The 276,401-nt window shown below is 51.1% G+C and overlaps 19 protein-coding genes across 30 annotated transcripts; 5 read left to right on the top strand and 14 right to left on the bottom strand.

The window, feature by feature from the left end:
- Positions 1–3,791: 3,791 nt before the first annotated feature.
- Positions 3,792–11,381, bottom strand: RCN3 (reticulocalbin 3). The gene is made up of 7 exons (XM_082862865.1): positions 11,333–11,381; positions 10,672–10,919; positions 8,598–8,800; positions 7,093–7,265; positions 6,282–6,342; positions 4,527–4,726; positions 3,792–4,278 (listed from the first exon to the last, which is right to left on the bottom strand). Exons 2-7 carry the CDS (start codon positions 10,911–10,913, stop codon positions 4,171–4,173), a joined length of 987 nt encoding a protein of 328 aa, XP_082718991.1. The 5' UTR covers positions 10,914–10,919; positions 11,333–11,381; the 3' UTR covers positions 3,792–4,170.
- Positions 11,382–11,950: 569 nt separating this feature from the next.
- FCGRT (Fc gamma receptor and transporter) lies at positions 11,951–21,221 on the bottom strand. Of its 7 annotated transcripts, none has more exons than XM_082862723.1 (7): positions 21,044–21,221; positions 20,548–20,634; positions 19,956–20,249; positions 19,558–19,833; positions 13,589–13,858; positions 12,660–12,776; positions 11,951–12,339 (listed from the first exon to the last, which is right to left on the bottom strand). In XM_082862723.1, the coding sequence occupies exons 2-7, from the start codon at positions 20,618–20,620 to the stop codon at positions 12,260–12,262; spliced, it is 1,110 nt and encodes a 369-aa protein (XP_082718849.1). In that variant the 5' UTR covers positions 20,621–20,634; positions 21,044–21,221; the 3' UTR covers positions 11,951–12,259. The 7 variants fall into 7 exon arrangements, with proteins under 7 accessions (XP_082718849.1, XP_082718845.1, XP_082718847.1 ...); XM_082862719.1 differs by having other exon boundaries at positions 21,116–21,204; XM_082862721.1 differs by having other exon boundaries at positions 19,956–20,207; positions 21,116–21,200.
- Positions 21,222–31,810: 10,589 nt separating this feature from the next.
- RPS11 (ribosomal protein S11) lies at positions 31,811–34,087 on the bottom strand. Its single transcript, XM_082862429.1, has 5 exons — positions 34,011–34,087; positions 33,197–33,328; positions 32,925–33,000; positions 32,467–32,596; positions 31,811–31,990 (listed from the first exon to the last, which is right to left on the bottom strand). The coding sequence occupies exons 1-5, from the start codon at positions 34,023–34,025 to the stop codon at positions 31,867–31,869; spliced, it is 477 nt and encodes a 158-aa protein (XP_082718555.1). The 5' UTR covers positions 34,026–34,087; the 3' UTR covers positions 31,811–31,866.
- Positions 34,088–41,079: 6,992 nt separating this feature from the next.
- RPL13A (ribosomal protein L13a) lies at positions 41,080–44,848 on the bottom strand. The gene is made up of 8 exons (XM_082862864.1): positions 44,781–44,848; positions 43,119–43,191; positions 42,684–42,749; positions 42,362–42,463; positions 42,073–42,158; positions 41,834–41,893; positions 41,387–41,509; positions 41,080–41,195 (listed from the first exon to the last, which is right to left on the bottom strand). The coding sequence occupies exons 1-8, from the start codon at positions 44,793–44,795 to the stop codon at positions 41,109–41,111; spliced, it is 612 nt and encodes a 203-aa protein (XP_082718990.1). The 5' UTR covers positions 44,796–44,848; the 3' UTR covers positions 41,080–41,108.
- Positions 44,849–45,865: 1,017 nt separating this feature from the next.
- FLT3LG (fms related receptor tyrosine kinase 3 ligand) lies at positions 45,866–55,233 on the bottom strand (the record flags this gene model as incomplete). Its single annotated transcript, XM_082863206.1, has 8 exons — positions 55,193–55,233; positions 54,974–55,040; positions 54,262–54,372; positions 53,880–53,933; positions 53,535–53,678; positions 52,934–53,072; positions 48,702–48,889; positions 45,866–46,078 (listed from the first exon to the last, which is right to left on the bottom strand). The coding sequence occupies exons 2-8, from the start codon at positions 55,004–55,006 to the stop codon at positions 45,866–45,868; spliced, it is 882 nt and encodes a 293-aa protein (XP_082719332.1). The 5' UTR covers positions 55,007–55,040; positions 55,193–55,233.
- A 5,034-nt stretch (positions 55,234–60,267) lies between these two features.
- Positions 60,268–73,445, bottom strand: ALDH16A1 (aldehyde dehydrogenase 16 family member A1). Its single transcript, XM_082863298.1, has 17 exons — positions 73,341–73,445; positions 68,858–68,960; positions 68,088–68,214; positions 67,187–67,365; positions 67,026–67,103; positions 66,748–66,929; positions 66,508–66,660; positions 65,614–65,799; positions 65,287–65,382; positions 64,948–65,084; positions 64,682–64,787; positions 64,466–64,596; positions 63,943–64,110; positions 63,454–63,655; positions 61,859–62,044; positions 61,407–61,529; positions 60,268–60,829 (listed from the first exon to the last, which is right to left on the bottom strand). The coding sequence occupies exons 1-17, from the start codon at positions 73,428–73,430 to the stop codon at positions 60,668–60,670; spliced, it is 2,409 nt and encodes an 802-aa protein (XP_082719424.1). The 5' UTR covers positions 73,431–73,445; the 3' UTR covers positions 60,268–60,667.
- On the top strand, positions 73,394–78,800 carry PIH1D1 (PIH1 domain containing 1). Of its 3 annotated transcripts, none has more exons than XM_082863300.1 (10): positions 73,394–73,488; positions 74,360–74,453; positions 74,863–74,929; positions 75,545–75,724; positions 76,851–76,912; positions 77,005–77,086; positions 77,465–77,594; positions 77,826–77,901; positions 78,260–78,403; positions 78,681–78,800. In XM_082863300.1, the coding sequence occupies exons 2-10, from the start codon at positions 74,364–74,366 to the stop codon at positions 78,720–78,722; spliced, it is 873 nt and encodes a 290-aa protein (XP_082719426.1). In that variant the 5' UTR covers positions 73,394–73,488; positions 74,360–74,363; the 3' UTR covers positions 78,723–78,800. The 3 variants fall into 3 exon arrangements, with proteins under 3 accessions (XP_082719426.1, XP_082719427.1, XP_082719425.1); XM_082863301.1 differs by lacking the exon at positions 73,394–73,488 and adding an exon at positions 73,645–73,669 and having other exon boundaries at positions 77,023–77,086; XM_082863299.1 differs by lacking the exon at positions 73,394–73,488 and adding an exon at positions 73,645–73,669.
- A 3,076-nt stretch (positions 78,801–81,876) lies between these two features.
- On the top strand, positions 81,877–91,293 carry SLC17A7 (solute carrier family 17 member 7; the record flags this gene model as incomplete). The annotated part of the gene is made up of 12 exons (XM_082862370.1): positions 81,877–81,938; positions 86,083–86,335; positions 87,282–87,400; positions 87,686–87,800; positions 87,880–87,967; positions 88,236–88,322; positions 88,414–88,556; positions 89,208–89,357; positions 89,532–89,664; positions 90,327–90,437; positions 90,634–90,761; positions 91,000–91,293. 12 exons carry the CDS (start codon positions 81,877–81,879, stop codon positions 91,291–91,293), a joined length of 1,683 nt encoding a protein of 560 aa, XP_082718496.1.
- A 1,455-nt stretch (positions 91,294–92,748) lies between these two features.
- On the bottom strand, positions 92,749–95,177 carry GFY (golgi associated olfactory signaling regulator; the record flags this gene model as incomplete). Its single annotated transcript, XM_082862263.1, is given in 4 exon segments — positions 92,749–92,948; positions 93,406–93,579; positions 93,853–94,486; positions 94,623–95,177. Coding segments are annotated over 4 exon segments (1,563 nt in total).
- A 2,501-nt stretch (positions 95,178–97,678) lies between these two features.
- On the top strand, positions 97,679–98,471 carry PTH2 (parathyroid hormone 2; the record flags this gene model as incomplete). The annotated part of the gene is made up of 2 exons (XM_082862139.1): positions 97,679–97,797; positions 98,297–98,471. 2 exons carry the CDS (start codon positions 97,679–97,681, stop codon positions 98,469–98,471), a joined length of 294 nt encoding a protein of 97 aa, XP_082718265.1.
- A 3,940-nt stretch (positions 98,472–102,411) lies between these two features.
- On the bottom strand, positions 102,412–122,903 carry KASH5 (KASH domain containing 5; the record flags this gene model as incomplete). Its single annotated transcript, XM_082863608.1, has 19 exons — positions 122,841–122,903; positions 119,614–119,718; positions 119,003–119,189; positions 118,466–118,530; positions 117,225–117,291; positions 116,801–116,962; positions 116,437–116,554; positions 116,053–116,103; positions 111,036–111,113; positions 110,714–110,770; positions 110,407–110,466; positions 109,361–109,425; positions 109,110–109,197; positions 108,683–108,805; positions 106,503–106,561; positions 104,659–104,704; positions 102,881–102,945; positions 102,678–102,794; positions 102,412–102,571 (listed from the first exon to the last, which is right to left on the bottom strand). Exons 1-19 carry the CDS (start codon positions 122,881–122,883, stop codon positions 102,412–102,414), a joined length of 1,716 nt encoding a protein of 571 aa, XP_082719734.1. The 5' UTR covers positions 122,884–122,903.
- A 9,324-nt stretch (positions 122,904–132,227) lies between these two features.
- DKKL1 (dickkopf like acrosomal protein 1) lies at positions 132,228–136,008 on the bottom strand. 3 transcript variants are annotated; one of them, XM_082862647.1, is made up of 5 exons: positions 135,902–136,008; positions 135,441–135,532; positions 134,872–135,018; positions 134,658–134,750; positions 132,228–132,620 (listed from the first exon to the last, which is right to left on the bottom strand). In XM_082862647.1, the coding sequence occupies exons 3-5, from the start codon at positions 135,001–135,003 to the stop codon at positions 132,309–132,311; spliced, it is 537 nt and encodes a 178-aa protein (XP_082718773.1). In that variant the 5' UTR covers positions 135,004–135,018; positions 135,441–135,532; positions 135,902–136,008; the 3' UTR covers positions 132,228–132,308. The 3 variants fall into 3 exon arrangements, with proteins under 3 accessions (XP_082718773.1, XP_082718771.1, XP_082718772.1); XM_082862645.1 differs by having other exon boundaries at positions 135,441–135,615; positions 135,902–136,000; XM_082862646.1 differs by lacking the exon at positions 134,658–134,750 and having other exon boundaries at positions 135,441–135,615; positions 135,902–136,000.
- A 3,119-nt stretch (positions 136,009–139,127) lies between these two features.
- On the top strand, positions 139,128–151,975 carry TEAD2 (TEA domain transcription factor 2; the record flags this gene model as incomplete). The annotated part of the gene is made up of 12 exons (XM_082863264.1): positions 139,128–139,392; positions 139,785–139,849; positions 140,317–140,379; positions 141,481–141,492; positions 141,710–141,817; positions 141,913–141,971; positions 144,116–144,180; positions 145,232–145,380; positions 147,738–147,911; positions 149,565–149,726; positions 150,392–150,544; positions 151,173–151,975. The coding sequence occupies 12 exons, from the start codon at positions 139,128–139,130 to the stop codon at positions 151,284–151,286; spliced, it is 1,389 nt and encodes a 462-aa protein (XP_082719390.1). The 3' UTR covers positions 151,287–151,975.
- A 192-nt stretch (positions 151,976–152,167) lies between these two features.
- CD37 (CD37 molecule) lies at positions 152,168–156,900 on the bottom strand. The gene is made up of 8 exons (XM_082862531.1): positions 156,815–156,900; positions 156,636–156,708; positions 155,586–155,710; positions 155,389–155,463; positions 154,730–154,834; positions 153,835–154,071; positions 153,410–153,493; positions 152,168–152,352 (listed from the first exon to the last, which is right to left on the bottom strand). The coding sequence occupies exons 1-8, from the start codon at positions 156,881–156,883 to the stop codon at positions 152,275–152,277; spliced, it is 846 nt and encodes a 281-aa protein (XP_082718657.1). The 5' UTR covers positions 156,884–156,900; the 3' UTR covers positions 152,168–152,274.
- Positions 156,901–178,628: 21,728 nt separating this feature from the next.
- TRPM4 (transient receptor potential cation channel subfamily M member 4) lies at positions 178,629–213,024 on the bottom strand. The gene is made up of 25 exons (XM_082863201.1): positions 212,935–213,024; positions 212,559–212,626; positions 208,189–208,363; positions 207,654–207,834; positions 207,375–207,538; positions 206,986–207,169; positions 202,643–202,704; positions 202,307–202,492; positions 201,884–201,983; positions 199,056–199,168; positions 198,365–198,697; positions 198,052–198,186; positions 195,264–195,393; positions 194,940–195,085; positions 193,744–193,856; positions 193,306–193,383; positions 189,433–189,858; positions 184,513–184,645; positions 184,159–184,333; positions 183,750–183,927; positions 180,135–180,328; positions 179,713–179,845; positions 179,422–179,494; positions 179,224–179,329; positions 178,629–178,988 (listed from the first exon to the last, which is right to left on the bottom strand). Exons 1-25 carry the CDS (start codon positions 212,956–212,958, stop codon positions 178,984–178,986), a joined length of 3,615 nt encoding a protein of 1,204 aa, XP_082719327.1. The 5' UTR covers positions 212,959–213,024; the 3' UTR covers positions 178,629–178,983.
- A 1,360-nt stretch (positions 213,025–214,384) lies between these two features.
- On the top strand, positions 214,385–217,808 carry HRC (histidine rich calcium binding protein; the record flags this gene model as incomplete). The annotated part of the gene is made up of 6 exons (XM_082863203.1): positions 214,385–216,005; positions 216,084–216,154; positions 216,694–216,762; positions 217,024–217,078; positions 217,551–217,587; positions 217,772–217,808. 6 exons carry the CDS (start codon positions 214,385–214,387, stop codon positions 217,806–217,808), a joined length of 1,890 nt encoding a protein of 629 aa, XP_082719329.1.
- A 1,124-nt stretch (positions 217,809–218,932) lies between these two features.
- Positions 218,933–234,334, bottom strand: PPFIA3 (PTPRF interacting protein alpha 3; the record flags this gene model as incomplete). The annotated part of the gene is made up of 28 exons (XM_082863202.1): positions 218,933–218,991; positions 219,392–219,563; positions 219,788–219,856; positions 219,944–220,119; positions 220,341–220,438; positions 220,857–221,032; positions 222,114–222,140; positions 222,314–222,376; positions 223,015–223,215; positions 223,916–223,997; positions 224,332–224,425; positions 225,127–225,254; positions 225,376–225,539; positions 226,344–226,566; positions 227,595–227,782; positions 228,337–228,481; positions 228,772–228,851; positions 229,011–229,073; positions 229,521–229,652; positions 229,775–229,858; positions 230,265–230,399; positions 230,491–230,637; positions 231,660–231,881; positions 232,197–232,271; positions 232,745–232,819; positions 233,180–233,344; positions 233,714–233,815; positions 234,095–234,334. The coding sequence occupies 28 exons, from the start codon at positions 234,332–234,334 to the stop codon at positions 218,933–218,935; spliced, it is 3,585 nt and encodes a 1,194-aa protein (XP_082719328.1).
- A 6,138-nt stretch (positions 234,335–240,472) lies between these two features.
- Positions 240,473–243,922, bottom strand: LIN7B (lin-7 homolog B, crumbs cell polarity complex component; the record flags this gene model as incomplete). Its single annotated transcript, XM_082861923.1, has 6 exons — positions 240,473–240,582; positions 240,927–241,090; positions 242,133–242,342; positions 243,006–243,077; positions 243,353–243,471; positions 243,886–243,922. 6 exons carry the CDS (start codon positions 243,920–243,922, stop codon positions 240,561–240,563), a joined length of 624 nt encoding a protein of 207 aa, XP_082718049.1. The 3' UTR covers positions 240,473–240,560.
- An 8,103-nt stretch (positions 243,923–252,025) lies between these two features.
- SNRNP70 (small nuclear ribonucleoprotein U1 subunit 70) lies at positions 252,026–267,920 on the bottom strand. Of its 2 annotated transcripts, none has more exons than XM_082863205.1 (10): positions 267,655–267,920; positions 266,755–266,911; positions 265,347–265,409; positions 265,179–265,233; positions 259,852–259,916; positions 259,646–259,708; positions 258,888–258,969; positions 255,586–255,687; positions 252,933–253,020; positions 252,026–252,824 (listed from the first exon to the last, which is right to left on the bottom strand). In XM_082863205.1, exons 2-10 carry the CDS (start codon positions 266,899–266,901, stop codon positions 252,197–252,199), a joined length of 1,293 nt encoding a protein of 430 aa, XP_082719331.1. In that variant the 5' UTR covers positions 266,902–266,911; positions 267,655–267,920; the 3' UTR covers positions 252,026–252,196. The 2 variants fall into 2 exon arrangements, with proteins under 2 accessions (XP_082719331.1, XP_082719330.1); XM_082863204.1 differs by having other exon boundaries at positions 252,026–252,851; positions 267,655–267,918.
- Positions 267,921–276,401: the final 8,481 nt, after the last annotated feature.

Below are 276,401 nucleotides of genomic sequence, written 5' to 3'. Positions count from 1 at the left end.
GAGTATTATTTTGATTAAAAAAAAATGTTTTCAAACATGCAGCCCTCAGAGAGCTACAAATTTGCCCTACTCCTTCCTAAACCAATTCTCCACAGTCAGCCACTAGGGGGCAGTATGCCATCATGTTTATAATTAAAAGCTTTGAGTCACACTTGGATTAAAATTCCAACCCTCCCACAGATAACAATTATAAACTCTGGATAAAACAAAACAGTTACTGTCAAGGTCTTATCCCAAGTTAAATTAGTCTCTTGACATATTTTAGCAATGCTTCTTTTTAATGTATGATTCATTTTCTGGGTTTTTTCCTGTTTATTGTGGTCTCCAGGAGGAATGGATTTTCCAATTAATTTGCAGGGCTTTAGATACCTGTTTGGTTATACTGGAGACAAAAGCAGGTCCAGTGTCACTTTGAAGGGTGTAAGACAATCTAATCGGGGAATAATATCCTTAAGGAGAGCTTTCACCACTGCAGAGGCTTTTTCTGTCCAGGTGGGATATGCTTCCACCCATTCTGAACGTGTCCAAAAACACCAGCAGGTATCTGAAATTTCCTGCAGCTTGAAGCATTTGAGTTAAGTCTATTTGCTGATCTTCGGTAGGGCAGGTTCCTTTGTGTTGAGTCCCCCTCACTCCTTTTCTTGCTGTACGACAGATGTTCCCTTGGGTTTTTATTACCATAAAGTGACAACTGTCTGACTTTTCCCACCCTAATGTAGTAGCACAAATGCTTGCACCTAGAGGATTTCATCATTCTTCCCTGTTTCTCCACAGAATAACCACAGAGCCATTCAAAGGCAACCATAAAACCATAAATAGCGATGAAGCATCTCTAACCATTAAAAGGATGCCTATTGGCCTTGGCCTCCACCAACCAGGCTGAATTCTGGGATGGGCCTCTCAGTGATTTTAGGAACCAAGTGGAACCTTTCTCTTCTCCCTGGGAATGTCCCACTTTTGGACAAGAACAGACAGGTGTTTGTGTGTGTGTGTGTCTGTGTTCCTTTCCTTCATTTGACATCAATCTGTAAATGAAAAAATGGTACCAAAACAAAATGAAATGAAAAACCCCTAACAACAAACAAAAACCTAAATAAACCCTCAAGGTTGGTCACGGGATTTTACATATCACAAGAGCCATCAACTCAACCCTCACGCAACGCGACTCCTTGGAGAGCTGTTGGATCCAGACCAACAACACAGGAGACTGCAGGCAACGGAATTAACACCACAGCAAGGGTGATGTTACATGGGGCACAGGGTCCCAAGATAACCCTCCCTAGCCCTCTCGTGGAGATCCTAACAGGTACTGTGGCCACACATTGTTACCATGAAATATCATCTTCCTCTCAGTCATGGATTAATAGCGCTAATCAGATCACCTACCCAAAATACACCCCAGAGGACTTTCTTTAGGGATAGTAGAAACATTCCCCAATTTTTTTTTTTTTTTTTTTTTTTTTGTTGGTACGTGGGCCTCTCACTGCTGTGGCCTCTCCCATTGCAGAGCACAGGCTCCGGACGCGCAGGCTCAGCGGCCATGGCTCACAGGCCCAGCCGCTCCGCGGCATGTGGGATCTTCCCGGACTGGGGCACGAACCCGTGTCCCCTGCATCGGCAGGGGGACTCTCAACCACTGCGCCACCAGGGAAGCCCCATTCCCCAATTTTTAAAGACAGAAATACAAGACAAACAAAACACAAACAGTGCACACAAACGCCAGCATCCAAAGAAACAAACGATCCCGTTCACAAATCGGGGAAAAGTCCAGCTGTTATTGCCTCTCTCCAACAGGGTACCCCCACTCAAATACAAAACAAACGGGCTTATTCCGGAGGGAAAAGCCCCAAGTGGAGGCAAAAGTTTCCGGCTGTACACACCAGAACTACTCACCCTGCTGTATGGAGCCTGTCGGCTCCCACAGGTCAATTTCTTGCTCCCGCTGCCAAGCGATGGGTCAGCTGGTGCCGCTTTGGGGAATTTTGGAGGGAAGATCCTCAGGACAAGCGGTCCCGGCAGCTGCTAGGGCCTTACCCGAAAATTCCCCAACCGGGGCTGGCTGGCCATGAGCAGCAAGGCTCCTGGCAGGCTTTGCAAAAATTGGCATTACTTGCCCCACGTCGGGCCAATAAATCCAGAGATGAGTCGTTGGGGCAAAGAATAGTGACTTCATCCACAAAGCCAGCATACTGAGAAGATGGTGCCCCAGCACCTCAAAGAACCATCTTCCCCGAGTTAGAATTCAGGCTCCTTTTATACTAAAAGGGGAGAGAGAAAGTCCTGGTTCCGGGTCAGACTCCGGAGGTGTTAATTTCTTCCTTCCCTCAGCCATTCACAGGTGGGCCTGGTCAGGAGGTTTCCCTTGAGCTAAACAAAGGTGTTTTAGCTTAATTCTCATCACCTGGGAGGCAGGGTTCCCCGAGATGGGCCATTATGTATGATTTAAGCTTAAAGGCAAAATCCCTTTAGTGATTAACTTGTAACAGAATACGAAAGTTCTTCCCTATTACGAAATGAGTGGACAGTAGCGAGTTCCCAGTTTTCCCTACTATTAACATCTTGCACTAGTGTGGCACTGTTATAATTGGTAAATCAGTATTGGTACATCATTATTAGCTAAAGTGTATGGACATATTAGGGTTCACTCTTTTTTTTTTTTTTGGAAGTATAGTTGCTTTACAATGTCGTGTTAGTTTCTGGTGTACAGCAAAGTGATTCCGCTGTATATATATTCTTTTTCAGGTTCTTTTCCATTATAGGTCATTATAAGATATTGACTAGAGTTCCCTGTGCTATACAGTAGGTCCTTGTTGTTTATCTATTTTATATATAGTACTGTGTATCTGCTAATCCCAAACTCCTAATTTGTCCCTCCCCCCACTTTCCCCTTTGGTAACCATAAGTTTGTTTTCTGTGTCTGTGGGTCTGTTTCTGTTTTGTAAATAAGTTCATTTGTATAATTTTTTAGATTTCACATATAAGTGAGATAATATAATATTTGTCTTTGGCTTAGATCCCTCAGTATGATAATCTCTGGGTCCATCCATGTCGCTGCAAATGGCATTATTTCATTCTTTTTTATGACTGGGTAGTATTCCATTGTATATGTGTACCTCATCTTCTTTATCCATTCATCTGTCTATGGACATTTAGGTTGTTTCCATGTCTTGGCTGTTGTAAATAGTGCTGCTGTGAACATTGGGGTGCATGTATCTTTTCGAATTAGTTTTCTCCGGTTACATGCCCAGGAGTGGGATTGCTGGATCATATGGTAGTTCTATTTTTAGTTTTTTGAGGACCCGCCATCCTCTTTTCCATTGGCTGCACCAATTTACATTCACACCAGCTGTGTAGGAAGGTTCCCTTCTCTCCACACCCCCTCCAGCATTTATTATTTGTGGACTTTTTAATGATGCCATTCTGACTGGGCGTGAGGTGGTACCTCATCGTGGTTTTGATTTGCATTTCTCCAATAATTAGTGATGCTGAGCATCTTTTCATGTGCCTGTTGGCCACTGAATGTCTTCTTTGGAGAAATGTCTATTTAGGTCTTCTGCCCTCTAGTTTTATTTTTTGTTTCCAGGGACGACCTCAAACCCTGCCCAACCCCCAGAGCTCCCTCTTCAAATGCCTTGTCCCCTCCTTCAGCCCACAGCCCCCCAACTCCCAGCATGTTCCTCTCCCAGCCACAGCCCCCAAGGCCCCTGTTACCCCCTCAGGGAGACACACAGATGGGGCCCCAGCACTAGATTTTATTGCTTCCCTGGCAGAGAGGAGGCATCCTTTGGGCAAGTGCTGGGGGCAAGTTCGGGGCACCTGGGGGAGTGTTTCTCGTCTCTGTGGTGTGAGGCTCAGATTCGGAGCTGGGGGTTAGTGGAGGCTCTTACAGACTGAGCTTGGCGTAGGGGGGCCTTGGTCTGGGCGGGGAGACTCTGCCAGTGAGAAGTGGATGGTCCCTCACTTTGGGTCTGTGAGCCCCTGGGGGGATCTGGGGGGGCTGCGATGTCTCAGGGAGAGAAGTTGACCCTGTGGGTCCATGAGAGCCCAGGGGCAGGGGGACACCGGAGGCTGTGTCCGCATCCTTCAGGGCTGGACAGGGGGCCCTGGCCACTGGGGCCTTTCTGTGGGTCAGCCCATGGGGTGACAAGGCTGCAGTGGGCACGCTGGGGCTCAGAGCTCATCGTGGTGACGTGTCAGGTCCTCACCGTAGTTGGTGGCCTGGCTGCCCACGAACATGTTCCAGTTGTCCAGGATCTCAGCCTTGCTCAGACGCCCGTCCTGAGAGGGGGTCAGAGGTCAGCGGGACGCCACGGGGCCCTGCCTGGGAGACTCCTCCCTGGAGCCAAGTATGGCTCCCATGGTCTCCGTCCCCCTCTCCCTGGGTCTCTGTTCCTGCTTTTCTCCCTCCCCACCTTGATCTTTGTCCCTCTTTCTTTCTCCAGCCAAATAGGGACCCCAAAGTCCCAGGCCCACGTTTTGGTCATTTCTGCCCACCGGGCCAGCATCATCCCCCTGCGCCCCTGCACCTTGTCTGTGTCACTCTCGTGCAGCAAGTGGTTGGCCTCCACCAGCGGCTGGTCCTGGGCAGGGGGCAGCACCCAGTGGCCCACCTCACTCCCATCCAGCTTCCCGTCCTTGTTCAGATCGCGGAAGTCCCGGAACTGTTCCCGCTCCGTCTGCACCCAGGCTGGCTCCTCCTCCCCGGGCTCTGCCGAGTACAGATCCGCTGGGGTTGGGGGGTGAGAGGGGGCGACATCAGGGGCAGTTCCTGGGGCCTCCCAGCCTGGCCCTGACATTCCTGGAGCCCGGAACCTCGGACCACCCACTTCACTTTCCTTCACCTCAGTTTCCTCTTCTGTTAAATGGAATTGATAACAAACCCGGCTTGCAGGTGATCATTATGCTGCAGGTGAAATTGGCTTCATTGATTGGTCATGTGACTGACTGAATCATCCATCCATTTGATCGACACACGCATGAGACAGAGTGTGCACTGTGTGGTGCAGTGCCCGGCACATAGGAGGCACCCATAGTAGGAGATCCTCTAAAGCCACACTTTGAACAGCTCACCACACCCAGAACATCCCTGGAGATGCTAGGAGCCTCTCCTTTGTTGCAATTATTTGTAAATGTTTGAAAAGCTCTTCACCCCAAGGGCCCACAGATACATTTGGAAGACATTACAACCTGACAAGTCTTTTTATACCAGACACAAAGCCCCCATAATGAGGACAGAATGCCTTCCTCTACTCTGGGGCCAGGCCAGGGGGCTGTCACAGGGAGGGATGGCCTCAAAGATGGAACAGGTGTGCCAGGCACACAATTACCCACTTAGCCTTCAGCATTGCTTTTTTTTTTTTTTTTTTAATGGTCTTACGTCTTTTTTTTTTTTTGCCATGCTGTGCGTCTTGCGAGATCTTAGTTCCCCGACCAGGAACTGAACCTGTGGCCATGGCAGTGAAGGCACCGAGTCCTAACCACTGGACTGCCAGGGAAGTCCCTGGAGTTCTTTCTGACCAAAAAGAGAGAGAGAGACTTCTATCTTCCTCGAAGATAGAAAAAAATAAATGATGCTTAAATTAAAATGTCTTGCCTATGGGTTTGTTCCATAAAAGCATTCTATAAAGCAATGTTTTCAAACTTTAAAGACTTCCACGTTTAATAGCCTTCCCTTCAACCAAATTCTTTGTACCCCTGAGGACAGGGACAGAGGCAGAAGCAATGGGGAACTGGGGGGTGTCTTGAGGGCTCCCCGACATCCTGAATAACAGGAGATGCAGCATTTGCTGTGTACATGCAGGCTCAAGACAATTTCCCTGACATCCTATCCCAACCAAACACAGCCCCTGAGCCCTGATTTTGTAGAAACTCCACACTTTCCCAGGAACGGACCTTCTCTGTGATATTCTCTGCTCTGTCCTCGACCACCAACATGCAGTAGGTGCTTGATAAATGTTTCCTGGCCCGGCACACAGTAGGTGCTTGATAAATGCTTTTGCGGTCTGGCAAACAGAAGGGACTCAATAAATGTTTCCTGAGCCTGGCACACAAAGGGTGTTTGATAAAGATTTGTTGGGCCCAGGAAATATATGTGCTCAGTAAATGTTCCTCAGGCCTGGCCCACAGTGGATACTCAGTAAATGTTGGGTGGATGGATGGACCCAGGCAGCAACCCTGCCCCACTTCAGAGAGCCTTCGCTCTAATGGCTGATATATATCAGCTGCCACCCATGCTCGGGAGAGGACAGGCCTCCTTGGGAAGGGAATCAGGTCCCACTCACCGATGTACTCGTCCACTTGCACATAGCCGTCTTTGTTCTTGTCCAGATCCTCCAGGGTTTCCTGGGGAGAAAGAGGCATCAGGGCTGAGAAAATGCAGAAACAAAGGAAAACAGTCAAACAGAACAAAATATTATTAGTTTAGTCATTAAGCATAGTCAAGGACCCTTTAGTTCCTCTTCAAGGGCTATAGATAATATTCTGAGCCATGTCCTTTGAGCTGTCTTATAGGTACTGAAACCCCACTGGGTGGAAGAAGTTAACTACACCTGGCATGGGCAGGGGGTACAGGAGAAATCTCTGGACTTTCCACTCAATTTTGCTGTGAACCTAAAATGGCTCTAGCAATTAAAGTCTAATGGAAAAAAAAAGAAAAGAGAGAAGAGAAAAAAAGCCTGCCACTCTAAAATAGAGACAGAGTTGGCAAAAAAAAAAAAAAAATCTATCTATCTATCTATCTATCTATCTATATATATATATATATAAATAAAGTAATAGAAGATGGGGGGCCAGCAGGAATGGCCTCAGAGTGGACACTCCATGTCTGGGGTTGGGATTTTCCTGGGGTTCAGCCAGGATGGGGGCTATCTAAGGCACTGCTGGGGGATGTGGTTTTCTGAAGGCAGGCTGGGTGCCTGGACCCCAGATGTGAGCACAGAAAGGGGGAGGCCAGATCAGGAGAGATTAGATACTGGGGGGTTGAAGGGTGGGCACTGGAGCCCCGAAGGTAAGTGCTGGGAGGCTAGTCCTGGCATCAGAAGCCTGGGTCCCGGGAGGGAGGTGGGAAGCAGCATTCCTCAGGCCCCCACTCACAGCAATCACGATGTCCCGCATGTGAGGGAACTCCTCAGGATGCAAAAAGGCCGTCAGCTCTTCCCGAGTGGCCATTGAGTCCCCATCCTGGTCAGCCACCCGGAAACGCCGCTCGTCCCGAGCCAGCATCTTCTTGTAGGTCTCTGCGTCCTCCACGTCGTGAAATTCTTCACCTGCGGAAGGAGGGATCTTGGTGGGATGTGCTTTAAGACAAAGGGATCTGAGACTTCCCTGGTGGTCCAGTGGTTAAGACTCCACCTTCCAGTGCAGGGGACTCGGGTTCAATCCCTGGTCTGGGAACTGAGGTTCCACATGAAGCAGGGTGTGGCCAAAAATTAAAAAAAAAAAAAAAAAAGACAAAGGAATCTAACTCTGGGGAGTCAGGGCAGGGAGACCTCCACCGAAATAATAATAATTAATAGTAGCTACCTTGTAGTGAGAGCTTATTATGTGCTAAGCTCTTTATCTACAAAATTGCAATTAATTCTCACAAAAAGCAAGCAAAATGAGTTATTTTGTAGTAGTTCTTGTTGTTGGGGGTTTTTTTGGCTGCACCGAGCGGCTTGTAGGATCTTAGTTCCCCGACCAGGAATTGAACCCGCACGGTTGGCAGTGAAAGCACGAAGCCCTAACCATTGGACCTCCAGGGAATTCCGTTTTTTCATTTATTCTTACTTTATGAAGGAGAAAGCTGACTGTCAGAGAGAGGAAATAACTTGCCCAAGGTCATGCAGCCAGGAAGGATGGACTTTGAGTTGATACTGGCCCACTGGGCCCCGAAGTCATGCTCTGGTGCAGTATACTGACTCAGCTTGCTGGACACAGAGGAGGGGAAGGACATTTTCAACAAAGGGAACAGTATGTGCAGAGTGTAGAGGTTTGAAGAGCACTGTGAGTTCGGGGAAACTGCAGAAGATCCATTTAGCTGGGGCAGAAAACGCAGAAAAACGATGGTGGATGGTTGGGTGAGACTGGGCTGAGGAGCTAAGACTCTCTCCTGGGGACCCTGGGGAGCCATGGGGGGCTGTGAGCAGGGGAAGGTCAAGGTCAGCTCTGAGTGTGGAAAGATCCCTCTGGGTGTATGCGAGGGACAGGCTGGAGGGGGAGGCTGGGTTGAGGGTCCCGGAGGGAGTGGATAAGAGCCGTGGGGGGCCGAGGACTGGGGCATGGGGTTGGAGAGGAGGGAATCCAGAGGCAGAGGAAGAATAAATGGCTTGGGGCTCTCAGGATGAGAGGTCAGAGATCAAAGGTCAGGCCGATAGGGCTTAGGAGGTAGATGTCCCTGGTCAAGGATCTGAAGTTCCCCAGTGGATGTCAGAATGAGAAACCAGAGATAAAGGGTTGGGGGTTTCAGGGTGATGGGGTTCTAGAAGTGGGTAGACCCTGGTCAAGGGTCGGAGGTCAAAGGTCATGGATCTGGTTAACGGGCTTAACGTTCTCAGGATGAAGGTGTCAAAAAGGTCCGGGTCATGGTGTGTGTGGGGAGCAGGGGTCGGTTCGCGTACCCGGCTCGTAGTGGCCGTAGGTGGCGTTGCGCAGCTCTTCCCAACCCACACGCCCGTCGCGGTCTGTGTCGTACGTGTTCCAGGCTGCGCTCACTGAGTCCCGTATGTGCCGCTGCTGCGTGTGTGCGATCCACGCGCGGAGCTCGGCCAGCGACACCCAGCCGTCCCCGTCCCCGGCGCGGTCCATGCGGTCCACGATGCGCCTGCGAGCCGGGGCGGGGCACACGTCAGTCTCGGGCCCCGCCCACCCCCGGGTCCCGCCTTCTTCCAGGAACTCGAGACACACCCCCACATAGGGCTGAAAATGCTGTCCCTGAGTCGCCAGCAAATTGGGGGGAGGCGCCTGTCAATCCCGGTACCACGCCCTCCTCAGGGCTCTGCCCCCCTTAATCCAGGGTCCGCTCCCAGAGGCAATAACGCCCTTTCCGAGACGCGGCGGGCCTGTGGCTGGCGCTGCGGTCCACGACACGCTCGCTTGGGGAAAGGACCTATGACAATCCAGGGTCCCACTCTCCACTCTGGCCTGCACGTGCTCCATCTCTAGCTTGAACGAGCTGGGGAGGGGGGCAGGGGGCAGGGAGTCACACCGTGCCCCTCGCCCGCAGATTCCCTGTCGCAAGACTCGCTCTGAACTCCGATTGCCACGGCTACAGATTCTCCGGACCTCTCGCCGTCTCAGGCCCCGCCCCCTTCCCCTGGCTCTGCCAGTCTTCAGAACCTCTAGTCCCTCTAGCCCCGGCCTCTGCTCGGCCCCCTCCCGGGCTGCGAGCGTCAATTTCAGGCCCGTATCCCTGCAGCCCCGAGGTATGCTGCGACTCGCCCCTTTTCTCTAGTCTTTCCCAGCCGTTATCAGGCTTTGCCCCGACCATCAGCCCCAAAACTGCAGGCTCGGCTTCCACCCGTTCCTCCCCGTGCTCCAGCCTGATCCTGTACACCTCCATGTCACATGTCAAGCCCTTTTAGGCCCCCACCTCATGCCCCGTCTCTCGAGCCACGCCTCTCGGCTCCCCGGTCCCATCCCTCTCCCCTGGCAATGCCCCGTCATTGGTCTGTGTTCTCGCTCAAGCGCTAACACAGCCCACGTGGAGCCCTTCTTCCTGTCACCGTCCCGAAGCCCCCGCAAACCAGTCCCCATAATTGAATTTGAGATGGCCGTGCCCAGGTCGCTGATCCCTTCCTCCCGCGCTAGGCTGTCTCTGCTCTGTTTAGTAGGGGTCCGGCTACCCTGAGGTTCCAGCTGTGGTTAAGAGTTTGGGCTCTAGAGCCAGACATTTAGGTTCAAATCCTGCCACCTCTTCTTGCTGGCTGTGTGACCGTGGGCAAGTCACTTACCCTGTCTGTGCCTTAGTTTCCCCCTCTGTAAAATGGGGATAAATAACAGAACATACCTCATAATCCGTGTGGGGATTAAACGACTTAAGTCTCGTAAAGCACTATGAACAGCTCCAGGCATTGTATTACGTGTAAGTCTATCACCGCCTTTCCTCCCCCGTCCTTTCTACACCCAACCCCATCCGTGCACAATATCCCAGCCAGAAGACCTGGCCACCACCGCTATCTCCACCCTGAATCTGGCGACCCTAGTCTCTTTTCTCCCACCTGGAAGACTGCAGTCACTTCCTCACTGGGCTCCCTGCTTCTTGCTGGCTATAGTCTGTGCCCTGCATGGCAACCAGAGGGATCCTGTTAAAGCCTAAGTCAGCTCACGTCCTCCTTCTGCTCAGAGCCATCCCACAGCCCTTATCTCACTCAGAGAAAAGCTTAAAACTTCACTGTGGCCCCAAAGGCCCTGCACAACCTGACCCCTTTGTTCTCTCTGCCACTACCTTCTACTCTCTCCCTCCACTCCCTGGGTTCCAGTCACATAGGTCTCACTGTTCTTCAGACACATCAGGCACATCAGGCCCGATTCTGCTTCAGGGCCTTTGCACTTACAGTTCCCTCTGCCTGGAATGCTATTTCCCCCTTACACCCACGTGTCTCATATATTACCCTCTCATCGAGGCCTCCCCTGACCTCCTCCCTCTTTGAAATTACAACCCTGAATCCTCCTCCCCCTCCATCTCTCTCCTACCCCAGACGGGCTTGGCTTTCCTCTGGGGTGAGTTGGTCGAATTCCTTGGCCACTTCTCGTCCCAGAAAAGCCTCATGATCATATTGGAAGTTCCCGTGAGCGTCATCATGAGTGGCCTCGCTCAGGGGGGCCGCGTGGTGCACCCTCCCCTGGCCATGAGGGCCGGCGTCAGGGGATGGCTTTCCCTGGGCTCCGCGCCTGAGCAGCAACAGCAGCAGCAGAAGTGACGGTTGCCACATCATCAGTCCCTGAGGAGTGGTGGAGGCTAGGAGTCAGGGGTCACAGAGAACAGGACAGAGACGAGACAGGAGGATGGGGATGGGGGAGCCTAGGACAGGACAGAGAGTTGGTAGCTGGCTGCAAAGTTTTGAGCTCAAGAAGGGACAGGAAGGGGAGAAGGGAGGCGGGGTTCTCTGAGGTTAAGCCAGCTGTGGGGACCGAATCCTCTGAGGAAGTCCCAGAGGCGTACCAGGGCCGCAAGTGGGGAGGATTCAAGCGGGAGACGTGGCGCAATTCCCAAGCATAGTTCAGGGCGGGGTCGTGGCCAGAAAGAAATCATGCAGGCCCCCGGGCATCGCTTTCAGCTTGGTCCCCAATCCTCCACCCAAGTGGACCCGAACCGTCCTCGCTGGGCAGGGCAGCCGCCCCCGCCTCCCTTTACCCGGTAAGGCAGCTTCACTTCGCTCTCTAAATTCCACTCCGAGTTCTCCAAAAAGATGCCCAATTTGGCTGCTCTCCAGCCAGGCCCCGCCTCCTGCAGCGCAGAGGCCCGCCCTCCTACCAATGAGCGCTCTTGAGGGCCTCATGGGGCGGGGCCGATGAGAGCTGGGCGGGCCAAGGGCGCCCCTCGCCACGTCCACAAAGGAAAGCGCAGCCCCTTGAGGTTCGCCCCGCCCCTTCCCAGGGCTGGCGGGGTGGGCAACACCGGAGTGACACGGCCGGGGGAACTACAACTCCCGGCAGGGGTCGGGGCGCCGTGCCCGACCACCTGCAGTTGTTCTAGCTCCAAAGCCTCACGGGAGGTGTAGTTTTATCTTCCCCTTTGTCCGCAAGTTTTAGGAAGGAAGGGAAGCAAGAAGCCTGAGGAGGCTTTCCTTTCCCTCAAGGAGGCAATAACTCTTCCGTTCCTCCAAGGAGTCAGGTCAGACTCCAGCCAAGAATTCCTCAAAATGCCGGGCACAAACATCCAGTAATTATTTGTGAAATTTATTAAAAATATATGACTTGGTATATAAAATTGGTAGGTTCCACTATGGCAACAAATTAGCCTCAGGAGAGATTTGAAGCCCAAGGCTTACACCATTTATTCCCCCCACAATTTCCTAAAAAGTTGAAACGATGAGAACACAATGATTCGGGCCCAAACCCATGTTATATGTGGAGGTGGAAGAGAGCCATATATATCAGGAGGGGAAACTGAGGCAGGCCACAGAAGGAGAAATTCAGAGGGCGGACATCGGGCTCCTTCTGGAGGCTCAGAAATACCAGGATTCCAGGAGGTCTCACAGCATGAAAAGGACCTGACTACATTAGCTGGTAGCAGCCAGGATGGGGGACGATCCGCAGTCGCTGCGAATGCATTTATATCCTAAGATTCAGCTTCCTTGGACAGGCCAGGAGTGGGTAGGAGGGCCCCTACATCGTCCCCACGGAAAGAGATCCAAGGGTCTGAGGAAAGAGGGAAGGGGGAGAGATCATTAGAATCTTTGAAATCCTCTGGGTCTCTGACTTCCCCTCCCCCACGTGTGTGTGTGTGTGTGTGTGTGTGTGTGTGTGTGTGTGTGTGTGTGTGTTTCTCAGTCTCTGTCTTACCCTGTGGGTTTCTATACGCTCTGAGTCTGTTTCACCCCTCCAGTTTTCTGTCCCCACCACTCTCTGGGTCTCTGTCCCTCTCTGTCTAGACCTCTGTCCCCCCAGGAATGTGTCTCCCTCTTTTTGGGGGATCTCTGTCCCTCTCTCTGCGGCACTTCCCTCTTCCTGTCCCACACCTGGCAGCCCCTTCCTCATCCTCCTCCACAGAAGAGCTCCTCCTGCAGCCACTGTCATGAGCAGTAAGAAGCCGATGACGATTCCAACCACTGGCACCGAGGACTTGGCTGGTGATTCTGCAGCCAGAGAATGTTGTGATATATTTAATGGACCCTCCAACACATCTGAGTCAGGACAGGGGACTGGGGGTTCTCAGTCCCTCCCAAGCTCAGAGATCCCAGCACCAAGTTTTGGGGGAGTGGAAAGGCCACTCACATGATGTTCTAGGTCTAGAAAGCCCCCAGGTTGTATGTAAGAACCAGCCATAGCAAGAGGGGTCTCAGTCACTCTGGTCAAGAGACCTGTAGCAGCAGGGTGGGTGGTGTTCCAAATTGGAGAGGAGGGGTGGGCACAGAGCAGTAGAACATCAGACTCATAGAGGACTGGCAGCAGCAGACAACGAATGGTCAGACTCCATGAAGACTAGCAGCAGCAGGACGGAAGGTGGTCAGACTTAGGGAGGACTTTCCATAGTGGTTAATGGGTGGCCCGACTCAATGAGGCCAGCAGCAGCAGGACGGAAGGTGGTCAGACTTAGGGAGGACTTTCCATAGTGGTTAATGGGTGGCCCGACTCAATGAGGCCAGCAGCAGCAGGACGGAAGGTGGTCAGACTTAGGGAGGACTTTCCATAGTGGTTCATGGGTGGCCTGACTCAATGAGGCCAGCAGCAGCAGGATGAAAGGCACTCAGACTTGGGGAGGCAAGCAACACAGGACAAAAGGCTGTCAGGCTTTGGAAGAACTGGCAGCGGTGGGGCAGAAAACAGTCAGACGCAAGAAGAACTAGCAGCAGTGGAGTGGAAGGTGGTCAGACTCAGGAAGGACTGCTGCAGTAGAGGGAGAAAAGGCAACCAGAAGCAGGGAGCATCACCCCCAGCGGGACCTCACCCAGCTCCACAGTGAGGGGCTGGGCCAGCCCTGCATGCTGCACCACGCAGCAGTAGTGGTGCTCGTCGCCACTCTTGACTGTCAGTGATGACCAGGCGTGGAAGGAGCCATCGCCGTTGGGGCCAATGTCACCCTCACCAGAGCCAGCTGCCATCCCATTCCGTAAGAATCGCAGCTGCAGCTCGGGTGGGTAGAAGGAGAAGGCGCTGCAGGTGAGCACAGAAAAGCCAGGGCTGCCCGGTCGGGCCTTCAGGCGCATGGAGGGTGGCTCTGCAGACAAAGAGGCAGACAGGCCTAAGTCCCAGGCCCATGAACCCCCAAGGCCAGGCCCAGGGTTGGAGAGGGACATAGAGAGGACTCCATTCCTTCCACTCTATCCAGGAGGCCCCACCACGTGACCTGCGACTTCCTGAGCCTAGAGAATATAATGGTAAAGGGGGAAAGGCCTTCCCAGGGGTACAGAGACCCAACCTGTCCACCATGAGGGTATCCATCTCTCACCCAGTCCTTCCTACAATGACACATACTGAGCATCTACCATGTGATGTGCCCGGCACTCTTCTAGGCACTGGGGATACAGCAGTGAACAAGACAGACAAAAGTCCCTGTACTCATGGAGCTTGTGTTCTAATGAGGGGAGAGAGACGATTATTTGTGTACATGTAAATAAAATGGAAAGAGTTTATGAAAGTGTGATGAGGGAAAATAAGACAGACCCAACAGTCATTCAAAAGATAGTAAGAGAGGGACTTCCCTGGTGGCGCAGTGGTTAAGAATCCACCTGCCAATGCATGGGACATGGGTTCAATCCCTGGTCCGGGAAGATCCTGCATGCCACGGAGCAACTAAACCCATGTGCCACAATTACTGAGCCTGCATTCTAGAGCCCGCGAGCCACAACTGCTGAGCCTGCCCGCTCTTGGGCCCGTGTGCCTCAACTACTGAGCCCGCGTGTTGCAACTACTGAAGCCCACGCACCTAGAGCCCATGCTCTGCAACAAGAGGAGCCACCGCAATGAGAAACCCGCGCACCACAATGAAGAGTAGCCCTCGCTTGCTACAACAGGAGAAAGCCCGTGTGCAGCAACGAAAACCCAACACAGCCAAAAAAAAAAAAAAAAAAAAAGATAGTAAGAGGATATGAAAAATTTCATGGGCTTCCCTGGTGGCGCAGTGGTTGAGAGTCTGCCTGCCGATGCTGGGGACACGGGTTCGTGCCCTGGTCCGGGAGGATCCCACATGCCACAGAGCGGCTGGGCCCGTGAGCCATGGCCACTGAGCCTGCGCGTCCAGAGCCTGTGCTCCGCAGCGGGAGAGGCCACAACAGTGAGAGGCCAGCGTACCACACAAAAAAATTTCATGCCAGCGCATTTGAAATTTAAATGACCTGGACAAATTCCTGAGAAACACAACCTTCTCAAACTGACACAAAAAGAAGTTTTACAATTGAATAGTAATCCTGTAACTATTTAAAATTTTTAATCAATAATTTAAAACTTTTCTACAGATAAAATTCCAGGTCCAAGGCCTTCCCTAGCGGCGCAGTGGTTAAGAACTCTGCGCTCCTAATGCAGGGGGCCCGGGTTTGATCCCTGGTCAGGGAAATCGATCCCATATGTATGCCACAACCAAGAGTTCTTCCCAACTAAGACCCAGCGCAACCAAATAAATAAATAAAATAAATATTTTAAAAATAAATAAATAAATAGAACAACCTTCTTTAAAAAAAAAAATCCAGGTCTGGATGACATAATTAATGAACTATACAAAACAACTAAGGAAGAAATATACCACTTTTTTTTTTTTTTTTTTCGGTCGCGGGCCTCTCACTGTTGTGGCCTCTCCTGTTGCGGAGCACAGGCTCCGGATGCGCAGGCTCAGCGGCCATGGCTCACGGGCCTAGCCGCTCTGTGGCATGTGGGATCTTCCCGGACTGGGGCGTGAACCCGTGTCCCCTGCATCGGCAGGCGGACTCTCAACCGCTGCGTCACCAGGGAAGCCGGAAATATACCACTCTTACACAAATTTTTCCAGGGAACAGAAAAAGAAGAAACCATTCCCAGCACATTTTATGAAGCCAATGTACCTTAATAACAAAACCTCACAAGGACATAACAAGAAAGGGAATTTAAGGCCAATATCACTCATGTAAATACACTCAAAGTCTCTAAAAATATTAGAAAATAGAATCAAGCAACTTATATAAAGGATAACACATTATGATCAAGTGAAGTTTATTCCAGGAATTCAAGGTTGGTTTAACATTTGAAAGTCAGCTAATATAACTCACCACGTTAGAATAAAAGGGACAAAGCAAATGGTCACTTGATAAAATTCAGCACCATTCAAAATAAAAAAATAAAAAAACTCTTAGAAAATGGGCAGAAGACCTAAATAGACATTTCACCAAGGAAGACATACAGATGGCCAAGAGGCACATGAAAAGATGCTCAACATCACTAATCATTAGAGAAATGCAAATCAAAACTACAGTGAGGTATCACCTCACGCCCAGTCAGAATGGCCATTATTAAAAAATCTGGAAACAATAAATGCTGGAGAGGGTGTGGTGAAAAGGGAACCCTCCTGTACTGTTGGTGGGAATGTAAATTGATACAGCCACTATGGAGAACAGTATGGAGGTTCCTTAAAACACTAAAAATAGAACTACCATATGACCCAGCAATCCCACTACTGAGCATATACCCTGAAAAAACCATAATTCAAAAAGAGACAATGTACCACAATGTTCACTGCAGCACTACTTACAATAGCCAGGACATGGAACCAACCTAAATGTCCATCGACAGATGAATGGATAAAGAAGATGCGGCACATGTATACAATGGAATATTACTCAGCCATAGAAAGAAACGAAATCGAGTTATTTGAAGTGAGGCGGATGGACCTAGAGTCTGTCATACAGAGTGAAGTAAGTCAGAAAGAGAAAAACAAATACCGTATGCTAACACATATATATGGAATCTAAAAAAAAAAATGGTAGTGATGAACCTAATTGCAGGGCAGGAATAAAGAGGTAGACATAGAGGATGAACTTGAGGACTTGGGGTGGGAGGGGCAAAGTGAGATTAACATGACATATATACACTACCGAATGTAAAATAGTTGGCTGGTGGGAAGTAGCAGCATAGCACAGGGAGATCGGCTCAGCTCAGTGCTTTGCGATGACCTAGAGGGGTGGGATAGGAAGGATGGAGGGAGGCTCAAGAGGGATGGTATATGGGAACATGTGTATGCATATGGCTGATTCACTTTGTTGTGCAACAGGAACTAACACAGTATTGTGAAGCAATTATACCCCAATAAAGATCTATTAAAGAAAAAAATATTGAGGGCTTCCCTGATGGCGCAGTGGTTAAGAATCCTCCTGCCAATGCAGGTGACACGGGTTCGATCCCTGGCCCGGCAAGATGCCACATGCCACGGAGCAACTGAGCCCTTGCGCTACAACTCCTGAGCCTGTGCTCTAGAGCCCGTGAGCCACAACTACTGAAGCCTATGTGCCTAGAGGCCATGCTCTGCAACAAGAGAAGCCACCGCAATGAGAAGCCCACGCACCACAACGAAGAGTAGCCTCCGCTCACCACAACTAGAGAAAGCCCGCGCACAGCAACGAAGACCCAACACAGCCAAAAATAAAAACAAATAAATAAATAAATTTATATATTTTTTAAATTGAAAGAAAAAAAAACTCTTAGCAAACTAGGAGTTGGAGGAAACTTCCTTAATTCATCAAAGGGCATCAACATAAAAATCTATAACTAACATAATACTTAATAGTAAAACGTTGAATGCTTTCCCTGTGAGTTTGAGACTACAAGATGTTCATTATCACCACTCTATTCAACATTGTACTGGGGATCCTAAGATAAGAAAAATAAATAAAAGTTACTAAAACTAGAAAAGAAAATAAATAAAACATGTCAAATATGACATGATCCGAAAGAATCTAGGAAAAATTAATAGCAGTAAGTGAATTCAGCAAAGTTTCTGAATACAAGGAAAATATATAAAACTCAATAGTATTTCTATAAACCAATAGTATTTCTATAAACTACAAACTATAAGAAAATGAAATTTTTAGAATTACCATTTACATAAGCATCAAAAAATGTCTAATACTTAGGGAAAAAAATCTAACCAAAGGGGTGTAAGACCTCTACACTGAAAACTACAAAATATTACGGAGAGAAATTAAAGGATATCTAAACAAGTACAGGGATATACTGTATTCATGGATTCGAAAACTTAATATTGTTAAGGTGTCAATTCTCCCCAGACTAATCTATAGATACAATTCAATCACTATTGAAATCCCAACAGAATTTTTGGCAGAAATTGACAAGCAGAAATGTATCTAGAGATGCAAATGACATGGCATAATCAAGGCAATAAAACTGAAGAACTTAACTGCTAGATATCAAAACTTTCTATAAAGCTACATTAATCAAGAGAGTGAGGTATCGGCTGAATTTCAGTCCAATAATCAGTGGACTAGAAGAGAGAGACAAAAAAAAAAAAGAAAGAAAGGGAGGGATTTCCTTTGCCGTCCAGCACAGGTTCGATACCTGGTTGGGGAAATAGGATCCCACAGGCCGTGCAGCACGGCCAAAATAAAAAATTAATTAATTGAGGGGACTTCCCTGGTGGTCCAGTGGTGAAAACTCCATGCTCCCAAGGCAGGGGACCCGGGTTCGATCCCTGGTCAGGGAACTAGATCCCGCATGCCGCAACTAAAGATCCCTCATGCCGCAACTAAGACCCAGCACAGCCAAATAAATAAATAAATGTGTTTTTTTTTTAAAGTTAAAAAATTAATTGAGCCATGTACTTTAGGTAAGTAAGTCACACCTCAATAAAAAGCAAAACAAAACAAAACAAAAAAAAGAAAGATGCTATAATGAATGAATGGACAAAACAGTGGCATGAGAGATAATAATGGGGGTGGGATGGTACTTCCTAGCCAGGGTGGTCAGGGAGGGCCCTGCTGAAGAGCTGACATCCAAGGTCAAACCTCAAGCATGAGAAGGACCCAGTCATGGTTGGATCCCAAGGAAGAGAATCAAAAGCAGAGCGAACAGCAGATGCAAAGGCCCTGAGGAAGGAAAGAACCTGACATATTGGAGGAAAGGGAGAAGGCCACTGTCGTTGGGGGTATTGTGAAATTACAGTGGTGGAAGGCAGCCAGACCATGAGGAGCTTGCAGGCCTTGGAACAGAGTCTGGATTTTAGTCTAAGACTAGTGGGGATCTATGGGACAGTTTTAAGCACTGGTGGGATGGGAGTTCATTTATGTTTTTAAAACATTCTTCTGGCTGCTAGGTGGAGGACTGCCTACATTGAGGGCCGAGATGGAAGTAGGAATTGCACTGTGGGGGAGGCTGAGGACAAGACAGCTGTAACTACAGCCCTTAAGTTCCCCTGCCGTGTGTGTAATTATAGCTCAGAGTGACATACGCTGTGTGTAACAGAGGTCACACAAGATCTTGTGGGTGTCCAAAAGAGGCAAGCGAAAGCCTCATGGGCCAGAGTGGAACCTGACACCGGTGGCATCCGGCACCAGTGCAACTGGCAAAGGTGGAGAAATGGGAGGCCTGGTGTGAGCTGAAGGGGCTCCGGGTGATTCTGTCTGGCCGAATGGAGCAGATGGAGAAACGTGAGGCTGAGGAGAGGGACAGAGGCCATGCCACGTGGCGTCTCAATGCCCGGCTGAGGGGCCTGAGCTGTGCCCCAAGGGCTCTAGGAGCCACAGGAGGGCCGCGTGCAGGAGAGGGGCAGGGGCAGCTGGGGGTGGAGAAAGACCCTCTGGGACATGATTGCAGGAAAGCGGGGTAGACCGGAAGCCTGGAGGCTGGGGAGGAGAGGCTGGGGAAGAAGATGAGGCCTTGGGCAGGGCTGTGGGGATGAAGGGGTCCGTGGGCGTCAGGACTCTCAGCGGGGTTGCTCACCCTTCCACTCCAGGTTGCCTCGGCCCCTCTCCAGATGCCCCAGCAGCCGGTGGGGGCAGGAGTAGAGCAGGAAGGTCTTCTCCTTGTTGACTGCCTCGGGCTGCTGCGTCCACTTGATACTGATGGTCTGGGACTCAGGCCAGTCCCCATCCCAGGTGCCCATCTTGGGGTCAAACATCATGAACTCCTCGCCATTCAGGGCAAACTTGGCCACAGGCACCGAGACATTGTCAGGGCCCAACTCACAGCCCAACAGGCCCTGCAGGGTGTAGGGACCTGGGATGCCCAAACACAGATGAGCAGGGCCCAGGAGCAGGGGCCTTGGTCCCCTCCTCCCTCAGACCCAGGATCCAGGCCCCAGCACCGTCCATCCTCAGACTCAGGAGTTCCAGTCTCACCTCCTTCCCCTAAAACTTGGAGAGCTTCGAGGAAGAGCTTCTCCTTGCTCCTCAGGTCTGTGGTCTCTTTCTCCCAATACCAGGACACCTGGCTTTCCCAGACCCAAGCGCCGTAGGGCTCAGCCTCAGCCCGCAGGTTATTGTAGCTCAGGTACTGCTGTGGACCCAGCCAGCCCGACACCCAGAAGGCAGGAGTCCCCGAGGCGGGGGCGGACACGGCCGTGAAGTGGTACAGGAGGGAGCGATGGCTCTCTGCCGGAGACACAGGTGAAGAGAGCAGATGGGCCGGGGTACCTAGATGGGAGCAGGACAGACACCCCGAGAGAGAAAAGACCCCACCGCAGATAGAGGGGCCGGAACCTGAGAGGAGGGCCAGACCCAGAGAGAGGGACAGAGACCCAGTAAGAAGGGGACAGGTGTTTCCCAGACACACCGCCAGAGGGAGGAGATCGTGAGAAACGAAGTCAAATGAGGCAAAGAAAGAAGCGCCTGGCTCGAGTGGGACCTCAGATTTCGCTTCCCTTGCTCTTTTCCCGGAGGGCGCCACCTCCCTCGTCCGCGGCAGCCCCGGCGCCCCCCGGAGCCCCCTCACCTGCACTCAACGTCCCAGGCAGGAGGACGAGCAGCAGACCGAGCCCCCAGGGCTGAGGCCGGCGGACCCGCATCCTCAATGGGAGACCTGGGGCGGGAGGGGGCGCGTGACTCCTCCGGACCCCCGCCCCGCCCCTCCCTCCCTCCCCCAGCTCCCGCTCGGCTCCCCTCGGCCACCCCGCGCGCCAGCGACTGCGGGTGGAGGGGTTCGATCCCGGAGGATGACAACAAGGCCCTCCTCCTCGATGAACTTTCACCCCTTAATTGGATCCGAGCTGGTTAATTAGTTACAGAGCCTGGATAGGCTGAGAGTCCTCGCTCGGAGTTCGGCCCCGCCTCCTCCTCCTCCCTCAGACCCGCGGGTCCCGGCCCCCCCCTCCGCGCCCCTCCTCCCTCAAACCCCAAAGTCTAGATCCCCGGCTCCCTCCTCCCTGAGACCCTGGAGTCCGGGCGCCCGGCCCTCTCCACCCTCGGTCTTGGGCCCCAGCTCTGCTCACGGCAGCCACGATCCCTTCCCTCCTGCGGCCCCAGCTGGCTCCCGTGACTAGAGACCCCAGTTCCTCTCTCACATCCTGTCCGGAGACGGCTCCTCGACTCCAGGAATATCCAACCCCGCCCCCCAGCTGCAGGGCACACCCCGGGCCCTGGGCCCAGCCTGTCTGAGTGTTGGTCTCTGCCTCTCTCTAGAAACTCGTGTCTTTTTTTTTTTTTTTTTTCTCTCTCTGTTGCTTTTCTTATCTTGAGGGTGTCAGCCACCCAGCAAATTCATGACGAAGTTGGGAATCAACATTATCGGAGTCCCAAACTGGGAGGTCTGTGTGCGTCCCCTTCTTAGGTCGCTGTCTGTCCCCACCACCCCCAACGCCCGTCACTAGCTCCTGCTGTGTGTGATAAAAGTCCTCCAGATACTTCCACACTTCCTCCTTCCAACCCCTCCCCCAAGGGGCCCCTTAAAGTGCGCCTGCAGTTCTTTAATATCTTCTGATATGACCTTAATAACGCCCAGACCCATACTATATCATGCTTCGGGGCACCCTCCAACCGCCCACCGGCAGCCCACACTCCTGCTATAATGCTCCCAGTCATTTGTTTTACTGTGGTAAAGTGCACAAAGCAGAGGAGTTACTATTGGTCACGTTTAGTGCATTCACAATGTTGTGCAACCATCACCGCTATCTAGTTCCAGAACTTTTTCATCACCCCAAAGGGGACCCTAGAGATGTTAAGGGGCCCCTGCTCCCCCCAGCCCCTGGCAACCACAAATTCACTTTCTCTCTCTATGGATTTTGCCTATTCTGGACGTTTCAGATGAATGGAATCCTACAATATTGTGGCATTTTGTGTCTGGCTTTTCATTTAGCATACTGTTTTTGTTTGTTTTTGGTCGCGCTGCACGGCTTGTGGAAGATCTCAGTGAAAGCACGGAGCCCTAACCACTGGACGGCCAGGGAATGCCCCAGAAGATTGTTTTCAAGATTTATCCACATGGTAGCCTGTATCAGGACTTCGTTCCTTCTTATGGGGGGATAGTTTTTTTTTTTTGAATTTTACTTTATTTTTTATACAGCAGTTCTTATTAGTTACCTATTTTGTATATATTAGTGTATAGATGTCAATCCCAATCTCCCAATTCATCAGGTGGATCGTATTCTATTGTAGGGACTGACCACATTTCATTCATTCATTCATCAACTGACGGACATTTAGGTTGTTTCCACTTTTTGGCTATTGTGAATAATGCTGCTGTGAACATTTGTGTACAAGTTTTTTGTTTTGTTTTGTTTTTGCATAGCTGTATTCAATTCTTTTGGGTATATACCCAGGAGTGGACTTGCCAGGTGGTCATATGATGTATTAGTCAGGGTTTTCTGGAGGAACAGAATCAACAGGATATATATATATATATATATATATATATATATATATATATATATATATATATATATATATATATATATATATACACACACACACACACACATATATAAAGAGACTTGGTATAAGGAATTGGCGCACATGATTGTGAAGACTTGGTGAGTTCAAAATCTGATAGGGATGGCCGGCAGGCTGGGGACTCTGGAAAGAGTTACATTTCAAGTCTAAAGGCAGGCAGTCTGGAAAACCAAGAAGAGTTCATCTTGCAGATGAAATCCGAAGGCAGTCTGCTCTCAGAGTTCCCCTTTGCTTGTTGGGGGGAGGTGAGTTTTCCACCTTCAACTGATTGGAGGAGGCCCACGCACATTTTGAAGAGTGGTCGGCTTTACTCAGAGTCCGCTGATTTCTGTGTAAATCTCATCCCAAACACCCTCACAGAAACATCCAAAGTAATGTTGGACCAAACAACTGGGCACTGTGGCCCAGCCAAGTTGACACATGGGTTAAACGATGACAGATGGTAAATCTATGTTCAACTAAGTGAGGGACCTCTGTTCATTTCATGACTCCCTGGGTCCTGCTAGAATATCCACTAAGATCCACCCTGATGCTGAAGGATCCCGCTTTCATGTCCCATGAGTCCTAAAATACCTTGGGGAACTTGCCATGCCCAACCGTCACCTCTACGTCCCTTGGGATCCAGCTGCCTCCGGAGCACCATTCCAGCCCCTGGGCTCTCATTTTAAAGGCCCTCAGGACCCTACTCTGATGTTCCTTGGACCACTTCGCCACCAGAGAAGTCCCTGGTTATCCATTTTAAATAAAGCAGTGTGTACATTTCAATCCCACACTCCCTAACTGTCCCTTCCCCCCACCCTTCCCCCCGGTAACCTAAGTCTGTGAGTCTGTTTCTGTTTTGTAAATAAGTTCACTTGTATCATTTATTTTTGGATTCTGCCTGTAAGAGATATCACACCATATTTCTCTTTCTCTGTCTGACTTACTTCACTCAGTATGACAATCTCTAGGTCCATCCATGTTGCATGTGGCATTATTTCATTCTTTTTAACGGCTGTGTAATATTCCATTGTATATATGTACCGCATCTTCTTTAACCATTCCTCTGTTAATGGACATAACTAATTTTAACGCTGGTGTCCCTGGAGTTCTCCTCGACCATCACCAGAGGCCACTACCATGCCCCTGGGTCTCTGAAAATCTCAGGCTCCCACCCCCAAGCTCCTTGGGTCCCAGATAGTATCCTGAGACCCAGTGATAGAGTCTTCAGGAGACTACACCAACATCCCACGGAGTTGGCCACGCCATCCCTGAATCCTGCTAAATCAGTCCTGAGCCCTCGCAGAACAATTGCTGTGACCCACTCAGGAACGGCCACAAAGTGCCCTCAGCCCCAGGCTCGCTCCCTGCTGCCGAACCTGAGCGAATCCTTCAGGTTCTGTCAGAAAGCTGAGCGGGGCTCCCCAGGCCCACTCCTGGGTTCTCTCTATTACTGTCTCTCACCAGGCCCTGCCCTATCCAGAACCTCCCCATGAAAGACAGATAGACACAGAGAGATGGATAGATAGGTAGGTAGGTAAGGAGGTAGATAGATGATAGATAGAAAAATAGGCAGATATGTTGGTAGGCAGGCAGACAAGACAGACCGACGGACAGATGGATGATAGAAAAATAGAGACAGACGGACAAAACAGACAGACAAATAGGTAGGTAGGCAGGTAGACAGATAGACATAGAAAAATAGAAACAGGGACTTCCCTGGTGGTGCAGTGGTTAAGAATCCGCCCAACAATGCAGGGGACACAGGTTCCATCCCTGGTCCGGGAAGATTCCACATGCTGTGGAGCAAATAAGCCCGTGGGCCACAACTACTGAGCCCACGTGCCACAACTACTGAAGCCCACATACATAGAGCCCGTGCTCCGCAACAAGAGAAGCCACCGCAATGAGAAGCCTGTGCATCTCAATGAAGAGTAGCCCCCCTCTCCGCAACTAGAAAAAGTCCACGCACAGCAACAAAGACCCAATGCCGCCAAAAAAAAAAAAAAAAAAAGAAAGAAAAGAAAAACAGAAACAATTAGACAGACTCTCTAGGACATTCTATAATATCCCTACCAGGCAAGAAACTTTCCGCATTTCCCAGGAACTTGCTGTTGTGGCCCCTCATCCAGCTAGATTGCTGCTCCCTCATCCTGAGACCCCACTAAAAAAGGACCCTCAGGGAATTCCCTGGCAGTCCAGTGGTTAGGACTCTGCGCTTTCACTGCCGTGGGCCGGGGTGGATCCCTGGTTGGGGAATCCCGCAAGCTGCCTAGTGCGACCTAAGAATAAAAAAAAGGACTTCCCTGGTGGCGCAGTGGTTAAGAATCCTCCTGCCAATGCAGGCGACACGGGTTTGAGCCCTGGTGCAGGAAGATCCTACATGCCGCGGAGCAACTAAGCCCGTGTGCCACAGCTACTGAGCCTGCGCTATACAGCCCGCAAGCCACAACTACTGAGCCCGTGCTCTGCAACAAGAGAAGCCACCGCAGTGAGAGTAGCCCCCGCTCACCACAACTAGAGAAAGCCTGTGTGCAGCAACAAAGACCCAACGCAGCCAAAAGTAAATAAATAAATAAATAAAATAAAAATTTAAAAATAGTTTTTAAAAAAAGGGCCCTCAGGTCCTGCTACACGCTCTGTGTATCCCCTTTTGATACCCTGAGTCCTACTCCAATGGCTCACACAGCCTGTAGGATTCTCCTCTATTGCCTAGGACCCTAAAATAATGCCACCAGAGCCCTGATGACAAGCCCTTGGGTTCCTGCCACTATGCTCCCAGGACCCAAGTACATTGCCCCTGGGGGCCTTGCCAGTGGTCCCAGGTCCATCTGTGATGCTCACATCCCTCTGCAGCTCCTGCTTTACCCATCCCTGGGTAGTTCCTCTAGGTGTCCTCAGTCCTACTACAATGTCCCATTGGTGTCACTTCAACACCTCTCAGGACCCCTAATCTACCTGTCCTGCCAAAAAGTCCTTTGGTTCCTGTTAACACGTCCCCAGGATCCTGCAATACTCCCACTGCATGCTCAGAAGGTCCCCTGGATCCTGCTAAAATATGTCTAGTCTTCCCTCATGTGGCCTTGAGGGTCACCAAAATGAACTTGGGGTGTCCTCTCTAAGCCCTAGGGGCCCTGCCAGGACCCTATTAGAATGCCTCTAGCCTTAGCATGAAGTGTGTTTTTTGGGGCCATGCTGCGCAGCATGCCAGATCTCAGTTCCCCGACCAGGGACTGAACCCAGGCCCCCTGCAGTGGAAGCTTGGAGTGCTAACCACTGGACCGCCAGGGAAGTCCCACCAGGAAGTCTTTAGGGTCCTACTAAAACATACCAAGGGCCTGCTATTCTGTGTTCTATGGCGCCCTGGGAAAATTCCCACAGGCTTTTATCCATGCGTCCTGGGATCCTGCATCAGTGGCCGTCCACAGTGGGTCTAGAATGTTGTATTAGTGTCCTATGGCTGCTGTAACTGATCACCACAGACTTAGTGGCTTAAAATAACACAAACAAACAAAATAACACAAACATGTTCTTACAGTTCTGGAGGTCAGACATCTAAAATGGGTCCGCAAGACTATTCCTTCTGGAGGCTCCAGGGAAGAATCCATTTCTTTGCCTTTTCCAACTGCTAGAGGTCGCCTGCATTCCTTGGCTTGTGGCCCCTTCCTCCATCTTCAAAGCCAGCACCTTCTCTCCTCTCTGACTTCTGTGGTCCTCCTTACAGCTCTCTGACTCTGATCCTCTGCCTCCCTCTTATAAGGACCCTTGCGATGACATTGGTCCCACCTGGATAATCCAAGATCATCTCTGCATCCTGAATTTAATCACATCTGCAAAGTCCCTTTTATCATACAAGGTCACATAATCACAGGTTTTGGAGGATTAGGGCACAGACATCTTTGAGGGATCCTTATCCAGCCTACCACGGTCAAGGTCATGGAAGGTGCCCTCCCGTGCCCCTGCTGTAAAGTCCCCATTCTGACCTCCTCTCCCTCCTGTTAGAATGGTCTCAGGGTTTAGCCATGAGGCCTCTCAGAGGTCGGCCTGAACATTCCCCATAATGTCCCTCCTTCCTGCTACAAAAGAAAAAGCCCTCAAGGTCCCTTAATACCCACTGGGAATCCCTGCTAAGTATCCTGGGGTCCTGCTATGTCTTCAGGGACCATTTACAGCATCTGTTGGCTGTCTCCTGTCTTATCCCCAGGGTCCTATGCTCTAATGATCCCTGCCTACACCTCCCCCCCTTTTTTTCTTTTGGGGGGTGTGGCACGCACCGTGCAGCTTGAAGGGATTGAACCTGGGCCACGACAGTGAAAGCACCGAGTCCTAACCACTGGACCACCAGGGAAGTCCCTCCGCCTATGCCCTTTAGATCCCCTGGGGGCCTACTATCATGTCCTCAGGGGCCCATCATAAAGCAATAGAAAGCCCCAGCAGGACAATTACTAATGTGCAGGGCCCAGTGTTAAATGAAAACGTGGGGCCCTTTGTTCCGACTTCAAAACTAACCAAGCGCGGGTCCCTTTGGAACAACTGCTTGAACAGCGTGGAGCGCTCACCCATGAAGCCGCCTTGATCCCTGGGGACTGCCCCTGGCAGCTCCAAGCTTTCTCCCTGAATCACCACCTTAACATCCGCCCCTCCTCTCTGCACCTGCACTGTAGTGCCCCCTACTGACCCCACGAAGCAATCACACCTGAGTTCAAGACCAAATCCTGCCTCTTCCAGGTGGGCTTCTCTGAGCCTGTTTCTTTATCTGTGAAATGGGATAATAATCGTACCTACTTTGGTAGAGAGGCTTTAATGACTCTCAGGTTTGGCACAAGGCACATAGTAGAGCATAGTAATAACCTGTTCCCCATACTGCCCCCCCACCTCAGGATGCTGTTAAGATCCCCAGCGGTGCACTTGATGGTAGGCTCGCAGACACCAGGCCCTGGATCTGTCTTGCTCACTCTTGCATCCCCAGGGGCCAGCACAGGAAACATTAGCAGAATGAATGAAGCCAATAATGAGTGACCCTGGGCTGGTTTAATATGTCCCTATAACTTTTCTAGAGCGGCCTTGGTATCCTGTTAGAATGTTCTAGCAGAATCTATATTCACCCCTGAAACAATCCGTGGGTCTGGGAGGAGGGACTTCCTATAATGTGAGACCCCAGGGTTTTCCCTGGATGCGCTCAGGACAGTGTTAAAAATAGCAGCAGGGCTGCTCAAACATATGAACCTGCTCCGACCCCCTTTCCCTAGACTCCACTCACAGACCTCAGGGCCAGTTAAATGAATCCTGGTGCCCGCTCCACACATAATACTCACGCGCCAGCTCTCATACAACCTGGGTATCGCAAACCAACAGAACCTGCTACAAGACCCTGAGGTCCCACTATAATCCATTATTACTACGTCCTGCTGTAATACCGCAGGGGGCTGCAGTGACGCTCGCCAGTATGACTACAGTAGAACAATCCTGTGGTCTGCTGTGACAGATGTGAGGCCATGATACATTATGATATAACCAATATCTGCCCTGTTTTCATGTAACAGGCCTGACACCCACTGTCATCATAAGCCAGGACCCTGCTATGAAATTGCGCTTGGAGCTAATTTCCCTGCAAAATGGCCACTGGGGCCTCCTATAAGAGGCATGCGATAGAATATTCCAGAAGCATGCTAAAATAGTCTCAAGATCCCATGACAAACCACTAGGATTTGCTATAGTAGACCCAGGGTTCCACAACCATTTAATACCTCTGGGGCTACCTGCCAAAGACTCTTGTCCTTGGGCCTGTCCAAGGGGACACAGGGCCTGCTACACCAAGACATCACTGGGCTTTGTTCTAACAATAGGCTCAGGAATGCGACATAATCACTTCCCTAAGAAGTATCACTTACTGGAACTAGTTCTACCGCAAACAACACAGGTGAGCATATTTCATCCTCCCAATGGGGCAGGGAGGCAAGATTTTACAGATTAGGAAACTGAAGCTCTGTGGTTCTCGGGGGAGTCAAGCCCAAGGTCCCAAGGTCATGCAGGGCTAGAATCTGGAACAGAGCCCGCAGGCTTAATGCTTACATTTGGAGGTCTCTCAGCATGTTCACTGCTTCCGGTTACTCCATGCCTTGAGACCTAGTGTAAACAGATAGGTTAGGGGGTCCCTGGAAAAAAAGACCCAGGAGTGGCTTTCTTGACATAAGAGAAGCCATTCTGGCTTAAGCCGTTTTGTGATCTAAGCCTGGCTGCAATGCTTGCCCTTGAACAGGTCTCAGTAATCCTTGATCTTAAGGGAAGTTAGGGAACAAAGAGAAAAGGAAAAGCAGTCAAAGAAACAATAGTTCAACAATAAAACAGAGTCCTAATTCCTCCTCAAGGGATGTACAGAACAGTCTGATACAGTTTTTGAGCTCTTCAGGAACTAAGGCCCCCAGCCAGGTGAAGGACAGAAAAATGTTGACCCTCCTGACTTCAATCAACTAAAGCTTGGACTCTGGCGACCTTTGCCCCAATTCTGTGCTGAATTCTCTGCTCCAGCCCCCTCATGAATATGCATGTCGTCTTAGCTTAAAACTTCCCCAATTTTGCTGTTGGAGAGGCACTGCTTTGGGAAAGATCCCCGGTGTTCTCCTTACTTGCCGCAGGTAATAAATCCTTCGTTCTCCTGATGTTTCACTCTGGGTGTCTTTTGGCTCGACACCCACCAAGAGGTGAACCCAGTTTTTGGGTAACACTAGGAGTCAAGCCTGGCCTGTGAGAATGTGAGGAGTTAACTTTAAATGGACTCATTCCGGGAGTTACCTGGCGGTCCAGTGGCTAGGACTCCGCGCTCTCACTGTCAAGGGCCTGGGTTTGATCCCTGGTCAGGGAATGGTGCAGCCAAAAATAAACAAACAAATAAATAAATTCACTCAACTAAACATGTTTGGAGCACCTACAATTTGTTCCAGGCGCTGGGGCTGCAGAGATTCCGTGTCTTCTTGGAGTTTGTATTCCAGGGGTCAACAGGTAAACAAATAAACGTGCAACATCATACAGGATTTGTACAGCAAATATGCCATAAAGCGGTTTTCCTGTCTATGTGAGACATTCAAGCAGGGAAGGGAGATTGGGAGGTCTGGAGGTTCTCCAAGTGGAAAGAGGTCGGTGAGAATTAGAGATTAAGGGATGAGGGAGGGAGCCAGGTGGAAGCCTGGGGTTAGAGGTTCCTCGGGGCAGAGGGCACAGCCAGTGCAAAGGCAGGAGGGCGCAAGTCAGGGGTGCAGGCAGAGTGAGGATGGAGGCAGGCAGGTAGGCAGAGGGGAAGCTCTGAGGCTGTGACCTGGGCCTAGGAGTCGAATCTCTAGCTGTCAGTTCTTTAAGAAAGGCAGGTAAAGTCCTCTCCCACTCATCAGGCCAGAGAACTGGTACAGCCCGGGGAGCCTTCTCCTTGGAGTTTGTGAGCTGACCCACCAGGAAGCCTGTCGGGTGTCCCCACCAGGCACACGGGTCACCCGACACTAGGTAGCCTGATGATGGGGTGCCGAGGAGACGCCCAGGAACCCGCTGCGCGGGGAGGAAGCAGGGGAGCTGGGCTGTTGTTTTTGTAAACACGGCGGCCCCACCCCGAACGGAAACACCTGTGGGTGTGGGCTCCTGGAGTGGCCTCAGATCCCCCGCTGGGTCTCTGTTCCCTCTCCGCAGCTCTGCCCCCCCCCGCCCCTGGGTCCCAGTCCCCCTCCTCAGGGTCTCTATCCCTCCAGCACTGGGTGGGGCAGGCGTGCAGGCTGAACCTCAGGGCGGTGCCCCCCTCTGACCCGTCCCTGCCCCTTCCTGCCCTCTTTGACGCGGCCCCCCGCTTCCTCTGGCAGGAACCCCCGCCCTCGCCGGGCCTGGGTAAAAAGGAGCCCCCGGGCCGGTCCAGAGGCCAAGTCCTGGGAGGCAGCAGCGGCGGCTTCTCTCTCCTCACGGCCCTGTCTCCCAACCCTTGTACCAGTGTGTGCCTCAGTCCCTGGTACAGGCATGGGGGTCAGGGACCTGGGGACCCAGCAGCGCCAGGCCCCCAGGGGTGAAGGCAGCGGGGCGACTCCGGCACCTCCCTTCTGCCTGTGCCTCCATCTCTGCCCGGCTGTGGCTCTGGTGAGGGTCTCTGCTTCAGATCCCCAAGTCCCTGGGTCCCTCTCTGTGGTGTTTCTCATTCTGTCCGCACCTGCCACCCACCCCACGCGTGCCTCTTTGTCATGTTCTCCAGGCCCATCTCTGCCTCTGGAATCTGAGTCTGTCCCTGGGCTGTGGTTTCTGTCCCTGTTCAGTGTTCAGCTGAGGGCTCTGTCCCAAATCTCTCTCCTGATCTCTGTATCTGACACTCAAGTTCCCTCTTCCTTTCCCCATTTTTCTCTGCTTCTGACAGAAAGCCTTCCTGCCATTACCAACTGTTAAGCTCTCTCCATCTCCCAGGTTTTTTCCCTGACAGTCAAGGTCACCATGTCCTGCCCTGTCAGAAATCTCTTCCCCTTCATTTGCCTGGCTCTGTCCCCTTTCTCCCCATCTCCAATTTCTCTCCTCACCCAAGGCCACCCCACTTGGTCTGTCCCAGATCAGTCCCACCTCCACGGACTTCCTATCCATTTCTGAGCAGCCTGCAGCCCCGCACTGCTGGCTGGCCTTACTAAGCGACTTATCTTAAAGGCTAATTTCCTTACTTGCATTCTTAGGCAAAGAAAGTGTCCATAATCTGACACGTGGAGCTCAGCTACTCCTTGGGGGACCCCAGGCAGAGAACTTGCCCCCTCAGATGAGTTTGCTTATCTGCAAATGGGCATGGTGTTCACTTAGGAGGGGACGGTGGAGCATGCGGCAGGGCGGGTGCCTTGCTTCCCTGCCCCACTCCTTCCCTGTCAGGGTACAGTCCCAGGTTGAAGTCAAGATCCTCATAGTTCCGAACCGCGCAGCTGTGTACTCCTCAAGCACACCCAACACATGCTGACCCCCAGCAAAGCCCAGAGGGCCACTACTTCTTCCTTACCGTCCCCTCGGAGGCCAGAAAGGGCCCAGAGTCTAGAGAACCCAGGAACCTCCACCCTCACTCACTTCCTCCCCAGAGACTTGCAGGGGGAGCTGAACACCAAGTAGAAGGCATTAGGTACTCCGACACCAAAAGCTGACGAGGACCAAAAGACCAGAGAGGGGCAGCATCTTGCTACAGGTTGTCTTCACCCAGAGACGAGAGGGCAGGAAGCAGGATTTGGTCCCCATCCTTACGCCCCCAGAGGATGAAAAACCGCCCCATCTTTCACATCAACCCCACTTAATTCCCAGGGACACGCCCTCCCTCTGATAAGGGCGTGGATATGGAACCTGGCCCGTGACTGGGAAAATAACTTTTATTTTGTTTGGGGCAGTGGGCAGGGGTCTGGTCTCAGAACTTCTGGAACTGCTTCTTGGTGCCGGCAGCCTTGGTGACCTTGAGCACGTTGAAGCGCACCGTCTTGCTCAGGGGCCGGCACTCGCCCACTGTGACAATGTCACCAATCTGGACGTCCCTGTGGGGGTGAGCAGCACCATGTCAGAGGGACTCTGCTCCAAGCAGGCCCTAAAGGTGCCTTTCTGACTGTCTCCAGGTGGAGACCTGTCACCTTTGGCTCCTCCAAACCCCAACCAAGCTGCTATTTCCAGTTCCATCTGCACTGCACGCCGCCCTGTCGTTATTTATTGAGCCATAACTATGAAAGGTGCCAAGCTCAATGCCATGCAGAGAATGCTCCTACTCTTCCAGGACAGAAGACCTCCAACTAGCACCTCCATTTTGCAGAGAACGGGAGGCTCCCAAAGATGGTGATACAGGGTCCCCTCACTAACCGCCCCCGCCCCCAACAGCTGACTACCTTCACACGGCGGCCAGGGCGTCCTATTAACGGCCAAGGCACATCCCAAGTCACCCACATTCTTGTGCAGCCCACCTCCTCCTCTCTGCCTGGGAGGGCAGCTCAGCGGGGCCACCTGGGGCCACCGTGCTCACCTGAAGCAGGGGGAAAGGTGCACAGACATGTTCTTGTGGCGCTTCTCGAAGCGGTTGTACTTTCGGATGTAGTGCAGGTAGTCTCGGCGGATGACAATGGTCCTCTGCATCTTCATTTTGGTCACCACACCTGAGGGGAAGGGGCAGATCCCGGGTCAGGCCCCATAGGGAAGGGAGCCATGGGCAGCCCAGGGCATGCTGGGAATCGGGGGCCGCTGAGCAGGGTTCCCAAGAAGCCCTGCTCCTGGCATCAGCTGTGCCAACTGCTTTCTCAGCAGTGCCTGGGGTGGGCATCTGAAGACCATCGTGAAAATAACAGACATCATCTGCCAGTGCCCGCCATAACCAGGAGTCTGCCAACCCCTTCCTCACCCAGGACCCCGGGGTCTCAGCGTCCCCAGCCCCTCCTCCCTCAGACCCGGGAATCTGAACCCAAGCCCCCAGAGGTCCTCACTTACCAGACAGGATTCGCCCTCGGATGGAGACATTACCAGTAAAAGGGCATTTCTTGTCAATGTAGGTGCCCTCGATGGCCTGAAGGGATAAGGAGGATTAGCGAGCCCTGAATGGTAGTTCCTGAAAAGAACAGGGGTGTGGCCTCCCTGTAGACACAAAACTACGTTTCCCAGCAGCCCCAGCAACAGCCACTCAGATGCGGATAGGGCAACTCAGTTTGGGCACACATGCAGGGAAACAGGGATCTCCTCCTTTCTTCTGAGGGTCCCCATACCTCCTTCGGTGTCTTGAAGCCCAAACCAATGTTCTTGTAGTATCGCGGGAGCTTCTCCTTGCCAGTTTCTCCAAGCAGAACCCTCTTCTTATTTTGAAAGATGGTCGGCTGCTTTTGGTACGCACGCTCAGTCTACAGGGATGAGGTGGAAGCTGGTAAGCTTGCAGCAGGCAGCAACCTGGTCTGGAAAGCTTCACAAACCCCCCAGATCTCATCCTCTGCAGTATTTAACTCCCCAAACGCTGCACTCACCCAAATTTACCCCAACCCAGACTCAACTCTAAACCCGGGGTTACGTCGGTATTTACGGTCTAAAGCACCTTCCACCGCCTGCATCACCCCTTAAAACCCAAAGATACAGAATCATCCCTCTAACACCCTGGACACCCTTCAGCAAGAATTATTCTCCAAGACACAAAGATACCCACCCAGGAGTCACTCCTTATTAATTACATGTGGCTCCAAAATTAAATACCAAAACGATGGGCTCCCTGGAGTAGCCCTTAGGACTCAGTTCTCACAGGATTAACCCTACAGCCTAAGTCCTCCAGAAAAACACTCTGTAAACCTTGGGTTTTAAAAAAGATAACTCCTAAAAAGCTCGAGCCTTAATGACACCCTAAATGCGGAGTTCCTAAGATTTAGGAGGCGCCAATCGAGATTAACGCCAAGACACGCGCCCTCTGCCCGAATTTCCCTGCGAAATCGAGGTCGCCCAGAATTAACCCCCAAACTGGGGCGCGGACTCCCGCTCTCCAGGACACGCCCCTGAAGCCCGGGCCCCGCTATGTCTGCGTCAGCCCCGAGCCCGAACCTGAATGTCCGCCATCTTCCCGGCCGCCTGAGAAAAGGAAAGCCGCGACGGCGTCCCGGTTTGCTTATCGATTGCACAGAAGCGAGAGAGGAAGTGACGAAAAAGGGGCAGGGTAACCCGATTTGAGGCGGAGCCTTGGCGAGACTCTCATTGACGGACTGCCCTACCCAAGCACGCGATTCGGAGACCGCACGGACGCTGCCATGACGTTCATGGCAGAGGGGCGGGAAGCGACAGACACTGTCTCGCGAGACTCTTTGGCCATCTTTGCGCGCCACGCGCTAGGTCACGTTGGGAAAGAGTGGCCAGCCTTGTTATCGCGAGAGTTGGCGGGAGGCGGCCTTGTTTCTGCGGGGAGTGGGACCACGTGGGGTTTGGGGACAGTGTGGCTGTGTCCGCTCAGAGTTTAAACGGGCTGTGGCGGCGGCCATCTTTTTGCAGGACCGGAGACCGGAAAGTCTTAGGAGCATGCATGCTCTGCGGCGTCGCCATCTTTGTGAGGAGCGGGCACTACCCACGAGTTTTGTGCAGTTTAATGAACGTTGTTTTCCTCTATGGGCCATTTCATCCCCAGACAATGGTTTCGTGAAAAAATTAAATTAAATTAAAAAAATAAAAAGGCCTTCTGCTGATTGTAACAGCGCTAATAGTAGTTTCCGCTGTGATGAAATGTTCTGTATCTGCGCTGTCCAACACAGTAGCCACTGGCACTGGAAGTGGGGTGCGTGCGACTGAGGACCTGAATTTTTAACTTTTTTTTTTTTTTTTTAGGTAAGAAGTGGATTTATTTAGAGAGAAACATATTCCACAGACAGAGTGTGGGCCATCCCAGAAGGTGAGAAAGGCCCTAACTTTAATTTTATTCGATTTAAATATAAATAGCTACATGGGGCTAGTATCTGCTGCGTTTATCAGTGCACGTCTATAACTGAATACTAATTTATTGTTTTTTAAATTCTTGTAAAGCAAAATCTAACAGAGCAATTGCCATGTGCCTGGCATTGTGCTAACAATCTAAGGATGGTTCGGTTACTATTCCCATTTTGCAGATGGGGAAACTGAGGCATTAGTTGCACCAGGTTTCGCAGAAAATGAGAGGCAGAGGTGGGAATTGAACCTGGGCAGTCTGGCTCCAGCGTTCTTAGTCACTAACCTTTAAAGAAGGAAGCTTTGAGTCCTTTTTACAGTCACTTCACACTTAATGAGCACCTATTTGGTACCCGGCCCCCTTCTGGGCAGTGGTGGCAAGAACCCGGTGTCTCAAACCAACCCTGACAGCTGTCCACACTCTAACTGACTTGCACCTTGTTGGGAGATTTCAAACTCCAGACCTTGGCACGGATAGGTGTCTTATGCCTCTTTCCTTAGTTAAGTCTTGGTCTAAAATTTCCCAGCGCTCTTAACTCCACAGAGTGTGGTTCTCTCTAAATAAATCCACTTCTTACCTATCACAATAAATAAATAAATAATAAAACCTTTGGGGAATGTACAGAATATTCAGTGATTTCGTGTTAGGACAAGTGTGCAACCATCTGAAAAAAAAATAAAGTTGGATCTCTACCACCTACTGTATGCCAAAGTAAATTTCTGATGTGTAAGGATAAAATTTAGGTGGGTTTGGGGAATGAAACCATAAATGTACTAGAATAAGACATGAGTTTTGTTTTTTTCACTTATGAGTCTAGTAAAGACTTCTTTTTTTTTTGGCCACACCATGCAGCTCGTGTCATCTTAGTTCCCATGGCAGTGGAAGCACAGAGTCCTAACCACTGGACAACCAGGGAATTCCCTAGTAAAGACTTTCTTAAGCATTGCATTTAGAACATAAAATGTGTGCTCCCAACAAACTTCTAAACAGGTCACAAAATATTATTCTTTTGATTTTTCTCCAATTTAAAAAAAAATTGAAGTATAGTTGATTTACAATGTTGTGTTAGCTTCAGGTGTACAGCAAAGTGATTTAGTTATACATATAAATGTATATATATTCTTTTTCAGATTCTTTTCCATTATGTTATTACAAGATATTGAGTATAGTTGCCTGTGCTATACGGTAGGACCTAGTCATTTACCTATTTTATGTAGTGTGCATATGTTAATTCCAAACTCCCCCTGCCCCCTCCCCTTTCATGCTTTCTTATTTATCCTTTGTTTCCTCTTCCTCACTAAAATGAGGGCAGGAATTTTCGTTGCCTTTGTTCTCCAGGGCTTCTGGTGATTGTCACATAGTAGGTGCTCAGTTTGTCCTTGTTGAATAACTGACCAAATGAATGGAGAATTAGATAAACCAAAATGTCCACTTATAGGCAGATGGGTAAATCCTGGCATAGCTTGATCGTGGACCACTCTGCAAGCACGTAATAAACATGAGGTAAGTCAACCAATCCGGAAATGAAAACACTGCCAGACACGTTTCACTTTTTAATCTTTAAATTTGCGATGACTTCTGAATAGGGATTTCATGCACATGGTACAAAATTCTAAAAGTACAAAGTAAATTGTGAAAGATGAATCTTTCCCTCACTGTTCACCCCGGACACGTGCACCCAGTTTCCCTCTGCAGAAGCAATTGCTGTCACCCTGTTATCATCTGCCAATGTGTCTTCCAAAATATTCTACCCTCTGTTGAATTTGTATGTGGACAAAGCAAAGTGCAGAACAAGAGGCATGGCATGACCCATTTATTCAAATGTTTATGGACAATCTATAGGACGACTGCATTTTTTTTACATATATATTTCTTTTTCATATTCTTTTCCATTATGGTTTATCACAGGATATTGAATACAGTTCCCTGTACTATACAGTAGGTCCTTGTTGTTTAATGCATTTTTTAAAGCTTATTACATGATATAGTTGTGGCTTATCTTTTTAGGTATTATAGACTACATTGTCCAGTAACAGCCATTAGTTACATGTGGTTATTTAAATTGAAAAACATTTAAAATTCTATTTTTCACTCATTCTATTCATATTGCAAATGCTCAGTAATCACATGTGGCTAGTGGCTTGCATATTGAACAGCGAAGATTTAGAATATTTTTTATCAACATAAAAAATGCCCTTATAGGGCTTCCCTGGTGGCGCAGTGGTTGAGTCTGCCTGCTGATGCAGGGGACACGGGTTCTTGACCCGGTCTGGGAAGATCCCACATGCCGCGGAGCGGCTGGGCCCGTGGGCCATGGCCACTGAGACTGCGCGTCCGGAGCCTGTGCTCCACGGCGGGAGATGCCACAACAGTGAGAGGCCCGCGTACCGCAAAAAAAAAAAATGCCCTTCTAGACAGCGAAGGCTGGTTGCATATATATGTATATGTAATATATATGATGTCTTTTAAGTTGTAATAACTTCAGAAATATAAATGCTACAAACTTACAAAAAATCATTTGAAGTTTAATTATTTAAATTTCTTTTACACTTAATAGCTTTGTGAATTTTGAACATTTTTTAAAATTTATTTTATGGAAGTATAGTTGATTTACAATGTTGTTAATTTCTGCTGTACAGCAAAGTGATTCGGTTATACATATATATACATTTTCATTCTTTTCCATTATGGTTTATCACAGGATATTGAATATAGTTCCCTGTGCTACACAGTAGGACCTTGCTTTCCCAGCCTATATATGTAATAGCTGGCATCTGCTAATCCCAAACTCCCAATCTATCCCTCCCCCACAGCCCCGCATAGCAACCACGTTTGTTCTCTATATCTGTGAGTCTATTTCTGTTTCATAAGTTCATCTGTGTCATATTTTAGATTCCACATATAGGTGATGAATGATACATTTTTAATTATCATTGTTTCAGTCCCTCTGGGGTAGCATTGAGGGACTTTTCATTTTAGAACCTGCTATGTCTTCCCCCCAGTGACCTTGTAGTAGCTTTATAATTTATTTTTTGAAGAAAAAGTAAGTTCTGGAGTTTTTGAATGACTTAGAAAGGATTTATGATATTTAGTTTAAAAAAAAAAAAAAGCAGGACCCGGAGTTGCTGTCTACAATGTGTGCTAAACTATGTACAAAAGTTACCTATAAAAGTCTGCATAAAAGTTTCTAACTTAGAAAAAAGCCTGGAAGGAAATGCATGATATTGCCCTGGTGGTTTACATCTCCAGGTGGTGAGATTAGGTATGATTTCCTGTCTGGTGTCTTAAATGCTCAATATTTTGCAAATTGCTCAGAGCAGCTGGTGAGATTTTGATAAGGGAAGAGTAAAGAAAAGAAATACTGCTTCACTCTGAAGGGGTGAGGGCAAACTGGAGATGTTTAGGTCCTTAGCTTCTAGACATTTTTGATCACAACCACAGTAGGAAATGCATTTTGCATTGTGACCACTCACACACCTCTCTCTCACCCTCCTCTGCCTTTCTCTCTGCCTCTTTTCTAATTTTTAAGTCTTTTACTTCTCTCCTTTCCTTTCTGTAATACACTGATTTTTTTCCTTTTCATTTCTATTCAGTTTCATTATCATCACTATTATTTAAATTATTTATTTGCCTTTGCCAGGTCTTGGTTGTGACATGCAGGATCTTTCTCTTTTTAGTTGCGGCATGCCCAATCTAGTTCCCTGACCAGGGATCGAACCCGGCCCCCTGCATTGGGAGCGTGGAGTCTTAACCGCTGGACCACCAGGGAAGCCCCTCAATTTCATTATCATTTTAAGGCTACTTACAACCCACCACATCGATTTTTTTGAACTGCAGTGTGAACAGCTTTGGTGCCCAATAATAAACTTCAGCCAACTCTAGTTACCACTTGAGGGCGTATTTCCCTGTCTCTGCCAGATTTCAGACATTTACTACCATTTCACAACAGAAATCCAAAAGCTAGGAGACCTGGAGACCCTCGCCCTCCCCAGTGAGCACAGAAATGTCTATTAAAAAAGGATGTTATCCCTGCACCCCACCCACAGACCAGGGTCTCCAGGGTTGCTACAGCCCAGGAGATGAGGCTGACCTGGGACTGGCACGTCACGTTCTGTTGGAGGGTGCTTTGGTTGTGGGCAGTTGGGCAAGATGGAACTGGAGCTTTGGAAACGTTCATTCTGTTGGCCCAGAGGTTCTGATTCCCTGTACTTGTCCCGCAGGAATGATTAAGGTTATGCCTGGAGATTTCATTTGCATCCTGAGGAATGAGGAGCATCTTCTCATGTATTTATTGGCATTTGTGTATCTTCTTTGGTGAAACGTGTTTTCAAGTTTTGGCCGGTTTTATTTGGTTATCTCTTTGTTACTGAGTTTTAAAGAGTTTTTCTACATATTTGGCATTCAAGTCCTGCAAGAGATGATATGCAAATAACTTCTCCCAGTCTGACCTGTCTTCATCTCTTTAATGGTGGGTGTCTTTAGAAGTGGCAAGTTTTACATTTTTAAGCCAAATATAAGGGACTGTGGTTTCCAGGGGATTATATTGTGCTTTTACATGCAGTCCTGTTAAACTTAAGACTTAAACTCTGGTTTTCAGTTGCTTCTGTAGGCAGCTCTGCTGGTGAGCAGGAGCCCCAGGAGGGGTAGGGCACCCACTTGCAAAATGATTTTCTTAGAGAAAATTTAAGCCACTGTGGTATCTTAGACATTTTGGAGATTAAGCAAGAGAGAATGGCACAGTGCACCAAGTTATGATCTGCCCCGTGAACCAACTAGCAAGTATTGCCTACCAGTCCCAAAGGCAGCACAAATCTAGCTTTCTTCCCAGTACAGATATGCGTACCTTGGTCACACCAGACCCCTGAGTGTCATCCTGGCTGACACTGCTGACTGCATATAACCCTCATCAGTAAGATGGGGATGGGGGCCCACCTGGGTCAAGTATTGAGAGGTGACCAAGGGTGACTGTCCAGGGCTGGGTACCCTAATGTTTACCCTTTCAGGGACTCACCCTGGCAGATCTAACCAGCCTAGTTTTAATCTTACAAAGCACCAAGAGCTTTCAAATCCCACTTTCTCTAATGCCTAACCACCATTTACAAAATGTTTTTCTTGTCCATTTCTTCACATTAAGCGTGGCCTGGCGTGGCAGACTGGAAGAGACCACATGCCCCACCGTGAGGAACCAGTTTTAGAGAATGGTGGCAATTCCATACTTTGCAGCTGAATTAGGGAAGACAACTTTATGCAAACTGGGCAACACCAGGCTCTACAGGTCGTAAATACCAATCTCATAGGCACCTCAAATTCCTTGGCATGTCAGTCTCTACAAAGGCCAACTCCTCCACGAAAGGCAGTTTCTAATCCATCATCTGCAGAAAGAGCACAGCCAGTTTTCTTCTTCAAAGCCTCCCATCAGCCGAGGGCCTTGCTCCCCTGGGCCTGCCTCTATGGCAGACACACACTGCAAAGACGCCAGATTCCTTTAAAAATAATTTATTAGTTTTGGATCACAAAATATAGGGAAGACACAAGGGCAATGCCTGTGACCCCTTGGGCCGTACTTCCCTTCCATAAACACCTTTCAGAAGTTTTGGGTTTTTTTTTTCCTCTTTTTGCGGTACGCGGGCCTCTCACTGTTGTGGCCTCTCCCATTGTGGAGCACAGGCTCCGGATGCGCAGGCTCAGTGGCCATGGCTCACGGGCCCAGCCCGGGGCACGAACCCGTGTCCCCTGCATCGGCAGGCGGACTCTCAACCACTGCGCCACCAGGGAAGCCCCATAAACACCTTTTAGAACCCCAGACTCGTGCTGCCCAAGCATTCTCTCACATCCTAACAGCTGCAGAGTATAGTACCTGACCATGTGGAAAGCTTAAACAGACTCCCTGTAAGCGATGTGAGTGGCCCTTCCAATTAGGTCTTCCAACTCACTTTTGCCAGTATTGCAACAGCACTGGTTGTTCAAACTGTCCATGTCCTAAAACTCTCATGAATGAATAGGTCACAGGCAAATTCTGCCTGCACAACCCTTACAAATGTCTACGCTTTTAAAAAGGCCTTTCTTAAACAGCAGTGGGTAAGGCGCCTTTGCTATACCCAGTCTTCTAAGCCCCAGGCTGCCTGTGGCACCTGGATGGCAGCCCCTGGGGTCCCCCACATCCTAGGGTGGCGATGGAGGAAGGGCAGGCCAGGCCAAGCATGAAGAAGAAACAGTCAATTTTATTGGGCTCAGACTAAGAATCCATGGGTCTTGAGGACCTCTGTGAATCGGTCAATTTTCTTCTCTATGTTCTTTTCGGCCTGCTTCCGTAGCCTCTGTGGGGTCAAGGTAACAGGTGGTGGTTAGTGGCTGCTCCCTAGGACTGCCCTTATCCCAGGGGGCCACCCACACTGGGCCTTAGGCGGAGCCTTCTGAGGGCACAACTAAGACCCAAGTTAAGAGTAATCAGCTCCCAGACCCTGCCCCGGAAAACGTGGTGCCCCTCCAGCCACAGCCCCGCCCTCACCATGAGCTGCTTCTTTTTCCGGTAGTGGATCTTGGCCTTCTCCTTTCTCTTCTCCTCCAGTGTAGCCGTTACTGCCTGGTACTTCCAGCCAACCTCATGAGCCAGGCGCCCTAGGTAGGCAAACTGGGGGGGGAGAGGGAGAAACGAAGCTGTAAGAAGACAAGGCCAGGGTGACTAGGGGAAGGGAGCTGACATCCGGTCCTAGAGGATCCCAGTCTAGCCATACAACTTTTCAGCAAGCCCACGCTCAAGAGACACGGCTACCCCTGGCAGGGCTCTCTGCTCCTCCTGGCATCAGCTGAGCCATTGGCATTATCGGCACTGCCCACAGTGGCATCCGCAGACCATCGTGAGAAAAAACCATCATCTGCCAGTCGTAGGGCCCTAGGTGCACCCCCCAGGAAGCCTGGGACCCCAAGGCATCACTCAGCAGACCCCGGAACTCACCTTCCGTGTAGGCTTCAGACGCACAACCTTAAGGGCGGCAGGAACCACCATCCGCTTTTTCTGTTAGAGAAGGAGAGGGACTTAGAGACCTGGAGTGAGGGACAGACAGGGAAGAAGGCTGGCTGGGGCAGGCGTCTCAGCCAGTGCTGTTTTCACGAGGATCAAACAATGTAGGTAACTGCAGAACATCACGGACGCCAGACACAAAGATGCTGCTGAGGGAGATGGGTCTTGCTCACCTTGTCATAGGGTGGCGGGATCCCATCAAACACCTTGAGGCGGTCCAGAGCGGCCTGGCCTCGCTTGGTCTTGTGGGGCAGCATGCCTGTGGGCAGAGGACAACAGACCTGCTCAGCGGGGCATGCGAGGACCCCGCTGCCCCACCTGGGTGGGCGGGTAGGCAGGCGGCCTCAGATGGTAGTGCATGTGGAGTTATCTCATGGTTGGGAAACTCGAACAAGAGTGGGAAAAGTCTTCATCACCGGCCACCCGCCCCATCAGCCCCTGTGGTCCTCAGGCCCAGCTCACCTCGCACTGTCCGCCAGAAGATGCGGCTGGGGGCTCGGAAGTGGTAGGGGCCACGGGAGGGGTTGGTGTTCATCCGCTTGCGGAGGAATGCCAGGTACTTCACTGGCAAGAGGGGAGAGTGTGTGAGGCCTCAAGAGTCCTCAGGCAGATGGTAACTCCTTCCAACGCAGCACACAACCTTTCTTCCGAGGGCGTGTTCGGGAACTCAGACTAGGACCTCCCCCCACTGGTGGGACTGCTTAGGAGCCCGTGAAGGAGCCCGTGAAGTGTGAGCCCCACAGAGGTCCACCCTCTCCAGCCCCCCTCCCAGGCCCTCACTCACACTTGTTTCTATAGAAATTGCCAGAAATGTTGATGCCCTCACAGCGCACAACCACCACCTTTCGACCTAGAGGGAATGGAAAATGAGACCATCAAGGAGGTCAAAGGTTAGGAAGCAGGCCCAATTACTGCTAAGGACCCAGAAAGGAGGCTCCTTCCGTCTCAAACTGGCCACAATGCACAAGGAAGGCACGGAGTCTCCTGCCCCGTGTCACAGAGCAGCAATCGGCGGAGCTGGACTCGTGCTTAAGTTCAATTTGTTAGTCTGACAGAGCCCAGAGCCCCCAACCTAGGAGGGGAGGAGGCTGGCAGGTCTCAGAGCGGTGCATGGGGTTGATCTCATGGTCGTCAGACTCAAACGAAAGATGGTGATTTTTGCTCATCACTGACCTCGAGGCTCATGTCTGGGGAAGCTGTGGGCAGGGGGCAGACTTACCCAGAAGCACCTGCTTAGCCACGATGGCCGCCAGGCGGCCCAGGAGATGGCCTCGGCCATCGAGAACCAGGACCTGTTGGAGATAGGTTGAGAGGACTCAGAGGCACCCACAGCTTTGACTCCCCACCTCAAACAATCATTCCTCCCTACTTGATCATTTCACCTACCTCCCAGGGTGCCTGCTAACCAAGTAAGAGACACAGGAACTAGGAACTAAGCCTCACTATACAGAGATGGCCAAGAGAACAAACGACTCAGGATTTCAGTGAGTGGGGTAAGATACCCAAGGACTCCCCTCACATCTCAGCTGCTTGAAGGGCAAGAATCTTTATGCCCAGATTATGCCTGACAATCAGCGAATGAGCTACAATCTGAATCCAGACTGGCAATACTGATCCTCCAGGCAGAAGAACCTGTGATCTGGATACAAACCTTAGAATCTCGACAGAATCTGATTCTGTCCTAGTCTCAAAGATGTTTTTCTAGCATGAAGGTTCAGAGCAGATGAAACTAGGAAGGGTAGTCAAAAGCCCTGGCTGGCTCTGGTACTGACTAGATTTGCATCCTCCCGCGAACTGCTCAAACGCCAATCCTCAACTTCTTGTCAAGAGTAGAAGTCCCAACTCTTTACCAAGGGCTTCCTATACATGTTCTGATTGTTGGAAGCCAGTGTAAAAGGCTACAGAATCTAAAACCAGACTTCCTGACAATGTGACTTTGGTCAAAACCCTCCAAATCTCCAATATCTGCCTCAGGAACACTATGATAAATGAGCTGAATTACACAAAATACAAGGCAAACTATACCAGGAGCCGTAAATGCAGGGACACAGGTTCGGAGAACTCTACCACTTGCCTGGCCCCAAACGTGGTTTTCCTTCCGGAACCATAGACCCATCACAGGTAGACCCCTTCCAGAGCCATCCCCTCCTTTATATCTAATTGGTTACCCAAGAAAACTGGGCCAAGTCAGAGTTAAGTTTCTGCTGCCGTCCTTGAGGACCTCCAGATCGTTAAGGACAAAGGATATCCCAGTGCTGTAAACATTTCATTACAATCCTGTTTCCAGCACCAGCACACCTTTAAAGAGTTCCTCGACCCCCAGGAGAAAGGAAAAGAGCAACTCGCGCCTGCATGCCCTGTAGGCAGGAGCTCTCTCGACCCGCTGCAAAGATTTCGCGCTAAAATACCCACAGCTGCAGGAGACCCCTAATACGCACTCCCACGAGGCCGAAACAACCCGCGCTTTGGGCAGGGCGAAAATACCCTCCATTTTGACCAATCCTCGTCTTCTCTTCGTCCCCTGGCCGCGCAGCTGCCTTCCGCGTGCTTCCCCACCGCTGGGGACACACGGGCCCAATTCGGCCAAGACCCGGCCAAGATAAAGGTAAATCAGGCCTAGTTTTAAAATAACTTTTCTTGTGCTGGAAGCCCCGATCATTGCCCCCTGGGGGAAAAACGATGCCGCATTCTAGCCAGCCCAGAGCGTAAAAACCGCTTTATATTCCCGTTTTGGGTTCCTCTTACCCCGAAAGCTTTCTGTTTTGCTCAGTTATCGATCTTAAGTTCCACAGTACACTTACGAGGGGAAAGAGGTCCAACCCCGGTCCGGTCTCGACCCCACCCCGGCCCCACACCGCCCCGGCCCGCGAAGAGCCTGTACCTGCCCCTCCGCCATCTTCGGCAGCCGCCTGGGAAAGAAGGAACCTTAACCGCAGGGTTTCTTATCCCTTGAAACAGGGGCGGAGGAAGTGACGCAACACGGCCGCTTTCCGTCTTTTCACGGGCCAGAGTGCCGTGCGCGTGCGCAGAAAGGCCCACTGGAAGGCGGGTCGTCTTTTGACTGTCCAATCAGTATCGTTTCTATCGAACCTAGGCGGCCATGGCTGTGCCGGGCGAGATCACGTGGTGTAGGTGGGGGCTCTGCGGGGGCGGGGCTGTTCAGCCTCCGTTGCCGTATTTAGGAGGGGCTGGTAATCCTCGCGCGAGTTGTCCGCTGTGTTTGCGGTGGGACGGGGGCGAGAAGGTGGAGAGAAGCGCTCTTACCCCCTAAAGCGATAATACGTGTAGGCCCACAGCGGGCAACGAGGCATGCCCTTTTGCGCTCAGTCTAGGCTTAGAGATCTGGATTCCGGTGCCTGTCCGGCTTCCTTGTGATCTGGCTAAATCCCTGGCCATGTATGGGCCTCAGTGTCCTCAACCTGTCAAAAAGGTGGAGATAGTCTTCCCCATGAGATCTAACGCATGAAGGAATGACTTCTAGATGCCTGAGTGTTCCCCCAAAGGAGCTTCTCACTTTCTGGACTTTCTGGACAAAGCTTTTGCTTTGGCGGTTCCCCTTGACTGGGATGGCCTTCCCTCCACCCCCACCTTCTAAAATCTGGCTTGAGTCCTTCGCTCTAGAGAGCTTCCCTGTTATCTCAGGCTGGCTCAGGTACATCCTCGGGGCTCCCACAGTGCCTATGCTACCTCCATTAGAGCGTGTGTCATCCTGTACTGGGGCTCTCTGGGGCCCCTGTCTTCTCCCCCATGGACCAGGAACCCTGAGAGGGTGGGGCTGGTTCTCACTCACGTGTGGGTCCCAGCCCTGACCTGCACCGGCCCTGGGGCCCAGGAGGCCTCAGAGAATAGGTATTGAATGAAACACTGCATTAACTGAAAAACCAAGACCCAAACCCAAACTGCCCCATCCACTCACCCTGTCCCATCCACAGACAGGCCTGGCCAGAGCTGGTAGAAAAGGATGATTTATATACAATTTCCTGGGGACAAGGGCTTTGTACAGAGTGGGGAGGGTGAGGCCGGGGCTGCTGCTGGGTGCTGGCGTTGCCTCCATCCTGGGGAGACAGTGACAGGAGCAATGTGGCCAAGGAAAGGACCAGTTTCTAGCTGACTTCCTCCAAGTTCCGACTCTGTGTCCTCGGGCAGGTGACTCCTCTCTCTGGGCCTCAGTGTCCTCCTCTGTAAAATGGGATGATAGATGACTCACTGGGCTGTTTGAGGCTCCGTGGACAGAGGAGAGGAAAGCAACAAGCTCAGGGCTTGGCACAGTCTCAATGCCAAAAACAACTCCATTCACCCTGAATGCTCACTGTGTGGGCATCGCTGGCCAAGAGAACTAACTCTCTGCAACCATGAGAGATCTGCGCTCTCCAGGACAGCTGTGATACCAGCCACATGTGAATACTGTGCACTCTAAATGTGGCCAGCAAAACTGAGACAATGAGTTTTTCATTTTACCTAATTTAAACTTAAACTAATAGTGTGGTTATTGGGAGAGTGGGAAAACAAGGTGTGAACAGGGACAAGGGTAGGAGGAAAACTTCTCAATTGAAAATTGTATCTCGGGGACTTCCCTGGTGGTCTGGTGATTAAGACTTCACCTTCCAATGCAGTGCATGCAGGTTCGATCCCTGGTCCCTGGTCCCTGGTCCCTGGTTGGGGAGCTAAGATCCCACATGCCTCGCGACCAAAAAACCAAAACATAAAACAGAAGCAATATTGTAACAAATTCAATAAAGACTTAAAAAAAAAAAAGATAGAAAATGTGTTTTAAAAAAAAAAAAGTTGTATCTCAGACTTCCCTGGCGGTCCAGTGGTTAAAACTCTGAGCTTCCACTGCAGGGGGCACAGGTTCAATCCCTGGTCAGGGAAGCTCCTGCGAGGCGTGGCCAAAAAAAAAAAAAAAAAAAAAAAAAAATTGTATCTCAAAAAGAATTGTAATAAAAAGTACTGCCCGGGACTTCCCTGGTGGCGCAGTGGTTAGGAGTCCGCCTGCCAATGCAGGGGACAAGGGTTCGAGCCCTGGTCTGGGAAGATCCCATATGCTGCAGAGCTATTAAGCTCGTGCACTACAAGTACTGAGCCTGCACTCTAGAGCCTGTGTTCTGCAATGAGAAGACCTCGCACCACAGCACCACAACAAAGAGTAGCCCTTGCTCACCACAACTAGAGAAAGTCCGTGCATAGCAACGAAGACCCAATGCAGCCAAAAAAAAAAAAAGTACTCCCCAAAACAAATGCTGACATGAAAGATCATTTAATTTAGAAATTGTTCCGTGATCTAGTTATTGGAAAACTTCTGTAGGTTTCAAAGAACTTGAGTATACGAATCTACTTATGCAACTGTAAATTTCATGGAATCTAAATACTGATCAAATATTTCTGATAATTTCGCATATGCATTGAGATGTGCTGTGAGTGGTGCATACACACTACATTCTGAAGACCTGGTATGAAAAAAAGAATGTAAAAATATCTCATTGATAATTTTTTAAAGTATTGATTACATGTTGAGATGACAACATTTTGGATAAACAGGGTGAAATAAAATATATTCTTTTTTTTTTTGACCACGCCACTGGGCTTATGGGATATTAGTTCCCCAACCAAGAATCAAACCCGTGCCCCCTGCAGTGGAAGCATAGAGTCCTAACCACTGGACAACCAGGGGATTCCCTAAAATATATTCTTTATACTGACCTGCTTATTTTTACTTTAAAAAAAAGATTCAGCTACTAGAAAATTTAAAATCACATGTGTGGTGTGGCTTATATTCTATTTCCTTGGACAGCATTGCTCAAAGGGTTTTTTGTGGTCACTTCCCTTAACCTCTCAACAACTCTATGGTAGAAGGATTATTATTAGAGTCTTTTGTACAGATAAGGAAACTGAGGCAAAAGAGTGAAAGGCACAGAAGCCGGAATCAGAAGGCCCAGAGTCAAATCTTGGCTCTGTCACTCACGAGCTGTGTGACTTTTGGCAAATGACTTACCTCTCTGGGCCTTGGTTTCCGCCTCTGTGAAATGGGGATAATAATGGCACCAGCTTCTCAATTAAGTGACTTAATCTGTAGGAAGCTCCAGCGCAAGACCTGAGACACTGAGGCACTCTACGTGTGAGCCATTGACGCCAGATGTTTCTTGTTAGATCCCTCTGACCTTTTTCACACCAGCAGAGCTTTGCAGAGGCGGTCCCCTCTGCCTGCTCCAGGAGGCCGCTCTCTCCTGGCTTGTAGACTCCTGTATACCTCCCTGGAGGTCAGGGTGGGCGGTGTCCTCATGCTTGCAGGTCCCCACCGAGCTCACTGTCTTTCCCGAATCTCCCTCTTCCCCCCAGGCTCCCCACTGGGCCAGACCCAGCGTCCTCTGCTTGCGTCACCTCCCCTTCCTCCTTCCTCGCACCCCCCACCAAGCCTGTCAGTCTCCAGCCCCATCCCTCCCAATGATCCCTGACCCCTGACTCTGCCCGTCCCCTCCTCTCCGTCCCCATGGTCCGGCCCTGGCTCAGGCCTTGTCCTCTCTCCCTGAACCCTCGCCCAGCAGCCTCCTCTTTGGCCTCCAGTCTGCTGTCTGTTCCAGTCTGTCCCCCTCCATGGCCCCAGAAGGGTCTTCTTGCACACGGACTGACCCACCCCTTCCCTACTCAAGTTCCCCACCCGGCCCCCACCACACATGCCACCCACGCCAACACCAAGTCCAGGGTCCTCAGGTTGATGAGGAGTCAGTGCTCCAGGTAGGGCACCTATGGCCCCCAAAGGATCAGCTGACTCCGGCCACGCCCTCTGCCCACCCCACTGGCTCACCCGCTCCCCAGGGTAAGGCATCCTCTGTCTCTTCCTTCGCCAGTGCAGGCACCAGGCAGCGGCCAGCAGCAGGAGGGCCACGGGCAGCAGCAGCAGCAGCAAGAGAAGCAGAAGAGGGGCCTGCGGGGCCGGCAGGGATGTGGCCCCCAAGGCCCCAGGACTCCTTGGGGGCAGCAGGGTGGAGGAGTCTGCCAGGAGAGAGGAGGCTGGGTGACTGAGAAGAAGGGGCAGGCCAGGGAAGGAAAAAAAGGCCTGCCTGGTCCTGCTGTGTGACCTCAGGTGGGCTGCTCACTTCTCTGGGCCTCAGTCGCCTCATCCATAAAATGGGGATAATTATTGTATCGAATTCATAAGGTTGTCACAAAGATTAAATGCATGAATATACCGAAAGTGCTTAGAACAGTGTCTAGCATGTAGTAAGGTTGAATTTTATTTATTTTTTAAAGCCATTAATAACTTTTTATTTCAAATATATCACTGTACTTTTTTTTTCTTTTTGCCCACACGGCATGTGGGATTTTAGTTCCCCGACCAGGGATCAAACCCAGGCCCCTGCCAGTGGAAGTGCGGAAGTCCTAACCAGTGGACCTCCAGGGAATTCCCTACATTTTATTTTATAAAGGGACAAATGTGTGTCTAGTGCTTATGTATCGATTTGCTTATTTGTCTTCTTCCCCCAATAGTCTATGAGCTACACGAGGGTGAGAGGAGCCTTATTGCCAGAACCTACTACTTAGTGCTTACTAAATAATAGTTTAATTTACATAAAGTAAATATCTGAGTGGATGAATGGACAGATGATAGAACAATGAAAGATACAAAGTGTGAAGCTATGATGTCTCACAAGGCCCTACTTGATCTGGGCCCCTTTGTTTCTTCTGTACCCTCACCACCCACCTTCTCCCCTTTGCTTACTTGGCCTCAGCCACTGGGGCCTCCTCATGATTCCTTAAACAGGTAGGCAGGTTTCTGCCTCAGGGCCTTTGCACTGGCTGTTCCCTTTTTCACAACTTTCAGTGACTTTCCAGCTAACCACCTCAGCCCATGATTCCATCACCCTGTTTTAATTTGCCTGCATGGGTCTCATTACACTCACTTTCCTGATTAATTATATGTTTACATGTTTATCGTCTGTCTCCTTGATTAGCAGGTCAGCCTCCCATGGACATGGACTTGATCTTGTTCTGTGCTGTGTCTCCAATGCCAGGCGCCAGGGAGATGGTTAATAAAGGTTGGTTGAATGAATGATTAGTGATACATGTAAATACAAATGACAACGTTAAATATAAATGACTAGGACTTCTCTGGTGGCACAGTGGTTAAGAATCCGCCTGCCAGTGCAGGGGACATGGCTTCGATCCCTGGTCCGGGAAGATCCCACATGCCGCGGAGCAACTAAGCCCATGCACCACAACTACTGACCCCACTCACCACAGCTACTGAAGCCCATGCGCCTAGAGCCCGTGCTCCGCAACAGGAGAAGCCACCGCAATGAGAAGCCCGCGCACTGCAACAAAGAGTAGCTCCCGCTCGCCGCAACTAGAGAAAGCCCGCGCGCAGCAATGAAGACCCAACGCAGCCAAAAATAAATAAATTAATTAATTAAAAAAATATATATAAATGACTAAATGATTGGAAATGCAGGAAGAAACTGAGAAGAATATAATTAGAGTGGGAGGTTTTCTTATGTCCCCCCACCCCCACCCCCTGCACAACTTGCGGGATCTGACCAGGGATGGAACCTGTGCCCCCCTGCAGTGGAAGCATGGAGTCCTAACCATTGGACCGCCAGGCAAGTCCCTAGAGCGGGAGGTTTTTAACCATCCCTCTCAGAACTTGACACATCTTGTAGACAAATATAACGAAGACAGAAAGTCTCTGAATAATACCAAGATAAGGTTGATAGAATATATACACACTGATTCAACCCTGATCGTACCAAAAAACAAAACAAACTATTATTTTCCTAAGACCTTGTTCAGTTACAAAACTGATTATATACTTGGCCGTAAAGGAAACCTTAATAAACTGAACAAGTTAAGTTTTCACAGGGCGTGGTCTCTCGTCATATTCCAATAAAGTTATTTCACTTTGAAACTTTTTTTTTTTTGGCCGCACCGCGTGGCTTGCAGGATCTTAGCTCCCTGACCAGGGAATGAACCTGTGCCCTTGGCGGCAAAAGCTCAGAGTCCTAACCACTGGACCTCTAGGGAATTCCCCACTTTGAAACTTTAGGGCTGGCCCATCCAATATGGCGGCCACTTGCCTCACGTGGCGAATAAATATGTGACCTGCAGCCAATCTGAACTGAGATGTGCTGTCCGTGTAAAATACACACCAATTCTTAAAGACTTAGTAGGGAAAAAAGGATGTGAAATACCTCATGAAGTAATTTTTAAAAATATTGATTATGTGTTGAAATGATATTATTTTGGGTTAAAATATATTGGGTTAAATAAAAAATATTGAGTTAGTAAAATTTCTGGTTTAGGGACTTCCCTGGCGGTCCAGTGGTTAGGACTCTGAGCTCTCACTGCCGAGGGCCCTGGTTCGATCCCTGATCAGGGAACTAAAATCCCACAAGTTGCGGGGCATGCACCCTCCCAAAATTTGTGATTTAAATATTATTTTAAAATTTATAAAATTATGAGAATTAAATTCAAGGAACTTCCCTGGTGGTCCAGTGGTTAAGGCTCCACTAAATAAATAAATAAATTCAATAACATCACAGAATTCCCGGGCGGTCCAGTGGTTAGGACTATGCGCTTCCACTGCAGGTGGCACGGCTTTGATCCCTGGTTGGGGAACAAAGATCCCACAAGCCATGCAGCACAGCCAAAAAAAAAAAAATAATAATAATAATAATAAATTCAATAACATCATTATAGAGAACAGATTACTGGCTGACGGGTTAGGATGGGAGTTTTAGGACGAGATCTAGTTGCACAAACTCACATGTGGTTACACAAAGCTACATGTGTGAAAAAATTACATAGATACACATACATACACACACACACACACACTCTCTCTTTTAGGGGTTGAATGTGTCCCTCAAAATTCATACGATGAAATCCTAACCCACAGTACCTCAGAATGTGCCCTTATTTGGAGATCAGGTCTGCAAAGAGGTGATCAAGTTAAAATGAGGTTGTTAATGGTGGGCCCTAATACAATATGACTGGTATCCTTATAAGAAGGGGAAATCTAGACACAGAGATATGCATAGGGGGAGAGTGCCATGTGAACATGAAAATGGCCATCTATAAGCCAAGGAGAGAGACCTGAAACAGATCCTTCCCTCACAGCCCTCAGAAGAAGCTGGTCCTGCTGACCCCTCAATTTCCCAACTGTAAGAAGATAAACTGCTGCTGCTTCAATCACCTGGTTGGTGGTACTTTGTTACAGCAGCTGTAACAAACTAATACACATACACATGCATGCACTCATATATAACTGGTAAACTCTGAATAAACTCTGTGGATTGCACCCATGTCAATTTCCTGGTTTTGACATTGTGCTAGAATTAATGTTACCAAGCAAAAGGTACCACTGGGGAGGCTGGGTGAAGGGTGTGCAGGACCTCCCTGTACAGTTTCTATGCCCCTTTCCTTTGAATCTGTAATTATCCCAACATAAAAAAGTTTTAAAAATAAATCCACCAATAATATGCTAAAAAATAACAAACATTAAGAATCCTGGGCTTCCCTGGTGGCTCAGTGGTTGAGAGTCCGCCTGCCGATGCAGGGGACACGGGTTCGTGCCCCGGTCCGGGAAGATCCCACATGCCGCGGAGCGGCTGGACCCGTGAGCCATGGCCGCTGAGCCTGCACGTCCAGACCCTGTGCTCCACAATGGGAGAGGCCACAGCAGTGAGAGGCCCGCGTACCGCAAAAAAAAAAAAAAAAAAAAAAATCCTGAAAAATAAGTGAATTAACCTTTTTTCTTTTTAACTTTTTTTAAACATGGCTACAAGAAAATTTACACTTAAATGTGTGACTCTCATTCTATTTCTATGGCATACGGCTACCTCAGAGAAACAGGCAGGATTGGTTAATCCCTTCTCAGAGATGGGTAAACTGGGGCCCAGAGGGGGATGACAGGCCCAAAGTCACACAGCCCATAGGAACACGGTGGGGTCTGGGGAGCCCTGAGTGGAAGGGGTGAGGGCCTAGTGAAGGTGAGAGAGGAGGGGGTGGGGCGGTGGGCTATGGGGTGCTGGGCACCTTTACCCGGCTGACACTGCAGCTCCAGGCACCTGGAGAAATTCCGCCGGGTGATCCAGGGCTTCAAGGCCACCAGCTGCTGGGAAGTGTCCTGCAGGAGGTGGGAGATGTTGGCCTGGACGAAGCGAAGACAGCTGGGGAGGGGCTGGGGGCAGGGGAGGGAGACGTCACCACAGCATCACCCCTAGCGTCACCTCAGGTCAAGGGCAAGCCCTGGGTCTCACAGAGAGTTTGGAGCCTTGCTCCCCCAGGTTGCTAGGGGGAAGCCTCCTTAGCAATGCGGTCAGACCTGGATCAGGAGGGAGTTTAGATCCCCTCCTTCTCCGGGTTGCTAGGGGTGAGAACCCCTTAGCAATATCCTTCAACAGGGCCTGAGAAACAAACTTAGAATTGGTGCATTGGGCTCAGACCCCTGGCCATCCTCCAGTACTTAGAGAATTGTCCCTTCCCAGCACTGAGGGACCCCAGCAGGACTGGGCTTCCAGCTCCACCTCCCTCAGGCTGATCAGGTCAAAGGAAATCTCCAGTAAGTCCTAGCAGACCTTTGCTTCCAATCCCTAGGAAAGCATCGCGCTCCCCTCACTTGTTCCCCCAGTTCAGGGCTGACCTGGAAGGCACATGAGGTGACGAAGTGTATCTCGGTGTTGACAGCCTCCAGCAGTTTCCCCATCTGGGACCCAGCCACAGTCTTGAGCCGTCCCATCCAGCGCTGGGCCAGGACCAGACGCCAGAAAGCCCCACAGAGCTCGTCCTGGGGAGAGACCACCCAGGCTCTGGGTCCCGTGGGCGGAGGGGGCAGGGGGCTTAGACTGGTGGGGCTGGGGGCCGGGACTCCAGGGTCCCGGGGGAGGAGGGGGCCGGGTCAGCACACTAGCCTGGGTCCCTGAGGGGTGGTGAGTCTCGAATCTCTCCTTCCCACCTCCATCCCGGGCCCCTCCCATCTGTGACTCACGTCCTGCAGGTTGGAGGCAACAGTGACTGGGTAATCTTGAAGCAGGTAGTCAGACTGCGGGAGAAAACAAAGTCAGGCCTGGCTGCAGACAGGAGGAAAGAGAGCTATGGGGACCTGGGGGCGGGGGGACAGCGGCCCAGAGAGAAGGGGGCGGGACCCAGGGTGGGGAGATGGGAACCCAGAGAGAGAGGTACAGAGACCCGGAGGGGGCGGGGACCCGGAGAGAGGGGGACAGGGACCCAGAGAGAAGGGAGCAGGGACTTGGGAGGGGAGCCGGGGACCCAGAGTGGGGAGACAGGGAGCCACCCACCGAGACCTAGACAGGGGGAACTCAGACCTAGAGACAGAACCTGGGCCTCAGATTTGGAGCAGGGACGCTCACCAGCTTGCCGATGGTGCTGGTGAAGGTGGAGGAGATGGGGCTGTGGGGGAAGGAGCAGTCCGGGGCCCCGCGGAGGCGGGGGCTGAGCAGCAGCAGCAGCAGCAGCGAGGTCTGCGGGCGGCGCGGGGTGAGGCCTCCATTGGCCCCGCCCCGCCCCCTCCCTTGTCGAGGCTGCCCCCTCCGGCCCCCTTTTCTCTCTTCCCTCTTTCTCCTTTCCAGCTCTTCCACTTCTCAGCTCCTCCTCCTCTTGGCTCCTGTGTGCCCACCTCTGACCATCTTTCCTGTATCTCTTTCTGCCTCTGGTCGGGCGCTGACCAGTTTTCACCCTCCTCTGCCCCATCTGTTTCGCCCCCCATCTCCCCACCTCGACCCATCTCTCTCCACTTCTGCTCACTTCTGCTCAGAATTTTCTCATCTCTGTCCATCCCTCTGCCCCTCCATGCTCATCTCTCTTGTTTCTCCCTAGATCTGGGTCCCAGCTTTACCATTTGTACCCACCTCCCTGTTTCTTCCCCCGACCCTTACCCATCTCTCCCCACCCCGTCCATCTCCCCGCAACTCTGTCCATCTCCTCCCAACTCTGTCCATCTTCCCCACCCCTGTCCATCTCCCCACACCCTGTCCACCCCAACTCTGTCCATCTCCCCTCTCAGCTCTGCCCATCCTGACACCGCTCTTCCTTTCCCCCACCTTAACCCCCAGGGATACGCACAGTTGGGCTCCAGGCTGGCGCCAGCACTATCATTTCGGCCCGGGGCCCCTCATGCCTGTGGCCGGATCTTGGAAGGGACAGAAGAGCGAGTCTCGGACCCCCGCACCCCAGCCCCTTCCTTGCCCGCCCCTCCCGCCCCTTCACCTCCCCGCCCCTCCCCCTCCCCGCCCCTCCGCCCCTCCCTCGGTCCTTTGATGTGGCTAAGTTTCCGCCTCCTACTCTATAGAGCTTCCTGCGTGAAGCACGGTTATGGTGAAAACTCCTCATCTCTCCTTCTAAGAACCCCGACGTCCGGTGCCTGCAGCCCTCCCCGGGCCAGGGACCCAGGAATCCCACCCCCACCCCTCTCCGCTCAGCCCCAAGAGGGGGATCCCGGCCCCGCCCTTCGGGGACCAGGATCCCCTTTCTCCTCACGCACCAGGCTGCCCCAGCTGGGTGTGGAAGGGGCCACGCCGGGTGACAGCCAGAGATCGAAAGTGAAAGGAAATATTGGGGGGAGATAGTGAGCTGGGAGGGGGGGGAATCGGGCTGGTGCAAGGGGCGCCACCTGGTGGTGACAGTGGCAGCTGACGCCGCAAAGGGCGCCTCAGTGGGACTCCCGCTCAAGCGGGCTGAGGTTGGGTTGTTCCATAGGGGGGGGGACAGAGTGAATGGGGAGCTGCGGTTCCAACATGGATCTGCCTCTAGCTAGAGCTAATCACACAGGGCCAGGAGGCGGTCACCCTGAGCCCTTCATCTTTGCCTTGAAACCTCTGCCCCAGCCCCCAACCCCGGTCACCTTCCACATCGAGGTAAGTGACAGCTCCATCCTTCCAGGTGTTCAGGCCCAAAGGCATGGAGGGGACTTGTGACTCTGTTTGCCTCTCACTATCCGCTGATAGTCCAGTCCGTCAGCAAAGTTGTTGGCTGACCATCAAAATGTATCCAGAATCCGACCACCTCTCATCACTCCCACTGCCACCACCATCACCTGCCTGAATATCACTGTTCCCTACTCACCTTATCAGCTTCCCTGCCTCAGCCCTCACCTGCCACAGCCTGTTCTCCATATGCAGCCAGAGGGAGCCTGTGAAGACCTAAGTCCCCTCACGTCCCTCCTCTGCTCCAATGCCACCGCCCAACCCCGTACCTGCCACAAAAGTCCAAGTCCTCACTGTGGCCTAGACAGACCTGCAGGATCTGGCCCTGTCCCCTGCCTCCGCTCTCCTCCCTCTTCGCTCAAATCCAGCCAAGCTGGCCTAAGGCAGGCATGCTCCTGGCCCAGGGCCTTTGCACTGGTGGTTCTCTCAGCCTGGAATGCCCTTCCCCCAGATACCCACATGGCTCAACCTGATCTCATTCAGGTCTTTGCTCAACTACACAAGGCAAAGCCTTCCCCAACCACCCTTTTTCGAGTTGCACCCCCCTCCCAGCACTCCCACTCATCCCTGCTTTGCTCTCTCCCTCGCCACTCATGACCTTCTGACACACCATTGCCGTTTACTTTTCTTCTTTATTGTCAGTTGTCCCTATGAGGACGTCAGCTCTGGGAGGATCACGGTGAGTGTCCGCTTACCCTGCTGGATCTCCAGCACCAAGAACTGTGCGTGGCTCACGGCAAGTGCTCAGTCAACATTTGTTAAATGAATGAACAAGTGGATCCTGGCCCCTTCGGCATTTTTGTGGTATATTGGAGAATGCATCTGGTCTCCGGCTGTTTCCTGGGAGACAAACTCTAAGTCCTTGGAACTTCCAGGTGATAGGCTTGTCTTTGTTATTCATAGATGAGGGGTGCTCCCTGACCACACCTGAGTTTACACTAATGAGGGACTCAGGATGGGGGCTGGTCAGGACCAGAAAAACCAGTCATGTGATTAGAGGGTTGGGGCTTGGAGGCACAGGAAGAAGTCTAACTTACCGACCTCTCACCTCCAACCTCGAGGGAAGGGGAGGGAGGCTAGAAATTGAGTTCAATTTCTGTCTCCAACTTCACATGGCTTTTTCCTCTTCTGTCTTCTCCTCTTTTGCCTCTTATAAGGGAAATTGTATTTAGATGTAGGGTCTACTTGGATAACCCAGGATATCTCGAGATCCTTGACTTAATTACATCTGCAAAGACTTTTTCCAAATAAGGTTACATTCATAGGTTCCGGGGTTAGGACATTATCTTTTGGGGGCCACGACTGAAACCACTAGTTTCCTCAAAGCTGTTTCTCACCTCTGGAAACAGCATGTGCAAAGGCCGCACTGGCTGTTTCCTCTGCCAGGGATGCTCTCCCACCACCACTTTTCTAACCTAATTAGGTCCTCATTGTCCTTCAAGACCCAGTGCAATCACTGATCACCAGGGAAATGCAAATCAGAACCACAATGAGGTATCACCTCACACACCTGTTAGGATGGCTATTATCAAAAAGACACAGATAAGTGTCGGAGAGGGTGAGGAGGAATGTAAACTGGTACAGCCACTATGGAAAAAGGTGTGAAGATCCCTAGCAAAATAACAACTAGAGGGAATTCCCTGGTGGTCCAGTGGTTAGGACTCCACGCTTTCACTGCCTTCACTGCCGAGGGCGTGGGTTCAATCCCTGGTCTGGGAACTAGGAACCCACAAGCCACGCAGCTCGGCCAAGAACAAAAGAACAACAAAAAAAATGTCCATTGGCTAATGGATAAAGAAGATGTGTGTATATACACACAATGGAATATTATTTGGCCACAAAAAGAAGGAAAACCTGCCATTAACCTGGAGGACATTATGCTAAGTGAAATTAGTCAAAGACTAATACTGTATGGTGTCACATATGGGGAATCTAAAAAAGGCAAATTAATAGACCCAGAGAGTAAAATGGTGGCTGCCAGCAGCTGGGAGGTCAGGGAAACAGAGAGTTGTTGGTCAGAAAAGACAAACTTTTAGCTATGAGTGAGTTCTGAGGATCTAATGCATGGCATGGTGACTGTATTTAACAAGACTGTATGGTATACTTGGAAGTGGCTGAGTGGATTTTTTTTTTTAAGTAGTTTATTTTTGGCTGTGTTGGGTCTTCGTTGCTGCGTGCGGGCTTTCTCTAGCTGTGGCGAGTGAGAGCTACTCTTCGTTGCGGTGCGCGGGCTTCTTCTCACTGCTGTGGCTTCTCTTGTGGAGCACGGGCTCTAGGCACGCGGGCTCAGTAGTTGTGGCACGTGGGCTCAGTAGTTGTGGCACGTGGGCTCGGTAGTTGTGGTGCACGGGCTTAGTTGCTCCGCGGCATGTGGGATCTTCCCAGACCAGGGCTGGAACCCATGTCCCCTACATTCGTAGGCGGAGTCTTAACCACTGCGCCACCAGGGAAGTCCCGTGAGAGTGTATCTCCAGTGTTCTCACCACAAATAAAAAAGGTAAGTATGTGAGGTGACGGATGTGTTAATTAACTTGATTGTGGTAATCATTTCACAGTGCATATGTATGTTAAATTATCATGTTGCACACCTTAAGAAATAACATTGTAGAACTGAAATATATACAACTTTTAACTGTCAATTACACCCCAATAAGGCTGGGGAAAAAAAAACTCGGTGAAGTGGCACCTGCCTTGGGAAGATTCCTGCCATCTCTCTCGCCTTCACCTCACACACAGACACACACACACACACTCAAGTTGGGAAAGGTGTCTTCTTCAGGCCCCCAGAGTGCCCTGAGCTTCTACCACTGGTATAGTACTGTACCTGTCACCTTAGGTTACATCAGTGTCTTTCAGCCAGAGCTAAGCCTACCTCTCCTCTGCTCACAGATCCTCTATGGCTCCCTAGTGCCCTTGGGACAAATTCCCAACCCCTGCTGACACCTTAATTTTAGCTCAGTGAGACCCATTGCAGACTTCTGACCTCCTGAGTTGTAAGATGATATGTTTGCATTGTTTTATTTAAGCCACTAACTTTGTGGTCATTGTCACAGCACTGACAAGAAATGAATATACCCCTCATCCACTGCATGAGCTCACAAGGCTAAGTTCTGTCTTGTTCATGGCCATCCCCAGCACCTACAACAGTGCCCCACTCACAGCAGGCACTCAACCGATTTTTGTTGACCAACTGGATGGCTGCCTTAACTAGGAGCTCCTGCCCCTAAGCCAGAGAAGACTGGACCAGAAGTGGACATCTACCCCAGTCTGGCCAATCAGATTTCTTCTCCTGTGGATGTGGCACTAAGTGTCCTCTGTGGTCTGGGCTGGGGCTATAGAGACCTCCTGTAGCTGGCTTTGGCTGGTTAAAGCAACAGGACTAACAGGAAGGTCACTGAGGCAGCCCATGGAATCTGGGGGGAAGTTATCAAACCCCAGAGGAAGTAGAGCCTTCCAGGGACTTTCCTCCAAGACGTTCCTGTGTCTTTCCCGTCCAAACGTCCAGATACTGGGAGAGGTTATCTATTCTGCCCAGCTTTAGTCAAATACTGACAGGAGGTTGTCTGCTCTCACTTGCCCCAGGACAAAATCAACCTCTAATTAACAGCATGTTTTGTGTAACCATCACAGAATCTACCCAATGAGGTTGGAATTATTAGCCCCAATTTATAGATGAGGAAACTGAGGCTTAAGAGTGGTGAAGGGCTTCCCTAGTGGCGCAGTGGTAAGAATCCACCTGCCAATGCAGGGGACACAGGTTCAAGCCCTGGTCCGGGAAGATCCCACATGCCGTGGAGCACCTGGGCCCGTGCGCCACAACTACTGAGCCTGCGCTCTGGGTCCCACGAGCCACAACTACTGAAGCCCGTGCACCTACAGCCCGTGCTCCGCAACAAGAGAAGCCGCTGCAGTGGGAAGCCCACGCGCCGCAACGAAGGGTAACCCTGCTCGCGGCAACTAGAGAAAGCCCACACGCAGCAACAAAGACCCAACACAGCCAAAAATAAAATAAATAAATAAATTTTAAAAAAAAAGAGTGAAGAAGCTTTCCTAAAGTCACATGGCTAGAAGGATCTGGAATGAAGCAGACAGGCAGATACAAGACCCAAGAAATGACATGACCCACTGAGACGGGACCTGAATACAGCTCCTGCTTGCATTCGGGTTCTCAGGATCTGGGGTTCCCGGCTGTGTATCTTGCCCTATTTTCCATATCTCTGTAGCTTTCCAGAAAATGTCCTTTTATCCTAAGCTAGTGTGTGTGGGCTCCTTGCATCAAAAAGAATTCTCAAACAGTGGTATGCTGGGGTGGCTCGTGGGAACTGTTAAAAATTCAGGAATTTTCAGCCGGTTGTTCAATCATCTGGAGCTTGAAACGGACACGGTGGTAGGAGCACCATGGAACTGGCTAAAGTTACTTAACCATGGATTTTATTTTATTCCAGAGAGCTACTGTATTTTATTTTCACCAGCACACCACAGATCCTGAGGCAATGCAGAGGCAGAGAAAACCAGGGAGCAGGAGCCACTGGATAGAAAAGACCAGAAGAGACAAGAGTCGCTGCGGCCCTGTCCAAAGGTTCTTAGAGTCCCTTGTATCTATTTCACAGACACGGAGTTGTCCTGGCACCAGCCCATGCGGCTGCTGAGCCTCAGAACTGAAGTGGCCTCAATAGCCCAGAAGTTGCTATTTCCTCCCTTCCTCCCCTCAGAGGCACAGCCAAGATTGGTCAGAGTTTATTGGAACCATAATAAGAAGAATGTTCCAGACGTCTGGCATCGGTTGGGGTCCATCTGTCCTCTGTCCAGGATGGCGTGGGTGGCACTTGGGCAATCAGTCCCCCATGGGCAGCCACAGGGCCTTGGTCCGTGCTGCCCGCAGCCCCAGCTCTGGGCCTGCCCCCTCGGCGTCCTGATCCCAGGCCCGCGGGCAGCCTCTGTTCACCCACACTGGCTTGAGGTTTCCTGCTGAGGCCCATTCCACAAACTGGGAGCCCTGGCGTGGGGAGATGGGGGGGCGTGGTCAGCATTTCCATTGGCTTGGTTGCTAAGCAGCTGCTTCCTTGGCAACAAGGACTATTATTGAGGAGGGGCCTGAAGGCTTGCCTAGGCTCTGTGGCTAGAATGTTCAGCTCCTAGAAAGCAAACCTTCCAGATGCTGAGGGAAACAAAGTTGACCTTTACGGCTATGGAACTTCTTCCCCTTTAACAGCCCACACTCAAAGGAATGGGGCCCGAAGTTATCGTTAACAAGGAGTTCCCATCTGTTACCATCAGGAGGTTTAAGAGGGTGGACTGTAGGCTTCTGACACTGTTGCTAGGGTGTGGTCCTTAGCAATGGGTTGTCCAATGAGATTAGGTCTTTGGGCTAGGCAGGATCTCAGGCCCTTGCTGCTAAAGAGATCCTCTTCCTTAGCAACCAGGGCTGTAAAGGGGCAGGATCTCAAAACGTGGTTGCCAAGGAGTTTCTCTCCCTTAGCAATGGGTGTTCTAAGGGGGTGCAGCCATGTCCCCAGAAAAGGAAGAGTTTGTTGGTGAAGTTTAAGACACTGGAGATGGCAAACAAAAGGTACCTGGGCAGATCCGAAATACCACAGGGCCTGGATGTCCTGGTGCAAGGCCAGGCAGCGGGTCAGGTGGTCCCGGTCTCCTGTCACCACATTCACCAGGCCCCCTGGCAACAAGGTGGCCATATCCTAGGGGATGGGACAGTGGGTCACCCAGGGTTGGGAGGGAGTCAGAGACCCCCAGGGCTGTCGGGGAGGGTGAAGAATGGGCAAATGGGGAGTGGCCATGAGGGTCCTGGAAGGAATGGGACTGGGGTCATGACTGGTGAAGGCTCACAGTCTGGAGAGAACCGTCACTGGGTCTATGAGGAGTGAAGGTTTTGTGCCAGGATGCAGGTTACCATGGTTACCAAGGGGGTGGGGTGAGAGCTGAGCTCCTGCAGGTCTTGGGGCATCTTTCATCCATCTGCTGCTCCACAGGCTGCTGGGAGCAGCAGCAGGCAGGCAGGCGACTGTACCTGGCAGACCTCCAAGGCAGGAATGGGACAGGCCCCGCTGGGCACCAAGACCACAGTGTTGCCGTGGGCCAGAGCAGGGGCCAGCAGAGACACGAAGGCAAGCAGGGGCCACTCTTCCGGGCACACAATAGCCAGCACACCCAGAGGTTCCTGCAGCCGAAGCACAGGGCCTTTCAGCCCTGCTACCTGCAGGGACAGGCAGGAGGTCAATGGCGGGGCAGGGGAGCCTGACTGCCCTCCTTTGGTCTCCTGTATCACCCACCCTTTTTCTCCTCTCATCCCCAACTTTGCTTCTCCATAACAACTCCAATCATAATAATAAAACCAGGTGTTATTTCAGAGCATAGACTCTGGAGCCAGATGCTGGGTTCACATCAGCTGTGTGACCTTGGGTGAGTTACTTAACCTCTCTGGGCCTCAGTTTCCCATCTTTAAAATGAGGATAATAATAGTGCCTACCTCAGAGATTTGCTGTTAAGATAGAATGAGTTAATATGTGTAGAGGTCTCGAAATCTAGCCTATAGGTTTGTGTGTGTGTGTGTGTGTGTGTGTGTGTGTGTGTTATTTTAAATTTATTTATTTATTTATTTTTGGCTGTGCTGGGTCTTCGTTGCTGCGCGCGGGCTTTCTCTAGTTGCAGAGAGCGGGGGCTACTCTGCATTGTGGTGCACGGGCTTCTCATTGAGGTGGCTTCTCTTGTTGCAGAGCACAGGCTCGAGGCGCATGGGCTTCAGTAGTTGTGGCTCGCGGGCTCTAGAGTGCGGGCTCAGTAGTTGTGGCGCACGGGCTTAGTTGCTCCTCGGCACGTGGGATCTTCCCGGACCAGGGCTCGAACCCGTGTCCCCTGCATTGGCGGGCGGATTCTCAACCCCTGCGCCAGCAGGGAAGCCCCTCATGGTGGTGTGGCTTGCATTTCTCCAATGACTAATGATGCGGGGCACTCTTCCATGTGCTTATTGGCCGTCCATAAGCACACATCTTCTGAGCCCTTGGCTACACGTCAGACATTAAATGCTCGGTTCACTTAGTTTTCATAACAACTCCTCAAGGTTGGTACCACTGTATAATTGTATATCATTTATGGAGGAAGCCCAGGTCAAACGACTAGCTATCTTTCCATTACCTTTCTATTATCTCTATCCCTGAGTGTGCCCATGCCATTGCTTGAGTCACTGAATCCTCACGTTTTCCTCACTGGACCCACCATACGTTTCAGACCAACCTAATATCTATATTTAGCTGCATATTATATATATAAACAAAACAAAAATCACACCAAACAATACTCAGTGCAATGCACTCTATATTTTCTATCCTGTTGTCTTTTGTTAAAAAAAGAAACAAGAACAAAAATACCAAAGCAGGGCTATGACCCACTAAATTGGTTTTATGGCCCAGTAATAGGTCACTAACAACAATTTGAAACACTACTCTATGAGGTGGGCTGGATACCCATTATACAGAGGATGAAATCAAGGTGTAGACAGGTGAGGCCACTGGGGCCGGGACCCCCAGTCTGGCTCATTCCGGAGCCCTTCCTCTGACGCTACTCCAGGCTGCCTGCCCTGTCTGCCCGCCCACAGACCCCTCTCACCTGCAGGGTGCAGCCTTGGGTCTGGACGCGGGCCCCCCATGCCCGAAGCCGCCTCACGCTCAGCTCCACCTCAGCCTTGGCGACCTTGAGCTCCACTCCATGCCTCTCCAGCCTCGAGACCAGGGTGGACTCTCGGCATTGCAGTGCGGCCGCCAGGGCCCATAGTAGGGCTGCTCGGGCCCCTGGCGACTGGCCCACCCAGCTGTGGGTGGACAGGGCACATTGGGGGTTGGTTTCCTCATCCTGGCTCTTTCCAGGTGCCCCACCTCTGTCCACAGCTCCTACTCTGGGGGTCCAGGCCCCATAGCCCATCTGCCCAGGGAGGAGAGTGAGGGGCCAGACCCACATCCCGTCAGCCCTGGGAGCTCAGACTCCACAGCCCACAGTTCTCGGGGTCCAGACCCCATGTCCCATCAGCATCAGCTAGTCCTGGGATTTCAGACTCCCCACGCCCCCTGGGCTATCTCATGTGACACCTCCGTTCCTTACCCAGGGGCAGCCTGGTGAGCAGCCTCCACGGCACCTCGGATATCCTTGGCTCCACCCTCAGCCACGTAGCCATGGAGATTGCCCTGCGAATCCCGGATGGGCCTGGAGCTCCGGGCCCCAGGAGCCTGGAAACGGCCTCCCACAAAGAGCCCATAGGGGGGTGCTGGGCTGGAGTAGGGTGAGGTGTGAGGGTGGGTGCTGGGGCAGGGACTGCTCAGACCCCATCCCCACCCCACAGGATGGACCACTCGAGCTCCCATGAGCCTCTGCGGGACCCCACATTCCTGGCCCCCTGAGTCTCTGGGAGAACACAGACCTTCATTTAGCAGACCTGAGACTCTCATCAGGCCTGGCGGGTGGGGGTGAGCCGTAAGACCCAGAATGAAATTCTCAGCAGGACTCAGGGACCCCTTGATGGCTCTCAGGAACCTCCCTCCAGTCCATGGAGGAGCCTGCCACAACTTCCCCTCTCCCCTTCCACACTCCAGGAATTCTGAGAGTTGTGGTCCCTAGAACAGCTCACCTAAGCCCTGTTTCAGGCCCAGCTGGTAGGGTGGAGGGAACAGCAAGGCCAAAGGTGTCATAGTTCAGATTCTCCGACAGGTAGGGCAGGCAGGTAGGGGTCCCTGAGGGCCGCAGATACTCATACAGACCCTGAGAGAGGGACAGAGTCAAGAGAACGTGAGAAGGGCACAAGGTGGATGAAGGGGTGGTGATGGGCAGGGAGGGGTGCACTCACATCTGGCCCCCCGTGCCAGGAAGACCCACTCTCCTTGCAGCCACCTGTTGGCACTGCAGGGTCTCTGAGGCCGTGGGCATTGATCCAGACCGTGCCCATCTGGAGCCTGTGGGGAGGAGGGGACATCAGAGAGAAATGCACAAACTTGAGGTGGGGAGGGGTAGTCAGAGAGGCGGGGAGAGACCCAGACAGAGGGGAAGACATCGAGACTGAAGCTGGGGCCATCCCAGCAGGGCCCCCTGTGTGCCCAGTGGGTGTGAACTGACCCGTAGGCCAGCTCCAGAGCCTGCCCCAGTCTCTCACTCCATACGCTGGCACTGCCTCCTCGGGGAGTCCAGTTGGCCACGGCCAGCGCCTCCTTAGCAGTACGGAAAGGGGAGGCCACGACCAGAGGCCACGGAACCTGGAAGGGATGACAAGGGAGCTCAGGCGGCCTGGCCAGCCCCTCCCTCCAACACCCCACCCACTAGGAGTCCAGCCTACAGCAGTCAGCAGCTCCCAGACCCAGTCCAAATGGTCACTCCAGGGGCCTCTGTGCTGTGCCACCCATGTCCGGCTGAGGATGGGTGGATGGCCTAGGGTCTCTGAGACCCTGAGGGGCTTACCTCTGCCTGAGTACATGGAGAGGCTGGAGGGAGGTCAGAGATCAAGGATGGGGGAAAGAATGGGCTGTCTGGAGGCATACTGCCAGCCTGGAAGACCTAGGGAGACAGAGAAATAGATCTGCAAGTTCACTCCAGTCCTCTCCTCCCCAGGGATCCAGGAGTCTGGACCCCAGACCCCTCCTCCCTCAGACCCAGGAGTCCAGCCCGCAGGCCCTCCTTGCTCACACCCCGGAGTCCAGGCCCCCAGACCCATCCCTCCCCAGACCCAGGAGTCAGATCTTGAGGTCCCTCCTCCCCCAGCACCCCAGAGTCTGTGCCCAGGCTCACTTGTGCACCCTGGCTCTGGGCCTCGCGCACATAGCGCTGGGCCAGGTCACGTGCAGCAGCTCCCCGGGCCCCCATGTCCACGGCTCCGTCTAGCCCTCGGCCACCGCGAAGCCGCCCCATCCGCGCCTGGAGCCGCCTCATTGTCTCATCCCACACGGACTCCTGGATGAGAAGTCTGAGTCCCCCCTGTTAGGAAAAGGGAGGGATAGGGTGGGCAAACTCGGAGCCTACGTGGGTGGGTCACATCCCCGCAGAGGGCCAAGCCTGGGGGACATATGTGCACAGATCAGAGGAGGGTCAGGGAGAAGTGGCCGAGGACCAGGAGACTCCCTGAGGCCCCAAAGCCCAGGGAGGATGTGGAGTTACAGAAAGCTGGTGACGCAGAGCGAAGAGAGACGCTAGAAAACTAGGACATGGACACTCAGAAAAATGAAGAGTCCTAAAGAACAACAGACACAGAGCCCCGGAGCCTGGAAGCCCAGGAGAGCCGGGAACGTGGAGATTCAGAAACTCGAGAGGATGAGGACCTTCACACACGATGGTCTACAGATAGGAGTTTGGAGACACAAAGAACTGAAAAGTAAAATAAATGAAGAGACTTCCCTTGTGGTCCAGTGGTTAAGACTCCACGCTTCCCATGCATGGGGCCTGGGTTCCATCCCTGGTTAGGGATCTAGATCCCACATGCATGCCGCAACTAAGAGTTCACACGCCATAACTAAAAGATCCCACATGCCACAATGACGATCCCACACGTGACAACGAAGATCCTGCATGCCGCAACTAAGACCCAGCACAGCCAAATAAATTAATTTAAAAAATAAATAAATAAAATGAATGAAGTCATGGGGCCCCAGGGTCTGGAGACAGACAGGCCCAGCCCCCAGGTCTCACCGGGCTGCGGTCAGACCAGGCTGCATCCACGACGCCCTCCACGGCCGAGTCCACATCCGCCGTCTCCATCAGTAGCAGCAACGACTCAGCCCCCAGTGCCAGGCCCAGCTCGGGACCCTGGCCCGCCAGGGCCCGCCGTAGGGCACGACCATCCTATAGGACCCATGCAGGGGTCAGCAGCGGGGAGGAGCATTCCAGCCCCCCAGCTGTGTCCAGACACCCTCCCACCCCTGAAGATACCTCGATGGCTCCACAGAAGGCCACCTTCTGGACTCCAGGCTGTGAGGCCAGGACAGGCCCCAGGGAGGCAGGGCCACTGATCACATTGAGGATTCCTGGGAACTGGCCTAGCTCCCCTGCCAGCTGGGCCACAAGGAGGGGCGTCGGAGAGGCTGGGGGCACGAGGACCACCACCGTGCAGCCTGGGGAAAGCAGGCAGCTCAAGGACCCTGGAGTCCAGACCCCCGGCCCCCTTCTCCCTCAGACCCCAGAGTCCCAACCCCCAGCCAATCATTTACCCACAGCCAGGGCAGGGCAAATCCTCCACATCATCTCAAGGAAGCAGAATGTGGGTGGCAAGATGAGACCAATCACTCCTGCAAGAACAAATGAGACTGGCGCAGGCACTGCTGGATGGTGAGGGAGGAGGGGGCTGGGGGCTGGGACTCCTGCTTCTCACCCAGGGGTTCCCAGCCTGCCAGCGCCTCCTCCTGGGTGTGTGCCTGGACTGCATGGTGCTGGAGCAGCTGCTGGGCCAGAGGGACATCCCTGTCTCGAACTTCTCGAATGGCCCGTCCAGTAACCAGGGACTCCAGGGTCCACAGCAGCCGCTGGTGCTTCTGGATCATCTTGGCCAGCCTGTGGAGCAAGCAGGGGGGATGGTCATTTTTTTCTTTTTTCCTTTTCCTTGGCCGCCCGCACGGCTTGAGGGATTTTAGTTCCCCGACCAGGGATCGAACCTGTGCCCCATGCAGTGGAAGCGCAGAGTCCTAGCCACTGGACCGCCAGGGAAGTCCTGGGATGGTCATTTCCCACTGCCCCTTGGCCTGATAGAGTCCTGGAACACGCCCTGTGTATACCTGAAGTACAATCCCCAGGAACCCCTGGGGCATCAGCACTATTTACCAGTGGTGGAGGGCACCAAAGATGTATGGGAAATGTAGTCTGGTAAACACTCAAAACCTCAGGGTGCTGTGTAAAGATCTTGGCCACCTGTAACCCCCAAATGTGCTAGGAAATGAAAGCTTAGCCTTTAAGTTCAATTGTTCTTTGGGAAATGGAATCTTTGTCTCTAACTTCCCCAAGAATGTGCTGGAAAAGTTTCAGGAGCTTCACCAGGCCCAGTGAGCCGTTGAGAAATGGCGCCTGGATGAGTCCCAAGGGTATGCTGGGAAACAGGCTTTGTCATTTCTAGTCCCAGCGAACAGTAAGAAATGGATGTTTTAGCTACTAAAGGCTCAAAGGCATGCTGGGTATATGAGTCTTAGCAGCCAGTGAATTCAGTGGGATATTGGGAAATATAGAGTCTTTGTTCTCAAATCCTTCTCCATCTCCTGGGGTCCAAACCTCAAGTGCATCACCTGGTCAGATGCTGGGCCCGAAAGGCTGCAGGCTGTGTACTCCAGTTCTCCAACGAGGTCCTGGCAGCCTCCACGGCTCCTGCCACATCCTCCGTCTGTGCCTGGAGGCAACTGGCCAAGTTCTCTCCTGGGGAGATGAATGGGGGGAACCCAGTTGGCAGGTGGGGGGAACCCGTGTCAGAACTGGGGGGGGCTGACATTTCTGGAGCCCAGGAGCACCCCAAGGCAGTAAAGCTGGTCCCCCTACCCCACACAGGTTCTCAGTTTTATCATCTGACAAATGCGGATAAATCTATATAGGTCTTTGCTCTGACTGCCTCCCACAGGCAAGGAAGGGATTTTAGGAGACAGTGACTTCAAAAGTGTTCACAGTGGGCTTCCCTGGTGGCGCAGTGGTTGAGGGTCCGCCTGCCGATGCAGGGGACGCAGGTTCGTGCCCCGGTCTGGGAGGATCCCACATGCCGCGGAGCGGCTGGGCCCGTGAGCCATGGCCACTGAGCCTGTGCATCCGGAGCCTGCACGCCGCAACGGGAGAGGCCACAGCAGTGAGAGGCCCGCGTACCGCAAAAAGAAAAAAAAAAAAAGTGTTCACAGGGACCTGGAACCATAATTAGGAGGACTGTTATCAAGAGGAGCCAGAAATCTCAGCCTTCTTCTCCCACCAGCTGCTCCCTGCTCTCAGGGCCCTGAGCAGAGAGGACGGTATATTGTTGGTGGGTACACCTGGGGCCATAGACACCTCTTTCCCATGACTGGGGGACACCGCATACCTGTGATGGGGTCCTGGCAAGGCACTGAACTCCTGTGTTCAGGCTTTAACCACCGTCCGTTAACATAGTGACCCAAGTGCCGGTCCTGGGTGTCCAGCCAGGCCTGGGGGAGGTGGAGAGAGTTCGGAAAGGGGTCTGAGAGGCAGCTGGAGGAGCTCTATCCCTACCCAGAGTCCTCTGGGAAAAGAACACCCGTCCCCTTTGCCCCATCAGTTATTTTCCCGTGTAGGAGGAAAATACACATAAACATAAAAAAATACATAACATGAAATTCACCATTTTAAAGTGTAAATTCAGGGCATTTTCTAACAATACATTCACAACGTTGTGCAACCATCTCCACTATCTACTTTCAGAACATAGGGAATTCCCTGGCGGTCCAGTGGTTAGGACTCCACGCTTCCCCTGCTGGAGGCCCAGGTTTGATCCCTGGTCACGGAACCAAGATCCCACGTGGCAAGCAGCACGGCAAAAGAAAAAAGTCCAGAATATTTCCATCGCCCCAAAAGGAAACTCCATACCCATTAAGAGCTCACACTCCCTTCTCCCCTGCCCCCAAGTCCTGGCAACCACTAATCTGCTCTCTGTCTCTATGGACTGGCCTATTCTAGACATTTCATATATAAATGGAATCCTACAATACGTGACTTCCTGTGTCTAGCTTCTGTCACTCAGCTTGGTGTTTTCGAGATTCATCCGCACTGTAGCATGGATGAGAATTTCATTACTCTTTATGGCTGTATGATATTCCATTGTCTGGAGAGACCACATTTTCTTTACCCATTCATCAGCTGTTGGGCATTTAGGTTGTTTCTGCCTTTTGGCTATTGTGAATAGTGTTGCTGTGAATGTTCACGTACAAGTCTTTCTTCGAATAACGTCTTTACTTCTTTTGGGCATATATCTCAGAGTGGAGCTGCGGGTCATATAGCAATGCTCTGAGTAATTCATGGAGGAACCACTAAACTGTTTTCCACAGCAGCTGCATCATTATACATTCTCACCAGCAACATATGAGGGACGTCCTATTGACTTTTACACATGGAGAATGTGAACAAAGGATTAATAAAACTTGTTCTCCATGGAGAAATGACCTTCTTGAATAGAAATGACTTTCTATTTCCCTGGAAATCTGATACAATTCAGTTATATTTCTAGACAATATTGACCCCCGACTGGTCCACTGCACCTGGACTGGGAAAACTGGGAATATACCCTAAATATCCAGTGGGAAGCCAGAACTTTGGGGCTTCCTGGAGTGCTCTGCATTCTTGTGATGGGCATGTTCCTTGCCAGGACCCTTGCAATGCCCATGAGACTGTATCACATGCTCTTTGGGAGGTGGGGCTTTTAAGCCAGGTGACTCCCATACCTTCCCACATGAGATGGCGTTCCCTCCCACCTCAGCTGTCATCACTCGGGAAGGATGTGACACCCACCGCCCCCCCACTGAAGACACAGGCCTGATGCTGCCTTGCCAGGTGAAGTTTATTTGGCTGTGAAGTGCCTAACTGAGCCCAAGGTAGGGAGTCCCTGGAGCCTGGGGCCACATGGCCTGGGTTTGAATCGTGGCTCTGAAACTTCCTTGTTGTGCAGTCTTAGCCTGGGTCTTAAAATACCCTGGTCTCGGCTAACCCATCTGGAAGATGGAGATAATCACAGTCTCTCCCTATTTCACATGACAGTGATGAGAATTAAATGGATCCATATGTGTCATAGGCGCAGAACAGCACTTACTTAAGACTTCCTATTCATTTTATTGCATTTCATTCTCCCTGTCTGTTTCCTGTTTCTTTCTCTCCCTGTCTTCCCTAAATCCTTTCTAAATCCAAGACATCCTTTCCACTTTTTCCTTCTGCACACTGGTTTTTGTTGTTGTTGTTTTTGGCCGCTGGCTTGCGGGATCTTAGTTCCCCGATCAGGGATTGAACCCGGGCCCCCTGCAGTGAAAGCGAGGAGTCCTAACCACTGGACCGCCAGGGAATTCCCCAAACTGTTTTCTCTTAGCATCCCTGATGCCTTAGTCTCCTGATTTTTCTCTTACCCTACCAACTGGGCCTCCTCATTTTTCTTTAAAGTAAAAAAAAATTTTTTTTTTTTGGCTGTGCTGGGTCTTCACTGGGGCATGTGGGCTTCTTCGCTGTGGGCTTCTCTCTAGTTGCGGCGCACGAGTGCAGTTGCCCCGTGGCATGTGGCATCCTAGTTCCCCGACCAGGGTTGAACTCGCGTCCCCTGCGTTGGCAGGTGGATTCTTAACCACTGGATCACCACGGAAGCCCCCCAAATTTTTAAGTAAAGTAAAAATTCATAAGTTTCAAATTCAAAGATGCCCCCCCCCGACGGAAAGACACATTTTTGAAATAGTCGGGCATATATGAACATGGGCTGGGCACTAGATAATACTAAAGAATGACTGTTAATGTTAAAACAGCCTGGTGGTTATGTTACAAAATGAGTCCTTACCTGTTAGAAATGAAGATTCAAATACTTATGGGAAAATAACATGACATCTGGGTTTTAAATCACTCCAGGAAAAAAAAGAGAAAACAAAGAGATACAGCATTGGATGAAATGTTGATGATTGTTGACATTGAGTGATGATGGATAAATGGGAGTTCATAATTTAAGTACTGTGTGACTTTGCAAAATTTCCCCCCCCAAAGAAAAATAGAACCCAGAAAGAATGTTCCACAGGGTCCTGGCAGGCCACCCTGGTGTGAGAAGAGGGCCCTGGTGGAGACTAGGAACTCATGACTTGTCTAAAAAGACAGTTAGCTATTGGAGCCAGATAATCTTTGTCAGGGTATGTGAGCCAAAGGTTGCCAAACTTTGGATTTTTATTTTCAAGAGAAGCTGGAATCCCGGATGTTTACATGAAATTACTTGTCCACGAATTCACATTAAAAAAAATAAAGTTCAGGCCAAAGAAAACATGTTTGTTGGTTGAGTCTGGCCCACAGATTGTAAGACTGAGCTGGGGGGCGGGGTGGGGGGATGGGGGGCATGGGCTCTGGAATCCCAGGGTTCAGGTTCAAATCTCATTTTCACATTTTTTAAGATGTGTTGACTGTTGGCAAATTACTTACCACTTTAAGCTTCTGTCTGCTATCACTAAAGTAATGACAATTACTGTTTTGGGGATTAAATGAGATCATGCTGAACACAGAGGCTGGCACATAGAAAGCACCCAATAAATATAAGCTATTATCACATTATTGCTATTTCAGAATAGTCCATCTCTAACCAACCTCCAAGTATGGGAATTCTCTATACTCCATCCCAGATCCTCTTATCTGAGTCTACACTATAGTTCTAGATAATCTCATCATTCCCACCATTCAATTATCTTCCTACTGTGAGGACCCTGTCTCTAGGCCTGAGGCTCAGGCACAAGTAGTATTTGACTCCTGCACATGGCCCAAGGCTTTCCCTCTCATCATCACCATGTGATAACCAAGCCCATAGTCTTTCCCAAACTTTCTGCCACCCTACTCCTCTTGGGTTCACCATGGGGTGAGGGGGAGGACAGAGACAGCCAAACCCAGGCCCGAGGCATTGTCCTTGTCCTCTCAATACCCCAAACCCTGTTCCTCCTGCATCTCTGCCTCATCTCTTCTCCATCTCTACAGTCCGCACCAGGCTCTGGTCTCATCTTCTTCCACGTGGACCACTGTTCTAACCTCCTCTTTCCCTCCAGAGAAGCCCAAGCTTCTCACACCTAGGGGCTAGAGGGCCCTGTGAGATCAGGATGGCTCCATGGGGGAATTCTGAGGGGGCTGGGTAACTATACAAAATCCGAGGCACCGAAGTTATACATGGGAACCCCAAGATCGTTCTGGGGGACCCTGAGGGATTACGGGAGCCTTAGGGAAGTTCTGAAGTACACGGAGGGATCACGGGAGCCCCACGGGGTTATTCCGCGGGGCTGAAGGTAATTACAGGAAGTTCTGATGTATTCTGGGATTCCGAGGGTTCCCGAGATTACAGGAACCCCACAAGTATTGACGTGACCCTGAGGACTCACGGGGGCTCCGCGGAGGTCTCCGGACGACCAAGGGAGCCCCCCCCAGGAATTCCGAGGGACCCCGGGGGCCATAGGATATTCTGAGGAATCACGGGAAGTCTACGCCCACAGGAATTCTGAGTCCCAGGGGATCACAGGAAGCTCTGAGGCGGCCCTGAAGAATCACAGAAGCACCTCGGGGGATTCTGCAGAATAGGAGAAGCACCACCTTGAGTTTTGGACCGTGGAACACGACAGCCACTAGGGCTCGCGAGAACAGACTAAAGAGCTAACAGGCAGCAACCGTAAGGGCTCAAGGGAACATCCTCCGGGGTGGATCCTAAGGAGCGGCGGGAATCACGGGAGCTGAGAGGGGCGGAGCTGCTGAGGTGCCGCGGTGGATCACGGGAGTCCGCGCTCAAAACGGGGCCCGGAGGACTAGGAAGGGGGGTGGGCAGCGCCGGCCGGGCAAGCCCTCACCAATGCGCATGCGTGGCTCTCCGGCACCGGTCCGTATTCCAGCGTAGTGAAGATCTCGCAGGCGCGGGATCCTGTGCGCGTCGCAGCCATCACGTTCCCAGGCCGCTTTCCACGGACTGCGGGACTCTCTCCCCAAGGGAACTTCGAGGTCTGAAGGGCGGCACCGCCCCCTCCAGGCCAAAGGGCGGGGCTCCAGGAGATAGAGCGTAATCCCGCCTTAGGACCCGGTGACTCCGCTTATAGGTCTGCGCCGGGAAGTGTAGTTTGGAGCATGCGCATTCCTCAAAGCTGGGGGAGTGGGGAACGAAAATATGGATGCCTTCAAATAGGTACGAGGCCTCCAGATTTAGAAGAGTGGCCGTATTGGCGTCTTCCCACCACCCTGTTCATATTGGAGACCGAAAGTGCAGCTTTTAGCCCGAAATATCTTTACTCGAGAATCTAATCTACCTCTGGGGACGAGGTGATTGTTCAGAGATCAGAAGGGAGTCCTTTAGGATGGACACTGAAATTAAGGTTTTAAAAGTGTGTCAGCTTTGCCCAGTAACCTGGCCAGATGTGGCTCTAGGGAAGGAGCGGAAGTGTGGCTTTAATCCATATCGGAAGTGTGGCGTTTAGTGGCTTTCTGGATTAGTTTTGATTGGTTGAGGTGAAGGGCGCGGCTTCAGATTTAGACTAGATTGTTCTGTGTTTGGTACCGAATGCGGTTGCAGGATAGATGAAGGAGCGTTGGGGTAGTCGGAAGTGTGGCCTACCCAAGTTCCTGGCTACGCAGAGACCAGAAGAGTGGCTCTCATTTAAACACTTGGCACATAGGGCTTAGAGGGCATCTAGAGACACTGGCTCCCAAGAGATTTGATGCAGTATCTGACCTGAGTGAAACTGTAGTCTCAGGCCAGATTCTTAGATTTGCGTACAGAATTGTGGGTGTCGGGAGTCGGTTGAGGGCCCGGGAGCAGGCCTCAGAGTTCGGATCCAACCGAAGGTTGTTGCTGAGGACGCCTAGGTCTCTTCCCCAGGGCCATGGCCGACTTGAAGCTGCTGGTACCGGAGGTAAACGAGGCAGAGACGATGAGCGCTGAGACGGCGCGTTTCGAGGAGCTGCTGCTGCAGGTGCGGACTGAACGGACTCCTGGGTCCCTGAGGATTTGGGAGAGAGAGAGAGAGAGAGAGAGAGAGAGAGAGTGTGTGTGTGTGTGTGTGTGTGTGTGTGTGTGCACTCAGAAACGGGACTGCAGTTCCCAGAATACACTGGCGGCGGGGGTGGTGGTGGAGCAACAGTGCCTACGGGAGTTGTAGTTGCTTAACTACTACTACTGCTAGCTGTTCGCTAGTCTCTGGAAGAAATGGGAGTGGGATCAGGGTTGTCCTTCGGGTTCCTCAAAGTAGGAAGGGGACATAGTATGTCTCATGCCCTGCCTAGCTCATATACGTAAAAATTGCTCACTAAACATTTGAGGAACAAATGAGGGGGTTCTGACAGCACAAACGCCAAGCCTGGACGTTGTTTTCTTTCACACAGGCCTCCAAGGAGCTCCAGCAAGCCCAGACAAGCAGACCAGAATCTACACAGATAAAACCTCAACCTGGTGAGAAAGACAGAAACCCAAAGAGAGAGGGATAGAGTCCCAGAGAGAGGTGGTCACAGACTGGGGGCAGGGGACATAGGGAAAGGAGAGAGGAAGGAGACACAGTAGTGGTGTATAGAGGCCTTGGGTGATGGGAGTGAACGGAAACCCAGAGAGAGCAAGGAAGGGACTGAGATCCAGAGAGAGGAGGGGTAAGGGGGAGGGATAAATTGGAAGATTAGGATTGACATATACACACTAATATATATAAAATAGATAACTAATAAGGACCTACTGTATAGCACAGGGAACTCCACTCAATACTCTAATGACCTATATGGGAAAATAATCTAAAAAAGTTATATATATGTATAACTGACTCACTTTGCTGTTCAGCAGAAAGTAACAACATTGTAAATCAACTACACTACAATAAAAACTAAAAAAAAAAGAGAGATGTGGGGTGACTAGGTGGACAGGACTCAAAGACAGAGAGTCAGAAATCCCAGGGGCAGGAAGGGGAACAGACCCAGAAAGTGGAGGACTAATACTCTAGGAGGGGGACAAATCAAAAGAAGGATGGACACTGAGACCCATGCAGAGACAGATGGTCACGGACAAACCCATTCCCATCAGGTTTCTGCATAAAGACCAACTCATCTGAAGGGAAGGTTTTCATCAACATTTGTCACTCTCCCTCCATCCCTCCTCCCGCTGACTTGACCGAGGATGAGCTGCTTCAAATGCTGGAGGAGGACCAAGCCGGGTTTCGCATCCCCATGAGTCTGGGAGAGCCGCATGCCGAACTGGATGCAAGTCAGTGCCTTGAGAGGACCCAGGAATCTAGCCCCCTCGGTCCCTAGAATCCAGGGCCCAGGACCCTCCTCCCTCAGGACCTAGAAACCTGGCACCCCTGTACTGATCCTTTTCCCCATGGCATATCCCTAGCCTCCTGGGCATCCAGAACTCTCACTGGACAGTCCTGGTTCTGCTCACCTGGCCAGGCTGACACTTCTCCCTGCCCCACCCCAGGGCAAGGGAGGGCTGGGCAGGTGCTCATTAGCTGATCTCCTGGCTGTAGTCCCCGGCCAGCCCTAACCCATCCCTGTTTTCTCCTCCACCCTCTCCTCTGTCTCTGTGTCTCTGCCTTGTCTCACCTCTGTCTCTGTGGAGTTTCTGTCTCTACATCCTTGTGTTTTCAATTCACATATGTCCCCTGAAGCCTCCTGGGATGAAGCTTTGGCCAGTGCCCTGGGGAGTAGGGACTTATCAAAACCCAGAACCTGCCCTTGAGAAACTCTCAGTCATGGGTGAGGATGAAGGAGGCAGATGTGATTTCAATGTGGTGTGACTCTGTGCTGTGCTCGGGGTCGGGTGGGGGGCCTCTTCACTCCCACTGAGGGATCAGGGAAGGCCTCCTGGAGCAGGAGACGTCGGATATAAGATTTCAAGGAACCAGAGCAGTTCATCAGGCCAAGACAGAAAAGAGGGTTCTAGGCAGAGAGGACAGAGGGGTCCAGAGCCTGGAGAGAAATGATTGAATTGAATTGATCAGTAATCAAGAGTGATTGGAAGAGATTTAAAGGGATGAGGTTGCTGGAGAAGTGAACTCTCTCCAGGTGGGAGGGGCAGACCACACAGGGCCTCCAGTGCCAGGCTGAAGGACTCAGTCCTCCCCTTGCGGGTGCTGGGGGACCTTGGGAGGACTATGAACTGGGGAGGGTCAGGGTCAGCTCTGGGACATGGTGGGGAAGGACCAGAGGGGAAGAGACTGCAGCTGGGAGACGAGGCTGGTGTGAATCCAGACTGGCAGCCGCGTGTCTTGACTTCCTAATGTCTCTGGGTCTGTGGCTGCTATTCTTGATTGTGTTTTCCTTGGCTGTGCCTGGGCCGTGGGGTTCCCACCGAGGGCTGGGGTCTCACCCCCTTTCTCTCCCGGCAGAAGGCCAGGGTTGTACCGCCTACGACGTAGCTGTCAACAGCGACTTCTACCGGAGGATGCAGGTTGGGGGCGGGGCTGCAGGGGAGGCCTGGGCCGGGGCCTCTCCCTCCATCACCCAGCCGTCCCACATCTCTTCTCCCTCTTTCACTCCTAGAACAGCGATTTCTTGCAGGAGCTCGTGATCACCATTGCCAGGGAAGGCCTTGAGGACAAATACAGCCTGCCACTAAATCCAGGTGAGGGGCGGGGCCTGGGCCACAGGGAGGAGCCAAACCTGTAGGAGCTTGGGGGCAGCCCCTGGGAGAAGTGGGACTAGTGTGGGCAGGGATTATATTAGCCCCTGGGCTGTGGAGTTCAGGGAGAGGGATGTGTGAGTCTTGGGAAGGGGGAGAGGGAGGAGGCAGGGGTCTTGAGAGCCTCGAGGGGCGGGGCTAAGGCAGGCACGCCTCCTAAAGTCAAGCTTGGGGGTGTGGTCAGATCCCTGGTATCCTCGGCAGAGGGCGGAGCCTCTCCCATGAGGCTCTCGCAGTGCAAGACCCCCTTCTTCCTCTAGGGGAGGGAGCAAAGGACACCCTGAGCCATGTGACCTTTGATCCTGTGTTCCTTCCCCTCAGAGTGGCGTATATTGAAGAACAGATCTTTCCTGGGCTCTATCTCCCAGCAGAATATCCGCTCCCAGCAGCGTCCTCGGATCCAGGAGCTGGGGAACCTGTACATGCCCGACTCCCCGAGACCTGAGAAAGGGTGGGCATTCAGTGGGCTCCCTATCTCCTGTCTCCCCGACATTCTTTGGAATCTCTCCCGCCATCCTGTAGGTGTTGGTGTCCTGGGGCTCTGGGAACCCAGAGGGAGGAGAAGCAGAACTCCCTCTGGGAAGGTGTCCTGAGGCTGCAGGGCTGGGAGGGAGAAAGAGAGGGAGCGGCCCTGGTGAAGACCTGGCGGCTCTTCTGAGTTCTGGGTCTGGTTCCTCCCCAGCCCTGAGAAGCCTCACCTGAACCTCTGGCTGGAGGCCCCTGACCTCCTCTTGGCCGAAATTGACCTCCCCAAACTGGTGAGTGCACCCTCCACCAGAGTAGGAGAATGAGGTCTGGAAGGGTCGGGGTCTTGGAGGGGGAGTGATGCGGGCTTGTCGTCAGACCTGTGTGAGCCTGGTCAGTGCTGCGCTCGGAGCAGGTTGCCTCCTCCGTCCCATGGGGGCCTCAGGCCCACTTCCGGTGCTGTCCTGAGGATGCCCAGTGCATCGTAAGTGCTCAGTCATAAACCTGTAATTACTGTGTCCCACCTTTTTCTTGGGAGGTGAGACTCTTTAAATATGGTATCCCGACACGCGAGAGTTCTCTCACTGGTCTGTGTTCTTATCGTCCTGTTGCTGGGAAGGGAAGGGTGGGCTGATTCCACTGCATCCCCAGGAAGGCGCTCTGGGACTGTCGCTGGAGATCGGGGAGAATCGCCTGGTGATGGGGGGCCCCCAGCAGCTGTACCATCTGGATGCCTACATCCCCCTGCGAATCAGCTGTGATGAGAGCAAGGCAGCCTTCCATCAGAAGAGAAAGGTACCTGGGGGGCTGGGGGTTGTGGGGAACCAGGGACACTTGGGGACCTGGACCCCTGGGTCTGAGGGGGGAGGAGCTGGGGACCTGGACCCCTGGGTTTAAGGGAGGAGGGACTGAGGGCCTGGACTCTGGGTCTGAGGGTGGAGAGGCCGGGGGTCTGGATCCTGGGTCTGAGGGAGGAGGGGTCGGGGGCCTGGACTCCTGGGTCTGAGGGAGGAGGGGTCGGGGGCTGGATCCCCAGGTCCTGAACCTCTTTCCCCTTCCTCTCTCTCCTCAGCAATTGATGGTGGCGATGCCCCTTCTGTCCATGCCTTCTTGACTGGGTGTCTCCCTGTGCTACATGGAGGGAAGAGGATGGTGGCTTCCCTAAAATTGAAATAAAAGATTTTTGCCTTTGTTCTTTGTCTGGCTAGGAGTAAATGGGGAGTGGGAGGGAAGAGGGACATTGGACTGGAATCCCATGGAGGTCGCTCCGCCAGCTCAGGCCTCGTCCTCTCCCCTGATCCTCTCCCTGGCCTCCTGGCCTCTAGTCTCTCCCCTTGTTAGTTTCTCTCAAGGCCCCAGAGCTGCCCTTGCCCCACTCCTGTTCACAGCCCCTCTTTGGCTCCCCAGCGCCCCTAGGAGAAAGTCCAAGCCTCTCAGCTAGCACTCAGTGTTCTGTGCTGTCTGGTCGCCTACATGTTCCCCTTTTTTTTTTTTCCCACTGCAGGGCACATGGGATCTTAGCTCCCGACCAGGGATCAAACCCATGTCCCCTGCAGTGGAAGTGTGGAGTACTAACCACTGGACCGCCAGGGAAGTCCCCCTTCATGTTCCCTTGTGGTCTCTTCCTCCCAGTCACTCAGGGTAGTCATACTGAGCAGTGTCCTGACCACACCAGTTTTTTATGCTGTTCCCCTATTTAGTATCCTCTTCTCCAGTACACCTACCCAGGTCTACTCCAGTACCTCTGATTGTTTGCCCTCACAGGGCACATCTCCTTACTCTACACCCATGCCCTACCCCGACCCTCCCAGTCATCCCTTTTAGTGAGCTTTTCCTGGGAAGCTTTCCAAACTTCAGGCTTTCTTTGATCTTCCCTGGCTGAGTTAGAATCCTCCTCTGGTGGTCCCCAATACCCAGTGATACTCTCATTAGAGCTATGTCCCCTATGGTGTGACAATGCCTGATGCCTAGTAGGAACTCAATAAATATTTGTTGAGTTCATGAATAATTGCCAACACACCTTCCATAGTGAATCCTAGGAGGATAGGTAAATGCAGGAGCCTCAGGGGTAGATGTTGGAAGAACAGCGGGGAGGCCACTGTGGCTGGAACTGAGTGAATTGGGTGGGGAAAGAGGGATTAGATGGTGAGAAGGTGAAAAGGTTTGGGGTTGACATTGAGTAGGGTCCCTTGGGCCTCGGAAATAGCGAACTTGGGCTCCGTGTCCACCAGAGGGCGCAACGCAACTTAAGCCCGTTGTCTCAGAGAACTACAACTCCCAGCGGCCCTCGGAGTAAGTGGCCCTTCAGAAGCAAATGGTGAAGTCCAGCGGCCGCTGGGACTTGTAGTTTGCACGGGAACCCTCCGTGGGAGGAAGAACTCATTCCCGGGTCCCGAAAGTGTAGGGCTGGGTCCTCTCTGCCTTCCTCGGTCTCCATGGTGATGGTTCCGGCGAAGGTCCGGGATTTGGCAGCTGCTGGGCCCCCTTCCCACTCCTTCCTCCTCACCATCTGCTCCACCTTCACACCTGGCCCGGAGCCGCGACCGCCGCCTCCGCACCCAGACCGGGGATTCTGTCACCACAGGGTGGCGCGTGTGGACGAATCCGCGGGCTACTCTTCCCTCAGACTCTGGAGTCTGAGCCCCAGGCTCCCTCCTCCCTCTGACCCAGGGGTCCCAGACTCCAGCCTCTCCTCCCTCGCAATCCGGGGTTTTCTCAAACATAGGCAAAATTGTGACACTCAGAGGCCCAGCGAGACAAAGCTAGAGGCTGCAGCGGCAGCGGCTGCCGGGCCACTCCTTCCGTGGCGCCCGCCCGCCGCGCCGGCTGCTCCCTCTCACTCCCTCGCGGACCTGTGTCACATCATGAAAATTTAATCCCAAATGTATTTTTGGCCAAACCCAGGGAGGCAGTGAGGAAAGGAGCACCCTCCTGGGGCCTGGATCTGGCGTCGGAGAGAGGGGCTGGCGGCGAAAGCAGCGGGACAGGACCTGCCAGCGGGCTGGAGACAGGTTAAGGTTCAACCCCAGAGGGGCGGGGCTGGAATTCAGGGGTGGGGTAAGAAATCAGGGGGCGGGGACAGATCCCAGGCGGGGCGGGGACAGATCCCAAAGGGTGGGGCAGAACGCAGGTGCGGGGAGAGGACTCAGTAGCTGGGGACAGAACTCACGGACTTATTCCTGGTGCCGATTCCAGGGGGTGTGGGCAAAAATCAAAGCAGGGACAGATCCCAGGGGAGGGGACAGAACTCAGGGGTAAAGAAATATCAGAGGGGACACAATTCAAGGGGTGGGGACAGAACTCAGGGTGGGGAGAGAACTCAAAGGGTGGAGATAGATCCGAGGCTAGGGAGGGAATAATGACCAGCAACTGGGGGTGCGGGGAGTATAACTATAAGGGATGAACCCAGATGGGAAGGAAATCGGAAATGAAGGAATTGGAAGGGGGGATGCGCCTAGAGGGGAAATAGAACTGGAGGGACATGAAATTCAAAAGGGGAAAATGGAAACAGGTGGATGGGAGTCAAGGGCGAAGAAACTGGATGGGGAAGAACTAGAAGGGACAATGGGTGTATCGAAATGGGGGTTGGAATCTAGGGAGGGGGAAGGAATTCCCTGAATGAGAAAAGAACCCTCTGAATGAGAAAGTTGGAATTGAGGATATGGCGGCCTGGGGATGGAGGGCGCTGGGCAGGATGTGGAACTGAAGGGCACAGAAATTCGGAGGGATAGGGCTGGGAGGATGAAACGCAAAGGAAATTCAGAGGAAGATGAAACTGTAGGGAATGAAAATGCGGGGACGAAATTAGGGGGAATGAATTGGGGGGAGCAAATCTCAGATGGGGAGGAGAGAAAATCTTGGGTAGAAGGAGCTGGTGGGGGATGGATGAGTGGGGAGTAACTCCGGGAAGGAACAGAACTGGGGGCGATACAACCCAGACAAGTGAATTCAGAACCCAGAGGCGTGGTCTTGGAGTGGAAGGGCGGGGCACGAACCGGCCTGGGGAGCTGCGAAAGGTGGGCGGGATTAGAATACAAGGGGCCGGGTCTAGCATGGATAGGCGGGGCCTCTCCTTGCCCCACCCCACCCCCGACGCTGAGTCCAGTGACAGCCCCCAGACAGCCCGCACTCGCAGCCTCCTTCCCCCCGAGCGGAGCTGCGGGGCCGGCCGGGCCGGGGCGGACCCCGGGTACCCGGACGCGGCCGCCCGGGCCCGCGGGCGGGGGGATCGGCGGGGGGGGGAGGGACCAGCAGCAGGGGCAGCCACCATGGAGTTCCGCCAGGAGGAGTTTCGGAAGCTGGCGGGTCGTGCCCTCGGGAGGCTGCACCGGTGAGCACGGTGGGGGTCCTGGGCGGGGAAGAGCGCTAGGGTCCGAGGAGGACGCTCATTCCCACCTGGGCGCAGTCGGACAGCTAGACAGACGATACCCATGGGTGGGGGGGGCACCCATCTGTCCAGTTTTCTCCCTCAGTCTCCGACGGCGCCGCTCTCCCTAGTCTTGTCTCATCCATCATTCTTCTGCGCCCCACCCCATCCCAGGCTCTGCTCTTTTCTCTGGGATTATATATCCCCCTCGTTTGGGTCTCTGACTCCCTCCCCCGCTTCTGGGTCTCCGTTCACCTATCTTCTCTCTGGCTCCTCTCTTGAGATCTCTGTTCCTTCTCTCTAGGTCTCTGTTTCCTTTTATCTCTGAGTCTGTCCCGCTCTCTGGCCATTGCTCTCACTAGTTCTCTACAACCCCTCTGTCTAGGTCTTTGTCACTCTCTCTCTGAATCTCTGTCCCCCAACTCCCTGCCCTAGGGTCTCTGACCCTCTCCTTTGGGTCTCTGACCCTCTCTGGGTTTTTATTTCTCCACCCCGGGTCTCTCCATCTCTGTGTGTTTGTCAGTTTCCATCTCTGAGGGCTTAATCTGAAGCTAAATCGGATTGGGGCCCATTGGTCCTTGTCCTTGAGGAGAGTTAAGCTGGGAGGAAGAAGCCAGGGTATCCTGGGTCTCTAGTGGAGAAGGGAGCTGCCGGCCAAAAATTAGGCTCCTGGGGTAAGACAGACTTCCCAAAGGGTACAGGCTAGAGCTCAGAGAGACCTCCTTCCAGCCAAGGAGATGACCCCAGTGACCTGGGTGTCCCCAGAGCAGTCTGGACACCTCTCCCGAGTCCCTCACCCCCAACCCCAGCCCTGGCTCCAAGTCAGAGAAATTACTCAGCTGCGGAGAAGCCTAAAAATATCTGGCCACAGTGCGGGGAGGAGATGGCCGCATCAGTACCATGCCCCTGCCTCCATTCCCTCAGACCCTTGGGTCCCCTTGGCCCACAGCTCTGATCCCATCTTTGATTGACCAGCTCACTAGACCATGCGAGTCCTTCTCTAAGTCTAACACTAGTCCTGCTTGCTGCAGATCACCTCCTAGCTCCAAAGTTACCCCACCCTCCAGTAACGTGAGAGATGGGAAAAAAGCTGGACAGAAGGGAGGGGGCAGGAGGATGACAGTGATGGGAGAGGGGTGGGGAGATGAGATAACCTCACCCCTTCTTTTCCTAATCTTCCAGCCCCTCCCCACCCTTTTTCTCACCTCCTTTCACGAGTTTCTCAAAATACATCAGTGTGAAGTCAGGAGAGGGAGAGAGACGTGCTGGTGGAGGGGCTGGGAAGGGGGACGGCAGCGGGAGGGATGTGTTTCTTAGGCGCTCTCCCTCAGTCTCCGTTTCTCAGCTTCTCTGTGTTTAGGTTTCTCTCCATCTGTCTCTGCCTTACCGTCACCTCTCTGAGCTGCCTTCTGAGCCCCTACAGACCCCAGAGTTCAGGGCTCCCACCAGGACAGTCACCAAGGAGTTTGAGCCCAGAAGAACATCTGAATCCAGGGGTTCACTTTGATGGTTGGCGAGAGGGGGGGAATGCCCTGTATTGGACATAACACCCTGATTCCTTTTAATCCTCTAGACAAAGCTGGGAAAACTGAGGCACACTTGGAAAAGGGGGGGAAAACAATGGCTGAGTAAATATGGCATCATTCAAACCCAGGTCAGTCTCCCTACCAAGTCTGGGATGGAGGCTGCAGACTTCCTCGAGATGAGTGATGCTGGAGTGGGTGGAAAACTCCCTCAGACCAGGAAACACACGGTAACCCAGGTGACTTGGGACAAGGACAAGGGGGGGGGGAAGGGGAATACAGGAGAGACAGGAGCCAAAATACCTCCTTTCTGAGAGCCAGGCCTTGGGAGGGGTGGTGCTGAGGGCCAGGAAGTGATCAGGCCCCATTGCTACTCTTGTGTGTGACCTTGGACATGGTACTTCCGCTTCCTGAGCCTCAGTCTCCTCAGTTGTACAATAGGAAGATAAGGGAGAACCAAAGGGATATAAGAGGACAGAGACCTGGGAAGGGGGAGAGGGGAGTAGACTGAGAATCTGCAGAAGCAGAGGCAGAGACCCAGAGAGGGAGGTTGAGACACCGTTTTCATTTTGGTTACCTGCCTCCTAAGTGCTGCTTTTCCTCACCACCAAGTCCCTAGACCTGAGTTCCAGGCCTCCAGAGAGGGAAAGAGACCCCATCCAGCGTCTCCCCTCTCTGTTCTTGTCCTCTGTGAAGCATTGGGGCCACCTTCATCTCTACATCCCTGGTTCTCTTCTTCTGAAATGATAATATCACCTTGAAGTTCCCTCTTTGTAACCTCACATTCTACTCCTGCCCCCATTTTATAGGTATGGAATACTGAGGCTGCCTCCTTCGGTTTAGAAAGCCTTGATCTAAGATCTATGTCCTAGTATTAGCAATGAATATCACATTTCAGGGGCTGCAATCATATCTTGAGTTTCAGAGTCAAATAGCATGTGAGAGCAACCTGGGTCCAATTCTAATCTCATTGGCTGGCCTGTTCTGATGGGGGGCAGTCCCTACCACCCTGTGCTATTCGTTCTGGGGACTTCCATTCCCCTCTCTCTAACTCTCTGCTCAGGGTCTCATTCCGCATCCCCCCAGGTTCTGTCAGCTCCCCCGTCGTTTTCTCCACCCACCCCCTGTTTCTTAACCCCCTCCTCCACTTCCTTAAGTTCTAGGATGGGGAGGGCTGCTGTTCTCATCTCTTCCACCCGCCTCCTCCCAGACCGTCTGGCTGTTCTTTCCTCCCCCGTCCCAGTCTCCCTCGCCTCCATCTGTTCTAGCCCTTTCCTGGGATCCAGCCCGATCCCCTGGCTGCCTACCCGCCTCGGAGTGGGGCCGCACCTCACAAGTCATATCCCTAGTCTGTCTCTCCTCACGCTCCTATAGTCTCTCCATCTTTCTCTCAGCGTTCTGGGTCTCTGCCTCTATGTTCTCTCTCCTGGGTTTCTGTCCCTACCTGACTTTGGGTCCCTCTCTGGGTTTCTGTCCCTTTCCTTCTCAGGGTCTTTGTTCTGTCCCCCACCTTCTCTCAGGGTGTCTGCCCCTGTCTTATTCTCTTCTTGACTGGATGTCTGTCTCTCTCTGTCTGGATATCTGTCCCCTTCTCTCTGGGTCTCTCTCCTTCCTCTGTGTCTCTGACCCTCTTTCTCTCAGCCTCTGCGCTCCCCACCCTGTCTCTGTAGCCCTCCCTTTGACTCTTTCCACACCTGTCTCAGGGCACCTCTTTCTCCCTGCAGCCTCTCTCTGGATTTGAGGTGGTCCTCCAAGTACCCTATACGTCATCACAGACTCAATCCTGGATCCAGAACAGGCGGGGGCGAGAGCCTCGCTGGGGACTGAGCCAATCCCCCTACCAGGGCCATCTGTCCCTTGCCAGGACACCTCCCACCACTCCTCCTCCCTACCCCCTAGGCTGACAGCCTGAACTCAAGGTTCTCCAGGGATATCCAGCTGGGCTGCTGGATTCCAGTGCCCTGGACATCTCTGCACCCCCAATCCCTGGGAATGGGCTTTCAGTGGCTGAATGGAGTCAGTTGGATGGCAGGCCCACAACTGCTGCCTGGAAGCAGGGAAGGGCGTGCCACAGGGGGCAGGGGAGGAGGGGGGACCGTATATATAGCAGACGTGGCTGAGAAGCATCTGTTCTTTTGACACCTTTGCTGAAGCATCTCCTTAGCGCCTTTTGCTTCCTCAAACAGGCTCATATCTGGAAAAGGGGGCTGGAGAGTGTCTCTGGACCTTGGCGGGGAGGGCTGGGGTCACAGGGTTTTGGATCGCAAAGGGTAGCCTGGGTCTAAAACAACTGAGTCAAGAGGTGACATGGCTGGGGGAGAAAGGAACTGAGGAGTTCCCCACTCGAGTCTTAGGGAGGAAGGGCCTGAGGGTGCGAATTCCTCATCTGAGGGAAATTGAGACCGAGGTCCAGATTCCTGGATCCAGAGGGGAAGAAGGGAGTCAGGGGCTGGACTTCTGGGAAAAGAGGGAGTGCAGGCTTAGAATCCCGGGTCTTGAAAAGCAGATTTTGCCCTGGACTGTTGTGTCATGGGAGGAGGGGGCTGGGGACTGGACGTCCGTGTCTGACCCTTGCTGCCTCTCAGTCTTCTGGAGAAGCGGCAGGAAGGTGCAGAGACGCTGGAACTGAGTGCTGATGGGCGCCCGGTGACGACGCAGACCCGGGACCCGCCGGTCGTGGATTGCACCTGCTTTGGTCTCCCTCGCCGCTACATTATCGCCATCATGAGCGGCCTGGGCTTCTGCATCAGCTTCGGCATCCGCTGCAACCTGGGCGTGGCCATTGTCTCCATGGTCAACAACAGCACGACCCACCGCGGGGGCCACGTGGTGGTGCAGGTAGCTCAGGGCGGGCGCTACCTCAGGCTGCTGATAACACTGCCCACGCCCTCTGATGACGTCACACCCGCCCACACCACGTCCCTTCCACACCACAGCCTGAGTAGCCCCGCCCATTTGTGCTGCCCCCTCAGCTCCATCTCATCTCGGGGCTCTTCCCTTCCTAAGCCCCGCCCCTATCTAAATGAACCTCCGCCCCTATTTGTTTCAGGTCTCTGATTTCAAAATGCAGACTGCCCGTCATTAGGTTCCCTATGTGTTGCCCCTGCTCCATTTTGGGCCTCCTAGCAACTTTACTACACCTGCGTCCCACAACTGTTCCAGTGTTGCATCTTAATCCCAGGCGCAACTCAGGCTCCACCGTGAATTTTGATTCTGGATTTTCTGAAGTTCCACCGTTGCTTAAATCCCTCCCCCATCTGCTCTGGTCGTTACCTAAAGCCCCGCCTCATTTCAGACTTTCTCCCTATTTTAATTTCGGTCTAGGCCATGACCCTGCCTCAGAAAAAAATTCCTGATTTGGGCTGTGGCCTACCCACCCCTTGTTCCCTTCCAATCAGGCCCGACCCTTTGGCTACTTCTTGTCCCTGCCTAGACCCCAGCCTGGTCAATCAGCAAACGGTTTGTACATTGGTTAAAAGTGGAAAAAGAATCCCCACCCCCATATATGGGCCCCTAGACATTCAGAGAAGGGACCCTGAGACAGGGAAACAGGCAGAGCTAGGCTTCTAGGCAGCAACAGGCCCCACTGCTAAGGTAGTGCGGTCCCAGCAACATGGAGGAGCGGAGTTGGGGGTAGGTGGCACGAGATCTGATTGGCAGGTGTTTTGAAGGCGAGAGGGGATCCTTGTTGCTGATTGGATGAGGGACTGTCTGTGGGTGCTGATTGGTGGAGGAGCAGAACCTGGGGCAGAGATGCTGGTTTGATGTGACTTTTGGCCCACAGCAAGCTCAGTTCACCTGGGATCCAGAGACTGTTGGCCTCATACACGGCTCCTTTTTCTGGGGCTACATTGTCACCCAGATTCCTGGAGGATTTATTTGCCAAAAATTCGCAGCCAACAGGTATGGGGTGGGGGTCTCAAAGTGGGCGGCAGAGTGTGGGTGGAGCTAGAGGGTTTGGCCTTGCATTTGGGGTCTGACTCCGGGAAAATGGGAGGAGCCTGGGTTCTGGACCGGGGTCCTAGAGAAAGGCGGGGCTTGTGATTGTGGAAGGTGGGGGTCACAGAGAAGGTGGGGCCTGGGGTTCGGGGGGCGCAGGGCCTCGCCTGCTGTGGGAGGAAAGGGCAGAATCCTAGGTATGGCGGGATAGCTGGACTCTTTTCTCGGACCACGAACTCTTCCTATCAGGGTTTTTGGCTTTGCTATTGTGGCTACCTCCACTCTAAACATGTTGATCCCCTCGGCTGCCCGTGTCCACTATGGCTGTGTCATCTTCGTGAGGATCCTGCAGGGGTTGGTAGAGGTAAAGCTCCGCCCCCTATGACCCCCGCCGCCGTTCTAGCTCCGCCTCTTCTCGTTGACTTTGGCTTTCTCCTCCCTAGGGGGTCACGTACCCCGCCTGCCACGGGATCTGGAGCAAATGGGCCCCGCCCTTAGAGCGGAGTCGCCTGGCAACAACAGCCTTTTGCGGTGAGAGGAAGGGGCTGGGATCCAGCCTTGTGAGTCTGAGGATGTAGGGGGCTGGAGTATGGACTCTTAGGTCTGAGGAAGGAGGGGATTGAGGGCTTGGACTCCCGGGTCTGAGAGAGGAGGGGGCTGGTGACCCAGACTGAAGTATCTGAGGGAGGAGGGGCTGTGGCCTGTGCATCTGTGTCCCAGAAAGGTGGGGGCTGGGAATCCGCTCTATTGCATTTGAGGGAGAATGGGACTCTTCTCCATCCTGTATCGTCCCCCATAGGTTCCTATGCTGGGGCAGTGGTCGCGATGCCTCTCGCCGGGGTCCTGGTGCAGTACTCAGGATGGAGCTCTGTGTTCTACGTCTACGGTGAGGGGCCCGGACGCCTGGGTCCGGGTGGCGCTGGGGCAGAGAGAGGCCGGTCGTCACCTCGCTTCCATCCCCCTCCTGACCCCCCCAGGCAGCTTCGGGATATTCTGGTACCTGTTCTGGCTGCTTGTCTCCTACGAGTCTCCGGCGCTGCACCCTAGCATTTCCGAGGAGGAGCGCAAGTACATCGAGGACGCCATCGGCGAGAGCGCCAAACTCATGAACCCCGTCACGGTCCGGGCCCAAACCTGCGGGGCGGGGGCGTGGTGGGGAGAGGAGAGATATCGAGGCGGGGACGCAGGAAAAAAATGGGCTTTGAACCCGCACTGCATGTAGATCTTGGTGGGCTTCCATAGACATTTAGAGGAGACTTGATGGGAACGCAAGGTGGATGGAGCTAGAACCTAGGAGGTGGGGTTAAAGCCCGGAGAGAACGGCAATAGCAGGTGCTGAGGGCAGGGCGAGGTGGCCAGGTGGGCGGAACCACTGATGGGCGTGGTTAAACCTGCAGAGGCGGATTAGAATGTGAGGTTTTGCTTAGACCTTGGGGTGGGTGAGGCTAGAATTAGGGGGCGTAATTGGATGGAAAGAGACTCTTGGGTCCACATTTATGAGTCTCTGAAGGTCATCGTGGTCTCCGGACACCTGCCAACCTGAGGGCCACTGTAGAGTCGGGACCTCTGCATCCCTGAAGTGTTACTGTGAGGCTAGGACGCCAACGTTCCCATGGGGACGTGGTCAGGCTGGCGACCCTGCGTCCTTGGAGGTTTTAGTGAGATCGGGAAACCTGGGTCTCTGCGGGACTATAGCGGGAGCCCTACAGGGACACGGAGAGCGCCCAGCCCTGCTCTCTGTCTTAGCCGTCCCTCCTCTCGCCCACCACAGAAGTTTAACACACCCTGGCGGCGCTTCTTCACGTCCATGCCAGTTTACGCCATTATCGTGGCCAACTTCTGCCGCAGTTGGACGTTCTACTTGCTTCTTATCTCCCAGCCCGCCTACTTCGAAGAAGTGTTCGGCTTTGAGATCAGCAAGGTTGGGCCCAGAAAGGAGGATGCGGAGGGAGCGGCGGGGGTTGAGGGGAGAAGGAGAGGGACCTGGATCCCAAGGGGTTGGAACGGGGCACAGGGAGGAGCCAGTGGTACCTGAGCCGTGGAGACCCCGGGCCCGTGGCCCCTGAGCCCCCTCCCTGTACACCCGCTGGCGCAGGTGGGCCTGGTGTCAGCGCTGCCTCACCTGGTCATGACTATCATCGTGCCCATTGGAGGCCAGATCGCTGACTTCCTCAGGAGCCGCCGTATCATGTCCACCACCAACGTGCGCAAGTTGATGAACTGTGGGGGTGAGTGGGGCGGGGCCTGGATCTGGTCTGGGACAGCCTGGGAGGGGCAGAGCGCCGTGGGGCAGATCTAGGGGGCCGGACTCTGGGGAAGGGGCAGAGGTCAGAGGGCGTGCACAGGGGCGCGTCCAAAAAGGCTGAGCCAGAGTGAGACCAGACTTGGCTGGAACAGAATGGCAGGTGGCAGCCTCAGGGGCCGAGGGGTAGAAGGGCAAGGCAGGTATGGCCGTCCAGGTGGAGCAAAGGCGAGACCACGTTGGGTCTGGAAGGACGGGGTCTATACGAGGCTGGCCAGAGTAGGATGGTAACTGGGTGATGAAGAGGGGGGACCTGGAGAGACAAAGGTCAGAGTGTAATGAATAGGGACAGAGAGGGAAGGTGCGAAGGTGCCTGGGTGGGGCCTGGACCCTGCGTCTTCAGGGCGTGGCCTAGTCAGTGGGTGGGGCCACGGAGGGCCAGGTCGGGGCGGCGAGCCTGTGCGCGTGGTCAAGGGCCAGGCACTGCGGAGGTGAGGGCTTGGTTAGGGTGGGCGCGGACAGAATGGGGAACAAAGCCAGGGACAGGCGTGGAAATGCCCAGACTGGGGCGAATAGGGGTCGACTGCGGCGGGAACGGGTCTGGAGAGGCGTGGGGCGGCCTGCGCTCAGATAAGCGGCTCTCTGTAGGCTTTGGCATGGAAGCCACGCTGCTGCTGGTGGTCGGCTACTCGCACTCCAAGGGCGTGGCCATCTCCTTCTTGGTCCTCGCAGTGGGCTTCAGCGGCTTCGCCATCTCCGGTGAGAACCGCCGATCCGCCCCTTGGGGGAACTCTGGTCACCTCTGTGGGGAACTTCCTGGCTCAGGAAGGGGACTTCCCAGCCTCGCAAAAGGTTGACTCGAAAGAGCAAAACGGCGGGGAGGGGGGAGGTAGGGGTGGGGGAGGAGTCACTCGAGCGAGAATCGGCTGTGACATCTCCTGGCTCGCCTCTCCAGGGTTCAACGTGAACCATCTAGACATCGCCCCGCGCTATGCCAGCATCCTCATGGGCATCTCCAACGGCGTGGGCACGTTGTCCGGCATGGTGTGCCCCATCATCGTGGGTGCCATGACTAAGCACAAGGTCCGTGCACGGGCCCTGACCCACTTGCCCTCCAAATTTGTGTATATTACCTTCCTGACGTGCATCACCCTCCCTGGGCTCCATCCCTGCCCTCTCTGGGTCTCTTTCAGCCTCTTTCTGGATCTCGGTCTCCCTTTCTCTGGGCCTCCCTCCCCACCCCCGCCGCTCCACTCAGGTTCTCTCTCCACCTCCTGTTTCTCTGTCCTCTGACTTCACCTCACCATTGTCCCCTCCCCAGACTCGGGAGGAGTGGCAGTACGTGTTCCTCATTGCCTCCCTGGTGCACTATGGAGGAGTTATCTTCTACGGGGTCTTCGCTTCCGGAGAGAAGCAGCCGTGGGCGGAGCCTGAGGAGATGAGCGAAGAGAAATGTGGCTTTGTTGGCCACGACCAGCTGGCTGGCAGTGACGAAAGCGAAATGGAGGATGAGGCTGAGCCCCCCGGGGCACCCCCTGCTCCCCCTCCCTCCTATGGAGCTACACACAGCACAGTTCAACCCCCAAGACCCCCACCCCCTGTCCGGGACTACTGACCATGTGCCTCCCACTGGATGGCAGTTTCCAGGACCTCCATTCCACACATCTCTGGCCTGAGTGACAGTGTCAAGGAACCCCAGTCCTCTCTGTCCTGCCTCAGGCCTAAGAAGCACTCTCCCTTGTTCCCAGTGCTGTCAAATCCTCTTCCCCTCCCAATTGCCTCTCAGGGGTAGTGAAGCTGCAGACTGGCAGTTTCAAGGATACCCAAATTCCCCTAAAGGTTCCCTTCTCCACTTTTTCTGCCTCAGTGGTTTCAAATCTCTCCTTTCAGGGCTTTATTTGAATGGACCGTTCAATCTCTCACTCTCTCTTGTGGTTTTGGGCACCTCCCCCTTTCCTTGAACCCCAGGGACTCTCAGGCTAAGCCCTGAGATTACTCAGCCCCCCCTCCCCTTTCAGAAAAATTCAAGGTCTTCCTCTAGAAGTTTCAAATCTCTCCCAACTCTATTCTGCATTTTCCAAGTTGGTTTACCTAATCACCCATCCCTGCCATACTAGGGATTGATTCTCACCAGCGTTTCTGAGGGGAAATGGCAGTTTCAAGCACCCCCCCTCCCCCCCCCCCCCCGCTTCACCCCTCCCTCCACCAGCACATTCTGCTGCAGCACCAAATTCCCCAAGACCTTCTCCCTAGCTTAGCACAATACCTAGGGAAACAACCAAAATGGCAGTTTTAACAATATGCCTCTCTTCACTCCCATGCACTTTTTCTGACACGGTTTTCAGGTCTAAATAGTGGCTGCTCAAGTCCATCAACTCAATGGTTTGAAGCCACCGGCATTGAACTTTCCCATGGTGGTTTCAAGACGCTCCTCTTCCCCCCAATTCCTTGCACTTTATTCTTCTGGGTGGTTTCAAACTGCCCTCATTTTCTCAGTGGCCATTTGTTGCCTCCCTCAGGGGCTAAATGACTCCAAATCTGGGATCCTTCCCCTCTCAGATTCCCCTATTTCGGCTTAGAATTTGGGGAACACACATAGGAGAAGTCACAGAATCCCAGGAAAGGGAATGGGGCTGGGGAAAAGGGGTGCTTTTCCCCGGGGCAGGGTTGTGTCTTTGTGTCTCTGTCTCTGTGATTGTAAATCCTGCCCTGCCCCTCTCCCAATAAAATGCTTTGGTGTACACACCCAGTCGTCATTGGCCTTGGGAGTCCCCAACACGCTTCTCCCTGACACCCAGGAGTCCAGGCCCCCAGCCTCCTCCCTCCTCACATCCGGGATTCTAGGACCCCAACCACTCTCCTCCCCCAGGACTTAGGCCAGAGGAGTTGTCTAGCTGTGGGAACACGTGATTTATTCGTCCTCAGAATATGTTTTCCACTGATATCTAAAGCATCTATCTCTGCGTGTAGGACCCTCTATCCTAGAGGACCCCTATGTAGCAAAGCAGGCCAGGAGGACAGGACCTCTGGGTCCTTCCTCCGTCTGGGGAAGGTGCAGGTCTTGAGGGGCTCACACGAAGTTGTTGGGGAGCGTGGAGGGGGAGAGAGGTTCCAGGCGCTGGGGGCGGCCCCCGCGGGGCGGCGGAGGCAGCTTGGGTGGCAGTGGGGGGGTGGGCAGTGGCTGCTTGGTAGCGATGTGTGAAGGGACCCAGGCGTCCGGCGCATAAAAGTAGAGGTTGTAGGGGTCCTTCGGGGCATCCAAATGCATAACTGTGGGGACAAAGGAACGAGGTCATCCATAGGCTGACTGGGGGCCTGTCCCCTCTCCTGAGCCGCTGGCCAATGAGGAGACAGGGAAGAGGATTCCGACCTTCCATTGGAGCGGGGTTTTCGAATTAAAGGACCCCTGAATAGACGAGGGGGCGTGGCGTCCACGCAGCAGGGGCGGGGCCTGCCGCGCTCCTGGAGGGGGAAGGGGCGGGCCTTGTAGGGAACTGCGGCTCCGAGCGTGCGGCAACTCCCGGCTGGGCTGGGGGCGGAACTGGACATGTGTGTGTGAAATTTCAGAAGATTGGGGGGCAGAACTTGACCCTGGAGGGTTCAGGGCTTCTACTGACCTTGGATGGGGACCTGTACTTTTAGGTAGGGCGCCCTGAAGTGCCAGGCGAAACCAGGTTAAGGAAACGTGCAGGCATTCAAGGAGCGGGACGCCACAGGGGTGGCTCACCCGGTTCATCTCCGTCGTTCGGGAGCCGGTGGTGTGCGAAGGGCCGGTGTCGAGCCGCCCGGCGGTAGAGACACCACAGGAGCAGGAAAATGCCAATAAGCAGCCCGGTCCCGGCGAGGAATAGGCACAGAGCCCCGCCTGCCTCGCCCGGGGGACGCCCCACCAGGGTCACGCCTGAAGGAAGGAGGCCCAGGAACAGCAGTCTAAACTCCTAGCCCCCTCCACCCTCAGACCCAGGAATCCAGATGCCACCCTCCTCCTTCCTTGGATCCGGGAGCCCCGGCCCCCAGTCTCTCCTCCCTCAGACCCTGCAGTACCAGCCCTCAGCCTCCTCCCCACTTAAGACTCCGAAGAGGGGCTTACAGCCTTCTCATCCTTTCGACCCAGGAGTCCGTCTCCCAGGGCCCTCCTCCCTCAGACCCAGGAGTCCGAGCCCTAGTCCCTCACCAGTCTCCTTCACTCGCTCCACCACGATGATAGTGTTGACTCTCTCACCTCGGCTGCGCCGCTGGGGGGCCCGCGGAGTGACAGGGGCCGGCTGACTGGGGGGCCCTGGAGGAGCAGGGGACCTCACAATCTGGGCTGAGGGAGGAAGGGCGTCGGGCCCTTTAGGGCTAGAGTTCTGGGGGACTTTCAGGTCAACGGCCCCAGGAGATTCTGAGGTGGGCAATTTAAGGGCGTCGGGCTGGGTGGCTGCAAGGGTTTCTGATTTGGGATTCAGGGGCAGCTCATGTAGGGCAGTAACTTCTTCCTTGAAGGGTGTAGGTGTTTCTGGGGGAAGACTAGTGGAGCTCTCAGGATCAGAGGCTGGGAGAATCTCTGTTGCATCTTGGTAGGGGGGAGTGGGGGATTCTGTTTGGGGAATTTCAGTGGGGTGGGGATTGTGGCCTACATGAGACGCTGGGTGGGGGGTTTCGGTAGGGTCAGGATGGAGTGTCTGGAGGAATTCAGAATTTGGGGTCTCAGTGGTGTCAGGGTCATGGGTCTCCGGAGATCTGGGGTCAAAGGTCTTGGTGGGGTCAGGATTTGGGATCTCAGGGGCTTCTGCATGTGAGATTTCAGTGGAGCTATGTTTGGAAATCTCTGGGGATTCTTGGTGTGGAGTTTGTGTAGGGGCAGTGTTTGGGGTTTCAGGAAATTCTGGGTGTGAAGTTTTGGAGGAATTAGGTTTGGGGGGTCTCATGGGATTCTGTGGGTGAGATTTCAGTGGAGTTACATTTGGGAATCTCTGGGAATTCTTGGTGTGGAGTATGGGTAGGGTCAGTGTTTGGGGTTTCAGGAAATGTTGGGTGTGAAATTTTGAAGGAATTAGGTTTGGGGGTCTCAGGGAATTCTGTGTGTGGAATTTCAGTTGGGTCAGGTTTGGGGGTCTCAGAAGGTTCTGGATATGTCATTTTGGAGGGTTTAATTTGGAGGATGTCCAGGGATTCTGATACTGAGGTGTTGAGTGAGTTAGGTTTGGGGGCCTCAGGAGACTCTGGGTGTGGGCTTTCTCGGAGGTCAGTGTTGGGGGTCTCAGTGAATTCAAGGGGGGAGGGCTCAGGGGAAACCGCATGAGGTGTCTTGCAGGGCTCAGGATAAGCAGTCCTGGGGGATTCTGGGTTAGGCCCATTGAAAGTGGAATTTTCAGATGCAGGAGGGGAGGGCTGAGAGGGGTGGTCTATCCGCGAGAAGTCGGAACCCTCAGGCGGTGAGGCCCAAGGGGCAGCCTTGGAACCCAGCCAGGCGAAGAGAAAGACGAGAAGCAAGAGGATCGGGCTGAAGGATTTCATAGCTCTGGAATTTACCTGTAGCAGTGGGAGAGCGGGAAGGAAGGGGTTAAAGCCAGAAGTCGCCAGGGAGGCGACGCCGGAGGCCACGCCCACTGGTCTCCGGGTAGACCGCGTCTCCGCCCAGCTCGGGGCGCCGGGTAAAGAAGCCACCTGCAACTCCCTGAAGGCTGTGAGGCCGTAGCCGCCGTAGCTAAGGGAGACTGAGACGCAGGGCTTCTTGGGAGTCGTAGTAAATTTCCTTATCTGTTTCCCTAAGGGGTCCCAGGAAAATTGGGAAAGAAACACACCTTTCCAAGCCCCCAGACCTCCTTGACTTCGGCTTCGAAGGGTGTAGACCTCTGAGGGGAACATGGGATTTCTTCCTCTCCAAGGGCCCTGGGGACACCTTGACTCAACAGTTGTTTACATTAGAGGAGGCTCAGAAGGAAGGCCTGGGGGCTGGGGGCCTGAACGCCTGGATTTGAGGGAGGAGGGGGCCTAAATGCCTGTAACTGGGGGAGGAGGGAGACTCCTGGATCCTGGTCAAGAAGGCTGCTGGGGGTTCAGCCTCCTGGCTCCCAGAGGGTGGAGGGCCCTAAATGTGGGTCTAAATTCCTAATTCTTTAGAAAAGAGAGGCTTGAAGGTTCAGATGCCTAGAATTTTGAGGGAGCAAAGCTTGGAGGGGGGCTGGATTACAGGGGAGGAAGGAAATGGGTGTCTGGAACTCTTGGGTCCTGAGTTAGAAGGAAATTGGGAACTCTGGAGATAGGTGTGTAAGGGTCTGGATTCCTCAGCCTTCAGGAGGAAAGAGCTGTGGGGCAGGACTCAGGTCTCTGTTTATTGAGGATGGAGCTGGGATCTCAAGGTCTCAGGGGCTGGTCTGGGGCAGAGATGCCTAGGTCTGTGGTCAGGTGGAGGTGGGGTGGGCGTACACCCAAATGAGACAGCGTCACTTGGGGTTTGGGGTCGCTTACCTGCTCGGTGGGGTCCAAGATAACAACAGGTGAGCAGAGCTGAATGCAGAGATCAGTGAATGCTGCAGAATGGCTCTGGGCAGGGCGGCAGGAGGTAGGGTCCCAGGGGTGCACATGACACACCTGACCCCCACCCTGGGGATCCTGGGATCCTAGCAACAGGTTTGAATTTTTAAAGGGACAGAGATAAGGGACATTGTCTCTGGAGTGGGGAAGGGAGTTAGGGACTGGATCATTTGGTGGAGGGATGTGGCCCAACCAAGCTCTCCTCCCTGTGAAGCCAGGAGTCCCAGCCTTCTGCCCTCTCCTACACCCAAACCCAAGAATCCAGGTCTCGGGTAGCCTCCCACTTCAAGAGCCAGGAGTCGGGACCCTCAGACCTCTCCCCTCAGATCCAGGAATTCAGTTTCCCAGAGCCAGGCTCTGTTCCCCTCCTCTCTGGGGAACTAGGAGTCTAGGTTCCCATGTCCTGTCAATCAGAGATTCAGATTGCTACTGCCCTTTGGGACTTCCCAACCTTTGCCTACCATTCTATTGTATAGACAGCACCCTCTTAAGAGCCAGTGTTAGGGGGATTGGGCCTTATCTTCACAACACCCCCAAGTTCCTCCCCGGGAAGGGCTTGGACACATCCTCAGGGTAGTCAGGGTCCTTGTCTGTCTCTTTCCCCTCTTTGCAGTGTCTCTAAGACTTTCCTGATTTTGCCTGTCACTATACCTGCCTTCACCGTCCCTCCCCCCACACATACCCTTCGCTTTCTCCTACCAACCCTCTCCCCCCATTTCTCACCCTTTCTTTCTGGTTTTCTCACTGTCTGGATTCATCTCTGGACCTCTCTGCCCAGGCTGGCTGTCCTTCCATTTCCTGTCGTTCTGAGTCCTCTTTCCCTCATTCCTCCATCTCTAGCTGGCTCTCTTGGTCCCTTTCCCTCTCTTTTCTCTCTTCCTTCCTTTTCCCTTCTTTCTTCCTCTGTTGCTCCTTTTCTTCCTCTCTTCCCTTTTCTCTGTCATTCTGTCTTTGTCCTTCCCTGTCATGGTTACTTCATCTCTTTGTGTCTCTGCTTCTCCCCATCAGTCCCTCTTCTGCTGCTTCCCCCTGTCTCTCTTTCTCTCTCTGTGTCTCTGGCTTCTGCTCTGATGGTCCTTCCGCCGGTCTCTATTTTTATCCCTCTGACACACCCCCTGTGTCCACTTCTCTGTCTGTCTCTCCCCCTCCCAATTCTCTTCAGGTCCCAGCTCCTGGTCCCAATTAGTGGGTGGCCGCTAAGGCAGCGGCGGGGCCCCCACCCCCGGCTCCTCATTATCGCTGGCGGCTCCTAATGAGCCGGTGTGGGGGGGTGACCTGGCGCCCCCAGCCCCCTGGTCTGCGTCACTGCCCGCTGCGGGGGTTGTGGAGGCGATATAAGGGGGCTGCCAGCCTCACTGCCGGAACCCACTGCGCGGTAGGGGGCCCCGCAAACGGGCTGCAGGGGGTGGGTGGATGGTGGGGTCGGGGTTCTGGGCCAGGACGCGGGCCTCACTGAGCTCTTTCCTGTCTCTCCACAGGTGATGGAGACCCGCCAGGTACCCAGGAGCCCCCGAGCACGGCTGCTGCTGCTGCTGCTACTTGTGTCCTGGGGCCACCGCACCGCCTCAGGAGCCGCCCTGCCTCCCGCGGGGGTCTTCAGGTACGTAGGACATCCAGGTCTCCCAGGAAGGGTGCGGACTCAGAGAGGTGGGGAGAGACCTAAAGAGAATGGGGAACAGAGACTCAGAAAGGGGGAACAGAGACCCAGAGAGAGGACAGAGATGGGGGGTGGACAGGGAATCAGCAAGACAAAGAGATACACAAGGATTCTGAGAAAGGCTTTGAGAGACTCGAAAGGAGCCGAAGCAGGAACGGGTTTGTTCCTTGAGCAACGTTTATTGGGTCTTGGTGTGTGCCAGGCATGCGCAGGGCGCTGGGGCCGGACAGGTGCATCAGACTCGGTCTCTGTACTCAGGAGGCTCCGAACGTGGTGAACACAGAGACGGAGACCCACACAGAGAAACAGAGAGACAGGGGACAGAGACTGAGCCACTCCACAGACAGTGCAGTAACAGGGCTTCGAGTTAGACCGCGGGGAGGACAGGTGGCGGGCGGCGGGCCCGGACACATGGAAACCGCCTCTTTCCATCTCCCGGCAGACTCCACACCCCCAGCCGGGCTTGGGCGGTTCCGGCCACCCCCCAGTCGCGTCGGAGCCTGGCGCTGGCGGACGATGCGGCCTTTCGAGAGCGCGCGCGGCTGCTGGCCGCCCTGGAGCGCCGCCACTGGCTGAACTCCTACATGCACAAGCTGCTGGTGCTGGACGCGCCCTGAACGTCCCGTCCGCCCCACCTTAATAAAGACCCTGCTGTGCGTCGGGACTGCGCCTCCTTCCTGCGCCTCTGTGTGTGTGTGTGTGTGTGTGTGTGTGTAGCGGGAGGGTGTGTGTGTGTGTGTGTGTGTGTGTGTGCACGGGGGCGTCTACCTCCAGTTCCCTCTCTCATCTCTCCCTCTACTCATCCTGTCTCTCTCTGCACTACCGCCCCAGCTCTGTCCTTTCCTCTCACTCTGTGCCTTTGTCCCTCTCCACTCGCATATCTGCTCCCACCCCATCCCCGATTCTGTCCCCTTCTCCTCTTGTTCTTTGTAACCTCCCAGGTCTCTGTCCCCCTCCGAGTCACTGCCCCTTTCTCTGGGTCTCTGTTGCTCTCTGGGTATCTGTCCTTCTCTGAGTCTCTATACTTCTTTTTCACCCTCATGGCTTCCCGGCCTTCTGGGGAATCTCTGTCTCCTCTCTCGACTCTTCTTTCTGCCTAAAACTCTTCCTTCCATTCTTAATCACTTTCTTTTTTCTCTGCCTGACTCCTTCGTGTCTTTTTTTTTTTTTTCTTTCTTTCTTCTTTTAGGTCTTCGTCTCTCTCCCGGCTCTCATTTTCTCTGAATTTCTCTTTTTCCGCTCTCGCATCACTTCCCGACTTCTCTTTGGGCGCAGTGGAAAGTTGGGGGGGGGCGGCGATGGGGGGACTCTGGAGATGCATCTGCCATTCAAAACCGGGTTCCCCTAAACCTACTTGTGTGGTATTGGGAACGGCTTCTAACCTTCCAGCCTCCTTTCCCTCATTATTTTGAGGATTAAACCAGATACACCATTAGAAGACTTAAGTACGCCCTTCTGGAAGCAAAACACATTATTAGAAAAGGGTTTCCAGGAATTCCCTGGTGATGCAGTGGTTAGGACTCAGCGCTTTCACTGCTGGGGCGAGTTCAATCCCTGGTCAGGGAACTAAGATCCCGAAAGCCACGGGGCCGCAGACCCCCAAAATAAAATAAAAAATAGAGAAGGGTTTCTGCCTCTCTTGCAGCAGCCTGCAGCAGTTTCTTCAGGGTTTTCTAACTGCGCGCCTCCCGGGAGACCATTGGGGCGCCTGGTCGGGGCGGGAGGAGAGGAGAAAGGAGAAAGGCATTAGGCTCCTGGGGGCACGGGACGGAGGCGAGGAAACACCTGGCCCACCGGTGAAGGAAGTAAGGAAGCAGCCAATCAGAATCTCTCTCTCTCTCTCTCTCTCTCTCTCTCTCTCTGCTCGGCCAGCCCTTCCGCCCCGCCCCTCAGTGGTGACCATGGCAACTCACTCCCTTAACTGGTCTGCGAGGTTTCTGAACCTAGCTCCCGTGGCGCAGCTCGCACGGACTGCGCTCTGATTGGCCTAGAGAAGAGAGTGGAGCTGGGCGAGTCGACGTGGGGAAAGGGGGCGGGGCTGGCGCTTGGTGATTGGCAAGCTCTCCCGTAATTTGCATTTCCGAGAGGCGGACCGCGCCCTAATTGGCCGTTAGGCTGTGGGGTGTGGCCTGTTTCCCTGTTATTCAGAAATACTGAACAATGAATAACTGTGTTTACTCCTTACAACTATCTGGAGTTGGCCAAATTTTACAAAGAAACATGGCTCTGAAAGTTGTCAGCGCTAGTGAAGGATAATTGGAACCCAAATCTGTGCAACTTCAGAAGTCTAGACCATTCCACTACTCTCATGGAGAAATAGAATTAAAATGTTATGAGCAGTTACTATATGCTGGGCACTCTTCCACATACCATTGTATTGGCTCTTTCAGCCTCACAACCCTGTGAGAAGCCTCATCCTCTGTTTGCTGAAGGGCCTGGTAACTCCGTCTTGGCCTGTGCTCTTCCTGTACTTCCTCCCCACGTCTTTTTTTTTAATTAATTAGGCTGCGCAGGGTCTTATTTGCGAGAATCTTCGTTGCAGCATGCGGGATCTAGTTTCCTGACCAGGGATCGAAACTGGTTCCCCTGCGTTGGGAGCGGGGAGTCTTAACCACGGGACCACCAGGGAAGTCCATCCTTCCAGATCGCTTGTCTAGCATTTGAGGCTTTTCACAAAATGGTGCCCCAAACCCCTTCCCACTCTACTCCCTTCTCCTCAGGAAATTTCAGCAATCCCCACATTTCAATCACCATCACAGCTAATAACATCCAGACCCCCATTTCTAGACTGAAAGCTCAGTGCTCAGGGCTCCAGCCACTTCTTGGAACCCAGACACTCACTCCTCCCCACATGAGCTCAGAGTGTCCCCCACAAGCCCACACCTTCTCATGGGTTCCCTATGTTGGGAATGGCTCCACTATCTACGAGTCAGTGGGTCAGATGCAGGTGCAGTCCTAGCCCCTTCCCTCTTCATCCTCCTTCATAGCCTGTCAGTACTGGCTTTGTCCTTCCTGCTCTGCCTCTTTCTGCCCTGCCCTTTTTTCCATCCATGCACCCAGCCCAGCTCAGACCTCATGCTCTCTCACCTGGACCATGGCCCCAGCCTTCTCCCCACCTCCTGCCTCCAGCCTCACTCCATTATTATTCATCCTCTGTACAGGCTCAGAAGGTCTCTTTCCCACCCAGAGTTGATTCTGCCCCTTCCCTGATCACAGCACTTTCTTGGGCACTTGGCAGTAGAGTTCAAGCTGGTGTTCAAAACCCTTAATGGGCTCTTGTCTGCCTATCTTTTTTCTCACAACTCTAAAGCCTCATCCTTCCCTGGATTTTTTTTTTTTTTTTAAATCCAAGCAACATGGTGCTGCCTATGGCTTTCTACACACAGAGGTGCTTTCCAACCACCTGGTCTTCACACACTTTTATCCCTCTGCCTGGGACACCCTCCCCCGCCTCTCTTTACTATAACCAACCTTACCCATCTTCCAAGACTAAATGCAGATGTCACCTATTTGGGAAGAAATCTCTAACCTCCCAGGCTGGGTTAGGTGCTTTTCCTGAGCTCTCACAGAGCCTGTAGCTACCTCTATCACTGTCCTGCCTGGCTCAAAGCTCTCCCAAGGAAGCCTCTACAGTGCTGAAATTGTTCTATATCTTGACCCGGGTTTTGGTTTCATGGATGTTTACATGTGCAGTAATTTATCCAGCTGATACTTGATTTGTCCATTTATCATTGTATGTAAGTTATACCTCAATTACAAAGTAAATAACCAAAAACAAGTAATTAAATGTCCCCCAAACTCCCATCATCCTCAGGAGAAAAATCAATGCTCCTCAGCCTGGCATTGGAGGGTCTATTTTTCTGTCTTCTAAGGTCTAGCCATGGCAAATAGATGATCACTAAGTGTTTGCTGAATGAACAAATGGCACACCGTTTCCTGCTGGCCGTTGGTGACACCTATGTGTGTGCCTGGCCCACATCTTGTTCTCCCTCTTTCTGCCAAGAGAGATGCTTGCTCTCCGGGTTGCCCTTGCAGCTAGGGGTGGTCATGCCAAACAGTTCTGGCCGATGAGACAGAGTCTGCTGCTGGCTCTGGGAAGGCTATTGCTTTTCTTTATAAAAAGGAAGAGATGTGTCCCCTTCTCCCTGCAGATATGACGAATGAAGCTACAACACCTGCCACCTCCTGAGCACAGGGGAAGGGCCAAGAGAGTCACAGAGAATCACAGCATGCTGGTCCCTGTGCTATGCAGACTGAGCTGTGGGTCCACAACTGCCCTCCTCCAGACTTGTTTCGTGAGGGAATATAACCCCTAGTGCTTAATCCATTACTGGTTGTGTTTTGCTATTGTTAAGAAATGTAGTTGTCAACGTTAAAAAAACAAGAGACTTCACATAAAAACCCAATACAGGACTGTGGACCCTGCAGCACTGTATCTAGGGTCCCGGCAATGGGATAATCCCAAATCACAGTGGCACACCCACGGGATTAACAGTAAAAAGAGCCCCTGTTAAATCACTGAACTAGACACCGCTCTGAGGCGGCAGGATGCATGCCTCACACTGGAGGCGGCTGGAGGTAGCAGAGCTGGAGGTGGGGCCAGGTGGGGGTCGGGGACTGGCCCAGCAGCCGGACCGAGAGCAGCAGCAGCAGTAGCAGTAGCAGCAGCAGCAGCAGGCCCAGGACTGGCGCCAGGATCAGCGGGTGCCGAGTGACTCTGTGGGGAGGCAGCACAGTGCTTGGGGGGCCCAGGGGAGCCCATGGTATCCCGGAAGTGCCCTGTCTGACCATCACCCTCCTTCTGGAGACGCCTTGGGGTGCACCTGAGCTGCTGGGGGTGCAGGGGGCGCAGGCAGAGGTGGCCCCAGACTGGCCTCCTGACTGGGACCAGCTCCTTCACCACCGGCACCAGGGCTTGCTGCAGCTCCGGCTCTGAGGGCCTGCTGGGGGGAAAGGAAGGCAGGGCGATGGTGCTGGACTTTTTCTCTGCCCCCAAGTCTGCCCCCAGGCCCTTGGGTCCCTCTACCTCTCAGGAGGGCTTCCTGGGATGTCTCCAGGGTGTGAGTCTCCCAGAGGGATGGGGAGATCCACCTGGAAGGACAAAGGAGACAAACTTGAGACACCGGGTCCTGGATTGGGAGCGGTGCTAGGTTCAGCCCGCTGGACAGAAGTGACCACATGGAAGGGGGTGGGACACAGTGGTTCAGTGCGTGAGCCTCCCGGAGACACACTGCTGCGTTGAGCTCCCAGCTCTGCCAGTTTCCTGCTATGTGTCCCTTGGCACGTTCCCCCATCTCTCTAGGCCCCACTTTCTCCATGTGCTGGATGGGGATGATGACGGCACCCACCTCACAGGGCTGAAGTGGAGAATGAATGAGTGAATGTGGGCAAAAACCAAAAAATCAGGAGGCAGGCTCAGAACAGTGCCTGGCAGACAGTGAGCGTACAATAACTGCGTGAGCTACTCAACATTATTATTTCCATCTTCTATCTGATTCTGGAAGTATACAGGCTCCCTGAGGGCAGAGACCCCATATTCTTGAGGAGCCCAGCCCTGGGCTGGGCCTAGTCCACCGTGGATACTGCTTTTTTTTGTTTTTTTTTTTTGCGGTACGCGAGCCTCTCACTGTTGTGGCCTCTCCCGTTGCGGAGCACAGGCTCCGGACGCGCAGGCTCAGCGGCCATGGCTCCCGGGCCCAGCCGCTCCGCGGCATGTGGGATCCTCCCGGACCGGGGCACGAACCCGTGTCCCCTGCATCGGCAGGCAGACCCTCAACCACTGCGCCACCAGGGAAGCCCCCATGTATACTCTTTGGGTCCATCTTCCTGCCCTGTGCCAGGCCCAGCAGGCACTTTAAGATTAAAGCCCCAAATACTCCTCCTGACTCACTTTCCCACCTCATCCCCCGTGTCTTTCTGAAAGGGCATCCCCTCTGCAGATCTCAGGCTTTCCCACCCATGCCTTTGCTCTGTGGATGATGATATGGTAATAACAATACAATAATAAATAAAGAGTTCCAGGAACACCAACCCCAGCCATTATCTTCACCACTGTCGCCTCCTGTGTGTCTGCTCTGTGCCAGGCACTTTACTACCTGATCCTTAACACTTATCCTCACCCTGAGAGCTGGGTAAAGATTGCTGTCACACTAGCCGCGAGGAAACTGAGGTGAGGCCCCAGTCTCCATGGAAGGGAGCGTGGTGTGGTGGGAAAGAAGTGGGCTTGGGGTCAGGCTGCTCAGAGAGACCATGTTGGACGGTGTGGGCCCTGAAGGGTCCCAGGTGCCTGGAACGGAGGCTGGCACACCTTCGGGGCTCACGGTTCTTATCTGAGGACTGCAGGCTTCTGACCTCGCCAAATTTCCTTCCCTCTCTTCCCTTGCCTAAGAATCAGGATTGTCACCTGCCACGTTGAGAAGCAAAGGAGCTGGTGTGGGTGGTACCGGGCAGGGCAGCTGTGACAGGTGCGGTGCCCCAAAGGAGTTCTGGGGCTGGCCAGGGAGGGCCCGGCCCTTCCTGAGTGTGGGCGCTTGTGCCTGTGCATTTTTGCAACCCGGGGGTGTAGCCACGTCTGTGGTGTAGCGGCTGCAGCCCTGTATGTGTGCTTGGGGGGTCCCCTGGGAACATTCTGGCCGCCCACTGGCCTGCAGCCTCCCTCTACAGCACCGTCTCCTCTCATTAGCTGCAGCGAGGGCATCGTTATCTCTTGGCCTACTTGTGGGTGTGGGCAGGGGTTGGGGAGGAGCTGTGACTACAGCAGCCTCATCTGAGGGCCTGCAGTGGATGGTGCAGGGGACTGCGTACCATGACCGGGATCTCTGCTTCCTCTTCTTCCTCTCTCCTGGGTAACCTGGGGTGACAAGAAAGTCGCTGCAAGCATCTGTCTCCCCTGCCTGGTTCCCATTTGCCCGCTGTGTGGCAGAACCTTTAAAGGAGGGCTCTTAACATGGATGGGCACCGTGGAGAGACCTGGGGGATATCCTGGAGTTTGCCAACAAGCAAACTGTTGCAAGTAGGTCTCAGCATCTGTATTTTTTCAAGGGAATTTTCACCAAATTCTCCAGAGTATGTGACTCCTACAGGGTCAGGGGCCTCTCCACCTCATTGGCTTTCTCAGCTGCTACTTTCCCAGCTGATCCCCCAGTTGATCAGAGGCTTCTGGTTCTCTCACACCCAAAACACCAGAGACTCAGATCTCTCCGGGACCCCACCCCCTGGCCCAGCTTCCTGCCTGGTGGGTTGGGCCATTTTCAATCAGTCTCGGTCTTACTGGGTCTTGAGAACTGGGACTCCAGCTCAGACTTCCTTGACTCCAGAACCCAACTGTGTAGGCCCTGCCCCCATCCCAAATCATTTCTCTTAAGTGTGCAAGCTCCAGCCTCTGCGGCTCCTATGGTCACAGCTGTCTGAGCCCCTGAAATGCCTCTCTGGGGACTCAGGCCTCAAGCTGGCCAGCCCTGACGTCCCTTGGAGACCCAGAGGTCCACAACACCTGCCAACCACCTTCGCTGGGGATCAGGGATCCAGCCTTCCAGCCTTAGCTACCAGCTTCAGGCCCAACACCCTCGGGATACAGCTGTTTCCTCAACTCCCATCCAATCCAGGCTCGTGGGTCCCAGCCTCTGCCCCAGTCAGACACACAGCTGTCTGATCCTCTGGGACTTCTATTCGGGGACCCCCAGCCCCTCTCTCAAGGTCCAAGCTCTCGCCCCTGGTCACGTCTAGGGGTCACAGGATTCACCACTTCCCTCACTCCCAGCTTCCCAATCTGTGGATCATACTGCCCCTGCCCACTGCACCCTGCTCGGATGTCCAGCCCCTACGCCAGCCCTTGTCTACACCGCTGCTCAGCCCCCTCTTCCATTCCCTGGTGACGCTGGGGGAGGTCACAGCTCCAGGGCCCCCATCCTGCCCAATCTCAGCTTTCCCAGACAAGTCCAATTAGAGGCCGCGGCAGGCAGCCTCATTAGTTGCCGCAGCCGGGAGCCTGCAAGAGGGGAGGGGGAACAGAGAGGCACCGCAGGAAGGCAGAGGCCCCATGGAGGAGGGTGGGCCCAGACATCTAGTGCTTTCTCTATCCTCCGAGGCTGCACATGAGCCTCGTAACAGTCGGTAACAATCACAGGGCAGGCGCTCACTCCACCCCATCACAAAGTAACCGAGCTGGGATCTGAACCCAGGCTGTCTGATTCCAGAGCCCCTGATCATCTCCCAACTGTCTGGCTGCTCTCCTGGGGCACAGTCTTGGTCTCATTCATCCCACAGTTCCCTGGAGGCCTTGGGAGAGGTGTGTTCAGTGACAGTGACTTAGTGACTGAGCTGTCCCATCTGCCTGACAACTGTCTTCTTGTCTAAGGGCCTCCTATACGAATACCACTCCTAAAGGACCCCAAGCAGGGCCTCCTCCAAAAGTATTTCCCCCCAGGTGGGGTTGGGTGCTGGATGTCCTTCTGGAACGATCAGGGTCTGAGGGCAGGGCTGGGTCTCACTCATCCTGGTCTGCAGGCCCAGTGTGGCCTCAGCATGAATGAACGAGGGAATGAGTGATGCACTCCCTCGGGGCTCTTCCAGGCCTTGTACTCTAGCCATCTGAGAGTTGGCGTCAGCTAGAGGCAGAGGGATGGCTCAGGGAGGACCAATCTTCTTACCACATTGATCTCTCCTTCCTTCCTTCATGAGGGTATGCAGGCTCTCCCTGGAAGTTTCTCTGTGGGAAAGAAAAGCTTAGGTCTCCCAGGCTGCAACACCTGCCAAGAATTCACCACCTGCTTCTAAGCCCTGCCCTCCTCTTGGGCCCCACTTGAGGGTGGCTCTAGCATCCCTCCAGGAGCAGAAGCCAGAAGCAGGACGGTTGTTCCAGCAAGCCCCTTTCTCCTTCAGGACCCAGGAGTTCAGGACCCCTGCACCTCTCACACTCCTACAAGCCTCTCACACTCATCTGGGCCCCAAAGAGGCTCAACGTTTCCCTTCCAACACTCTTCTCCTCCCAAGTTCCCAGTCTTGGGGACCCAGGTCCCCCTCCATTTTCTCTGGAGACATCCATCCTTGCCTGTGGTCTCAACCACCAACTCGACACTTTTATAAATACATCCCTGAGCTCCAGCCTTGTGCACCCACTGCCCCTGAGAAGCACCCCCCTATCCCTCAGGGTGCTTACCTCAGAGGGTGGCAAGCTAAGTTCAGCGTCTTTCTGTCTACTCCCTTCCCGGAATCCAGCGCCCTCAACCCCGCTGTCAGCAGGTCGGCAGCTCTGTCTCCCTGCCCCAGTTCTCTCTGCCTGTCCCTTTTTCTCTATCCCAAGGCCCTGGTCTGGCTCAACCTTCACCCTCTACCTCTGGATCACTTTCCCAGCCTCCTCCCTGGCCTCGCAGGCTCTCAGCCTCCAGTCAGTCCCCATGTGGCCCCAGAGGGGTCTTTCTACATCCAGAGGTGACCTGCCCCTCCCTACCCTCAGCCTTCCTGTGGCTTGATGGAGAAAAGCACAACCTCTCAGCTTCATTGACAGGGAATTCCTTTCATTATCCAGCCAGACCTCATCTCTCATTAGTCACCCCCACTGCCCTCTGCTCCACAAACATGTTATGTGGTTTCACGCTCTCACATCCTTGCATTTACTGTTCCCACTGCCTGGAAGACCTCTCCTTTATCACACCACTTAACTTCTTTCTTTCTTCAAAATAAACTCGTGTCAGTTTCCCTGTGATATCTCCTTCAGTCGCCTACCCAACATGGAAACTCTCTTCTCGAGGCTCCCACAGGGCCCGCCACCCACGTCTAGCACATGGATCATCCTGCATTGGGATGGCCTGATTGCATGATCTCTACCAGGCCTTGAGCGCTGGAGAATCCAGGTCCTGAATGACTCCACTATGTATCCCCAGGAGCCAGCGCAGGCAGCACCCAGAGGCCCGGGTCAGCCTTCCCCTCCAGGAGGCAACGGACCACTCTCAGCAGAAGCTCGCTCTAATTTACACTTCCCCTGAGGAGTGTGGCTCCGCCCCCCACAAGCTGTGTGATCGCCCTCTGAGCCTCAGTTTCCCATGAATAACAGAATGAGGGATGAGGGTGCCTAAACCTCGCAGAAGCAGTGGGAGAGGTCAGTGAGGAATCCCACAGGAGCGCTGGTGTCAAAGAGAAACAGAAGCTTCTCTCAACTCAGGGAAAAAGTGAACAGAGAAACGAGTTTGTCTTTTAAGGATGATGAACAGCTTTGAAGCAGTATAATTTTCAAGACAATACAGCGTTGTTTACAGAGCTGTTAGCAATATTTTCTTAAAAAAAAGGAATTCTTCTGGCACTAACAGCTTAAAATCTCACTTTTCAGCTGTGAACACTGAAGATGAGTTGTCTTCGTTGTTTCAAACAACGTTTGAAATATTGTTCGGGTAATTACGGAAGTCATAAAACAATGGCTATTGTTGAATTCAAGATTACGTACAGGGCTTGTTAAGTTTTTCTTAAAGGTGACATATTCAAAAGGTAAATGCTTACTGTACCTTTATGGTGTCAAGAAGAACAATTCACTTACTCCCTTCCCACTGTAGTCCCATTTTAAATAAGGTGATTCCTGACAGTGTATTTGAAATAAGGACAACCACTAGCATGCAATTTGTGTGTTTGCTTTGTTCACTTTTGTCTTCCACACCAGCAGGCCAGTCCCTAAAGGGCAGGGGTGGTGTCCTGTCTGGCTGGGGGCTCCTTGGCCAGCAGCCAGCAGGCCCGCAGTCAACATCTGTCTATGAGATGGGGAACAGTGAAGGCACATGGTGTCCAAGGCCCCTCTCCCGGCCCCTGGATCCAGTGGTCTCAGAGTCCCTCCTGTGCTCACCTGCCCCCCAGTTGGGGCTTCAGGTGGAAACTCAGCTTCCTCATTGGTCTCATTGATGACCTCCTCCCACTGCCACACGCCACACAAAGGGTTGGAGAGATCGGCGGCTGCCACTTCCTGTTTCTGGGAGAGAAGAAGTTGTTTCTGAGGCCATGGAGAGTCAGATTAAGGCAGAAGACAGGTCAGAGGTGGGATGGAGATGGGCTGAGGCGTGAGGATGGGAGGTGGAAAGAAGGTGGTGTGAGAGGTTGGGCTGGGGAGTCGGTGGGGGCAGCACCCTGCAGGGGTTTGGTGCTCAGACCAAGGACTGGGTTAGGGATGAAGTTAAGGACTGAGATGGTCCTGGGGGAACTGGGGTGGTGTGAGAGGGCTGGGTCAGAGTTGCCGCTGGCGGTGGGTTAGGGTGTTCTGGGGGTGTCAGGCCCACCTGCCGAATGGCCTGGATCTCCACACCCAGCGATGGTCGTGGCAGCTTGGTCCAGTCCACTCTCCTCACCTGAGCCCCTTCAGGTAGCCTGGCCACACAGTCAGGACGGGGAAAGCTGCCTCCATGCCTGCCCACCACCTGTCCGTCAGCCTATGCTGGGGTTGCTGCCCTGCCCACCTTGGGGCTGGAGGCCAGGGGTCCCTGTCCTGGGGCTCCCCTCCTGCCTCCTCCACCCCTGCCATTCCACTCACTCATCCAGCCCCTCATGGGTCTGACTCAGCTGCTCCTCCAGGTGTGAAATTTCCAGCTTCAGTTCCTGCAAAGGAAGAAGTGGGGGACCCCTGGGTCTCCATTTTTCCCCACCCCCCATGCCTGGGCTCCTCTTCCAAGGTCAGTTCCACTCCTGTGACTTCTTTGGGCTCCTCCAGACACATATTGCCAAGGGAGAAGGGGAAGAAACAGTGACAGAAACTTAGGAAGCCAAAGAGAGGCAAAGAGCAACAGGAACCCAGAAGGTAACCTATCAGTCAGGAAAATTAAGAAAAGGAAGGCAGAGATAAAACACATGGAAAAACGAGAGACACAGAAACAGATTCACAGAGAGGCAAGAGACACATGGGGTGCAAGAGACTCTGAAGACAAGGTATAGAGAGAGGAGTCGCCTCAGGAGACAGAGGGACTAGACCCAGAGAGAGGCCGAGACAAGAATCTAAACAAGGCCGGCAGAGATACAGAAATAGGAGGAGGGGAGATGTGGTGAGAAGTCACCCACAGAGAATGAAAGTGGATGGGAGGGATTTCCCTGGTGGTATAGTGGTTAAGAATCTGCCTTCCAATGCAGGGGACGTGGGTTCGATTCCTCGTTGGGGAACTAAGATCCCACCTGCCTTGGGGCAACTAAGTCCACGCGCCACAGCTACTGAGCCTGCGCGCTCTGGAGCCCGCACACCACAACTAGAGAGAAGCCTGCGTGCCGCAACTAGAGAAGCCCGTGTGCTGCAACAGAGACCCCGTGTGCTGCAACTAAGACCCAACATAGCCAAATAAATAAATAAATATTAAAAAAAAAAAGGAATGTGGATAGGAGATGGAGATAGAGAGAGAGAAAGGAAGGAACAGAGGAAAAGTGAAAAGGCAGAGAGAGACAGAGAGGGAGAGAGACACACAGTCAAACAGTAGCGATGGAAGAAACAAGACGTGGAGACTTGGAAAAAGATCAACAGAGACAGAAGCAGGCAGCAAATCCCAGAGATGGCAAAAGAGAAGTGGGGAGAGTGGGGCCAGGCCAGTGGGTTACCTGGATTGTAGTTCTGTACTCCTCCAAGGTCTTGGCCAGACTCTCCGCGTGGCGAGTGCGCTGGGAAAGCCCAAAGCTGACTGAGACTGGGCCCAGCCCTCCAAAGACGCTGAGGCTGGGTGTTGGGGGGACAGGCGGGGTGGGCTTGGGGGAAGAGCTAGGGCCTGAGGGAGAGCACCAGTTTCCCGGGAACCACTCTGATCTCTCCTGGCTAATTATCCAAGGATTACAGCCAAGCAGGACTTCCCTTTGCAGACTTGGGGCAGGAGACACACAGAAGGCAAATGTTTTCCCCCAGCCCCCTCACCTCGGAGAGGATGGCGTCTCGCTGGCAAATGAGGCGTTCACACTCGTAGAGCTGCCGCTGCCAAGGAAGGAGCCCGTCCATCTGTCTGGCCTGCCCTCCCTGGCCTGCCCACTCTCCCGAGCCCCTCTCCTCAACCTCCAACCATGTCTCTGGACATCAGCTACACCGAGAGGGGTTTCAGCTGAGTTGCCCACTGGCCCTGGGAACCTGACGGCTTGACTGAAGTCCCTGATCTCACCAGACCACGGGGGCTGAAACTGGTGATTGTAAAAATGGCCTCGGGGTGGTAGGAAGTTGTCAAGGTGCTAGGGACGGGTGGCACCTTCAAAGCCTCTTTCTCCGTGGCCAGCTCCTCACTCCTCCTTTTCACTCCATCCTGCTCGGCCAGCAGCTTCTCGTTCTGAAAGAAGGGACCCTGGTCACATTCACTTCAGCAAATGGCCATGTTAATATTCATAGCTGACATGTGCTGAGCACTTGATGTGCCTTGGCCCTCATGCTCAGCACTGTCTATCTTTTAGCCCATTTAATCCTTCCAACCATCCTATGGGATCTCAGCTTTGATTTGCGGATGAAAAATCAAAATAGAGCTGCAAAAATGGAGATAAGATAGGATGCACGGGGTGGCTGTGAGGATTAAATGAGCTAATTATTATTGCTAATAGTTACTGAACACCTTGCCAGTGTTAGCTTATTTCTTATGCCCTATTTTAAAGATAAAGATGGGAATTCCCTGGCAGTCCATGGTGAAGACTCCACACTCTCACTGCTGAGGGCCTGGGTTCAATCCCTGGTTGGGGAGCTAAGATCCCACAAGCTGCGGGGCACAGCCCCCCCCAAAAATACCAGTATGATGAACCCCCATTATCCATCACCCAATTTCAATAATCATATACATTCTCCCCATTTATTTCTTCTATATTTTTCAAATTTTTTTGTTTTGTTTTGTTTAACCAGAGTATTTTAAAGTAAACTCCAGGCATCATATTATTTCACCTGTAACTACTCCAGCATTTGTATTTTCTACCTGAGGACTTTTCCTCTAGTAAAACCACAATACAATGATCACTCTTAACAAAATTATTCATAATTCCTTAATATCATTGCACACCCAGTGCTCTTTTTTGGTTTCGGTTGTCTCACAAATGTCTTTTCACGTTTAGCTTCTTTGAATGAGGATCCAAACAAGGTCCACCACGGCTTTTGGTTGAAACCTCCCATTTCTTTTCATCTGACAGTGATCCCCAGCCTCCCCAGTCCTGGCATTTTTTCAGGTCCTTCATTTGTAGAAGAAACCAGGTCATTTGTCCTGTAGAATTGGTGCGTTTGGATTTGCTTTACTGTGTTCTTGTTCCCTGTGCAGGACATTTACCATGCTCCTCCCTCCTCATTATTTCCTATAAACTGATGTGTAGGTCCAGGGCCTTGTCCAGATTCCTGTTTAATTTTTGGAAGGAAGATTTCATGGATACTGCTATATGCGTTATACTGTGCCTTTCAGGAAGAATGTAAAGTCTGGCTGTCCCAATTATTAATTTTTACACTGTAATCATCCCCAGTTTTACAGAAGAAATTAAGGATTGGCGTGGCTAAGAAACTTGGCCAAGGTCACATGGAGAGTAAGTGGACTCAAACCCAAATCTGATTCCAAATCCTGCGCTTTTGTTGTTGTTGTTGTTTTGCAGTACACGGGCCTCTCACTGCTGTGGCCTCTTGCGTTGCGGAGCACAGGCTCCAGACGCGCAGGCTCAGCGGCCATGGCTCACGGGCCCAGCCGCTCCACAGCATGTGGGATCTTCCCGGACCGGGGCATGAACCTGCGTCCCCTGCATTGGCAGGCGGACTCGCAACCACTGTGCCACCAGGGAAGCCCGAATCCTGTACTTTTAACTCCCAGACTCCTCTGAGCCAGATGCAGCCCTGGATGAGAATAGGGAACGAGCTTCGTCCCTCATCTCAAGTTGCTCATCACTGGAGGTGGAGACCGACACAAAAGCAGATGATAATACGTGAGGTGGGCCTAGGGCCCTGGGCCTTGTGGGAGCCCAGGCTTTGCAAGCAGGATGTACGGGGTCTGAGTCCTCAAGGGTAAAGAGAGTTATCTGCGAAAACAAGGGGGTTGGGAGAGGGCAGCCCACGCCAGCCACAAAATGGGATTTGAGAATAAAACAGACCAAATTCCAGTCTAGAGCTTCCAGGCACCAAAACCCTAGCAAGTTGCGCTGAGTTTTGACATGAGGCAGTCACTGGGGAAAGCATTTCAGGAGCACGGAGGCAGTCGACTTACCCTTGGCCACATCCCTCCTCCTGGCGCCCCTAGGGATACCAAGGTCAGCTCCTCCCCTCACTCCAGCCTGGCTCAGCTCCAAGTCCTCCATCAGCCGCCTTCTCCCCCTCTCAGGCTCAGCGGGCCTGGGCTGCCAGGTGAAGGGCAGAGGAAGGACGGGCCAGGAATGCTGTGTCAACATCTGTCCACCTGGTCGGGATTTACAGGCTGGATCCTGGGCCACTCGGCAGGGAACCTGGTTACTCAGCCGCTCCTGCCTCCTTCTGCAGTAACCTGAGCCCTGCTCTGTACGTTCTCCTAGGAAAGCTGAGTGTCCCTTACTCCAGCATTATCCTACTGTAACTTGAGAACTTGATCTATAGATGGTCTGCAGGCAGCTGCTGAGAAGGGAAAGGTGGGGGAAGGGAACCAAGAATAGCTTGTTTATCAAGCGCCTAGGATGTCCCAGGCGCTGCTCAAGGCACTTGACCTGGCACAGGCCTTCTGGGCCAGGAGGAGGCAGAGGCTGCCGGCTGCCATTCACCCTGCTTATTCCCTCTCCTACTTTCCTTGGGGGTCCACTATCCACGCGGGCAGGTGGGTCCCAGCCGCAGCTCTGGAGGTGAATCAAGATGGAAATCTCAGCAGATTCAGGACAGATACCCGGCTGGTTAGCTAACCCAGCAGCCATTCTCACCCCCTCTCACTCGTTTGCCTCCCACTCCAGAGGCTGAGGAAGGTCAGATATTATCCCAGCCTCTCGTCATGTAATCCAGTGAGCTGTGAGAGGAGTCTGCTGGTGCGGGGGTGGAGTGGAGGTGCTCCTGGAAAAATGTTTCCTTCTTATGAAGAGAGAGAGCCATGAGAGGAGCATTTGTCCCTCTTTGTCCTGCTTTGAGTGAGAACGCGAGCTCTGGAGCTGTTGTAGCCATCTGTGATCCCGAGGCCACGGGCAGACAAACAAGTCAAAAAGCTGCCAAACCAGCCCAGAACCTTCAAAACCTCTTGTTAATTAGTGTCCTTCAGACTGAAGCCACTGGTTCTTTGGTGCTTTCTTCTTCCGAGCTGAAAGTATCCCAGACCTATGGCTGTGTTATGCATGCCAGGGAGTGATTCGGCTATAATCATTTGATGTCACTTTAGCCAATGAGATATGAGAGGGAGGTCCTGTCATGGGGCTTCAGGGAAAGTTTCTTCTTGTTCTTAAAAAAAGATGTTTTGGGGGAGAGGGTGGGATGAATTGGGAGATTGGGATTGACATATATACACTAATATATATAAAATAGATAACCAATGAGAATCTGCTGTATAGCACAGGGAACTCTACGGCACTTTGCTGTACGGTAGAAACCAACACAACGTTGTAAAACAACTATACCCCCAATAAAAGAGATGTTCTAGAAGAAACAGTCACATCCTGTCTGCACCCCATGCTTCACACCATGGCAGCCATCCTGCAGCGAGATTCCCATTGTCCTGACAGAGGGAATTTTCATGGAAGAGCCAGGGAATGATAGTGGAAAATTTTTTGGTTTATGTGTAAAAGCCATAATACAGACATAGGACAGAGATGTGGGAGGATCAGGCAGAATGAGTGTTACTGCCTGGACTGGGCAGAGATCCTCAGCGCTGGAGGAGGAGTTCAGGAAGAGTCAAAGAAGAGAACAACAGAGTGAAAATGGGCCCTGAGGCCAGTCCCAAGTCCCAGGTTAGACGGCTGGACAGGATGGATGCAGTTGAACCACAGAACCTCTGGAACATCTGGGAATCTGAGAGAGCTGTTTCCCAGTTCAGTCTGTGAAGCAGCAAGGTGTGTGAAAAATAGAACAGAGATGGCTGTGTGAGGAGCTAAGGCACAGAAGGCCCAGTGAGGCCCCTATAGACACCAAGTCACAGGAAAGCAGCTAAACCTCCTCTGTGCCCCTAAAAGGGTGTGGAGGAACCCCAGTGGCATTTGTGGGTTGTCGGGTTCCGACAAGGGCTACCACCAGCAGATGCAGTGAGGACAGTACATCCAGAGACCAGAAGGCAATGTCAGCCCCCCAGTGGATGCCAGCGTGCAGTGGTGACTAAGGCTAAGGACCAGATGGGACAACGAACATCAGTCTGTGACCAGCAGAGAGAACAGACATTGACTGAGGAGCACTGAGATGCTGCATGGATCTCCAGCAACTTAGATGCCACCTTCCGTGCGGGCTTTATTTCCACCTAAAAGGAGTAGGTGGACCCAGAATTAACTAAGACGATGTTTTCTGTCTCAGAATGGGGCTTGAGTCAGCCCTGAGGTTGGACTGGGCCTCTTCATGCTATGTGTTAGGCTCTGGGCTAAAAGTGGCCATTTAATCCCCACAACAATCCTGACGAACAGATACCGTTCTCTCCTGTTCTTAGAGAATAAAACTGTGGCTCGGAAAGGGCACGTCACATACCTAAAGGCTGTCTGTTGTGTAAGTGGCAGAGATGGGATTTGTTTTTTTTTTTTTTGGTCGTGCTGTGCAGCATGCAGGATCTTAGTTCCCCAGCCAGGGATCGAACCCGTGTCCCCTGCAGTGGAAGCTCAGAGTCCTAACCACTGGACTGCCAGGGGATTCCCAGAGATGGGATCTGAATCAGGGCTGACTTTAAGGCCTGTGCTCTTTCCACCATAAAAAATATGAACAACACTAGCTATCTTCTAGTGAGCTCTTTCCATGTGTCCTGCCTTGTACCTAGCATCCTCTTGTTTAAATCTCACACAATCCAACCAGGGAGATTCCATTATTTTTCCCTTTCTCGCAGGTGAGGGCACTGAGGCACAGAGAAGGGCAGACTGGCCCATACTTATGTAGGCAGCCTCAGCGTAACCGGGAGTCCGCCCCATGCCCCACCCTCTTACCGACTGTGGCAGTCCTCACATGCAGCCATGTGACCTTCAGGGACTTCACACATTGGGATTGGGCTTCTGAGGTCTCCCTCACCAGACTGAAGGGTGTTTGTTGCAGGTGGCTGGGGGTGTTTGGGGCAGCAGTGGGTAGGGCGGGGAGATCCTGAGGACTGGGGAAGGGGTAGGGGTGGGCACTGGGCCTCAGCTCACCTCCTCCTGCAGACTCTCTATCTCAGCCACCAGCTGCTGCTGCTCCTTTTCCTGACCGAGCCCAGAGAGAGAACAAAGCCTTCTTTTCAGGCCTCCTTGCCCCCAGATTGCCCTTTTTCCACCCCTGGGCACACAACTTGGGCCTGGGTCACTGAAGAGAGGGGGAATGCGTCTGGGGAGCCCTGCTGACTGCTGCTGTCGTCCCCTTTGTCATGAGAGGGATGGCAAGTAGATCTGGATCCAAAGTCTGGGGAGCAGGGCCTGGACTGAGGGAGGAAGCCCGGGAGACCTCTGCCCTTTCCCACTCCATAGTCATCTCTGTTGCTCAGACTCCAAGATAGTAGGAAGAAGAGTGCACCTTTGTGCCCCTTGCCAGAAACCCACCGTCTGCCGGGCTTGGGCCAGAAGGCCGCGGTTCTGTTCCTCCATGCTCTTGGCCAGAGTCTTCAGGTCCTCCAGTTCCTCATCCAAGGCCTTGGCAAACTGCAGAGCCTGTTGGGTACTGAGTGGGGGCGGGGGCAGGTGGGCCACATGGGAGAGAGGAAGCCAGAGATCACAGATGTAGATCCACTCAGAGCAACGGAGAAATCCCAGACAGAGACCCAGAGGAAAAAGGAGGGAAAGAGACTGAGTGTGGGGGACAGAAACCCAGTTTCTACCTAGAATACTAAGAAAGTGGCAGTGAGCCTGTGCCTGTGGGCAGGTGGGACACGGGGGTGTGCAGGAGGGTGGGCGGGGCCGGGCCCACCTGCGGAGCTGCTTGCGCAAAGCCAAAATTTCCTCCCCAAGGTGCAGGGAACCCTCCTCAGCTGTCTCCACACTGCGCTGCAGTTTGGCGTTCTCCCCAGCCAGCCGGCGGTTGCTGAGCTCCAAGTCCTCCAGGCTGCTCAGCAGGTCAGCTGTGGCGGGCCTGGGGACGGGGAAGGTCCAGGGTCACTGCCCACAGCCCTGGCCTCCTTTCCCCAGGTCGGGGTAGGTGTTGGTGTCGGGGAGATGCGGCTCTTCTAGAGAAAGAGAAATAGGAGACTGCCCCACTCTCCCTGCGCTATTAGCACAGCCTGTGTCCCTCACCCACTTCCCGAAGGACCCCAAGCTTTAGGCCAGGCCCTGGGCCCTAGGCAGGCTGGAGGGCATGGGCAGGGGGAGGGCAGGGAGGGGCTGAGGATAGGTACAACTCAGGTCTGGGGTCTTCGCCTCCGAAGCTCTCCAGGTTGGCTGGATCCTCAGCTTCTGAGCATCCTGGAGGGAGACAGACAGAGGGTGGTGGGCTCCCAGGTGGCCTGAGATGTTGGATTGCTCCAGGATTCCGGCCTTGGTCTTCCTTTGGCCTCCATCCTCAGATTCACTCTGGGTGATCCCATCTGCTCCTGGGGTTGCAATTATACACACCATCCAGAAAGCCTCTTGCTCATGGGTACCTTGAGCTCAGACTGGATCTCCCCATAGCCCCCAACCACCCCACATTCATCATGCCCAACATTGGGCAGCACCTCAACTGCCTCAAACTTGTCTGTCCTCCCAGTTCTCCCACTCACCCACCTAGCCCCTGGGCTGTCCTGGCTCCCTCACTCCTCCTGCCTCAGGCCTCTCCTTCTCCCCCTGGATCCTCACCACAGCCTCCTCCCTGGACTCCTGGCCTCCAGCCTCTCCTCCCCGGGAGTTGACCTGCCCCTTCCCTGCTCACAGCCCGGTTGGAGGAGGTTCCAGAGAATAACAAGAAAGCTATATTTTTTGACTTTTGTTTTGTTTTTATAAGCCTGGAGAAATAGAACATGAACACTTTTTTATGGAGCACCTCCTGTGTGTGAAGACTTTGGGGTAGAATGGTGAGCAAACCAGCCAACCAAACAGCAGGGCAGGTAATGAGTCAGATAATCAGATTTCTGCAGGGGAGGACTGCAGGTCTGTGCTGAGGGAGCTGGACAGAAAGGGACCTTAGCCTGCAGCATCCCAGGCCTTCCCCACCAGGGCTTCCCTATCAGGTGTGAAGGATTCGAGAAGACACAGAAAGTTTAGGCTGAGAAACAGCCTGAGCTGAGGCCAGGCCGGAGTGGGGCAGTACCAGCAACAAGACCAGAGGGACCTTGAATGCAGGGACTAGAGTACAGGGGGGGCCGGCTTGATGATGGTGATGGAGATGATGATGAGAGGTAGGAGGGGCCTCTGTAACAGGGCTGGTGTTAGGAGGAGTTGGAAAGAACCCGTGAGGAAAAAAACAAATAAACCCCAAAGCTCAGGGCAGCTGGGAGGCAGTCATGTCATGGAGGCACCTAGAAAGCCAAACTCGCAGCTCCAGGTTAGAGCAAAGGTCTCTGGAGTCCTGCCCCATCCCCTGCTCTGCCCCTGGGTGGGAAGTTCCCCACACTGTCTGACCCTGGGCCTGCCTGCTTCATTCTATATATAACAATCTCACCAGATGGCAGTTGCTGGGAGGTCAGGGTTCCCTCAAAGGCGGTCTCCTCTTCCAGCTCTAATCCCCTGTATCAAAGGGATGAGGCTTAGAGCTCCCTGCAACAACCCGCCCACTCCTGACCAGCCACTGGCAGGGGGATTGCGGGTGGTGGGAGGGGACAGGTCAGGTGAGAGTGAGCACCGTGGGGAGGAAGGTGAGGCCAGATGGCAAGCGCCCGGGGCCAGATGGAAAAGCAGGAGGGGCAAGGACTGGGTTTGGAGGAGGGATGGGGACAGGCCTCTGTCAGCCCCTTAACAATCACCCTTCTCCTCCTTCCAGCCCATTTTATTTCTGCCCCCAGACTCCCTCTGCCTCCCAATTTCAGGCACTTTGTCCTCAGAACCCCCTCCCAACCCCATCTCTACTTTTCTCTCCTCCTCAGCTCCCTTCCAACTACAGCAGGTCGCTGTGCCCAAAGGGTGCTGGCTGCAGTAAGCAGGTATGAGGTTAGATCTTAGGAAGGGTTTCCTGGGGGAGGGGGGAGGTGCGGGGACCCACCCATCCCGCTGACAGGCAGCAATCCAGTCCCGCATGATGACCAGGAAGGTGTCCAAGTCCACAGTGGCCTGAGGGCCCTCGCCATTGGGGTCCAGGCTGCAGGCCAGTGTTTGGAGGCGTGCATCCTGGGGACCCCGTCCCGTCACAGCCTCCAGGTAGGCTAGTACATGGGTCACAGCCACAGTGCCTGGGGATAAAGCAGGCTGTGAGGGAGTCGGGCAGGTGAGGGGTGGGGGATCGGGACAGGCAATGGCTTTGAAGTGGGACCACTGGCTGGGCTGGTGGCACCCCAGCACCATGGCCCTTGGGCAATGGGGCCCAGTCATCCCCACCTCAGAAGGTGGACTGAAGAGGACCAGCTGTGCCCCACCAGGTCCACAGTGGCTGCCCTTCCTCCCTCTCCCAGGCCCCAAAGCCCCACCCTCCTCTGTTAACGTTCCCCAAGTTTCCTCCCCTCACTGTCCTTGTCCTGAAAGGCCTCCATCCCCTTATCCATTTCCTTCCGGAAGCTTCCCACAATCATCCACTTCACCCTAGCCCATCCCTCTCGCTATGGCTCCCCAGTTCCCAGCCGCCCATCTCCATCCCTCATAATTCCTTGATTCTCTGACCTGTCCTCTGGGGGTCACAAGCTTCAAACGTGGAGTTGAGTATTTGTTCCTCTAAGCTGAGTGGTGTCCCCAGGCTCCCCTCCTCTGGCTGGTCCGAGAGGTACACTGAGGAGACAAGAGTGCCAGCCCACCTATGAGGAGGGGGGACGATGAAGAGCAAAGAGGGGTGACCCCAGGTCCTGGCTCCTGCAGAGGGAAAGGAATTCATTTCAAGCTGCCTGGAGTTTGGGCTGGTGGGGAACCGCAGGAAGCTTTGGGTGGCAGCCACAATGTGAGGGTCTTTGAGTCACCTCCCCCATCCCCTGACCTGGGAATGTGGGCCCCATCTTTCAGGCCAGGAAGTGCCCCTGCTGTTGAATCCTTTGTGTTCAATTGGCTCAGGAGCCCAGATACTGAACAAATACTCTGAGTACAGCCTTTCCTCCTCTCTTCCCCTGCTTCCCAGGCTCGGCTCAGAGGGGGCTAAGGGTGGAGGAGGGCAAAGAAGAGAGGATTCTGGGAGAAGCCGAGGGTGAAGGTGGGCCCAGGAGCCAGGAACAATCCAATATCGCGCGGGCAGCCTGGATCGATCACTCCCGGCAGCATCTCCGGTCTCCCAGCCTGCCTCGGGGCTGGGTCTCTCTCCTTCCCACATCCCTGAGGCTGGCGACATCAATGCCCACGGCCTGGGGCCTGAAACGAAGGGGGATGGGGCAATCCAGGCAGGGTGGGTGGGTGGGGAGCAGTTAGGAGCTCAGAGTCCAGCTTCATGACTGTGAGCAAGTCTTTTCTCCTTTTGGAGCCTCAGTTTCCCCACCGGTAAAATGGGTGGATAGAGTGATCTCCCCTCCCCAGGGATGGGAGGGCTAGGTCTATGTATTTGAAGAGCACCCCCTCTCCCCTGCCTCTGCACAATGTGAATATCCTGGGGTCTGTTTGTCCACTGCTGTATCCACACATAACATGCACTCAATAAATGCTCCAAGATATAGAAGGAGCCTGTATATTCTCTACCCCAGGACCCACTGGGCCAGCCCAGCCTCTTTCCCAGGGCTGGAAGCGACCTATGAGGCTCCCTGCCCTGACCCTGGACAGCTGGGTATAGCAGAGGGCCAAGCACTGGCTGCAAGGTCTGACAGACTCAGGGGGCAATGTGGGCAAGGGACTCAGGCTCTTGGAGCCTCAGTTTCTTCCTCCAGAAAATGGGTGGCGGGGTGGTTACTTCGCTCCTGGAGAAGAGATGAGATAAAATCTGGAAAGGTCCTGGCAGAGGGCCTGGCACATGGTGGAAGCTCAATAATAAAACTGAACATTTATTCAGCCTTTAATAGGAGCCAGGCCCCTTCTGAGCATCTTACACGAACCATGGTGGCTGCTATTATTAGCCCCACTTTAAAGATAAGGATACTTAGAGACGGGCAAGTTAGAAACTTGCCCAAGGTCACATGTTCAACATATGAGTGCCCTTTCTCATCCCTCTGATTCTTCAAGGGTTCTTTGTAGTGAGCTAAAATTTGTCCCCTTGGGTTTGAACTCATGCTTCTAGGGAAGGGGAGTGGGAATGTATAGTTAGGGGAGACACCTCCTCTCACTGTGCCCCCATGTTATGGAGGAGGACCCTGAGGCCCAGTGAGGTCACCCAGGACTGGCTGGCTCCAGATGTCGTGGGATCTGAGGATCTGCATGTATCTACAGTGCAGATGTGACACTCTGCCTCCCGGGGCCCCTCAGGAAGATGTCACTCTGCTTCTCTCCTGTCTTCTTTCCTTCATTTCCTTCCTCAGTGTCTCTAGCTCTGTCTCTGTCCTGTCCCTTTTCTAGTTTTTTCTCTCTGGCTCTTTCTCCCCATCCTCCTCCCCATCTCTCTGTCCCCTGAGTCCTGCCTGCCTGTCTCCATGTCCACCGCTCCCATTTTCTTCCCTGTCTCTGTGCTTCTTTCCCCACGACTCAGCGACTCTCCGTTCCCTGAGCCTTCTCTCTCCCTCCTCCGCTGTCTCGTCTCTCTCCCCCCTTGCCTTCCTCGGTCTCCATCCCTTCTGGGTGTGTTCCTCCCTTTCCTTCGGGAGCCTCCCAAAGCTGGCTCAGCCCTTGGCCATGGTTCCTCGGTGGCCGCACGCCCTCTGCTGGTGCAGACGAAGTTTAGATGTTTAGATGTTGGTCCCTCGGTCAGCCTGCCCTCACTTCCCGAACCCCGGTGTCTGCCTCCTACCTTCTTATCTGGAGAGCCTCCTGAGGCCAGAGTCCAGGCCTGCTAGGAGCCTCTAAGAAAGGGGTCTTGCCTCTCCTCTAGGATGGCAGTCTCCCTCGGGCTCTCTCACTTAATAGATGAGTTTCAGGAAGGGCAACCCAGCATCTTCCTCCCGAAGCTGCTTTCACACCCATTTGGTCTGCATCCATCCAATTATTCAAGGACTTAGCAACTGGGTTCCTATTACATGTCAGGCATTGCTCCAGTGCAGCGTGACCAACAGGGCAGCCGCTGGCCACAGTGGTTCTTGAGACCTGAACTGTGGTGAGTGTAAATTGAGGTGCTCTATTAGTGTAAAGTACACACCAGATTTTGAAGACTTAGTATGAAAAAAAGAGAATGACTCCAACACATTTTTATATTGTTGTATGCTGAAAGGATACTGTTTTGGATATATGGGGTTAAATAAAATCTATTATTGCCATTCATTTTGTCTGTTTCTTTTTTTTTCTTTCAATGTGGCTACTAACAAAATTTTAAATTACATATATGGCTCGCACATTGACCAGCGCAGCTCTAGGGACTGGGAATACCAGAGTGAATAAAACCGAGGCTGCCCTGTGGAGCTCATGTTCTAGTGGGGGAGACAGAGTCTAAACAGACAGACAAATAGATGTCAGTGCTATGAAGAGAAGTAAAGCAGGAAAGGGGAGAGAGTGCCACAGGGCAGCTGCTTTACAGAAAGTAGAGATCTGAATGAAGTGAGGGTAGCCTGTGGGTCACTGGAGAGGGTGCTCCAGGCAGGGGACACAGCGCATGCAGAGGCTTCTACTCTCGCAGTCTGGCCTCCCCAGAGCAAATGAAATAAGGTGTCCAGGCAGGTGGGCACACAGCAGGCACTTCATCAAGGATCCCTCCCTACCGCCCACCCTGCCTTGAGGTGGAGGCTCAGCCACCCCAGGCCACCTCTCCCAAGTCCCCGAGTCACAGCCTGGTGTCCCATCCACCCACTCCTCCCTCTTCATCCTCCCACGGGACAAACAGGGACGCAGCCACTTACCTTCGGCAGCAGGGCCACCCGCCTGGCTCTCTGGCAGGTCCATGGGCCACCCCCGCTGCTCTGCAGCTGCTGGCGAAGCTAACAGCTCCCCCACATCACTGGGAGGGACCGAAAAGGGACCAGCTTCTTCAAGAGATCCTGGAAGGACAAACAGGGGAATGGCGTCCTCAGACCAGCCACCCGTGGATGGAGACCTGCCCTGCCCCACCTGTGCGCCAGGCCGCTCTGGATTCTCAGAACCAGTTTGCCTACCCCTGCCTGGACCAGTGCAGCTCCCACTCAGACCTGTTTTATGGACTGGAGGTGTGAGCTGGGAAAATGGGGGGCCCAAGGAGTGGGCGGCAGAGATCAAAGGGGGTAGGGTCACTCCTTCCTGCCATCCCTCCTCCTCGCAGTTTGTCAAGTTCCCCAGCCCTGTCCCTCCTGCCCAGTGACTCTCTCCTGACCCCTCCTCTCCTTCCCTATGGCCCCAGGTCAGGCCTCAGCCTCTCCCCCTGGGCCCTTGACCCAGCTTCCTGACTCCAGTCTCCCGCCCCAATCCATCCTCACAGGGCCCCAGAGCTACCCGCCCCTCCCCTGCTCAATGTCTTTCCACAGCGCCCAAGCACCCCGTGGACAAAGCCTAGACCTTGGACTTGATATCAAAGGCCCTTCATGGCCTGATCCCACCTGTCTCCCTGACCCCAAATCCCACTTGCTGCTCCAGCAACTCTGAACTGTGTGCTGTTCCCCAAACTGAGCCAGTTCTTCCCACCTCCAGGTCTCTGCCTGGGACATCCTCTTCACTGGCCCTTCCTGTCTCAGCTCCCATGTCCCCTCCTCTGAAAAACGTTTCCGAAAGAGGGGCTGTCCCTGGGTTCTCACACCACCCTGGGCTACTGACATTCTTGCCCTATCAGCTTGTATTTGGAACTGCTGGCTTCGCCTGTGAGTTTGATCCCCACCTCTCTCCTGCTCCCAGCCCTCCCATGGCTCCCTAGTGCCCTCAGGACTAAGTCCAGCCCCTCAGGCTGGTGCAGCACAGAGCGGTCCCTGAAACTCCTGGCTGCTTCTTGCCACTTTTCTCTCCACTGGCCGACCTCCAGGTCCCTCACGGCCCATATAGGGGCTCAGCATCTTCCCACGGTCCTCCCAGGCCCAGGCTCCCAGCTCCTCTGGGGAGCCTTCCTTGAGTGCCTAGAGCAGTTAGGGACTCCCTCCTTTGTGCCCTGACAGTGCCCTGTCCTGCTTCCATCACACCCAGGTTGACCATACGACTTACTGTCCCAACTCCAGGACACTTTCAAGAGTGAAAGGGGAGCTACGAATAATGACAACAGACAGTGGTGCCCATATAAGGCTGAACTGGGCACACTGGGGCACACGGTCAACATACGGTCACCTGGGGCCTGTCTGTCCTCACCCCACCCACTCAGCCCCCCCTTTCCTCACCAAGTACTCCCCACGCCCTGCTCTCCCTGGTGCCAGACGGGGTCCACAGCTGTGGAGTGCACACTTCCTGGTGGCTTTTAGAAGGTCCTAGAAAAAGGGGTCTTTCAAGAGAGACCCTTCCAGAGTGTGGACCAGGCTGGGGGGTGCAGAAGGGGGGTGACGGCTGTGGGGCCTGAGTGGGGAAGGGTCCCCGCGAGCGAGGGCGCTGACAGGCCCTGGGAGCCTCTGACAGGGCTTGGGGGACACGCTCCTGGTGAGGGACCGAGGGAGGCTCTGGTGGACCTCAGGGGTCTTTGACGGGGAGATTCTAGCAGGAGGAGGACCCAAGCAAGCATTGTGGGGATTTCAAGGGGGTCTCTGACGGGATTTCTGGGGAGTCTCCGGATTTCGGGGGAGGGCGTCTCTAACAGGATTTTGGAGGGGAATCTGACAGGATTTTTGGTTTCTGGGGACCTCTGGCAGGACTTGGGGGGAGGGTTCTGATAGGAGTTGGGAGGAGCGAAACAGGGTTTGGGGGGGTGTCTCTGACAGGCTCTGAGGGAGAAGTCTGACAGAATTTCTAGAAGATTCTGACAGGATTTCAGGGGTCATCTACAAGGTTTCCTGCGGGGTTCCTTTCAGTATTTCTGAGGGGACCTGGTCAGGATTTCAAAAAGACTTTTAACAAGCCTTAGAAGGCCCTGATATTGGGGACCCTCCCCTAGGATTTGGGGGCTCTGACAGGATTTCAGGAGGGGCTCTGACTCGGCTGGTCCGGGGAACCTCGCCACGGCCAGGGCGCACCTGAGGCCACGTCCCAGTCTAGGGACACAGCTGAGGGCCACGAACGACAAACAAACGGCACCTGGGTCATTGAGGAGAGACGCCTGCGCTGACCCCGCCCGGAAAAGCAAAGGCGGCGGGCTGGGACGGAGAGCGCGCGCGGCGTCTCAGAGCTCCTCCCCCGACGCAGGCGCACACGGGGGCCAGGCGTGCGCGGGTGTAGTCGGTTACCTGTAAGGCCGCGCATGCGTAGGGCTGCCGGGGCGCGCGACCAGGCTCGTGAAGCGGGCGCATGCGTATTGGCCGAGCGGGCGAAGGGTGAAGGGACTACAGCTGCCGGGAGAGGGCGGCGGAGGCTGCGTCACGTGCGCTGGAATCTTCTCTACGCCCTCAAGCTTAGGTGAAATGGGCCCAAGCAAGGGAGCGTTGGCCTGAGGGACCCTGGTCCATCCCCCACTTCTTATCAGTCAGCAGGCCGTCTCCCTTTTGCCCTCTGTTCCGTGCCAGGTTGCCGGTCACCGTCACAATGATGCCCTGCCCTGTCCTGCCTCACCACTCCCATGCCTTTTTGTGGCTCCAGTCACCATGTATTAATAGGTCCCCGAAGGATTCTTTCCCAAACCGTTTTATTCATTCCTTTTAGGAGAGAGTGGAGGAAAAATAGCCTCAGCTTTTCTGGCTAGCGCGAGGAAGAGAATTATATCCCAAATTGACTCCTAAGGAGGGGCATTAGGGGTAAAAGATGTCCCACGCATTCGGCCTCTTTGCTAGCCTAGACACAGAAAAGGAATCATTTTGCGTTCTTCCGTTCATCCCATCCGTATTCATTCAAGTGTTACTTCCTCAGAGAGGCTTTCCTCTGACACACTGCCTGTAATTCAGACCCCCCATCTCTCTACTTACTCTTTTTTATTGGTCCTCGTGGCACGTCTCGGCACGTGACATATTCTATATTTGTGTACTGTCTTTGTCACCCCCCACTGGAATATGAGCTCTGAGCAGTAGGAGGCTGTTTGGGGACGAGAACATGGCTGGCCCAGTGTGGGCGCTCAAAATTTTTCGTTGAGTGAATGAATGAAGGGACAGAATCCGTGCCTGGTAACTACTGGTCAGTGTTAGAGTGATGATAAGGCTGGAGTCAGACATTCTTGGGTTTGAATTTTGGCTCCATCACTTCCTACCTGTAACCGTGGCACAATGGCTTACCCTCTCTGAGCCTCAGTTTTCCTCCCAGAAATGGAGATAATAATTGCTTCTTAGGTCACCTTGAGGACTTAAGGTGGTAATCCTTGTTAATTGATAGTTATTATTTTGGCTATTAGGTGGCAGCTTGTTATAAGACCTGGGAAAGAACCTGTTTCACAGGTGATGTGGTGAATGGTTAACAGTGTGAGATAGGGAATCAGACAAACCTAGTGCCATTGCTCTGTGACTTTGGCAAGTGATTTCACCTCTCTGAACCTCAGCTTCTTCCCTAAAATGGGAACAAGTAATATCCACCCTATGGGGTCTTATGAGAGTTCAATAAGAATGTTTGCCTAGAGTTTTCTTAGCCCTGGCTGGTAAGTGTTGGACATCGTTAACTTTATTAGTATAATTTCATTCTTTCATTTTATTCCTTCAGTATTTCTTGGTTTTTTGTCCTTTTTTTGAGGAAAATAATTCTGTAAAACCTAAAATAATTTAAAAACCATTTTATAGTGTAGTTATACATAAAGTGCTAAATCTTAAGTTATGCCTCAGTTAAATTTTTATAGAGTAATACATTAATGAAACCATCCATATAAAAAAAGAGTATTGCCTGCAGCCCAGAAATCTTCACACTTCCTCTTAATCATTACCCTCCAAAGGTAACCGCCTTGAATTATGGCCTCTTTTGCTCAACGTTATATTTATAGAATTCATCATGTAGCAGTAGGTCATTTATTTCACTGCTGTGTAATATTCCATTGTACGAATACGCCACGACTGAATCATTTTACTCTCGATGGACATTGGGTTGTTTCTGCTTTTTGGCAATTAAGTATACTGTTACTATGAATTATTTATCCAGATTTTCTTTAATTACTCTCAGTAATGTCAGAGATCTAGCAAATCTTTTGTTAGGTTTATTCCTAGGTATTTTGTTTGTTTTGCTAATGCAAATCATATTTTTAAAAGTTGCATTAAAAATCTTTTTGTTCCTAATGTTTAGGAATATAATTGATTAGGGTATATTAATCTTATACACAGTAAAGGGTAGCAGAATATGCCACCCCAAAATATCCAACTGTGGCATAAGGATCATTTTGAACTGAACACAATTGAGAAGAAGCAGATACAAGAAAAGCTCTCTGCCCTTCCCTATTTGCCTAAAAGCTGGATATAAATTTGTTTTGTTTGTTTGTTTGTCTTTTGACTGCACCATGTGGCTTGCGGGATCTTAGTTCCCTGACGAGGGATGGAACCTATGTCCCCTGCAGTGGAAGGTTGGAGTCCTAACCACTGGACCACCAGGGAATCCCCATGGACATAAATTTGTAAAGGTGTTCCCTCTCCCCTCTCTACCAGGAAGGACAAAAGTTAATAACTCTAGACCCCTGTCCACCCAGACACAGCACCAGCAGTCTCCCCAAGGGTACCCCCTACCCTTGTTGCTAACAGCATCGATTACTTTTGCTTGTCTTCATACTCCGTATAAGTGGAACCATATAGTATATACTCTTTTGTGATCTGGTTCTTTTGCTCAATTGTTGTGAAATTCAGCTATACAGTTGCATATAGTTGTAGATCAGGAAATCTTTGCCTTTATTGGGAGTATTTAGTTCCAGTTACTTAAAAAAAAACCGTTCATTTTGAAAAACCTCAAATATATACAAAGTGAGCAGAACAAAGCCCCATGTATCCAACACCCAGCTTTAACAATGGTCAACATTCTGCCATTCTCTTATTTATACCTGTACCCTCATCCCACTTTATATTGTTATTTATTTTTTTAACATTTCTTATTTTCAGGTAAACTTTACATGTGTTAAAATGCACGAGTCTTAACGGAACAATTCTGATAAAGTTCCATTTAGTTTTAATGTAATACTGATATTTTTCTTTAGATCTACCATTTTGCTATTTGTTTTATATTTCCCCCATCTAATCTGTTCTGTGTATTCTCTTCTTTTCTGGCTTTCTTTTATATTAGTCAAGTTTTTTGTTTTTTTTCCTCTTCTGTTATGTTTTCTTCTTCTTCTTCTGTTATGTTTATGGTTATGTTCTTTTATTCTTTTTTTGGTGGTTTTCCTAGAGACTACCATAGGCATCCTTGGCTTATTAGAGTTCTACTTTAAATTAGTACTTTTATCATTTCTTGGACTACATGAGGACCTAACAACACTTTAATTCCATTTAGTTCCTCCTGCCTGTTGTCTTGCATTTTATTTATTTAATTAATTAATTAATTTTGGCTGCACCGAGCAGCTTGTGGGATCTTAGTTCCCCGACAGGGGATTGAACCCGGGCCCTTGGCAGTGAGAGCACCGAGTCCTAACCACAGGAATTCCCTGTCGTTCATTTGAATTCTGCATATATTTTAAATTCCACAAGATATTATTGTTATTGTTTTAAGCAGTCAGTATTCATTTAGATTTGGCACATACTTACCTCAGGGTTCTTTATATCTCCCCTCATTACCGAACTTTCATCTGGAGGCATTTCCTCCTACCTGACAAACGCTAGCATTTCTTTTTGTGCAGGACTGCTGCTGATAAATGTTTTGTTTCAGTTTGTCTGGAAAAAATGTCTTTATTTTCCCATTACTTTTTTTTTTTTGGCTGCATTGGGTCCTAGTTGTGGCGCGCGGGCTCTCTCATTGAGGCGTGCGAGCTCAGTAGTTGTGATGCGTGGGCTTAGCTGCCCTGGAGCGTGTGGGAACCTAGTTCCCCGACCAGGGATTGAACCCGTGTTGCCTGCATTGGAAGGTGGATTCTTTACCACTGGACCACTGGGGAAGTCCCTTTGCCATTACTTTTGAAGGATGTTTTCACTGGGTATGATATTCTAGATTGACGATGGCTTTCTTTCAGCCTTTTGACTGTGTCATTGAATTGTTTTCTGACTTCCATTTTTTTTTCCTATTTACAAGTCAGCTGTCTGTCTTATTTCCTCTTTGAAGTAAAGTGTCCTTTTCCTTTGGCTGCTTTCAAGATTTGTTGTTGTTTTAGGTTTTCATAGGTTTTAATGTGATATGCCTAAGTGTGGTTTCTTTGTGTTTATTCTGCTTGGGGTTCCTAAAGCTTGAATCTGTGAGTTGATGTCTCATCAACTTTGTAAAATTCTTGGCTAGTGTCTCTTCAAATGTTGCTTAGTACTCTTTCTCTTTTCTCTCTACTTCTAGGACTTCAGTATATGTTTGAAAGGCTTTTTCACCATGACCAGTATGTCTCATATGTCTTTTGTATATTTTCCATCCTTTTTCACTGATTCAGTCTGGCTATTTCTACTGACCTGTTTCCCACTGTGTCTAATCTGCTGTAAAACCCATCTGCTGAATTTTTAATTTATTTATAAGTTCTAAAATTTACACTGGATTCCATCTCCTCCCCCCCACTTTTTAGGTTCTGGTTCTCTGATGAAATTCTCCATCTTTTCATCTATTTTTTTGAGCATATTAATCATAGTTCCCTTAAGGTCTGTGTCTGATAATGCCAGTATCTGGATCACGTATGGATGCATACTTCTATTGATCTACAGACAGGGAAACATCGATTTCCCCAGACGCCAGGTGTGGTTAAGGTTATGGAATCCCCATGGACTGCTAGAGGGAGTAGACTTGTCAGAACATTTTACTTAATCAAAATAGGTAGATGCATCCCCTACAACCCAGCAATTCTTTTCTGGTTATAGCTCCCCAGATCCCTCCTGCCCTCCTTCTGGACCACAGGGGGACATATATACTAATGTTTATTGTAGCATTATTTGTAATGGTGAGAAGTCAGAAGCAATTCAGTTGTGCGTCACTGAGAGTGTGGAAAGGTTACATGTGGTGAAGACTGACCATGGAATTTATTCAGTGGATTGGATGGATATTGGATGTACCAATGCAATATGGAGGAGTCTTAAAGAAGGTGCTAAAAAAAAAAAAGCCCCATAAGAATGACATGTGTAATACCACCTATGGAAATTACAAATACATGCATAAAAAGGAATGATCATATTTAGCAAGAATATGTACTGTTAGAAGCTGATGTGTGTCCTCCCAAAAATTCATATGTTGAAGCCCTACCCACTGGTACTTCAGAATACAATCATATTTGGAGACAGATCTTCAAAGAGATTATTAAATTAAGATGAGGTCTCTAAGATGGGCCCTAATCCAGTATGACTGATGTCCTTACAAGAGGAGGAAATTTGGATGCAGACATGTGCATGCATGAGAAAAGACCACGTGAAGACACAAAGAAAAGATGGCCATCTGTAAATCAGGGAGAGAGGCCTCAGAAGACACCTAACTGGCCGACACCTTGATCTCAGACTTCTACCTCCAGAACTGTGAGAAAATAAAATTCTGTTGTTTAAGTCACCCAGTCTGTGGTTTTTCTTATGGTGGTCCTAGCCGACTAATACACTTACCAAAAACACAAGAAATAGTGTCAATGGTGGGAAAGTGAATGGGACTGGGGGTGTGGGGAGAGAAGGTATGGAAAGGCCAGTCAAGTTCTGATATTCTCCATGAGGACATATTGATGCTTATTTGGAATAATCAAAAACCTATTTTTTTCAAAAGGAAATTCTCTTTTATTTATGCCCACACATTGCTAGTTTCCTGAATGTGCTGAGTCTCTCTGTGGGGTGATCCAACCCTGAACCTGGGCTTCGAGGGAGAAAGTGCATGTTGTGTCTGCACCCCTACAAGACGCAGCACCATAAAGACCCTCATGTGCCTTCTCCATTTTTTATTTTTGCCCACACAGCATGGCGTACGGGATCCTAGTTCCCCAATGAGGGATCGAACCTGTGCCCCCTGCAGTGGAAGTGTGGAGTCCTAACCACTGGACCGCAGGGAACTCCGTCAATGGTGGGTCTTGAGAGAGGGGTTTTGGAGGGAATAGGGGGTGCTCTGGGGATGGGGGATGGGGGCACAGTGGCAGGGCACCCAATACAGGGTCTCTGAGCTTCCAGATCTGGCTGAGGCAGCAGGTCTGGCTTGCAGAGTTAGAGTCTGAGGTGACGCTCATGGAGGGACAGACAGAGGGACAAAGGGAGAGAGACACAGAGCAATTCGAGATGGAATCAGCATGTAAATTGAGTGTCAGGGAATGAAAAGACAAAGATGAGAGAGTGGAGACAGGTGGATGTAACAGAGATGGGGCTGGAAACACAGACTTGGGGGCTGGAGGTGACAGGGTCTGGACAGAATAATGGCCCCCCAAAGATGGCCCCTCTCTAATTCATGGAACCTGTTTAATATGTTGTCCAGGTGGGCTCAATCCAATCCCATGAGCCCTTCAAGGCAGAGGACTCTCTCCTGCTGGAAGAGGAAGAGGAACACATAAGGGAGATGGGGCAGAAGGGAAATACAGAGAGATTCCACGCGTGAGATTTGAAGTATGGGATCCACATGCAAAAACCGGAGAGAGACCTCTAGGAACTAAGTGTGGGTGGCCCAGGTGACAGCCAGCAAGGAAGCAGGGACCTCAGATCAACCCCAAGGGACTTGATTGTGCCAACAACCTGAATGATCTTCGAAGCAGAGCTGTCCCAGAGCCTCCAGGTAAGAACCCCGCTGGCTAACACCTTGATGTTGCCCTTGTGATACCTGCACAGAGGACCAGCCCAGCCATCCTGACCTATAGACCAGTGAGAGGATACATTTGTGTTGTTTTAAGTTGCTACATTAGTGGTCATTTTTTGCAGCAGTAACAGGAAACTAATGTAAGGGCAGAGTGGACAGACAGGACTGGAGTGAAAGAGCTGGGAGCTGGAGGGCAGACAGAGCTGGAGGTGACAGGGATGGGGACTGAGGATACTGATGGGGCTGGAGGTCACAGAGTTGCTCAGTCAGAAGACAGATGGCGTCTGAATCAGAAAACAACACAGAGACATTGGCAGGAACTAACATCTCAGCCAGATGTCATGCTGAAGGATAAGGTTGGGGGGACTTGCCATGGCTTGGCTGGCTGAGGCCTGAGGACAGATCTCCAAAGGAGACAGTGCTGCTGGATGTAAGAAAAAGTTTAATTTCCATATGGTGCCTGGGGTGGGGTCTGGTGGGGGGGTACATGCAGGTGTTCCCCAGTCCCCCCACTATAACTGCTGGGAGGGCCTGAGGATATACAGGAAGTGGGTCTTGCGGGCAGGCAGCCTGGCATGAGAGGAGCTCTGGGTCCCCTGTTCGAGGACGTCCTCACGGGTCCCCTCTCGGAGCCCATCCCGGATGGCCTGCAGGCGGTGTTGCTTCTCACTGAGCCAGTGGTCGCTCTCCTGGGCATCCTGGTGGGACCTCCGCCGTGGCAGCTTCATGATCCAGAAGACCATTCGGGGGTGGGGTTCCGGGTGGAAGCTGTCCATGGCCTTTGGGACAGGCACCAGGGCCTCCTTCTCCTCTATCTTGGGTACCTGGTGAAGAGGGACAAGGAGACCCTCTCAAACTCCAAGTGACAACCTCAAGATGCTCCCCTGGCATACTCAACCCACTTTGCCACCTATGGGGTGCTTTGGGAATTAAAAGCTCACCCTGCAGTTTACAAAACACTTGGGTTTATAAGCGCTTTAGAATTAAAAATACTCTGAGGTTTATAGAATACTCTGGGTTTGAAAACACATTTTGGAGGTTTCAGAAGCACTTTAGGATTAAGCATTCCCCGGGGTTTAGAAAGCAGTTTGAAATGTACAAAGCACTTTAGGATTAAAGAATCATGACTACAGTTGCAACATGTGATCCTTGACTGAATCCTGGATCAAACATCAATCACATCAGCTCTTGTGGACAGCTTTTGGTCCAGCAGGGACATTTCAATGTCTGTTCGGTCCTTGCTACTCAAAGTGAGGGTTGTGGACCAGCAGCGTCAGCATCACTTGGGAGCTTGTTAGACATGCAAATGAGCGGGCCCTACCCCATCCAGACCTACTGAATCAGAGTCTACGTTTCAGTACGTTGAGGTTTGGGAAGCCCCATAGGAGACAGTTACAGGTTGAATTGTGTCTCCCCCATTCTCCAATTCATATGTTGAGGTCCATTAGGACCCTAGTAGCTGAGAATGTAATCTCATTTGGAAATAGGGTCACTATGTAGTTTTCATTAGTTAAGATGAGGTCATTAGAGTGGGCTCTAATCTGACTGGTGTTCTTATGCAAAGGGGAAATCTGGACATAGAAATGCACATAGGGAGAACCCCATGCAAAGATGAAGGCAGAGATGGGGATGATGCCTCAACCTGCCAAGGAATGCTAAAGAATTGTCAGCAAACCACCAGAAGCTAGGGAAGAGGAATGGAACAGATTCTCCCCAACAGCCCTCTGAAGGAACCAACCCTGCTGACACCTTGATCTTGGACATCTAGGCTCCAGAACCGTGAGACAATACATGTCTGTTGTTTAAGCCACCCGGACTTTGTTACGGCAGCCCTAGCAAACTAATACAGAGATAATAGTCTGATTTCTTGGGTGTAAAAATGGGACTACGGTAACACACAAGAGAATGCATTATTCTTAGGAGATATCTGCTGGAGGATTTAGGGGTGAAGTGTCATGATGTCAATAATTTACTGTCATATGGTTCAAAAATAAAAAAGTAAAAAGAAAGTCAGTATGGTAAAATGTTAACAAGTGGTGAAACTAGGCCAGTGGTTTTCAACCCAAGTCTGGAGACATTTTTGGTTGTCACAACTGGAGGGGGTGTGGGTGCTACTTCCGTCTAGTGGGTAGAGGCAGGGATGCTGCTAAACATCGTATAGGGCACGGGACAGCCCCCTACAACAAAAAATTATCCAGCCCCAAATGCCAATGGTGCTGATGTTGAGAAACCCTGCTCTGTGGAAAAGTGGATACAGGTTTATGGTACTATTGTTTTTGCAACTTTTCTGTAGATTTGAAATCTTTAAAATAAAAAACTGGGAGTGTGTGTGGGAGAACCATGTGGGTTTGCCAAGCACTTGAGTGTTCTTACAACATTTTACGATCAAAAAATAAGCACTTTGTGATTAGAATCACTCTTAGAGGTTTACGAAGGTGAGATACACAGAGCATTTGGGGTTCACAAAGTACTTAGGAATTATTAAAAATCACATTTTGATGTTTACAAGGGAGAGATTTACCAAGCACTTTGGGATAGATTAAAAAATCCTTGGAGGTTTGCAGAGCACTTTGAGATCAAAACACACTTTGAGGTTTACAAGGGTGAATCTTACCAAACACTTGGAATGAAAAGCACTGTCTGGCTTACAAAACCCTCTGGGGTTTGAAGCAAGCAAGGATGTACTCTGAGGTTGTAAACCTCATTTCTGAGAGCTGGTTAGTCCCTTTTGACAGATGATAAAACTGAGGCCCAGAGAGAGGGTGTCCAGCACAGAGGGAGTGGGAGAGTCAATTCATCTTTTCCTCCTAAACTACAGAAAGTGTTTGGGCTTGGATACTTTGCTGGGGGCATGTCCTAACCTTCCAGTCACCCTGTAAGCTCCCCTCTCCTGGCTCGATGGATGCCACCACCTTCTCAGAGATCAGCACCTCTCCTGTCTTGTTGTTGGTCACCTGGGAGGACCCAAAGAAGAGTAAGAAAAAACTTCTTTCCTCCTATGCCCTCCTCCCTGACAGATACTGCAGCATGAGGGATCTTAGGGAGACTCCAGGAGGGACTTCCTGGCATAGGCACCTTGTCAATCTGGAGGTGGCTGGAGAGAGTTTTGTTTCCCAGCCTGTGCTTCTGGTTCTCTTCTTGGTGGTAGTTCCTAGGGAGGCCCCGGAAGTCCATAGGAGCAGAGAAGAAGCTGTCCATGCTCCGCATCAGGTCATCCTGGGGCTGGGGGAGGAATTGGTGAGCTGCTGGACCTCCGGACTCCCCAGGACATCTTGGCAGGATCCTTGGCAGGATCCCCTTCTCTCTCCATCCTCTGACCCTTAGGGCCTAACCAGGTCACCTCCTTTCCCCATCTGTCCCATTACTTTCCTATTCCTGCCTCCATCGGTCTTCTGTCTCTCTGTCCCCATCCCTCTCTCCGCCTGTCTGTCTGTCTCTCTGCCTGTCTCCCTCCCTCTCTTCCTATCTCTCGGTCTCCCCGTGGCACGCTCTCTCTGTCCCTTGACTCCTCTTTCTATCTTTCTATCTGGCGGCGACCCGTCTCCCACTCTGTCTCCCTGAACCCCTTCCATCCCTCAGTCACTATCTGCCCCTGTCCCTCTTCTCTGTACCTCTTCTTTTCCCCAACACACGGCAGCGCTTACTTTCAGGAAAAGCCGGGTGAAGGCTTGGAGTAGACTCTGGAGACCTAGAAAACCCGAGGAGCTCTCCTGGGCGTCACCATCGCGGATCGGGGCTGCAGTGGAGGGGGGCACCGAGGCAGAGGGGAGCAGCAACAACAGGACTAGCGGGTGCCACATTGCGGGGCGGGCCGGGAGGCTATGGCAAGGGCAGGGGTCAGAGCCCCCCCGCCCCCACATAAAGGCTCCGTCCCCTAAGTGCCCACACCCCCACGCTAGACAACAACTCCTTCCTATCCCTGGCCCAGGAACTCCGCACACCCCGCCCATCCCCCCCCCCGCCCCTTATCTTCTGTTCCAACCTCCTCCATTGTGTCAGGCCCCTCCCCTCCCCTCAGGCCCGTCTCTTCTGGGCTCTGCCTCACACAACAGATCTCGTTTCTCTTCTTCGCCCACATTCGTATTCAGACCTCGCTCCTCCTCACCTTCTCCCACGCCCTGCCCCTTCTTCTGGGACCCGCCTTTATACTAGACCACAGCCTGGTCACCGGACTCTCAGTCTCTGGCCGTCCACGGACTGTTAAATCCAAACAGTTCTGATCTCGAGCCCAGGCCGGATACCTGGAGCGCTGAATGAGCTCCTCGAGGCCTAGACTCGCCTCTATTGTCTGACCACGCCCCCATTTGCTGACCTCACCCATGAGCCCAGCCCTCTATTGGACAGTCACGCCCTTAAGGGAAGGGCCACGCCCCTTGAGCCAGAGCCGGTCGTTGATTTCAAGTTCACACCCCCATAGTCAGACCACGCTCCTGTCGGTTGACCTCGGCACTGGAGACCCAGTGTTGCCCCTGTTCTCTGATCGTGGCCATCGTGCCGGAGTCACTGCAATCGCAGGTGGCCCCGCCCCTGTCTTAGAGCCACGCCCCCTCACTTAGGCCACACCTCTGTGCCCCAGATCTTGCCCCTAGCGCCCTCAGTTCCATTCTTAGGCTCTCTCTGCTCATGAAATACCCGCGTCCGAGCAGTCCTTCTGATTATCCCACTGCTTAGTTTTGTATCTATCTCTGAGAGTTTCTCCGTGTCCTTTTTCGTCTTCTCCAGGTTTTGAAACGATTAATACGCTCAATAGAGTGCAATGTAGGGACGCTGAACCCCGAGCCCTCTTCGGTTCCACTAAAAAGCTCCGCCCTCTCAAGAAACCCTAAATCCAGTCCTCTGTACCACCTTACAAGGAACCCGGGATCCGGGCTCCCTTTTTCCTCAGGACCCCAGAGTCTGGACCCCAGGCCCTCTTGTCTCTTGAGTTTGAACACTCAACTCCTCATCTTTAAGGGACCCTTCATCTTTAAGGGGTATAATTACGGGACCCTCATCTTTTTCCTCAGGCATCGAGGCTCTCCCCGGGTCCTGGGAGAGCTGCCACCTCTAGTTCACTAGTGCGTGTGGATGCGGGAGTCTCCACCTTGGTGAACCTCCAATAAACTCTTAGTCGTCTTGCCCACGACCCTTAACTCTGATGAGGTCACAAGGAAACCAATCAATCAAAAGAAATCAGTGGAAGTCAATCAAAAACCCATCCCCATACCTCTAGTCTCAAAAAAAAACTTGACGCTGAACAGGATTCTTTTGTGGTCCTATCAATCACTTCCACATCTCCAACACACAAACTACACTAGAGGGTAGCCAGGAGTCCAGGCCCCCAGACCATTCCTCCTCCAGACTCAGGAATCTTGGCCCCCAGTTTCCTCCTCTCTCAGATACAGACAGGTTTCCTGGTCCCCATCAATCCTCCCTCAGACCCAGGTGTCCAGACCCCCAATTCTCCTCCTCTCTCAGGGATCCAAGCATCAGAATCCCGAAATTCTCACCAGGCCTCAGCTAGACTTCACCTGTCTTTTCCCAATGCAAAAATCCTCTCCCAGACTGTCACCGTCGGATCCCCCTTCCCGCTGTCCGGCGCCCGGATCCGCCCCCCCTCCGGTCCCTCCCACTTTTCCCAAACAAAGCTCCCGGGCAACTTTCTCCCTCGCAGCGCCCCGCCCGCCCGCGGCTCCCCAGCCCCAGGCCGGGAGGTAGGTAGGAAGGCGCCGGCGGGAGTCGGGGATCCTGCTTTGGGGTGTGTGAGTTCGGGTGGGAAGTTATGCGTTATGAATTGAGGTGTTTGTGGGACCGTCTCTGAATTGCTTGCAGCCCTCTTTTTGCCGGGGGGGGCCCGAGTTTGCGCTCGTGACTGAGTCTAAGTGTGGAGTTGGAACTTTTGCCAGAGTTGGGGTGTCTGTTGATGGGTCTGAGTTTGGGAGTGTGCGCCTGGGAGTCGGTGAGGATGGGGGACTGTGGGGGGAATGTCCGTGGAGGTATCGGTTTCAAGTGAGAAAGGGCCCCATGCTTGTTTCTGATCGAATTGGTTTGTGTGTGTCATTTGTGGGCGCCTGGTCCTCCTCATGGAGAAAGGAGGCCTCCTGGGTGGCAGAAGGGGGGGCTACGGTGCTTTCTGGATCTTCGGTCTTGTCTCTTTGGAGGTTTGGGGCCTGGGGCAGGAAATTAGTGGGGACCTTTCTGACTCAGCTCCTCTGTCCCTTTGTCTGGCCACATGGGGGAGAGCTGGGCTGGGATTTTGGCCTACGGGGGTCCTGAATGCCTCAGCGCCACTGGGCTCGGCCAGGGGTCTTTGTCTGTCTGGGCCGGAGCTCCGGGGTCCGAGGAAGGAGGGGGTTGGGGGCCTGGACTCTGGGGTCCTGGGAAAGCTGTGGAAGACGTGGAGCCGCCAGGGAGGCGGGATCTGACTGTATTGGAAAAAGTTTTCCCCTGTTCCCGGCCTCCGGAAAGTCACTGGGAACTTGAGTTGGATCCGAGCCCATGCCGCGGGGCGGGGGGGAGGGGGGGGAGGAAGAGGAGGGAAGGGGCGGGGCCGGGGGCCAGAGAGGAGGCGCCCTCGCTGGCCAGCCCCTCCCCTGATGGGGGTTGTGGGAAACTGGGGGAGGGGACGCCTGGGCCCTTTGTTCTGACTCTCCTGATGGCAGGGCGCCCCTGTCCCCCAGTCTGTGGTTCTGTAGGTCTTTCCTGGTCTTGGCTTGAGTTTGTGCCCTGAGTCTCTGTCCCCTGCCCTCTGGGTCTCTCCCCCGACACTGGGTCTCTGTTCCCTGTCTCTGGGACTCTGTCCTCTGTCTCTAAGTCTCTGTCCCCCTCTCTCTGGATCTCCCCTCAGCCTTACTAGGGCCTGTGCCCCTCCTTCTTTTCTAGCAGCTGCTGCTCACATCCTGGCACCTGTTCTCGGGGTGGGACTGAGAAGATCTCACCCACGTCCCCCTTCCCTGCAACTAGGCTCTGACTCCTGTCTTCTTTAAACCAGTAATCCACACCCAAATTTTCAGCCCTCCTGGACCCTAGTCATTACTCTGGGGTCTTCAAGACTTCATCACAATCCAGGCTCCCCTGAGAACACAGGAGAACGCTCTCACCCTAAGCTTCCCCAGAAATCCAGCCCCTTTCTCCCCCAGGACCCAGGAGTCCAGGCCCCCAGTCTCCTGCTTCCCTCAGATCCAGGAGTTCGGCCTCCAGCCCCCTCCTTTCTCAGACCCAGGGGTCCAGATCCCCAAACCTCTTCTCCCTCAGATCCAAGGGTCTGGGTGCCCCCAGCCTCCTCGCTCAGACCCAGCAGTCTGGACTTCTAGCCCACCCTGCTCTGAGGTCCCTCTGGGTGGGTCGAGGGAATGTTGCTGAACTCTGTGTTCCTCCAGGCCCAGATGGGGGAACCCCGGGCTGGGGCCCCCCTGGACGATGGCAGCGGCTGGACAGGAAGTGAGGAAGGAAGCGAGGAGGGCACTGGCGGCAGTGAGGGGGCGGGGGGAGACGGGGGCCCAGACGCAGAGGGTGTCTGGAGTCCAGACATCGAGCAGAGCTTCCAGGAGGCCCTGGCCATCTACCCACCCTGTGGCCGGCGGAAAATCATCCTGTCCGATGAAGGCAAGATGTATGGTGAGTCCAGCCCGCTCTTTTGCCTTAGCCCCCACTGGTTAATAAAAATATTAAGCAACACTGATGGAGCTCTAAGCACAGTTCACATAAAAGCACATTGTAACCTCAGAATGACTCAGGTAGGAGTTAGCATCACCATTTGCACAAATGAGGAAACCAAGGCCCAGCAAGGCTAAATGATTTGCCTGAGGCCACAAAGAACCAGTATGTGGAGGAACTGGGATTTGAACCCAGGCAGCCTGGCTCCAAAGCCTGCAGTCATAATTCCTCTCCCTTATAACCCCTGGCTTGCTGTGGACCTCTGGGAAATGTTGCTTCTCTCTCCTCCCCTGGTGTCCTCTCTGTTGGGAAGTTCTGCTGAAGGTCTAACTGTTCCATCTTTGACTTTTCAGGTCGGAATGAACTGATTGCCCGCTACATCAAGCTGAGAACAGGGAAGACTCGAACTCGCAAACAGGTCTCAGGACTGCCTTGTGGGCTTCTGTTTGGAGTGGGCTTGTCTTGTCAGGGTCAGCCTACCAGCAGATTCACATTAGAGGAGAGGCTCGTTCATGTGTTTTTGCCTTTCCTTTTGGCCCCTTTGTTAGTACACTCTAACTGTGCCCATTGTGGTGTAGTTCTCCTAGCAGTTGCATGAGAACTAGAGGGTAAGACAGACCAGAAGAGCCAGAGAGAAAAGGATGGGGAAGAGAAATAAGACCCGGATTTGCTGGGTCTTGGGATGATCAGTAGTGTTAGTGAGAAAAGAATAGCCTTTATGGACACATCTGTGTTCTTACGCTCCAAGACAGCTGGCACTTTCTATGTATTTGTCATCTTTCGTGTTTCAGCAGCTCCATGGGACACCTGGAGGGAGGGAAGGGGTACAGGACGCAAGGGGTGAGTGGCTGTGGCCTGAATCTGCTTCTTTGTCACTCCCTTCAGGTCTCTAGTCATATCCAGGTTTTGGCCCGAAGGAAATCGAGGGAAATCCAGTCCAAGCTCAAGGTAGAGGTCAAAGGACCGTGGCAAACACCCTGAGAGGGAGGCAGAGACCTTGAGAGGGGGGATAGGGACCCAGAGAGAGGAGGATAGGGACCCAGAGAGAGGGGGACAGAGACCCAGAGAGAGAGGGCAACAGAGGTCCAGAGAAAGAGGGAGAGACCCAGGGTGGGGGACAGAGACCCAGAGATGGGGACAGAGTCACACAGAGGTAGACAGATGAGGGGAGCAGAGACCCAAGGTGGGGGTTAGTGGTCCAGCAAGGGGGTGAATAGAGACCCTGGGTAGGAAGAGTGTCATAGAGAGAGGGGGACCGAGATTTAGCTTAGGACAGGCAAGAAGGATGGGTCGTTGGGCCTGTCCTTTGACTACTGGTGTCTTCACCCTCCCTCTCCTCTCCTCCCCTCCCCTCACTGCCTTCTCCCTCTTATGCTGTGAGGATCTCCTCTTTGTCTCCTTCTGGTTCATCTTTCCATGTTGCCTGCCTGCATTTTCTGTGCCCAGAAATCTTCATTTCCTTTTGGAGATGTTCATATCCCTTTTCTTTTTTGCATCCTCTGGATTTCCTGTTCCATCTTGGCCTGAGACCTTCATTTTCTACTCCTCTGAGTATGGGATCTTTTCTGCCTCTTCCTTAGGACTTGGGGACCACTACTCCCTGTTCTTTTTGTGCCCAGAAGCCTCCCCGTCCTTTTTCTTTAAGTCTGAAAACCTTCACTCCCAGTCTTTGGTCTTTTGTGGATCTCAGTGTCCCCCTCCTTTCTGGGCTGGGAAACCTTCACCGTCTCTTCTCTCTGGGTTTAAAAGTCTCATTTCCTGTTGCCTGTGTATTCGGAAACCTCCACTTCCGGCTCTTTCTGAACCTAGAAACCCTCATTGCTGTCTTTTATTCTGGGCCTGGGAACCCCTTTCCTCCTCTAGGCCTGGCTTTCTCTACTTTCTGTTCTATATTCATCCCTTGCTCCCCCTTCCTTCCATCGCTCAGCTCAGGGTGGCTGGACTATAGGGGTTGGGAGGGCAGGAAGGTGGAGTGGGGCAGTCCAGGCCTCATTTCCTAAGTCGTGTTTTCTTTCTTCCTTTGGCACCCTCACCCACCCCCATGGGCAGGCCCTGAATGTGGTAAGTCCCCTTACGCATCCTCCCACCCTCTCCCTTTCCCAGACATTCCTGAGGAGGCCAGGAGGGGCCGGGGGCTGTAGTGAGAGGGATTGGACCCTCACCCAACCCTTCGCCTTGGCTCTGCATCTCTGCGGGCTTGCCCTGCCATGTCATTGTCCCACCCTTCCTGTGTCGACTGGGACTTCCCACTAACATGGACCTCCAACATTTCCTCCAGGACCAGGTTTCCAAGGACAAGGCTTTCCAGACAATGGCCACCATGTCCTCAGCCCAGCTCATCTCAGCACCTTCCCTGCAGGCCAAACTTGGTCCCACCGGTCCTCAGGTGGCCTGGGTTGGGGATTGTGGGGTTCAGGGCTGGAGCGGTGGGGTTGCAGTTTCAACAGGAAATTGATTGAGCCCCCTTCTTTGTCTCTTCAGACCCCAGAGCTTTTCCAGTTTTGGTCGGGGGGTTCTGGGCCCCCCTGGAATGTTCCAGAGTAAGTACTTCCTATTTTGGCTCAGCACCTACTCCCCCTCCCCCCACCTCCAGCCCTCTCTCACCCCATCTTCCAGCTCCCAACTCTTTTGTGAGCATAGATTCTGGAGTCAGGCTATCTGAACTTGAATCCCAGGGAGGAGGCTGGGGCAGTGATCCGGAGAAGAAGACTGGGTCTGAGCTGGGATAGTGAGGAGGGGATGGGGAAGAGAGGAGAAGGAGGGATGGGGCTGGGGCCTGATGGACTGAGAATGAGGGACGAGGCAAGGGGAGTGCTTGGGGTCTGGCTGGTGACTGGGGTTGGTGGGACCATCCAGAAATGTGCAACCTGGGGAAGGAGTGGATTTGAGGAGGAAATAAGCTCAGCATGGGATTGATGTGATGAATGTGAGGGGGCCTGTAGGATGCCCATGGGGATAATGACCTCCCAGTGAGATTGTCTGGGCCCCAGAGGCTCATGGGAAAGGCTTGTTCTCATCCCATAAAGGTGGTTCTTGGGCCTGAGGGTAGAGCAGGGCTCTTTATCTTCTCTCAGAGTCGGAAGGAAGAAAATGGGCCCCTTTTCAGCTCTGAGAGAGCCTTGAGGGTGACAGGATATGTTTTAAGCCTAGAAGATAGAAAGGGCCCCAGAGGCTCATGGGAAATGGAGTTTTCAGCCCATGGAGGTGGCTGTGGATCCAGGCTGGGAGAGAAAAAAGTTTGCTGGGGAGGTGCTGCTGGATGGGGACACAGGAAAGGGTCAGAACAAGTCCCTGGGGGCTGAAGGAACTACAGGTTTGCAGGGGAGAGGGGTGGGCTGGAAGGAGGGGTGGTTCAGCAAGCATCGCACTGGGCATCGGGGTCCCACCTTTTATGGAGCTGATAGTCAAATGGGGGCAACGAATGTTAATTAAATCATCACCTAAATAAACACAAAATTGAAGTGTGTGCCGTAGTGTGGAGAATCAAAACAAGTTCTTGGGTGACGGAGAGAGTTCTGGGGGTTTTTCTGAGGAGGTAACACTGAAGGCCAAGTAGGACTTAGTAAGGTATATAACGGGGTTGGGAATATTTTAGGTAGAGAAAACAGCATGTGCCAAGGCCCTGAGGTGTGAAAGTTTGGGGAGTTCCAGAAACTGAGAGAAGTATTAAGCCATTGGCTGGTCAGTCAGATGTTTATTGAGCACCTACTAAGTGCCTGGTACTCTTTTTGTATTGGGGACCCAGCATTGAACAAATTAGAATTCCTGCTTTCGTGGAGCTTATATACTTGGAGAGGGGAGGAGGCAGACAATAAACATATAGATAAATAAATAAGCATTAATAAGAAAAGAATAAGTGTGGGAAATAAAGCAGGGTATATATCCTCTTTTTAGACAGGGGTCATGAGAGGCCTCTCTGAGGAGGTGGCATTTGAGCAGTGGCCCTAATGGGTAAGAGGGTAGGGTATTGGGGTTTAGATTTCAGAACTGGGATGGCAAGTACTAGGTTATGGTTTCTGCGGGTTCAGGTCTAAATGTCCATGGAGTTTGTGTCTTTCTGATCCTGATCTTTTGACACTTGGCCTCTGCCTGCCCTCTGACATCTCAGTCTCCTCACCACTATCTCCTGGGCTACCCATAGGTTATTGGCTTCTAGAGCCTTGTTGTCAAATACTGCAGTCACTAGCCACATGTGGTTATTGAAATTTAAGTTAATTAAAATTAAATAAGAATTCACTTCCTTGGGAATTCCCTGGCGGTAGAGTGGTTAGGACTCGGCACTTTCACTGCTGTGTACCGGGTTCAACCCCTGGTTGGGAAGATCCCGCAAGCCACTCAGCGTGGCCAAAAAAAAGAATTCAGTTCCTCAAATATCCTAGCCACATTCATACTCAGTAGTCACAGGTCATGTGCTCAGTAGGCACATGTGGCCAGTGGCTACTGTATTGGGTGGCACAGATACAGAACATTTCCATCATCGCAGAAAATTCTATTGGACAGCCCTGCTTTATTTTATTTTATTTTTTAAACATTTATTTTATTGAAGTATAGTTGAGGCTTCAATGAAATGGTGCCCATAATGTACTTGCACAGGGTCTGGCTTGTCATGGCCCCTCAGTAAATGTTAGATGGTACGATTAGCATCTTTCCTTCTTACTGACCCCCAGTTTCCTTTCTTCCTCAGTGTGAAGCCATTCTCGCAGACACCGTTCTCCTTGTCACTGACTCCTCCATCTACTGACCTCCCAGGTAAGAGCCTGTTCCGCACCCTCTCTTGTTTTCCCCTCTCTCTTCTCAGCCCTGATTGCCTTTCCTTCAACCTTCCATTGATCAGGGGATACATTCTTACTGAGATCCAGCTCTCAGGCAGGGCCTGTGGGGGTATGGAAAGATGAGTCACAGAATTTATAGTGGTTAAGAGCCTGGCCTCTGTAGCCAGATCTACTGGGTTTATGGTCTGTCACTTGCTGACCTAAAGGACATCAGGGATATTGATATATTAATCAGGATTCTTTAGCTGCACATGACAGAAACCCAAATCAAGCTAGATGACCAAAAAAAAAGGGGGGGGGGAATTCATTGGTTCAGGTAACTGTTATTTCAGGAGTTATGGCTTCAGGCATGGCTGGATCCAGGGGCTCAAATGGTAGCATCAGGACGTGCTTGGGTCTGCTTTCCTCTGTGGTGGCTTCATTCCCAGGCAGGCTCTGCCCACCTGGTAGCAAAGATGGCTTCCAGAAGTCCATGCTGATGTGGTCCTAAGTACTCACATTGGTGAAAGAGAGCTCTCAGTTTCCATAGATTCATCAATTGGGAATGTTTTTGGCTGCAAGTTACAGAATATCCAAATTAACAGTGCCTTAAATAGTAAAGGCTTTAATGATTCCACATAACAAAAAATCTGGAGGTGGGCTGCTCCTGTTCTGGTTCAGCAGCTCAGCAATACCAGAACTGGCATCTCTATAGGTCTCTTGGCCTCTGTTTTATTATCCCAAGATGGCTGTTGTGACTCCAGGCAACACATTCCAAGCAGGACTTGGCCAGAGCCAAAAGCTTTCTCCTCCCAAAGTTCTGTCTTTTTCATTCAGGAAGAAACTCCTTCCCAGAAGCCCCCCAGCAGATTTCCCCTAACGTCTCATTGGCCAGGACTGTGTCACATGGCCACCTCTAGCTGCAAGGGAGGCTGGGAAAGTGAGTATTTAGCTTTTTCAGCTTCTAAGTGGAGGCAGGCAAGAGAGAACAGTGCTTGATATATTCAATAAAGGTTAGCAATTATTACTGTTTGTTCTTCTCTCTCTAGGGTACGAGCCCCCCCAAGCCCTCTCACCTCCTGCTTTGCCCCCACCTGCCCCATCACCCCCAGCCTGGCAGGCTCGGGCTCTGGGCACTGCTCGGTTGCAGCTGGTAGAGTTCTCAGCCTTTGTGGAACCTCCGGATGCGGCTGACTCTGTGAGTGAAATTTTGGGATAGTCACTGGGGAGTTTTGGAATGAAGGGGGTTATAGGAAGGGAAAGCATAAAGCAGGGGTTCTCAAATTTTAGCATGTGTCAGAATAACATGGAGGGCTTGTTAAAACACAGATTGCTAGGCCCACCCTTGGAATTTCTGATTCAGTTGTTCTGGTGTAGGATCTGAGAACTTGCATTTCTAACAAGCTCGCAGGTGATGTTGATGCTGCTGGTGCAGGGACCACACTTTGAGAACTACTAGAATAAAGGAAGTGGAAGGTCATGGGGTCACGGATTGGAAAGGCCAGAGAAATCATCCAGGACATTGTTCATTCATTCAGTAAACATTTTTGAGTGCCTACTGTGTGCCAGGCTTTGGGGTGGATACTGGGAGCCTGGAAAAGAAAATCTGTTTCTAGGTGCCAGCTTTCCTGGCCTAGGATGGAGACAGATGCCATATTAGTCAGAGTGGACTGACTGTTAGAAGAAATAACTCCCAACCCTCAGGGACTGAACAACATAGACGTTTCTCACTCATTAACATTTCAGTGTGGCTGGTTGGTAGGAGCCTTCCACACAGTGATTTGGGGAATCCAGGCTTCTTCCATTTTGCGGCTCTGCCATTTTCTAGGGCTTCAGAAGATGCTGCTGGATGCTCTGCATCTGGCTGGCAGATGGTGGAAGGCAGAGAGTCAAGACTTATGCAGGTTTCATGAATCTGGCTTGGAAGTGGTAACTATTAGGTCTGCTCACATCCCATTGGCCAGAACTTAGTCATGTGATCACACCTAACTGCAAAGGAGCCTGGGAAATGTAGTTTAGCTGTGTGAAAAGGAACTGGGATTTGTGAACACAGAGTCTCTGCCATAGTGACCTAAACGCCAGTTGCTGTATATCGTGGTCCTGGTAAAACCCAAGTCAGATGAGGTTAAAACCCTCCCATCTCACTTGGAACAAAAGCTAAAGTCCTTTCAGTTGCCTACAAAGCTCTGGTTGATCTGACCCTCATTCCTGTTCTGATCTTACCTCCTGCCCTCTCACCCTTGTTTACTCTGCTCTGCCACACTGACCTCCATGCCCTTTCTCAAACATGCCAGGCCCACACTTGGTTCAGGGCCGTTGCATCTGGATGTCCTTTCCCCAGATATCCCCATTCTCTCCCTCCATTCATTCAGGCCTTTGCTTGTCTTCTCAGATTGGCTTTCCCAAGTCACTTTATGGAAAATGACAGTCTTGCCAGCATTACTATGCTTTATTTTTTCATAGCATATGTCACTCTCTGAAGGTTATATTATCCATGGAATGATTTTTTAAAATTTCTGTCTCTGCCGGTAGCTCCATGAGGTAAGGTAGCCCTGGGACCCAGAATAGTGCCTGCACACAGTAGGTCTCTCGACAGATGTCTGTTGAATAGCAACTATGTGCTGGGATAGGGGAAGCTCACATTTCTGTGGGTGTACAGAGGAGTAATTATACCGGGGGAGTGAGTGAAGACTTCCCTGAGATGAATTTGCCATGTGCGGAACTGGATGTTTCAGACACAGAGAAACAGCATGAAGTTTTCAGGGAAACAAATAATTGAATATGGTGGGAGTTGGTGAGGCTGCAGATAGGTGGGTAGGTGCTGGTTCTGGAGGAACTGACATTGCCAAGCTGAGTGAGGGACCCAGACTTTGTTTAGAGGGTAATGGGGAACCACGGAAAAGGTAGGGTATAGAGATGCCATCTGATTGCGATCAAGGGAGGCTTTCAGGAAGAGGCAGATTTGGACGGACTTGGGCCTGGAAAGACAGAAGGAGGATTTGTATTGGAAGAGAAGAAGGGGAATATTTTCAAGGTATGGACAGAAGTGATAAGAATAAGAACAGATGGGAAGTCCTGATGTGGGCTCTGTGGATTTCCACCCATCCATCCATCCATCCATGAATACCTATTCAATACAGGGTCAGGTTGAGGGGGTGTGGGCTTTGTCCTAGGGGTACTGGAGAGCCATGGGAGGATTATGAGCAGAAGAGGGCCAGGGTTAGCTCTTTAGCCATGTGAGTGAAGAACTGAAGAGGAGATTGGAGGCTGGGAGGCCAGGGAGAAGGCTGGGGTGAGGGTGGGAGAGGACAGGGCTGTGGGGATGGAGAGCAGGGGACAGGGCAGGGAATTGGACAGTAAGGACAGGGCTTGGGGACTGAGATACTGTGGGAGTAAAGGGGCAGCAGGGAGTGGGGACAGTGCCTGAGAGCTGGGCCCAGTGGAACAGCAAGCAGGAGCTGTGGCGATGGTGACGGGTTGTGGGATGGGCTTGGGCAGCGAGGGCTGGGGGTCCAGCCCATCTCCCACTCCTCACCCGTGGTTGTCCCTCCTCAGTACCAGAGGCACCTGTTTGTACATATCAGCCAGCACTGCCCCAGCCCCGGAGCGCCCCCCCTCGAGAGTGTGGACGTCCGGCAGATCTATGACAAATTCCCTGAGAAAAAGGGTGGTCTGCGGGAGCTGTATGATCGTGGGCCTCCCCACGCCTTCTTCCTGGTCAAGTTCTGGGTGAGTTCCACCACCAAAAACAAAAGTGCTCACAAGTCACGTGGCCTCCTAGCTAAGGCCACTGGCTCTAACGGAGAGTCTCAGGACTTACCAGGTCAGCCTGGGCCTTACCAGTCCTCATGGCTCAGAGTGTCAGCCCCCTCAGCAGCAAGGAACACCAAGGAGTTTTGGATGGGACCAGTGCAGGTGTGGAGACCTCCAGCCTCCCCAGGTCCCACTAGACTTTGCCACATGCAGTCACGCAACTTATACGGCCCTGGGGATTTGCTTGTGACATTTCAGACTTCCCTGTGTCCCACCTGACCACACCAAACCTTGTTGCTAAGGAATGGCTCCTTCCCCTTAGCAAATGAATCCTGGAGTGTTTGGTCTCTAAAGAGGGGACGAGGCTTTACTGGGTTTCACCAGACCCTGTTGCTAAGAATGTCTGGCCTTGAGGAAGGGACTGAAGGAGCTGGGGAGTGGCTTTGTAAAGTCCTGTATTTATTTAGCAGTCATTTATTGAGCACTTAATGTATATAAGCCCTGAGCCAAGTATGTAATTGTGAATAAGAGGGTTTCTTAGGCTTATTTGGTGTGGTGTCCAGTACAATGACTGATGCTATATATAGGGGTTCAATCAATATTTGAATGTTTAGGTGGTGCTAACTCTTGTGGTAACCAGGGCTGTGGAGGGATATACGTAGTCTTCGAGAAGGAAAGCCCGTAGCTTCCATGGTTATGAAGCATTCTGGTATGCGATGTGGAGGCCTGAGACGGCTCTGAGGATGTGCTGCTGAAGTTTTAGGCATTGTTAGGGCTTAAGACACGCCTCACAAGGTCCCAGGTCTGGAGAGCAACCCTTCAGAAGCCCAGTATGTGAAGGGCTGCAGGGGAGTGGCCGGGAAGGCCTTCTGTTTTCTTTAGCTTCACAAGGCCCTGTTGCCAGGGTGATGGATGGAGTCAGGCCTCTGAGGAGAGCACTAAACCACCCTGGAGAATGACCTGACCAAGTCAGCAACTACAGTTAGGAAAAGGAAGAGATATGCCTCCTGGGAAGGTGACCAAGGGGCTCAGACCAAAGATGTGATGGGGTCTTAGGCTTCATTAGGCTCCACTTGGCCTAATGGACTGTCTTCCAATTGGCCACTGGGGTCATGAAGGGATCTGACACCTGAGAATTGGCTGAAAGGGCCTGGGAGAGCTTTCTAGAGAGGAGTCAGGCTTCCCCAGACCTCACCATGCCCCGTTGCTAGGGAATAGCCACTTGTCTTAGCAACCAGGGTCAGGAAGGGCCCTGAGGGAGAGCCTCTGGTTGCTAGGGAATAGCTGCCTCCTTAGTAACCAGGCCCTTGGAAGGGGCTGAACACCTGAGTTGGGGGTTTCAGGAGAAAAAGTTGAATTCCAGGGCCTCCTTGGTGGGGAAGTTACTGAGGAGAGAGGGTCAGGACCATGGGGGACCCAGACATGTTTAACACTGATGGAAGGAACGGTGGGTCTTCTCCAGAAACTGGCCCATGGAGAGGTGGGGACTTTAAATGTTGAGGAAAAGAGATGGGCAACTGCAGGGCAATGGGTGACACCAGGCCATGAAGCACAGTTCCCACTTTAGAAGAGTCCCCACTGTTTATAAGGGACACCCCCTCCAACTTACCTGTGCCTCCCCATCCCCAGGCGGACCTGAATTGGGGCCCGAGTGGCGAGGAGGTGGGGGCCGGCGGTAGCAGTGGTGGCTTCTATGGAGTGAGCAGCCAGTACGAGAGCCTGGAGCACATGACCCTCACCTGTTCCTCCAAGGTCTGCTCCTTTGGCAAGCAGGTGGTGGAGAAGGTGGAGGTGAGGCTGGAGGGGTGGAGCTCTGGGCGGGTGAGTGCCCAGCCACCTGCCACTTTGGGGGTGCAGACTAAATGGACTGGGAGCCATGACAGCTCAGGCCTTTGGGGGTCTGCATGGTGGGTGGGGGGTGTCCTAACCTCTTTAATGCACGGGCTTAGAGCTAATACGGAGTTCCAAAGTGATGTGTAGAGGTCACTTTGAGGGTTTAAAGATACTGTGTGGTACAGAGATTTACAGTCACTAAGATTCAGAAGGTTCTTGTGGATTTGGAGGAGTCCGTAGGGCAAGGAGGTTCAAGGGTCACACTTAGGGGTTGCGGAGGGCTTGAGGGGGCTCTCAAGTACAGAGGTCAAATAGACTTTGGAGATCTCATGGAGGGTCTTTGGAGGGTTTGAGGGTATCTGAGGGCCTGGAGGGTTTTGAGGGTTCAGAGCACAGCTTTGAGGGGCTGGAGGGGTCCCTAGTTGCAGGCTCAGTGAGCCTGAGCTGGGTACCCAAGGGCTCAGGGTCCCATCTTTGGTCACTGTGGATGGGGCAATGGGGGGAAGATGGCAGTGGGGAGTGGGTGTGGCATCTGAGAGGTGGCGTGGAGTGGGATTCAATTCCTGGGGTGACCCCTGTGTCTCTGAGTCACTGTCCTCTCCACTCCCTGTCCCCTGGTTCAGACGGAGCGTGCCCAGCTGGAGGATGGGAGGTTCGTGTACCGCCTACTGCGCTCACCCATGTGTGAGTACCTGGTGAATTTTCTGCACAAGCTGCGGCAGCTGCCTGAGCGCTATATGATGAACAGTGTCCTGGAGAACTTCACCATCCTCCAGGTGATGCGCTGGTGCTGGGCCTGAGCAGGGACCCTGATATGGAGGGGAGTGCCTGCAACAGACCCTCAGCCTAGGGACCCTTTACCTGGGAAACTGACACAGTGGGGACCTCACACTTGACCCTTAGCTTAGGGGACCCGTTTACCCAGGGAACTGTTATGGTGGGGATTCCACAGCATTCTCATAAAAGGGAAATTGACCTGGAGGACACCCCACAGTGGATCTTCAGCCTAGGGGACCCCCTTCACAGGGAACCTAACCTTAGCCCAGGGAACATGATATGGTAGAATCTCCTTTAACTTTGGGAAGTATGATGTGGTGGGGACCCCCTTCACAGGGAACCTAACCTTAGCCCAGGGAACATGATATGGTAAAATCTCCTTTAACTTTGGGAAGTATGATGTGGTGGGGACCCCCTTGACCCTATAATGTGATATAGCATCTGATGTGAGGCCCCTCCCTACTGACCCTGAGACCTAGAACCTGGCATGTTGGCATCCCATCTACCTGGGGGAACATGACATGGTGGGGATCCCTTTCTTGGGTATCCCATGATTCCTCGGGCAGGGCACAGTGTTCCCTGCCCTCCCTTCTAAGCATAAACCCCTTCTCCTGGCCTCCTTGGCAGGTGGTGACAAACAGAGACACCCAGGAACTGCTGCTCTGCACCGCCTATGTCTTCGAGGTCTCCACCAGTGAGCGGGGGGCCCAGCACCATATTTACCGCCTGGTCAGGGACTGAAGGGGGACCCCAGAAGTGGCTAACCCCCGGAATACCCTCCTCCCAGGAAGGACCTCCAGCTTTCCTCACGTTTCTTACTTGGCGGGGGGGTGGGGGTGGGTGGGCTGCTCCCTCTTAGGACCTTAAAAGCTCAGTGGTGAGTTGAATGGGCTGGGACTGAGGGGAAAGGATGGATCCTGATATTGGGACCTCCCAGGGGTGTCTGAAAGGACAGATCACTCCAGAGCATTTGACACTGGGGACAGGAGTGAGACAACCGGTGGGACAGCACTCGTTTCTGTCTCTGACAGGCATCCTCCCCCTTCTCTGTTTTGGAGGTCTTGGAGGGCCCCAGTTACACATTGGCTTGTCCCTCTCTGTTTTTCAGCACCCCCCTTCTTCCCAATCTGCCTCTCCTTACCAGCCCCATCCCAGGACCCTGATATTGAATTTTGAAGGTTAACCCTTTCTGTGCAGGAGTAGAGCCAGGTGGGCCCTGGAAATATTTTTTTTTTTAATATAACAAGAGATATTTATAAGTGGGTGTTAGGGTCGTGACTTTTTCTCAGCTGGGCAAGCAGTGGGGTGAGGCTTTTAAGTCTCATGTCCTCTTCTAAATGAGCCGTGGGGCTAGACTGTGTTGCCGCCTTCTCCTCCCCTCCCCCCAAAGTGTGTTGGTTTGTGTTTTGACAGAGGATAAAGCTATTTTACCAAAATGCAGGGGATTTATTTGGCGTTTGGGCTAAAAATAATCTAGTGGGAGGTGGTAGGCCGACAGAAGAGGCAAAGAAATGAGGTGTCTTTAGGGGCAGGAAGTTGGTGGCCGGAAACCCCAGGTCCCCCGGGAGAGGTGACAACAGCGGGTCAGGCAGACCTCTGGGTCCCCGAGGGGAATGAGGGCTCAATGGCTGGGACCAGCTGGGGATTAAACAAATATTTACAGGCGACAGGGAACTAAATGCCCAGGGCACTTGAGGGGGGCGGGGCAGGGCTTCGGGAAGGTCGGGGCCTATCGGTACCGAGCGAGCCGATCGTAGACGTGGTCCAGGTTTCTGCACAGGAATATGGAGAGCGTCATGAAGCTGAGCTATAGAGAAAGGAGACGCGGTCAGAGAGGTCGAGGGGGTGCCGGGGAGAGTTGGGGGGTCCCCAGGGAAAAAACCCAGGGGGTGGGGCCAGGGGAAGAAAATAAGGGCCCGCGAGTTGGGCGGGGCTGCGTCATGGGAGGTGTGGAGAAGGGAGTAGGTAGGAGATGGGCGGGACTAGAGGGAGAACTGGGCCTGGTCGTGAAAGACTGTCAGGGACGGGAGTTTGGAGAATATGGCGGAATTAAAGGTAAAAGGGCTAGAGGTCATTGGGTAGGACACCAAAGGGCGGGCCCGGGAGGGGTGGGAGCGGAGTTGAAGCAGGAAGGAATAGGGTGGGGTAGAGGGAATCCAGCTGCGTCTAGCATAGGTCTAGAGTCTGAGAAGCCGCGTGATCCGGAGAAAGCCCAAAGTCCTTTATTCCGGAGGCTTATCTATCTCGCCCTCCGTCTCGGCCTCTAATTCCATCTCGGCCTCCATCTCCGCGCCTACACTCCCGGTCTCAGGTTGTTCCTCGTCTTGATCCCAAAGGGGCCAGGGCCCCAGAGCCACGGGCAGCTTACCCTGCGGGGCCTTGTCCCCCCAGTTAGGGCAGGCACCGCCATGCCCCAGCCAACCCACAGACTGCCCCTACGCCCGCTGCTGCTCAGCACACCGTAGCGCCTGCCGCTGCCATCGGTGCTCGGGCCGGGCCCGCAGTTCGAACCTGCGGCTGGCATTCCCGGTTGGAGCATGCTGCGTGGTAGTAGCAGGCTCAGCCCCGCCACACTCACCTGAGGGGAAAGGGGAGGGATATTGCGGCCAATAGCAGGAGGATGATATGCCAAGGAGGACCAATGGGAGCCTCGCGAGGAAGGGTGGGAACGCCTGCTCCCTCCGCGCAACCAATCAGGGCTCACAGAGGCTAGGTCTCCTCCCTCGTCCCAGGTGGAGCCTCAGGAGGGTCTGGATTGGCTGACGCTGTACCACGCATGAGCCTTTCTCTGAGAGAATGGTTGGACGCGCAATTTGGGGCGGGGCCATCTAGACCAATCGCGAGTGGGGGCGGGACCAGATTACCTCAAGTAGACCCACGCCGAGACAAATGCCCACTATGGAGATGAGGTTGTTGTGCAACCACTTCTGGAGGCTCCGTGCGCAGCCCTGGGGATATAGGGGAGAGGTTACAGGTAGGGTTCTTTTGGGGATTCGCCCTAAAGCCTGGGCCCACTGTTCTCCGCCCAGCCCTAACCCTTCTTTCAGGTACCGCCCCCCTTCCCTAGTTACCAGGGTTCTCTAGTCTCTCCGCTTCGGACGGTCCAAGCCTTCCCCCTCCCCAGGCATCAGCGTTCCAGATCCTGCCCTTTCGCCTAGGCCTTTTCTTTAGGCCCCGTCCTTCAAAAGACCCCGCCCCTTGGAGCTCTGCCCCTCTTGTAGTACCTCCCTTTCTCGTAGCCCCACCCTGTCAGGCCCCTCCCACGTCCTGCGCTCCAGATCCTCCCCACCTCACGGTAGATGTAGCTGTTCGCGGGGACCAAGCAAATGTCTGCACTGTGTCGGGGCCGCGCCAGTTGTCCGAGCCCGCTGAACTGAGGGAAGGAGATCTTATCGAAGATTGCGGAGTCGTTGGTCGCCGATGAGTTATAGCAGGAGCAGGGCACGCGATGCCCTCTCGATTCGTTGCTCCTCAGGCTGGGGATACGGAACCAGTCCTGAGGAGAGTTCCAGCCGCAGCAGCGCAGCTAGGAGAGGGACAAGAGTCAGAGGAACAGGGGCTGGAGGGATGCAAGATGCTTTGGGGGATCAGGGGACTGGGTGATGGGTATGAGGTCATACTGGGGAGTAGAGGGCTAAGTGGTGGGTGCAGGGTGGGGGACTGTGAGCTGGGCTGGGGTCATGGCAGGGCCAGGAGACATTAGGCGAACATGAGGTTGGGAGAGACAAGTCACGGGGATAGGGGTCATGGGGCCCGGGGGAGGAACTGCAGAATCGTGCTGTGGACTGAAGAGTGGATAGGCAGTACAATTCGGCCTCAGGGAGGGGACAAATTGTTGGGAGGGCGGGGTCATGTGAGTGAACAGGGAATGGAGTCTCACTTGGGCCGGGTCCCTTGGGAACCAGAGTCACTATTGGGCAGGGAGTGGGGTCACGCTAGGGCCTTGGGGCTGAGGGTGGAGTCTTGTCGAGGCGGGGGGCGGAGCCACTGCAGGAGCTGGGAGCTGGGGCACTGGGCCACGTCGCCGCGGCTGGAGGTGGAGTAGGTGAGTAGGGTTACTTTAGGGTCCTAGAGCTGGGGGCTCGGGTCGCGTCGGGGCCAAGTCTCTTCCAGGCAGTGGGCGGAGCCACGTCAGAGTCCCAGAGCTAGAGGGAGGGATCCTGGTGGGTGGGGGCCTCACGCACCTGAAACTGCACGTAGTCCCAGCTCTCCTCCGCAGCCGTCTCCTCCGGGTGGGCGCGGTAGGTTTGGATCGTCTTCAGCACGACGTTCTCCACTTTCCGCTCCAGCTGATAGGCCGAGAGTGAGAATGAACCACCACCTGCCTCCCCACCTCCATCTGCCCCAACCCACTCCAGCCACTCCGTGGCTGTCTTAGCCTCAGGTAGTCCCTGAGCATCTTCAGGTCGGCCTCGGTTTTTCGCTGAATGGCTAGCTATGTCTCTATCCCTCAAAATCTCTCTCTCTCTGCCTGTTTCTATCGTCTGTCTTTCCGTTTCTCCACTATCTCCCATGATCTCATTCGGTTTCTGTCTCTTTCTCGGAGCCTTCTGTTTCTCTGAGGTTTGTTTGTTTGTTTGTTTGTTTTCCTGCTTCCTTTTGGATTTGTGTCTCTCTTCCTCTGTCCGTGTCGGTGAGTCTCTCTGGCCCTTCCTGTCTCTAGCTCCTTCTCTGTGTCTCTCTGCTAGTCTCTGCATCTGTCTCTGTCTTTCCGTATCTCTGTTTCTTTCTGTCTTCTCTATCTCTGTTATTTCTCTTTGTCTATGTCAGCCCGTCTGCCTTTGTTTCTGTCTCTTCCTACCACCCACTAGCTGGGGTTGGCGGGGGGAGAAGGGGAACTCACCTGGACCTTCTGAGTGGAGATGAGGATTCCCAGGGTGATCTGTGTGGCAAACAGGAGCAGCAGTGTCCCAAAATACTGGGGAGAGGCAGAGTGGAGAGGTCAGGCTGAATCCCTCCGCAGGATGAAGGAGCTGCCAGGGCTCTATTTGAGGGCAAGATGTGAATGAGCCTAGGGATGGAGGGGGGAGGGGCACTCACCAGGCCCAGGAGGCAGCGGAACTCCTTCAGGGCCCCCACACAGCCCAGGAGGGCAAGGCCCATGGTGAGGATTCCTGAGATGGCCAGGGCCTTGGACCAGATCTGCAAGGGCATGAAGGACAAGCCTGGGGGAGGTGAGAGGCAGTGACGTTTGGCTCCATGTGCACAGCTCCAGGCAGCCCCATTCCATACCCACACACCACCCAAGCCGGGGACAGTAACCTGGGGGACCTCTTCCTGGGCTCCTGGCATCCTTTTCTCTGGGTCTCTGTCCCTGTCCCACCCTGAATCTCTCTATCCCTTTTCTTCTGGGATTCTCTCCACCTCTCTCTGTGGGTCTCTGTCCCTCTCTCTCTTTGGATCTCTGTTCCCTTCTTTCTAGATCTCTGTCCCTCTTTCTTCCTGGTCTCTGTCTTTCCCTCTTGTTCTCAGTCTCTCTTTCCTCCGTCAGCTCCTACCCACCCCCAATAGTTTCAGCCCCATCACTTGTTCTGTGACATTGGATCAGCCATCTAAACCTCCCTGAGACCTAGGGAATAATGTTTTCTATTTCCTAGAGTTGTTTTGAGCAACACATGAGAGGCATGTGTTCAACTGGTCCTCTACACAGGGCGAACACATTATATATGAGCCATTAGGATTTTGACTCTTACCCCATTGTTATTTTCCTACAATTATTATTAGTGTTGATCTGTTCTTTTACTTCCTTGCTGTGTGACATCCAGTAAGTGTCTTCCCCTCTCTGAGCCTCAAGAGAGGGAAGATTTATGGGAGAATCTGATGAGCCTCTGCCCAAGATCTGACACCTAGGAAGTGTCTGAGAAATGGCCATTATTATTACTGGTATGCACAACTCATTTGCCAGAGGAAGAAGCTGAGGCTCGGAGAGTTATGGCAGTAGCAAGTGGTGGAGCAAAGCCTGCGATCAGAACAGGGAGTTGGGCACCATGGGCCTCCCTGGGTTGAGGGAGACCACAGGAGGTCCTTGGAAGGGAGCCCAGTTCATGCCTGCTCCAGGAAGGCCCACCCGGACTGCCCCAGCTCCCTTACCCACAAAGGACACGAAGCTGGTCTTGTCGATGAGTATCCAGATGCCGAAGCAGAAAATAAGGCTGCCTAGGACCTGGGGAGAGGAGAGGAGAGCATGGCCGGTGGGCGAAGGGGGGTTTGAGATTGGGCAGCTGCGGCAGGGGCTGGGGCCTGGGCTGGGGAGCCGGGAGGCAACTCACGAAGAAGAAGAGGTTGAAAACGAAGAGGAGGTACTTGATGAGGCTGAGGCAGCTGTCCTGGGCTGACATCTTCTCCTAGAGGTGTGAGAGAACAGTGGGAGGGACAGGACAGAAGGGGTGGTGGCAGTAGGGGGACGCAGGCCTGAGAGAGAGATAGGGAGAGGCCGAGAGAGAAGAGAAAGGAAGAACTCAGAGAAAGAGGAAGTTCCAGGGGCAGAGCCCCACCCCCTCCCTTTACATGCGAGGTGACTTTCTTCTGTGTCTCTGTCCCCATCTCCCTCACCTGCCCCACTGGGATGCACACACCAGTACCTGAGGGGCCTTGGAATTGGTGGGCACCGAGGACACACCAGGCAGTTCTTCCCAGGTCTCCATGGCTCAGGCTGGGGGACGCGCAGGGAATCCTGATCTTCTTGCACCCGCCTACTCTGGGCACCAGGACCCCAGGCCGGCCCTGGACAGCAGCCGACCTCACAGACACTCTGACCTCACCGCCTGCAAAGCTCTGCCATCTCTGCATTCATCTCTGTCCCCGCTTCCTGGCCCTCCCAGTTTCTTGTCTTCCTCTCTCTCGGTCTCTGTTCTTTTCTCTCTGGATCTTTATCCTCTCTTTACCTCTGGGTCTCTGTCCCCTTCCGCCCCAGGTCTCTATCCTTTCCCTGTCTGGTTTCTGGCCCCTTATCTACGTGCCTGCCCTTCTTTCTCTGTTCATCTACCCCCTTCCCCCACCTTCCTGACATTGCCCCTCTCTCGGAGTCTGCATCCTGTTCTTGGCAACAAGTGTAGACCAAGGTCCTCCCACGTGCTGGGCCAGAGGCTGCGCACCTGGGGGAAGTGAAAGTGCTGCAGGTCCCAAGTGGGAAGGTCCCCAGTGTGAGGGGGTGACTTGGCGGTACCAGAACACCCAGGGCGGAAGCTGAGCCTCTGGCAGTACTTCCTGCTTCTGCAGTGAGGCCCCTAGAGGGGCAGGCCCCACGGGAGTCAGGATTGAGCCCAGGACCTTGGCCATTAGATCCGGGTGTGCAGTACCTGATTGTCTGTAGGCCCGAGCCCCGCAGCCAGCAGCCTTTGAGGTCTCCCCTGATGCCCTGCAGGCTCCTCAATTTGTCAAGTCCTAAACGCCTCATGGATTTTTAACATCATGGATGCTCCTACCATCTTGACATCCACCCAGGCCCTGGAAAACCAGACCTTCTTAGAGACCCAGTACCCTCTCTTTCTTCTGAGCGATCTCATCCACTTTTTTTTTTAAGTCTCCAAATGTAATTATTTGTTATTAATGTCATCAAAAATCAATTCATATTAATAGTATTCTGATTTTTGACTCGGGGCTTTCTTTTTTCCTCCAACTTTACTGAGGAATAACTGACAAGTATAATTGTACGTATTTAAAGTGTACAGAATGATGATTTTATATGTATATATGTACATACATATATACCTATATGTACGTAGTGGAATGATTGCCAGGCTCAAGCTAATTAACATATTCATCACTTCACATAGTAAACTTAGTGTGTGTATGGTGAGAACACTCAAGATCTACTCTCAGCAACTTTCCAGCACACAAAACTGTATTATTAACTATAATTGTCATGCTGTACGTTAGATCTTCTGATCAGAACTTATTCCTCTTATAACTGAATGTTTATACTCTTAGACCTGTGTCTCCCCATTTTCCCCACTCCCCAGCCCCTGGCAACCACCATTCTACAATCTGTTTCTGTTTCTATGAAATTGGCCTTTAAAATTTTTTTTTTTTAATTTTTTTTTAAAAAATATTTTACATGGTAAAATGGTACCAGTATTTTTCTTTCTCTGGCTTCTTTCACCTAGCAGAATGCCACCTCCCCCTCCCCCCACTGCAGGTTCATCCATGTTGTCCCAAATGGCAGAATTTTCTTTTTTATGGCTGAATAATATTCCATTGTGATATATATATTAAAGTTAGGGTTAGGGATGTATCACATTTTCTTGATCTATTCATCTGTTGAAGGACATTTGCTTCCATATCTTGGCTATTGTGAATAATGCTGCAATGAACATGAGTGAAAAGATATTTCTTCAAGATACTGACTTCATTTCCTTTGGATATATACCCAGGAGTGGCATTGCTGGAGCATACGGTGCTTCTATTTTTAATTTTTTGAGGAACCTCCATACTGTTTTCCATAGTGGTTGTACCAATTTATACATTCCCACAAGAGTGCACAATGGTTCCTTTTTCTTCACATCCTCACCAACACTTGTTATCTCTTGTCTTTTTGATAATAGCCATCCTAACAGTTATGAGGTGGAATCTCATGGTTTTGATTTGCATTTCCCTCATGATTAGTGATGCTGAACACCTTTTCATACCTTTGTTGGCCACATGTATGTCTTCTTTGGAAAAAAATGTCTATTCAGGTCCTTTGCCCATTTTCAAATTGAGTTATTTGCTTTTTTGCTGTTGAGTTATATGAGTTCTTTATGTAATTTGAATATTAACCCTTTATCAGGTATATGGTTTGAAAATATTTTCTCACATTCTTCATTGAAAAGGTTGCCCTTTCAATATATTGATTGTTTCCTCTGCTATGTAGAAGCTCTTTTGTTTCATGTAATCTCACTTGTTTATTTTAGCTTTTGTTTCCTGTGCTTTTGGTGTCTTATCCAATAAACTATTGCCAAGACCAATGTGGTAAAACTCAAGGAGCTGTTTCCCTATGCTTTTCTTCTAGGAGTTTTACAGTTACAGGTTTTACATTTAAGTCTTTAATCCTTTTCAAGTTAATTTTTGTGAATAGTGTACAATAGTGGTTCAGTTTCATTCTTTTGCATGTGCTTATACAGTTTTCCCATTTATTGAAGAGACTGTCCTTTTCCCACTGTGTGTTCTTGGCACTCTTCTCAAAAATTAGTTGACTGTATATGCATGGGTGTATTTCTGGACTCTCTATTATGTTTCACTGGTTATGTGCCTGTTTTTATACCAGTACCATATTGCTTTGATCACTGTAACTTTGTAATATAGTTTGAAATTAGGAAGTATGATGTCGCCAACCTTGTTCTTCTTTCTGAGGAGTGCTTTGGCTATTCAGGGTCTTTCATAGTTCCATACAAATTTTAGGACAGTTTTTTCCTATTTCTGTGAAAATTGGAATTTTGATAGGGATTACATTGACTCTGTAGACTGCTTTGGGTACTATGGGCATTTTCACAATATTAATTCTTTCAATCCAAGAACATGGGATATCTTTCTATTTATTTGTGTATTCCTCAATTTCTTTTCTCAATGTCTTATAGTTTTCAGTGTACAGGTCTTTTGCCTCCTTGGTTAAATTTATTCCTAAGTGTTTTATTTTTGATACAGTTATAAATGGAATTGCTTTCTTAAGTGTTTTTTAGATAGTTTGTTGTTAGAGTATAGAAATGCAGCTGACTTTTTTTTTGGCTGCATTTGGTCTTCGTTGCTGCTTGCAGGCTTTCCCTAGTTGTGGTGAGCGTGGGCTACTTTTCGCTGCAGTGCGCGTGCTTCTCACTGTGGTGGCTTCTTTTGTTGTGGAGCACAGGCCCTAGAGAGTGCATGCTTCAGTAGTTGTGGCGTGCAGGCTCAGTAGTTGTGGTGCACGGGCTTAGTTGCTCTGTGGCATGTGGGATCTTCCTGGACAGGGATCAAACCCATGTCCCCTGCATTGGCAGGCGGATTCTTTTTTTTTTTTTTTTTTTGCGGTACGCGGGCCTCTAACTGCTGTGGCCTCTCCCATTGCGGAGCACAGGCTCCGGACGCGCAGGCTCAGCGGCCTTGGCTCATGGTCCCAGCCCCTCCGCGGCATGTGGGATCTTCCCAGACCGGGGCACGAACCCATGTCCCCTGCATCGGCAGGCAGACTCTCAATCACTGCGCCACCAGGGAAGCCCAGCCGGCGGATTCTTAACCACTGTGCCACCAGGGAAGTCTGCAGCTGACTTTTGTATGTTGATTTTGTAACCTGCAACTTTACTGAATTCATTTGTTAGTCAGGTTTTTGATGTGTCTTTAGGGTTTTCTACATAAGATCACGTTGTCTGCAAAGAGATAATTTTCTTCCTCTTGATTTGGATAAGTTTTATTTCTTTTTCTTGCCTAATTATTGTGGCTAAGGACTTCCAGTACTATGCTGAATAGAAATGATAAGAGTAGGCATTTTTGTATTATTCCTGATCTTAGAGGAAAGGCTTTTAACTTTTCACCTTCATTATGTTGAGTTACATTCCTTCTATACCTAATTTGCTGAGAATTTTTATCATGAAAGGATGTTGAATTTGTCATGTGCTTTTCTGCATCTAATGAAGTGATCATATGCTTTTTATCCTTCATTCTGTTAATGTGGCATATCACATGTGTTGACTGCCACGTGTTGAACCATGCTTGCATCCCAGGGATACATCACACTAAATCATGGTGTATGATCCTTGTGATGTGATGTTGAATTCAATTTGCTAGTATTTTATTGAGGATTTTTGCATCTACGTTCATCAAGGATATTGGCCTATAATTTTCTTTTCTTGCAGTGTCCTTGTCTGGCTTTGATATCAGGGTAATGCTGGTCTCATAAAATGAGTTTGGAAGTGTTCCTTCCTCCTCAACTTTTGGGAGGTGTCTGAGAATGATTGGTATTGATTCTTCTTTAAATGTTTGGTAGAATTCACACATAAAGTTATCTGGTCCTGGACTTTTATTTGTTGGGAGATTTTTGATTATTGACCCAATCTCCTTGCTTATTATTGCTCTGTTCAGATTTACTTTATGGTTCAGTCTTGGTAAGTTGTATGTTTCTAGTAATTTATTCATTTTTTCTAAATTATCTAATTTGTTGGTGTATAATTGCTCATAGTAGTCTCTTATGATCCTTTGTATTTCTGTAGTATCATTTGTTATGTCTCCTCTTTCATTTATAATTTTATTAATTGAGCCGTTTATCTTTTTTCTTAATCTAGCTAAAGGTTTTTCAATTTTTGCTCATCTTGTCAAAAAACCCACTCTTAGTTTCATTCATCTATTTTGTTTCTTTCTAGTCTCTATTTCATTTATTTCTGGTCTAATCATTATTTCCTTCCTTCTGCTACCTGTGGGCTTATTTCTTCTTTTTCTAGTTCCTTGAGGTGTAAGTTTAGAACATAGATGCAACAATCCTCAACAAAATGTAAACAAACTGAATTCCCTCTTTTCCATTCTTTTTTTTTCTCCTCTGACTGGATAATTTCAAAATATCTGTCTTCAGGTTCACAGATTCTTTATTCCTTGGTGGACCAACCCCTGGGTGATGTCCTCATTTCCTCTCTCCCTCTTTCTCATATGGCCCATCAGTCCCTAAGCCAATCCCTTCTTCCCCCTGATTCTCTACTCTGTCCCCTCCTCTCTGTCCTCGTGGCTCGGGCTGACTCAGGACTTTTGTTATCCCACCTGGACCCAGACATCAGGCCCTTCCCTGGCCTTATTCTCTCCCCTCCAGTCGATTCCTTACGTGGCTCCAAAAGAGACTTTTTGAAGCTCATACCTAGGTTACACAGCCCTATGTTCAAATCTCAGTTAGGACACTGACTCACCACCCCTTCCCCTGAGCGCCCACTTCTAAACCACCATGAAGTCCTTTATGCTCCACTACTAAAATACATTTCGAATCCATCCACTTGTGTTGAACTCCATGGTTACCATCCTAATCCGGGCTCTTATTATTTTCCACACAAATAATTATAATTGCCTCTGAAATGATTGTTATGTGTTGAATGGTGACCCCCCTCCCCTAACAAAAGATATATCCATGGCCTGGAATGTGATCCTATTTGGAAAAGATGTTTTTTGCAGATGTAGTTAAGTTAAAGATATCAAAATGAGATCAACCTTGATTATTCAGGCCCTAAATCTAATGACAAGTGTCCTATAAGAGACACATAGGAAGACACGGAGAGAAGAGGAGAATGCCAGGTGAAGAGAGAGGCAGAGATTGGAGTTATGTAGCCACAAGCCAAAAAACTCCTGGAGCTATCATAAGTTGGAAGAGGCAATTATCTGATTCTCCCCTAGAGCCTCCAGAGGGAATGCAGCCTTGTCAACACCTTGACTTTGGACTTTTGGCCTCCAGAATAGTGTGAGAGTAAAATTCCGTTGTTTTAACCTACCAAGTTTGTGATAATTTGTTCCTGAAGTCACAGGAAACTAATACACCAATCTTCCACTTTTCTACCCACTGTTCGCTTCCTCAGAGATGAGTACGTGAGTACCTGGAGATCCAAAGGAAGGTGGCAGAGGTTTGCTAGGTGCTCACCAATTTGGTTTCCTCTTTCTTAGGCACACAGGAAGACTACGTTTCCCGAGCCTCCTTGCAGTGAAGTTGAGGCCATGTGACTGGTCTTGGGCCAGTGGATTGGGTGCAGAGTGATGTAGGGCATTTGTGGACCCAGCCATAAAATGTCCTGTACAATTTTCACCTTGTCTCTCTTCATTCATTCATTGGCTGTCTGTAAGCTGAGAATTTATTGGAGGACTTAAGGATGGGAGTGCCGAGAGATAAAAGAGCTTAGGTCCCTGGTTTCTCCTTGGAAGAGAGCCTTTTGGACTTTATGTAAGTAAGAATTTATTGCATTAAGCTATATAATATTTTATTAGTATATAAAATTTGTTTGTTAGTATTAGTAAATAGGGTTGTGTGTTAAAGCAACTAGCTTTAATAATCCTGACGGCTACAGGTAAAATACCTGTCACTGCATTTTAGCCAGCATCAAAATTCAGATCTGTGATAAACTCCAGTGCTTTCAATTTTTCTTTTAGTAGTTTTGAGTGCATAATGTTATTTTTTTACCGCTTTCTTATGGTGAAGGATGACACATATAATAATGTTCACAAAACACAATATACAGCTCAATGAATTATCACAATGTTAATACCCATGTAACAAAGATCAACATCATCATCGACCCAGAAACCATTTTCTCCCTTGCAAATCACTATCCCATTCCTCTTGACTTATAATGCTATATTTTGGTTTGGCCTGTTTTTCATGATATAAATGGAATCATACAGTATTTATTCTTTTGTGTTTAACTTAATTTTGTTCAACATTATATTTATGAGATTCATCAATGGAATAAGTAGCAATATTTCTTATATCCTCACCACTTTCAAGTATTTTATTATCTGAATATCCCACAATTTATTTATGCATTCAACTATTGATGGACATCTCAGTTGTTTCCAGTTTTTTGATTATTACAGATCACACCAGTACAAACATTAAAAAAAAGGATGAAATTAGTTTTAATAATATATTTTATTTAACCCAACATATCCAAAATATTAGCTTATAATCCTCTATTCCAAGTCTTCCTTGAATCTACTCCAATAAGGCTTTCATTCTGACTCGTTCACCAAAACCACTTTTGTCAAAGTCACCAGTGATACCCATGTGGTCAATTCTTGGTCCGCATCTTACTTGACTTCTCTGCATCACTGGTTGTGGTCCCCACACAGGCAGCATCGGTGTCGGCTGGGAATTTGTTAACATATTCTAAGTCCTCATCCCAGACCTACTGTAGTAGTCCCCCCAAATATATGTCTTGTCCGAACTGCTGGAGCCTGTGAATGTGACCCTATTTTTTTTTACCCTGTTTGGAAAAAGGGTCTTTGAAGATGTAGTTAAGGATTTCAAAATGAAATTATCCTGGATTATCTGAGTGGGCCCTAAATCTAATGACAAATATTCTTAAAAGAGACACCCAGAGGAAAGACACTCCTAGAGGAGAAGGAGAAGACAGAGGTGGAGATTGGAGTTATGCAGATACAAGCCAAGGAATGCCTTGAGCCACCGGAAGCTACCCTTAGCCCACAGATCCTATTGTCTGCCCAGAAGCCAAAGGGATCCTCCTGTTAAAACATGAGTCACTTCTTGACTCAGAACCCTCTAATAGCTTCTTATCTCACTCAGGAAAAAAACCCAACTTCCCATCATGACCTCTAAGGGCCTCCATTCAATACTCTGGCCCCTGCCACTTCTCTCATTCCACCTACTACCACCCTTCCCTCATTCACTGGGATCCAGCCATACTGGCTTCCTTGCTGTTTCAAGAACCTGTCAAGTATACTTCTGCCTCCAGACTTTTGTCATTGCTGTTCTCTCTGCCTGGTATGCTCTTCCTCATGCTGTTCCTAGCTCCTTTCCTCATCTCCTTCAAGGCTCTGCCAAATGTCACTTCCTCAGAGAGGTCTTACTTGACTACTGTCTACAGCTCTCTGCCTTGTCCCCTCATCATACTCTGTTTTGCTTTCTTAACAGCACTCCCATTCTCAGAAATTCTTATTTGTTTACATGTTTCCTGCTTTTGCAACTAGAATGTAAAATCTTTTTCATACAGTATCCCTAGGGTCTAGGGCAGTGTGGGGCACATATCATTCAATAAACATTTACTGACTGGCATTTTTCCTGGTGTCTTGAGTTCACAGATTTTCCTGCCCCAGGGCTTTGCATAGCCTCAGGGGCTGAGATGTTCATATTCCATTTTTCACCTAGTAAATCAACCTTCAAGTCTCAGTTTCAGTGTTACTTCCTCAGGGAACTCCTCCTGTAACAGAGAAGAACAAGCCTGACTCCATATTGGATCTATTCCCTTAGTTCTAACCCTTGTGCTCTGTTGCCTGTGCTTAGTCATGCTGGCTCTGCATCTTTGTAAAAGAATGTTGCCAAAGCCTGAAATACACATGATAGCCCATTCTCAAGGCTCTGACCTTTAAATGTATAATGCTCTTCCATTCATATAAAGATAAAAAATTGGAAAACAGAAAATAAGTTGTCTTGTTGGAGGCTTATAGGAACATTGTGACCAGGCTGTATAAAAGAAGCCTGTATAAAAGAAGCCTGAATTTTAACTCCGGTAAGATTGTTCTTCTGGACACTAGTCCAGCATCTTCTTGGTATGCTGGCTTTCCAAATAAAGTTGCTATTCCTTGCCCCAGCAAGGATTTATTGGCCTGATGTGCGATCAGCAGCATGAGCTTGGGCTCAGAAACACTCTCTCCAAATTAGGTCTCTGTGTTAAGGATTGAATAATTTCCCCAGATTGCAATGTATTCTTACAGCACCTAGACATTTTCCTTTACATCTTTTTTGCTCAGTCATAATGATCTAAGCCTAGGGACCACTGGTGGTTCTCAAAATGTGGTTCTCAAAATGTGGCCTAGGGACCGCTGGTGGTTCCTGAGACACTTTCAGGGGTTCATGAGGTGAAAATTATTTTCATAATACTATTAAGATGTCATTTGCCTTTTCACTCTCACTTTCTCTTGAGTATACAGTGATGTTTTCCAGAAGCTACAGCACATGAGCTAGTTTGACAAACCCTGTGCAGAAGCAGATATGAGAATCCAATTGTCTTCTAGTAAGCCAGGCATTAAAGAGATATGCAAAAATGTAAAATACTCTTCTCTCTAAATTATTTTTGGTGTGGAAATTAGTTATTAAAAATGTTATGTTTACACAATGAGTTTCTGATGATAATACGTATTTCAGAAATTTCTCAGTTTTAATATTGATAGATATAACTCACATAAACAATCCACATAAGTACAACCCACATAAATTATTGGGGTCCTAAATTTTTAAGAGTATAAAAGCAGTCCTGAGACCAAGAACTTCGAGTAAATCTTTAGCTTTTTTTTTTGTTGTTGTTGTTGTTGTTGGTTTTTTTTGCGGTATGCGGGCCTCTCCCGTTGTGGAGCACAGGCTCTGGATGCGCAGGCTCAGCGGCCATGGCTCACGGACCCAGCCGCTCCACGACATGTGGGATCTTCCCGGACCGGGGCACGAACCCGTGTCCCCTGCATCGGCAGGTGTACTCCCAACCGCTGCGCCACCAGGGAAGCCCAATCTTTAGCTTTTTTATTCTTGTCTGCAAGCCCAGCAGACTTCAGAATTCTCTGAAGGCAAGGTTCCCATCTGTCTTATTGGACACATACTTAAGGTTTGGCTAGTAGTATGGGGAGACTTAAGTTTTACTGTCAAAGATCTGAAGGCAAAAAGAAATGAAATGGAAGACCAATCCTCCCACCTCATCCTCACCTCCACATTACTCGGGGGAATGGAAGTGAAGCCCATGCTCCAGACGAGGGACTCGGCTTAGAGCCTGGACTGAGCAGTGCAGGAGGATGGAAAGGAAAGGTTGGGCACGTGGTCTAAACTGCACGAGAGGAAAGGAAGGAAGGAGGGACGCATGCGCATGTGTGCACGTGTGCGCGCGTGTAGGGAGCGAGGTGGGTGTTGGAGGGGGTGGAGCCGCAGGATCTTTCCCTCCGTCAGGAGAGGTGAGCGAGGGGAGCGGCGGCGCATGCGCAGAGGAACGCGGGAAAGTCGGTGCCTGAGGTAGAGCAAGGAGCGTTGCGCGGTAAGGCCTGAGGCTCGAAGGGGCCCGAGGTGGTTGCTAGGCTCCTCAGTTGAGCCTTCTAGACCCTTATTTTCGGTTGATTGACCAGACTGAAGGGTCCAGGCCTCGAGGGTGAGGGTGAATTGGCTCCCGCAGGCTCCCTGAAACGTTCATAAATCTGGGGTGTGTGAGGTTGGGCGTCACCCCCTGGGGTCACTGGACTTCGCCAAGGGATAACAGGCCACCTGACAGAGCCTCCCAGACCCCGGGCTCTGTGGAGCTGAGAGGTCAAACGGCCCGAGAGGGCCCTCCTTTTTTCTCCCCTAGGACCTGGGAAATGGGCGTCAGCCCCTTCGCTCACCAGATCTGACTTTGAGCCAATCCCAAGGCCCCACCTTCACAGGAAGCGGCCGTCGGTCCCTGCCCAATTGGGGAAGCCCTTTGGTTCGGGCTCCCAGGCGGCAGGGACCGGGTCTAGCCTCCTCACACGCCTGTTAAGGACGAAGTTATTGCCTGCTCCTTGAGGAAGCTGGACGCCAGCTCCCTGCTTTCATCTTTGGGGTTTATAGTTCCAGGGGAGGAGGTAAAGGGAGAGGAACGGGCATTTCCGGGAGGCCCGAGCGCTCTCCGGAAGGCATGGGCCTAGGAGAGCAGTTGCTGGGAAGGGTGATGTAGAACCTCACACGTTGGGCCACCGTCAGGGCCTCTGCAGGCGGCGAGGAGGGTTTGCCAGGGAAGCAAGGGGCTTTCTAGGTGTCACAGTGGCCGGTTTGCAGAATCTGTTTGCTGTAAGTCAGATTTACCAGTTTACCAGAAAACTTGTAAATTCTGGTAAATGTACCAATTTACCAGAATACACTTTCTGAATGTGTTCAAGAAAGGTGGATATATTTTTCATGGATACAGTTTTCCTTTGTTTAGTGGAACTCAGTGTCAGGGTCAGTGTTAACATGCATTATGGGAATCAGAAGTACTCCTTGTAATTTTGAGTTATGGTTCATTTCAGCTGCTGGCGAACCATCTAGTAATAGTGACGATTTGTGATCTTAGGTAAGCTGCCGACTCTTCTTTTTTTAATTTAATTTAATTATTTTTTATACAGCAGGTTCTTATTTGTTACCTATTTTATACATATTAGTGTATGTGTATCTCCATATGTATACCAATCTCCCAATTCATCCCACCACCTTCCTCTTCTTGGTTAACTTTTGAACAAATTGAATTAAGATTTCTGTTTTTCTGTTTATTCTGAAACGCAAGGGAAAGAATTCTCTATGGACACGCTTTAGAGTTTCTCTTACTTGCTTTTGTGTTGATAATCTGAGGCTCTCTGTTTCTTTTTCATATCCTTCGCTTTTGTGACAGCATTTCCTTCTGGCATTTCTCCTAATTCTCTGGCCATTTCTTCTTCTTTTCTTTAAATTTTATTTTTAATGTTCTAAATCATGAAATATGCATCCACAAAAGGGCATAGAATGTATAAAATGTATAAAAGGGCATAGAATGTATAAACAGAGTTTTAAATGAATAATTATAAAGCTTACATCTGTGTAACTGCCACTCAGATCAAGAAGAATATTACCATGACTCTGAAAGAGCTTCTCTCATTATCATTTCACAGTCAAGTACCCCTTCTTCCCTTTTAGAGGTAACTTCAAGTCTGACTTTTGTGGTGATCATATCCTTGATTTTCTTTATACTTTTTCCATGTATATGTGCATCCCTAAATTACTAGTTTAATTTTGCTTCTGTTTTGAACTTAGAAATATGGACTCATTCTGTCTAGAATATTTTACGCTGTGCTTCTTTTGCTCAACATTGTGAAATTTATATTGTTGAGTGTAGCTGTAGTTCCTTTATTTTCTTCACGTATGTATAGTATTCTTTTGTTTGAATAGTCTATGATTTATGCATTTTACTGTTGATGGGCGTTTGTGTCTTTCAACTTTATGACAATTATGAATAATGTTGCTGAGAACATTCTTGTGAGAAGTAGAAGAATGTAGTTGGTTAAGAGCTGCTTCTGAAACCAGACTGTGTTAAATCCTGACTACCACTCATTGGAGGTGTAACGATGAGAAAGTTGTGTAACTTTCTGTTTAAATTTTTTTCACTTTTGTAAAATGGAGGTAATAATAGTACCTACCTCCTAAGGTTATTGTGAAGAGTAATGTAATTTAAAAATGTAAAGCATTTAGAACAATGCCTGACACAAAGCAAGCACAATGTGTTAGTTATTATTATTACTGTATTCTGTTGCACAAGTGAAAGAGTTTCTCTAGGGAATATATTGGGAGTTGTTGGGCCATAGGGTATGTGTATATTTGATTTTACTACTGATACTAGGTTGTTCTCCAAAGTAGTTATGACAATATACAGTAACGTTAATTGAGGATGAGACTTCCTGGTTGCTGTACATCTCATCAACACCTGGTATTATTAGACTTTTCCATTTTTTCCCAATCTGGTTGGTGTGCAGTTGTATTTCATTGTAATTCTAATTGCCTTTCACTGATTATTAATGACATATTTGTAATAGTTATTGGGATAATTTAATTAAATGAATTATTTAATAATTATTTAAATATTATAAAATATTTATGAAGTGCCTGTCAAGCCTCTTGCCCATTTTCCTATTGGGTTGTCCGTATTTTTCTTCCAAATTCGTAGGTGTTCTTTATATCTTTTGGATATTAGTCATTTGTTGTTAGGTAGGTTGCAGATATCTTCTCCCATTCTACAGTTTTTCTTTCTGTTCTCCTTTTGGGGTCTTTTCAAAAAAGGAAGTTTTTAATTTTAGTGTAGTAAAATGTATCAAATTGAAATTTTATGGTCATTGCTTATTGTGTCTTTTATGAGAAATCTTTTCCTATACCAAGGTGTGGTGTTTCAAGGGGCACCATTCACATCAGCAGTAATTTTGTCCCCTGGAGTAGTATAACACAGTGATCATTCTTTTATATTTTCTAGCATTTTATGGTGTTGTTTTTCACATTTACTTCTTTTGTCCCTCTGAGATTGATTTTTGCAGTTATTTGAGGTAGGGGTCAGTTTCTTTTTTTTGCTGTATGGATACCCAGTTGTTCTAGCACCATTTATTGAGAAGTTCACCCCCTACTTACAGGTCTGCTAAGGCATATCTGTCGTGTATCAGACTTAATATAACGATGGGTCTAATTTTAGGCTGTCCTGTTCCATTAGCCTGTTTGTTTGCCCCTGTCTCAATTCACACTGCCTTACTACAAATTTATAATAAGGCTTAATACTTGTTAGAGCATGTCTTCTCACTTTGTTTTTATTAAGGAGCATCTTAGCTATTTTTGGGCTTTTGAGTTTTCAGATAAATTTTGGTATCAAGGTTGAGCTGGTCTTATAAGTTGGGGAGTGTTCCTCTTTCTCTTTTCTAGAAGAGCATTTCTTTCTTAAAGGTTGGTAGAATTTGCCATTAATGACATTTAGTATTAGAAAGGTTTGCATATATGTCTGTGTAAGTGTGTGCATGAACACATATGTGTGTTTGAAAGATTTTCAGTTACAGTTTCAAGTTATTTAATGATTATAGGACTTCGTGGGTTCTTTATTTTTCCTGGGTAGTTCTTTGGTTAATTTTTAAAAGGTATTTGAGTATTTCACCTATTTTTTGAAATTATTGGTGCAGTAATGTTAATATTCTTTATTATTATTTAATATCTGCAGCATCTATAGTAATGTCCCCTTTTTTTAATTCCTAATACTGGTTATTTGTACTTTTCCTCCTTTTTCTTTTATTTTTAAAAAATTAAAAAATTAATTAATTTTTGGCTGCGTTCGGTCTTCCTTGCTAAGTGCGGGCTTTCTCTAGTTGCGGTGAGCGGGGCTACTCTTTGTTGCGGTGCATGGACTTCTTATTGCGGTGGCTTCTCTTGTTGCGGAGCACAGGCTGTAGGCGCGCGAGCTCAGTAGTTGTGGCTCACAGGGTCTAGAGCGCAGGCTCAGTAGTTGTGGCACATGGGCTTAGTTGCTCCATGGCATGTGGGATTTTCCCGGACCAGGGCTCAAACCCATGTCCCCTGCATTGGCAGGCGGATTCTTAACCACTGAACCACCAGGGAAGTCCTCCTTTTTCTTGATCAAGCTTATTAGAAGATTGTCAACTTTATTAGTTCTTTCAAAGAACTTTTGGGCTTTGTTGATGATTTTATTGTTTGTTTTCTATTTCATTAAGTTTGGGCTATTATGAATAAAACTGCTATGACTGTTCTTGTAAAAGTCTTTTTGTGGCATATGTTTTTATTTTTCTTAGGTAAATCCATAGGAGGGGAATTACTGGGTCTAGCAGTTTAATAAGAAACTAAGATTTAAAAAGCCCATTTTCATAAGAAACTGCTAGACCATTTTCAGAATGGTTGTACTATTTACACTCCTGGCAACAGTGTATGAAAGTTCCAGGTGCTCCACATCTTTGCCAGCATTTGGTGTTAATCTTCATAATTTTATCAATTTTGGTACAGACCAGTATTTTTTTTAATCATTATAATGTTCTCTTCCTTATAGTTATAAAGTTGTACACTCTGTATTTATTTAGTGATCACCTTAGAACTTAAAAAATGCACACTTAATTTATTGAAGTTACAGTATGTCTCCCCTTCTCCCAGAAGATACAAAGAACTTAAAATATTTGAATTCTATTTACTTTCTTCTCAACTTACATTTTATTATTTTGATGGTTTTTATTTTTACTTTTAACCTCCCAGGACATTATTATTTTGTTTCATATAGTTATTTTTTTATTCGGATTTTCTTGCATATTTACTACGTATGTATTTTTTGTCCTTTATTTCTCTTGGTTCTCAAATCACCCATCTGGGATTACTTTCCTTCTGCTTGTAAGATGTTTTAAAATTTCCATTAATGAAGATGTGTTGGTGACTGATTGTCAAAATGTTTTTGTCTGTTGTAAACTATTTTTATTTTACCCTCATTTAAAAATATTTTATTAGGATTTAAGGTACTAGATGAGCAGGCTTTTTTTTCTTTCAATATGTTGATCATATCCTACCATTGTCTTGTGGCTTCCATTTTTGATATTGAGAAGTCACCTTTATGTCTCTCCTTTGCAATAGTCTGTGTTCTTCTTATAAGTGTTTTATATAAAATAATGTCTGTATACAGAGTTCCTTTTGTCTCCAGTGGACTTCGTTGGGCTTTTTGAATCTGAGATTTGTTTATTTCACCAGTTCTGGAAAATTGTCTTAATCTTTTCAGACATTGTTTCTGCACCATTTTCTGTTCTTACCTTCTGAAAAGAACAATTAAATATCTGTCAGACTTTCAAAAATTTCTTTGATTTCTGTGTTTACTAACCTCCTTTTGTATTTTCCATGTTGTTATCTCTCTGTGCTATGTTCTTGGTTGTTTTTCTGACCTAAGTATTTCGGTTCACAAATACTGTCTTCAGCAGAATTGAATCCACTGTTAAATTCATTCAGTAAACTTCTAATTTCAATTATTGTGTCCTTCATTTCTTTTTAAATCTGTGAAATCACTTTTTATAGAGTCCTGTTCCCTTCAGATATTTTCAAACTTTTCCTTTATTTCTTAAAAAATAGAAACCAGTTATTTTATTGACTTTGTCTAATGATTCCTTTATTTGATGTCTTTGCTCATTTTATTCTGCCATCTGTTGTTTCTGTCAGTTCTCACTAGTGCCCTTTTCCCCTTATGTGCTATGATTCTCCCTGTTCTTGACAAGTTATTTGTAGGAATAATTTAAGGCCTTAAGATTAAGGTGTCTTACTGCAGGAAAGATTTCGGTTTATTTCTGCAAAGTATCTGGGAGGACACCATTAGTCTTGTACCAATTATACTTAATTTTGGGGGTTTAATAGTATATTACTGTGATTTTTTTTTTAAACTAACATCATGCGATTGGTGTGAGCTTTAATTAATTTTTATTTATTTTTGCTGTGTTGGGTCTTCGTTTTTCTGTGCGAGGGCTTTCTCTAGTTGTGGCAAGCGGGGGCCACTCTTCATCGCGGTGCGCAGGCCTCTCACTATCGCGCAGTTGCGGAGCACAGGCTCCAGACGCGCAGGCTCAGTAGTTGTGGCTCACGGGCCTAGTTGTTCCGCGGCATGTGGGATCCTCCCAGACCAGGGCCCAAACCCGTGTCCCCTGCATTAGCAGGCAGATTCTCAACCACTGTGCCACCAGGGAAGCCCCTATTACTGTGATTTTAATGTGCATTTCTCTGATAACTAATGATGTTGAGGACTTTTTTCAGATGTATTAATATATTGGCCATTTGTATGTCTTTGTGAAGTGTCTTTGTAAATACTTTACCCATTTTTAATTGTATATCTTTTTAAAATTGAGATATAGTTGATGTATTACATAAGTTACAGGTATACAACATAGTGATTCACAAATTTTAAAGGTTATACTCCATTTATAGTTATTATAGAATATTGGCTATATTCCATGTGTTGTACAGTATGTCCTTGTAGCTTTTTTATTGTATACATAATAGTTTGTACCTATTATTCCCATACCCCTGTTGTATGTCTTTTAATTAAGCTGTAGAGTTCTTTATATTCCCTAAATACAAGTCTTTGTCAGCTTTGTATCTCAGGATCATTTTCTCCTAGTCTCTGACTTGCCTATTGATTTTCTTAAGTCTTTTGATGAGCAGAGGTTTTTAATTTGGTGAAATCTAAATGATCAGTTTTTAAAGATGATTGCATTTTATGTTCTATGTTTGAATTTTTTGCCTACCACTAAGTCACAAAGGTATTCTTTTTTGTTTTCCTTTAAATGCTTTATAGTTTTAGATTTTACATTTAGATCAATGATTCATATAAAATTAATGTTTGTATATGGTGTGAAATGGGATTCGAGTTTCATTTTTTTCCCCATATGGATATTCAGTTATTCCAGAAAGGACTTTTCTTTCCTAGTTGGATGTCTTTGTACTCTATTTCAAGAATCAAAAAACCATATGCTGGGACTTCCCTGGTGGTCCAGTGGTTAAGACTCTGTGCTTCCAATGCAGGGGGTGCAGGTTCCACCCCTCGTCAGGGAAGTAAGATCCCATATACTGTGCATCGTGGTCCAAAAAAAAAAAAAAAAAAAAGGGACCATATGGTTTATTTCTGAATTACTTTGCTGCTACTTTTTTTTTTTTCTTTTGGCCACGTGTTGCAGCATGCGGGATCTTAGTTCCCCAACCAGGGATCGAACCAGTGCCCCCCTGCACTGGGAGCACAGAGTCTTAACCACTGGACCACCAGGGAAGTCTCCTACCTTGCTACTTTCATATGTTAAATCGACCTTGCATTTCTGGGACAAACTCCATGTGATCATTAGTTATTACTCTTATATATTGCAGGATTTGCTTTCTAACTTATGTTGAGGATTTTTGTCTTCATCTATGTTCATGAGATATTGGTCTTAAATGGTCTCTTTTACTAATATGTTTATCAGGTTTCGGCATTAGGGTAATGGTAGCCTTATAAAATGGATTGGAAAGTGTTTCCTCTTCTATTTTCGAAGTACTTGTTCTTGGTGTTTTTTTTTTTTTTCAGTATTCTATATAATTCACTATTTGAAACCATCTGGGTGTGGAATTTTCTTTGTGGGAAGGGTTTTGATAAGGAATTCAATGTATTTAACAGACATAGGACTATACAGATTTCCCATGTCATTTGATATCAATTTTGTTAAGTTGTATTTTTAAGGAATTCCCCCATTTCATCTAAGTTGTTAAGTCTGTTGGCATAAAATTCTTATAATATTTTCTTATTATCCTTTTAATGTCTATAGGATATGTAGTAATAATCCTCTTTCATTCCTGATATTGATGACGCGCATATCTCTTTCTGTCCTATTATATTGTTGATCATTTCAAACAACCAGTTTTGGATTTCTTACTTTCATCTAGTGTCTGTTTTCTATTTCATTGAATTTTGATTTTATATTTTCCTTTTTTTCCATTTTAGATTTACTTCTTTTCTTGAAACCTTCTTGTAAGACATTGATTTTAAACCTCTTTTCTAATTTCAGCATGTAAAGCTATAAAATTCTCTCTAAGCATTGCTTTTGCTGCATTCCACAAATTTTGATATTTTATAGTTTTATTATCCTTCAGTTTAAAGTGTTTGGTAGTTCTTTGTGATTTATTCTTTGACCTACGGATTGTTTAGTAATATATTCTTTAATTTCCAAGTATTTGGAGTTTCCTTAAATATGTTGTTACTGATTTTAAATTTACTAACGTTGTAGACAGAGAACATACTCTGATTTCAATCCTTGTAAATTTATTGATACTTGTTTTATGGCTTAGCACTGGTAAAGTGTATGTATTCTGCAGTTATGAGTTTCTATAAATATCATTTAGGTCAAAGCTGCTGATAGCATTTTTGGATCTTCCTTATCTTTTTTTTTTTTTTTTCCGGTGCACGGGCCTCTCACTGTTGTGGCCTCTCCCGTTGTGGAGCACAGGCTCCGGAGGCACAGGCTCAGCGGTCATGGCTCACGGGCCCAGCCGCTCCGTGGCATGTGGGATCTTCCCAGACCGGGACACGAACCCGTGTCCCCTGCATCGGCAGGCGGACTCTCAACCACTGCACCACCAGGGAAGCCCTAAATAAAATCTTTTTAAGATTTTTAAAAATTAAAAAAAAACACAGTGAGACACCACTACAAACCTCTTAGAATGGCTAATTAAAAATACTGATAATAGCAAGTGCTAGTGAGGATGCAGAGCAACTGAAATTCTCTCATAACATTGCTGATGGAAATGTAAAATGTGCAACCACTTAGGAAAAGAGTTAAGCAGCCTCAGATAAAGTTATACAGCGGAATTCCCTGGTAGTCCAGTGGTTAGGACTCGGCACTTTCACTGTTGGGGCCTGGGTTCAATCCCTGGTTGGGGAACTAAGATCCCGCGTATTATACAACCCAGACACCCCAATCTTAGGTATTTACCCAAGAGAAACAAAAACATATCCAATACCCAGTTTTCTCTAATTCAATCTAGGTTTGCGTATCAGCCCCTTGGCTTGTCTAAGTAGGCTTCACAGGAGCTACCAAATCCATTCCAGTTTTTGGCGGCAGCTTTGAGCAGCCTTTACAGCTGTCTCCTCTAGCCCCACTTGTCCCTTTAATGGAGCAGGTCCTCAGCCTTCACAAAGCACATGCATTCTTGAGTCCTCACTCCACCCTGCTGCCTCCTTTTCTCCGAGGACCTGCAGCCTCTTATCTGGAGTTTTCATTTTTGTATAAAATACACCTCTCTTTCAAATGACCTATTTGTTTAAGATTTTAGTGGCTTACATATTCTACTGACAGTCACTCCCTTCCCACATCTGAGACTGGAGCACATATCTTACGGGTTCTTTTGGATCACAGGCTAGTGAATGCCACAGCTGTTCCATGCCCTCAGCAACCCCTCTGGAGGACCCTAGAGTAGCAGATCATGGCTATGCTGCTCACTCTTGGTTAATGGACACCCAGTCACTTACTGGCCTTGCTGGTGACCTGCAAGAGGTCCTCCTCACTCCTAAAAGGAAATATCTTCCACCTTTGTAATGGCCCAGTTAAACTCTGTGTGGCTTCCAAAAACACAGCACCAAGACAAGTGGAGACATTTGTGGTCACCAATTGTCATTTTAAGGGGCCAGGATTCCCACTGTACTAGGGCTGTGCAACAGAGAAGTGAAGTAGGTTCACTGCGGGAAAATATACAAGGAAGAAAGATTTAAATATAAATTTTAGCAGTATTTTGTATTCCTCAAGAGCGCCTAGCTTCCTCTTCAATTACAGGTCTTTTGGTTTCCAAACTGATTTAATGTGTGGAAATGAAGTGGAGGTTGTATCTCTCCAACAGAAATAAATTAATACAGGGGTCTCAGCTATATTAAACGGGTCTCAGAAAACTGGTAAATAAATATAAAGAAGCAGAGTTAGCACAGAAATAGTAAACTGCACGAAGCAAATATCACCCCCAGGACTGGAGAGAAAAATGGAAGAGAACAGAGTTATCAGAACCTAAACTCTTGGAGACGTGACCCTGGGAGCTGAAACTCAGGCTAGATAAAGGGGCTGCCTGGATGGAGCGGGTGTGACTGAGGGCATAAACAGAACTTGTGGGAGTGCTGGGGCGGGGGGAAGCTGAAAGCTGCAACCAGAGAAAGCAATGCTCTGGGGCTACGCTCAGGAACAGGAAGCAGCAAATCCCCTCTTCCTCCTCCAGTCACCGTTCTCCCTCTAGCGCCCCCTCTAGGCAGAGTCTAATAGGAACCCAGCTGGCAAAACAAATGGGGCTTGAGGAGTCCCAGCCCCAGCGTCACAGAGCTGAGTATACAGAAGGGCAGATTTGGAGCTGAGAGACAACAGCTTAATAAAGCAGCATGCCCACTGAGTGAATTCCTAGGGCTTCGTAGCATTTAACATTTCTAAATATAAATTAGTGCTTTACAAAGGCTCTGGATCCAGATGGCCCAGATTCCTATTCAAACTCGGCCACTTTCTAGCTGTGAGACCTTGTGTGAGTCACTTAACTTTTATCTGTGCCTCAGTTTTCTTATCTGCAAATGGAGACATTAGTACCTACCTAATATATGGTTGTCATGGGAATTCCTTGATTTAGCACCTGTGAAGAACTTAAACACAATGCCAGACACATAGCACTCGTGTTAGCTGTTGTTGCCACCGTCGTCATTACTGTTATTATTACTACTTGGGTTAGTGAGAATTGATTCAGCATCTTCCAGAGAAATCTGGTTGCCACAAAACACTTGGCAATATTTCAGAGCTACTCTGCATCCAAAGTGGCAGACAGTTGGAATTCCTCCAATTTGGAAAAAGGATGTTTTGGTTTGCATTTATGGATGTGTTGGTTGTTGGTGGCTTTTTTGCTATTTTACTAATAATTGCTGTCAGTTCAACCTTGTCATTACCAGTTTAGTTTGTTATGGGTTGTTTAGTTAAACGGCATGTATAATGATGCATATTTGCCTCAATTCCGTGCGTGCATGGCCTGCAATTTTCCACTAATTAGACTTTTTAAAGACACATATGCAGTTATCTACTCAAATTTGCATCATCTGTACCCCTATTGCCAAAGCAGATGTACATAGCACCCACCCACCCCCACTCCAGGAAATACTCTCCTTTTTATCTCTGAGTTCTTCTTTCATTGGTAGGCAGGAATGGGGGGGGCACAGATGGTTGGGGTTCTTGTCCCACTGAAGTGAGAGTCATCAAAATAGTGCAGACAAGAGGTGCTGGGCCTGAGTCACACAGGAATAGTGGGGCTGAGAGGAAGGAACAGCTGGGGGATACCTGAAATAAAGCAGCAAACGAACCAAGGACCCCAAACACATCCCCAGCTTCAGCCCCCATCCCCAAAGGATCTATACACCCACCAGTTCCCCAAGAATCAAGCATCCGGATGCTACGCCTCTCAAATGGCTTTATTTCCCCAGTGTGGGGAGCTGTGAGTGGGCTCTGGTCCTCAATGACCCTGCAGCCTTCTCCGGCCCAGCAGACTGTGGTACAGCCTTGAAAGGCAATGAATGCCTGGGCTCCAGCGGCTCATGCTCCCAGAGTAGGGCTGGTTCTGGGAGGATCCAAGCCTGCTGTGGTTTGCATGGATGACACTCCCTGCAGTGATCGTGACAGCAGCTGAGGTGGTAGTCCATGGGCATGAGGTTCACCTCAAGGACAAGGTCGCCAGGTGCAGGGGTCAAGGACCTGCTAGGCCTTACTCTGGGACCAAAACTCCCTATGGCAGCTCCTCTTTGAAGTCCACCAGCAGGGCTCAGTCTGGGGGAAGAGAGAAGAGGTGGTGGGCATAGAGACGAAGACAGAAAAAAATAAGAGACTGGCAAAAAGAAAGATGTACAAAAAGCCCAAAGGAGACTGAGAGTGAACCAGGGACTAAGGAAAGCCAGTAAAAGAGAAAAACACTCCGACATAGGGGAAGAGAGACCCGGAAAGTAGGGACACAGACGTAGGTAGTGACAGATGCCAGAGATACAGGTACACCACACACACTGACCTTTAGGCCCAGGTGAGGCTGGGGGCGGCGGCCCCCCTGGGGGAAGTAATGCAGAGCGGCTCAGGGCCTCGGCTACCCAGCCCAGGACACGGCTACAGTACTGGACCTGGGGAGCAGGGAGGACCTCAGGGCACTAGACTGGCACCCTACTGCCCCTCACCCCAGCCATACTCCCCCAGCCTGGCCCGGGGTTCTCACCTCCTGTTCCAGTCCTTTCAGACGCTGCTCGTGCTCGCGGATCTGTCTCAGCTGCTGCAATGCTGTGTCCACCCTGGGGATCCAGGGTTTCAGATCGGTGCCAGCAGCCTACCAGCCCCGCCCACCTTCGAAGACCCGCCCTCAGTGGTTCAGCTTTTCTCCCTAGCATTCCAGGACCCTGTCCCTGCAGGCTCCACCTCTAGCCTGGGTCTTTGCAGGACCTAAATCATGGGCTCTGTTCCCGAAGCCAAAAGCCCCGCCCAGAGCCAGGCCCCGCCCTCACGCCCTCACTTCTGCGACGTGCGCTTCAGACTTTCAGAGTCGCTCTCCCGCTTGTCCCGAGCTTGCTCCAGCAGGAAACTCTCCTTTTGCACTGACTCCCACGTCAACAGCTTCCGCTCCGCTTCCTTCGAGAGGTGGACCCCTGGACAGTGGGGTCAGGAGACAGTCAAAGGGCTCGCCCATCCTCGGGCCACGCCTGCTCCTAGACCCAGCTTCCCCACCCAAAACCGTGAGCTTTGGTGATCTCCCAGACCACGCCCCCTCGCCGTTCTAGGCCTCCCACTAATATCCCACGCCCAGCTCCCTGACAGACTAAGCCCTGCCCACTAGTGCTCCTGGGCGTCCTCCTCCTCCAGCCTATACATGCTCTTCTTTCTCTCCAGGTTCCGCCCCCTAGGTTTCTCTCTTTTGGGCCAAGCCGGGGGTCTCACGAAAATGCTCGACGGCTGCGGAAGGTGGCAAGCTGGCCCGGAGCCTGCGCAATCGACGGATGAGTAAGCACACGTGCGAGATGACGATGAGAGGCGGGGCCAGTGCGGGCCGAGAGTGAAATTCCCGGATGAGGCTGTAGCGCTGCGCCTTCCAGTAGAGGTCGCTGTTGGCCTGTACTTTACCGAAGGTATAGCTGTGGGGACCAGAGATCAAGGGTCACTGGAGGTCAACGCCCCTTCAGGAAGAGAAGATGAAGATTAGCTGTCACGCAATATCTGTTTGAAGCCCAAGGCAGCAGGCAGATGTCAAGATCAATAAAGTTGGAGGTTATTACAGGACGCAATTAATAGCTGGGTTAGGAGTGTCCAGGGTCAGATGTCATAGGTCAAGTTGGGAAAGCTATCATGAATTAAGTAGAAATTGGAGTCAGGTTCAAAAGTCAGCCTGGGGCTTCCCTGGTGGCGCAGTGGTTGAGAATCCGCCTGCCGATGCAGGGGACACGGGTTCGTGCCCCGGCCCGGGAAGATCCCACATGCCGAGGAGCAGCTAGGCCCGTGAGCCATGGCCACTGAGCCTGCACGTCCGGAGCCTGTGCTCCGCAACAGGAGAGGCCACAACAATGAGAGGCCCGCATACCGCAAAAAAAAAAAAAAAAAAGCCTGGACACAAATAATAAAATAGGAAATGAAAATGGGGACTTTACTATCAACCGTATAGAAATAAAAAGGATTATAAGAAAATGCTATTAATAATTGTACACCAACAAATTAGATAACCTAGATGAAATGGACAAATTATTAGAAACACACAAATTACCTAAACTGATTCAAGAAGAAACAGGACAATCTCAAAAGACCTATAACAAGTAAAGAGATTGAATCACTAATTTAAAATGTCCCAACAAAAAAGCCCAGGACCAGATGGTTTGACTGGTGAATTCTACCAAACATTTAAAAAAGATTTAACACCAATCCTCCTCAAATTCTTCCAAAAAATTGAAGAGGAGAGAACACTTCCCAATTCATTCTATGAGGCCAGCATTACCATGATGATATCAAAGTCAGATAAAGATATCACGAGAAAACTACAGACCAATATCCTTTATGAATATACATGCAAAAATCCTCAACAAAATACTAGAAACCTAATTCAACAGCATATTGAAAAGATTATAAGTGGGATATATGCAAGGAATGCAAGAGTAGTTCAACATACAAAAATCAATCAATGTAATATACCACCTTAATAGAACAAAGGAAAAACCACGTGATCATCTCAGTTGACATGGAGACACAGAAAAGGCATTTGACAAAATCCAACACCCTTTCATGGTTCAAACAAAAACAAAACAAAAACTCAGAAAAGTAGAAATAGAAGGAAACTTCTTCAACATGATAAAAGGTACTTATGAAAAACCCACAGCTAACATCATACTCAATGAAAAAAGACTGAAAACTTTCCCCAAAGATCAAGAACAAGACAAGGATGCCCACTTTCGGGACTTCCCGGGTTGCCCAGTGGTAAAGAATCTGCCTTCCAATGCAGGGGACGTGGGTTCGATCCCTGGTTGGGGAACTAAGATCCCACATGCCGCAGAGCAACTAAGCCCGCACACCACAACTACTGAGCTCCTGCACCTCATCGAGAGATCCCTAGTGCCGCAAACTACAGAGCCCACAAGCTCTGGAACCTGCGCACCACAACTAGAGAGAGAAAAACCTGCGCGCCACAAAAAGAGCCCGCATACCGCAACTAAGACCCGACGCAGCCCAAAAAATAAAGAAAATAAATATTTTTTAAAAATGCCCAATTTCACCACTTCTATTCATTATACTGGAAGGTCTAGCCACAGCAAGCAAGATAAAGAACTAAAAGGCATCCAAATTGGAAAGGAAGAAGTAAAACTGTCTCCATTGACAGATGATATAGCCTACATATAGAAATGGAGAATCCCAGGGACTTCCCTGGTGGTCCAGTGGTTAAGAATCCACCTTGCAATGCAGGGGATGACGGTTCGATCCCTGGTCAGGGAGCTAAGATCCCGCAAGCTGTGTGGCACAGACAAATAAATAAATAAACTTAAGAATCAAAGGATATTATCAAGAAAAGGAAAAGACAACCAACAGAATGGGAGAAAATATTTGCAAATTATATATGTGATAGGAGTTTAATATCCAGAATAAAGAACTGCTACAACTCAAACACTAAAATACAAACAACGCAATTTAAAAAACGGGCAAAGGGGGCTTCCCTGGTGGCGCAGTGGTTAAGAATCCGCCTGCCAATGCAGGGGACACGGGTTCGAGCCCTGGTCCAGGAAGATCACACATGCCGCGGAGCAACTAAGCCTGTGCGCCATAACTACTGAGCCTGTGCTCTAGAGCCCGCGAGCCACAACTACTGAGCCCGCGTGTTGCAACTACTGAAGCCCGCACGCCTAGAGCCCGTGCTCCGCAACAAGAGAAGCCACTGCAATGGGGAGCCCGCGCACCACAACGAAGAGTAGCCCCCGCTCACTGCAACTAGAGAAAGCCTCTGCGCAGCAACGAAGACCCAACACAGCCAAAAATAAAAATAAATAAATAAATTTATTTTAAAAAATGGGCAAAGGATTTGAACAGACATTTCTTTAAAGATGTGCAAATGGGCAATAAGCCCATGGAAAGATGCTCAATGTCACCAGTCATTAGGAAAATACAAATCAAAACCACAATGAAATAACCAGTTCATGCCCACTAGGATGGCTAGAACCTCTTAATAAGGAAAATAACAACTGTTAGTAAGGATGCGGAAAGGCTAAACAGAATTACCATATGACCCAGCATTCTATTCTAGAAATATACCCAAAAGAAATAAAAAACGGAGACTCAAACAGCAATTGTGAACAGCAGTGTTCATTGCAGCATTATCCACAATAGCCAAAAGATGGAACCAACCCAAGTTTCCATCATCAGATGAATGGATCAACAAAATGTCTTATATCAATACATCAGTATTATTCAGCCATAAAAAGGGATGGAGTGGTGGCACGTGCTACAACATGATTGCACAATGAAAACATTATGCCGGACACAAAAGGACAAATATTGTATGATGTCACTTACATGAATCACCTCCAAGAGGCAGATTCATAGACACAGAGAGTAAATTAAAGGTTACCAGGAACTGGGCAGGGGAGGGGAAAATGAGGAGTTAACCCTTGCTTAATGGGTACACACTTTCTGTTTGGAGTGATGAAAATGTTTTGGAAATAGATAGTGGTGATGGTTGTACAACATTATAAATGTAATTAATGTCACGGCATTGTACACTTAAAAATGGTGACGATGGCAAATTTTGTTATATATATTTTGCCACAATAAAAAATTTTTTAAATCTTCAGCCTGGGCTCAGAGAGCAGATCAGATTCCAAAGTCCAGGTCAGGAGCAGACTCTGACTGGGTTGGGGGACAAGCCAGCATTAGATTTAAATCAGAGTTCAGAGACTAAAACTAGAATTGCTTAGACTGGGGTCAAGGGTCAAGCTGGGATCAAGAATCACGCTGGGGTCAAGGGTCATGCTGGGTGAGGTCACCCAGATGAGGTCAGATCATCAGAGAGCAGTGGGGACTCACCTGAACATCGCGATGAGCAAATTGACCAGCAGGATGTTGGCCACGAGCAGGAAGATGATGAGGAGGACCACCACCAGCCAGTTGGCATAAATCGAGACGCAGGAGCCTGCCTGGGTCCCTGAGGGGCGCGCCCATATGCCCTTCTCCGATGAACAGTTGTCGGGCTTCATGAGGCTCGCTGTGAAGGGAGATAGAGATGGAGCCAGAGAGACAGAGACCTAAGGAAGACAGAAATCCAGACGGGCATGGGAGAGCAGAGAGAGAGACAGAATCCCAGAAAGAGGGGAGAACAGAGACGCAAAGAGAAGGAGGAGGGGTCAGAGACCCAGAGATAGAGGAGAGAGAGAGGGGACTCAGAGGGAGGGTGTCAGGCCCTCTCATCCCTCCTTACCGTCTATGCCCTCCTTACCGTCTATGTCCTCCTGGGGGATCTGCCCAAAGATCTGCAGGTAGGGCCGGTAGAAGACCCGGCGCAGGATATTCGAGAGGTTACGGTCCTGGGGCCTAAGGAGCCCCTCCGTGGCCACCCCATAGGCAACCAGCCACACGCCAAGGAAGAAGAGGAAGAAGAACACGTCCTTCATCTGCAGAAGAGGAAGATGAGACCAGTCTGGGCCCTGCCCTTCCCTACTCTGGCCCCGCCCCTGCATCCAAAGCCCCGCCTCCTTCCCTGACATTGCGTTCCAGACTCCACGACACCTTCCCTGGCTCCGCCCCTTTCCTCCTCTGGCCCCGCCCACACCAGTCCTACCCCACCCCTCACCATCTTGTTCACGATGACGATCTTGGGCCCCAGATGTTTGTTGACTGTGAAGATGTGCAGCAGCCTCAGCGTGAAGATCATGAAGTCGAGGCAGAGGACAGTACGGCCCAGGTCATACAGTCCTGCGGTCAGCCTGGGGTATGGCAGACGCGGCAGGGGTCACTCAAGGGTTACACGGTGTAAAGCAAAACCCCGAGTCTTCCCAACACCAGGCTGAAGGTGAGGATGTGGCCTCCCCAGGGCCAGACCTGGGACCACCCCCCTACCCCGATTCACCCGGGGTTTACTCAGATTTAAAATCTGGCACCCGTGACAGTGCCAAGCTGGGCTACGCAGGGCGCTGGTACCCATTAAATAATGGCTGCATGAACAACGGCCTTAGCAAAAAGCTGGGAGGTCCCTGTAACAAACAAGTTGTGAAAACTGCAGGGATATTTGTCCAACCTATACAAGGCAAAATATAGAGAGTTCCAGCAAACCAATAAGCAGAAGACAAACGACCTAACAGGAAATCGGATAAAGGATAACAACACACAATTCACAGAGGAAAGTCAAATGGTGAATAACATCAGCAATCCCTATGGGGAAAATAAAAATTATATCTCTATTTTGCATCATGTACTTTAACTCTGAAGGGATTAAAAACCTAGAGTAAAAGGCAAAACATCAAAATCTTAGTAAGAAAATATAGAATTTCTTCATAAGCTTGACATAAGATAAATGTTATATAAGAAAAAGAGTCTTATATACAAGGCACAAAATCATAATAAAGGAAAAGACTGAATATTTACTTTAAAATAGAAAACTCATGTGTATTAAAAGATAACATAAATATGATGGACAGAGAAAGACAAAATTTTCTGCCAAAAATACACAGCGTAAATTTGATCAGGAGGGAATACCAGACAAACTTAAACAGAGGCAAATTCTACAAAATAACTGGTCTGGACTCTTCAAAAGTGTGAAGATCATAAAAGCCAAAGATGGACTGAAAAACTGTCCCAGATTAGAGACAATTAAGGAGACATGACAACTAAAGGCAACAGGGAATCCTGGATTGGCTCCTGATCCAGAAAAAGAACATCAGTGGACAACTGATGAAATTTAAATAAAATTTCCTGGTTCTGATAATATAAGATGTTAACATTTGGGGGATCTGGATGAATGGTGTATGGGAATTCTCTGTGCTGTTTTTGCAAAATTTTTTTATGTCTAGGGGTTTTTTGAAATGAAAAGTTAAAGAATAAAAGAATGTTTAAAGAACATACAAAAGTGAAAAGACAAGCTGCAGACTGTAAGAAGATACTTAGAACAAAACCACCAAGAATTGGGATCCAGAGTATAAGGAGAACACCTACCAAAAAATATATACATGCAAGGGATCGTTGAACACAATAAAAAACTGGGGCGAAGGGTATGAAAAGACAGTTGACAGAGTACATGTGCCATTTAGCTATGAAAGATGCCCAACTTACCCAACTAGGAGTCAGGGATGCGTAAATTAAAACAAGGAGAGGTCATTTTTCCCATCAGATTGTCAAAACATGTAAAGGTTAAATTGAGAGCTACAAAATTTTAAAGATTGAAAATATCAGGTATCATCAAGCATGTCCTCAAGGGGGCAGTGTCTTACCCAGATGGTGGGTGTGTAACCGGAAGAATCTATTTTACAAGGAAAGCCTTCCACATCAAGAGTACACATACCCTTTGACCCACAAAGTGTACATCTCAGATGTATTATTACTTTGGAATAATAAAAAATTAGAAACAACTGAAATGTCCATCCGGAAGGGATTGGCAAAATAAAACGATTCATCCATTCAATTCTGGAGAACACAGGAAATTTCTCCTGTGTAAAATGAGATTTTTTGGAATTTTTTTTCCTGTCCAATAATTCTTCCCCCACCTAAAAAACGATGAGCTTGACAAAAATGTCTAAAACATCACTGGTACTCCTAAAGGGTGGTAGCACATGGTCCTAGCCCTTTCCTCTCAGAAGATATTTTATACAAAATACAAGGAATAAACAGAAGCACAGTGTTGTACAAAACTTTCTTGTCTTGCTGTTTTAATAAATTATTCATGTCAAATTACTTTGTGCCATTTTTAACAAGGCATAGAGGAAGCATACCTCTCAGTGTGTCAACTGAGAAAAGAGTAGGGGGTCATTGCTGTCAACCATCCAGATTATAAGAGGGGATGTCAGGACACTTCATCCCCTGTAAACAGTCACTAGGTTGTGACCACAAAGTTCTTTGTCTGCTCTGTTCAAAAGCAGTGGTGTCCTAACAGGTAGGACTTTATTTAAAAACAAAAAACAAAAAAACAACTCACCATCAGAGTACTGGACCCAGAGCAGCTAATATCTGATTATAACTTCATGTTATCTCAAGTAGAAAATGAAAGAAGCTTTGTAGAGAAATTTTGGGCCTAATTCTATCTCTTGAAGTTCAGAATTTTTGTCCCACTGCCTCATGAAAGGAATTCATTCATTTATTAAATCTGGCAAGAAGAAGTCTGTCTTGTCTGCTTTAGCCAGCGAAGACTAAAACCCTTCTTCAGGAATCTGATGCAACATTTTTAAAGAATAAGGAATATTTGCAAATACTGACATGGAAAGAATGTCAGGACATATTACAGAGGAAAAGAAGAGGTTGCAAAAGAATAATAAAATATAGTATCATCTGTGTATAATATCTGTGTATAAAAGAAGTAGGTAAATGCATAGAAAAAGAACAGGCAGGATGTGCACCAAACTGTTGATGGAGGTAACTGCTGAGAAAAGGAGGAAGCTTGAAATGGCTGAGGAAGATAATCCGTTTCTGTTCTATGCTCTTCTTCATTTGAATATAATCTTGTTCAATAAGGACACACTTCTGCATTTCTTTGGGCATAGACTATATTCAAAGATGTTTTAAGTTGCTGGGAGACAAGATAGATGTGGCTTGAGGAGTTTATAATCTTGTGTGAGGAGAGTGACAGCAAAAGTCATGGTCAAAGCACTATTGGGGGGATTCTCAGGATGTTAGAGGAACATAAGAGACCCAGAGTCTGGGTAGGAGAAAGGAAGACCTCCAGAGGCAGAGACAGCAAAGCTGAGGCTGAGAGGAAGTGTAGGAGTTGGCTTGGCCAAGGAGAGGAGGGAAAAGTGTTTCAGGAAGGGGGAACAGCATGTGCCAAGACCCAAAGACAACACAATTTATTCCCAAGGACATTTTGATTTGCCCTTTGCCCTCTCTTTGGCACCACACAATACAATCTAGAAACTATGGAAGAAATGAACTAACATTATATAGCCCAGTCTGCGCAACAGAAAATATTTGAGGGTAATTCCTCACAGTTAAGTTTTTTGTAAATTAGCTAAGAAATAAGCAGAAACAGTCAAGATTTTTATGGAGTAAAAAGTTGACAAAGCATTGAGGCCTCTCTGATGAAATTTAAAATTATGAAATTTGACCCAGGAAAACCAGACATGCAAGAAATAAAAGCCACAAAGTAAAATTCACAAACACAGACCCTAGATTTTGGCAAAATTCGATAGGACAAAAACACAAATGTTGAACCAAATATTTGTTGTAAAACTTAACCCAAACAATAATCAAGTTGAAATAATTTCAGAAACTGAAAAAGAAAATAATTGAAGGTACTTTCACTGCCCTGCAATGTAAAATCAATCAAGGCAGTTTAAAGTAACTAGAAAATAGTTCCTTGGTAAGAATCCGTCAGTACTGGTAAAATTCTGACTGCAATTTTATAATTACGCAGATTCAAAATACCAAGGATCACGGTCAAAGCCACTGGCCTTGTGAAGAAGGAACTGCAAGTGGCTCTCAGACAAGCCAGAGTGTAAATGAAGAAAAGAGAAGGAAATCAGGGAGGCAGCCCTGGCAGAGAAGGGCAGGGGCTGTCCACGGGCGCTGGCGAGCTCCAAGAAGCAGGGAGAGACAGGCCAGCTCTGGGTGTAGAAACACCCTTGCGGGCCCTGTGGGGGATGGATTGGAGGGAAGAGAGGCTGGGGCAAGGGTCCAAGTGGGAGAGGCAGGCATGGAAGTAAACAGGGGGATGAGACAGAAAGTCAAGTGCCAGGAGGACAGGGCCTGGGACCCAGGGCTATAGAGGAAGAGGAGGGAGGAGGTGAGGGTGGTACTCAGTGTGTGGCCTGATTTCTGGGGTCCAGGACAGGGGTGCAGCTATAGGACCATGTTGAGGACTAGAGAAACATCCTGTAAAGTCCAGATCTAGAATGAAGATCAGTGGGGTTCTCATTTTATCCTATCAGCCCTAAAGCCCGATATCCACATGTGAGCAAACGGCTTACAGAACATCTTTAGGCAGTACTTTCAATCAAGATGGGATTTTTTTTTTTTTTTTTACGAATAAGCAGGGGTTTCCCTGGTGGCGGAGTGGTTAAGAATCCGCCTGCCAATGCAGGGGACACGGATTCAAGCCCTGGTCCTGGAAGATCCCACATGCCGCAGAGCAAGTAAGCCAGTGCGCCTCAACTACTGAGCCTGAGCTCCAGAGTCCGCAAGCCACAACTACTGAAGTCTGCGCGCCTAGAGCCCATGCTCCGCAACAAGAGAGGCCGCCGCAATGAGAAGCCCGTGCACTGCAATGAAGACCCAATGCAGCCAAATTAATTAATTATTTTAAAAAAAGAATAAGCAGAGTTATTTTAAAATTGTGAATCACTATATGTATACCTGCAACTTATATAATATTGTACATCAACTATACTTCAAGGAAAAAAAGAAAGGAATAAGTGGAGTTGGATTTAGCCCCTGCCTGCCGCAGGGAAGCCAACAGTTGAGACCCCCAACCCCACCCCTCACCCCCATCCCCACTCCCACGCCCCCACCCCCAGGAAGGAAGGGTCAGAGGCCGCCATGGGCCGGGAGTGTAGGGTCACAGGGCACTCACCGGCAGCCCACGCCCATGAGGAAGCAGGTCAGGGCCACCATGTCGCACTGGTTCCAGGCGTCTGAGAGGTAGAGGTGCAGGCGGCGGCGCAGTGGGGCCTGGTGGGAGTCTGTCCTGGGGGCCCCCATGGCCAGGCTGCCCAAGCTGTCACCCAGCCCCTGGCGTAACTCCTCACAGAGCAGGGTGAAGGCCCAGAAGTAGAGCAGTAGCTCCAGAGCGCTGGGTGTCTCAGGCTGGAAGTCAATGAGCAGCACGTGGGTGAAGAGCAGCAGGAAGAGGAGGTAGCTGACCACGTTGCCCATGAAGGAAGTCACCGGCGCTCCCCAGAACTGGGGCCAGCGGCGCAGGCGGCACCCCCCACAGCAGCTCCTGCGGCTGGGCGGCCTCAACACCCTCAAGGGCATCTTCTCATTAGGGTCTGTGGGCCTGGGGGAGAGAAGGGAGAAGGGCTCAATCTGACTTCTGCACCTGACTGTCACCATTATCAGGACCTCTAAACTTTCATATCCTCCTCATCCTCCTCTCCAGACATTCCCCACCTTCACGACTTCTGACCCTGCCTGACCTGAAACTAAGTCTGATGTCCGCCATCACCTTGACTTTTGACCCCTGTATCTAATTTCTGACCTCTGAAATCTACCATCAAGACTGCTGAGCCTGCACCTCTGACTTTTTCCACCTTTCTGACCTCTGGCCTCTGGGCTGGCCTCTGACTCTTGTCTGGCTTTTGTCTCCAAGTCCCTCTTCTTTCACCTTCACAACCTCTGACTCTCTGTCTGACCTTGGACCATCTATCTGACCTCTGGCCCTCAAATATGACCTCTCACCCCCTCACTGTCATGGCCTTGGTTCACCAGGTTTGACAACCCCATCCCTGAATATTAACTTCTAACCCATAAATTCTGATATCAGATTATCCAGCACAGTTTTCTCAGATAACTCTTCCTTCCCTATATCTGATCTCTGACTGTACAGCCATATCTGAATTCTAAGCTTCTAGGTCAACTCATATCTCTGACCCTTCTCACCTGAGTTTTGATCCTCTGTCCCAGTTTCATCCTAACTCTTAATTCTGACCTCAAATCAGAAACAGAAAAATGAATAATACAAATAATAATAAATTCAGAAAGCTAAAAGGAAAAATAAACTGGCTTGGAAAGGCATCCTCTCTTTATAAACCAAGTGGAAACAACCCAAATGTCCATCAGCTGATGAATAGATGATGAATAGATAAATAAAATGTGGTAGATTCAAACAATGGAATATTATTCAACAATAAAGGGGCTTCCCTGGTGGTGCAGTGGTTGAGAGTCCGCCTGCCGATGCAGGGGACACGGGTTCGTGCCCCGGTCTGGGAAGATCCCACATGCCGCGGAGCGGCTAGGCCCGTGAGCCATGGCCGCTGGGTCTGCGCGTCCGGAGCCTGTGCTCCACAATGGGAGAGGCCACAACAGTGAGAGGCCCGCGTACCGCAAAAAAAAACCCAAAAAACAATAAAAAGGAATGAAGCACTGACACATGCTACAAAGTGGATCAATCTTGAAAACATGATGTTAAAGTTAACGAGGCCAGTCATAAAAGACCACCTGGTGTATGACTCCATTTATATGGAATGTCCAGAACAGGGAAATCCGTAGGGACAGGAAGTAAATTAGTGGTTGCCTGGGACTGGGAGAAGGGAGGAGTGGGGAGTGAGACTGTTGATGGGTACAAGATTTCTTGCTGCAGCGATGAAAATGTTTTCAAATTTTGTGATGATTTTACAACTCTGTGAATATACTGAAAACGACTGAAAATTGTACACCTTACATGGGTGAACTGAATGGTATGTGAACTACATCTCAATAGGGCTGTTCTTTTTTTGTTTTTTTCAGGCTGTTCTAAAGGAAATAAGCAGAAAGAACAGTAAAAGCTAAAGAAAGTGAGATGCAGAGAGGAGAACCAGCTCCCCAATAATAAGAGAAAACAGACCTGGTAACAAAAATATGTGGTGGGTCAGAATGCTCCCCAAAGTCTGCCATCTTGAATCACCTCCAGGCAGGAGACACACAGATTCCTGGATGCTTCCCTGGAGGAGAAGCATCCAGGAATCTGTCCTTTTACAAAGCTCTCCAGGGAGGTGGCTTTCTACAGTGACTAAAAACACAGATTCAGGAACAAGAAGATCTGGGTTCAAATCCCAGCTCCACGACTGACCAATCACATGATCTGAGGTGGGTGACTTAATGCCTCAGTTATGTCATCTGTAAAATGGGGATAATAATGGACCCTATGGCATAGGGTTGTTGAGAGAATTAAATGAACTGATTTTCAAAACAATTTAGCGCACTGGCTGCCCACTGTGAGTGTTCTGTAACCTCAGCTATTGTCCTCATCATATGGTACAAATGTTGGGAACTCACCAGACAAGGATACCACTATGGATCCTGACATTGGGAGCCTCTGTCTAATTTTTTTCAGTGGTCCAAATTTTTTTCTTAGTATTCTCTTCTACCTTGACAAATATTTTGTATTCTTTGTGCACTGTCTCAAAAAAATTTGTATATACGTAATACATTTAAATTTGACTTGTTTCACAGCAGGTGGTAGGTTTTATAGACTTCTGGCAGTCTGATGATGTTTCTAACAGTTACCAGAAACACTTTTTCTTCTGGAATATTGGGGCTGAGGTTCATCCCTGTTCCCATTCAGATGATTAAAGTAGAGATGGAGGGTGCAAAGATGGAGGGTGCAAACAGAGGAGGGTTCCTCTGTTTCTCTATTACCATAGATTTAGACCCTTATACCTACACACACACACACACACACACATTCAACAAAACAAGTGTATCAATAATAGCAGTAGTAACGCTAGTCCCCATTAACTGAGCACTTACTTTGTGCCAGGCACTACAATATGCACATTTAATACACATTATCTCCATGAATCCTCCCAACTGTTCCATCAGGCATTGTGGTATATTGTATTACTGTGGACCAAATATTTTGGTTCCCTCCCAGTGGGAGAATTAAGAGCTAAGGAATTATCACATGCCTAGTTTTTGCCAATGAAATGTGGGCAAAAGTGACACGTGTCACTTCCAAGTGGAGGCTTTAAGGTCCAGAACCTGGTTTGCCATGTCTCTTTTCCCTCTACCATGAGACCAGCAACATCTCAGCTAGGAGGTGTTTGCTTATCCCGAAGTGGAGACCACGTGGAGCAGAGCCACAGACAACCCAAAAATGGAGCGTGAATGACAATTAAATCCTCACTGTTGCCAGCCCACTGAGAGTTTGGAATACTTTGTCATTGCAGCATTACTCAACCTAACCTGACTAACACACATACAACCTTCTCTTTATAGCAAAGAAAGCTGAGGCTCAGGGGTGAAGCCACTTACAAAGGCAAAGTCGGGATTTGAACCCCGCTCTGCTTGACTCAGAGCCAAGTCCCCCAGCACCTCTGCTCTGCAGAATTAACAGAAGATCGATAAATATTCAATTTCATTTGCTTAGGACTGATTTTGCAAACACCTTCATGGGTACCACAGCACAGAGATTAAGAGCAAAGGCCCTGGAGTCAGAAAAAAAAAATTGGCAAAAGATCCCTAAATGAACCAAATCCACCCGATTCCACTTGCTTTATCAAGACAGAAATACATGTATCATGAAGCAAACTGATTTTCAGTGAGGAACTCCTTGGTGGCAGAACCAAAGTTGAACCAAGCCTTGAGCCTGGCATTTGGGAAACTTCCTCAGTATTTTCAGTGGCTTCATGAAACCACCATCTCCCGAAGCCCCACTTCTCCCCTCTGGTCTTGCTCCCATTACCTGGTGCTCCTGGAGCTGCCTAGGGTGCCCCCTACCCCCGCACAGTGCTGGTGCTTCACTCACTCGCCAGGCCCTTCCCCACTGATGCCCCTGTCCATGTCAAATGCCAGGTCCTTCTGCATGGGCTCCTCATCTGGCTTCCTGGCATGGAGGGACACACAGAGTGAGAAATAAGGGGAGGGCAGGTGGGAGAGGAATTCTCCAAGCCAAACTCAGTCACCCAGAGACATTGCAGGGAATGAGAGGTATCATCCCAAAGTGACCTTCCCCCCGGAGCCATGGCCAGAGGACAGAGGAATTGCCACTAGAGATACTGCAGAGACCCACCCCAAAAGCTTGCTTCCCACAGCATGCTCCCAGTCTGGGGGAGGGAAAGAGAATGAACAAGGGTGGGGGAAGCACTGGACAGACCAAGTAGAAAGGCAGCCAGAATTCAGCAGGAAGTAGAGACTGATCTCCCCTCCCCCCCTCCTCCTGCCAATCTAACCCCAGGGGACTGACCTGAAGGTGATGAGGTTGGTGTAGATGAGTGGGGGGCAAAAGAAGGCGAGAACCAGGGCCCAGATGGGTGTGGTGCTGTCCATCTCCCCCCACCACTTCTGTGTCAGCAGAGACTGTGGGATGTGGGGAGGATTAGGAGCCTGAATCTCCCCACAGCCCTCTCCCAAAGACCCCAGACAAGGATCAAGCCACACTCCAGAGCACAGGGCAAATGCTCACTGTGAGGGCCATAACCACTGGGGGTGGGGGGAAAGGAGTCGAAGGCAAGGAACACCTGTCCCAGATTGTAATAGCGTTAAACAGCCCACATTTGTTAACATGATATACCAGATACTGGGCTAAGCACTTTACATAGATTAGCTCACTTAACCCTCCACACCTCCAGGAGGACAGGTACTAATATTTTCTCCTTTTTCACAGATGGAGCACAGGGAGGTTACAGAAGAGGCAAAAGCTGCAATCCATGAGTTTAACCACCATTCAAAGCAAAGGACTCTGGGAAAGTATTTGAGGTGCCAACAGATCATTCCAAGAAGTGAAATGGGACTTCCTGCTGGGTAGGCAAAACTTCTTGTACTGAGGATGGGACTCTCTTTGCCCCTGTCAGATTTAGATTAAGGAGACCGAGAGTGTTTTCAGAATGTCAGGATTAGCAGGATGGGAGCGACTATGGGGGCACACAGGTCTTCCCAAAGGAAGGGTAGGATTTCCAAAACCAGAGTTCGTCTATGTCCAAAACACTAAGTAATTGTCCAGTGACGCCCTTTTAATTGTTGAAGCCTGGCAATGGACACCTCTTAAGGAAATGGGAAGGACTTCTTGTGTGAGAGGTGAGACTTCTTACTAAAGTCCCGGGTACTCCTCTATCCGGAATATAACTTTTTTTAGTTCCCTAACCAGGGATTGAACCTGGGCCACGGAAGTGAAAGCACCACGTCCTAAGCACTGGACTGCCAGGGGGATTCCCTGGAATAGAACGTTTTAGGAGGGTTGGCTTTCCTGTGGCAGGGTGTGAGGCTTCTTTTGGGAAGAGCAACCCTTCCAGGAGAAGGCTGGGACTTTCTGGAGAGGGGTTGTCTCCAGGTGGAGAGGCTGGTCAAGACCACAGATTGCCCACCGTGGCAGAGGGCTTATCCTCCAGACTTCCCACAGTCCGGCTGAGAACTGTTTGGGATGTTGGTGTCTCAGATGCTCACCTGTACCCCATCCTGGGCAAAGAAGGCACGGGCATCAGCCTGCATGGCAAGGTGGAGGCAGGTGGCATCCCCCCAGAGTGGGCAGCGCCAGAGGAGCAGGTGAGCAGCCCGTTCCTCGCTGCTGCGGTAGCATTTTCCAAAGAGGTCTGGGTGCGGGACATTTATGTGAGAGGGAGGAAGAGTAGTAGGAAGACGGTGTGAGGGAAGAGATGAGGGGATTGAAGGGGAAGAGGCAGAGTGACGAGAGGAGGAATGGGTAGTTTTACAACCCCCTTCATGGCAGCTCCCTGTCTCTGCCCCGCCAGGCACCCATGCCCCACGCACCAACACCCAGCCCCTCAAACTTGGCTGCCAGGTCCTTCCTCCGTGCTGCCTCCTCAGTCTCAGCCTCCAGGCGCCCCAGCACTCGCAGCAACAAACAGGCCCCAAGAGCTGAGGCCACAGAACTGGAACCCTGGAGAGACAGAGACAGGCCTCAAGTAGCTGAGGCAAGCAACAGATACTCTGAACAGCTTGGGAGAGAAGAGGGAAGCGGCCGGGGAAGGAGACGCTTGAGGGAGTAAGGGGTTCTAAAGCTCCTATGGGGACTTCCCTGGCGGCCCAGTGGTTAGGACTCTGGGCTTCCACTGCCGGAAGCATGGGTTAGATCCCTGGTGGGGGAGCTAACATCCCGCACGCCACGCAGCACAGCCAAATAAACAAAGAAGTAAAAATAAAACAAAAAAATAAAAAGCTCCTACATGTACCAGGAAATCTAGAAGGCTACAAACATGACCAAGACTGGATGCGTGCTCAGGAAAGACTATGGAAAGCCCTAAGCTCTCACCTCTGGCTCACCTTTAGGCTCAGCAAAAGCAGGCAGTGAAGGCTAAAGGCAGATTGTAAACAGCCTGCCTAAGTGTTAAAAGTCAGCTCCACAAAGAGCCAACCTGCAAAGTGGAAGGGCTTTATTCCCCCACCCCTGTGCATTTAAGGGAATCTCTGTCAAGTCACTAGCTGACCACTAAGCTAACAGAATGGGATTTCAGTGGCCATACATGACGAAGAATACAGACTTTACAAAAATAGCTTAGGAAAGTCACTAAACAAACAACAACCACCCACAACAAGCAGCAACAACAACCCCTGAAGGAAGGAGTTAAGCTGATTTCCAAAGTTGCCATATTATAATATTCAAAATGTCCTGTTTTCAACAACAACAACAAAAATTATGAGGCATGCAAAGAAACAAAAAAGTATGACCCATTCACAGGACAAAAGAAATTAGGAAACGTAGCCACTGGATTTACTTACTAGAGAAAGACTTTAAATCAACTGTCTTAAATACGCTCAAAAAGCTAAAGGAAATTATGAACAAAGAGCTAAAGGAAGCCAGGAGAATGATGTGTCAGCAAATAGAGAATAGAAATAAAGATATAGAAATTATAAAAAGGAACCAGGGACTTCCCTGGTGGCGCAGTGGTTAAGAATCCGCCTTCTAATGCAAGGGACGTGGGTTCGAGCCCTGGTCCAGGAAGATCCCACATGCCATGAAGCAACTAAGCCCGTGTGCCACAACTACTGAGCCTCTGCCCTAGAGCCCATGAGTCACAACTACTGAGCCCGTGTGCCACAACTACGGAAGCCCGCACGCCTAGAACCTGTGCTCTGCAATAAGAGAAGCTACCGCAATGAGAAGCCCATGCACTGCAACGAAAAGTAGCCCCCGCTCGCCACACTAGAGAAAGCCCACGCACAGCAACGAAGACCCAATGCAGCCCAAAATAATAAACAAATAAAATAAATAAATAAAAATAAAACTTAAAAAAAAAAAAGAAACCAAGTGAGAGGGACTTCCCTGGTGGTCCAGTGGTTAAGACTCCAAGCTCCCAATGCAGGGGGCCTGGGTTCAATCCCTGGTTAGGGAACTAGATCCTGAATGCCACAACCAAGAGCCTGCATGCCACAGCCAAGATCCCATGTGCCGCAACTAAGACCCGGCGCAGCCAAGTAAATAAATATATATTAAAAAAAAAAAACACGGTGAGATCACACCCATTAGGATGTCAATTATAAAAAAGAAAGAGAGAGAGAGAGAGGAAGGAAGAGAAAAGAAAATAACAAGTGTTGGTAAAGATGTGGAGAAATTGGAACACTTGTGCATTGCTGGTGGAAATTTAAACAGTACCACCACTGTGGAAAATAGTATTGCAGTTCCTCAAAAAATTAAACCTAGAATTACCATATGGTCCAGCCATTCCACTCTTAGATATGTCCTCAAAACAATTGAAAGCAGGGACTCAAACAGATATTTGTACACTCGTCATAGCAGTATTATTCACAATAGCCAAAAGGTCAAAACAATCCACATGTCCATCAACAGATGAATGGATAAAGAAAATGTAGTATACCCATACAATGGAATATAATTCAACCTTAGAAAGGAAGGATGTTCTCATACATGCTACAACACTGAGGAACACTTATCTCAATTTAAAAAAAAATCTGTTTATTTTTAACCAATGACTGGATGGGCTGAAAATAACCCAGGGCTGAAGAAGAACTGTCAAGATATTTCTTTGACATAAAGATAGGGTCTATCTTTGATCCTATTCGAATACCTTGACTTTTTTTTAAACTTCTCAAATGTGTCCCAACACCTATGTCTCACCAGCTTTAATCCAGGCCCCCATCTTGGCTGCCTGAAGCTCTACCTTCCTACCTGGCATCCTTGCCTCTAGTCTTGTCCCCTTCTGCATTGCAACTACGACAATGCATCTAAACTGCAAGCACAATTATGCTGAAATGAATCCCCATCAGCTACAGATAATGTCTAACTTCCTCCTACAAGCAACCACTTTGAAAGGATGAGATTGATGCATATATATGAGCAAGGGTAAATGCCCAATATATATTGTTAATGGAGAAAGCAAGTTACAAGAAATGCATGATATGGGGGGTGGTGGTGGGGAGGAAGAAACAGCACTCGGGGTCATATATCAAGAATGGAGTGGGGTGGGGGACGAGGGATATCCTAGGTCAGGGAATCTTACTGCTCAAGCATTGGAGTTCGGTAGAAATAAAGGACAGGAATGTAGGAGCACGTAGAATCAGAGATCAAGACAGCACTCACCATCTCCCAGAAGTACACGGCCATCTGAGCCCTGTTGAGCAGCAGAGCCCAGAGGAGCAGGTCACTCCAGGGTGCCTGCTCCGGGACGGCTTCCAGCAGAAATTCTGAGGTGGCCTTGTCCAACAGCAGAAACGACTGGAGGCGAGGAAGGCGTGGTGGGCGTTGTCTCCGCCCCAGACCTTTCCTGACTCCGCCCCAACCATCGGCCCCACGCCCCGTTCAGTCGCACACCCCGTGCTCTGACCACGCCCCATCCTGGCATAGCCCCGCCCCCAGACCCTTTTGTGCTTCCCCCACCCACCCCGTTCCTTACATTTTCCATGCTGCCATCGCCCAGGTGGGTGCCCCCGGCGGGGAACGTTGGCGCGCACGACTTCCCCAGCAGCATCCGCAGCACCTGCCCCACCTTAGGGGGTTGTGGCTCCGCAGAGGGTTCAGAGACTGGGCTTTTGTTGCCTGTGCTGTGGGACACCTGGTCCAAAAGGCTGTGGATAAGTGAGTTCGGGGGCGCTGCGTTGTAGAGCTGGGCCAGGCGCGTAGGGGTCAGGAAGTGGCCCAGGCTAAGGCCATGGGAGATGAGCAAGCGCACGAACTCTGGCCGGTCATTCAGAAGGGCGTCCATGAGGGAGGCTTCCAGGTGGAAAGACTGGTGGGGGTGGAATGAGTGGGGGAAGAGTTGAGCACAGAGACAGGCAGAAGGCCAGGTGAGGTCAGAGATTAAGGACAAGAGATGGGGGTACAGAGCTATGAGTGACGGATGGATGGATGGATGGTCAGATGGATGGATGGGTGGAGGGATGGATGGGTGGGCAAGTAGATGGATGGATGGATGGGGAGAGAGGGAACAAGATGGGGACAGATGGACAACCAGAGATGGATGGACAATTAAGAGAAGGCTGGGCACGCCATAAAGGAAGATAGAGCCAGATGTCAAAGGAGTCAGGGAGTGGGGCAAATGCATCCCTTTTGTCAGGGTCCCCAGTCGCCAGGCCCCAACCCCTCACCCGCCACTGGATATCCCCCCGGAAGAGTTCACTCTGGGCAATGTCCACACGGTTCCAAGCCACAGCCAAACGCAACTCATCCAGGTAAGCTGAGGCTTCAGAGGTCCCACAGGCTGAAAGGGTGAGAAGGAGAGGGGACAAGAAGTCAGGGGAGGTTGGGAAGATCTGATGAGTGTCTGTATCGCTTCTACTCGAGATGCCTGACATTTAAACTCCGTATAAAGGCAGTGTTGTTGGGCAGAGTCTGGGGTCTTAAGAAGTCAGGCTATTACAAGCATAAGGTCATTCAACCCAGGGGCAGAGGTGAATGTAAAACTCTTCAGACCAGTGGTTGAGAGGCCCCAAGACAAGGAAAGGGAATCATTTATTCATTTAACATTTACTGAGGTAGGCTACAGACCAGGCAGTAAGAGGGATGGAGAGAGATTGGATACAGTCCCTACCCTGAAGGAGCTCATTCCTGGGAAATATGTCCCAGAACCACATAACTGCCCTTAGAGTGATCGGTGCCCTTGGAGGAGGGCACAGAATGTGATTAGGACCCAGGGGAGGCTGCAGTCACAGAGGTATGGAGAGACCCAAGGGAGCCTCCTAGGGGATGCACATTGAGGTAGGGCTTTTGAAAGACCATAGGATTTGGAAGTGTGCATCTAAGACGAGAAAAGAACCATCAGGGCGGCAGGAGCAGCTTGACCAAAAGCCTCGGTGCAGGAAGCACAGGCTATGATGGCCAGTGTGAGTCACTCTGGTTTCCTGCAACCTGGCAGTATTTGTGAGGCGAAAAGTAGCAGAAAAAATGTAAACATTAGCCGGACTTCGGAAGACCTTGGAGGTCATTACATAGAACAAGGAGGGACAAGTGGCCTTTAAAAATGTGATCGGATAATTTAATGGATCCAAAAGTGTGCGGTCAACCTCGTGTGACCTTGGGCAAGTCACTCTCCCCCTCTCTAAGCCTCAGTTTCTTCATCTGCAAACTGGGCAGACGGTCCTTACAGGAAGGGTTAGAGGATCAGGGGCAATAATGTGTGCCAGCTGCTCAGCACAGTGCCTGGCTGTTCCTAGACTCTTATGAAGCATTCATCCCCTTCCCTCTTCCTTCCTCACCTGCTGAAACCCCATCCCTTCAACTCTGCCAACACTGAGACTGTCCAGCCATCTCCAGTTTCCCCAGCAGAGTGTGATCACTTGTACTTCTGCAGGCAACAGACTTAAAACACCACCCCCTCAAACCACATCTTAGAGAGCTGCTGTGTTTCCTCCCAGGACGCTGATGAGTTAACTTCTGTAAAGTAAATCCGATTTGCCGACTGACTGTCATCCTCTATTAAAGGATGTGTCCCCACAAGAAACGGAATCATATTAAGAAGAGTTCCCATTTATTAGGCTCCCCCTGGGGGCCAGGCACTGCCCATCATCTGCCTCTGAGGCTCACAACACTCCTGCCAGGTATTATCTCAATTTTTCAGAGAGAGAAACTAAGGCTCAGAGAGGGAAAGTCTCTTTCTCAAAGTCACACAGCAGAGAGGGGGCCAAGCTGATACTCAAATTTTAGTTTTATCTGATTCCAAAGTCAAAAATAACTACCACACCACAGAACATGGTAGATGCAATTGGGGTGGGGACCTGGAACTCAGAACGCATTACAAATTGACACTATGCCTCTTGGGAGTTTTTATCTAAGTGGGTGTTTTCCCTGTAAAACTCTTCTGACACCAAAAATGACCCTCACCGCCCACATCCCCACAGAGCCCTGGGGATCCCCCTTATCACTTATTTATCCCACCTCCGCATCCTACTAACTCCCAATTCTACTGGCTCTTCAAGGCCGCCCGGTTTAAATACCACCTCCCCATTTTTCTCCCCTTTCTGACAGCAGTTCCTCTCCCATGCTTTTGTCTTGAATTTTACTTAAGGTTATGTCCAAACAACCCTGGTAGGATCTGCTTTTATCTCTGAGCCTAATCTTTGTTGAATGAATAATGAGCTCCATCCTCAGCCTCTACCAAGCACCCATTATGCTCCCTACCTTGGTTTTCATCATTCATTCCTCTAGTGACATATCAGGAGTTCCTTGCTGGGAGACAGCACTCTGGTTTTTCTCTGATGCCACCACCCCTCAGGGCTTAAAACATATCGGAGGCATATAGGAAAAGTAGAAAGGGTGAGTGGGTGGATAGATGGAAGAATGGATGGATGGAAGAATGATGAGTGGATGGAATTGTTACTAGATGTGTGAATAAACTGGTAGAAGGATGGGTGGATGGCAAGATGGATGGATGCTTGGATGGATGGCAGAATGAAGGATGAATGGAATAATGGGTAGATGGAAAGATCAATGTACATATGGCTGGCTGGATGGATAAAGGATGAAAGGATGGGTGGATGGATACAACAGAAGGAAAGCAACGTTGGAACATAATGAAAGCATCTTGGGAAAATTGTCCAAATAGCACCGTGCAAAGCCCCAAAAGGCAATGATAAAAGGAAAAAGATAAAAACGGGCACAGGGCTTCCCTGGTGGCGCAGTGGGTGAGAGTCCGCCTGCCGATGCAGGGGACACGGGGTCGTGCCCCGGTCCGGGAAGATCCCACATGCCGCAGAGCGGCTGGGCCCGTGAGCCATGGCCGCTGAGCCTGCGCGTCCGGAGCCTGTGCTCCACAACGGGAGAGGCCACAGCAGTGAGGGGCCCGCGTACCGCAAAAAAAAAAAAAAAAAAAAAAAAAGGGCACAATTTAGATTAGAGAGGATGGATAAAGTGCCGAGGCCACGAGAGGTGTCCAAAGTTGAGCTGACAACGGGGGAAGTTTTGGGACTCCAAGCCTTACCCTTGACAAGGGCCTTCAAAACAATGGTCTCAAATTCCTCAGGGCCATCATCAGTTGAATAGACTGTCAGCAGCTCCTTCCGACTCATGATCCTCTCCACCTGCAGAATACCAAGTTTTGCAACCCACACCCAACTCCCTGGCCCTGTCCACAGAGCCTGAAGGACCCAGTAGTCTAGGTGCCTAGCACCCTCTACTCCCAGAACCTAGGGGGCATCCAGGCCCCCAGGCCTCTCCTCCCTTAAACCCAGGAGTCCAGGCTCCCAGCCTTTCCTCCCTCATATCCATGAGGCTGGGCCCCCATTCCCCTTCCCTTGGATCCAGGTCTCCAAATCCTCAGCATCCTCACCTCTCAAGGTCCAGGAGCCCAGGTTCCCAGCTCCCTCCCATCTCAGGTTCCAGAATTGGACCCCCAATGTCATACCTGGGCCTGTAGGACCTCAGGGTCCCCTTTGGGGAAGAAACGTTTAATCAGATCTTGGGCTTCACATCGCCTGCCTCCTCCAGTCCCTGGAGCCAGAGTGTAGATCTCTGCCAGGCAGTCTGCAGCTCCCCCAGACCCGGCCACCAGGAGGCAGGGGAGCTGAGCCTGGGTGGCCTTCTCTATCCGCTACAGGACAAAAGGGGGAGTCAGGTTAGGGAAGGAAAGTATTCACACCTCCTGGAGTCTAGATTCCCAGCCCCCTCCTCCCCTAGGACACAGGAGTACAGCCCCCGGCTACTGCCCCCCCTTAGACCCAGGCACCTGAGCCCTTATTACCTTCAACATCTTTTCATCACCATCAATCAAGAGAAGGAGGACAGGGATGTCAATTCCAGTCCCTGAGGAGAGAAGAGAGCACAGGGCTTGGTCACCTCCCATCAGCCTCTGTCAGCGATGGGAGAGAACCACGTTTCCCAGGAGTCCCCAGGGCAAACGCTGGCTTCTGCCTAATCCTCTGTCCGGAGGCACATGAGAACTGTCATGCCTTTGAGGATGTTGGGAGGGGCCAGATCTTGAAGACAGTAATGTTCAATTTCTCAAGGGAGGAGAGGGCTGGGAGCCTGGACTCCTGGGTTCCCGAATGAGGCATGAGTCAATCCTATAACTGATTAACCATCCAGGAGCCAGGAGAGGATGAAAGTGCAAATAGAAAATAAAGGAAATAAGGAATAGAAAGGACTATCCAAATACAATAAAGATATTTATCAAAGCCCAATAGCAAACTCATATAAGTTTTTTACGAACTCTATTCCCAATAAAATAAGAACTGAAACAACATTACTACTATTCACACTTATCTGGGAGTTTTGAGCTAATGTAACAATGCAAGAAAATGAAATAATTGGAATGAAAACTTGTACATATATTTTTTAAGCTGAAAGAGACAAAGGTATCTATTTGAAGGAAAGATGATTTATATTCTCAGAAAATTGGAGAGACTCCACTCAAAATAACTAAATATTAATAAGAGAATTTGGTTAAGAGAATTAATACAAAAAAATACACAAAAATAAAAAACTTTTCTACAACTATTATAATATGTATCTTATCCATGTTTTCACAAAAATGATAAAATACCTGGGAATTAATTCATACAGAGGTATAATACTTTTATAAGGAAATTGATAAACATTATATAAGAACAAGTCCTGAATAAATGGAAAAACAAATACCATGTTAACCTGTCACAATGTAACACATAAATTCAATGCAGTTTGGAGAAAGAGGGAGGTAGGAGGAGGTTGGCAGTGTTTTCCTGTTTTTTTCTTAATGGAACAAAATAATTTTTAAATTCATATGAAAGAATTAATATCAGAGGAGTTAAGAAATTTTTGAGAAATGACAGTAGGGAGAAACTTTCCCTAATATATATTCAAACGTCTTTAAACTGCTGTAAACAACAACAACAGGAACAAATATATATATATATATATATATATATATATATATATATATATATATATAATTTTTTTTTTTTTTGGCCATGCTGCACAGCATGTCGGATCTTAGTTCCCTGACCAGGGATTGAACCTGCACCCCCTGCATTGGACATGCAGAGTCTTAACCACTGGACCACCAGGGAAGTCCCAAACAAAATATATTTTTGGCACAGGAATAAATAGAGAGGTAGAAGAGAAAAAGATTCAGAAATACTTCAACATATAAAGGAACTGAATATACAACTTAAGTGGCATTTCAATTTAGCTGGAAAAAGATGGTTTATTTATTAAATGGACATGAAGAGAATGTGGTTTCCCATTTGGAAGAAAAAAATGTAGACTCCCTATCTCAAAACACCTAAAAATCATTTCCAGATGGATTAAAAGTTTAAACATAAAAATATAAGATATTAAAAAAGAAGACTTAGAATATTTGTATAGCATTGGAGTGAAATGGACCTTCCTAAAAAACCAAGGGAAACCAAGGGGCTATAAAAGGAACAACAAATATATCTAACCACATAAAAATGATAGAATTTTTATGGAAGTAGACACCATAATTAAAGTATCTTCTAAAAATTTTACATCTAACAGTCAAAGCGTTACTAAGGACAGGATACAAAGAATTCTTACAAAAAGACAAGAAAGAAATAACCCAATTCAAAAATGTGCAAAGAATATGAATAGACAACTCATAATTGAGGAAATCTGATTGGCCAACAAAATATATGTTTATATCTTTTAACAGTGGTTAGATAAACTAAAAAATCGAATGAAAAGTGGCATGTCACTTTTTACCCATCAAATTTGCCAAAAAAAAAAAAAAATTTAAACCAAGAGTATCCAGAGCTGGTTAAGACTGGACAGAAAAGGAAACTCTCACACATTCTCGATGAGAGTGAAAACTGCTACACACTTTAAGAAAGTGATCTAGTACTATCTATTAGTATACACACAGAGCAATCTCACTTGGGGGATCTACTGTATAGAATTTAAAACACCTGGATGTAATTATGGATGTTCATACAAAGATATTTATTCAGCGTTGTTTGTAGTGCCAAACACTGATAGCACTTTAAGTATCCACCAATTGAGAAAAATTTAAATAACAGATGGTACAACCATTACCAAGGAATATCATACAACTATTAAAAGGAGATACAAGATAGAGAAGTTTGTACCTAAAAGGGATGGTTATAAGAAAGTGATATGTATATGTATAGTATAAAAGAGAGAAAGGAACACCACTGAGCATAGCATAGGATTTTATAAGCATAGACAAAGATATAAAAGGATTAACTCCAAACCATATAACACAGATTACCCCAATAGAAGGGATTGGAGCTGGGAAGGGAATTTTCTAACGTCTTTTTATTTTCTTCTTTGACCAGTGGGTTATTTACAAACTACAATTCAGGCAATGCTATGAATTTCCTTATATACCTTCGCATGGTTTGATTAGTACCAATAAACACATATTAAAGCTGCCATAAAATATTATGTTGAGTGAAAGAAGCCAGTCTCAAAAGGTCATGTATTATATTATTCCATTTATTTAGCTTCTGGAAAAGAGAAGACTAGAGTGATGGAAAACAGATCAGTGGCTGCCAGGGGCTGGGTGCAAAAGGAATGCCTTCATGGTAACAGAACTGGTCTATGTCCTGACTGTGGACATGAATCTCTACACACGCCTAAACTCACAGAATTATACACCCCAAAAAAGTCAGTTTGCACCCCAAAAAGATAATTTTACAAATAAGATTAAAGTTGCCGAAAAGCTAAGTAAAGTTTAAGAATTAAATGGGGGACTTCCCTGGTGGTGCAGTGGTTAAGAATCTGCCTGCCAATGCAGGGGAAACGGGTTCAATCCCTGGTCCGGGAAGATCCCACATGCCGTGGAGCAACTAAGCCCGTGCACCACACTACTGAGCCTGCACTCTAGAGCCCACAAGCCACAACTATTGAGCCCTTGTGCCGCAACTACTGAAACCCATGCGCCTAGAGCCCGTGCTCCACAACAAGAGAGGCCATCGCGATGAGAAGCCTGCGCACCACAACGGAGAGTAGCCCCTGCTCGCCACAGCTACAGAAAGCCCGCGCACAGCAACGAAGACCCATTGCAGCCAAAAATAAATAAATACTTAAAAAAAAAAGAATTAAATGGACACTTTTTAAAATACAGGAAATGTTTATAAAGAAGCAGGTTTCTGTTTAGTTGACTTTCTACATTGGACATTTCTTTCTGTTTTAGTGATTTCTGCCCTGTCTTTATTATATCCTTGCTTCTACTTTCTCTAGATTTGATTTGCTCTTCTGTTTCTAGGATTTTTTTTAATTGGAGACTTAAATCATTGATTTTCAATCTTTCTTTTCTTTTCATTTTAGGTAAGCATTTAAGTCTACAGATTTCCCTCTAAGTACTGCAATAGCTGCATCCCCAAAGTGTTGGTATGTCATAACATTATTATCATTCAGTTCAAAATATTTTCTAGCTTCTTTTTTTTTCCTTCTTTGATCCATGGGTTATTTACAAACTACAGTTCATGAAATGATATGGATGAATCTCACAGAAATAATGTCGAATATGAGAAGGCAGAATTTAAAACATGGGTTTGGTGTGATTGTATTCATATGAAACACGGTCAGAACTACTCTTTGCTGTGACAAGCAGGATAGGGTGGCTCTTGGGTGCGGGCAGGAAGCTTCTGGGGGCTGGTATTACTGTTTCTTGATCTGGGCGCTGGCTGCATAAGTGGATTCAATTTGTTAAAAATTCATCAAGCTGGGCTTCCCTGGTGGCGCAGTGGTTTAGAGTCCGCCTGCCGATACAGGCGACACGGGTTCGTGCCCCAGTCTGGGAAGATCCCATGTGCCGCGGAGTGGCTGGGCCCGTGAGCCATGGCCTCTGAGCCTGCGCGTCCGGAGCCTGTGCTCCGCAACGGGAGAGGCCACAGCAGTGAGAGGCCCGTGTACCGCAAAAAAAAAAAAAAATCATCAAGCTGTCTACCTTTCGGTATTGTAGATTTCAAGAGAATGATTTTTTCAAACACAGCAAATGATGGGAGGCGGCACTTGACCATAGGAAACTCCCCCTGGCCGCAACCCCCAAATTCCTACCAGATCTGACCACTGGGATCCTGAGCCTTGGGCTGTGAATCCCCAGTGGAAGGAGCCACTCACCTCCCACGCCCGTCTTCTGTTGGGCAAGGTAGGACTCGAAGCCCAAGCGGAAGCGGTTCTCGCCGCCCAGGCGGCCGTGGGTGCCGTCGTCCACCAGAAGGAAGGCCGAATAGTTGTAGTCGAGAGCAAACTGGACCCCATCCTCGGGGTCACCGCGCCACCGGTACCTCGCAGGAAACGAGCCCTGGGGGACAAGTGGCCAGACCAGGGAGTCTTTCCATCAGGGCCAAGAGGACAGACACCCAGCCCCGTTCTCCCTCAGACCCGGAACTACAGGTCCCCAGCCCCTCCTCCCTCATACCCAGGAGTCCAGGCCCCCAGCCCCTCCCCCCTCAGACCCCAGACTCCTGGCCCCCAACCCCCACCTTGTCCAAGACCCTGGGTCCCACCTTGGGGTTGATGAGGGTGTCTCTATTCCGAACCACACCCCAGGGGGCCACGCCCATGGCCACCACCTTGTTGCCCCCAGTCCTGGCTGTCTGGTGGTCCCGCACTGCCACACCCACATGCCGTCCAATGCCCTTGTGCAGCCCTCCGGTGACAATCCAGGCCCCTACACAGCGACACAGACTGGTGGTGAGGTCCCCCACACACACAGGCGGGAGTGGGGAAAGACAGAATTCCAGGGGAGTGGGGGAGATGGGGGGCAGCCGCCCACCCTCAGTCACCTGTGTTCTGGGCAGCCCGCACCAGCCCGCGTCGCAGCAGGTCCTGCAGCCAAGTCTGGAGGGTGGGGCCCCCCGACCCCCCCAGCACTGACACCACCAGGTTCGGGGCCTGGAAGCCCCATATGTTTGTGACCAGATTATAAACTGTAGCTGGATCCGTGCGGTCAGAGAGCCGGAGGAACTGTGGACACACAAGAGGAAGGGACACGGGGAGGGGGACAGAGACAGAGAGAAAGGGACAGAGACGCAGAGAGAGGAGCACAGAGATGGGGGGAGGGGGGACGGAGACAGAGACCCAGAGGGGAGGGATGGAGACCCAGAGAGAGGAGGACAGAGACCCAGAGAGAGGGGGACAGGCTTAGAAAAGACAGACAGGGGTGGAGGGGACAGGGATCCAGGAGAGGTGAAGATAGGGATGGGTAAATGGGGAGACACAGCGTTCAGTTGGGATACCCCCAGACCCTGGCTCCGGGAGCCCCTGAGGCATGCAGCCCCACTGGTCAACCCTGGCCCTGCCCAGACATGCAAGCCTCACATTGCTGGCCTTGCGGCCGGCACCCAGGAAGTCCAGGTCTCCGAAGGCATCTGTGGGCTTCTCCGTGGTGTGCAAGTCACTGTCCCATACGGTCACCACAGCTGCCCCGAATGCATCCTCCACAGCCACTGATGGGTGGGCACACCGGGGTTGCCCACACTGGCACAAGGTCCCCCTGAGGGGGGAGGGGAAGGAGGAGGATGAAGCCCAGAGGCGTCTGCACCGACCCCAAGCACCCTGTAGAAATGTCCATATTTCTGCATCTCCCTCCAGAGGAGCTCACAGTCCATACTGACCCTGGCACTGGCCCTCCATGGTTCTGACCAGCCTGAGGGAGAGACTGGGGCAGAACAACCACAGTCACCTCACCCACCAGCAGGAAGCCACAGTGGCTCAAGAGCACCTGAGCAGGGAGGTCTGCATACCAGACCCCACACCTCACTGTTGCCTCCAGGGCCTGACGTGGAAAAGTGCAGGGGGCCATTGGGGATGTCCTTGCTGCCCCCAGTTCAAACAGATGGTATTCACACGAAAAGGAAAATCAAGCGAGTGATCACAGAGCACGCACGCACTAGAGGCCAAGGCAGCTGTGTGACTCTGAGCAACTAGTTTCATCTCTCTGAGCCTAAATTTCCACCTCAAATGCAAAGGCAGTGATAGCCCAGCCTACGTCATAGAACTGTGAGGGGCCAATGAAATAACACAACATTTCCTAAAATGGGGGCCGCATACCAGATCCGGTCTCCGTGAACTCCACACTGAGCTTCAAATAACCTTGAACAACACAGTAAGAAAGTCATTCCTTTTTGAGTTCTCCTAATTACTGTCAAGGAGAGAGGATCAGCTGGGTGCTAGATTGTTTTTAATGCCTAACTCTTTACTTTTTCTTTTTAACAGTTTTGAAAAGCTGGCCTCGGGCTCAGAAAACTGCGCTGGCAACAGCATCCACTTAGACGGTAAATACTTTTTGCCTAGTTTTCATTGTGATTGTCTTTTATGGCTTGTTTCTTTCTCTTTGTGGCAAATGGAACAGATTTTGCATTTACGGTGATCACATGTGAAACTTCTTTCCCCCTAAATAAATACGCAAGTATCCCTTGTTACCTAATGGGACTGGCACCTGAGTTTAAAAACAGCAAGCCACACAGGTTTGGGAGATGAGGGATTTATTTGAAAATGTATCTAAATCTCTTTGGTCCCTGATTCCAGAAGGGATTCAAATATCGGGGGAGACCTGCATTTATGTAAACAGAATGAGCCATGATTTAAGGACTAATTTTACGGAAAGAATAGCACAGGTGGTCCATGGATTTGACAAGAGTTGTAAAGTCACTAAAAGAATGGCCAACAAATCCAAACAGAATACACCAGCTCCTGGCACAGTGAGAACTATAGGATACATCCCTCCCTCTTCCTGAGTCTACCGCCAGGGTCCTGGCATGCCTCAGTTTACCCACTTGATCCTTTCACCTATCTCAACCCCGTCCCTGGACCCCCCGCCCTCATTCCTGTCCATCTACTTCCCACGAGCCCTTCCTGGCAAAATTTCTTCATGGAATGTTCCAGAACCTGAACTGTCCAGTACAGTAGCCTCTAGCCACACCGTGCTCCTTATAGTCAAATAAATTAAAATTAGATACGACTAAAAATTCAGTTCCTCAGTTGCTCTGGCCACATTTCAAGTGATCAGGAGCCACCCGTGGCCAGTGCCTGCCATACTAGATGTGGATATAGAACATTTTCACCATTGCAGAAACTTCTGGTAGACAGCACTGGCAGACTCCCCCTCTGTCCGTCTCATCTCCTACCCCCCTTTCTCTGTGTGGCCACTGAAAACGAAATTGTTCCCGATAAAATCAGCAATTACCTGCACATCCCCGAGTACAATGGCTCCTATTCAGGTCTCATCTGACTCCGACAAAGTAGCACTGGTCATATCTAAAAGGCTGACTCAAGAAAAGCTTTTCCCTGGCAGAGCACACCCGTTCCCCTGGCTGCTCTGTCTCTGCCTCATCTGTGGCTTTCTCTTCCTCTGTGCCTCCCTTGAGTGTAGGTGTTCCCCAGAGCCAGGACCACATGCCTTCCCTACATGGGTCTCAAACTCAATGCCCCCAAGGGCCAGGCAGGTAATTACGTAAGAGAAAGAAGCATCAGGTGGAAAATTATAAGCGGATGTGCCGGAGGCTGTGCTGACTTGAGGCAGCATGTCTGTCTTGAAGCATTCAGAGACAAGTTTTTAGCAATCCTTTCTTCCGTGGAAGAAAAAAAAGAAAACATCGGCCATAGAATTGCCAGTTTGCAACCTCCTCTGATTTTACACTTTCTTCCCCCCATCCTACTTCCACTTCAGTTTCCATTACCACCTACAGCTAGGACTTCTCAGATCTTGGATGGAAGTCACAGACCTTTCCTGAGTCCCTGAACCAGGTGTGCAATGCCCCTGGCTCCCCCAGGCCCCTCCCACACACGAAATCCCACTCTGAGCTGGGCAACATTTCCCAAACCTACTCATGCACCTGGGTTCCTATCTCGGGGACAAGCTCACTGTTTCCCAGGCCCCAGACCAGATGTCTGGGCCCATCCTCCCCTCTCCCCTCTCACTCTGCAAATCCATCGGTCCCCAAGCTCCTGTCCTTGAATCTTTGCCCTATCCCCACCTCTCTGTGTCCCCTCAGCCCTGGCCTGCCTCAGGCCTGTTCTCCTCCCACCTGTCCCTTGCCCAGCCTCTTCCCCAGCTTCCTGAACTCCTATTCATCCTCATGTGGCCCTCAGGGCATCTATCCACACCCAGAGCTGACTCTGCCCCTCCCATGGCTCCCCGGAACACCAAGACGGAACACCAAGACTCGGTCCCAACCCCTCGGGGTGACATTTGAGGCTGTCTGACTACTGGCCCTGCCCTCCTGCTTGATATCCTCTTTCAGATGCTCTCTGCACCTTGAACTCTGCCCCATTTGCAAGCCACATAGTCAATAGGGAGCAATTTATACTTGTTCCCACTCCTGGAATCCAACCCACCTTCAACTGTCAAACTCCAACTTTATCACCTTCCAATGTCACCTCATTAGCCCCTCCTCCTACAGAAGCCATTGGTGACACCCTGTGTCCCCTCCTCGGACTTAACCAGATGCCTTCTCTTGGCTCCCACTGGGCCCAGTGGCTTGTCCTTTGCAGCTCCCATCTCCTTGCCTTATAATCATCTTCCTCCCACCAGACCAGAGGTTCCTAAAATTCCTTGACCGCCCTTTCCATCAGTAAAAGTTTTTGAGCACTCACCCCCAAATAATAGATATGTTTATTTATACATAATTCAAGCCATCCTGCACTAATATAGTCATAATAAAACACACACTAAATTAGGAACGTTGACATTTCCCATACCCCAAAGATTGCCTTGAGGACACTAGAAAGCCAGAACCCACTTGAGAGACCATCACTGAAGGCCAGGAACTCCTAATGGTGGCCACTCCCCACCCCTCAGCCACCCAGCACAAGCACAGGCCCTACACATGCTAGTAATTGCTACCTTCCGGTGGTTCCTATGGACATATTTTCCAGTGATTACTATGTGCTGGGCACTGTTTCAGAAATATCATAAGCAGTAACTTGTTTAATTCTTACAATATCCGCAGGAAATGGAGCCTGTTTTTTTTTGGTTTTTTTTGTTTTTCTTTTTGCGGTACGCGGACCTCTCACTGTTGTGGCCTCTCCCGTTACGGAGCACAGGCTCCAGACGCGCAGGCTCAGCGGCCATGGCTCACGGGCCTAGCCGCTCCGCGGCATGTGGGATCTGCCCGGACAGGGGCACAAACCCGTGTCCCCTGCATCGGCAGGCAGACTCTCAACCACTGCGCCACCAGGGAAGCCCTAGAACCTGTTTTTATGCCCAGATGATAGATGAGGCCCAGAGAAGTGAAATGATTTGCCCGAAGCCACACAGCACTTGTCCCAGCTGAAATCTGAACCCTGGCAGGGCCTGTGCTCTTGAAAATAATGCCCCCTTGGAAGTGCTGAGTGAGAATTTCTTGGAGGAATGAACGAACAAGTGAATGGATGAAACAGAGACAGCCAAGAAAGAAAGACAGAGAAAGTGACACCAGGAGGCAGAGACACACAGAAGGGACACGGGGAAGGAAAAAACCAGAACCCAGCCCTGGGTCTTGAACACTGAACCTGAGCGGGAGGATGGGAAATTGGAAGTGTTTGCAGACTGACCCAAGCCCTCCCCGAGGTAGAGAGCCACCAGGGAACGCCCTTGGGAGTATCGGCTCTGACTGGGGAAGGGAAGGAACCGAAAGGCGGGGTCTGCGGTGGACGGGGTCAGCGGACCCGGGACACTCTGGGGTCTGTCCCCGGGGCGAACTCCTCACCCCGCATCTGTGGGGTCAACGATGAAAGTCGTGCACGTCTTCTTCTTGAAGATCTTGGGGATCCAGCTCTGGAGACAGGAACAAGGAGTGGTGGGGTGGATCCAGTTAGGTCCTGTGGGTCACGGAGTGACCCACCCGCGCGCTAGCCGGAGACCCAGGAGTCCGGGACCCCAGTGCCCTCCTCTCCCGGACTCAGGAGACTCGACCCCCCCAACCCCCACCCCAATCCGTCCCCAAGGACCCTGGAGTCCGGGCCCCTAGCAACCCCTTCCTTTGTCTGACCCAAGAATCTGGGTCTCAAGCACCCTCCTCTCTGGAAACCAGGAGGCCAGGCCCTAGCTCCCTGTTCCCTCAGGCCTGGGTCCGGCCGCTGTACCTGCTCCTTCTCTGCACCCACCATGCTGCCGCAGCCACCGAAACCTATCCGACTCCCGGCATTCGATCCACCAACCCGGGTTCTAGATGCGCCCTGAACAAACCGGATCCGCCACTTCCCAGCCCAGCCTTGGGCGGGGCCAGGTCTGGGGGGCGGGGAATCTCGGAGAAGCGTAGAGCGGGAGGCGGGGCAAAGGGTCGGACAGGATCCAGAGAGAGGCGGGCAGGGACCCAGGGAGAGGGGGACAGGAACCCAGGGGGAGGGGGACAGGAACCCAGGGGGAGGGGGACAGAGACGCAGAGAGGAAATGCCAGCGATGAGAGAGAGGGCACACTGACCCAGGTCGGGGGATGGGGGGCGGGAAACACTAAGACTTAGGCGGGGGCAGAGAATCAGAAAGGGGGAACAGAGATTGGGGGGGCGCTACGTTGACCCAAAGAGGGAGAGAGAAAGATTTAGATGGGTGGCAGACACTCAGACTGAGAGGGAGAAGGGGACAGAATCCTCAGGAGGGGGGCAACAGGGACGCTGAGAGAGAGCTGGTGAAGAAACAATGACAGCGAGAGGGAGACCCGTAAAGAAGGATGGGAACCCAAAGAGCGAGGGCGACAGTGACAGGATGAGGAGTGGGAGGTACTGCTATGCGGACCGGCAGGGCCACATGTCTCCTGCCGACTCTCTGACAGGGACAGCTGCGGCCTCCTGGGTAACCTGAGCCCCTTGCCCCCCTCGCTGTATTTATAGCCCTGGCCTGGCGCCATCCCCTGCCCCCAGATCTGAGTTCCAGGGACAGGAGGTCATGAGTGCGTGTGCTGGAGCAAAATTCCTTTCACGCCATTCCAGGGCTTCCATATTGGCATCCACCTTCTCAGCAGAGTAGCCCGTTCTGGCCAGAAACTCCCCATAATCTAACCCCCAGTCCTTCCTGGGCAGGGGTTTCTCCCCTCAGATACATCCCTCCTGCTACCCTCCCCCATGGCCCAGGCTCCCCCCAAATTGGCCTACTAAAAATCTAGCCATTGTCTTTGCAGCTGCCAAACATGAACTTGTTGGCAACCCAAAGTCAAATCCCTTGGCTCCCCTCTCCTGGCCAAGGAGAGACCCCTTCATCCACCCCTTCCCCAGCTGGGAGGGGGAGGAGCAGGAAGGGAGGGGCAGGTGGGGACTGACCCAGAATAACTCGGGGCTGAGAGTAAATTTAGCCACAGAGAGGGGAGGGGAGAGACCCTATTGGCTGGGAAGTGGGAGGGAGGGCCGGAGAGGAGGGTAAGGGGCTCTGGAGACTGCCTCAGAGGGCCTGGCTGTGAGGGCCAGGGGACAGAGGCTGAGAGAGACACAGCAAAGGAACAACACAGGGAGAAAGAAACAGAAGGAGCCCAACGTTCATCCACATAGCCATAGCCACAGTGGGAGCCAGCCCTGGGAGAAGCTCTGCTGCCTGTCTGTCCCCATGGGCCACTGTGGGCCATGGCTGCACACTTTTCTCCTCTGGGCTGCAGTGGCCAGCCTGCTTCTCCCCACTGCCGTGACCCAGCAGCTGAGAGGGGCTGGGCTGGGGCCCAGCAACTGGAACGACAATGCAGGAGCTTCGGGGCCCTCAGAGGACGCATCGGGCAAGTTTGGCCACCCCACGCACAGCCATAGAGGCCACGGAGATGAGAACAAGGATGTTTCCACGGAGAGTGGGCATCATTTCTGGGGCCACGGAGACCACAGAGAAGAGTATGAAGATGTCTCCAGAGAATCCCAAGACCATAGGTACCAAGGCCACAAGGTGGGAGATGAGAACACCTCTGATGAGGAGGAACATACAGAGCATGCTCAGCAGGCCCGTGGGCACAGAAGCCATGGGAATGAAGAGGCGGATGATTCAGCTGAGCACGGGCCCCACTTCCCCAGCCACAGGAGCCATGGCCGTCAAGATGAGGACGAAGACGAAGTTGTGTCCAGTGAGCATCACCATCATATTGTCAGGCATGTACCCCGAGGCCATGGAGAAGAGGAGGATGAAGAAGAGGAAGAGGAGGATGTCTCCACTGAGTATGGACACCAGGTCCACAGACACCAAGACCACGGGAAGGAAAAGGATGAAGATGTCTCAGATGAACACCACCATCATGGCCCCAGCCACAGACACCGAGGCCATGAAGAAGAAGAAGATGATGATGATGATGTCTCCACTGAGTACATACACCAGACCCACAGGAGTCAAGGCCATGGGAAGGAAGACAATGAAGATGTCTCAGATGAACACCACCATCATATCCCTAGCCACAGACATCAAGGCCACAGAGACAAGGAAGATGAGGATGAGGATGTGTCCACTGAACACTGGCACCAGGTTCCCAGACATACCCACCATGGCCTTGGAGACGACGAGGAGGAGATCACAGTCAAGTTCAGCCACCATGTTGCAAGCCACCAGCCCCAAGGCCACAAGAGCACTAAGGAGGAGGACTTCCCAGAGGAACATGAAAGAGCAGTCCGTGGCCATCACCACCACGGAGTCCCCAAGGAGGAAGATGAGGACACCTCTGCCAAGCTTGGCCACCAGGCTCCCAGCCACAGGCAGCAAAGCCACAGAGATAAAGGGACTGGCCACAGAGGGTCCATCAAAGAGGAGACTAACCACCAGTCCCCAGAATACATGGGGGTAAAGGATAGAAGCCATTTAAGGGAGAGTGATTCTGAGGAGGAAGAGGAAGAGAAGGAAGAGGATCACAGCTCCCATGAAGATGATGATGAAGGTTCAGAGGAGGGAGGAGAAGGTACCCACCATGGCAGGCTGGACCAGGAGGATGAGGAAGACAAGGAGGAAGGTCATGGCCTCAGCCTGAGCCAGGAGGAGGAGGAAGAGGAGGAGGAAGACGAGGAGGAAGAAGAGAAGGAGGAGAGGAGGGAAGAGAGGGCTGAGGTTTGGGTCCCACTGAGCCAAGACCACCAGGAGGAAGAAGATGAGGAGGAGGGGCTGGAAGAGGATGAGCTCCCCTTCACCATCATCCCCAACCCACTGGCCAGGAGGGAGGTGTCTGGAGGTGCCTCCAGTGAAGAGGAGAGTGGTAAGGACATGGGTAAGTGATCTGACTGGATGATGGGGGTGGGGAGGAGCGGAGTCAACCTGGGTCACTGCTGCCCTCTTGTCCCCACAGATCAGCAGGATGCCCAGGAGTATGGGAACTACCAGCCAGGGTCCCTGTGTGGCTACTGCTCCTTCTGCAATGTATGTCCGCAACCCAGCTCCACCCACCAAGCTGTTCCTAGAGTTTGTTCCTGGGCTCTGGTGTGCCTTGGGAGGGCCCTGAGCAACGGGCCCGAGTAAACAAAGACACTTTTGGGGCCAAGTCGGGGACAGACTGGAGGCCAGGAGGCTGGGGAGGAGCCTGGGATAGTGGTCCAGGAAAGAGAGGGTGAGGCCTGAGCTGCACTTGCAGATGTGGGGACAGGGAGGAAGGTTCAAGGCAGAGCCGAGGGAGGTGGGACAGGACTGGAGACTGACAGGCTATGGGAAGAATAGGAAGAGAGGGGGTGAAGAGAGTACCCAAAGGTCCAGCCCACAGTGACAAGGGGATGTCGGGGTGCCTTGCAATAGGGAAATGAGGGGGTGGGAAGCAGGTTAAGCAGGTTGGAGGAAGATACTGAGCTCAGTGTCAGAAGTAATGAGGCTGAGAAGTTGGGGATATGTCCAGTGGGCAGGGTGGAGGACTGGCGGGTGGCTCCCAAACGTCCCTCCCTGCCTAACCAGGCTCCTCTGGTCCCCAGCGATGCACTGAATGTGAGAACTGTCACTGTGACGAGGAGAACATGGGAGAGCACTGCGACCAGTGCCAGGTGAGACTTCTCCCAGACTCAAGGATCCACCAGGTTTCCCGACAGCCCGGGACCATCTGAGCACCCCCAGCCCCAAATCTTCTGCCCTCAAACTGACCTAACCCCTTACCCCTGATGCAGCCTTGACTCCAAACCCGATCCTGCCTCTGACCTTAACCTCCGCCTAGCTAGCCTCCTGCCCAAGTACGGCCCACACCCCATCCTAACACCGCCCCTGACCACCTCATACCGCTCATTCTCTCTCCCCACCCCCGCCCCCAGCACTGCCAGTTCTGCTACTTCTGCCCGCTGCTCTGCGAAACTGTCTGCACTCCGGGTGAGCATGGGTGGGGCCCAGAAGAAACCTGATGAAGGGGCGGGGCCTGGTGGGTGGAGTCAACCTGAGGAGCAGGCTGGAAGGTTGTGGGCGTGGCTATGTGCGGAGGCGTGGCCAAGGCTGGGACTCTGTGACGAGCGGGAGGAGCACGGAGGGGCGGGGCCGGGCAGAGGGAAGGTTGGGGATAGGTGCCAAAACCTAAGAGGTTCGGATTGAGGGGTTAGCCTAGAACCAAGAGGTTGGGGCCAAAGCAAGTGGAATTCGAAGGACGCGGCGGGGCGTGGGGCTATTGGAGAATGGGAACACTTAGAACACTTAGAGCCAGGAGGAAGGGAGGAGTCGCTGTAGAAGGAATTAGTTTGGGGGAAGGAATGCAGAAAAGGGGGCGGAGCTAGTCCTGGTCCTGGACTGAGTGAAAAGTGGCCCCCAATTTCACCCGTGGTGTACCCCTCAAGCCTCTTCTCTCCTACAGGAAGCTACGTCGACTATTTCTCCTCGTCCCTATACCAGTAAGTGTGTGGAGGGGGGATGTTTAAGGGCCCCGTTTAGAAAGGTGCTGTCCCGCTATGAACTATTGGAAAGCCCTGAGCCTCTAGTCCCCCCTTGGTGAAATGAGCAGGTTAACGATCTCTAAGCGCCCTGGTGTGAGCTTTGGACACTTCGGCTGTCCAACCTCTGCGTCCTTCTCTCCAGAGCCCTGGCAGACATGCTGGAAACTCCGAAACCCTAACCCAGACACACGGCTGCGGCGCAGATACATCTCCCTGGCCCTCCAACCCCTTTCCACGGGCCATATTTATTTCTCTGAATAAACGTGCTCCCCGAAACTTCATTGTCAGGCCTGGGGTCTGGATCCTCTGGGCACCGGGGAATGCGGGTGGGGTCTGAGGGAGAAGGGGCCTGGACTCCTCGAAGTGGTTGGTTGCTAGGTCCTGATAAATAAATCAGTCAACACGGGAGCTTTTTGAAACAGTTCTCTTTACCCGTGATCACTGAGTGACGCCTGGGGCAGGGAGGCCGACCAAGAGTCGGGGGCGAGGGCTTCCCCACCGTCTTTCCTCTCCCCACGCCACGTCGCCCAGGGGCATCGTGGAAAGAGGATTCTCCCATGCAAACCCCGGAGCTGGAGCGGAACGGGGAGCGCAGTTCTGCACCCCCTACCCCCCCCCCGGGGCACGGACACGGCCACAGCACGGGGGACGGAGGGGCCTCGGGAACACGAGACACTGGGGAGAGAGAGGGAGCCCCGCCCGCGGCTGACCCCAGGCAGCGGCGACCGGACGCCGCGGGGCAGGACTGAGTGGCACAAAGGGCGAGGCTTTTAGCAGCGAGTCCTCCCTCCCCTCCTTTCGGACGAAGAAGGACGACTTGGGCCCCGCGACTGGGAAGAAAGGGGAGGGGGCAGCCTCTCCCCGCATGCGGCCCGGGAGGGAAGCCCCGCCCCCTTCCCGCGGGGAAAGGGCACCCATCTCCCATCGGAAACTGATCAATGAATTACAAAGTATTGGAAAGAGAGGCGGAAGTTTGGGGCGGGATTTCTTCCTGCCTTCTTCTTCCCCCCTCTCAGTCCAGTGCATGTGGTTTGGTCCAGGCCCAGTCCATTTGTGAGGCAGGGACCGGCATTCCCCGCTTGTCTGTACAGATGGTCCAGTCCGTGGCGTGAGCTCCCCAGCAAGCTCTCCCCGGCGAGACCATGCTCTGGGCAGGAGGGGAAACAGCCCAGCCTCTGTAAGGTTCTTCCGTCCGAGTAAGGTCACCTGCATTGACGCCAGGCAGTGCGTGCAGCTGTGAAGATCCATTGTGCCGCCCAGAACCCCAAGAGCGCCCAGTACAGTCCTCACCTGGAGGCGTACACTAGCAGGAATAGGTCCGGACAGAAACGCCGTCTGCCCGGGAACTCCCAGAAGTCTGGCCTGGAGGGAGAGTGAGCAGCGGTTCAGCCTGGAAAGCGCGCACGCGCACACACACACACACGCCCACTTCCTCCCTCAGTATTTCTCCGATCCTCAACCCCGAGCGTCCTCCCTTGGAGTTCCCCTTCCGAGATGACAACGACCGCCTAGCTCCAAGCCGGTTTCTCCCCCTTTCCCATAGCCTTGGATTCCTTCAAAGTATCCCAGGTGACACTGGACGAGTTCATTTCCCACCCTGGAAAGGGGGTGTGGTGGGGTTGAGGAGGTTGGCTTATAGGAGCGGTCCATTTGTCATGGTTGGGGGAGAAAGGACTAGGCCATTTCAGAACTTGAAGAGGGAGGTTCCTACCCCCGAGGAAAGGGAGAGGAGGAGAGGCTGTCGCGTTTGGGATCCGCCCACCTTCCGGTTGCAGCTTGCGGAGAGGGAGCCCCGGCGAGCCCAGGGCCCCTGCTGCGGCCGAACGAAAGTTGGGGGGCAACATCTCAGCTGAGTCAGGCGTTACGCCTCGGAGGTCCTTCTCTCGGAACATCTTCCGCCAGGATGGGGAGCGGCTGAAGGACTTGGCACTGTCCTAGGTATAGGGGCCCGGCAGCCGGTGAGGGACTAGGGCCGCGTTCCGACTCCGCCCCTTCATTTGACCCCACCCCTCTCCGGGTCCTTCCCTCCTTTAACCCCGCCCCTTTTCTGGCACCTCCTCCAACCACGACTCGCTGGCAAAGTCAAGCCCCACCCCTTCAGCTCCCAGCCTAGAGGTGCAGCTGGGAGTGGAGTCTCCTGTGCTGCTGCTGCGCCCACCTCATCCAGCCGCCTGTCTGTGCCCAAGGAGATGAGGTTGCTGAATTCCTTCTCCAAGAGCTGCCGGGCCTGGGGAGGAGAAGTGGGAGAGGGGTTTCAGCGTGCAATCTGTGAGGTGGGGATGCCCAGTATGCCCAGGGCCTAGCGGCAGCTCACCTGTGCATTCTGTGTGGGGATCTGCAGGAGCAAGGCCAGGTCAGAGTAGTCGAAGGTCTCGTCCAGGGCGAGCAGCGCCCCGTGCACCCCGCTCTCCGTGAGGTTCGTGGCGAATTCCTTCAGGCCCAGCCCGGACACCCAACCCATGACCCGCTCATTGGACCACACCATCACGTCTGGGGACAGAAGGGACCCTCAGCTGCTCCCCTCCTGGGGCCAGGCCCTTCCAATTTATCCCATATCTCCATCCCCACTTCCTCTTCCTGGCCACGCCCCTATGCTGGCTCCACCCCCTCTTCCCTGGCCTCCCTTCCCTCCCCTATTTATGCCTTCTGCAGCACTGCTCCAAACCCCTCCAACTTGGCTCCCAGCTGGACGTTTACCCTTTTCTACTCACCTCGGATCTGGGTCTGACTCTCTTCCCGCCTCCGCTCCAAGTCCTTCCGGTCATAGTTGAGTCGTTTCAGGCACATGATCCCGTAATGCAGACTCACCCTGAGTAGCAGAGATAGTGGAGTTACAGATGAGCCCTCATACCCCAATGACTGCTACTCCTATTGGGCTCTCCCCGTTGTCTGTGGTCTTCTGGCAGAGGTTGGGGAATTGCTCCATTGGATCTGTTCTACTGACTGCTGACCTTCCCAGGAGTTGCCATATTTTCAAAAAGCAGTTCCTATTAGCCCACCTGTAAGGGGTATGGGGTCAACTAGCTAAGCTGTCTCAGGACTTGGGCTTTTCCTAGTGGGCCTTCTTATGGGTGGAAGGGGCACAGGAGTCTTGATTGCCTGACAATCAGAGCTAGAGGACCAAAGATAGTCCAAGGAATTCCCCATCACTGGTCCTATTTGCCAAAGACTCTCTAGAAGTGGGGCTTACCCCCTTGGACTGCCCCCATGGGCCAGGCGACCCCCACCTGTGGAAGCTGTCCACCATCTTGAGTTGGCCCCGGAGTTCCTTCTTGTTAAGATGATCTAACATTCGGGCATCCACCAGCGACTCCATGAAGTAGCTGCGGTACTGGGGCAGCCCCAGGCTGGGCAGCCAGTCGTTCCCCACCCATTCATGGTTCATGTCGCCATATGCCAGGATCTGGGGCCATGGGCAGGTGGGGGAGGAGTCAGGCCCTCTGACCCCATCCCATGTATGTATGCAAGGGTACAGTCCAACCCCCCTCCCCCAGATCCGAGGTGGTTCTTTCTCCATCCTATAGCAGGACAATGGCCAATCTCTGCTCAGGAAATGGACAGTCCAAAATTGTCTCCCTTTTCTTCATTATGACAGCATAGACCCTTGTCTACTCAAAGTGTGGTCCTTGGACCCACAGCATTATCATCACTTGTGAACTTGCTGGAATTGCAGAATCTCAGACCCTAGGCTACTGAATCAAAATTTGCATTCTCACAAGATTCTGAGGTTATCTGAACTGTACATTAAAGGTTAAGAAGCTCTAGTGTAAAGTTGTCCCAACTCAGAACAATGGATCAGTCCAACATCACTACTCCCCCAAGTCAGCACAACGGATTTTCCAATGTAGCTCTCTCCCCAACAAATGATAATGGATCTATCCACCACTCTTGCACTGTCCCCAAAATACTAGTCTAGCTATATCTGGCCCAGGACAATATTCTGGATCAACCCCAAATCCTTCACTCCTCTTAGCATAAGGAAATAATCCATACCTTCCCCCTTGCTGGGAAACAAAGACCCAGCATAGCTCCTCTGTCTCAGGTGAGGTCATCCCGCTCCCCTCTTGAGAACAAAATGTAGCTCCTTCTCCCCAACTTCTCACCCTGACCTGCCGCCCCCACCCCCCGCCCCAAATGCTTTCCCTTTTCACCCCAGTACAGTGGAACAATCCCACTTCCCTCTTTTCTAGGTAAAAGAGCTGCTCAGCACCTCCCTCTAGTTAGAGCAATGAAACTGCCCCTGGAGCCCCCCCAACCCAGCATAATGGAATGATCCTCCGTGCACCACTAACAGTGGAATAGCCGGGCTTCTACGCCGACCCCCACCAAGCCACAGACAAGAGCAGAGCTCCGCGCAGCGCCCCCCTCCCGCGGTGAGGATGGAATGCTCCGGCGAGGGGAGGGGCGGGGCTCGGAGAAGGAGGGGCGTCCATGCAGCGTGCACAGCCTGTTCATGCGCCCACTGCCCGCCCCGCGCCCCCTACCTGCTCCCAGCTGATCTCCTTGGTCTCCTGACCAGTTAGTGGGAAGAGGGGAGAGAAGGGGTGGGTTAAGGGGCAGGCGGAGGAGGGCGGGAGGGACGAACAGACGGACAGACAGCTACAGATTCATCTGCCCCCCAACTCCGCCGCTCCTCCCGGAGGAAATTTAGTGCCACCCAAGGCCACCGGCAGGGGGCACTCACAGGCTTGGTCGTCGCGGTAAGGGACTCCATCTCTTCATGTGTCATCCACACGTTTCCTGTGGACTGAGGGGCGAGGGGTGTTACAGAGGTTGAGAGAGGGCTTCTGAACAGGGGAGGGGAAGGGGGTCGTGCTCCTGGAGGAGCCGAATTAGGCATGGGAACACATAATTTTCTGTATGGAACAAAATGATAAAATTTTAGAAGTCAGTATGTGCTATGGGAAAAAAAATAGGTGTTCATGTGTTGGGGTGATGGGGCCGGTACTAGTTTAGCTGTTGAGTTAGGGAGGCCTCTTGGAGGTGGTGACATTTGAGCTGAGACTTCAAGGATGAGCAGGAGCCAGCCTTGGGGGAAAAAGAGGGAGGGGTGCTCCTAGGAAAGGGAGCAGCAAGGGCCAAGAAGCAGAGTAGAAAAGGGAGGGGTGGGTAGGGGCCCCTCATCAATGGCCCTGTAGAGAACCATATGAATTTGGCTTTTTCTCCGGGATGGGATCCCTCTGGCTGCAGTGTGTAAAGCAGCCTGAGGGGAGGCAGAGGGACCTGAAGGGAGCCCCACTCTCAAGAGATAATCCAGGTGAGAAACTGTGGGGAGCAGGGTGTATCAGACAGAGCTGGAGTGAGCGGGCCCAGGATTGGCTACTCTGAGGACAGTAGGCGGGGCCCTGAGACAGCAAGGGCTGGGATTGGGCCCTGGACACTCACAGTGCGGGAGGAGGCAGGAGCAGAGGGTGAGGTGAGTGAGACCATCTCCTGGATAGCGAGGCGCAGCTTGAGCCGGTGCAGTGGGTTGCTGATGCCGATCTCGCGCTGGATCTCCGTGTCTGACAAGTTGGCCATGATGGCACCACTCTTGACATTGGCCCGGCAGGCGGCCACATACCACGCAGGCATGCCTACCCACAGCTGGACCAGAGGGAGGAAGGGAGAAATGGGGAAAAAATGAGACAGACAGAAACATACGGGAGGAGAAACGGGAGAAATGGGAGAGGGACAGAAAGAAAGGGAGAGAGGGAGACAGAGAGATGGGGAAAGGCAAATGGGCGAGAAACAGAAAGACATGAGAAAGCAGTGAGAGGAGGGCAAGGCAAAGAGATGCGAGGGTCAGAGGGAGACACAGGAAAACAATGGAGGAGAGCCATAGAAGGGTAAGACCAGAGTCAGAGGGGAAAGAGAGAGATGGGGAGAGACAGAGACGAGGAGAGACACACAGAGATGAGAGGCAGAGATGGGGAAAGAAAGGAGCAAAAGACATAGAGAGACATGGGAAGAAATACGGGGAATGACAAAAACACAGAGATGGGGAGAGAGGCAGGGAAATAGAGACACACAGAGAGAGAGAGACATAGGAAGACACAAAGAGATAGAGAGAGACAACAGGACCAAGGTGGGCATGGCCAGAAGGACAGGGGTGAGGGGAGAAGGAAAAAGAGCAACAGGAAGATCTACAAGAAGCCTGACCCCTCCCAGGGCCTCCCCCCCCCACCAACTCCTCTCCACCGCCACCTCTGAGTTAGGAGGATGGTACTAGGTGGACCCAGCCAGACCTAAGGGTGGGGTTCTCAGACCAGTTGGGGATAAAGAGGACGTTTCTGGGCCCCAGTACCTCTAGCCAGGAGACCACAGTGGGCCCATCCCAGGCAGCAAAAGGCAGGCCCTGACGGCAGGCCTCTTCCAGAAGTTCATGCCTGGGGAGAAGGGCAGGAGATCGCAGGGACAGAGACACCTAGCCCTCTTGCATGGCCCCCTTCACCAACCGCATCCCCCCACCAAAGCAATTTTTATGAATGTAAAAAACATGGCAGAAGGCTAAAAAAAATACATGTGAATCTTTGTAATCCACCTTCCCTCCCCACAACAGATCCACACTAATCAAGAGAAAAGGGGAAAAAAAAGAAAAGAAAAACTCTAGGGGTTCCCAAGTTCCCAGGCAAGCAAGTTCAGGATCTTGGACACCCCCTCCCAGAATTTTCTTCTCACTTATGACCAACCCTCCCCACCTCCAACCACACCCACACTCACTTCCTCTTGTTCCTTCGGTCCTTGTCTCCTGGGCCTGTCAGCTTGGCTAGCCCCAGAGGGTCAGTGGCCAATGTCTCGTCTGAGGGTGTTCCAGCTGGAGGCAGGGAGGGGCCAAAATTTGGAGAGTCTCAAAGGGGAGGCAGAATCTTTGATGCTGGGGGGTTGAGAAGGATGCCAGGAAAGCAGAGGCCCAGAGGGATTAGTAAATGCGGCCACACAGAGGGAGTGATAAAACCAGACAGGGACCAATGTCACCTCCTAGGCAAGGAATTGGAGAAATCCCCAAAATAGGGCTGGATTCACTGGGCTGGCCTTGGTAAGCTGGCAGTGGTGTGCTGGTAAATATTTAACAACTGGCTCCCTGGGGAAGGAGAAGGTATTTCCTGATTTGTAGCATATGCCAATTTCCATGGTGTAAATAATCCCACCAATTTCAAGCGACCAATGTGACGTCAAAGCAGCTCATAAAATTCCTGAAAATTTAACTAACTTGGATTTCACAAACCAGACAAGCAGGCTCCAGCCCATCAGATGCCCTGCTTTTAGGATGCTCCTCCCTCTTTCTCTATTTAAAAAATAGGTAAATAACATAACAAATTCATTTGCCCACCAGTCACTCAGGCAGGCCTCAGAGTGCCCTTTCCTTGTCCCTTCTCCTCCCCTCTACCTCTGCCAAGGTTCCAGCGTTCTAAATGAATTACCAAATGAATGAAGACAGGATTGTATGTCAAATGAATATGTAAAGAAGAAGAAGGAAGGAAGAAAGAAAGGGAGAGAGGGAATCAGGGGACTCACCCAGAGAAGAGCTGTCCCGACCTGGTGGTCCCATTCGCCCCTTCTCCTTCTTGCCAAAGAGACGGCCTATGGATGACTTGATGCTCTTCTTCTTGGGAGCTTTGTGCAGGGAATCTGGGGTGCCCTCACTGGGTGAGCAAGACAGATAGATCCCATCTGGGATGCCTCTTCTCATCCCAAGTCTTTGTCCACTCCCACCGCCTCCTCCCAAGCAAGTCCCTCCCTGTCCCATCCCTTATTCTTACTGACCTTCCCCGTGAGGGCCCTCCATCTTCCAGGGATCCCGCCTGCAGTGCCAAGGCCTGGGTCATTCTCTCAAGGCGGGCAGAACGAGGAGTGGGAGGTGGGGTGTCTCCTGGGATTGCTGGTCCCTCCATTCGTGGAGCCCCAGCTTCCTCCTTGGGGGCATGATTCTGGAGACAGAGATGCTATATTGAATCGGAGGGGTCATGTTGGGGGCTCATTAGTTAGGATGTCTACGAGGTGTCTGGGATACCCCTGATTTGGGGAACCACTTCTAAAGATAGCCTAGATTATGTGCGGGTGATTTGCAGAAATATAAAGGCAATAACTGCAGTCCCCCTGGAGCTTGATAAGCCCATATTTATACTGTCTTAGCTTCTGGTGTCAGGAGTGGGATCTGCTCAGCCTCAAGGAAAGCTAATGAGTTACAGTTTCTGAAAGTAGGAAATCTGAGTTTAAGGCAATAAAATAGGGCATATAGATATTGTGCCTACCTCAAAGGTCAATTCTGAGGATCTAATGGTAGTTCTCAAATATATATTTGGTCACAGAGACATTTTTCTAAAAATCCTATGCAGTGGGAATTCCCTGGCCATCCAGTAGTTAGGACTTGGTGCTCTCACTGACAGGGCCCAGGGTTCGATCCCTGGTGGGGGAACTAAAATCCCTCAAGCTGCGTGGCATGGCCAAAAAAAATAAAAAAATAAAAGTAAAAAAATAAAAATAAAAATCCTATGCAGAAACTTAATGTGTAAAACAGGTAAAAGTAGATCACATCTGACTAAAGTACAAGTTAGGGTTTAGGAACTCAGTGGCTCAGCCTCCCATTTGCCCTTTGAGTTGGAACTTTTAGGGAAAGCTAAGGTTGCTTTGGAAAATCACTGGTGTGTTGGTCATTGTTGCTTTTTGTTAGGGAGCCCTGTTTATGACCTCCCACCACCACCACCAAGCTGAGGAGACTTAAGAATACTCACAGCTTTGTCGGTGCCCTCACGGGCAGGGCTAGGGGGTGCCAGACGGGGTGTTGAGTGGCCAGAGCTGGGAGGGGAGGGGCTGGCAAGGGTAGAGGTGGTGAGGGAGGGGGGCAGTGAGCAGCTACTGCGGTAGCGGCCCAGTGAGTCCAGGCCCGAGCCAGACACCCGGCTCTCCAGCTCTTCTGCCCTCTGTTCTGTTGTCTCCTTCTCCTCTTGGATTAACCTGAGGAGGAAAAGGGGGAGATGGGGTGAGAGGACTCAGGCAGACAATAGGAGAGGGAGTTCCCCAACTCCCAATGGGCCAGGAAGGCTTGGCGGAGCAAAAATAATTCTGAGGAAGGGACAATGAAGTTAGAGGGCCTTGGTGGATCCCTGATGGCCTCACAGGTTCAAGGGGAGTCAAGATATCATGATAGGCTCAGGAGGTCGTGGAGAGATTAGGGATGACAGGATGATCAGGATCTGCATCAGGACTATGCTGATAATAAACAAGTGGTTATGGAAAAGCATAAATGGATTACTATGGGCAAGAGGTCAAGTTCCAAGGAGGACAGCAAGAGCAAGCTCATAATAAGAGCAGAGTGAGATCAGGGACTCTGAGGTCAACCTAGGATCTGGGAAGGTCATAGAGACATTTGGTGAGAGTCACTGTCTCAAGTCACAAAAAGTTTGAGTGGAAGATGATGGTCATGTTGATACATTTGCTGGGGCCCATGGAAAGTGTTTTAGTTTTATTAGAGAATTGTTAAATAGGGCAATTTCTGAGGAATCAGGGTAGACTTTATGTGATGGGGGATTCTTAATAAATTGAGGATTGTTGTTATATTAGGTAGAAATTCTTGTTATCTAGAGTTGAGGTTCTCAAGGTGTTTTGGACTGGGGGACCTTGTGTTGTGTTGAGATTCGCAGGGTACTGGGAGTCACTGGGTAATTGTTGCATGAAGCCATGAAAGCCATGATGTAATGGAGGATTCCTGACGGATTGGATTGTGAATTTTGGCATTTGGGGATGCAGTCTTGGATATATTGGGAAATTGTGAGTACCGGCCGGGGCGTGTGTAATGTATATATAGCACATAGGAGACTTCCTGGTATTTCCTCAGGGATTCCTGGACAGTGTGTTGGACTGGCAGAATTCCTTGAGGATGTTTAGGAAAGGAGTTGGGCTTAGGTGTGCAAATCAGTCTCCAGAGCCAGAGGGGCCTTGGGCTAAGCTTAGGCAGGGTGGGGAAGAACTGGGCCAGTGCTCACTTGATCTCTTTGTTGATGGCCTCCAGCTGCTCCTGAAGCATGATGGCCAGTGTCTGTACATCAGCCTGCCCACTGGGAGATAGCAACTCAGCTCCAAACATCCCCTCCGCCTCCTCCTCATCTGAGCCATCCAGCTCCCCAGGGAATGGAGGTGGCATGGACCCCGCAGGGGTAGACCGCTCCCACTCCTATCTCTGTGTGGAGACAGAGAGATGCCAGGTGGACAAGGGCCGAGGTAGGTGCTGGGTCTTTCCTCACCTATCCTGACCTTGCCCACCCTCTATAACCCTGCCCATGTCCCCTGACACTGACTGCCCTCACCATGTGACCCAGCCCCCCCCACTTTTCCCAGCCCAGCTTTCTCTCTTGGTGGGTCCTTCTTCTTGACCATCCATGACTCTGCCCTCTCCCCTGATTCCACTGTTTCCTTTGACCCAGCCCACTTCCTTTCTTCACTTGGCCCCATCCATTCTAGGATTCTACACCCTGCATACCATCCCCCCAAACCCACCCCTCTTCCCACCCCATCGTTCCTCTAAAGTTCTCACCAGGCAGCAGGACATCCACGTGAAGAGCCATCGGGGCAAGTGGGGATGATGGAAGAAGAAGAGGAGACAGTGTGGGTCCAGGAGACCTTGCTTCTCAATTCAGTCCCCGCCCAGAGCCCTGCATGTTGGGCTCCACCTCCTAGTGCTGCCCTCCCGAGCCCTGCTCAGTCCAGGCCCCAGAAGTGGCTGCTGACCTTAGAGGGCTCATCTTTGACCCCTGACCAGCGACCCCTCTTGCTTGCCCGGCCACTGCCAGCCCCATAGGGATCCAGGTGGGCGCCAGAAGGTAATGTGGGTGCCTGGGAGTAACGGAGCTCCAGGGCACTGCCAGGGAGAGATCTGTGGGCATAGAGAGGGCAGTCAGAGACCAAGGGGTCAGGAAAAGGAAACAGAGGTGAGTGGTCATGGGGAAGGGCTTGGGGTCATAGGATTGGGAGAGGGATCTGAAGTCAAAGGTCAGGAAAAAGGGTCTGCGGTCAGAGGTCATGAAGTCAGGGGTCAAAAATAAAAGGGACCAGTGGAAATCTCAGGAGGACAGGGAGTGGGGTGGGGGAGACTTCGTATCAGAAGGGATGTGCTTGGCCAAGGGGGCTCCATGGGCAGAGGTGGGACAGGAAGATGACTGTCACCTGGAGTAGGAGGATGGTGGCCTCCCCCGCAGCTGGTCAATCTCCATCTGCATCCGCTCCATCTCCGCCAAGAGCTGCTCCTGGGGGGGAGGAAGTTGGAGATGTCAGGTCAGAATCTGCCCCCTCCCCCCCACCGAGTATCAGCCCCTCCCAGCCAGGCGGATTCCAACCCCAGCAATGCCTGCTCCATTTCTCTGGCCCTCACCCAAGGCCCACCCCCACCCCGGCCCCCTCCCTACCTTGTTGAGCAGCAGCTCATCCTGAAGCTTCTTCATGTTGGCGATCTCCTCGCTTAGTGAGTTCTGTGGGGGGCAGGGGTGCAGTGAGGGGGCAGAATCAGGAAGCAGCCTCCAGTGAACAGAGACAGGCCTGAGGGGACCCCAGGGGGAATGAGGTGGGCTTGAATGGTGAGCTGCATGGGGAGAGGGTTGTGGAGCCAAAGATACTGCTAAGGCAGGGAGTCCCTGGGAGCCCAAAATGCAGTGTTCTGTGAAATTTCCACGGATTCAGAGTTTGAGGGTCCATAGGGTTAGAGGCTTGGGAAAAAGCCAAGAATTCAGGCTGGGGGTGCCCCAGAATTCAGCTCTAGGGTGTTTAAACTAGGAGAAAGTGTGGTGGTCCCAGCAATCGAGCAGTCTATCAATTTCAAATTCAGGATGCCCCCATTGGGGGAGATCTCAGATAACTGTTTGGGGAAAGGTCTGGGGCCCCAAGATTCCAGCTTATTGGAATCCTAGGTTGGGGCCCACCTTCTCCTCCAGCGCCCCCATGCGCTCCTTGAGGTGCAGCTGCAGCCGTTCGTTGGACTCACTCAGCAGCTTGTCCACTGTCTCGGACAGCCGCTTATTGTGGTCATCGTTCATCTTCTCCCGCTGCCGGGCCTGCCCAGAGGAGAAGAGAGCAGAGGCGCTCAAGCCCTGAGCGCTGTTCCTGCTCCGAGCTCCCGACCCCCGGCACAGCCCCCTCACCCAGGCGTATCCCCCAAGCCTCAAAGCCTCCTCACCCGCTGCAGCTCCTGGTTCTTCTCCTCCAACTGGGCCTCCAGCTGCCGAAGCCGCTCCTCAAAATTCCCATGACGTTCCTCAGCCTAGAGGATGGAACCCATGGCATCTGACTTTGTCCCACTAGGATGCAGTCAGCCTCCAGGCCCCACTTCCTCCAAGGCTGGCTTCCAGGCCCCAGGCTCCTCCCCCACAGGACTCCAGACCCTGCCCTTGTGATTCAAGCCCTGCCCTCTCCTCTAGTCTCCAGCCCTGTCCCCTTCTCATGTTCTCCCCATCTGTTCAGTCCAAACTAGAGAGCACCAGCCCCCACCAAACCTCCAGGCCCTTCAACCATCCCAAGTCACGTCCCTTCCCTGGACCCCAGGCCCTACCCTTTCCAGCAGAATTCGGGCTGTGGGTCTCCTATCCCTCCAGACTCAGGCCCTGCCTCCTCCAAGCCCCGCCCCTTTGCCCCAGAGACTCAAGGCGCCGCCCCAGGCCTCCCTTCACCTTGTTGAGCGCCGCCACTCGCTGGGCCAGCTGTGCCTCTATCTCCGGCAAGGTCTCCGCCTTCTGCAGCGTCTGCTGCAGCTTCTGCTTAGCGTCGTCCAGCCACTCGGCCAGCTGACGGCTCTTCTCTTCACTCTGGGGGACACAGACGGGGGGGGGAAGGGAGGAGCTAGGTCAAACTAGCCACGGCCTCGCCCCCACCGCCCCTCCTCGGCCGTGCTCCCACCTGCCGGTACAGCGACTCCTTGCTGGCCAGCTCGTTTTCCAACTTGTCGTTGGCGTCGTGCAGAGACGTGGCCTCTCGCTGGGCACTCAGGTAGCGCTTCTCTAGCGTTGTGATCCGCTCTTCCATATCCTCCCGCTGCGCCAGCGCCTGCAGAGGTGACAGAAGGCCGCGTGGACTACAGCTCCCAGAAGGCCGTGGGGGTAGCCTAGGCTTAGAACCCCAGTTCAGGCACTCCAAGGTATCCTGGGAAATGAAGTCCCCTGCCCTCCGGGTGTCAGAATGGTGGAACCACACCTGCCGAGAGCTCCCAGGCATAGCCAACATTAGATCCCCTGCCACCCGATAGTTAAAATGGTGGTACAGCCCCTCCCATAAACTTCTGGGGCAGTACTGGCTTAGACCCTCCTCATATGGATGACCTAAGATCCATGAGATGGAATGTCTCCACTTTTCTTAGCCCACTAGCCTCAAAAATCCAGGCCTTAGATTTTTCAGCAACTTCTGGCACAGCTCGGGTTTAGACTCACAGAGCAAGTGCCCTAGGGTCTCATAGGAAACAAAGGTCCCTTCCACCTGGGAGGCAGCATCTCCCAAGAGCCCCCAGGGTAGCGCATGCTTAGAAAACCAGAGAAGGTGCTCCAGGGTCTCACGGGGGAAGGACTCCTGCCTGGGAGCCGGTGTGGTGGGACCACACTTCCCAATAAGCCCTGGGGCCATCCACAATTGAAATCCGAGGTAAAAGCCCCAGTGGATGATGAAAACTAAAGTGCTCTCTCTTCTTTCGCATTCAATGCTTTCAAGAATCCATGCCCTACATTTCACAGCAGTCCCCGCAGCATGGGAGTTAAGGTCAAGGAACCTCAGCCAGGATGGGGTGAAATGCAGACAAAGGAGTTCAGTTAAGAGGTGCAAGAGAATTTCCCAATGATAACAATAATAACTACAACCAGATACTGGGTGACTACCAAGTATGTGCCATGTGCCAACTCTCTGACAAGGATCATAAATACCATTAGGTGAGGAAATTGAGACTCAGAGAGGAGAAGAGTCCACACAGCTTGTGGACTGAATCCAGATTCGTGAGTTCTGTGACTATGGGCAAAGGGGGATAGGCAGGGTTGCGGAGAGGGAAGGGACAGAGGGCAGCCCACCAGGGGCTCCGGCCTCACCTCCTTGAGGTCGCGCTGGAGCTTGGCGTTAGCTTCCTCGGCCTTACCCAGCTCGCGGTGGGCCGTGCCCAGCTCCTCCTCCAGCTGGCTCATCTGGCGGCACAACACCGCCAGGCGCTCCCGCAGCTGGCACACCTCTGCCCGCTGCCGCTCCAGGGCCTCCTCCAGCTCTGCCGTGCGCCGGTTCGAATCCCCGCCAGGACCCAGGCCATTGGCAAGAGTCTGGAATGGGGACAGTGAGGGAGGAAGGGACAGAACTCAGAGTGGGGAACACAGAGATCGAGAATGCAAGGAGAGAACTGATGGGGGTGAGGGGGGATCAAAGATCAGTAAGGGCCATGGAGGTCACAAAAGTTAGCTAGCTGACTTGAATCAGAGGTCAAAGGTCAGTAAGAGTCTGAGGCGTTCAGATGTCCTAGGGTCAGTGAGAATCGTACCAAACATTAAAAGGACCATCACAAAGTCAGGGGGCTGAGTGGGATCACAGTGAGGAGGACCAATGAAGAGCAAGCGGAAGGAAAGGCTTCCACCTCTTACCTGCCCATCCCCATCCTTGCCGGGCTCCTCTAGCCCCGACCGGCGCCTGGACAGCTGTTCTCGAAGGCTCAGAGTCTGGCAATGGGAAAGGGAGATCAGGGCACAGGAGGTCCTAGAAACCCTGTTTCTACTTCCCACTGGCACTGGTCCTGCTGGGGCCACCCTTATCCCACAGTCTACACTTAGACCCTGTGCCGTCATTTTATGTCTCCTTAGCCCCCCACCAGAGAAGAAGTCCACCCTTATTCTTAACCTTAGCCTCCTTGTGGAGGTGTCCTGACTTTCCCCACCCAGGCATTTCCACCATTGTCAGTTCTTTCCCTTAGCCCCAGCCCTGGTTCTCACCTTAGTCTCACTGTCACAGGGCAGTACTCCCCTTAGTCCTGCCCAATGAGTTCCTTCTTAGGAACCTCACTGGTTTTCTCCATAGTCCTACCCCATTGGTCTTCTGCCCTAGTCCTGCTCCCAACAGATTCTAGGACCCACCCAATCAGTTCCACCCCATTGGTAGTTCATTAGTCCCTCCTCCTTCTTGGTCACGCCCCCACCTCCTGATTGCTCAGCTCCAACTCTTCCTCTAGCACTGCCACCCGCTCCAGCGCCATTCGCAGCCGCTCCCGGACCTGGGGATGGGGGCAAGACAGTGTGAGATGGAGATCAGACCTGATGGAGGACAGTTGATGCAGAACACCTTTGGGATGGACCTGATAGGGTGACATTAGCATTCCTCTATTTATAGTATGTGTGCATCCCCAACTAGCTACCAAGGCAGCCTCACCCGCTGGTATCCCCCAACCTATTACATTTTTCTATTATCAGCCACTCAGGTCCCAGTCTGCATAGCCTGTCTCAGTCAATTACAGTCAACATTCTTCCCACATGGGCCATCCCCAACCAATCACGGCCAGAATTTCTGCCGTTCAACACAGCCCCAGCCAACCACGAGTTTCTGTTCTACAACCAGGGTCTTCCAATTCTCATACCTTCTCATCCAGGGCCTTGTGGTGCTCGAAGAGGGATTTTAGAGCCTTGAGTACCTCCACCTCAGAAGAGACCCCTCCCGGGGACTGGGCCTGGCGCTTTACCACAGTCATACGCAGTGACCTCTCGTGCCTGGACACCAGGCACTCCAGGTGTTCTAGGAGAAGCTACAGAGATAGGGCACAGGACCAAGGAAAAGTGTGAAGGGAAGAGAGGCAGAGTGAAGGAAGAGGATTCAGACAGGTGGGGCGGACGCATGGAAGAGGTGGAGCCAAGCAAAGTGGTATGGAGAGAGGTCAGGAAAAGAGAGCGATAACAGAGGTGGGGGGCAGGTCAAGGAAGGAGTGGTACAGGAAACGAGAACAATTATGGAGATAGGGGAGGGAACATGAAGGAAGGAGGGGACCAGAGGAGACCCACCAAATTGTAGGAGCAGGGAGAAGAAAGGAAGGCAAAATAGAGGAAAAAAAATGGGTCAGGCTGCAACACCCAAGGCCCCGCCCACCGCACTTAGTTCCCGCCCCAAGACCCCTCACCCGAGTATTGTTCCGCTCTGCCTTCAGCTCCGCAATTTCTTCCTCCCGTTCCAGTAGCTGCTCCCGACACAAGTTCAGCTCCTTCGTCAGAGCCGCAAATTCCTATCCGGGTGTGGGCAGGATCGGACAATCAGATCAATCCCTTTCCCCATCTCCCTCATTCCTTAGGACTGGGAGGTTTGGAGGCCCCACCCATGTCTGCCAAGTCCCGCCCCTTCAAGCGGCTCAGGCCCCGCCCATCACCGGTAAGCCACTCCCCTTCCAAGTGCCAAGTTCCGCCCCTTCCAAGTGCCAAGTTCCGCCCCTTCCGGACCGCCCTCCCTGTGCCTCCGCGAGTCCAGGCCCCGCCTCCCTCAGGCCCCGCCCCGGCCCCGCCCAGACCTGGGGCAGCGCAATGCTGAGCTGGCGCTGCAGCGAGTCCTTTTCGTGGCCCAGCTCGCGCAGCCGCAACTGCGCCGTAGCCAGTCCGTCCTGCGCCTCGCGCAGCGTCTCGAGCAGGCGCTCGCGCTCCGTGAGCATCGTGACCATGAGGCGCTCCAGTTCGCCGCCCGCCTCGTCCGGGCCCAGCGCCGAACCCCGCCGGCCATCCTCGCTGATGGTGGGCATCACCTCGCACATCATGGCGGCGGTGCTGGCCTACGGGGAGGGGGCAGGGAACCGAGAGGGGCTTCGTTAAAGCACAGGCAGCGAAACTGAGGCACGGTCACTGGGATACTACATAGTGAAAACTGAGGCAGGACAACCCAAGCACTGCACAGAAGAAACTGAGGCCCATCCATTCCAATCATGGCACAAGATAAACGGAAACCCATTGCTCCCAGGAAACCAGGCCTGGCTACCTGGGTGAGAGCATTTGGAGAAACAGGTCAGACTCCATCAGACACTGGCAGCAAATCTAGGCTCAGCCGAGTCGGAGAAACCGAAGCGGGGTGCCCCATTGCCTGAGTGAATGTGGAAAGTTTGCAGGCCCCTCCCCTCCGGTCCAAGCCCCGCCCCTTCAAGCGACTCAGGCCCAGCCCATCACTGTCTATTCTGGGCCTGCTGTGAGAATCCCCTTCAACCTACTGCATGAGCTAGAAAACTCAGGTCCAGGCGAAGGAGACCATGTCTTCAGGAGGCCACAAAACTGGGGTCACAGAATTAGGTCACTGGTACGTAGTCACCTGTATAATGTCACAGGGATGGTCCTCACCTGCTATTCAGCCCAACTCCTGCCTCCTTCAACTTCCCAGATATCTAGATATCTAGTTCCAGGAGAATCTAAAGACCCACTCCAGTCGGGAAAAACAAAAATGGTGGGGACAATGCTAGCCATCTCCCACTACACAGGAGTCTAAGATCCAGCTACCTCTTCTCTCAGGTCACAGGAATCTAGGTCCCCTATCCCTCCCTTCCCCCAGACTGAGAAGTCTGAGCCTCCAGCCTTCTCCTCCCCAGTCCCAGGAATCAGAGACCACATCCCCTCCCTCCCAGGACACAAGAGTCTGGGCTTTCAACCAACAACCCTAGACCCAGAAATCTCAGCCTTCAGACTTCTGCCCCCTCAGAACTCAGAAGTCAAGGCCCCCAGGACCCAGGGGTCCAGGTGCATGAGCCGCGGGTGGAGATGAAGGGAGGTCTCCTGAGCCACTCCCTCCGCACACATCAGGTCAGACGGGTCCATCTAGCTGAGCCGAAAGCAGGAGGGACTTTGACTCCTTCTCTCCTTTCTTTCGCTCCCTTCAGGCAGAGGCATAACCGGTTCTCAGAGTGGATAATTTCCAGCTCCACCCAATATTCGGACTATGTCTTAAGCCTGGGACTGGGGCCTTGGACTCCTGGGAGGACAGGAGGGGACTGAGGGACCTGGGACCTGGGAGAGGAGGCAGCTGGGCGCCTGTAACCTTGGGTCTTTGAAGAGGTGCATCTGGGAATCTAGACACCTGAATCCCAACACTCAGAGGTCAGATTCAAGAAAATGTTTATAAGAGGGCAGGCCAGACTTAGACCAAAACCCAACATGGTATCTAAAACCCAGAATCTACTCATGAGATGCAATTAGGGATGTTTTAGGGAGGCTGTTCTAGAACTTCAAATTCCCTGAGAAGGAAACAAAATTCAGCTAGGCTGCGTGTAGAATCTAGAAGGCCACGTGCAAGAAGACACAGTACAGAGTGCAGAAAGGCCATACACTTCCACATTTACAATGTGCTTGGGGTAGGATCCACACATGGGGCCAGATAGAAGGGCATATTCTAGAGCCCAGGTCTGGAACTTTGAACAAGCCAAGAGCAATCCAATAACTTAAAAGAGTGTCTGGGTCACCCCAGAACCCCAAACACAGAGGGGAGGGTAATGATATCTAAGAACAGACCTAATGCAGTACATAACAAACCTAAGTCAGGAGACATAATCTAGACATAATCTAGAACTCAGAACCTACCAGGGATGAAGGCATAAAGGTATATTTTATCTTTACAGAATAAAGCAGAGATCGCATGCTTGGTTTTTTCATGCATCTAGATAATGTTAGAACTCAGAAGGCAGAATATATGCTCTAGAATTCAGAACATGCCCTGGAGGCAAAGGAAAACCTGGAAAATAGCAAGGAGTTTGCCTGGAACTTAGAATCGCCTGGGGGAAGATGCAGAAAGATGCATTTTGGCAATTGAGAATTTCCTGGCATAAGGACTGAGCTGGCAAAGGGGGTGGGGATGGGGGTGGTGTGTTCTAGAAATGAGGACATTTCTAGGCTGAAGACTCCAAAAGAGGAGAGAGCCTAGAGCATGTTTAGAATGTTGAAGTGGCAGATGGAGGAAGCCCCCAATCCACCAGGGGACAAGTTCTAAGCCAAGGTCACACCAGGGAAAAGATGGACAGAGAAGGTGGGAATGGATGAGCCGAGAACATAGAACCTGAGGAAGGAAGATGCGATGTACAACACTTCAGTGGGAATCCTCGAGATTTAAGACTGTAGTATTGGATGGAATGTAAAATAGGGAAGTGCAGGGACTTCCCTGGCAGTCCAGTGGTTAAGACTTGGCGCTTCCACTGCAGGGGATGTGGGTTCGATCCCTGGTCACGGAACTAAGATCCTGCATGCCACACAGTGCAGCCAAAATAAATAAATAAAAATTTTAAATATAATTAAATAAAATAGGAAGTGCATTCTAGAATGGACAGCACACTTTGGAGAAAGGCTAGAGCACATAAATGCAACACACATATTCTTTTTTTTTTTTTTTTTTTTTTGGCGGTATGCGGGCCTCTCACTGTTGTGGCCTCTCCCGTTGTGGAGCACAGGCTCTGGACGCGCAGGCTCAATGGCCATGGCTCACGGTCCCAGCCGCTCCGCGGCACGTGGGATCCTCCCGGACCGGGGCACGAACCCGTGTCCCCTGCATTGGCAGGCGGACTCTCAACCACTGCGCCACCAGGGAAGCCCGGAACACACATATTCTAGCACTTAGAATGCCCCTGGGAAGAGAATGGAATCTAGAGCAATGCCAAGGATGTGGCTAGAACCTAGAACACACCCAAAATGAAATTTTAGAAGAAAATAAGCAAGGACTGGCTTCTTAAAAATTGGAACATGTCAGTAATTCTCTGGTGGTCCAGTGATTAGGACTCTGCGTTTTCACTGCTGAGGGCCTGGGTTCAATCCCAGGTCGGGGATCCAGCAAGCAGCATGGTGCAGCAAAGAAAAAAAAAAAGGAACTTGTCGAAGGGGAGGGTGAGATCAGAATTTGGCTTGGGAGCATTAGCTAGATATTTGAATTTACCTGGGGAAAGTCATGCCTCGAATTTAGCATCTAGCCTAGACTTCAGAACAGTACCTTGGGTGAAAAAGGAACAAAGATGTTGACTGGGAGTGTTCTAGGATTTAGGAAGAATCTAGAACACGAAGCATTGCCAGGGCGCATGTTTAGGTGGAAATGTGGAAGACAATTCTAGATCACAGAATGAACCTAGGCCATAGAACACATCTGGAGGAAGGGATGTATGTTTGGCTCACCAGTCTGAGAGTGTATTCGAAGGATGTGACATCATGATATGAAAGAATCGTGATGGAGTGCTGGAAACATCTCAAAAAGCTGGGTCTCAGGGGAGAATGTTGGAAACCCCAGGGAGCCCAGAACCTGAGATGATACAGAGATGAAGCAGGGGTTTTTCAAGGCCACCAGAGATGTCAATCTGATGGGCAATTGTGAGGCTGTAGGGACTTGGGTTCGAAAGAGTAACAGCTGAGTGGCTAGACACTTGGGGTGGTGGGTGGCAGAGCTGGGGAACTGGACTCCTGAATCGCTGTGGAGGCCAAAGCCAGGAGATGGAAGTTTGGAGCCTGAGTCCCTGTTGGATGGAGGACCGGGGTAGATGGCTTTGGTGGGCAGAATAGAAAGTGGGGTCTGAACTCCTGGGTCCCTGAGGGGAGGCAGGATCAGGGACAAGGCATCTAGGTCTCCAGGGGGCAGCGTGGGTAGAAGTCAGAGAATTGCATTAAGAATTGCATTTTGAGTCCCTGAAAGGAAGAGAGTCATGGCGCCTGAATCCCTAAGGGGGCAGATGCTGGGGTGCCAGGTGGATGGGTATATTTGTCTGAGGGGCATAGGGGCTGTTGAACTGTCTCTGAAGGGAGCAAAAGCTGGAAATCTGGATTCCTAGATCCTGAGGGGGTGAGGGCTACCAGCTGGGGCCTTTAGCCAGAAGAAGTGAGGACTGACAGGGCTCCCAGAGCCCGGTGGGATCTGGGTCCCCAGATGCCAAGATCCCTAAGGTGCACCAGGCAGGAACATTCAGAAGCCCTGACTCCTCAAGTAGAAGCTGGGGTCTCCGAAACCTGGGTTGTTGAGGGTGGAGCTGAGAGCCTGGCCAGTGGAACCCTGAGGCCCGGGCGCCCAGGTCGGGAAGGGCCTGGGTATCCCCAGGTCAAAGGCGCGACGGGGGATATCCCCGCGTCGCCGGCGCCGCCTCCCCGGCGGCAGCAGCAGGAGATGGGGGACGCGAGGCTGCCGAGAACGGTGACCATGGACAGCTCCAGAGCGGGCCTGTGTCCAGGGCGGCCGCCGAGCCGGCCGGGACTGAGGGACTCGGCCGGCTGTTCAAGCCGGCGGACCAGAGATGGGCAGACTGGGTGCGCGAATGGGGGACTATGCGGACGCGACGGGGGTGGGGGGGCGGCCGGCCCTAGCTGGGGGAGTCTGACACAGCTGCGGCCGGTGTCTGGAGCTCCCAGGACTGGGCCGAGGAGGAGGATCTAGGTCCAGAGGGGCTTCCTGGGGCTGACCTGGGAAATCCAGGCTCCTGGGCCCCGGAGGAGGCGCAAGGCGGCAGTACGCCTGGGATTCCAGGGTTCGGTTGGGGACTCTGAGAGCCGGGAGGGGCACGCCTGAGTCTCTGGGGTCGGGCTGTGAAATCTGGGCTCTGAGGTCCCAGGGGATGAAGAAGGGAATCCAGGATCTCAGGGAGGCGGGGGAAGCTCGGCGACGGGTCCCCGGGATGGGCGCTGCCAGGCGGGCCGGGCTGGGCTCTTACCTACCTGGTCCGCGGCGGCTGCGGGCGGAGCTGGGCTGCAGGAGGGACGTGGGGTGGGGTGGGGGGACCGGGCGGGGCCCCTGGCGGCGGCCGGGGCCCGGATCTGTGGCTCCGGAGCCCTGTCTCCGCCGCTCGCGCGGGCTCCGCGTCTCTTGCTCCGGCTTGGGCGCTGGGGACCCCCCCTCCCCTTGACGGTCTCACAGCCCTCTACCCCCTAAAATAGCCCCCTGCCCCTTTCACCGTTCAGCCTCCCCCCGCGAGGCCGCAGCCGCCAGATCCAGGGGTGCTCACCAGCGCCCCCCAAATCCCACCTTCCCCCGCCAAAAAATTCCTCCTCCCTCCTCCCGCCCCCCCCCGCAAACCAGCTCCGGGGCGGTCGTGGCCCCTTTAACAGGAGACTGACAGACGGAGCCGCGTGGCCAATGGGAGGCGGTGTCTGCGCCGGCCGGCGGCTAAACCCCACCTCCGAACTGCCTGGGAGGGGTCTCACGGGCGGAGAGCGGGAGGCGGGGCTCAAGGTGAGACTGCCAATAGGCAAGCGGCGTGAGGCGGCTGGGGCGGGAGGCGGAGCCCGGCAGGGGGATGATGTCACCTGGAGCGAGTGGCGCGCGGCGTGGAACGCGAGTCGCGACCCCGGATTCCGGCGGTGGCGCGCGCCGGCCCTCGCGCCGCACGGGACAGGAGAGTGGGAGTAAAGAATGGATTTTAAGGCGGGGGCAGTTCCCGGAGACACGCGCTCGGGTTGGAAGGTGGGGTGAATGCCGAGTCGGCTAGCGCACCTTATTCTGTACCCCTTGCGCCCGCCTCGGGAACTGCACGTGGCACCTCCACCCCCGCCTCCCACTCAGACGATTACGCGGCCGGGAGGGCTCCCCCGGCGGGCTAGGCTAATGGTTCGCTCCGCCCCGCCCACACAGAGGCCGCCCACTGACTTTTGCGCGTTTCAGGCCTCCTCTGTCAGACCAGATACAGAGGAAGGGGGCTTGGCCTCCGCCCTCAGAATCTCTGAAAGGTAGGGGGAGTTGTCTTCAGTTCTGACCCAGCGCTCAGACCCAGACCGGGTCCCAGCCTCCAACCTGGACTTGCTGCTAGGAAGCCGGCCAGCCAGCCTCTCCCTTCGGACCTGGGGAAAAGTCTCAAAGCTCCGCTCTCAGACTCTGAAAAGGGTCTGGTAGTGACCTCGGCTTCTCTCCTCCCACATCTCCAGACATTCTAACCCCCGGATGCAGAACAGACACAGACACTCAATGAGGGTCAAAGATCTTTAAATAAGGAGCTGGTGACAATAAATACTGTACAGGGGAGGGGGTGAGGGTTAGGGTCCAGATCTGTGGTTTCAGCCTCGAGACTCCAAGGACCTAAAAGGAGGGTGAAGAGAGGGAAGCCAAGCTCAGGGGAGGGTACCGGGGGAGGCATGGGAGAGATCCAGGACTGGGGTTCCAGAGCCAAGAGCCCAGGGAAGTGGGCTGAGGGTTCCAGAGGGAGTAGGTTCCCGATCTTGGGATGGGAGTGAGCTAACAGTCCCTAAGGTATTTAGTCAGAATGGCTTGGAGTGAGAGCCTGGGTCAAGGGTCAGAATCCCAGGGAAAGGAGCCAGGGCTGGAGGTGGCAATCAGGGCCTCAGAAATCATTGGCCTGGTTTGGGAGTCTGGGGATACTGGAGGCAGTGGGGGCCCCAGGGGTGTGGTGGCAAAGGGCTCACGAGTAGCTCTGATGTTGCTGGCGCCGCCGGGCAGAGCGCATCTTCTCAAAGCGGGCCTCCATCTCCTCCAGCACTCGAGGTGTATAGCGCACCACCAGCTTCACCGAGCCCTGGGCAGCCTTCAGCAATTCCACTGCCTTCTCATGCTGCTCACCCTCAACACTCTGCAGGGGCGGTACAGACAGCTGGGCCTGGGGCCCACCACCCTCACCCCGCCCCCACCCTGGTACCAACCCCAAGATGCAAAGGCCTCATGTACTCATGAGAGAGTCACTCTTGGCTCAGAGTCCTCCCCGCAAACCTTCCAAGTTCCCCATGTCAGGGACAAGCCCCATATGCCCTCAGTCACCGAGCTAGACCTCCAGACTCGTCTTTATTTCCTCCCTCCCGGCAGCCCGATGATCCCCAGCCCCATCCCTCCTGCCCTGACTCCCTCTTCTTTGTCCCCACCACCAGGCCCCAGCTCAGACCTTATCCTCTCCCCACTGGACCTCACCCTAGCCTCCTCCTTGGCCTTCTGGCCTCCAGTCTCTTCCCTCAGTCTATCCCCTGTAGAGTCCCAAAGGGGTCTTTCTATGCCTCCAGGCTAAGCCCATCCTTCCCCTACTCACAGCCCTCCCATGGGTCCCCAGGAGGCTTGAGACAAAGTCCCAGCTTCTCAGGCTGGCACTCAGTCCCTGCATGACTGGCCCCAACCACCTACCTAGTCGTGCCTCCATCTACTCTAAGCACAGTGATTTTAATCACCGGCATGCCCCAGTCCTTCATCAGAACCAAGCCCTTTCTCTTCACCTCGTAGGAGTGCAGAGTCACAGACCCTACCCACAACACCCTCCGCCAGTAACACCCTTCTCCACCAGCTCCTACTCATCCTTCAAAACCCAACTCAAATATTCCTTCATCTGCAAAAACTCCCCTCATCTACACTGGTCTGCTGCCACATCTGGGCTCTCACAGTGCTTTGTGCTTCCTCATTATCTCCTTGGTTTAGGACTGTTTCAGTCAGGGTCTATCTCCCTCACCAGAGAGGGACTCCTCGAATGTAGGAGCAGTGGCCAATTACTCTCAGGGTCTGCAGCAAAGCCCAGCACAGGGCCGGACACAGAGGCAGTGTTCAGTGCGTGTTGAGTGAATGTGAAAAACAGCGACTGTGCTACCTTGGGCAAGCTGTGACCCCAGCCAGCCCTGCCTCAGATCCCCACTCACCACACCATTGACTGACAGCAGCTGATCCCCACGCTTGAGGCCTCCGTGGCGGTCAGCCACACCTCCAGGGATGACACGGGAGATGTAGATGGGCGAATTCTGCTCCTTGCCCCCCATGATGTTGAAGCCCAGGCCCTCATCCGTCTTGGGTAGTTCCACTACCCTGGGATGTGCGTGGCCCTCACTGGCTGTGAAGGCGGCCACCGTGGCCTGGGAGAGAGAAAGCCTCAGGAGGTGAGGGCCCCTCCACGATGCGTATGCGGACTAGGGTGGAGGATTTGCATCAGGGAGAGGGATTTAGGCCAGAGAGCTTCCCTCAAGCACGGGGCATCTGCCACAGAATCAACACAAGATCACTCCGTAGTGACAGTACATCCCTTTTAGTCACTTTGGACACTTCAGACTGTCAAAGAGAAAGTCTCCATTTGGTGTGCGTGCGTCTTGAATAGTCAACACTTGTCAATATCGCTTTTTAACAGAGGGAAACAAGGCCTGGACAGAGCTGAGAGCCTCCAGCAAGCAGCAAGAAATAGCATCTAACTGTAGTTTAATAAGATTACAGTGTTTACTAAAGCTAGTTCACTGTTTTCATTGGTTATCTTCTAGTCAGGCATTCGGTACTAGTTTCCATTTGTAGTTGCTAAAAATGTCTTTTTTTTTTTTTTTTTTTGCTAAAGATGTCTTTATATGACACAAACTAAAAATGTAAGATTATTTAAAATACATTATAAATAAATCATAGCACGGGTGGTACATAGATATGGCAAAAATCATGAAGGAGGATACAGGAATGAATGACTGACATTAGATAGATACTGAGCTAGACCATGCGATTCAGTGGATACCATGAGCAATGGGCTGGGGGGCGCCTACCTTGGCTGTGGCGTGGGCCCGGATCTCAGCACTGCCGGTGATGTCCAGCGTGTCATAGAGTTGCTCATACACCTGGTGAGGACGCAGCAGCATCAAGGAGCCGCCAGACCCCTCCTCCCTTCAACTCAGTAGTCCAGGCCCCCAGACTCTCCCACCCAAGGATCCGCCCCGTCCCCGCAACCTAGAGGCCGCGGAAACTACAACTCCCAAATAACCACTGAGTTGAAGCGCGGGCAACCCAAGGAGGGCCGCCCCGGTAGCTGCTGGGAGGCGTAGTCCCCAGGCTCGGGGCGACCAGGAAGAGGATCACGGCCGCCCAATTGGGCTCGGCGCCGCGTTGCTCTCACCTCCCGGATGGCAGAGCAGAAGCGGCTCTGCAGGACTCGCTGGAGGGCCTGCAACTTCTGCGGGGGCAGCTCCCCGCTGCGCTGGAGCCGCTCGAGGAGCTCCACCGCCCGGGACACGTCTGCGGAGCGGGGGCGGGGCGCACAGACACACAAGTGTCAGAGACGTGAAGACGCAGAGAAGGACGGAGAGATGCGGCCAGAGACCAAGTAAGGGCGAGCGCAGACCCCGGGAAGGACAGCAGAGTCCCAGTCGGACACCCGCAGAGTCGCCCGTGGCAGAGACTGCGGCCAGTCGGGCGCCCTGCGTCCTCAGGATCCCCATACACACCCAGGCAGGGGTGTGCAGCGGGCGTCCCCTCTCTGGCCCGCTCGCCCACGGACCCTCCCACACCCACCGACTGCCCGACTCTCGGCGCCCCGCCCACCCCCGCCGGGCCCGCCCACCCGCCCGGGCCTTGCCGGGGGAGGGGCAGAGGACCGGGCTCCAGGACGCAGGCCGGGGCTGGGTGGGCAGGGGCCCCTGGCGCGCTTACCCCGCTCCAGCCCCAGTGGCTCCACCAGAGCAGCCATGTCGGCGCCGCCGCTGCGAGGCACCCGCCTGGCGGTCGCCGGCGAGGAGGGCGGGGCTGCGCGAGGCCACGCCCCAGAGACGAGCGCCTCCTGCGGAGGCGAGGCCCAGCGAGCGCACCGTCCCATCTGCAACCGCTCGGGTCTCGCTGCCCTGCCCTCAGACCCCATCGGTCTGTTGGTTGGGTTTGTGACCTCTCCTACTGCAGCCTCTGTCTGTCTGCACCGCCTGACATCTCATCTGTCCTGCTCGCCACACCTGTCTCCTGTCTGTCCCTTTTTCCCACATTCATTGGACAAACTATGTTAAACATCTGGGCCCAAGATCATGGAAACGATGGTGAGCAGGGCAGATAAGCCCACTGCCCTCCCGGAGCTTAGTCTGTGGGTGGGCGGGGGGGCAGGGTAGACAAGCAACTATGGCTGTGATCAGAATTGGGAGTGGGGAGGTGATGATCTACGAAGGACACTGACATAGAGCCCTTGAAAGTAAGATCATCAAGAGGTGGGGCGTGGGTCACTTTCCAGACAGAAAGAGCCCACGTGGCTGGATAACAGCGTAAGGATTGGAGTGGTTTATGATGAAGGTGAAAAGTTGGCAGGATACAGCTGATGCAGAGCCTTGTGTGTTGGCACACTCACGCTGAGGATTTTGGACTTCATGGTAACTCCTAAGAGTAAAATGTGATATTCAAATGTGTATTTTTTTTTTCAAATGTGTATTTTAAGATTACTGTGGACACTGTGTGGAGACTGGATTGGATGCGAGGAAGAGCGGAAGCGTGGGGCAGATCAGGAGGCTATCCCAGTAACCCCATGATGGCTTAGACCAGCGCAGAGGCATGGACGATAAGTGGACAAATTTAGAAATGTTTGGACGTGTCTTAACTGTATATGAGGACTGGGAGGTGGAGGAGAAGGGGATATTAAGGTGCTTGTGAGGCCTTTTGCTATGATGGTCTATGCTGGCGGAGGGATAGTGGATATTCTGACTTTGAGGAGCCCGTGCAGTATCCAAGGCCTGCAAGCAGTTTTGAGAATTTGGGCGAAGGTGGTAAATAAAACCATAAGCATGGACAAGAAAGTTGGAGGCAAGAGAATATAGAATGAAGAGAACCTAGAATTGAGTCCTCAAAACTCGTACATTTAAAATTCAGGAAGAAGGGCTTCCCTGGTGGTGCAGTGTTTGAGAGTCTGCCTGCCGATGCAGGGGACACGGGTTCGTGCCCCAGTCCGGGAAGATCCCACATGCCGCGGAGCGGCTGGGCCCGTGAGCCATGGCCGCTGGGCCTGCGCGTCTGAAGCCAGTGCTCCGCAACGGGAGAGGCCACAACAGTGAGAAGCCCACGTACTGCAAAAAAAAAAAAAAAAAAAAGTTCAGGAAGAAGACAAAGAATGGCCAGAAATGTAGGAGGAAACCTCAGGTGGGAGAAACCATAAGAATTTTTTTTTAAATATTTTATTTATTTATTCATTTTTGGCTGCCTCGGGTCTTAGTTGCTGCATGCAGGCTCTTCGTTGCAGTGCACAGGCTTCTCTCTAGTTGTGGCGTGTGGGTTTTCTCTCTCTACTTGTGGCCTGTGGGCTCCAGAGTGCGTGGGCTCTGTAGTTTGGGGCGCACAGGCTCTCTAGCTGAGGTGCACGAGCTCAGTAGTTGACACGTGTGGGCTTAGTTGCCGCGTGGCATGTGGGATCTTAGTTCCCTGACCAGGGATCAAACCCACATCCCCTGCACTGGAAGGCGGATTCTTTACCACTGGACCACCAAGGAAGTCCTGAGAAGAGAGTGTTTCTGAAGAAAGAAGTAGGCAGTGGTATCAGATGCTCTAAAGAAATGTAGATGTAGACAAGGCTGGAGAAGTCTGGTTGTTGCTTTATACCATCAGCTGGATGGGTAAAGTATATCCTCAGTTAACTTCACCATTAGTGGGATGGAGTCCAGAAAAGGGCTTTTGCAAAGTGAGAGGACTAGAGTGGGTTTGTCTATCCCTCTCTCCTTCCTAGTATATTTCTCTTATTTTAACAAAAAAATAACGTAGTTACAGAGTTAAAAACAAAATCAAATAATACAGAAGGACGAATAATGAAAAGCAGCAGCCCCTGTCCCTGTCCTAACTCTCCCCACTGCAAGAGGCAACAAGGTGTAGATGTTTCATCAGCTAGTTGCTTCTGCAGCTAAGTAACATACCGTTTCTCAATTTTTCAATTTTAGATGTTAGCAATATATTACACATTGATTTTCTGCTCTTACAACCTTTCCCCTCTCTTCCCATGGTAGCTTTATGGTACCAGTTTTTAGGTCAATCAATAAAGCACTCACCTTATGTCTAAGTACTTACTGTTGGCTGTAGAGCTCAAATGTTGTCCTGTGATTACATTTCCTTTCTTGAACAGCTTCTGTTCTTTTCTGTAATGTCTATCTACTTTTGTTTCCTTCGTCACACTTAAAAAAAATTTATTTATTTATTTTTGGCTGTTTTGGGTCTTGTTGCTGCGTGCAGGCTTTCTCTAGTTGTGGCGAGCAGGAGCTACTCTTTGTTGAGGTGCGCAGGCTTCTCACTGCAGTGGCTTCTCTTGTTGCAAAGCACAGGGTCTAGAGCACAGGCTTAGTAGTTGTGGCACATGGGCTTTGTTGCTCCGTGGCATGTGGGATCTTCCCGGACCAGGGCTCGAACCTGTGTCCCCGGCATTGGCAGGCGGATTCTTAACCACTGTGCCACCAGGGAAGCCCCTTCATCACATTCTTAATTTCTTTCAAACTCTCCATCACAAGATATATTACTGAATCTTTTTATTCTGAAGCTCCTTGGAAACTTAAATCCTCTGACCCCAATCTGGACCAAATGCTCGCTAGAAACTGCCATCCTGGGATTTCCCTCCACTGCTCTGCTGAACTGGAACCTCTCTTTTAAATCTCTCATTTTGGTAAAGTATATCCTCAGTTAACTTCCTAAAAAGATTGTGGAGCGAATTCCCTGGCCGTCCAGTGGTTAGGGCTCCATGCTTCCATTGCAGGTGGCACGGGTTCGATCCCTGGTCAGGGAACTGACATTCCACAAGCCGTGCGGTGCAGGCAAAAAAAAAAAAAAAAAAAAAGAAAAGATTGTGAGATTTCTCTTTCAGGAAATTTCCTCTAAGGCTTCCCTGGTGGCGCAGTGGTTGAGAGTCCGCCTGCCGATGCAGGGGACACGGGTTCGTGCCCTGGTCCGGGAAGATCCCATGTGCCGCGGAGCGGCTAGGCCCGTGAGCCATGGCCACTGAGCCTGCACGTCTGGAGCCTGTGCTCCGCAATGGGAGAGGCCACAATAGTGAGAGGCCCGCGTACCGCAAAAAAAAAAAAAAAAAAAGGAAAGTTCCTCTTTTTTTCCCTTAGCACGTCTAGTATCTAATCAACTACCAAAGGCAACTACTAGTTAATTTCAGTTGCTGTTTTCCAGTTCTAAAATTTCCATTCGATTATTTTTTAACAATTCCTGTTAAACTTTAAAAATTTTAATTTAAAGATCTCTTTTTAAAATTTTTTTGAAAATATTGATTGATTGATTTTGGCTTTGCCAGGTCTTAGTTGCAGCACGTGGGATCTTTGTTGGCTTCTTAGTTGTGGCATGCGGACTCTTAGTAGCGGCACGCGGGTTTTAGTTCCCTGACCAGGGATCGAACCTGGGCCCCCTGCACTGGGAGTGTGGAGTCTTACCCAGTGGACCACCAGGGAACTCCCCTAAAGATCTCTTCAAATTCTCCATCTTTTCCTTTGGGAACATAGTTATTTCAGTCTCTGATAATTCCAACATTGGAATCAAGTCTGGGTCTGTTTCTATCTTTTTTTTAAAAAATTTATTAATTTATTTTTGGCTGCATTGGGTCTTTGTTGCTGCACGCGGGCTTTCTCTAGTTGCGGCGAGCAGGGGCTGCTCTTCGTTGTGGTGCCTGGGCTTCTCACTGCGGTGGCTTCTCTTGTTGCCAGAGCTCAGGTTCTAGGTGTACGGGCTTCAGTAGTTGTGGCACGTAGGCTCAGTAGTTGTGGCTCGCAGGCTCTAGAGCGCAGGCTCAGTAGTTGTGGCGCACGGGCTTAGTTGCTCCGCGGCATGTGGGATCTTCCCAGACCAGGGCTCGAGCCGGTGTCCCCTGCATTGGCAGGCGGATTCTTAACCACTGCGCCACCAGGAAAGCCCTGGATCTGTTTCTATTGTCTACTGCTTTTCTCTTTGAATAGATGCTAATACGCATCAGTACTAAAAACCATGGAGGCTTTGAACCTCAACCTGTCTCCCCTAGGACTGCGTGGCTGCTCAGCTCTCTCCTCAGTAACTTAGCCTCCGTTATTGCTTTCCGATGAGACCACTGGGGGTCTCGCCACAACGAGCAGCTTAGGAGCTTAGGAGTTGGCAGATTGCATGTGCATTCTGGGGCTCAATGCCCACCTGGGAATTTCACCCTCAAGTCCCAAGTGTCTGGTCCAACCTCCGTGAACTCAGCCAAGTCAAAGACTGCCACTTTCTGAGTTTATTCCACCACTGAGAGTTTTCTACCACTTTCTGAGTCTATTCTGCCACACTAAACTGGCAAATGTCCTGAAAGAAAAAGCAGGAGTAAATATGAAGTTCACTTCTGTATGCTTTCCTTTCCCCTCAGGTGTGGCCTACATTGGTTGTTCCCCAAAGCCTTTCACAAGTTACTTGTATGTGTTTTGTCCAGTCTTTATATAATTGGCCTGTGCCAGGCTAGTCCAAAATGGGTTGTTCTTCATAGCCAAGCCCAGAAGTCTAGTTTCAACATCTGGGATATCCATGAAAATACACTAGAAGTATTAAGTTCTTTTATTCCCTAAATTGTTTCCTCCCGGACTAGTTTCTCTATTTATCTTGTGGTCCCTTTTGGCAGAATTTTTTCAAATGTCTGGGATCTTTGCTTATATGCTTATAAAAACTGAGGCATGATGGACTTCTCTGGTGGCACAGTGGTTGAGAGTCCGCCTGCCGATGCAGGGGACACGGGTTCGTGCCCCAGTCAGGGAAGATCCCACATGCCGCGGAGCGGCTGGGCCCGTGAGCCATGGCCGCTGAGCCTGTGCGTCCGGAGCCTCTGCTCCACAACGGGAGAGGCCACAACAGTGAGAGGCCCGCGTACCGCAAAAAACAAAAACAAAAACAACCAAAAAAACTGAGGCAGTTAAAAAGCATGCTAGAGGACTTCCCTGGCGGCGCAGTTGGTTAAGAATCCGCCGCCAATGTGGGGGACACGGGTTCGAGCCCTAGTCCGGGAGGATCCCACATGTCGCAGAGCAACTGGGCCCGTGAGCCACAACTACTGAGCCTGCGCTCTACAGCCCGCGAGCCATGGTTGCTGAAGCCTGCGTGGCTAGAGCCCGTGCTCTGCAGCAAGAGAAGCCAACGCAATGAGAATCCCGCGCACCGCAGCGAAGAGTGGCCCCCGCTCTCGGCAACTTGAGAAAGACCGCTCACAGCAACGAAGACCCAACGCAGCCAAAAATAAATAAATAAAATTTTTTTTAAAAAGCATGCTAGAATCCTGATGTATGTCAGTCAGATTACATGACAGACTGCCTCTGGTTTATCAGACCAAGTTTGCCTTGAGGCTGAGAAACTTAAAAAAGACAAAAAAGTAAGTCTTATATTTGCTTAGGCAGCAAATGCCCGGCTCCTAGGCATCCTGACTGCTTAAACAGAGGGCGATTTTTCTGTGTACAAGTCGTATTCGAGTCTTCTACCCTTGTTATACCTGGAGTTGTAATCTTGAGCATCTGTAGGGTTCTGCAAGGCTGATGGATGGCTTCCTTCTCAAGTGGTCAGCAGACTGAAGTGTTCTCACCATCGTCCTGTTTCATCTTTAGTCCAGAAATGTGTTGACATCTCCACTGCTCATGGAAACTCTCGTTTTGTTACTCCTTACTATCATTACGAAGCATGGAGTAAAAACGCAGACGGTGAACCTCCCATCATGAACCGTACGTGGTTTTCTGTCCTGACCCTGCGAGGACTTTCTGCTCTACCCAATCTTCTTGCATCTTTTCTTTAAATTGAAGTATAGTTGATTACAATGTTTCAGATGTGCAGCAAAGTGATTCAGTTGTACATATATATGTATTCGTTTTCAGATTATTTTCCATTATAGGTTTTTTTCTTTTTTTGGCTGTGTTGGGTCTTTGTTCTGCACCCGGGCTTTCTCTAGTTGTGGCGAGCAGGGGCTACGCTTCGTTGTGGTGCGTGGGCTTCTCGTTGCGGTGGCCTCTCTTGCTGCGGAGCACGGGCTCTAGGCATGCGGGCTTCAGTAGTTGTGGCACGCCGGCTCAGTAGTTGTGGCTCGCGGGCTCTAGAGCACAGGCCCAGTAGTTGTGGCGCACAGGCTTAGTTGCTCCGCGGCATGTGGGATCTTCCCGGACCAGGGCTCGAACACGTGTCCCCTGCATTGGCAGGTGGCTTCTTAACCACTGCGCCACCGGGGAAGTCCCTCCATTATAGGTTATTACAAGACACTGAATATAGTTCCCTGAGTTATGCAGTAGGTTCTTGTTGTTTATTTTCTGTATAGTAGTATCTGTTAATCCCGAATTCCTAATTTATCCCTCCCCCTTTCCCCATTGAAAAGTTCTCTATGTCTGTGAGTCTGTTTTGTACATAAGTTCATTTGTATCATTTTTTAAAATCCCACATATAAGCGTTATCATAATGCTACCTATCTTCCTCTTTCTGATTTACTTCACTTAGTATGATAATCTCTAGGTCCATCCGTGTTGCTGCAAACGGCATTATTTCATTCCTTTTTTATGGCTGAGTAATAATATTCCATGGAATATATAGACTTTTTTTTTTTTTGACATGGACCATTTTTGAAGTCTTTATTAGTTTTTTGGCCCCAAGGCTTGTGTGATCTTAGCTCCCTGACATGCAGCAAGCAGGATCTCCCCAACCAGGGATCAAACCCATGCTCCCTGTAGTGGAAGCGCAGAGTCCTAACCACTGGACTGCCAAGGAATTCCCTCAGCTATTGTAAATAGTCCTATGAACATTGGGGTACATGTGTCTTTCCAAGTTAGAGTTTTCTCCAGATATATGCCCAGGGATTGCTGGATCATGTGGTGACTATTTTGTTTTTTAAGGAACCTCCATACGGTTCTCCATAGTGGCTTCACCAATTTACATTCCCACCAACAGTGTGGGAGGCTTCCCCTTGCTCCACACCCTCTCCAGCATTTATTTGTAGACTTTTGGTGATGGCCATTCTGACTGGTGTGAGGTGATCTCTCATTGTGGTTGACTTGCATTTCTCTAAATTAGCAATGTGATGTTGAGCATCTTTACCGGTCTGTTGGCCATCTCAGTCTTCTTTGGAGAAATGTCTGTTTTGATCTTCTGCCCATTTTTGACTGGGTTTGTATTTTTTATATTGAGCTGTATGAGCTGTTTGTATATTTTGGAAATTAATCCCTTGTCAGTCACATCATTTGCAAATATTTTCTCCCATTCCATAGGTTGTCTTTTCATTTTGTTTCTTTCCTTTGCTGTGTAAAAGCTTTTCATTAGGTTCCAATTGTTCATTCTTGCTTTTGTTTCTATTACTCTAGGAGTCAGAACCAAAATATTTCAATGCGATTTATGGCGAAGTGGGTTCTATGTTTTCCGCTAGGAGTTTTATAGTATCCGGTCTTACCTTTAGGTCTTTAATCCGTTTTGAGTTTATTTCTGTATATGGTATTACAGAATGTTTTGTCTTTTATACATTGCTCTCATGTTTCATTTCCTCACCCTTCTTCCTGCTCTCCAACTCAGACTAACAGCTTCCCTTTCACACACAGCTGTAGCTTCCACTGAGTATTCTAATGCCTAAGCCCCATCCCCGCACCAAGACAGGGGTATCAACAGCCGCACGAGGAATGCGTGGGAGAGACGTAAAAAAGGAAAGATACAAAGGGATCAAGGACCCTTAGGGAGGGCTTCCTTACCCCATCTGAAACAGCTCTGGTGTACCGGGGCTAGCCGCAGCCTTAGGTCATAAAGCTCAAGTGAAAACCAACCAAAGCAGGGCTATCAAAGGCAGAAGGTGACCCTCTTCTGGGTAAGAAAGTAAGAGCAGTGAAAAAACCAAATGCCCATTATCAACAAGAAATTAATTTTATTTTTAAATCCAAGACACCAGAACAAATAAGGAGACTCCTACCCTTGGCTGGCAAACTTAAGTGGTGACCAAGAAGGTTTGGGGAGAGGATGACAGCAACAGGGAGGGTAGGAACACGTCCAATCAACCGGTGGGAGGCTCTCTTCACTCTGGCGCAGCCTCCATCAAATACCCGTTCTCTGGAGCAAGGTACCCGTCACCTCCCTCGGACTCCATGTACATGTCTCGGCCGTCGCTGCCCAGGCCCTCCAGCCCGTTGTCCTGCCCACCGCCACCCGCCCCACCTCGAGCCTCATCCCTGCCCCGTTCACCACCCCGCTCCCCTCGCTTGTGCTCCCGATCGCGCTCGCGATCGCGGTCCCGGCGCCGCTCCCGGTCGCTCCGGTGGCTCCGACGGCGCTCCCGATCCCGATCCCGGCCTTTCTCCTCTGGGCCATCGGGGCCGTCGGGACCCAGCTCCCCGGGAGGCCCATCATCAGGAGGCGCGTCGCCGGCCTCGGAGGGCTCTGCCATGTCGCCGCCACCTCCGCTGCCTCGCAGCTCCTCCTTGCGTTCCCGCTCCCGCCGCGCCCGCTCACGGCTCCGGCTGCTGCGCCGCTTCCGATCCCGGTCCTTGTCCTTGCTCCGCTCCCTGGAGCGCCGCCGCTCCTCCTTGTCACGACTCCGCGAGCGCCGCCGCCGGTCCCGAGAGCGGGAGCGTCGTCGTTCTCGCTCCTTGTCTCGCTCGCGGCTCCGCTCCCTGCGCTCCCGCTCGCGGTCCCGGTCCCGGTCCCTGTGGGGAAGCGGGGAGGGGCCGGGCCTGGATGAGGTGGGCAGAGGTTTGCGGCAGGGCTCCCCCACTGACCGCCCCCGTCCCAGGACACCGGCTGCCCAATCTCACCTCTCATCGTAGCGGGAGGTGTCGTCCCGGCCGGAGTGCCGGATGTTGACGTCAGCGCCACCTCTCCGGGTTCCGCCTAGGCCACCTCCTGGGGGTGGGGGCAGACCACGGCGGGTTAGTCCGGGCGGCGCCCACAGCAGGGCGAGCGAGGGGCAGCAAGGGGCGCGGCAAAGGCCACCAAGCACCTCTGCCGACGCCTACGGGGCCAGGTGCCGTGAGGACCTTCTGCCGCACTTCTCTAACACAACACGCACACTCTTCAGAGATCAGAGGACGTCCACAGCGCGAGCTGGGAGCTCCCGTAATTGACTCCAAAGCTCGCCATCTTCACCACTACAGACGCGCACAGCCTCCTGGCAAATCCTGTCTTGCAGTCATCCTCACCCTCACCCTCAGGCACGGCAATGGTCTAACTGAAAACGTGATCTGCTCCAAAGCCACCAATGGCTCCCCACAGCCTAAAGCAACGTCCGTCGGATGGCTGGCTCCTTCCTGCCTTTAGAGCAAGGCGCCCTGGCTCTCCACGTCCTAGATCTCCTCATGGTCTCCATTGCCTTCCTGCCCCAGTTTTGGGGGTCATTCACCTCTTTACCTGGAATCTCATTTCCCTTGTCTAGTTAACTGCTACTTACCCCTTCACACATTAACCCAAACAACGCTTCCTCAGTAAGCCTGCCCTGACCTACCAGATGAAGCTGTTCTCCACGACTCACATACATTTCCTTCTCAGAACTTCAGGTGGAATTTCCGATTTTACATGGACATGTGTGAATTAACAGCTGCCTCTCCCACCAGCCTGTAACGCACCATCAAAGTCAGGACGATGTCTGGCTCTGCTCGCTGTAACTGTACGTGGTACAGCATCCAGGATATAAAATCGTATGTGCAGCAAGCAGTCAAATGACTGAACAGCTATAAGGAGTAGTGGACGGTCTCCTTCTTCAGACGGGGTAACAATCTCAGATAAAGCCACCTGCCCGGGGTGACTCTGCAAGGAAGGGCAGAGCTGAGACCCAGGAAGCTGCCCTCTCACGCACGCTTCTGCCCCACACTGCCTGGAGGGAAGCTTCAGTGAGGTGGGCTGGGGTTCCATATAAGGAATGACTTTCAGCAACGAGGGTGAAAAAGGAAAAGAGGCGGCCTGGATATCAAAGACATTCAAATAGGGACAAGCAACCGACCAGGCTTCTGGAATATCACAGGTATGGGGCAGAAGAGACTAGTGTTTTCAATTTTCAGGTCACAACCCAGCAATGGATCACATCATTAAATGTGATTGGTAGCAACCAATATATTAAAAATAATAATAATAAAGCAACAGAATATAAAATACTAGTATACACTGCCTGTAGAAAAGATAGTTTCATAACACTTCTGTTTGGGTTAAATGTTTTTTGCATGTAGCAATGCACTGGGTCAAGATGCACCAGGTGTCACCATCAGAAAGTTGGAAATAGCAGACTCTGAAGGACTCACTCCACCCCAGAGAAACCAGAGAGTGAGATAAGAACCCATCTGTTAAGCTCAGAGACTCAGCAGGCTGAGTGTGTGCTCTACTCAACAAAGGCAAGTCAAGCACCACGACAGCGGGCTGGGAGGCAGAAATAAGAGCAGAGGGTCCTGGAGCCACCGGGGGTGTCTGCACAGGGAAGATCATTTTCTCTGACAACTGTGTCACTCACCCTCATAGGAGTTGGCCCTCAATAGCCATGTTTGGATGGCAGGACCTCAGCCCCAGGTCCAGGTCCAATGCTGAGCCACTTAGATCCACCCGCCCCAAAACGGAGAGAGACTCATCAAGGACTGGGCTGTGGAATGCCACACTGGGCCAGTGCGGAGAGACACAGAAGGGAACAGTCCACACGAACAGCGAACAAGGCAGAAGCAAGCTGCAGAGATGCCAAAGGCGGCTCCTGACCGTTCAGGTTCGGCTTCCAGGTCCTCTTGAGGCACACAGGCATCGCCTGTCTCTGGGCTCCAAGATACTGGGATTCTGTATCAACAAGTCCCCTTTATGCTTTAGGAAGCTCAAATGTATTTCTGGTGCTTGCTACCAAACTGACCTTGACTGAGATGGCGACTGACAAGTTAGAGACAGAGAGTGGGGGGGACGGAATGCAGGAGGCTCTGAGGGCAGAGACCATCTATGTATGTCTTGCTCTTGACTAGAAACCTGGTACACAGCTGGTGACCAAACTGGCGTTTGCTGAATCAATGAATGAATGAACGAACGAGCAGGAGCAAAGGGTAAGTGGACGAGAGAGTGACTTTCACAAGCCCGACCGTACGCCGCTTGCCAAGCTGGCTATCTGAGATGCTGAGCTCACTAACTCTTGCCGTTATTCCCACTTTCCAGGATGAGGAAAATGAGGCAGGAGGAAGGGAAGATACACCAGCCAGGAAGTACGTAAGCTGGAATCTGATCCCAGACTGGCTTCTCAACCACAGTACTCTTGCTCCTAACTAGTAACCCAGAGTAAGAAACCAGACCAGGAGAAAGATGGTGACGAGAAAGGCTGAGCTAGAGAGAGGGAGAGAGCATGTGAGCAGCTGGGAGAGGAAGAGAAGACAGAAAGCAGCAGAGGGTACAGAAAAGAGAGGTAAGAAAGCAGCCAGCAGGACACCGAGCCCAGCCTGTGCAGGATGTGCTCACCTAGCCGCCGGGGCCTCCAGCCCTTCACCGTGCGGCCCCTCTCCACGTCCACAAGGACTCTCCTGCCATCAATCTTCTTGCCGTCTGCGTGCTTGTAAGCGGCTGCAACAGATGTGGGGAGGGGGAGGGGAAGGGGGAGGAGTCCCCAGAGGGTCCTCTAGTCAGGCTAAAGCACAGCTCTGTGGCATCCCCACCCCCCGGCCGTGTCCCCATCCACACACTTACACACGCGCACACACAGACACACATGCCCACCAGACAGCCAGGCAACCGACAGCCAGACCAACCCTCTCGCAAACCAGGAGGGGCCTGCTCCATCTCGGCACCTGCTTCCTTACCAACCCCCAATCACCATTGGGGGGGCGAGACCACTCCCAGGCACCATCCTGACCCTAACCACCCCCCTGGGCTCCCAGGCCATTCCCACTCCCACTCGACAGAGCAGCCCCCTCCCGCCAAGGTGGCCAAAGTCGCTGCAAAGAAACTGGAGGTTAACTCAAGGCTGGACTCTGCTGTGGGGGAGGGTTCCTCCACAACCCCAGGCATGCACCCTAAAACATCATGCTGGGGGAGGAGGCCCAGCCGGGCCGCTCTGCACCCCAGTTCACACCGGTTTCCTTTTTCTGTGTTTTTTTTGGGGGGAGGGTGAGCATGGGGGGAACAGACATCAGAACAGAAAATGAACCAGAAGGGGGTGGGAGAAATCTTTAGGAGATGGCAGGGAGCAGAAGGGCGGGTTATGGTGCTCCCGGGGGGCCTGGAGGGGCCCCTACAGCAGGCGGGGGAGAGGGCAAGTGGAGGGAGGCACGGGAGATGTGCGGTGCTACTGAAAATTCCTGCCTTACCTGAGATGACAGCCACCCAACCCCAGCCCCTGTCCCATCTCACTCCACACCCCCAGCTCAACACACACCGGGAGGCCAAGCCCAGCCTGAGCCTCTCGGGAAGGGTGAGGAGTAGAGGGGGAGATGCGGGGAGAGGCACGTCCTGCGCTCGGGCAGGGCACAGCAAAGGACAGGCCTGATCCCCGGCCTGTCTCACGTGGGGCTGTCGGGAAGGCCAAAAAAGTCCCTATTTCCCACCCCCAGCCCTGGCCTAGGGGGTCGTCCTCAACCAGCCACAATACCCGGCCCCGCCCCAGCCCTCTCCCCCCCAAATAACAACCAGAGGAAGAGAAAAAGGTGCCATTTACCGATGCCGGCCTTGCGGGTGTCCAAACCGAGCGGGATGGGGGGGGCTCGGCAACTCCTGGGGGCCTGGCGAGGAGGCGGGCTTCCCGGGGGGGGACACGGGACCGCTTACCTGGAGCCCCCAAGCTTACCTGAGCACGCGCACAGACCCCACACCCACCACCACGGGGTCAGCTAAAGCTACAGGGAAGGGATTCTAGGGAGCCATGGAGGGGGAGAGGAACCACATCTCCTGCACCACCTGGAGACAGGCAGAGGAAGTGGTGGACCCCAAAGAAACCTCACGGAGGCCTTGAAAGAGGGGGAGACAAGGGTTAACATCAAGTCTGGGAGCTGGAAAGCCGTGGGACTATCTTTTTTGATTTTAAAGAGAAGGCTAGGGAGGCCTTGGCAAACCTGTCCACCTTCACCTTTCCCCAGTAAAGTCCATGCTGAACTAGGCACACGCCCACCCCCTCTCAGCACGTGGAATGACTTCTCCACCTCGAACTCCACACTCCCTCCCACCACCTGCTTCAGCCCAAAGGCTGGCACCCAAGGGGACAGCCTTGGGGGTCCAGGAGATGGAGTGCTGCCCATGATCCGAGGGGGAGGGGCCGCTTGGCCCCTGAACCCAGAGGAGGGTGGTAGGGGAAGGAAGTTAAGGGCTGGGAACACCGTCAAGCGAAGGAACCCTGCTCTGGTTGTGTCCCAAACCCCAGAAGAGGCCCAACCCGGGAGTAACAGCAGAGAAAACATGTGACGTGTGTATTTCTAGGCTTCACTCTCTCTCCCTCTCTTAGGTCTCTAGACAGTGGAAGGGTCTTCAGGAAAATCTACACCACCTTCTGCTGCTTACGGCCTGTCACTCGAACCCTCCCGCACCCCAGTCCCCAATCCCATGCACTCCAGAGAGCAGCTGGGCCGCTGGGCTCCATGGCCTCTCGGGAGGCCTCAACCATGATAAGGCAGACAGGAAGGGGGCAGAGCACCCCGAATCTAGCAAGCAAAACGATTCTCCAGGGCCACCACAGTGACAGCCCCGCGAAGGCGCAGGGGCAGGGAGCGGAGGGCTGAAGGGTTCCACATGGAGCCCTGGTCCCTGTGCATCCCGTCTTCAGTATTCCCGCCACCTTGCCACTGACATCATGAAGCCAGGTAAGTCAGGGGGCTGGTCGAGCCCAACTGCCTTTCCCGTCGGGGTTCATCTCTCCCCTCCTGGGATCAGCAGGATTACTGGAGAGCAGATGGATGGGGGGCCGATGGGACCAAGGGCACCCAAACGAGGAAAGGGCTCTGGGTGCGGGGAGGCTGAGGGGGGCGCCTGGGGATGGGAGGAGGGATGCCTCGCTGCTCCTGAGCTGCCTGGCTAAGCTGGGCTGGTGTGCGGTGCTGAATGATCTTACCCATGATACAAACCCTTATACCAACCATACACTGAGGTGTTGTAAGGGGAGCGTAAGCATCAGCTGCAAGCCAGCTGCGTGGTGGCTGCAGTGACAATAAGAACAGTCAATTAATACGGCGGCCCCTGGACACGCCGCAGCCCTGCCCGCCCCCACCCACCCATCCCTGCCCACGTGGACGCCGCCGCGGCCTCAAAGGGGGCTCTGGAGATGTGGGGGCAGGCGCTGAACACGCCAACCAGCCCACTGCCCGCTGAGGAGCAGGGCGGGGGCCGGGGTGGGGAGGCGGAGGGTCGGGTGGCCCAGCCCCAGCTGAGCTGGGGGAAGAGAGGGCAGGTTCAAAGGCCAGTCCTCATTCTAACCTGGCCGCCCCCAACTCCGGGGGGGGGGGAACGGGGAGAGGCTCCCCGAAACTCCGACCCCTCCCCCCACCTCCCGCTAGCCCCAGCCGCCGCCCGGCTCCCTCCTTGCCCCTGAGGTTCAACGTGTGACACTTACCTCCCCGGGTTCACACACACACACACGTTGTGGGGGATTTTGGTTTTTGTTTTTAAAAAAACACGTATATAAAAAAAAAAAAGATATATCAGAAACAGAGGGAGGAGGAGAGAGACATTGCTAATGTCAGGTTTGGCAGGGAGGGGGGCAGGGACAGACGACGGGAAGGGGCTGGGGCAGCAGAGAAGAGAGAGGGTCAGAGGGCAGGGCACAGGTGGGAGGTACTCACAATGCATGTCTCGCTCATGTTCGTACTCGATGAAGGCATAGCCCCGGGGCTTTCCTGACCGCTTACTGTAGACCATATGTATCTGGGGGGCAGAGGTCAGCTCTGACACACAGAAATCCCACCCTGTCAATCACACAGCCCATATGCCAGGCCCTGGGCTGGGTGATGCCAGCGACAGACACCTCAGACCCTCTCTCCGTCCCTTCAAGGACCCAGAGTGACTGCTGCTCTAATGGCCCTGGGCTTCGCAGTTTATGCGCACGATGACCTCAAGCCCTTGCTACAGCCCAGAACATTTAAATTAAATGAAAAAATGTCAGTTAAACATGAAGTCTTGTTCTAAAACAAGAATCAACATACATTTTCTATAAAGGTATAGAGAAGACAGCAGGTATTTCCAGCTGTGAGGGCCATACGGTCTCTTTCTGCTGACCGACTCCCGACTCCGCCTTACGGCAATAGCAGCTGCAAACAACAGTAAACAAATGGGCCTGGCTGGATACCAACAAAACTTTATTTACAAAACCCAACTTTGTAGTTTGCCGACCTGTGCTCTAAATCAGCAGCAAGTAGTCACTACCTCTTTGCTGTCCTTCTGCTGTCCCAAGTCTACCGCATGGAACTGCAGTCAGGATAGAAACCCAGGCCATGGACTCCGAAGCCAGAAATGAGGCAATGCACCCTCAGGGCTGGGAGCCAGCCTCCTCCCTCCCTCCACACACGTCCAACTCAAACTCCCCGCGCCCCAGTCCACTCACTCTTTTGATGGGTCCGTACACCTCAAACTCTCTCCGGAGCTTGGATTCTGTCGTGTCATAGTTCTACAAGTAGACAGAAATGAAGTTAAGTGGGAGAAGCCCTCAGAACATCCCCGGGACCTAGTCTACTGCCCACACCCAAGCTCTCAGCAGTCCAGGGTTCCAGACTCCTCTGGGGCTCCAGGGATTGGGAGCTGGGGACTCACCACTCTAGCCACAAAGAGAGTCTTGAAGGCATCACCCTGAGCATTGGGATCATTGTGAGGGTCCCCTGTGCAGGAAAAAAAAGAATTTCTAAGTAGAAGGTGCCAACAGTATCGTAGAGCAAGACAGAAACAGACCGACGGGCAGAGACCCAGAACTTTTGGTCACCTGGCCACCTTGGGCATGTCCCTCTGAGCCCTGGTTTCTCCGAAGCACAGCAGCCTTCATCTAAGTGGCTGATTTAGGCTGACGAAGGGAGGGGGTAAGACTGACTTCAAGCTGACAGGACGGAGGCCAGCCTAACTGCCACTTCAGACGTACGTATCCTGAGGCCCAGGTCCCTCCCAGGTGTAACTAAGCTCAAAGAGGCATCTCTGGAGAAGCAGCCTGATCCCTCCAGGTACTGAGCTTCCTCTCTCACCTGCAGGGCCACAGTGCCACCCACAGGCAGGGCCTGCAACTGCAGCCCCAGGGGAAACCTGAGATCAAGCAACCCTAAGACTGGGAGTGGAAGCCTAGCAGAGGCCAAGCCCTGCTTTCTGCCCTATGCCCTGTGGCCTCAGGGAGGCACCCACGGCTGGCGCTGGAGCTCACAAGAGGCGGGTCAGATTCTTACTCCCAGCCTTACTACCGCCAGACCACTGAGGAATAATCATATCCACAGACAGAAACCAGACTCTTATTACAAAACCAACTCCATAGGTGATTCTGATGGGTCAGGCCTGGGAAGAAAGAAGTCTTTTTCACCAAGTATGGTGGCCCCAGCACACACAATGGCTCTTGACTCCTGCCAGGGCCCCAAAGGCACCCTGCCCATTGCCAGTGGAGGCGGTTCTTCTACAATACAGTGCTACTTTCTGAAGGACTTGCCATATTCTATGAGAATGTGAGAAAAGAAATAACGTTAATAATTTACTGAACACATAATTAGGCTCAGACACTGCTGGAGGCTGAGACTTATTTAGCATCATTTTGCAAATGGAAATACAACCAACCCCTGAGGCACGGAAGAGGAGAAGTGTCAGACAGCAGAGGCCAAGCTCAGCTTTACACCCCAGCCTGACCTCACAGCCCAGGCCCCAGGCTGAACCCTGCGTGTTAGCTTCTCAGAGAAGCCAGAGAATTAAAGGTCACAAATCTGTTTCTCATGAGAGAGGTTGGCTGCAGACATAAACTAAGTTCAGGATGACTTTAGGGAATTTTTTGGAAAACGGAAGACTGAACTCAAATTTAAGGGAATGACTACCTGGAAACTGATGGTAGCCTTTGAAAACAAGTCCATCTTTGTGCCTGCCCCTCACTTCCTCACCAAACCTCATCCCTTTGGGTTGTAATTTTCTGTGCCCAAATGTCTCAATCTGCATCCATTCACCCAACAGATATCTATTAAGCACTTTGTGCCTGAAACTCCCATAGATGCTGGGGACTCAACAAAGACAAAAAAGATGCCTGCCTTCTTGGAGCTCATCTGTTACTGGAGGGAGGCTGAAGGTAAACAAGGTAAATAAGGCAACCATCTAGTTCTATCCGGTAATAGCAGATGGGGAGAAGAATTTTAATGGGAAGGTCAGGAAAGGCCTCACTGAGATAACACTTGACCTGAAGTTGTATTTAACAGGAAATAAACCTCACACCACCAGGCACCAGGTGGTCTAACAGGTACAGCAGGAGCAGTGCAGTGCGACCCCGATCACTGCCTGGGGGAGTGGACGAAGGCCAGACCGCAGAGCGCTGAGCTCCCTGATGGGCAGCCCGGAGGAGTCCGGCAGACAAAAGGGGAAACCACCCTGGGCACACCAAACGAGTCTCTATAGTTTCTGCTTAACCAAGAGGCCCAGGAGTGTGACCAAAGGTAAAAGCTAGTGCAGCTGAGCCAATAGTACCCACGTATCTGAGCTAAAAGAGGGTGACAATGAACTGCAGTTGATGAGCAGTTCACCAGTCAACAGGCACACACCCTCACTCCACTCCACTCCACTGGCAACTCTGCCCTTGGGAAATCCTTGGTTAAAGGGATTATGTAGGTAGCAGCCCAGAGCAGGGGCTCAAAGGACTAGACTGTGGAGCTGAGAAAACTCATTAGGCTTTGAGATGGTGAAGAAAGTATCTCAGAACTCTTGCTCTTGCTAAACATACCCGGCCTCCACAAACCTCCATCTTCTGTCTTAAAAGCGGGAGTAATAACCCCTGCTGCACTTGGAAGCTGTAAGTCAAAATCATGACATATTCTATACATCAAGTGTTCAGCAAGGAGCAAGGCCCCCTTGAATGGTAGCTGTTAACTGTGACAAGGCACAGCAAGTTTCTGTACTTGGGGATGGAGGCTCTCAGGGGCAGAGAAAACCTACTATACTTGACCCATCCTTTCCTTTTCCTTTTCTTTCACGGGGAAGTTCAAACACTTAAGGAAATAGAAAACAGTGTAACGAACCCCTCTGAACCAGCTTCAACTATCACCACGTGGCTACACTTGTTACATCTCTAACCCCACCAGGATTTTAAGTCAAACCCCGGATATACCACTGTAGTTGCTAATAAAGACTAAAAAAAAAAAAAAAAAAAAAGTAACAACGGTACTGCTATTATGACTTAAAAAGGTCAACGTTAATTCCTTAACTTCACTAAGACCCAGTGTTCAAATGTCCTTGACTGTTTCAAAACTGGATTTTTACAGTTGGCGCATTTAAATCAGGATCCAAACAAGCTCCACACTTACCATTTGGTTGAGGTGCCTTTTGACTGTTTAATCCATTTGGTTCACTCCCTGCCCCCTGCCACCCTTTTAACATTTGTTAAAGAAACTGGATCACATGTTTGTCCTATACAATTTCCCACATTCTGAATTTGACTGGCTGCATCCTCAGTATTGTTTAACATGCCAGGATCCCCGTTTTAAAGTGTGAAAAACAATTTCCAACAGGAGAAGTGACTTATCCAAGGCCACACAGCTGTAAGTGGCAGAGGTGGAGTTAAAACTCATGTGGGTCAGAGATGAACAGATAAAGAAGATGCGGCACATATATACAATGGAATATTACTCAGCCATAAAAAGGAACAAAACTGAGTTATTTGTAATGAGGTGGATGGACCTAGAGCCTGTCATACAAAGTGAAGTAAGTCAGAAAGAGAAAAACAAAGAGCGTATGCTAACGCACATATATGGAATCTAAGAAAAAACCATATTGATGAACCTAGCGGCAGGGCAGGAATAAAGATGCAGACGTAGAGAACGGACTTGAGGACACGGGCCAGGGGGGCGGGGAAGGGGCAGCTGGGACAAACTGAGAGAGTGGCATGGACATATACACACTACCAAATGTAAAATGGATGGCTAGTGGGAAGCTGCTGCACAGCACAGGGAGATCAGCTCGGTGCTTTGTGACCACCTAGAGGGGTGGGACAGGGAGGGTGGGAGGGAGGTTCAAGAGGGTTACGGGGATATATGTATACTTATAATTGATTCACTTTGTTCTACAACAGAAACTAACACAACATTGTAAAGCAATTATACTCCAGTAAAGATTAAAACAAACAAATAACTCACGTGGGTCAGACTACAAGGTGTGTGCCCCAGCAGCAGAGCTGAAAGGTTCCCCAAGTTACCTGCTGCCAACAGTTCTGTGAGCCAGGTCCTACAGGAGCTGGGGCCACAATGGTGAGCAAATTCCATCCAAACCCTGCCTTCCTGGAGCAACTATGAACCAATGTAAGATAGATATTCACCAGTGAATCCTTCCTGCAGACTGAAGTGACCAACCTGCAGCAGGACTCAGGGCTTTCAATGTACATGGGGACTCGGACCAGAGCAAGGAGGTCACGAAAGGCTTCCTTGAGGAGTGACGCTGACAGAGATACGAAGAGCAGCTCCATATAAACCAAGTATCATGTGAGACTGAGGGAAGAGCCCAGGCAAAGACCCGGTGACAGGAGAGCATCTGGGAAGGAAGAGGCCCGTGCTGGCTGGAGCAGGAGGGGAGCATGGGCAGAATGCATCCCCAGTGGGCAGGGAAGGGACTCCGGTCTTTTTGCTGAAAGCAAAAGGAGGCTGTGTGGGAATTCCCTGGCGGTCCAGAGGTTAGGACTCTGCGCTTTCACTGCCGAGGGCCCGGGTTCAATCCCTGGTTAGGGAACTAGGATTCTGCAGGTCGCGCAGTGCGCCCTCCGCCACCAAAAGGGTGTCAGCAGAGAAAGGTACAATCAGAGTTGTATTTTAAAAAGCCCCACAGAGGGAACTTCCCTGGCAGTCCAGTGGTGAAGACTTTGCACTTCCAATGCAGAGGGTGCAAGTCCGATTCCTGGTCAGGGAACTAAGATCCCACAGGCTGTGCAGCACAGATTAAAAAAAAAAAAACAAAAAAAGCCCTCCAGAACCTGGTGGGGACAGAGATGCAGGTAAACCCCATCAGACATTAGACTGCGTGTCCAGGCTAGAGGGGCCCTGGGTGGTGGACACAGAAAGAGGGCTCAGATTTGTGACAGGGATAGGTTTTGGTGACAAGCTGGGGAAATAGCAAGAAAAAGTTGTTAAAAGCAAACTGGGTGGTCATGACTGAGGTCATGATTTGCAAAGCTGGATGACCAGGTTCCAGCAAAGGAAACATCCAAAGACCAGGTTGTTGGGGAGAGGAAATCCTGATTGTGGTTTGGACACTGAGTTTGAGATGCCTTTGAGGCGTCCAAGAAAAGACAGGAAGGCAGTGAGAGTGAGGGCTTAGATAGCTCTCATTTAGATGCCCAGGTATTCAGTTGTGAAGCATTTGCATAAGCTCCTTGAGGAATGGGCCACTCCAGGGAATAAGGTTCTGAGTGAAGTGATTCACCATAGACGCACAAGTATAGGAGGAAAACCCAAGTCCTAACTACAAAGCCCTCGCCCTAACAAGAAAGGGCCATTGGAGACTGATATGCGACCCTCTTGTGAAGTCTGGTCAATGGCTACAAGGTCCCTATCCCAAACTCCAATTCCTTCTGTACTTGGAAGGGATGAAACATCAGCAGTCCGAGGATCAGGGAGCTAAGGTGCAGCCAGAACTGCCTCACTAGCCAGGACCTCACTGCCTTGCCCTGTGAGACCTGGCTGGGCTGTGGGAGCGCCTCCAAGTGCAGGCCCCTACAGGACGCAGCCCAAGGTACCAGGCTCCTTTCCTGCCCACCCTTACTCCACACTCCCCTGCTTAAATGCCTAAACCAAATACAGTGCATGGCAAACGGTGGGGTTAAAAGAGTGAACTGACAACCCGCTTTCCCAAATTAAAGTCCTGGGGTGGACTGGCGGAGAGAAACACAGGAGTGCTTGAACGAGAGATGAAAGGAGGAAGGAGAGACTTACACATTTTTAGCTCTGTCTCGACTTCCTGCTGTCGCCGCTCAATCTTTTCCCGTCTCTGTCAGGAGAAAGGTAGACAACTGAATACAGACAGAAGTGCCCTGATGTCAGGGAACATCCTGAAGAAAGAGGCAAAAAAGGACGTGGGGCCAGAAGGCAGACACTACATACCTTCCTCTCCATGCGCTCCTCCCGAGTTTCTGCTCGAGTCGGAGGAGGGGCATCTCGAGGGTCCTGGGAACAAGAAGAGGTGACAGGGTGGGAGGGACAGGGGAAAACAGCAAGAGACACCCAGCCAGGAAATAATAAATATCTTGGCCATGCTCCCCTGCGTGTTTACACACACGCACGCACAAACAAACATGGACAGTTCCAGGGAGCAGATCAAAGCACGGTCCATGGACCAATGCTATCTGTGAACTGTTACTGGTCTGTGACAAGAGGAGTAGAGAAGCCAGGAACTGGTATTCAGAAACTTCTACAGCGATCTGACAGAGGAGTTTTATGCCCATTGAACTTAACAAAAAATTTTTGATTTTTTACTTTGTAGTCTTTCTCTAAAAATGAAAGAAAAATGAAAGAAACTCTCTCGTATTTATCAAGAAAGTCAACCTGCAGCATATTTGTCCTCAATCATAAACAGGAATCGGGACCAGGCCTGGCAAAAGGAGCTGACAGCGCAGAGCTCAGAGGTAAACAACTGAACACCCTCTGAGGGCCAGAGCAGTTCCTGAAGGCCTCAGCAAGCTTTCATCAAATAGTAACTGGCACATAACCCATGTCTGCCACTGGCCTGTAGCCATTAAATTAGTGTAACTGGCGAACAACATTTTCCAAGTACCAGTTCAATGAGGGTGGCAATCCCACTAAAGAGCCGATCTTCTGTCACCGCGCAACTAACTTCTGCTCTGCAACTTCCTCCGTCTCCCCTTTCCCACTCGATGCCAGAACTTTCTTCTTCTGACTTCTGGCAGCATTTCTCAGGTGTTCTCTGATACACCGTAAGAGGTGGAAGTTGTTATCCCAATTTCACAAATGAAAAAACTGAGGCCCAAGAGCACAAGTCGTTTATTCGTGTTTATCCTGAAATTCTCAAGCCCACAGTCTTAAGCAGCCCATCACCTGGTGCTAACCCTTTACAAATATCACCCTGTGACAAAAATGATAAATATAATAATAAACATTGACATTTGCTGACTGCTTAGGATCAAACTCCATGACATAAAATTTCCAGTTAATTCTCCGTCAATATTACAGCGAAGATACTAATATCCCCTTGCTATAGATGAAGCGATCAAAGCACTAAGAGGATGCACCACTTGCCCAAGGTCGCACAGATGCTAAATGGTGTGCCAAGGTCTACCTAACTCGAGAGCCTGAATCCTCAACTGGTAGTTACGGAACTTCCACAAAAACCAACAAGGGATGCATTATCCATCCCAATCAAGACAGGGAAACTGAGCATAAAAGTCACCTGCCTAAATCACACAGCTGGAAAACTGGCCAGAGACTGGACTCCCCAATCCAGCCCCACGGACCCCAGAACCCATCCCAGCCCAAGTCTGCTGAGTGAACTCACCTCAAACTCTCGGATGTATGGCGCAATGCCACAGTAAGGTTGATTGTGGTGTTTTTCATGTGGCAGTTTCTCCAGGGGTGGCAGGTATGGGATGGGGTCACGGGGAGCAAAGAGAGCCAGAAGGTTGGGTGGCAGGAACTGCGTCATCTTGCCAAGTCTGAGAGCAGAAGCAGGACCACATTATATGAGGGTGGGCTGGGAGAGATAAGGCCCCTATAATCCCTTGACTTCCAAGAAAAGAGGGAAATAGGGGCAAAATCTCAGTATCAGAACAAGTTCTGTAGGGGCACAGAGTGCTCCTAAGCCACAAGGGAAAAGAATAAATCTGAATGAGAAAGCAGGTTCTGGAGGGAGGACTGAAGCCGACAACGGAAACAAAGACTGAAAAAGGGTTTCTGAGTAGTGAAGTCTCAGAGTCCTGAGCAAGGAACTGCGGGGCTGAGGGTCCCTGGGGGCTTGTGGGGGCATCAAGGATCCTGAGAAAGGAGGTCCAAGGCAGTGGCGGCTGGTGGTCCCATACCTTGGATAACAGGTTATGGGGCGAGGGTCGCAGGAAGTCTCCGATCAAGGAAGGGGATCAAAAGTAGCAAACCTCAAGCCAGGGAGTTGTGAGGAATAAATGTGGGCCCCACAGGCGAAATGAATTATGGGTAAGGGTCGGTGGAGGCAAGGAAAAAAAGGCAACACACCGCAAGGGCCTGTGGGGAAGTGACCGCTGAAGAGGAGGGCGACTATGGGAAAAGGGCCTAAGTGACCAGAGAACTCTGGATAAGGGGTGCAAAAAGGTGCTATGGCAGTGGCGCGGGAAGGGGACCCGGCCGCGGGGAAGGGACTGAGGCACACCGCAGGGGCTTGTGGGTAGCGGCCCCGCACCCGGTAAGGCCACTAAGTCACACTCACCCGCCGCGCGGCGCCCTCCTCGGCCTAGCGACGGTCCGGGGGCTCGCGGCGGCTGCGGCGGACCCTCAGTAGCAGATACTCCTGCTCTGGCTTCGACTGTGGCGGCGTCCGCGTCCCTCAGTCTCTATCGCTCGCCTACCGCGCGCTCCAGGCCGCTGCTCACGAGCCCGCGCGGCTTCGGCTCGCGACAGGGCACGGGGAGGAACCAGCCTCAAATCCCTCCGCCGTTCGCACTGCGCACGCGCTGCGCGAGTCCACCACAACTCACATACGGGGAGCCTGGGGCCGCCGCGGGCACTGCGCACGCGCAAGACCACTACCCCCCGCCTTCCGGCACCTTAGACGCCTTTACCGCGGCAAGCTGGTCACAGTGCGCACGCGCGCTTCGCCCCAAGCCGTCTTCTTCCACCTCGCGCTCTGGGATCCAACAGCCTCTCTCCGCGAGACTCCTCTCTATGCTCCACCCACTTTCCCCTCACACACTTCCCGGATCTTGTGCGCATGCGTGTATCGTCATGTAGGGCACTTTACCCTTCCGCCGCTTGGCAAAGAATCCCTCTGTGAACGATGTGATTGCCTAACCTATTAAATAAGTAACTATTCATCGAGCGACTAATGTGTGCTCGGCCTTGTTTGGACTCTGGGATGTAGCACGTGACTAAAGCAAAGTCTTTTCCTTTTTGGAGCTTGCATTGTACTGAGGGAGACAATATAGGCATTTAAAAATATAAATTTAATTTCGTATAGTGGCCAGCACAATAAAGAAAAATAGGGGAGAGTAGGGCGTTGGGCAGCGAAAGAGGAGCTATTTTAGAAAGGATGATAATGGAAGGCTCTTCTGAAGAGGTGATGTTTGAACAGAGGCCCGATGGAAAGGAGATCAGGGCGGGATTAACAGCAAGTGCAAAGGCCCTGACTTAGGAAGGATGGCAGGAATCCTAGGTGGTTGGCCAAGAGAGCAGAGAACTGGTGGCCATGTTATTTAGGGCCCTGTAGATCTGTAAGAAGTAAATATTTTAAGTTTTTTTGATAGATGCAATTGGCTGTTTACTAATACAGAAATTATTACAACATTTAAGTGACTAATATGTTTAAAATATTTTGACATATTTGCTTTATGTATGTATATGGGAACTCTCTGAACTATGTTTTTGACGTTTTCCATAATTCTAAAATTATTTCAAAATAAAAAATCTAAAGAAAATAAAGCTAAACCTGCCTTAATAATGTTTTTTTTTCTGTACCACTGGAAAGTAAATTGCTGCGGCACTGCACCTCTAAATACTTCACCATGCATCTCCCAAGAAAAAGGCATTCTTCTACATAACCACAGAACTAGTTTCACCTCTTAGAAAGTTTATCCAGTCCCTATTCAGATTTTCCCAATTGACCCACTAGTACTTTGTTTTAATCTGAACCAGGAGCCAATCAAGTTTCATGCATTGTATTTGGTTGTCATGTCTCTTTATTCTCTTTTAATATAGAATACAGACACACACACACATGCACACCCCCACACACTTTTTTTCCCATATGTTGTTGGTTTTTCCCCAGAGTTCAGACCAGTTTCCAGTAGAATATCCCACATTCTGGATTTGTCTGATTGTTTCCTCATGGTGTTTAGTGTGTTCCAAAACCTCTGTTTTGCCTATAACATGGAAATTGAGTCTGAGGTTTGAATAGACTAACGTTCAGCATTTTTGGCAAGAATGTTTCCCTGGTGATACTGCGGACTTCATATTGCATCACCTCTGGAGGTGCAATAATGTCAGATAGCCCCACTATTATGATGCTGAGTTTGACCACCTGATCAAGGGGCAAACTGATAGATCTCTCCTTGTAAAAGTACATTTTCTCCTTGGTAATCTAAGCAGAGAGACTTTGCCACTGTTCCCCGACCACCTCATCTCTCACCTCACGGTTGTAGCAGCCATTGCTGATCTTTGCCTGAATAAAGTGTTACATGGGGGAGAGGGCAGATTTTTTTTGAAAAGCAATAGGAAGTCACTAAAGGGTTTTGATCAGGAGATGGACAGAACATAATTTGCATTCTTAAAAGATCACGTCAATGGCTGTGGACAAAAAAATTGAAAGGAAGAGGCTGAAGGGGAACAGGCAAATGCTTAGGAGGCTACAATTCCCAGGGAAGAGATGGTGGTTTGGACTAAGATGGTAGTGTTACCAAACTCAGGTTCAGCTACTTGCTGCTGGAAAGTCAATACTCCAGGGACAAGTGTTGGTAGGAAAGGAAAGGTTGCTTTATTTAGGAGGCCAACAACCTGGGGAGAAGGTGGACTCATGTCCCAAAGAACCAACTCACCACTGCCTATCAGGGCACAAGAGATTTTATTATTTTATTTATTTTAGCTGCACCGCGTGGCATGCAGGATCTTAGTTTCCCGACCAGGGATCAAATCCATGCTCCCTGCAGTGGAAGAGCAGAGCCTTAACCACTGGACCACAAGGGTAGTCCCACAATAGCTTTTTTTTAAATTAATTAATTAATTAATTTTTGGCTGCGTTGGTTCTTCATTGCTTTTTCTTTAATTGTGGAGAGTGGGGGCTACTCTTTTTTTTTTTTTTTTTGCGGTACATGGACCTCTCACTGTTGTGGCCTCTCCCGTTGCGGAGCACAGGGTCCAGACGCACAGGCTCAGCGGTCATGGCTCACAGGGCCAGCCACTCCGCGACATGTGGGATCTTCCCCGACTGGGGCACGAACCTGCGTCCCCTGCATTGGCAGGCAGACTCTCAACCACTGTGCCACCAAGGAAGTCCAGGGCTACTCTTCATTGTGGTGCACAGGCTTCTCATTGCGGTGGCTTTTCTTGTTGCAGAGCATGGGCTCTAGGCGCGTGGGCTTCAGTAATTGTGGCTCACAGGCTCTAGAGCGCAGGCTCAGTAGTTGTGGCGCACGGGCTTAGCTGCTCCGCGGCATGTGGGATCTTTCTGGACCAGAGCTCAAACCCGTGTCCCCTGCATTGGCAGGCAGATTCTTAACCACTGCGCCGCCACCAGGGAAACCCCACAAGAGCTTTTAAAGGGGAGTTTCAGGGATGTATAGGCAGAGGGAGGGGGTTACATGCAGAACACCACAGTCAGCTTTGACAATTATCTTGAAATTGATCATGCAGTGGTCTGATCGGCATCATCTTGATTGTTTTAAGTACAGTTAATCTTCAGTTCCAGAGTCAGTTTGTTGCCATTTCTTTGAGGCCAGTTCTCGGAATAGTGGAAGATGAAGCAGCTTATGTCATGGCTACAGTCTGGTTATCATGTAGTTAACTTCTTCCACCTGGTGGGGGTTTTGGTATCTGCAAAACACCTCAAAGGAGATGACTCAAAATATTATCAAGAGCCCTTGAGGAGGAACTAAAGGTCCTTAACTTTGTTTAATGACTAAACAATTATTATTTTGTCCTGTTTGACTGCTTTTCTTTGCTTCTGCATTTTTTAAAAATTTTTCTGATGAAATTTATTCTTTGGCTAAAGTTTTTTACAGACAGAAGGCAGGCGGAGGACATGGAGAGGGGGTCTGTTCTGGGAAGACCCCATAGGGTCCTGCCCCGTTACAATAACAGTGAGGTGGAAAGGAGTGGTAAGATTCAGGATCTACTGTGAAGGTAGATCTCACTCAGTTACTATAGAAGTGGAATTAGAGTGTATGGAAAAGAGGGACGTTAAAAATAATTCCTAGAGGAAATTAAGGAGACAGCTAAATGCAACGTGGGATCCTGGATTAGATTCTAAACCGTGAAAAGAACATTAGTGGAAAATTGTTGAGATTCAAATGAGGTCTGTACCATTGGTTAATGGTATTATACCCTTGTTAATTTCCTGACAAATAATTGTACTATGGTTATGTAAGTTGACGTTGGTGAAAACTGGGTGAAGGATATATGGGAACTCTGTACTATTCTTTGCACCTTTTCTGTAAGTCTGAAATGATTTAAAAATTACAAGTTTAAAGAAAAAATTTTAATGAAGCTAATCTTCCCTTAATAATAATAAAGGGTTAGATTTTCATACTAAACGAAGTAAGCCAGACAGAGAAAGACAAATATCATATGATATCACTTATATGTGGAATCTAAAAAAGTGATACAAATGAACCTATTTACAAAGCAGGAATAGACCCACAGATATAGAAAAACAAATATACAGTTATCGAAGGGGAAAGGCAGGAAGGGTTAAATTAGGAGTTGGGGTTAACATATACACACTACTATATATAAAATAGATAACCAGCAAGGACCTACTGTATAGCATAGGGAAGTATACTCAATATTTTGTAATAACCTGTAAGGAAAAATCATCTGAAAAAGAATCTCTCTATATACGTATACATTTATAACTGAATCACTTTGCTGTACACTGAAGCTAACACAAGATTGTAAGTCAACTACACCTAAATAAAAAATAATAATCCTCGCTCCTAGATTTGTAGGCTAAGCAACTGGGTAATTGGTGGTGCCACTAATTTACAGAGGGAAGACGTGGGGAAGAGTGGGATTGTTGAGGAGGACTTCTGGGTTTGGACACGCCAAAGATGTCTGTTTGACACTCAAGAGGAGCTGTGGAGTTGAAAGTTGTAAGATATGGCAATCACGGAAGAATTTGGGCCTGGAAACCTAGATTTGGGAATCATTGGAGTAGACGTAGTATTTGAAGCCATGTGACTGAATGAACTCAGTTAGGAGAGGAGAGAAGATGGAGAGGGGAAGACATCTGAGGACCAAGTCCCAAGGCCCTCCATCAGAATTCAGATAAAGCAAGAAGACCCAGCAAAGGAGACTGAGTAGGAGTGATCACACATGTAGGAGAAAAACCAGGAGAGTTGGGTGTCCAGGAAGCCAAGTAGGAAAGTGCTTCAAGAAGGAGGCAGTGTTGGGCTTCCCTGGCGTGCAGTGGTTAAGAATCCACCTGCCAATGCAAGGGACACGGGTTCAATCCCTGGTCCTGGAAGATCCCACATGCCGTGGAGCAACTAAGCCCGTGAGTCACAACTACTGAGCCTGCGTGCTGCAACTACTGAAGCACACACACCTAGAGCCAGTGCTCCGCAACAAGAGAAGCCACAGCAAAAAGAAGCCCACGCACTGCAGTGAAGACCCAATGCAGCCAAAAAACAATTATTAAATTAAAAAAATAAAAATTAAGAAAAGGAGGCAGTGTCAAGATATGGAAGCAATCTACGTGTCCATCAGCAGATGAATGGATAAAGAAGACGTGGTGTATATATACAACAGAATACTACTCAGCCATAAAGAGGAATGAAATTTTGCCATTTGCTGCAACCTGGATAACTTGGAGGGCATTATGCTAAGTGAAATAAGTCAGACAAAGACAAATACTGTATGATATCACTTATATGTGGAGTCTGAAAAATACAACAAACTAGCGAATATAATAAAAAAGAAGCAGATTCACAGACATAGATAACAAACTAGTGGCTACCAGTGGGGAGAGGGAAGGGGGCAGGGACATGATAGGGGTAGGGGGGAAAAAGGGTTATTATGGGACTATATGAAATCACTTGTGTGAAACTTTTGAAAATTGTAAAGCACTATAGAATTTAAAGAATCTTTCACTCAGTAAAAAAAAGGAAAAAGGAAGAGGATGGACCTAGAGATTATCAATACTAAGTGAAGCAAGTCAGACAGAGAAAGACAATTATCATATGATATCACTCATATGTGGAATCTAATTTTTAAAAAATGATACAAATGAACTTACTTACAAAACAGAAACAGACTCACAGATTGCGAAAACAAATTTATGGTTACCAAAAGGGAAACATGGCGAGGAGGGATAAATTAGGAGCTTGGGACTAACATACACACACTACTATATATAAAATAGATAACCAACAGGGACCTACCGTATAGCACAGGGAACTCTACTCAATATTCTGTAATAAACTATATGGGGAAAGAATCTGAAAAAGAATGAATATATGTGTATGTATAACTGAATCACTAAGTTGTATACCTGAAACTAACACATTGTAAATCAACTATACTCCAATAAAAAATTTTTTTAAAAAGAGCACAGGAAAAGAAAAAAGGAGGAAGAAGAGGCAGTGTTCAGAGTGTCTAATGCTGCTGAGAAATGCAGAAACATAGGGACTGAGGTTTGGCTACCATAGATGACCTTGACTAAACAATGGGAGATGAAGCAGAGACCTCAGGTAGGGAAAAATTTTTAGAGAAGTTTTGCTACAAAGGGAACAGAGAGAGGTGTTAATAGAAGGAGAGGGAAGTGGAGTCTAGGAAGGTTGGGTTTTGGGTGTTTGGGTTTTTTTGGCCACGCCACACGGCTTGTGGGATCTTAGTTCCCTGACCAGGGATCGAACCCATGCCCCCTGCATTGGAAGCGCGGAGTCCTAACCACTAGACCTCCAGGGAATTCCTTTTTTTTTTTTTTTTAGGATAGAAAAGATGTTAAGATAGAAGGTCTTATAGCAGAATTATCTGCTGATGGCAAAAAAAAAAAAAAAATTAAGCATATACTTATCGTAAAACCCAGCAAGCTCACTCTTAGCTACTTATTCAGGAGACCTGAAAACTTATGTTCACACAAAAACATGTACATAATTTTTATAGCAGCTTTCTCCATAATTGCCAAAAACTAAATGAAACTCAAACGTCCTTCATACAGGGAATGGATAAACACATGGGCACACATGCCTTGGAATAGTACTGAATGTTAAGAATGAAAAAGAGTCAACTCTACTTCAATGAAAAATAAAATGGGGCTTCCCTGGTGGCGCAGTGGTTGAGGGTCCGCCTGCCGATGCAGGGGACACGGGTTCATGCCCTGGTCCGGGAGGATCCCACATGCCGCGGAGCGGCTGGGCCCATGAGCCATGGCCGCTGGGCCTGCGCATCCGGAGCCTGTGCTCCGCAACGGGAGAGGCCACAGCAGTGAGAGGCCCGCGTACCGCAAAAAAAAAAAATAATAATAAAATAAAATAAAATGTAGGGACTTCCCTGGTGGCGCAGTGGTTAAGAATCCGCCTGCCAGTGCAGGGGACACGGGTTCGAGCCCTGGTCCGGGAAGATTCCACATACTGCAGAACAACTAAGCCTGTGCGCCACAACTACTGAGCCTGCACACCTAGAGGCCGTGCTCCGCAACAAGAGAAGCCACTGCAATGAGAAGCCTGCGCACCACAACGAAGATTAGACCCCGCTCTCCACAACTAGAGAAAGCCCGCACACAGCAATGAAGACCCAACGCAGACAAAAAATGAGTTAATTAATTAATTTTTAAAAAATCCGTAAAGGAAAGAGCTACTGATACACACAACAGGAATGAATCTTCCATGCATTATGCTAAGTGTAAGAAGCCATACTGAAAAGGCTACATATGCTATGATTTCATTTACACTTGACCCTTGAACAACATGGGTTTGAACTGCGCAGGTCCACTTCTACGTGGATTTTTTTCCCGTAGTCAATACTGCAGCACTAAACGATCCGGTTGGTTGAATTCCTGAATGCAGAACCGTGGATATGGAGGAACCACAGTACTCAGAGTTTTCAATTGCGTGGACTGTCAGCACCCCTGTCCGACCTGGAGCATTGCTCAAGGGTCAACTATATTTGACATTCTGGAAAAGGCAAAACTACAAGAACAGAGGGAGAGAAAACAGAGCAGTTGTTTCCAAGAGCTGGAAGTGGGGGAGGCAGCTGACTACAAAGGGAAGGAGGGAACTTGGGGGGAAGGATGGAAGGTTCTATATCTTTACTATAGTGGCAGTTACATAACTATCTGTTTGCCAAAATTCATAGAAGTGTACATGTAAAGGGTCAATTTTATTGTATGAGAATTAAATCTCAATAAACTCGACCAAACCAAAAAACTGGCTTCCCCAAATTAATTCATTAATGACAAAGGGAAAAAATAATAACTTTATAGTGGAGAAACCCAGCAGACACTAGCCTAACCAAGTGATCAAAATTAATGTCACCGGTGATAAGATATAGCAACATGATGTGCCCCCAATATGATGTGATGAGAAGGGAACTTCAACTGTGTGGCATCCTCCCTCCCCGCAAAAAACTATAATCTCAATCTTATCAAGACAAGACAATGCAAGATAAATGCAAATTGAGGGACAGTCTGCAAAGTAACTGACCAGTATTCTTCAAAAGTGTTGAGGTCATTAAAGACAAGGAAAAAGTAAGAAACGATTGCAGAACTGCAGGAGGCTAAGGGGACATGACAGCTAAATGCAATGTGGTACCCTGGGCTGGATCCTAGAAGAAAGAAAGGAAATTAGTGGGGAAATGGAGGCAATTGGAACGTCATTTAGTCAACAGCATTGTACCAGTGTCAATTTCTCCATTTTAACAAATGAACCTTGGCAATGTAAGACGCTAACATTAGGGGAAACTGGGTGAAGGATATCACGAATTCTCTGTGCTATCTTTGCCACACTTTTGTAAGTCTGAAAATATTTCAAAATTAAAAGTAAAGCAAAGAAAAAAGATCTTATTATAACACAGGAATGACAACCTGATACCGAGGAATAGGAGAAACTGACATCGAAATTGACATAACACGTCTGCGTTAGTTTCCTATTGGCTGCTGTAACAAATTACCACAAACTTAGTGACTTAAAACAATACACATTTATTACCCTACAGTTCTGGAGGTTGCAATTCTTAAATGGGTCCACAGGGCTGTGTTCCTTCTGGAGGCTCTAGGACAGAAGTCATTTCCTTGTTTGCTTTCTCCAG

The sequence above is a fragment of the Leucopleurus acutus genome (genome assembly GCF_964270905.1).
Source record: "Leucopleurus acutus genome assembly, chromosome: 20".
In the NCBI taxonomy this organism is placed as follows: domain Eukaryota; kingdom Metazoa; phylum Chordata; class Mammalia; order Artiodactyla; family Delphinidae; genus Leucopleurus; species Leucopleurus acutus.
This window is presented reverse-complemented; position numbering and strand designations above follow the sequence as displayed.

Excerpts from the sequence above, each read along its gene's own strand:
- SNRNP70 (XM_082863204.1), bottom strand. The coding sequence starts at position 266,901 with ATGACGCAGTTCCTGCCACCCAACCTTCTGGCTCTCTTTGCTCCCCGT. Across the intron at positions 265,234-265,346 it reads AGGAGCGCATGGAGAGGAAG|AGACGGGAAAAGATTGAGCG; the intron begins GTATGTAGTGTC and ends TTCTCCTGACAG. Across the intron at positions 259,917-265,178 it reads CGAGACAGAGCTAAAAATGT|GGGACCCTCACAATGATCCC; the intron begins GTAAGTCTCTCC and ends TTTCCTGCACAG.
- CD37 (XM_082862531.1), bottom strand. The coding sequence starts at position 156,883 with ATGTCAGCCCAGGACAGCTGCCTCAGCCTCATCAAGTACCTCCTCTTC. Across the intron at positions 156,709-156,814 it reads TTTTCAACCTCTTCTTCTTC|GTCCTAGGCAGCCTTATTTT; the intron begins GTGAGTTGCCTC and ends TCCTCTCCCCAG. Across the intron at positions 153,494-153,834 it reads ACAGCTACATCTACCGTGAG|GGCTGCGCACGGAGCCTCCA; the intron begins GTGGGGAGGATC and ends CTATATCCCCAG.
- FCGRT (XM_082862723.1), bottom strand. The coding sequence starts at position 20,620 with ATGCGGGTCCGCCGGCCTCAGCCCTGGGGGCTCGGTCTGCTGCTCGTC. Across the intron at positions 20,250-20,547 it reads GCCTGGGACGTTGAGTGCAG|GTACCCCGGCCCATCTGCTC; the intron begins GTGAGGGGGCTC and ends GCTCCCATCTAG. Across the intron at positions 12,777-13,588 it reads GCCCCTCACTGTGGAGCTGG|AATCACCAGCCAAGTCCTCG; the intron begins GTGAGGTCCCGC and ends CTCTGGCTGCAG.
- ALDH16A1 (XM_082863298.1), bottom strand. The coding sequence starts at position 73,430 with ATGGCTGCGACGCGCACAGGATCCCGCGCCTGCGAGATCTTCACTACG. Across the intron at positions 66,661-66,747 it reads CCTTCTGTGGAGCCATCGAG|GATGGTCGTGCCCTACGGCG; the intron begins GTATCTTCAGGG and ends TGGGTCCTATAG. Across the intron at positions 60,830-61,406 it reads GGTATTTCGGATCTGCCCAG|GGCTCCCAGTTTGTGGAATG; the intron begins GTACCTTTTGTT and ends TCCCCACGCCAG.
- RCN3 (XM_082862865.1), bottom strand. The coding sequence starts at position 10,913 with ATGATGTGGCAACCGTCACTTCTGCTGCTGCTGTTGCTGCTCAGGCGC. Across the intron at positions 4,727-6,281 it reads GCAAGTGGACGAGTACATCG|CGGATCTGTACTCGGCAGAG; the intron begins GTGAGTGGGACC and ends CCCCAACCCCAG. Across the intron at positions 4,279-4,526 it reads ACGAGAGTGACACAGACAAG|GACGGGCGTCTGAGCAAGGC; the intron begins GTGCAGGGGCGC and ends ACCCCCTCTCAG.
- PIH1D1 (XM_082863299.1), top strand. Across the intron at positions 77,902-78,259 it reads AAATTGACCTCCCCAAACTG|GAAGGCGCTCTGGGACTGTC; the intron begins GTGAGTGCACCC and ends CTGCATCCCCAG. Across the intron at positions 78,404-78,680 it reads CCTTCCATCAGAAGAGAAAG|CAATTGATGGTGGCGATGCC; the intron begins GTACCTGGGGGG and ends CTCTCTCCTCAG.
- RPL13A (XM_082862864.1), bottom strand. Across the intron at positions 41,510-41,833 it reads GTCTGAAGCCTACACGGAAG|TTTGCCTACCTAGGGCGCCT; the intron begins GTGAGTTCCGGG and ends CTCCCCCCCCAG. Across the intron at positions 41,196-41,386 it reads GGAAAAAGAAGCAGCTCATG|AGGCTACGGAAGCAGGCCGA; the intron begins GTGAGGGCGGGG and ends TTGACCCCACAG.
- RPS11 (XM_082862429.1), bottom strand. Across the intron at positions 32,597-32,924 it reads CCGAGGGCGAATCCTGTCTG|GTGTGGTGACCAAAATGAAG; the intron begins GTAAGTGAGGAC and ends CCTTCCCCTCAG. Across the intron at positions 31,991-32,466 it reads CACCTTTCCCCCTGCTTCAG|GGACGTCCAGATTGGTGACA; the intron begins GTGAGCACGGTG and ends TCACCCCCACAG.
- TRPM4 (XM_082863201.1), bottom strand. The coding sequence starts at position 212,958 with ATGGTGGGTGCAGAGAAGGAGCAG. Across the intron at positions 198,187-198,364 it reads GCGATGGCAGCATGGAAAAT|TCGTTTCTGCTGTTGGACAA; the intron begins GTAAGGAACGGG and ends CCTCGCCTCCAG. Across the intron at positions 179,846-180,134 it reads CGCAGCCGTCGAGCATTTTC|GGGTCCACCTCTCGAAGGAA; the intron begins GTGAGACCCCCG and ends CCCACTGTCCAG.
- DKKL1 (XM_082862645.1), bottom strand. The coding sequence starts at position 135,596 with ATGTGGCACCCGCTAGTCCTGTTGTTGCTGCTCCCCTCTGCCTCGGTG. Across the intron at positions 135,019-135,440 it reads TCACCCGGCTTTTCCTGAAA|CCCCAGGATGACCTGATGCG; the intron begins GTAAGCGCTGCC and ends TTCCTCCCCCAG. Across the intron at positions 132,621-134,657 it reads GCTTACAGGGTGACTGGAAG|GTACCCAAGATAGAGGAGAA; the intron begins GTTAGGACATGC and ends CCTCTTCACCAG.